Here is a 288358-nt window from a genome sequence, read left to right on the forward strand (position 1 = left end):
TAATGCAACTGGAGGACGTAACTAATAATCAACAGCCACACAACAAAATAAAAATACATAAACAACACATTGGTAAAAACTCAAAATATTCTTACAGCTACTAACGTATACTTCTGAAGAAATATTATTAAGACTTCTATCAAAACCAGTATAGCTGACTTTTGATGTTTGTAGAAAAAAAATTAAATTCAATCTAGTTTGTTCAAAATGAAAAATGCATTAATATTAATTTACAAGATAAAGCAAAGTACCAGAGAAGGATATCTGGTTATTTGATATAAAATGTCTATAAGTGAACATTTTAATAATATAGTTAACAAACACCTAGGGTCCGTCACGGCCAGGTGGGTTAAGGCGTTCGACTTGTGATCTGAGGGTCGCGTGTTCGAATCCCAGTCGCACCAAACATGCTCGCCCTTTCAGCCGTGGGGGCGTTATAATGTGACAATCAATCCCACTATTCGTTGATAAAAGAGTAGCCCAAGAGTTGATGGTGGGTGGTGATGTCTAGCTGCCTTCCCTCTAGTCTTACATTGCTAAATTAGGGACGGCTAATGCAGATAGCCCTTGAGTAGCTTTGCGCGATATTCGAAAACAAACATCTAGTACTTATGAACAAACCAGAGAAACTTTCTTCACATCTAAGATTCCCAGAGATACTTAGGAAATAGATCCTTGACTTCCTCGCTCGGTAATTTACAATTCCTACAATGCTAAAAAATCGGTTTGATTCCCCTTGGTGGATAAAGCTCATTATGTAGCTTTGTGTTAAGAAAAAAACATCACAAACATGACTTTTGACCGTATGAAATTACATGTCTTATAATAAATGCTTTTCTTTACGTTGACGAAAGCTTATGATTCGATGTTACAACCTTTCTAGTGAAGATCACGAAAACGTATTACAATTTATTATTACTTATCAACATTAATTTCACTTTTCTTTGCGGTTGGAGGTATTCTTATTAGTCGCTAAAAGTTTACGAAATCACGAATATTTTCAACTCATTAAAATTGACAAAAAACAACGTTAAATTTCACGTTTGTCTTAGTTGTATCCTAGTCAGCGTAGTTAGCTCACAACCCCCCGCTAGTACAACAGTAAGTCTACGGATTTACAACGCTAAAATCAGGCGTTCGATTCCACTCGGTGGGCTCAGCAGGTAGCCCGATGGGGCTTTGCTATAAGAGAAACACACATACATAACACTTAGCTACTGGTGTACTTTTATTTTCTCAGCAGACCATTTCACGACATTTAGCCAATATGTCAAACGTCCAAGCATTATTTGAAACATACCAGTAAAATATAAGTACTTAGGGTTAGGAAAGCGAACCAGAAACATAATGCATCCCAAAACTACTTCTAACTAGCTGGTAGCTAGCCTGATATACAGCAGTATTGATTAGTAACGGTGATCAATGTCAGATATTGATTAAACAAAAACCACGTGTCGAACTTTAGTAACAATGTTATCCAGTTTTCAAGGATCTAGTTCTCTGGGAACGTTACTGTCGTGTTCAGGAAAACACAATGTAGTACTAGTAACCTTACACTTAGATTCTCATGTGAATTCTACGATATTTTTCAGTTAGGCCTCGCGTCTACGGTTACTTAAATTTCATTATCATTTCTGACATCTGTCTGAACTTACAATCAAACTTGTGCAGTTCTGTGGTGAAAATAAAAATAGAATGAAATTGCTTTTTTGTTTATTTTTATGAAACCAGCAACTTTCATAAATTTTAATGTAAATTCGATTAAAAATGTTTTGCAACATGAAAACAAAACATGAAGATCATTCACTATAGCATCATTTAAGCACAATTTATCTTATTTTCTTTAAGTTAACGAAATTGAATTAATTAAGCCGGGATATTTAAATAAAAGTGTGTAATAAAATGTGTGACCAAAGCATCAGTTTTAGAGGTAACTAACTAACAGTATTTTAGGTCGTAAGTGGCGACTATGTTTGTTTGTTTGTTTTTGGCCCGGTATGGCCGAGCGCGTTAAGGCATGCGCTCGTAATCTGAGGGTCGCGGGTTCGCATCCGAGTCGCGCTAAACATGCTCGCCCTCCCAGCAGTGGGGGCATTATAATGTGACGGTCAATCCCACTTTTCGTTGGTAAAAGAGTATCCCAAGAGTTGGCGGTGGGTAGTGATGATTAGCTGCTTTCCCTCAAGTCTTACACTGCTAAATTAGGGACGGCTAGCACAGATAGCCCTCGAGTATCTTTGTGCGAAAATTCAAAACAAACAAACAAATTGTTTTACTCTTTTACCAACGAATAGTGGGATTGACCGTCACATTATAACGCCCCCACGGCTGAAAGGGCGAGCATGTTTGGCGCGATGGTGATGCGAACCCGCGACCCTCAGGTTACGAGTCGCATGCCTTAACACGCTTGGCCATGCCAGGCCACATAATAATATCAAATTTAAATGTGTGTGTTTTATTACAACAAAGCCACATCGGGCTGTCTCCTGAAGGGAATCGAATCGCTGATTTTATGGTTGTAAATCCGTAGACTTACCACTGTACCAGCGGGGAACAAAATTGTTGTTTTGAATTAAGGACAAAGTTACACAAGGGGCTATCTGTGCTCTGCCCACCACGGGTATCAAAACCCGGTTTTTAGCGTTGTACGTCCGCAGACATACCGCTGAGTCACTGGGGGACTAGTGGCGACTACAGAACTGAGCACAGAAACCGTATAAATAGTTTAAATTACGTCACACTCTGAGTACCATTTCATTAAGTCCGGCATGGCCAGGTGGTTAAGGCAATCCACTCGTAATCTGACGGTCGCGGGTTCGAACGCCCGTCACACTAAACATTCTCACCCTTTCAGCCGTGGGGCGTTATTGTGTAACGATCAATCCCACTATTCGTTGTTAAAAGAGTAGCCCAAGAGTTGGCGGTGGGTGGTGATGACTAGCTGCCTTCCATCTAGTCTTACACTGATAAATTAGGGACGGCTAGCGCAGATAGCCCTCTTGTAGCTTTGCGTGAAATACAAAACGAATTAAACCAATCGTTACCTGAAACGCCACCTGTGGCAGCATCTGGAATCTCATCCTACTGTGAGTTATCTTACATGAAGAATGGGAGTTTGTTCTACCAGATGGAGCAACTTTACTTCTTGTGATAACCACAAACAACAACAACAACTGTTAATTGCCTCAGCCTACCGGATAATTTATCAAACCCAAACCATCGATATCTAATGTGTAGTTTGATAGGAAACAAAGATTTATGATTTTTTTTTATTTGAACTTTAACACGAAATACATTTGGTTAACAGTAAGTAGGTTAGGTCATTCAAGCGAAAATACTGCGCTCCAACAATGTAAAATAAAGCAAAAATACTGCGCGCCAACAATATACATTAAAGCGAAAACACCTCACTCAAACAATATAAAATAAACCAAAAATACTGTACTCCAACAATATAAAATAAACAAAAAACACTGCAGTCCAACAATATAAAATAAAGTGAAAACACTGCACTCCAACAATATAAAATAAAGTGAAAACTCTACACTCCAACAATATAAAATAAAGTGAAAACACTACACTCCAACAATATAAAATAAAGTGAAACACTGCACTCCAACAATATAAAATAAAGTGAAAACTCTACACTCCAACAATATAAAATAAAGTGAAAACACTGCTCTCCAACAACATAAAATAAAGTGAAAACACTACACTTCAACAATATAAAATAAAGCGAAAACACTGCACTCCAACAATATAAAATAAAGTGAAAACTCTACGCTCCAACAATATAAAATAAAGTGAAAACTCTACGCTCCAACAATATAAAATAAAGTGAAAACACTGCTCTCCAACAACATAAAATAAAGTGAAAACACTACACTTCAACAATATAAAATAAAGCGAAAACACTGCACTCCAACAATATAAAATAAAGTGAAAACTCTACGCTCCAACAATATAAAATAAAGTGAAAACACTGCTCTCCAACAACATAAAATAAAGTGAAAACACTACACTTCAACAATATAAAATAAAGCGAAAACACTACACTACAACAATATAAAATAAATTTACCCTAATTGTTCTCATTGTATTAAACCAAACGAGAGTTTATATTTGTTGCGGGGAAATTTTTTCGACGCAAATTGTAAGCACAGCAAGAGAACTGTAATATACGGATAGAGGAAAACCAAACGGGCTAACTTTATTTCCTTTCAGAAGAATGTGTCCTCAGAGAATCAGGAAATATTTTGGTTTGGTTTGTAAGACTTTTGGCTTTGTAATGCACTAGGTGTACATGAAAAAATAATAACACAGAATAAGTTATATATATATGTATATATAGCACATCAGAGACGAGTTTGAAGTTGTTTTTTTTAAACACATTTTCTATAGCCTTCCTCATCATAATAGTACACGGAATTAAAGTATATATGTGTCTAGCAAATCCAGCCAGACTCATGTTAATAACAGCAATGCTTTACAAAGTCAAAGTATTGCTAGAATCAATAGAGTAATGCTGATTTCGGTAACATGCGACTGACGACACTGTAAACAAGAGAAGTTTTAGCAGAGCAGCAAATATACCGAACTGTGTAATATTATATATCTCTCATTCTTGGAACTGCAAAGCACACAAAAGCAACGATATTTTAAAAGCTGTATTGAAAAGTTACTTGGTGTTAAAGAATATTTATTTGTAGTGATGCACTGAGCTGTAAGAATGAAAATAACATGATTTATAATATTAATGTTATAAACCACAAATAGTCTTTTGTGTGGATGAATCCGGATTACCGATAACTCGTGATTTTAACCAACGTTAAGTGCCAGAAACAGGAAATAAATCGAGCAGTCTAACCCTTTTAACAAGGAGAACCAATAGAACATTTTAACACTTTTAACTACAACATTAGTAAAACAGTTTAATTTTTCTTTCCACAAGTCTTAAACAGGAATATATATTGTTGTTGATAGATATCAGGAAATATTCAGGTGAATTTAAACGGTGAAAGTGGTTAACTAAATTTATCCACAGCACTTTATCGATCACTTTATCCACTTTAACTTTATCAAACGTTTGATAATTTTGAAAAAAATAAAGAAATCTTCATTGTGATACATGCGCGTGAAGTATCGTTTTGTCGATTAATAAAAAGGCTTATTTTTCTTATCTATCAGCATCTCTGTTTTGTTTATATTGTTTTCAAGTTTCTCTCGTCGCCTACGATCCTAGCTCAATTAGTTTTGAGATATATTTTAGGATTCAGAGTCGTGTATTTACAAATACGATTATCAGGCCTGTTTGCTTTATAGTTTTGCGCAAAGCTACACGAAGGCCACGTGGTAACAGCGGCCCCTAATTTTGAACTGACAAACTGGGGTTGATATTGCGTTTTACTTTAAGCGAAGAGTGTGTGTTTTTCTTATAGCAAAGCCACATCGGGCTATCTGCTGAGCCAACCGAGGGGAATCGAACCCCCGATTTTAGCGTCGTAAATCCGTAGACTTACCTTAAGCGAAGAGAGTGAGCGCGGTTGCTCGACTCAAAATAGCTTTGGAATCAAACATGATAGAACTTTCTGTTATTTTTGAAGCTGTCTCGAGGAATGAGGACGTAGTTTAATCATCAGGTGAATATATATATTAATATATTATACAGACCCAAGTAATATTATTTATTAACTCTTGAATGGTTTCGTTTAATTAACTAATTACGGTTCGTTTAAAGCGTTAGATACAATTTAAATAAATCATTTCTACATATGCATATAATTTACTAGAAGTTACGTGTATTTTATTTCTTTGATAGGATGATTGTGGTTTTACTTAAGATTTGCCGTATTTTACGCCCTATAAGACGCACTTTTTTCTTTACAAATACCTTGAAAAATCCCCAAACGTCTTCTAAGACAAAAGTGGTGGGTTAAGACAAGAGGTTAGCTTAAGGTCTACTGAAAACGGGCTCTAATACAGATCGTAAGCTTATTAATTTTCAATTACAATTATTTTCAATAGCATAGAACATTCAGTTTAACTAATACTGTCTATGTATTATGAATAATATGACGTATTTGGCTCTATTTACTCAGTAAGTTGAAAAACGTCAAGGTGTTGATTGTTGAGTCAATTTTTTTTTTTTACAATTGTCTTTCCAAAATTAGGGTGCAACTTCCACAATGTAGCATCTTACAAGACGTAAAATACGGTAGTTTCGAAAGACGTTAAAATCTCAAAATATATTAGCTGAAGTTGAATTCCGATTGTGTGAATTTTGTGCTCTCACATGGGTGCTGTCCTGACGTATTAAGCTCGCGCTAACTCGTGCTATCTTCACGATGACATAAATAATTTTGTTGTTTTTGAATTTCGCGCAAAGCTACTCGAGAGCTATCTGCGCTAATTTAGCAGTGTAAGACTAGAGGGAAGACAGCTAGTCATCACCACCCACCGCCAACTCTTGGACTACTCTTTTACCAACGAATAGTGGGATTGACCGTAACTTTATAACGCCCCCACGGCTGGGAAGGCGAGCATGTTTGGTGCGACGGGGATTCGAACCCGCGACCCTCGGACATGAATAAAAACACAGTGAAATACATACAGAACAACCAAATGACATAAGTTTTGTGCAGTGACGTAACTCTATACGATGTTTCTCTTCCTACAGAAAAAGCACTTGTGTCCCCTACATTTATGTCCCTATAATTATAGATGCGACTCTGGCTGATTGATATTACTAATTTCAGAAATAATGCTATTGTCCTTTATTTCAAACACATTAACTTGGAGGTCTCAACCGTTGCCAGCAGTTCTCAAGTTTGTTGGGTCCTTCTGCATCTTCTTGTTCGTCCCCCCCCCTTCAGTTACGGAGGTTGAGGGAACATACGCCTCTAGTCTTGCAATAAAATAGTAATAAATGATTTGTGTGCATGACTTCTATGTTTTTTTTTTGCTTTTAATAAAGTACGAGCTTGTCTTTAACATTTCAAATAAGTTGAGGGGGTCAGGCGTGGCTTAGGTGCTAGCGTACGAGGCCGTGGATAAAATAGTTCATGGTTCGCTTCCCGTTACCGCCGAGAAACGCGCTCTGCACTTTAAGGCAGAAGGTAAGTTACAAGACTGAAGATCAGATCTACTTTCCAACCAGCAAAAGGTAGTCCAACAGTTAGCGGCGGGTGCTATTCATCAACCGTCTTTCACCCAGTGGTCTACTAGTTTAAAATTTTCAACTGGTTGTTTGTTTTGTTTTCGAATTTCGAGCAAAGCTACACAAGGGATACCTTCACTACCCGTCTTTAATTTAGCAGCGTAAGGCTATAGAGAGAGCAGCTAGTCATCACCACTCACCGCCAACTCCTGAGCTACTCTTTTACGAACAAATAGTGCGATTGACCGTCACATTACAACGCCCTCCATGCTGAAAGGGCGACTATGTTTGGTATGACGGAGATTCGAACCTGCGACCCTCGGATCACGAGTCAAGCGTCCTAATAATCTGGGTATGCCGGACCCGACGACTATGAGTAGATATCTCTTGTGTAGTTCTGCATAAAAATTCCGAAACGCTCAGTATCTAATGTTCTGTTTACTATGAGTCTTCAGTAGGACGAAACGTTACTGTATCGTTAATTAAAATAACGCTTGTTGTTTTTAATTCTTACTACTTGGAAATGTTCGCTCATTAGCCAAAGCTTTAATTAGTAAATCATACAGAGTCAGTTGAGTAAGAACTGTATGTTACCGATTTCTACCAGAGCTTCGCGAACTTATTTTATTTTCGTTACATTAAAAAGCTAGTCTGAACCGGTGAAACGTTCAGCCACTTTTGTTGAAACACCTGCATTATTGAGATTACGGTAAAAATAAAATATTTTACTAGGCTGGTTCTGTATTTTGCAAGTAACCAGGAAAGAAAGCTGTCGAATGATAGTATATCGTTTAAAATTAATATTTTCACATACTCTGAAGATTTTGATTACGTATATTCCAAACAGTATGTTATTACTGGTTCAATACATCTGAAAGTTGGATAGGAACACTTGTATCACATGAAACTCAATGGAAATTATATTTTATTTTACACAATATTATCACGTTTGTTAGAGTTTCGTGAAATACACAATATTATCACGTTTGTTAGAGTTTCGTGAAATACACAACATTATCACGTTTGTTAGAGTTTCGTAAAATACACGACATTATCATGTTTGTTAGAGTTTCATGAAATACACGACATTATCATGTTTAGTAGGTAGACGTGCAATACACGACATTATCATGTTTGTTAGAGTTTCATGAAATACACATTATCATGTTTAGTAGATAGACATACAATACACGACATTATCATGTTTGTTAGAGTTTCATGAAATACACATTATCATGCTTAGTAGATAGACATACAATACACGACATTATCATGTTTGTTAGAGTTTCATGAAATACACATTATCATGTTTAGTAGATAGACGTGCACTACACGACATTATCATGTTTGTTAGAGTTTCATGAAATACACATTATCATGTTTAGTAGGTAGACATACAATACACGACATTATCATGTTTGTTAGAGTTTCATGAAATACACATTATCATGTTTAGTAGATAGACGTGCAATACACGACATTATCATGTTTGTTAGAGTTTCATGAAATACACATTATCATGTTTAGTAGATAGACATACAATACACGACATTATCATGTTTGTTAGAGTTTCATGAAATATACATTATCATGTTTAGTAGATAGACATACAATACACGACATTATCATGTTTGTTAGAGTTTCATGAAATACACATTATCATGTTTAGTAGATAGACGTGCACTACACAACATTATTACGTTTGTTAGTTTCATGAAATACACATTATCATATGTTAATGTACAACATTAATATGTTTAATAAATGGATACACACACAATGCACAATATGATCATAAATTTAGTTCTGATTTACTGAGAAACTATCAAATGTTTTACTTTTAATAACTTGTTAGTTTAATTAGTTTGTTGTTAGCTTACAGCAATGCCAGGAGGAATATACATACACGAGCGGAAGTTTTAAAATAATGGATATATCGTGGTAAATTGACAGATGCTGTGAAAACCTGTTAACAGTTTATTTCTGAAGCATTCGGTAGATTATACGATTCACTTACTCACTGAAGTGTTCAGCCGCAGGTAAAAATAGTACCTTTTTTTGCTTACTTTTTATACGTTTAGTTTCTTGAAAGGGAACTACAAACACGATGATTTATTCTCATGTTGAAACTTGTAAATGATCACTTACTGTGTAGTTCAGTGCTAATGTTATGTAGTTCAGTGCTAATGTTGTATAATTCAGTGCTAACGTTTCATATTTCAGCATCGACACAAATTCGTGGTTTTATATAAATCATTTTCTTTTGGCGACAAACTTCTGCTGGCTATAGCTTTTGTAATGGCTTATTTTTTCGCTTGTTCGAAGCTGAGCACAAAGCAACACAATGGGCTATCCGTGCTCTGCCCACAACGGGCATCGAAACCAGAATTATAGTGTTGTAAGTTCACGGAATTCCGCCTGTGCCACTGGAGAAGACATGTTGTAAGAGATTAGAATCTGATTGTTTTTGTTTCGTTAAGCCTAAGCTCACACTATGAGCTGTTTATATTCTGCTCGCTGTAACTATCGCAACCACATTTTTGTTGTTATAACCTTTTAGGCTTACCACTGGAGGGGTGGGAGCACGGAGTGGGGTTTTATTGTTGTTTTGAATTAAGCACAAAGCTACACAATGAGCTATCTGTGCTCTGCCCATCACGGGTATGGAAACCCGGTTTTTAGCGTTGTTAGTCCGCAGACATACCGCTGAGCCACTGAGGGGGGGGGGTTGAGTGTCAGTGAATCACGAATTTGAGACACACGACCCCCCTTAAAAAACAACATAAAAACGTTTTATTTAATCATTTCGCAAATTTGAACGTCTACTGAGTGACCTCTACTGAGTAACCGTTGAAAATTCATATTAACCAAATAAAAAACAACAACGTTAAACTGAACAAATTGTCTTTGAATAAATTAAAAATGTTGAAATATTTTGACATCCTGAGTTAGGGTTAGTTACTCTATTATATCTGTTTATCGGATTTCATTATATCTCACAGCATGCAGTAATCTTGAGATTATGTGCTTATTTTGGTGCCAAAACTTTCTTTAAACATTTCAGTTCGTTTGTTCGACGAATTGCGTGTCTTGTCAGCAATATTGCAACGTCACAAACCATTATTCAACACATTTCATCATGACCAATTTTTCTTCGAATGTTCCAGATCTCTACTTTGATCTCTTTTTACTGTGTGTTTTTCTTATAGCAAAGCCACATCAGGCTATCTGCTGAGCCCACCGAGGGGAATTGAACCGCTGATTTTAGGATTGTAAATCCGTAGCGGGGAACCTCTGTTTTCACCGACAAACCAATACAAAAAGTTTATCATCATTCCAACGTGCTCTGAAGACAAGAATAATGAAAATAAATAATACCACGCTAAGTTGTTGGACCTAACTTATATAATATAGATGCAAATGTAAAGAATTCACTTGTGTTGATAATTTAACGGAAAGTTTGATATATTTAGATTTTTATTTGTATATTTTGATGTCTTATAATACTGATTTGAACTGATTTCTTTGTTAATCATGGAGCTATGATTTTATACCAAGTTTAATTCTTTAAACTGGAGTTCACCAAAGTCTTAGTGGTTTGGTTTGAATTTCGCGCAAAACTACACGAGGGCTATCTGCGCTAGTCGTCCCTAATTTTGCAGTGTAAGACTAGAGGGAAGGCAGCTAGTCATCACCACCCACTGCCAACTCTTGAGCTACTCTTTTACCAACGAATAGTGGAATTGACCGTTACCTTATAATGCCCCCACGGTTGAAAGTGCGAACATGTTAGGTGTGACAGGGATTCGAATCCGCGGATTGCGAGTCAAGTGCCTAAACCATCTGGTCATGCAAGGCCTAACTAAGAAGCATTGAAAATAAGCACTCAGAAACCAGGTAACGAAACTAATACAATCAACGTTTCGGTCTTAGTTGCTGATTCGACACTGGTTCAGATGTTTTTAACTTACTATTTTATCCATATCACGTATATTTATTTGTAGCTTTACCACCATCAGTGCAGTTTTAAAACTTGTATTCGCTGAGACTTTTTTTTTTTTTAAATAACGTTAACAGTTGTGTGTCAGTAAAATAAATATTGTAACAATCCGAATATTAAAAAAATAATTTAGAACAAAAGTGAACAGTTTACAAGTAACAAAGGAAAAAGAAACGATGACTGTGTAATTGATCCATAGTGCCCGAACATTAGATGAAATTTATTTCCTTGGTTTGACGGGGAAGGTGGGACGGCGGGCGTTATTCGTAATGCATAACTAAAGAATACCATGCGATTAACGAAGTTAACTCGGCATCAGTAATCTAAACTCGACACTGAGGGGAAAGATCTACTTGTGTTCCTCTACCAAAAATAAGTGGAAAATTGTTCACGCCAGGAACAATTGATCTCCTAATGTGCAATAGATGTGATAATAAGTCGCATTTAGTCTAGCATTTTAACTACATTATTCTGTACTTGTCAGTAGGAAAACTGTATGATATCTTCAAATCTATATTTGTTTTTTTTTTTAAACGTCGCTGCCAACGAGGCTTTAAAAAGAAATATTAAAACTAACTTTGTTGTTTGTTTGTATTTAAGCACAACGTTATCTGTGCTCTGCCCACCACTGGTATCGAAACCAGGTTTCTAGCATTGTAAGTCTGCAGACATTCCGCTCTGCCACTAGGGGGATACAAAATTAGAATATACAAAGTTTTACTTGATATGTTATTTGTATCAATAATTGACAATACCTACTCTCATTGTGTTGTAACATCAGATCATTGTCTTCGATCTACATTGATAAAAATATACTTTAATGGTCAGATCAAGAGTGGGTTGTGACTTAAGGAGTCCATTGTTAACAGTGATATAAAAGAAAAAAACTGATAGTGTAAAATCTGTTATTGAAAGGTAATACATAAAGATCAAGCGAAATAAGATAATAGTTTAGGCCCAGCACGGCCAGGTGGTTAAGGCGCTCGACTCGTAACCTAAGGGTCACGTGTTTGAATCTCTGTCACACCAAACTTGCTCGCCCTATCAGCTGTGGTGGCATTATAATGTTACGGTCAATCTCACTATTCGTTGGTAAAAGAGTAGCCCAAGAGTTGGCGGGGGATGGAGACGACTAGCTATTTTCCCTCTAGTCTTACATTGATAAATTAGGGACGGCTAGCGCAGATAGCCCTCGTGTAGCTTTGCGCGGAATTAAAAAAAATAAACACATAATGTTTTTATGTTTAACTAATTTTTTTTAAAATTACGATTATTATAAAGAATGTGTAACGTATCCAACAAATCAAGTGCGTCCTGTTTCAACTCTGTAATATAGATAAAAAATATGAAAAAAACAGCCTAAACTGATGTGGTTTGATATTTTCTAGGCTTAGATAACTTTTAAGATTTACCAAATTAAGTATTTCTGATCGTAATAATAATACGATGTGCTCAACCTGTCAAGATGTAACAAAGATTCCATGATTTCTAACAATAATTTCTGTTTAGATAACTATGTGATTTCCAAACTTTTATTTTTGATGTTTTCTAGCAAGGTTCGAACCCTTGATCTCTAGAGATATTATCTTCTGGCATGTATTAAAATCAAAACGCTACAACCCTTCTACGTTGTTTGGCTAAACATACTTTTAAATTATTACAGGGATAAGAGACTTTGGCACATGGATGAATGACCTGTTTGTTTTCAGTTTATTCGAATTTTACGAAAAAAGACGTTCAACACGTGTCTCAGCTGCTCTGAATACACATAATACACTGTTTCAACCGGTAGGAAGCTTTCTTGTTTCGCGTGTTCTAGATTCTCGGGCTGTTGTTGCTATAGCAACTGTAAAGTTGTATCCACTGGTGACGTCAGAACCGTGTCACGATATTTTAGAGAGACATCTAGATTACTTCACTCTACATTTACGAATACGTTTTGATGAACGACGATACATTCAGAGTGAGTTAAATAAAGGGAGCAAACACAAACAAGTGGATGAGAAAGTCTTCCCTGATTAAATTCGTCAAGTGTTTAATTTTCATTGTGTTTCTGATTAAAATCACCAGGTGTTTTATTGTAGCAAAAATAAACAGATTCTCTTGGTTAAAGTAAAAATCTAATTTTCATATTTCCTTAGATATTTTTCTGATCAGAATGGCTCGGCATAGCCAGGTGGTTAAGGCATTCGACTCGTAATATGAGAGTCACGGGTTCAACACCTAACATGTTCGCACTTTCAACCGTGGGGGCATTATAAGGTAACGGTCAATTCCACTATTCGTTGGTAAAAGAGTAGCTCAAGAGTTGGCGATGGGTGTTGATGACTAGCTGTCTTCCCTCTAGTCTTACACTGCAAAATTAGGGACGACTAGCGCAGATAGCCTGGTGTAGCTTTCCGCGAAATTCAAACTAAACAAACTGATCAGAATATGTTGACTGTTAATTGTATTGGTAAGATGTTTGCTGTCCACCATTGATGATTTATTTAATGATGGATTTCAGATGAGAATGTTTGTTTGTTTTTGAATTTCGCGCAAAGCTACACGAGGGTTATCTGCGCTAGCCGTCCCTAATTTTGCAGTATAAGACTAGAGGGAAGAGCATGTTTGTTCTGACGGGTATTCGAGCCCGCGACCCTCAACTTACGAATCAAGGGCCTTAATCACATGATAGTGCCGGATCAACATTGGATGTAGCATTCAAATAAAAGTTCTTGTTGGAGAAAAGATAAAATTCTTTAGCACGTGAATTGTATGGTTGAGATCAAATGTTGCTTTCCAGATAACAATAGAGTTTATACCTGTTTGGTGACAGAGTATGAGTGGATGCCGACTCTTTTAATGAGAAAGATCGAGTTTATTCATGAACCGGGCGTAGCCATGTTGACTAATGTACCAGGCTACTGACTGAAAGGTCCTAAGACTTAAACTACGCATTTGTTGAACACGCTTTGCAATTTCAGTTGTGAGTGAATTATAAGAATTAGAGTAAATTCCAGCTCCAATTTGTGATTCAAAGTCTGTCAGAGAGTTTGTAACGAATATTTCTAGGTTGCTTTCTTTCCTATAGTTACAAATTCAAGATCATGGACGGCTTACTGAACAGAGGGACGTTTTTACCTTGTTGTTTAGGGTTAAATACCCTTATACCACTGTGTCCAAATTGATTGTATTGACTATCATCTACTTCGTACTATGCTTATCTGTTATCATCTACCTTATGTTATCCGTACCGTGTTGTCGACCTCATGTTATTCATGTTGCTATAATACACCTAGTAATATAGTAATTTCTTTTGTGTGTTATATATCGTATTTTCCTGACGCTAAAAATTGTAAAATTCTGGCGTACTACCCTCAGTGTCGTTATCTACATAAAGTAAAATTTACCAATCAAATTTTCATTACTATTATTACAGACTGTTTCAAGTTCTCTTAAGATTTCTTCCTCTTTCCCAGCCTTCAACTCCGTTGTACATTAATAAGTTCACCCGCTTACAAGCTAAACTTCATGGCTTTATCTCTGCGGTGAGAAAAACGTTGATAGCCAATCGTAAAGCTGTGTGCTTTGTGCAGTAGAATATTTTTTTACGGATAGCTTTGTTGGTGCCAAGTTTTAAGTTCCATTCTTGATCGAAGCAGAGACGATACTTGATCACCTTGTTCACACAAGGGACTCTTTTTCACCATCCTCGTTTGTCGGTTTGTTTTTGAATTTCGCGCAAAGCTACACAAGGGATATCTGCCCTAGCCGTCTCTAATTCAGCAGTGTAAAACTAGAAAGAAGGCGACTAGTCATTAACACACACTGCCAACGCTTGGATTACTCTTTTACCAACGAATAGTGGGACTGATTGTCAAATTGTAACGCCCACACAGCTGAAAGGGCAAGCATGTTTGGTGTGGAAGGAGATTCGAACCCGAGATCTTCAGATTACTAGTCGAGCGCCCTAACTACCTGGTTATGCTAGGCCTAAACTATTATCTATTTCATCTGATCAATTTTTTCGATAATATTTTAACATAAGAGTGTCGGTTGTTGATTTTAAATAGAACAAAATTATTCGTTAATTTCGAACCAGTGAAAAATTTGAAGGCCGTAAATCGTCATTTTAAGTCGAATTTCATATACAGTGTCAATTTTAAATATGTCAAATTTTTGGTAACTTTCACTTACATAAGTGGTGGGAGAAAGAACAAATGAGAGCTCTCATAGTTTCACGTGAATCATGAACCACGATAATGGTTCATTATAGGGTTCATCCAGGAAGTTCACAAAAGTTCTAATACAACATATGAACAAAAACAATCTTAAAAAGAATTGTTTTTGAAACAACACTCAATCTCAATGACTAAAGCTGCTAAAATATTGATAATAACAAAAATAGTTGATTTTCCGACTGTCAGAAATATTCACAATTCTTCCATTTGTTCTTTATATTATTATTATTTCACAGAATAATCAACTATGAATATTTTTTCAATCCTACAAAAAAATCCTGCGCCAGTCATAGGACTATTTTTATGTTAATTCTCGAAAAGGAGGGAGGTATTTTATCACTATTTTCATCGTTACTGGTTGAGTTTCTCCTAGAAACCATTCAAGCACAGTAAAAAGGGCACGGTGTACTGCGCCAAAATCTACGCACAGTTGCTGAATAAACTCCCCCGAAGGTTGTTGGTCTATTTATAATTTGATTCTTGAAAGTCGAGATTTTTATCCTCTAATTGTTTTAGTTCTTCATTATTAATTTAGGTTCTTCAAAGCCATTGAAGCAGCGAATTGTTAGTGATTATAAAGTTACAAGTTGCTACAGAAAAGAAAGCTACGAATATTTTGCTGAAATCCAGACAGTAGTAATGAATGCAGTATTTAGTATATCATAGGGAAGTTTTAAAATTAATTCAAGCGATTTCACTTTCTGCCTTTAAAAAAAATATGGTGTTTCACTAAAACCCGTTAATTGGAAAATAATTTGTCCAGCTTATAGCACATTAAGTATAAATTATCACGTTGACAATTCACCATTTTTCATGTTTGCTGTTATACTTTGTTTCCTGTGATTTTTCTAACAAAATCGGTGAGTTTCTAACAGCAGACGATTACCACAGTACATTTTCCTACTCTTGTAAAGGTTGATTTATATTATTTTATTGTATTATTATTATTCATATTTTCGTTTTACGAGTCTACAATACAACCAGCTGGGTATTTTACACCAAAACTTTGATATACTATATGAAACTTTGCGAATGTTCATGACCAATTTGAAAGTTGATTTTTTTAATTCAAAATTTATTTACGTAGCTAAAATATGTGAAATATACGATATTGTTGTGAACGGCTTTCTATATATTCGACGCTTGTTACACACATATTTTCACGAAATCTCAGGTACAAGACCACCTGGATCAGTTAATGATGGTTGAGGAGGGAAAAGGTATGCAGTTGTAAACTGTTGAAAAACAGGTAATTCTAAAAAGGTACAGAAACAAATTGAAACAAAATTGAAAGATTATATTTTTTAAAATAGTGTGAAAGTAGTGTCTACGTTATTTTCTCAACCTAAAAATCCTATTTTCACTCCAGTAAAATAGGTATGTGCTGTAAACACAGAATCGAAATAGAGATATTGATTTGAGAAACAAAAGAGTGATGCTGATTAAACTAATGGTTATTATTTCTTTAAATTACAGTGACAACATGCAGAACGTAAATAATTCATTTGATGATAATAATTGATAAAATATTTAGTCATGAAACACTCATTTCATGTTAATATATCGTCTGTGTACCGGAAAAGCTGATGTGATATTAGGAGGAAACGTTGTTTGTGTGAACACGAGAAAATATTTCTAGAGAAACCCATGGTAATGGTTTAGTATCAATTTCCGTGTGAGCTGTCAGCTGGGACGTGTTTCACTCTACCTTCATTGAGATGTCAGAAAGATACTTAACATGTCATTAGGATGAGGGAGATGAACTTTCATTGTTTTCTACTCATTGACTTGAAACAAATGCAGATTTAAGTAATATGTTGTAGTTTTGGGGGAAGAGTGCACTGATTACCATGTCGTTAACGTACACAGTTTTATTACCTTTTAAAGTGTTGTAGTTGAATCATGGACATTATTAGTTCAACCCAGTCGTTACAGATAAAATAATAACATTGGTTTCAGTTTTTATATATTTTATCATGAATTGAAAGTGTAAACCTAAAAGTCTTTGTATTTTAGAATTATTGGAAAAATAAAGATAGCCAGAGAGTAGGATATATGGCCACGATGTCTTTGTTCAGCTGCTTGAGCCAAATAGCCAGAGAGTAGGATATATGGCCACGATGTCTTTGTTCAGCTGCTTGAGCCAAATAGCCAGAGAGTAGGATATATGACCACGATGTCTTTGTTCAGCTGCTTGAGCCAAATAGCCAGAGAGTGGGATATATGACCACGATGTCTTTGTTCAGCTGCTTGAGCCAAGTAGCCAGAGAGTAGGATATATGACCACGATGTCTTTGTTCAGCTGCTGGAGCCAAATAGCCAGAGAGTAGGATATATGGCCACGATGTCTTTGTTCAGCTGCTGTAGCCAAATAGCCAGAGAGTAGGATATATGGCCATGATGTCTTTGTTCAGCTGCTGTAGCCAAATAGCCAGACAGTAGGATATATGGCCACGATGTCTTTGTTCAGCTGCTGGAGCCAAATAGCCAGACAGTAGGATATATGACCACGATGTCTTTGATCAGCTGCTTGAGCCAAATAGCCAGAGAGTAGGATATATGGCCACGATGTCTTTGTTCAGCTGCTTGAACCAAATAGCCAGGGAGTAGGATATATGGCCACGATGTCTTTGATCAGCTGCTGGAGCCAAATAGCCAGAGAGTGGGATATATGACCACGATGTCTTTGTTCAGCTGCTTGAGCCAAGTAGCCAGAGAGTAGGATATATGACCACGATGTCTTTGTTCAGCTGCTGGAGCCAAATAGCCAGAGAGTAGGATATATGGCCACGATGTCTTTGTTCAGCTGCTTGAGCCAAATAGCCAGAGAGTAGGATATATGCCACGAAGCTGCTGGAGCCAAATAGAGACAGTAGGATATATGGCCACGATGTCTTTGTTCAGCTGCTGGAGCCAAATAGCCAGACAGTAGGATATATGACCACGATGTCTTTGATCAGCTGCTTGAGCCAAATAGCCAGAGAGTAGGATATATGACCACGATGTCTTTGATCAGCTGCTGGAGCCAAATAGCCAGACAGTAGGATATATGACCACGATGTCTTTGATCAGCTGCTTGAGCCAAATAGCCAGACAGTAGGATATATGGCCACGATGTCTTTGTTCAGCTGCTGGAGCCAAATAGCCAGACAGTAGGATATATGACCACGATGTCTTTGTTCAGCTGCTTGAGCCAAATAGCCAGAGAGTAGGATATATGACCACGATGTCTTTGATCAGCTGCTGGAGCCAAATAGCCAGACAGAGTATGGATCATATAGCCAGAGAGTAGGATATATGGCCACGATGTCTTTGTTCAGCTGCTGGAGCCAAATAGCCAGACAGTAGGATATATGGCCCACGATGTCTTTGTTCAGCTGCTTGAACCAAAGCTGCTAGCCAGACAGAGTATGGATATCAGCTGCTTGGCCACGATGTCTTTCTTCAGCTGCTTGAGCCAAATAGCCAGAATTGATTATTAGTTTTATGCCAAACCTTCATCTGAAAGTGTAGGTTGTCTTAAGTGATATAATTCGTGATGACGAGAAACCCATGTATCTCAAGACGGCTGGTATAGATAAGTTTTAGATTGCTAAGTTACATATTTCATGTTTTAATCGAGTTATAAATTAAAATGTGAACAACAATTGAAATGAACATGGTTATATACATGTTCTCATGAACTAACGCAATTCGTCAAGTGTTAGAAATTTCTGAAAAGTTAAAATTCAGTTGTTCTTAATTCAGAGTGAACTAGTTTTCACGAGAAGAAACTGATGTTAAATACATTCCCCAACCAAAAAAGGAAGGTTGATTAACAAAACATGAGAGAGTTTTAAAAGTCCTCTGAGCAGTGACTGAACATATAATGTCACAGATATCTATAGAAATATTATAGTGCTATCTATTGTGGGTCCACCTACAACTTCGTAGGGCGTGAACGGATATTCACAAAAATTGGTGTGGAGGTTCATTGGGTTCATGGATCTTAACAAAATTTAACATAAAGGGCGCATGCGCAGAAGACAACTTCTACTTTCATATTTCATTACTAACAGTTTTACAGTTAGTTGCACATAAGAAATAAAAAGTTTGATTCCGTTATATAGTAAGCTGTAATTTATACGTTTCAATTTTCACGGATGCTAATTTATGATTAACAAACGCCCTAGACTTTACTAATGATTTAGTATTAGCTATTTGCAGTCAGGATAAACATACCTACTGTTTACTATATTAAAGTATTTCAAATACTGTCTTTTCTTTTACAGAATTCAAGACCTAGTTGTTTTTAATTTCATTCTGATTTAAACTTTCTGGTTCTTTGACAAACACTGATTCTAATTAAACTTGTAACAAAGTTTCGTTTACACAAAATGTGCCTCTTATAAGTTACGTTTTATTGATTGCTTGTGTTTGATTTCTGGTTGGATGAAAGCTTTTCGCTTTTGTGTACTTTATAACTTAAAAAAAAGCAAATAAACATGTATGACCAACCATGCACATACTGAAGTTTGTTTGTTTTGAATTTCGCGCAAAGCTACACGAGGGCTATCTGCGCTAGCCGTCCCTAATTTAGCAGTGTAAGACTAGAGGGAAGGCAGCTAGTCATCACCACCCACCGACAACTCTTTTAACAACAAATATTGGGCAATCCGGTCAATACCGTCCATGGCTTAAAGAGCGAGTATGTTTGGTGTGACGGGGACTCAAACCCAACACATCCTTGGAAGAGAGAAAAAGTAAGGTTGACCAGTTTCCGAACTCTGTAAATAATAAAGGAGTCTGTGCGTGCATTTATATTTATAATGAACCGTAAATTAATGAGTTAAATAAAAAAACCGTTCGTACTTGTATTTTTAAATAGCCGGTTTCAAAATACTTTGATCGCAATTTTTAGAGTCTCTTAGAACACTACACTGATGCGATATTACAGCTTGATTTGCAATATATGGTAAATACAGGAATAACATCACCAAGGCATAACGAGGCGAGAGCCACTCGCTGTACAACAGAATACAGGCGTATAAATAGAACAGAACATAGGCGTATGATACAGTTTATTAATGTTGACTTTCTTGAGAACATATAGGAGTTGCCATTGTCAACACGGTATTTACAATCGCTATTTTAGGCTTAAATTGTTATACCAAAACTATAATTAGACAATTATACCGCTATGCCACTGGAGGGAAAGGAAGTGTTTCGTAATGTAGTTGAAGAACAGCTATAACTTATAGTTAAAACAGTTGTTCAGTAATATATAATAATGGCTGTGATCGAATAGCCCCAAGTTGTCTGTTTAAATAGACGTATTGTAATGTAAAGGGAAGGTGATAGATGAACATGTAAAAGTGTCTGTTAAAACAGGTGTTTTGTAATTGTTACATATTGTAATTCATCTCAGACGAGCTTCTGATTTATTATGCTACGTAGTACGATTTCAAGTAGCCGAAATTTTTAATTTATCAGCAAATTGAATTTCGATATGAATCACATTTACAATAACTGATAAGATTGATATACGCAACTTTTCAACATAAATATATTTTACTATACAAACAACCATACACTTTATGATAACGGTGATCAGAGATAGTTATTATAAATTACTGGTTTTATATACAAGAGTTTTACAAACTTATAAACTGTACTGAGTCTGCTATTTGGTCTAGAATTGAATATGTTATCGACAGCCCATGTTCACGAGGAGCAGATTAATTATTAGTTGATATTGTTACACCTCGCTTAAGCTGCGCTGTCGTTTCTTGGCTGGCTTCACATCCTTAGAAGCTGACTTTTTAACGAGGAAGAAATCTAATATTCTCATAGAAATACAAACGTCCGAAGTTAATTCACTGAATTTGCACAGTTCCTGATGTTCGAAATCTATAAATGTTTCGGATAAAATTCTGTAGCTTTCGATTAATAAGTGTTAATCACAATTATAGCTGACCAGGCATATATGTTTAGCGCGTGATTTTAGCTGACCAATCACGCGATATTTTGAATGTCAATGTTTACACGCGTCCGTTTTATATACCAATCACGCGAGATTCTTGAATGTTCAACAATGTTCGAAAACACGCTAATGTTTTCGTTGTTGATGTATAAGGGTAAATCTGTAACATCATACTTAGGAAAGGTGATAGACGAAGATATACAAGTTATCTGTTAAAACAGGTGTTTTGTCTGGTGATAGATTAATAGGTTTTGTTTTTGAACAATTGTTACGTATAATTATAAAAATCGAGTTCATATACTTGAATGTAACATAACACAGATAGTCCGTTATGTAACTTTGTGCTAATTAAAAATAACCAAATCTTTTATTCAAATATTTTCCTAGAATCATAATTCAACACAGAAAAAATGTGTTAGTATCAATGAAACACATTTCTTCGAAACAGAATGTGTTTGTTGAACATTTATTAGGTTTATATATTTTTGTTTAATAACCTTGATTTCGATAACAAGAGGTTTCGTAATATTCTATGAAGTAGCCAATAATAGATTAGCAAGATCCGTGATGATGAGAAACCCATTTGAAGTAAAAAGTATATCAGGACGGCTGGTATGAGAGAGTATTAACATTTTTACTAATAAAACAACGTTTCGACTTTCTGAGGTCATCTTCAGGTTAATACCCATACCAGCCGTCCTGGTAAAGGGCTATAAATTAGGTTTCGGTATCTACATTGCCCAGAACACAGGCAGTTCATTGTTTCGTTTAGGGCTGAATCAGTGTACAAGCCGGCCCAGCTTGGCCAGGTGGTTAGGGTATTCGACTCGTAATATGAATGTCACGGGTTCAAATACCCATCACACCAAATATTCTCGCCTTTTCAGCTGTGGAACGTTATAATGTGACGGTCAATCCCTCTATTCGTTGGTAAAATGGCAGCTCAAGAGTTGGCAATGGGTGGTGATAGCTATTTGCCATCCCTTCTCGTTTTACATTACTAAATTAGGGACAAATAACGCAGATACTCGATGTGTAGCTTTGCGCGACATTAAAAAAAAACAAACAAGAAACAAGCTAGCGAAATGGCGGTTGCTTTCTTTACAAAATCATATTTTTCTGTACAGATTTTAACCCTAATTGATTCCAAATAAGGTTTTTCAAGAACTAAATATATTTTGATCAGGGACGTAACTGATAAAAATTAAACACAATAAAATTGTGTAAAGTACCTAACAAATATATATTAGTTTAAAACAAATAGATAAAACACACGTACATAAAAGAACAAATGCTGGTTTCGTATCTATAAGAAAGTTATTCGTTTTCCAAAATAAGACACTTTTCTATACGACCTATTTATCAATGAAAACAATAACCGGCAGCGTTTGTTTTAACCTTAAAGTCTTATACATGTCTTAAAGCCCCTCTGTGAGTTAAACGATGAAACACTTAAATAATATCAATTGTTATTTATTTGGAATATATTCTAAAAGTGAGTTAGAATTTCTTTTCGTGGATTTCAAACATCCTCGAGCCATTAATACATGATAGATTGATTCATGTCTGAAAAGTTTTAAGATGATTGTCTATCGAGGGAAGATGTATTATACGAACAGACAGTGGATGCATGTTTACTTAATTTCGTATGGTAAAACATGTATTTAACTCTCAGCAATCGCTTGTTCAACAGCACAACCAACAGAAACAAAAAAAAGGTTCACTGTTTGTTCCCGCACTTAAAAAAAAATTGTTTTCACCGAGATCAAAATGTGAAATGTCCTGTTATCACCGACATCAAAATGTCAAATGTCCTGTTACATAATTAAACGACTATGCTATGTTTAGTGATATTACAGTGATTTCATTTAGACTTTGGACATAACTTTCATGTAGTGGTGTATTAATATATCAGTCTTGATACATTATATAACACTGCTAAAGGGGTAATAACATTACATACACATGCAGTACACAATACAGGTATTGGATGGCAGTAGTAACAATGAGATAGTTTCTTGTGTTTTTTTTTCTCGTACTGACATATACGTATATCAAAATGCCATTTGTCAATAATCAGTAGGGGACTATCTATATAGTGAACGTCGTTCTTAAGCAACAAACAGGGTTGTTACCAGTGGCAACAGGCATGCTTACGTTATGCCATTCCACTTGTTAACGTTACTCATTAGAGAGACGGAATCAGGTTATTGAGGTTGTATAACAATACCACACAGGGAGTTGACGAGAAAAACCTTCAACGTGGTTAATTAATGTTTGCTAACGGCTTGTTACCAGGGTAACAGTTCGAGTCTTTTAATTATAAAAAATATATATATATAAAAAACCAGAAACAGTTGAAGGACCAATGTTAATACTAATAAATGACTGATTTTATTTTTTATGCCTGAAATTATAACAAAAATGGATTTCACCATGGGATGATGACGAGTTCTTACTTCCTAACCATATTATTAAGAAGCTAGAAACCAGCCCGGCACGGCCAAGTAGTCCCCAGTAGCGCTATGTCTACTAATTTAGAATGCTAGAAAACAGGCTTAGATATCTGTGGGGCCCGGCATTGCCAAGCGTGTTAAGGCGTGCGACTCGTAATCTGAGGGTCGCGGGTTTGCATCCCCGTCGCGCCAAACATGCTCGCCCTTTCAGCCGTGGAGGCGTTATAATGTGACGGTCAATCCCACTATTCGTTGGTAAAAGAGTAGCCCAAAAGTTGGCGGTGGGTGGTGATGACTAGCTGCCTTCCCTCTAGTCTTACACTGCTAAATTAGGGACGGCTAGCACAGATAGCCCTCGAGTAGCTTTGTGCGAAATTCAAAAACAAACAAACAAACAAAGCTAGAAACCAGATAAACGCCATCAAGCGGTTTTAGGAGGTAGACCTTTTTTCATAACGACTAAAGAAAGATCAAATTTCTAAAAGCGCCCGGTTTATCGCATTTCTAGTTTTGTAAGTTTTCGAGATATTAAACCTGTCTCAACCTGTCTCCTAATGATATTAAACCTGTCTCAACCTGTCTCCTAATGATATTAAACCTGTCTCAACCTGTCTCCTAATGATATTAAACCTGTCTCAACCTGTCTCCTAATGATATTAAACCTGTCTCAACCTGTCTCCTAATGATATTAAACCTGTCTCAACCTGTCTCCTAATGATATTAAACCTGTCTCAACCTGTCTCCTAATGATATTAAACCTGTCTCAACCTGTCTCCTAATGATATTAAACCTGTCTCAACCTGTCTCCTAATGATATTAAACCTGTCTCAACCTGTCTCCTAATCTAAAAATATGATTAGAAAATACATTCACAAGCCAAATTGCTCGTAATAAACTAGCCTGATTTTCATATGACATTTTCCGTTGAACAATAAACATCTTTCTTGAATTTCAGGCAGCTGTAATTCTGATTTCTAGCACCAATATTAGAAAAACACACACTTTTAAATGAGTTTGACAGAAATACAACAAAATGCTAAAAGTAAGTAGCATAGCAGTGTTGTGTATGAGATAAGATAAAAAAAAGTGCTTTGTATGTTTTATTTGACGTAAGAAACAGACCAGATGTTCTTCAGTGATGTGATGTGTGTTTAAACAATGTTATGAAATCAGTAAAATTATAATAAAAAATGCTGTAGACAGGGGCGTAGACCCTGGGGGGATTGGGGGATACATCTCCCGTTCATTTTAGGTGGAGGGCATGGTGCATACAATCATCCCCCCCAACAGTTTGGTCTGTTGAATTGTTTTATTGCATCACAGACCTACAAATTGTGTGTTTGTTCTTGTGATTCTCGTGTTCTTACCAATCGAATTACATATTTAGGTCTAGATGTAGACTTTTTTCAGTAACCGAAATGTACATCTTTAATATAGGCGTGCTTCTAAGCTTTTCGATCCAAGTTATAGTTCGTAACTTCATAAGTATCAGTCAGTAGGCCTAAGTATACATGCAAGTATCTTGGCAACAAGATTACTCTGTGACTGTATGTTTACAGCTTTCAGGTTCACGTAATCAGAGATTACCAATTTGTAAATTGAACAGTTCACATAAGTGGTTGCAAAAATCATCCCCCCCATCGGGTTTAAAAAATCTACGCCCCTGGCTGTAGGTGTTTTATTTGACGTAGGAAACAGACCAGATGCTTTTCAGTGATGTGATGTATGTTTAAGTAATGTCATGAAATCAGCGAAATTACAATAAAAAGGTAGTAGGTGTTTTAATAAAAAAAATTTAATATGTTCTCGCACCCCTCACAGTAATTATTTATTTAAGAATAAAGGTGAAGATGGCCAAAACAAATTTTTATAATTAGTTTTTAATGATATATAAACAACAACGAAAAGAAAAAATATTACAACAAACTAAAAGTTGCATAAACCCTACATGGCCTATAAAAAATAAATATTCATCCATGCATGAAATGAAATTTCTTTAAATTTGAAATGTTCAAATGTTCATAAGCCAATTGAAATTTAATGACTCTTTTGTTCATGTTTATTTCTTACGAGTTTTTCAAAGTGTGGCACAATTTTTGAATATATAGAACAATACCTTTAATATAAACAACAACAACCGAAATGCTATCTCGCACCCCTGGTTGGGAACCACTGATCTGATGTTATGTTATGAAATAGTGAATTTATAATAAAAAAGGTGGTAGGTGTTTTATTAGACGTAAGAAACAGACCAGAGGTTCCTCAGTGATGTGACGTATGTTCATCTTCTTTCAGTACAAATTAGATGTTATAAACTCAAAAGTATCGGTACAAGAGACTTCTTCTAATTTCCCCAAATTCATTATGTTATTTTTAACAAAAACGTTAAACTACGTAGATTTTAAGAAAACTTTATTTGTCGTTCTTTATATTTTCGTTTTAAACCTTTATCGGTAGAGGTGCTATAATTTTGTTTGCTGTCTTAAAGATGTCATGGAGCCATTACGTGACGTAACGCCTCTAGTAGTATCGTTTTACTTAAGAATTCAATTTGATTTTTTTTATCTGCAGGTAAGAAACAAACAAATAGTGAAGAATTCGGAGGCCCCGACACGTCATTTTCTGGTTAGAGAGTAACCACACCGCTCTAGAGTTCTGGACTCGGCATGGCCAGGTGGTTAAGGCACTCGACTCGTAATTTGAGAGTCGCGGGTTCGAATCCCCGTCGCACCAAACATGCTCACCTTTTCAGCCGTGGGGGTGTTATAATGTGACGGTCAATCCCACTATTCGTTGGTAAAAGAGTAGCCCAAGAGTTGGAGGTGAGTGGTGATGACTAGCTGCCTTCTCTTTAGTCTTACACTGCTAAATTAGGGACGGCTAGCGCAGATAGCCCTCGAGTAGCTTTGCGCGAAATTAAAAACAAACAAACAAACAGAATTCGGAGAACGAAGAGAATTGAACTAAAAACATGAGAAGGAAAAATGAATATAAAAGTAGTTAAGATAACGGAGACACTTGAGACCTCTGTGAATCATAAAGGGACCATAGAATTCCTTAGCGAAACATGGGTACTTTATACTAGTATACAATAAAAAACGCACTGTTGTAACAATTGATTTAAGTGTATACTAAAATATTTATCTGAAAACTCAATAAAATGAAACAATATCATCGTTATTTCAGAGAAATAATGCCTTTTTGAATGCCTTTTGCTAGGCTTAGCTGCAGAGAAAGAACGTTTGGCTGTTAAGCCTAACGGAAAGCCTAGTTCCAAACGTTTGTTTGTAACAACTAATTTTGAAACAGAAGACTTAGAGCCCTTAGTTACGTTTTAGGAGTTCAGTTCATGACAGACGATCTTGTAATAAAGAACCACAGCTTATATTTAATTAAAAGTAACTAATATCGGATATTGGATATGTATTCATTTAATATATGGATCTGAGTTCAAGGTGGTAAAAAGTAGTTCTGAATGTTCATAAATGGATTACTGCTCTGAGAGCCGAGGATTAAGCGGAAGTGTCTTAATCAAAGATAAAATAGTCTATACAATCCACTTCAGGATTCAAGCAGTCAAAGTCGGATCCCGGGGGCGGGGGGACATGAAGTCCTTCTCGACTTTAAACTTTCATGGTCTTTAAATACTGTCAAGTACGTGAGTCAACTGCTCTGGAGTGCTGACTGGGCACAATAGAAGTTTGCCGTGCACGTGCGTTTAGAGAAATCTTGTCAAGTGGTAGAATTAGTCTATGCCTGAGAGACGCTCGTTGCTAGCTGACGGCTCGCGCGCAGTAGAGCTAACAAAGACGTTCTCAACATCTGCGCATAAGCAGTTACCTGTTCTTATACACGCCGCGGAATGAGGCGCCACCAGGGAGGCGCGCGAGACGTTGTGCTAACGAATATGCTTCAGGTTTCGGTAAACGGAGATTTAAGGGCAGGTGTCGTGGTGCCCGCATAGGACAAACGTGATTAAACGCTGGCTTCAGCATAACGCTTCTCTCTTCACTCGGTTCTGTCCTAGATCAAATTTCGACGTCCCTGCATCAGTGACGTTCGTACCTGGAACCATAAAATTTATAATGTTAAAATTAGTATAAAACGAGTTTTAGTGAGGGTTCTATCGCATCGGAAATCACCAAATAATACAAATAAACTAACAAATTCTAAACGAATAACTCAACAGGTTTGAATGTTTTGGTTGAATTCGTGCAGTTGGATTTACGATAACCTGGAAGACAAGTGTGACTGACCCACCGAATTCTTACCCTACTCATGTTAATTTAAAACCTTGACAACAATGGAAAAGTGAGCTACTAGCAAGGAAAGGAATAAAATCTGTAAAAAACAGTGAGTATGAATTTAGTTATAAGTATTTTAAGTAGGTTTTTTCCTTCTGCATTTATGATACACACATTTCTGAATTAATAAATATATTCAATGTTATAAAATATGTAAAAACTCAAATATTAACGAACTTAAACTAGATTTGCGATTCATAAAAAAACAAAACATGTTTTGATTTCACTGTATACTCCGTTGACCAGTAGTAAACTATAATATATTAGATCACCTTTTCCACTCTGAAATTTCAGTTTTGATTAGTAAAATGTATTGATAATTTAAAAATACACGTTTAAGAAGGTGATACTTGAAACTTTCCTGGATATTCTGCAATAAGTGTCGTAAAAATGGTTTTTATATTATTATCTATATAACCCGGTATTTTTGCGTCTCTTGATAATTACACAGTATGATGTTCCTTCTTGATAATTACACAGTATGATGTTCCTTCTTGATAATTACACAGTATGATGTTTCTTGATAATTACACAGTATGATGTTTCTTGATAATTACACAGTATGATGTTCCTTCTTGATAATTACACAGTATGATGTTCCTTCTTGATAATTACACAGTATGATGTTCCTTCTTGATAATTACACAGTATGATGTTTCTTGATAATTACACAGTATGATGTTTCTTGATAATTACACAGTATGATGTTCCTTCTTGATAATTACACAGTATGATGTTCCTTCTTGATAATTACACAGTATGATGTTTCTTGATAATTACACAGTATGATGTTCCTTCTTGATAATTACACAGTATGATGTTCCTTCTTGATAATTACACAGTATGATGTTCCTTCTTGATAATTACACAGTATGATGTTCCTTCTTGATAATTACACAGTATGATGTTCCTTCTTGATAATTACACAGTATGATGTTTCTTGATAATTACACAGTATGATGTTTCTTCTTGATAATTACACAGTATGATGTTTCTTGATAATTACACAGTATGATGTTCCTTCTTGATAATTACACAGTATGATGTTCCTTCTTGATAATTACACAGTATGATGTTTCTTGATAATTACACAGTATGATGTTTCTTCTTGATAATTACACAGTATGATGTTTCTTGATAATTACACAGTATGATGTTTCTTCTTGATAATTACACAGTATGATGTTTCTTGATAATTACACAGTATGATGTTTCTTGATAATTACACAGTATGATGTTCCTTCTTGATAATTACACAGTATGATGTTTCTTCTTGATAATTACACAGTATGATGTTTCTTCTTGATAATTACACAGTATGATGTTTCTTGATAATTACACAGTATGATGTTTCTTGATAATTACACAGTATGATGTTTCTTCTTGATAATTACACAGTATGATGTTTCTTGATAATTACACAGTATGATGTTTCTTCTTGATAATTACACAGTATGATGTTTCTTGATAATTACACAGTATGATGTTTCTTGATAATTACACAGTATGATGTTTCTTCTTGATAATTACACAGTATGATGTTTCTTGATAATTACACAGTATGATGTTCCTTCTTGATAATTACACAGTATGATGTTTATTGATAATTACACAGTATGATGTTTCTTGATAATTACACAGTATGATCTTTCTTCTTGATAATTACACAGTATGATGTTCCTTCTTGATAATTAACAGTATGATGTTTCTTGATAATTACACAGTACAATGTTCCTTCTTGATAATTAACAGTATGATGTTTATTGATAATTACACAGTATGATGTTTCTTGATAATTACACAGTATGATCTTTCTTCTTGATAATTACACAGTATGATGTTTCTTCTTGATAATTACACAGTATGATGTTCCTTCTTGATAATTAACAGTATGATGTTTCTTGGTAATTACACAGTATGATGTTCCTTCTTGATAATTAACAGTATGATGTTTCTTGATAATTACACAGTACGATGTTCCTTCTTGATAATTACACAGTATGATGTTTCTTGATAATTACACAGTATGACGTTTCTTGATAATTACACAGTATGATGTTTCTTGATAATTACACAGTACGATGTTCCTTCTTGATAATTACACAATATGATGTTTCTTGATAATTACACAGTATGATCTTTCTTCTTGATAATTACACAGTATGATGTTTCTTGATAATTACACAGTATGATGTTTCTTCTTGATAATTACACAGTATGATGTTTCTTCTTGATAATTACACAGTATGATATTTCTTGATAATTACACAGTATGATGTTTCTTGATAATTACACAGTATGATGTTTCTTGATAATTACACAGTATGATTTTTCTTGATAATTACACAGTATGATCTTCCTTCTTGATAATTAACAGTATGATGTTTCTTGATAATTACACAGTATGATGTTTCTTCTTGATAATTACACAGTATGATGTTTCTTCTTGATAATTACACAGTATGATGTTCCTTCTTGATAATTACACAGTATGATGTTTCTTGATAATTACACAGTATGATATTTCTTGATAATTACACAGTATGATGTTTCTTGATAATTACACAGTATGATGTTTCTTGATAATTAACAGTATGATGTTTCTTGATAATTACACAGTATGATGTTTCTTGATAATTACACAGTATGATATTTCTTGATAATTACACAGTATGATGTTTCTTGATAATTACACAGTATGATGTTTCTTGATAATTAACAGCATGATGTTTCTTGATAATTACACAGTATGATCTTCCTTCTTGATAATTAACAGTATGATGTTTCTTGATAATTACACAGTACGATGTTTTTTCTTGATAATTACACAGTATGATGTTTCTTCTTGATAATTACTGAGTATGATGTTCCTTCTTGATAATTACACAGTATGATGTTTCTTGATAATTACACAGTATGATATTTCTTGATAATTACACAGTATGATGTTTCTTGATAATTACACAGTATGATGTTTCTTGATAATTACACAGTATGATGTTTCTTCTTGATAATTACACAGTATGATGTTTCTTCTTGATAATTACACAGTATGATGTTTCTTGATAATTACACAGTATGATGTTTCTTGATAATTACACAGTATGATGTTTCTTGATAATTACACAGTATGATTTTTCTTGATAATTACACAGTATGATCTTCCTTCTTGATAATTAACAGTATGATGTTTCTTGATAATTACACAGTACGATGTTCCTTCTTGATAATTACACAGTATGATGTTTCTTCTTGATAATTACAGAGTATGATGTTCCTTCTTGATAATTACACAGTATGATGTTTCTTGATAATTACACAGTATGATATTTCTTGATAATTACACAGTATGATGTTTCTTGATAATTACACAGTATGATGTTTCTTGATAATTAACAGTATGATGTTTCTTGATAATTACACAGTATGATGTTTCTTGATAATTACACAGTATGATATTTCTTGATAATTACACAGTATGATGTTTCTTGATAATTACACAGTATGATGTTTCTTGATAATTAACAGTATGATGTTTCTTGATAATTACACAGTATGATGTTTCTTGATAATTACACAGTATGATGTTTCTTGATAATTAACAGTATGATGTTCCTTCTTGATAATTACACAGTATGATGTTCCTTCTTGATAATTAACAGTATGATGTTTCTTGATAATTAACAGTATGATGTTCCTTCTTGATAATTACACAGTATGATGTTCCTTCTTGATAATTACACAGTATGATGTTTCTCTTTTTGCTTTTCTCGTTACTTCAAGATGTGGTATTTTAGAATTATTGGAGACCTACACAACACGGTGTTTTAAGGTCTCTAGATACCTACAAAATACATATATATAAAGTGTCTTAACCTCTCTAGACACCTACACAACATGGTATTTTAGAGTCTCTCGACACCTAAACAACATATATATATAATATCTTAACATCTCGAGATATCTAAACAACATGGTATTCTAGTGTTTCTAGATACCTACACAACATTGTATTTTAGCGTCTATAAATACCAGCACAACACACACTGCTGGCGAAAATCTTAAGGCCAATGAACGTAAAAAAAAATTATGCATTTTGCGTTGTTAGACTCAACCACTTATTTGAGTAGATCTTCGAAAGATGAAAATAAGAAAGGGGAAAATAAAAATAAAAACTTTTTTAGCATTTAATATGGTTTAAATGCTAAAAGTTTAAGTTTAACTTAAATTTAAGTTTAAATCAGAAGTTTAAGACCATACTAAAAGGAAGTCCTAAACAGGGTAGGAAATGCCCAACAAGAGGTCTCAGTAGTGAGTTGCAGGGCCGTCATTGCGAATAACTGCAAACATTCGCTTTGGCATGGTCGATATAAGCACTTGCAGAATGTTGGCTGGAATGTCATTCCAAGTGGTGAAGATGGCTTCACGAAGATCATGCACTGTTTGGAATTGACATCCATTTCTATAGACTTCCCTTGCCATCCACCCCCAAACATTTTCAATGGGGCTCAGTTCGGGGGAACATGCTGGATGGTCCAAAAGAATCACGTTATTCACCATGAAAAAGTCCTTTGTCCTACGGGCATTGTGGATTGCAGCGTTGTCCTGCTGAAAGATCCAATCATTTCCACACAAGCGAGGACCTTCAATCAATAAGGACGCTCTCTCCAACATGCCAATGTAGCCAGCTGCTGTTTGACGCCCCTGTATTATCTGAAGCTCCATTGTTCCATGGAAGGAGAAAGCACCCCAGATCATGATGGAACCTCCTCCAGTGTGTCGTGTAGAAAATGTCTCCGGTGGGATATTCTTATCGTGCCAGTAACGTTGGAAGCAAACTGAACCATCCAGGTTAAATTTTTTCTCATCAGAGAACAAAACTTTCGTCCACTTTTCTACGTCCCATGTTTGGTGCTTCTCAGCAAAGTTTAACCGAGCTGTTTCGTGGTGTGGAAGGAGGCATGGCCTTTGAAGACATTTACGGTTTTTAAAGCCTTTCTCTCGTAGATGCTGTCTTACTGTCCTTGAGCTGCATTCTGCGTCCGTAAGAGTCTTAATCTGGTTCGACGATCGGCTAGTATCTTGTTGGACAACCCGTCGAATCCTCCTGCTCCGTGCCGGCGAAATTTTCTTGGGCCTACCACTTAAAATTCTTGTTCCGTATCCCTCAGGTTCTTTTAATAAATTTACAACACCAGTTTTACTACTCCTTATCTCACCAGCGATAGCACGTGAAAGAGACTTTGCTTTTACAGCTCAACAATTCTGCCATATTCAAACTCTGTCAACTTTTTAGCCTTTGCCATGTTTTTACCTAATGTAACATAGGAGAAGTCAGTGGGAGATGTTGACAACGCTAATGCTTGAACACAAATGACTAAATTTCATTAGGTGTTTACCGATTCGTTTAAGTATGGTTTTAAACTTTTGACCAGCTGTAATTTAGACTAATTTCCCTATGTTCACATTTTCACTATTAAATGATATATTTTTTTTATTTTCCCTTTCCTTATTTTAATCTTTCGAAGCTCTACTCAAACAAGTGGTTGAGTCTAACGCAAAATGCATATTTTTTCTTTATGTTCACTGGCCTTAAGATTGTGGCCAACAGTGTATATATGTAGTATCATAACCTCTCTAGATACCTACACAACATGGCATTTTAATACCTTTACAAAACTACACAACATAGTATTTTAGAGTCACTAGATATCTACACAATACATATATATATAAAGTATCTTAACCTCTCTAGACATTTATACAATATGGTATTTTAGCATCTCTAGATACCCACTAAATATAGTATTTTAATGTCTTTAGTTAACTACCCAACATTTTCTTTGCGTCTCTAAATACCTATACTATTTTGTATTTTAATTGCTTCAGATAACTACGCAACACGGCATTCTAGCATCTCCAGACCCCTACAGAATATAGTATTTTGAGGTGTTTAGGTAAATACACAACATAACATTTTAGTGTCTCTATATACCTATAAAACATGGTATTTTAGCGTTTCTAGATAGCTACACAACATGGTATATTAATATCTTTTAAATATATACACAACATGGTATTTTAGTCTTTAGATAACTACACAACATGGTATTTTGGCGTATCAATACACGTACACTTTATCGTATTTAAATGTCTTTAGATAACTGCTCAATATTATATTTTAATGTCTCTAGATACCTATACAACATAGTATTTAAGCGTCTATATATACCTAAACAACGTGGAATTTCAATGTCTTTTAGATACCGACACAACATGGTATTTTAATATCTTTAGATAACTACACAACATGTTATTTTAACGTCTCCAGATACCTACACAACATGGCATTTTAATATCTTTAGATAACTACACAACATTTCTTTTCCGTCTCTAAATAACTAGACAATATATTATTACAAGTATTTTCAGATAACTACACAGCATGGTATTTTAGCGTCTCTCTATACCTACACAACACGGTATTTTATCGTCTCTATATACTTACACAACACGGTATTTTATCGTCTCTATATACTTACACAACACGGTATTTTATTGTTTTTAGATAACAACACAACATTGTATTTTATCGTCTCTATATACTTACACAACACGGTATTTTAATGTTTTTAGATAACTACACAACATTGTATTTTATCGTCTCTATATACTTACACAACACGGTATTTTAATGTTTTTAGATAACTACACAACATAATATTTTATCGTCTCTATATACTTACACAACACGGTATTTTAATGTTTTTAGATAACTACACTACATGGTATTTTATCGTCTCTATATACTTACACAACACGGTATTTTATCGTCTCTATATACTTACACAACACGGTATTTTATCGTCTCTATATACTTACACAACACGGTATTTTATTGTTTTTAGATAACAACACAACATTGTATTTTATCGTCTCTATATACTTACACAACACGGTATTTTAATGTTTTTAGATAACTACACAACATAGTATTTTGTCGTCTCTATATACTTACACAACACGGTATTTTAATGTTTTTAGATAACTACACAACATAGTATTTTGTCGTCTCTATTTACTTACACAACACGGAATTTTAATGTTTTTAGATAACTACACAACATAGTATTTTGTCGTCTCTATATATTTACACAACACGGTATTTTATCGTCTCTATATACTTACACAACACGGTATTTTAATGTTTTTAGATAACTACACAACATAGTATTTTGTCGTCTCTATATACTTATACAACACGGTATTTTAATGTTTTTAGATAACTACACAACACGGTATTTTATCGTCTCTGTATACTTACACAACATAGTATTTTGTCGTCTCTATATACTTACACAACACGGTATTTTAATGTTTTTAGATAACTACACAACATAGTATTTTGTCGTCTCTATGTACTTACACAACACAGTATTATAATGTTTTTAGATAACTACACAACATAGTATTTTGTCGTCTCTATATACTTACACAACACGGTATTTTAATGTTTTTAGATAACTACACAACATAGTATTTTGTCGTCTCTATATACTTACACAACACGGTATTTTAATGTTTTTAGATAACTACACAACATAGTATTTTGTCGTCTCTATATACTTACACAACACGGTATTTTAATGTTTTTAGATAACTACACAACATAGTATTTTGTCGTCTCTATATACTTACACAACACGGTATTTTAATGTTTTTTAGATAACTACACAACATGGTATTTTATCGTCTCTATATACTTACACAACACGGTATTTTAATGTTTTTAGATAACTACACAACATAGTATTTTGTCGTCTCTATATACTTACACAACACGGTATTTTAATGTTTTTAGATAACTACACAACATAGTATTTTGTCGTCTCTATATATTTACACAACACGGTATTTTAATGTTTTTAGATAACTACACAACATGGTATTTTATCGTCTCTATATACTTACACAACACGGTATTTTAATGTTTTTAGATAACTACACAACATGGTATTTTATCGTCTCTATATACTTACACAACACGGTATTTTAATGTTTTTAGATAACTACACAACATAGTATTTTGTCGTCTCTATATACTTACACAACACGGTATTTTAATGTTTTTAGATAACTACACAACATAGTATTTTGTCGTCTCTATATATTTACACAACACGGTATTTTATCGTCTCTATATACTTACACAACACGGTATTTTAATGTTTTTAGATAACTACACAACATGGTATTTTATCGTCTCTATATACTTACACAACACGGTATTTTAATGTTTTTAGATAACTACACAACATAGTATTTTGTCGTCTCTATATACTTACACAACACGGTATTTTAATGTTTTTAGATAACTACACAACATAGTATTTTGTCGTCTCTATATACTTACACAACACGGTATTTTAATGTTTTTTAGATAACTACACAACGGTATTTTAATGTTTTTAGTATTTTATCGTCTCTATATACTTACACAACACGGTATTTTAATGTTTTTAGATAACTACACAACATAGTATTTTGTCGTCTCTATATACTTACACAACACGGTATTTTAATGTTTTTAGATAACTACACAACATAGTATTTTGTCGTCTCTATATACTTACACGGTATTTTAATGTTTTTTACACAACACGGTATTTTAATGTCTTTAGATAACTACACAACATAGTATTTTGTCGTCTCTATATACTTACACAACACGGTATTTTAATGTTTTTAGATAACTACACAACATAGTATTTTGTCGTCTCTATATACTTACACAACACGGTATTTTAATGTTTTTTAGATAACTACACAACATGGTATTTTATCGTCTCTATATACTTACACAACACGGTATTTTAATGTTTTTAGATAACTACACAACATAGTATTTTGTCGTCTCTATATACTTACACAACACGGTATTTTAATGTTTTTAGATAACTACACAACATAGTATTTTGTCGTATCTATATACTTACACAACACGGTATTTTAATGTTTTTAGATAACTACACAACATAGTATTTTGTCGTCTCTATATATTTACACAACACGGTATTTTATCGTCTCTATATACTTACACAACACGGTATTTTAATGTTTTTAGATAACTACACAACATGGTATTTTATCGTCTCTATATACTTACACAACACGGTATTTTAATGTTTTTAGATAACTACACAACATGGTATTTTATCGTCTCTATATACTTACACAACACGGTATTTTAATGTTTTTAGATAACTACACTACATGGTATTTCAGCGTTTATAGAGATACCTTCACAATATAGTATTTTAATGTTTTTAGATAACTACACAACATGGTATTTTATCGTCTCTATATACTTACACAACACGGTATTTTAATGTTTTTAGATAACTACACAACATGGTATTTTATCGTCTCTATATACTTACACAACACGGTATTTTAATGTTTTTAGATAACTACACAACATAGTATTTTGTCGTCTCTATATACTTACACAACACGGTATTTTAATGTTTTTAGATAACTACACAACATAGTATTTTGTCGTCTCTATATACTTACACAACACGGTATTTTAATGTTTTTTAGATAACTACACAACATGGTATTTTATCGTCTCTATATACTTACACAACACGGTATTTTAATGTTTTTAGATAACTACACAACATAGTATTTTGTCGTCTCTATATACTTACACAACACGGTATTTTAATGTTTTTAGATAACTACACAACATAGTATTTTGTCGTCTCTATATACTTACACAACACGGTATTTTAATGTTTTAGATAACTACACAACATAGTATTTTGTCGTCTCTATATACTTACACAACACGGTATTTTAATGTTTTTTAGATAACTACACAACATGGTATTTTATCGTCTCTATATACTTACACAACACGGTATTTTAATGTTTTTAGATAACTACACAACATAGTATTTTGTCGTCTCTATATACTTACACAACACGGTATTTTAATGTTTTTAGATAACTACACAACATAGTATTTTGTCGTATCTATATACTTACACAACACGGTATTTTAATGTTTTTAGATAACTACACAACATAGTATTTTGTCGTCTCTATATATTTACACAACACGGTATTTTATCGTCTCTATATACTTACACAACACGGTATTTTAATGTTTTTAGATAACTACACTACATGGTATTTTATCGTCTCTATATACTTACACAACACGGTATTTTAATGTTTTTAGATAACTACACCACATGGTATTTCAGCGTTTATAGAGATACCTTCACAATAAAGTATTTTAATGTTTAGATAACTACACAACATAGTATTTTGTCGTCTCTATATATTTACACAACACGGTATTTTATCGTCTCTATATACTTACACAACACGGTATTTTAATGTTTTTAGATAACTACACAACATGGTATTTTATCGTCTCTATATACTTACACAACACGGTATTTTAATGTTTTTAGATAACTACACAACATGGTATTTTATCGTCTCTATATACTTACACAACACGGTATTTTAATGTTTTTAGATAACTACACCACATGGTATTTCAGCGTTTATAGAGATATCTTCACAATATAGTATTTTAATGTTTAGATAACTACACAACATAGTATTATAGTGTTTCTACATAGCTACACAACACGGTATTTTAATATCTTCTACATAATAATACAAAATGGTATTTCAGCTTCTATAGATACCTACACAATATAGTATTTTCATGTGTTTAGATAACTACAAAACATAGGATTTTAGCGTCTCTATATACGTACACAACATGGTATTCTAGCGTCTTAATATAACTACACAATATATCATTTTAAAGTATTTAAATAACTACACAACATGCTATTTTAATGTCTGTAGATATCTACGCAATATGCTGTTTTAGTATTGTATTTTTGAATACTTACAAATTATTTATTTTAGCCTTTCCGGATATTTACACAATATGGTATCTTATCATTTCTAGTATTTAATACAATTTATTATATTAAATGATTCGCTATCTATATCTTATGAAACAGAGTGCTTGTATATTTGTTTCTCTATTGACATATAGTATTAATTTATTGATAAAAAGCACCTCAAAACAAGTTAATAACTATCTATTTATTGTGATAATGTTTTAACGAGTTTTCCAGCGTCAGCTGAAGTGCTAGAGATACTTTGATATATGTATATCTTGTTTGAACTTGGTTAACTCTAGTAGCATTAAAGTTCTGTTCAAATCATTCAATGTGTGTGATTTCTTGCTGAATATATCGTATCTTTCTGTTACATTGTTCGATCTTTATGAAGTTAGTGTAACAGGCTTAACTAATGGCATATACATATATAATAATTTATTTTATTTGAATTTATAAATGATCGTAAAATATGCTGAAATTAAAAACAAACAAACCTCAAAGTGACATATAACCAGGTTATTTACAAAATTCTCGTTTTAGAGTTCCCCAGAAGAAAATGTTTTGGTTTGTAGTAAATTACAAAATTCATATCGATATAGCACGATTATTTATATCAAAGCATAAAACGAAACACTTGGCTCTCTTGGCTATGTCCAACAGTAGTATCGAAATCCGGTTATTCAGTGTTATAAGCCTTAACGTTGAACTACTGAAGGGCAAAACTCAATAAATACTCGTGTTTTCTGATACAAGAAAGTGATAAACATGATTTTTTCTAGGTATAAGTTTAACACAAAACTTTGTTTCAGGTGTTAGTTTAACACAAAACTTTGTTTTAGGTGTTAGTTTAACACAGAACTTTGTTTTAGGTGTTATTTTAACGCATAATTTTGTTTTAGGTGTTAGTTTAACTTAGAACTTTGTTTTATGTGTTAGTTTATCATAGAACTTTGTTTTACGTGTTGGTTTAACTCAAAACTTTGTTTTATGTGTTAGTTTATCATAGAACTTTGTTTTACGTGCTGGTTTAACTCAGAACTTTGTTTTACGTGTTGGTTTAACTCAAAACTTTGTTTTATGTGTTAGTTTAACACAGAACTTTGTTTTAGGTATTAGTTTAACGCATAATTTTGTTTTAGGTGTTAGTTTGACTTAGAACTTTGTTTTAGGTGTTACTTTAACTCACGACATTGCTTTAGGTATTAGTTTAACACAGAACTTTGTTTTAGGTGTTACTTTAACTCACGACATTGCTTTAGGTATTAGTTTAACACAGAACTTTGTTTTAGGTGTTAGTTTAACACAGAACTTTGTTTTAGGTGTTACTTGAACTTAGAACTTTGTTTTATGTGTTAGTTTAACACAGAACTTTGTTTTAGGTGTTAGTTTAATACAGAACTTTGTTTTATGTCTAATTCTAACACAGAATTTTGTTTTAGTGTTAGTTTAACACAGAACTTTGATTTAGGTGTTAGGTTAACAAAGAAGTTTGTTTTAGGTGTTAGTTTAACTCAGAACTTTGTTTTAGGTGGGAGTCTAACCTATAACTTTGTTGTAAGTATTGTTTAACACAGAACTGTTTTATGTGTTAGTTTAACTCAGAACTTTTATTATGTGTTAGTTTAACACAGAACTTTGTTTTATGTCTAATTCTAACACAGAATTTTGTTTTAGTGTTAGTTTAACACAGAACTTTGATTTAGGTGTTAGGTTAACAAAGAAGTTTGTTTTAGGTGTTAGTTTAACTCAGAACTTTGTTTTACGTGGGAGTCTAACCTATAACTTTGTTGTAAGTATTGTTTAACACAGAACTGTTTTATGTGTTAGTTTAACTCAGAACTTTTATTATGTGTTAGTTTAACACAGAACTTTGTTTTATGTCTAATTCTAACACAGAATTTTGTTTTAGTGTTAGTTTAACACAGAACTTTGATTTAGGTGTTAGGTTAACAAAGAAGTTTGTTTTAGGTGTTAGTTTAACTCAGAACTTTGTTTTACGTGGGAGTCTAACCTATAACTTTGTTGTAAGTGTTGTTTAACACAGAACTGTTTTATGTGTTAGTTTAACATATAACTTTGTTGTAGGTGTTAGTTTAATTTAGAACTTTGTTTAAGGTGTTAATTTAAGTGGAAATAACTTTTCTTTCAGACACTCAATTTTGTCAGTGTATGATTTTGTTGGCATCAGTTGGGAGAGTGAGTGGGTTTTGTCTTTGTCCACGAGTATGAAAACGGTTTCATTATAACTGAAACTATGGTACATAAGCTGTTTCCAGTAACCACATGTAATTGACTAAACCAAGTAAGAATCGTTACGATATTGGACTGAAAGGTTCTCTATCGTTACAGAATAAGCCAAAAACTTCCTTTCTCTTCTGTTCCTGTACAGAAACTAAAAAGATAAGACTATAAGTGTGTTTTGAGTCTTAAATAGGGTAACCATAAAATACCCCTCCTCCAGAATGTTGTCAAGCGTAAAAGTGCACAATGTGTTGCCTGAATAGTACCCACAGAAAGGGTCGAACCACGAATTTTAGCAATGAGAGCTCTCTAAGCCAGGCACTACGCCTCAGGGGCAACTTATTCCGAGACTGACTCGTTTTCCAATAGGTAAGCCTGAAAATAATATTTCTATATTGTTTAACACACAGATATTTCTCCCGAGGTTCCGCAAAACATAAAGAAGACTAGATGTAATAAATAAATAAATACACTATCAGTTGTGTACATAAATGTCCTGGATCTTTAGTGATTTTGTACGTTTTTTGACACGTTAAAAATTTCATATTTTACTGAAAAGTACGTTTCGCAATTTTCTAAAATTCTGGTTTATAGCCATAATACATGCAATTTCCTTTACAAAATAATTCTATAAATATCACATACATGTTCACTCTATATTCATAAACAGATCAGATTATAACTTAAATAACATTGTTCATATTACTTAGTATCCGCTGGTCTCAAGATAAGCTTATAGTTGAAAAATTGATATTCGAACCCCCGCAACAGACACAAAACACGTATCTTATTACATGACTTTTTACTAAAATATGTCAAAAAAATGTTAAGTACTTAACATATTTTGTTTACCTTTATTCCGTTCGCATCCCCGTCGCACCAAACATGCTCGCCCTTTCAGCCGTGGGGGCGTTAATATGTTACGGTCAATTCCACTATTCGTTGGTAAAAGAGTAGTCCAAGAGTTTGCGGTGGTTGATGACTAGCTGCCTTCCCTCTAGTCTTACCCTGCTAAATTAGGGACGGCTAGCGCAGATAGCCCTCGTGTAGCTTTGCGCGAAATTCAAAACAAACAAACTTAGTATTTTGTGAAAGCAACTTTGATGCAATTATTGTTGTGAGTCTTTTTGGATAGGTCTCTGCCAATTAAGCACAATGGAATGGTGTGATTTTTGTTCATTCTACCTGTTAAAATTGCTTCAATTCTGACAGGTTCGTTGGGGATCGTTGATGGACTGCAATCTTTATGTCTCACCATAAACTTTCCGTTGGATTTAAGTCAGGACTTTGACTGAGCCACTCCAGAACATCCACGATTACACTGAGGAATTTCAGCGTTGAAAGAATTGTTATTAAATAAAAATGTAGTCTGTTTCATCACCATTAAAATTCTTCCTTCTGCTTGCTCTTTGCCTAACCATTATTAAGCCCACAGGTTTACGACACTAAAAGACTGGGTTTCGATACCCGCGACAGGCACAGCACAAATAGCTTTGCACTTAACAACAACCAAAAGTCATCATCAACCCCTGGTGACTCAGTGGTAAGTTCGAGAGCTTATAGCGCTAAAATTCATGTTTTATTACTTACAGTGAGTAGAACACAGATAGCCCACTGTTTTGATTTATGTTTTGCAAAATATATAACTAATCACAACAAAGCTCTTCTGTTCTTTCGGTTGGACTATCGGAAAACAAAATTGTTAATCTTAAAATATAAAATTATTAAGAATAAAACACAGGATATGGCACGTCTATATTGTCCTTGTGGCGATCCATAAAACTTCAATAAATTTAAATGAATTGCCGCGCAAAATTCAATTAGACAAATGCATTGGTTCATTTGTTTATATAAAACAATTCTGATTAAAGCCTAAAGGAATAAACAGTCCTTATTTTAGGCACAAGCTAATACGAGATCATCTGAAATATTCAGCATAAAAGTACATTTTTTATTACGTTATCATAATTTATCTAACAAAATAATTAACTTTTGTTTAACCAGTTAAAAGACTTTTTTTATTCCAGACTTAAAGGTTGGATTTCGAATATATGTATATATCAAATTTTATACTGTGAAAAACAAAAGCTATTGAGATTAACATTTAATAGCTTAATAACTTGGAAATGGACTAATGTGAAAATACTGAGAAATTCAAAACGCCCACACTCTCGGACGCATCCATCTTGTCTCTGCCAGGCAATCCCAACATGGCCAGATCTGACACCGTAAAAAATCGCGAAAATATAAAAAATCCAGAAACTATCTATATCTCTAATTGGTATCTGAAAGAAGGTACTTTACTACCAAATCACAAGTCAGTTGATATCAACACGAGTCACTTACGAAACTACAAAATTATTCTTTCCTTGCTGAAAACCTGAGCAAAAGACAAAAGTTTTAAAACTGTACGTAGGTATACACATGTATATATGTACATTTGGGAACAGTAAAATAGATTCAAAACTGTACGTAGGTATACACATGTATATATGTACATTTGGGAACAGTAAAATAGATTCAAAATTGTATATCGGTATACACATGTAAATATGTACATTTGAGAACAGTAAAATAGATTCAAAACTGTACGTAGGTATACACATGTATATATGTACATTTGGGAATAGTAAAATAGATTCAAAATTGTATATCGGTATACACATGTATATATGTACATTTGGGAACAGTAAAATAGATTTAAAACTGTACGTAGGTATACACATGTATATATGTACATTTGGGAACAGTAAAATAGATTCAAAATTGTATATCGGTATACACATGTAAATATGTACATTTGAGAACAGTAAAATAGATTCAAAACTGTACGTAGGTATACACATGTATATATGTACATTTGAGAACAGTAAAATAGAAAGTATCTTGCTACCAAATCCCACGTAAACTTGTCAAACATGCTCGCCCTTTCAGCCGTGGGGGCTTTAAAAGTGACGGTCAATCCCACTATTCGTTGGTAAAAGAGTAGCCCAAGAGTTGGCGGTGGGTGGTGGTGACTAGCTGCCTTCCCTCTAGTCTTACACTTATAAATTAGGGACGGCTAGCGCAGATACTCCTCAAGTAGCTTTGTGCGACATTCAAAACAACAACAAAAAAAACCTTTATCCCTCTGGTCTAACACCTTCATTAAATAATGAAACAACGATTAAGACTTCGTAACTAAATTAGTACAAGTAATATTGTATCGTCAAATCTATTTTGCTCTTCAAACTCTCCAAATATGAATGTCATCAATTAATTTCCAATTCAGAAAAAAAAAAGACTAGCCGAATATTACTTTTAAAAACATTCACGCTTATTTATTCACACCACAGTAAACGTTTACACTTAACTGCACTTGTGCCGTATTATCTTGCATTAATAAACCTTTTAGGCTTAAAAATACTAATAGTATCAATATTAATTTACGAGAAAAAAGGATAAAAAGATGGACATGTAAATAAATGTCGGGAGAAGTTCAGAGGACAGTATAACCTCTTTGACGAATCACAAACACACACAAATATATTAAAATATATATTATATAAACACATACCACCTAATAATATTCTAAATATTAATCAACCAGACGTGTAAAACAAAACAAAAAACAGTAATCCAGATTTACCGTAGTTTTAGACATTATGACGTATATGTACTAGCTAATATATTTCAAATTAAGGTGGCTTTTAACCCTAATTTACACCGCAAAACATCTATTAAGTATAAGTACATTAACAACGTTTCCGTTTCCTATCATAAACGTAAATGCTCCTCTCCAGATTTTTCCAGTTTTACTGGTTTACCTTAAAAACATCAACTAACTATAGCTTACTCGTAGGAGGTTCTGATTAGACAAAGAAGTAAGTTTAAAACTGTGTTGTAAAAGACAGGTAGTTGTAAAACTTAGTTTATTACGTTAAGCCTAAAACAATAGAGTAAAAATTGCGCCATTCTATGAACATTTAACAGTCATCAAAATATTTAAGACATTTACAAAATCTGCTGTCTAGCTTAAAACAACGTTAACGTTATAAAGGATAGAAACAAAGAAGAAAAGCTAACTGTTTATGTAGTCTAGCAATTTGAATAAGGAGTAATAATCGTGTTATTACTACCATTGTATGATCTACAACATAATCAGTATTAACAATTAGTGTATAACGTACAACTCCAAAAGTGAAGAAATTTGCTTTGTTCTTAAGCATAAAGCTACTCAGCGGGTTATAAGTGCTTTGCCCACCAAGACTTGGTATTTAGGGTTTTTAGCCTTAAATCACTGGGACGTTATGTGAAGAATCTAAGATGACATGAAATTTGATTGTTAAACAGTTATCATTATATAAGTACAGAGGGCCAAATTCAGTGGTTTGGTTTTGGTTTGTTTTGAATTTCGCGCAAAGCTACACAAGGGCTGTCTGCGCTAGCCATCCCTAATTTAGCAGTGTAAGACTAGAGGGAAGGCAGCTAGTCATCACCATACACCGCCAACTCCTGGGCTACTTTTTCACAAACAAATAGTGGGATTGACCTGAATTATAACGTCCCCACGGCTGAAAGGGCGAGCATGTTTGGTGTGAAGGGTATAGACCCACAACTCTCAGATTACGAGTCGAGCGCCTCAACCACCTGGCCATGCTGGGCCCCAAATGTAATGAAAACTGTTTTTATTTCTAAATGCCAAACACATTTGATTGAAGTAAATTAAAATTACTTGTGAAACAACATTTTAGACAACCACTTCTAGCATTTGACTTCATCAAAGACGTGTCTATATTCCATCTACAGTTACAGTATTTTTATATATATTTACGTAATATGTATTTTCAATAATTTTCGTCCAGAAGTGTGATTCAGCAGCATAAAATATCATATTTCCCTTTTTAACAGTTTACTTCTTTAAATATTTATTACTTCCAACGAATATATCTCTTTCTGGAAACGATTTTTAGCCCAATACGACAACGACAACAAAAAACTTTAAATTCTTAATATGGCCCCTTCACTTTCCACATAAACAGATGTAGTTGTCACCTCTACTTTGTTCGTGATTATGTTTAACCTGCACTAACAGCAAGTTGATAAGTGAGTGGGTGTTGTTGACGGCTGTAGAACCCTTCACAAGTCGGTATTTCAACAAGGGCAAATGCATTTAGTCGACTCTGGTTATTGGTTACCAAGGGCGACTGCTGGTGACGTTATCCAAAGTAACAGCTTCGAACTGAATTATAAGAACATGCGTATTTAAAGTAAATGAAATCAGTAGATGATTTCAATTCAACCAACGCAGTGTAATGAATAATTTGATTGAGTTTTCTGTAGAAACGTAATACGAAGAAACAAGTAGGGTGTTTCTGAGAGAGACTGAAACTGAAAGCATTAATAGCGAAACGTTATTGTGACAGGTAACAATTTCTAGGATGGTGTATTGAAAGTACAGTGTAAAGTACACTTTATTTAAAGGTCGAATAAACTTGAAAAAAAAGTACATATACACACTTCTGTCGATTGTAAAATTGAAATTTGTGAGAGCTTACACTGTAGATAACACAGCCACAAATAGACGTTTATGTAGGAGTTCCATTGCTTATAGTGGGGTAACACTACCACCACAGTGTGTTTTTGAGACACCTTGTATTGCTAGATAACCTCAAACGCTTTTTTTTAAAAAAAAGAGATAATATAAGGCACGGCTTACGTGAAATATTATAATAGTGACGTCTATTGTTTCTGTTTACCCATATATTAAAGAGAAAACAAATTATATTGACGCCAGTTAACAAGATTTGTTCACTGTTGTGAATCAAAATGCTGTCACGGTTTTACAAGACAATTTTAGCAGGTCTTTAAACCAAGAGTTTACCATGTTTTTAACTTAGAACTTCACAAGAGTTTAAAAATCAGACTCTGCGGTTTTAAACAAAAGTTTGAATTTCGCGCAAAGCTACACGAAGGCTATCTGTGCTAGCTGTTCTTAATTTAGCAGTGTAAGCCTAGAAGGAAGGCAGCTAGTCATCACCACCCACCTCCAACTCTTGGGCTACTCTTTTACCAACGCATAGTGGGAATGACTGTCACATTATAACGCCCCCACGGCTGACCATATTTGGTGTGACGGGGATTCGAAACCGTGACCTTCGAATGACGAGTCGAGTGCCTTATCCACCTAGCCATACCCGGCCTTTAAACAGAGCATCTAGTGCAACGTTTTTAAACAAAGATTCCTGTACAGTTTTAAACAAAGGATCTGATACAACGTTTTAATTTAAAATTACAGTACAGTTTTAAACAAAGGATCTCATACAACGTTTTAAAAAAAGATTCCACTAAGAAGGATCTGGTACAACGTTTTAAAACGAGATTACAGTGCACTGTTAAGCAAAGAATCTAGTACAACTTTAACCAAGGATTTAACGTTTTCGAGCCAATCTTTTGTCAAAGCTTTAAATCAGTTTTAGCAGCAATATAGACCAAAATTTGATCGCATACTTAAACAATGATTTCAAAACAGTTTGTCTCCCAGTGGGTCAGCCATAACTTTACGGATTGACAGAACTAAAATCCGAGGTTCGATCCTCCACAACGAACTGAGCACAGGTAGTATAGGTAAATCAAACACAAAGAAACAAAACAGTTTTAAAGCAATCTTTCAGCACAGTTTTAGAACAGGATTACAGCTCGCTTTTAAATCCCGGTATGAGAACCATTTTAATGCAAGTTTTCAGCAAAGTTTAAAAGTAAGTTTCACCACCGTTTAGTAACTTGGAAGCAAACTGAAAATTAAGTAAAAAGAACAACAACCTTAACGACTTTTTGTCTTTCGTAATCACTTCTTTTGAGTTTTATGTTATTTTGTCATTTGTATAAAGTATCTAGATGTCAAATAATTACTTTGGGAACATGTTTGTTTGTTTTTTAAATTTCGCACAAAACTACTCGAGGCCTATCTGCTCTAGCCGTCCCTAATTTTGCAGTTTAAGACTAGAGGGAAGACAGCTAGTCATTACCACCCACCGCCAACTTTTTTACCAACGAATAGTGGGATTGATCGTCACATTATAATGCCCCCACGGCTGGGAGGGCGAGCCTTAACACGCTTGGCCATGCCGGGCCGAACATAAAAGTAAAACTAAAAGTAAGTCGTGTTTTTTTTTTTTTTGCTTGAGTACCGATAATAATATTTCATATCGGGTTTTAAATAAAAAAAATTACACATTTACTTTTGGTCTAAATATACAGTACCCGGATGTATGATGAATCTACTCTCTACTGGCGTTTTTCGGTAATATGTTGAATACACTTTAAATTTTATGATAATTAGAATTAAAAACTTCTTTCGTGTCATGAAATTAAAAGCGATATAATTAATTTTTTTAAACTTTAAATCTAACAGTCCCTTTTTATTCTCTTTCTGTGATCCACAAACTTTGATTTGTGTGAACAAGAGGGAACTCAGTAGGGAGTTTGCGAATAATCGAAAAGTTATATCGTTAAGAATACAACGAGTTAACTTATACAATTAATTTCTCTTATCGCTATGTCGTCAAGTTTAAACGAGCGATCTTACGAGTCGTTTTTTTTTTTATGTAATAAGTTGAAGTTCGAACATTAGAAACACCGATAAAAAGTTGGATGATTTGAAATGTCCCACATTATTTTCAAATAATCGACTAGTTTGTTTAATGTTGTTCTCTGCTACTAGGGCCCACACGTTCCATCAAACCGGACACATCATATGCTTTTTTGTTGTTGTTTTTTTCTGTTACAATACTTGATGTAAAGTACTCGTAGGTGGTTTTTATTTTATGTGTAAGATACACAAACAATTCAAGCAGTAATTTGTTAAACAAATAAACACAATTAGCTGTCTGTGTATCCTACAAATATTAGAGAGTCAAAGGTATTTTAGCCTTAAATCGACTCTAGTTGTCATTAGTTCTCATACTTATCGCTAGGTCACCGGAGAGGAGGATTACTTTCAAAATTAATGATAGTTTTCTTAAATTTATTTTATAATACTGATATGCGATTATTAATTTCCTATAAAGCAAAACCATCGACGCATAAACCAGGTAGTGTATTACTAATTTGGAAAAAAAACAATATGGTTGGAAAATCCATTGCGGTCGGACCCCATCTCTAAGTCCAGGTTATCAGAACACTTAAATGTTTATCAGCTTATCTGTACACTTTAAAATGTTTTGTCGTAGATGCAAGACCATATTTCTGAGAGTGAATAAACGAAAAAGTTTAATAAATAAAATGTAATGACCTATAACACAAATTTACCACATGCAGTAAGCAATTTCAATTTGTTTATGGGCTTGGCATGGCCAGGTGGTTAAGGCGTTCGAGTCGCAGTGTGAGGGTCGTGGGTTCGAATCTCATCATACAAAATATGCTCGTCCTTTCAGCCGCGGGGGTGCTATATGGTCACGGTTCATCCCACTATTCGTTGGTAAAAGAGTAGCCCAAAAGTTGGCGGTGGGTGGTGATGACTAACTGCCTTCCTTCTAGTCTTACACTGCTAAATTAGGGATGGCTAACTCAGATAGTCCTCGTGTAGCTTTGCGCGAAATTCAAAAGAAATCAAACCAGTTTCCTTATACATATGCCCCCCGCTAGTACAGCGGTAAGTCTACGGATTTACAACGCTAAAATCAGGGTTTCGATTCCCCTCGGTGGGCTCAGCAGATAGCCCGTTGTGGTTTTGCTAAAAGAAAAACACACAAACACACACCCTTATATATATAGTCATAAACCTACAACTGTATTTCTGTTTTATTTGTATGTTATAATTGTGTAGTACCGGCCAAAGCACATTCTCTCCTCCACGCTTCTGTGGAATACCTTCGCTGTACGTTTGTCAATACAAGTTCAGGTATCTTGACGCCGTCTCTTATTCCGAATCAAATTATGCAATAGGCCTGCACCAGCCATGTTCAGCATTTATTATTAATTATTGTGTTTCTATTTTGACTTTGATTAGATATATACAATTTTTCATATTTTTGTACCCCAGATGAATAAGATGATTTTAATATTATTACTCAATGATGGACTTCACATAGGTTCTCCTCTAACCTATAGTATTCTCATGGTTCATCTAGCTATAATGCTTGTTTGTTTGAGTGTTGAATTTAGCGCAAAGCCACACGAGGGCTATCTATGTTAGCTGTCCAGAAGGAAGGCAACTGGTCGACACCATCCACCCGAAACTCGTGGACAAGTATTTTACCAAAGAATAGTCGAAATGACCTGAAATTATAACGTCCCCAAAGCTGAAGTGGCGGCCATGTTCGATGGCGTGGGTCGAACCTCCGACTCAAAAGGTTCAAGCAGGCCTCTATTGTAATAAATACCCAATTCATTTTTGCCTTCTTCACACAGTTTTCTTTCAGTTGACCAGTGTGACCAGTTTCAGTGACGACATAATTTCAAAATGTGACCAACTTCATTTTCTTGTAAAATACATTCCATGACCCAGAATATACGTCATCGTCAGACAACATTTATTTTCAATATTATTTATTGTACGTTAATGTTTATTAGTAATAAAGTCTATTACTTCCATAAACATTATATCTTTTCACCAAATGGATTCCAATCATATTTGATAGGCATTGGATTAAATAGTAAAATACTATATTTTTCTAATACTTTCATTTTCATGCATCCAAAATATTGACATACTAAAGACATTGTGTTGAGTCTTTTCAGTGAGGGGCCGGAGCTCACTAAAAGGTATATATTTGGGGGGGGGGGGTTTGGTCTAGGTCAGTTAGTCGGGTTTACTGTGACAAATCTACATGAGATTTGGTAGCAAGACAATTTTATAAAGGTTCTAGATACTGACAAAAATGGTGGACTGGCCTGTTTGTAGTAATTACTGGGGGTTAAGATGCTATGAAAAACATGGTTTTATTTATTTGTTTTTATTTACTTCGCTGTAGTTTGACAAGTTTACGTGAGATTTGATAGCAAAATACTTTATATTTAATACTGTTCCCAAATGTACATATATACATGTGTATACCTACGTACAGTTTTAAAACATTTGTCTTTTGCTCAGGTTTTCAGCAAGGATAGAATAATTTTGTAGTTTCGTAAGTGACTCGTGTTTATATCAACTGACTTGTGATTTGGTACAAAAGTACTTTCTTTCAGATACCAATTAGAGATATAGATAGTTTCCGGATTTTTTATATTTTCGCAATTTTTTACGGTGTCAGATCTGGCCATGTTGGGATTGCCTGCCAGAGACAAGATGCATGCGTCCGAGAGTGTGGGCGTTTTGAATTTCTCAGTATTTTCACATTAGTCCATTTCCAAGTTATTAAGCTATTAAATGTTAATCTCAATAGCTTTTGTTTTACACATTATAAAATTTGATATATACATATATTCGAAATCCAGTCTTTAAGTCTGGAATAAAAAAAAGTCTTTTAACTGGTTAAACAAAGGTTAATTATTTTGATAGATAAATTATGATAACATAATAAAAAATGTACTTTTATGCTGAATATTTCAGATGATCTCGTATTAGCTTGTGCCTAAAATAAGGACTGTTTATTCCTTTAGGCTTTAATCAGAATTGTTTTATATAAACAAATGAACCAATGCACTTGTCTAATTGAATTTTGCGCGGCAATTCATTTAAATTTATTGAAGTTTTATGGATCGCCACAAGGACAATATAGACGTGCCATATCCTGTGTTTTATTCTTAATAATTTTCTACTTTAAGATTAACAATTTTGTTTTCCGATAGTCCAACCGAAAGAACTGAAGAGCTTTGTTGTGTTTAGTTATATATTTTGTAAAACATAAATCAAAACAGTGGGCTATCTGTGTTCTACTCACTGTAAGTAATAAAACACGAATTTTAGCGCTATTAGCTCTCGAACTTACCACAGAGTCACCAGGGGTTGATGATGACTTTTTTGGTTGTTGTTAAGTGCAAAGCTATTTGTGCTGTGCCTGTCGCGGGTATCGAAACCCATTCTTTTAGTGTCGTAAACCTGTGGGCTTAATAATGGTTAGGCAAAGAGCAAGCAGAAGGAAGAATTTTAATGGTGATGAAACAGACTACATTTTCATTTAATAACAATTCTTTCAACGCTGAGATTCCTCAGTATAATCGTGGATGTTCTGGAGTGGCTCAGTCAAAGTCCTGACTTAAATCCAACGGATAGTTTATGGTGAGACATGAAGATTGCAGTCCATCAACGATCCCCAACGAACCTGTCAGAATTGAAGCAATTTTAACAGATAAAATGAACAAAAATCACACCATTCCATTGTGCTTAATTGGCAGAGACTTTTCCAAAACGACTCAGAACAGTAATTGCATCAAAGTTGCTTTCACAAAATACTAAGTTTGTTTGTTTTGAATTTCGCGCAAAGGAACACGAGGGCTATCTGCGCTAGCCGCCCCTAATTTAGCAGTGTAAGACTAGAGAGAAGGCAGCTAGTCATCACCACCCACCGCAAACTCATGGACTACTTTTTTACCAACGAATAGTGGGACTGACCGTCACATTATTACGCCCCCACTGCTGAAATGGCGAGCATGTTTAGTGTGACGGGAATTCGAACCTGCGATCCTTGGATTACGAGTCGAGTGCCTTAACCACCTGACCATGCTGGGCCTGAACAAGTACTAAATTATGAGGTTGAATACTAATGCAATGAGGAAATTTCGATTTATATACTTTCCTCTCAAGTTCTGCTGACATTCAACTTCCGCCACACCTCACACTGGTGAGTTTGAAAATTACAATTTTGAATAAAAACGAGTTTATTGGAAAAAAACAAATGTTTAAATCATATGCACTTCATCAAAATGTGACATTAAAGTAGGGGGTGAATACTTTTGTAGGGTACTGCATTAAAATTATAAAATGTAGAAAGAGCAGACACCTTTGATCTGAACGACGTGATAGTTAACCTAAATTACCTTAAACTAAATAATAAACGTAAATCCACCGTAGCTAAAGGTCTTATTTTTTCTTTTTCACCATGTAAACTGAACTTTGATTGTTTTGTTACCGTTTACAACTGCCGAATAGAAATCTGAAAGATTTTCCTATGTACAACAAAGGGGATCTTGGTCAATCCATTCATTTCATTACGAAAATGAAAGGAAAAAAAAAACAAAACATTTCAACTTTGCTGTTTCTACTTTTCATAATTTTAATTGTAAGAGACATTCTAACCCTCTAAGCTCTGAATAAATCTCATTGTATTAGTTGTTTTGACATAACGTTGGTCTGTTTTCTCCAGGTACGATCATACAAGGTTTATATATCATACAAAGACAAAAGACAGGGATTATTGTGACGGACATGGTTGACATGGTGTCAGAAGGGTATATAGGTATAGGTTAACGGTGAATAGATCTTGCTAAATACAACTGATGTTATTAGGGCCATTGTCACGGTTTATTGAGAGATCGTTTGTTCTGCTGTTTTCTGTAGTTTCTAAACTGTTTCTTTATTTTTTAGCTTTGGGTTAGTGTAAGAAAAGAATTTTAACCCAGAGCTTTCTCACTGAAGTACTTGTAGACCTAATTGTAATGACTAGCCACGGAAAGTTTATTTGATATGAGAAAGGTTTTTGATACAAGTTAAACGGACTGTCTTATCCTAAGCCTATTTCGTGTTTCCAAGGGGTGTAACAAGTGACAATTGTAAAGAAACTTTTAAGCAAGGACCTACAATTATAAACGTGTCTACACTATATGTGCCGTGATTGGTTTGAAGTACATTGGTGGAAACTATTATACATGAAGTGTTATTTCAGTCGCCGTTTCGGTTGTAGACCCCCAAATGAGTCAGAGACCAGTTTATGATCTTACGACTTTGAGATTCAGAGTTCAATTATCTGCGGTGTATAGAGTAAATAAACAGTTGTTGGAATATTCTAATATCGAAATGGATATTTGTATAATTAATTAGGAGTGAACAAGCGCGTAAAAATACAACACGGCTGGTTTCAGGTAAGGACTTCGCAATTCATATTGTTACTATTGTTTGTAATTAAGCACTAAGTATGGACTATATCTGTTTTGCCCATTACTAGTATCGAAACCTGGATTCTAGTGTTGTAAGTCTGCAGATATGCTGCTGTGCCAGGGGGAAGGCGTAATTAAAAGATCACCCTGATTCATGAGCAGTTTTATTACGTGAAAACTTTAGAAGAATTTGGTTATGTATTTTATTAACTGTCTTTGGAGCGACACCTGTCGGTTATATTCGTATTTAATTGAACAGAGATTTCTTGTTGTGTGAACACTTTTATTTTGTTAGGCTAAGATTAGTTATGAGCGAGATATTGTGGTTTGATATGGACATCTCTGTAGGCAAGCGTCAATAGTAATTTGTTTAGCTATTAGGTAGAATGACATTTCTATGCGTATTTTAAACAGAAATGATACCAACCAACTGTAATAATCTGAAGTGAGTGACTTGCTTATGATTGGTTGGTTGATTATCTTAGAGCAAATCCACTTTTGGCTATCTGCTGTGTCCACCGCGGAGAATCGAATCAACTTTTTGGTATGAGTGGTCTTCGTCGGACCTTCATCAAGATGGACGAAGTTCTTGGAAATCTTTCAAATTAATTACAGTTCTCCGTGTAGACTTTTTGTTTGTTTTTTATATGATTACGTATTACATAATGTTGACTCACAAAACTTGTTGATGACAGGCACTTCCCCCCCCCCCCTGATGCATTTTTATTCCTCTTTGAGTGTAATGATTTTCAATCAGTTATTGAGACATAACGATGTTGGAAATCGTATGAAGTGTACTGCTAGCGTCACCTGGAGGAATTACTGATAACCAGTAGTCATTCAGTTTTAAGTCCGAATGAAATAAGGTACAGACATTTATTAATAAAACATAAAAATGGGGGACCATTAAAAACAATTATAAATGTTATAGAAACTAGTATATACTCGTTGTCTACGCTTCTAGCTTCCCATTAACTCAACGGTACTTCTGAAGGCCCATACTGCCAAAATTAGGTTTCGATACCCGTGGTAGGTCACGTATAAATAGTCCGTTGTGTAACCTTGTCTCTCAGTACGGCTGGTATGGGTATTAAAACTTTTATTATAATAAAATAGAGAACAGTGTTTGATCTACTTGGGTCTTCTTCAGGTTAACAAAACAGTAGTTGCACGAAATTAAAAAAACAAAACAAACAACATCCGTTACTAGATGGTTGTACTGAAAGTTTATTAACAAGTGAACCACTCTTTTATTCAGCTTGTTTTTACTGCATCCAACAATAACTTTACCACTACTTAGGTAACAACAATTACATGACTCATTAGAGTCATGTGAGAGAAAATAAAACCGTATGCATCAATCACCCGAACGTTTAAAATCGGGTAATAAGCTTAATAAGTGCTGAACGTGCGCACGTGGAGAAGCAATCAATGTGTAGTTCCTCTCTGGATCAATAATTGCTTGGGAATTGGGAGTCTACCTTTATTCTATTCTCGTTAGTAAAAGGAAAATTACGTTATGGGAACAAAACAGAGTTGCTTTTTTAAATGTTAAACCATGCGGGTTGAACTCTGAAATAAGGAGTTGTAGTTCTTGAGAACCTTTCACTTGTACGCTTTTGATTTCTGTTTATTAAAGTATATCAGCTGCAGTGATTGAAATCTCGGTGCAGTTCTGCGTTGTTTTTTTTCGTCAAACTGTAATTTATGTAAACGTGTACTAACGATAAAATGTAAAAACAAAACTACACTAGATTATATGCTAACAACTTCGGGATTTGACGAGCCGTTTGAATGATTTATGATTGCATTCTTAAAAAAAAACTTGTAGCTTCCCGATCATTAGATCACTAAGCCTGAAAAAATTGCTTATTTTGCGAGACATATACCTAGAATCTTCGGGATTGAAATAAAAACTTCACAATTTGTTTCTTTATGTGCATGTTTACGCTTTCAAACTGTCTGAAACGATGTCTTAGGTCACGTGCTGCCACGGGAACGCCTCTTCCATCGACTATCGTGTTAATTCTGATGGTTAATACAATGGATTATTGCTGCCACTAGGTTCTCTACTGTAACTAGTTTTACTTAATCCTGGGCTATATTCTTCAGAAATTACATAGGCACTTCACTACATATTAATATCTACTTAAAAGTCCATCAAGCAGATCAAAAGCACAAAAGATATTTGGAGCTATATCGAGGGACTTGGCACACATTTGGATGGATGGAATTATTGCAGTTTCGTTGTCATCGGTTATCTTTCACATGAAAATAGCCGTTGATTTGATGGTGTGACTACATAGCCTACATAACTTCAACTTCTTGTTTATTAAGTTCGTATCTGTTTCAGGAAATATTCCTAGATTCATTGCAATAGCTTTTAAGGTCGGAGATTTTCCTTCATAGTTTCAGCGTTCAATATATTGATTCAGGACGGGTTTGGGTGAACTTTCGAGTCCCAGTTCTTCCCCAAATATTATTCTGCACGAGTCCTTCTGGTAAAAGCATTAAAAGTTTCCTTCTTGGAATTTTGCATTATTTGGTGGTTCAACGGCAAGTATGGGAGTGTAAAGGTTAATATTTTGTGCTCGATCCCCGTGGTGGACACAGTACAGATAGCCAATTGTGAAGCTCGGTAACAAATAGTCTCGGTCTACGACTGTTCCTCTTGAGTCGCCTATTTCACTTTAGAATGACTGGAAACTAGCTGTGAACCGGATTTACAGGTGCTAAACATGTTTCTCTATTAACATATGCAAATTCTTCTCATAGAGTACGATATGTCTTCTATAGGTGCTAAACGTGTCACTCTATTAATACATGTCACTCTATTAATACATGTAAACGTGTCACTCTATTAATAGATGTAAATTTTTCTCATAAAGTACGATATGTCTTCTATAGGTGCTAAACGTGTCACTCTATTAATACATGTAAATTCTTCTCATAAAGTACGATATGTCTTCTATAGGTGCTAAACGTGTCACTCTATTAATACATGTAAATTCTTCTCATAAAGTACGATATGTCTTCTATAGGTGTTAAACGTGTCACTCTATTAATACATGTAAAATTACGATATGTCTCTATATAAACGTGTCACTCTATATGTCTTCTCATAGGTGTTAAACGTGTCACTCTATTAATACATGTAAATTCTTCTCATAAAATACGATATGTCTTCTATAGGTGTTAAACGTGTCACTCTATTAATACATGTAAATTCTTCTCATAAAGTACGATATGTCTTCTATAGGTGCTAAACGTGTCACTCTATTAATACATGTAAATTCTTCTCATAAAATACGATATGTCTTCTATAGGTGCTAAACGTGTCACTCTATTAATACATGTAAATTCTTCTCATAAAATACGATATGTCTTCTATAGGTGTTAAACGTGTCACTCTATTAATACATGTAAATTCTTCTCATAAAGTACGATATGTCTTCTATAGGTGTTAAACGTGTCACTCTATTGTACGATATGTCTTCTATAGGTGTTAAACGTGTCACTCTATTAATACATGTAAATTCTTCTCATAAAGTACGATATGTCTTCTATAGGTGTTAAACGTGTCACTCTATTAATACATGTAAATTATTCTCATAAAGTACGATATGTCTTCTATAGGTGCTAAACGTGTCACTCTATTAATACATGTAAATTATTCTCATAAAATACGATATGTCTTTTACACAAGTTGAAAAATTATCGCATTTCTAGAAACCCGTGTCATATTTGTCTTTGATGTCTTAATATTATAACCTTAACTAAATTTACTCAAACGTTTTGTCCTTTTTCATGACCGCTTTTTATTACAGGCTTCCCAGCGGTACAACGGTATGTCTTCGGACATAAAAAGCTAGAAACTGGGGTTTTGATACCCGTGGTTGGCAGAGTCTCTCTGTGTTTTATTACTCTCAAACAAACTTTTCTTCGGTTTTGAGGTTAAAAAATATTATTTTTGTCTTTTCTCGAGTAATTTGCATAAAGGATGTAACGGAACAATTCGGAACATTTGTAAGTCGGGTTAGTCGATATGTTGAAAATCATATCCTATCTGTTCAGTCGAAATAACAGATCTTTGTTTTATTAATATATCTCAATACAATAGTCGGAAGTTTGCCGGTTAAATGAAATCGGAAGCACAAAATCGATGATTTTGTCTTCGTAGCTTGTGTAATATAAAAACTGATATATATTTCTAAACTTTATTATATTCTTTCTGAAGTATTTACAAGTAATCGTGTTACGATTACTTTGACGCAACATGTCCTCGTGGTATCCATTGCTTAATTTTTAAACTATAAAAGTCTTAAGTGCTTCTCTTCCTTGTCTCAACAGGTTTTTCGAAAAGTATAGAAGTAAGATTTATACTCATTTCGTTATTGTACTTTACAACTGCACCGGTGTAAAACGTGCAAGTTACACACAGCTGACGCTTAATTGACTAAAGTCGCCCCCTGGTGGGTGAGCTTGTCACTTAAACTTGAGGTTTCGATTCTTCACAGTAAGTGGAGTGCAGATTGCCCAATTTTATAACTTCACTCTAAAGCAACAACAAGTGGGTAAAACAAAAGTTGCAGTGGTATATTAAGAACATTAATATATCCATTGATTGTTATTTGTGGTCTCCTAATGAACGTATAAGTTTGGCCCGGTTTGGCTAGGTGGTTAAGGCACTCGACTCGTAATCTGAGGATCGCGGGTTCTAATCCTCGTCACACCAAACATGTTCAACCCCTTCAGCCGTGGGGGCGTTATAATGTGACGGTCAGTCCCACTATTCGTTGGTAAAAGAGTAGCTCAAGAATTGGCGGTGGGTAGTGATGACTTACATTGCTAAATTAGGGACGGCTAGCGCAGATAGCTATAGCCCTCGTGCAGCTTTGAGCAAAATTGAAAAACAAACAAACGTATTATGAAAGAAAAACAACTGATTACATTGAGTATATAAATTCTACAGAGTCTACCAAAAGTAATGGTCTTCTATTGTATTATAAATATAGTTATTGTTTTTCTGCCTGCACAAGGACGGTGGCACCAACTCCAGTTATGTGTGTTTGTGTTCCTCTGTGGTTCAACACTTTGACTATGTTGATTATTATCTTCTGTATTTTTATTATTATTGACTATTCTTTTACCAGTTAGCTGGAGATAAAAAAAAACTCATAGTAAGTTTGTTTATTTATTTATTTCCAGGTAGTTTTCATGTGTAAATATATATTTAAATATATTTCACATACTCAAATTTCTTTCTCCAAGAGAAGAACATTTCCTCTGCTTCTCTATGTTTGAATTATCAACGGTGAATTTTATCTGTTAACCGTTTGGGTTAGCAAAAAAATACCCGTCTTTGTTTCGTTAAATACACGAGTCAAAAAAACAATAGCTCACTTCATAAGCTTTGTTGATAGAGTTATGTCTCAACTATAGCATCAATCGATATGACTTCTAACTCAAATAATTCTGTCAACTCTTGGAGTGAGCGACTTCAGCTTTGATTGAAGGTAATCAATGACCTGTTTACCGTATAACATCAAATGAAAAACCGTCAATAACTTGAAAGTACAATATCACGTGTACATTCAATGTTTTTGTTGGTCAACACGTGTAATTTAAGAGCAAATGTGTTAGGCATGAACGTGCGACGCAATAGACTGTTTATTTTCACCAGTAAGCCTTATTGTATTGTGGAGTCACTTCCGACCTCTGGAGTGCATTTTTATTTTGCTTTTTTATCGCACTTAAACATTTAGTGTTGAAAGTGGAAAACTGTTTTCCTCTGTCATTTTATGTTCAGATTTGTGTGTGTGTGATGTTATAGGAAAGGGACTCGGCCTAAGGAATTATTTCCATCGTCTGGATCAATTATAATATGTGATTCCTCGTTCAAATACACCTTGATTACTTTGAGAGGTATAGAGTCTGTTTAACACCATACGCACTAAACACCAAAACATGTTACAAACAGAACAACATGCTTTCATTTTACATCTAATTAGCATAAGTTGTTAGACTGATTTCGAAATTATTGTACCCTCGATCTAAAAAAAAAGATTTATTTGTTTGTTTTTGAATTTCGCGCAAGGCTACACGAGCGTGTTAGAGATGCGCTAGCCCTCTCTAATTTAGCAGTGTAAGACTAGAGGGAAGGCAGATAGTCATCACCACCCACCGCCAACTCTTTGGCTACTCTTTTACCAACGAATAGTGGGATTGATGGTAACATTATAATGCCCCCACGGCTGAAAGGGCGAACATGTTCGGTGTGACGGTGATTCGAACCCGCGACCTTCAGATTACGAGTCAAATGCCTTAACCACCTGGACATACCTGGTCCCTAAGAGAAAGGAATATTTAATTTATTTTCTTCATACATAGCTTTGGAAGCAATGAAATGCCTTCCAATGTGAATTTTTTTAACTTCATAAATCAGATGAAAGGTGGATTGTAATGGATGGAACATTCACGGTATATTAGTCTTAAACCGGTTCGGCTCACACTAATTCCTCGTAAGGCCTTTACTAGGAAAGTATTTCCTGCTATACAAACGAGATTACATAAATAAAAAACGATGAAGACATATTTAAAACACAGTTCCAACTCTTTTGTTTTGTCATTTTTGGACAATAATATCCTACAAATAAAGTTTTGTTATTTCTAGTTACGAAGGAACATTGTTCATGGGTTGTTTCATTGTATGCCTTTTTTTTATACTAAGAATTTACATTCAGACTCGATTGTCCTTTCATATGTAGATCCAAGCTAGATTCTAAAATCGTACATCTGCTACTAAAAACAGTTGTTTCGTAAATTAATTAAATTATATGGTTCAGATATTGATAAGTTATGGTTCAGATATTGATAAGTTATGGTTCAGATATTGATAAGTTATGGTTCAGATGTTGATAAGTTATGGTTCAGATATTGATAAGTTATGGTTCAGATGTTGATAAGTTGTGGTTCAGATATTGATAAGTTATGGTTCAGATGTTGATAAGTTATGGTTCAGATATTGATAAGTTATGGTTCAGATGTTGATAAGTTATGGTTCAGATATTGATAAGTTAAGATCAGCAGGATAAATAAGAAATTTCGACATCAATAACAGCAAACATACAACTACTACAACACGAAAAATGAATATCCTCAAATAATCATTAGATACTCATAACCTAACGGAAGAAAGAGCGTTATTTTAATGGACAACATGGCAAAGTGTAAATGATCAATGAACACGTGTTTATCATTCATGATCTCAGGAGAACAGTTTTTTTTTTGTTTGTTTGTTTTTGAATTTCGCACAAAGCTACTCGAGGGCTATCTGTGCTAGCCGTCCCTAATTTAGCAGTGTAAGACTAGAGGGAAGGCAGCTAGTCATCACCACCCACCGCCAACTCTTGGGCTACTCTTTTACCAACGAATAGTGGGATTGACCGTCACATTATAACGCCCCCATGGCTGAAAGGGCGAGCATGTTTGGCGCGACAGGGATGCGAACCCGCGACCCTCAGATTACGAGTCGCACGCCTTAACACGCTTGGCCATGCCGGGCCAGGAGGAACAGGCGAATTCATGAAGTCTTTATATAAACTAATAAAAATCCTATAATCAGAGCGATTTCGAAAGGTGGGACCGTTTGTCCCTGAAGAAGAAAGGTTTTTTAAATATCTTGTTATATTTTGCATTTTATGGTAAAGCTACTAAAACCATCTTTCACCGACACTAATTATGAACAACTGACCAGAAGGAAGGTAGGAAATAAATAGCGCCCTACTACATACCATCTGAGCTAAGGAGTTGATTACCACTTATATGTTACGCCCTCAGCTTAACTTGCTCGATATTCTTTTGTGGATTGGGACCAAGCTCGGACGTATAGAGCTTTACCACAGGGCCGACCAACACTCTGGTTGATGAACTAAGTAATAAAATGGCGACCGTGAACTTTAGTAGCTATATGTATATATATAATTCTTGAGAATTCAGCTTGAGGTGCCCAGATGAGTTAGTTAACTAGAATAGGGACAACGCCGTGGTAATAGTAAAACAAAATAACAAAATTGTCTTTATATTGGAAATCTTGTATAGATACTGAATTAAACAGGTCGAAAGATAAACGTTAGCCCTCTACGAGTAAATAAGGAAATTCTGCAATCAGTTATGAAGAAATCGAGATATATATATTGGACAAACGTTTTTAGGGTTAAGTCCTCAGAAACCACAGCTCTCAGCTCATTAACAAAACACAGCAATAAATCTGAAGGCTTCTCACGTTAACATCGAGTTTCGATACCCGTGGTGATAACAGCACAAATAACCCTTTGTGTAGCTCTGAGCTTATTGACAAAACAACACAACACAGCAATAACTCTGAAGGCTTCTAACGTTAACATCGAGTTTCGATACCCATGGTGATCATAGCACAGATAACCCTTTGATTAGCATTGCTCCTAAGATTAAAACAAGCAGATGATACCATGCATCTGGTGATTAGAAGACAGTTTAGACTCATCTCTGAAATAGCCACAGATGTGAATCGAATATATTTTCTTGTAACTAAGCCTAAAACTATTTCTGGAAATATTGTTTTCCGTATTTTCTATTCACTTATTCGTTACACCTTTTCCATTTCCTGCGCATCAGTATTTCTTTAACCCTTTCATGACATAGTTTCTCTATATCGATGATATTATTTCTTTATGTTTTTTTATTGTCATAGCGAGGGTTAAGAAGTGTATTACACAGTGTACAGAATAAGTTTGGAAATACGCTATTTGTATTAAGCTATTGATCGTTTTGTTTTGCAATAACCGTCATGTTACATCTGTGGTACAGGAAATCCAATTCCCTCTAGTCTACTCCCATTCCAAGCACAGAGAAATACGATCATAATTAAGTCATCAAATTAGGTTGAGTTTCATGTTTTCACACTATTTTAGTTGTCACTAGCGTAATAAAACAACATGTATTTAAGTCGGCGTTTCCAATACAAGCATAAAAATAATGCTTTCAAACACACATTAGTTACCAACATTTGGAGGCGTTCCCTGCTCATTTATCTAGCTATTTGACTAGAAATAACAAACATCAAAAGTATTTTGACGGGAAATGTATAGCACTTTACCAATATGTGGGGAAACACAACTGAAGAGTTGATACATGTGAAGAAGAAACTCTTGGATATTTTGTCATATTAATACACATAAAGATTGTCGATATTTCGTTTTGTAGTCATATTAATACACATAAAGATTGTCGATATTTCGTTTTGTAGTCAAATTAATACACATTAAGGTTGTAGATATTTTGTCTTGTAGTCAAATTAATACACAAAAAGATTTCGTTATTTTGTCTTATAATCAAATTAATACACAAAAAGATTTCGTTATTTTGTCTTGTAGTCAAATTAATACACAAAAAGATTTCGTTATTTTGTCTTATAATCAAATTAATACACAAAAAGATTTCGTTATTTTGTCTTGTAGTCAAATTAATACACAAAAAGATTTCGTTATTTTGTCTTATAATCAAATTAATACACAAAAAGATTTTGTTATTTTGTCTTGTAGTCAAATTAATACACAAAAAGATTTCGTTATTTTGTCTTGTAGTCAAATTAATACACAAAAAGATTTCGTTATTTTGTCTTGTAGTCAAATTAATACACAAAAAGATTTCGTTATTTTGTCTTATAATCAAATTAATACACAAAAAGATTTCGTTATTTTGTCTTATAATCAAATTAATACACAAAAAGATTTCGTTATTTTGTCTTGTAGTCAAAATAATATACAAAAAGATAGCTGACATTTTGTCTTATTGTGAAATTAATACACATTAAAATTGTAGATATTTTGTCTCATAGCCAAATTACGGCACATTAAAACTGTTCTATTTATTTTGTAATCAAATTAATAGACAAAGACTGACGTATATATTTTGTCTTATAGCCAAATTACACTATGTAACGAAGTTTCACAAAATTTATGGCAAAACGTAATAACTCTTTCTATCTTATATATCCTGACAACTTATATTTCTTACTACGTATAGGGCCAGGTGGGTTAAGGCGTTCGACTCGTAATCTGGGGGTCGGGGATTCGAATCTCCGTTGCTCCAAACATGCTCGCCCTTTCAGCCGTGGAGGCATTATAATATAACGGTCAATCCCATTATTTGTTAGTAAAAAGTAGCCCAAGAGTTGGCGGTGGGTGGTGATGACTAGCTGCCTTCCACCTAGTCTTCCACCTAGTCTTCACAATGGAAACCAGAAAAATAAATATTTTATTGATTTGATAATATGCATCTTATTGTAGGATATTTCTAGATTAGATACAGTTTATTATATGATTTTCGGTGGTTTATTTTATACGTAGATTTGACCATTAGAACAAGCATCTAGGTTCTGCTGTTGTTATATATTAAAATAGTAATAAAGGTTAATCATTTTTAATAAGAACATTTACCTAATATTAATTTCTACATGTTTTTCTCTTTAAATACATTGAAATAAACTAATGTGCTGTGACATTTGTAAAATAAATAGAAACCTGACTGTTATATTTTTACAACATGACTGTTTTTACAACATGACTGTTTTTACAACATGACTGTTTTACAACATGACTGTTATATTTTTACAACATGACTGTTTTTACAACATGACTGTCATATTTTTACAACATGTCCTTCGATAGTAATTAGAGAATATTTCATTTGAAGTGGGAACAGTGGTAGATGATCAGGAGCCACGAATTATAATCTGGTTGGTGTATCTGGAGTTATACCAGTAAGATAAGTTCGACTGGTTGGTGTATCTGGAGTTATACCAGTAAGAGAGTGAAGATAAGGCCGACTAGTTGGTGTATCTGGAGTTATACCAGTAAGAGAGTGAAGATAAGGCCGACTAGTTGGTGTATCTGGAGTTATACCAGTATGATAGTGAAGATAAAATCGACTAGTTGGTGTATCTGGAGTTATACCAGTGAGAGAGTGAAGATAAGGTCGACTAGTTGGTGTATCTGGAGTTATACCAGTGAGAGAGTGAAGATAAGGTCGACTAGTTGGTGTATCTGGAGTTATACCAGTGAGAGAGTGAAGATAAGGTCGACTAGTTGGTGTATCTGGAGTTATACCAGTGAGAGAGTGAAGATAAGGTCGACTAGTTGGTGTATCTGGAGTTATACCAGTGAGAGAGTGAAGATAAGGTCGACTAGTTGGTGTATCTGGAGTTATACCAGTAAGATAGTGAAGATAAGGTCGACTAGTTGGTGTATCTGGAGTTATACCAGTGAGAGAGTGAAGATAAGGTCGACTAGTTGGTGTATCTGGAGTTATACCAGTGAGAGAGTGAAGATAAGGTCGACTAGTTGGTGTATCTGGAGTTATACCAGTAAGAGAGTGAAGATAAGGCCGACTAGTTGGTGTATCTGGAGTTATACCAGTAAGATAGTGAAGATAAAATCGACTAGTTGGTGTATCTGGAGTTATACCAGTGAGAGAGTGAAGATAAGGTCGACTAGTTGGTGTATCTGGAGTTATACCAGTGAGAGAGTGAAGATAAGGTCGACTAGTTGGTGTATCTGGAGTTATACCAGTGAGAGAGTGAAGATAAGGTCGACTAGTTGGTGTATCTGGAGTTATACCAGTAAGATAGTGAAGATAAGGTCGACTAGTTGGTGTATCTGGAGTTATACCAGTGAGAGAGTGAAGATAAGGTCGACTAGTTGGTGTATCTGGAGTTATACCAGTGAGAGAGTGAAGATAAGGTCGACTAGTTGGTGTATCTGGAGTTATACCAGTATGATAGTGAAGATAAAATCGACTAGTTGGTGTATCTGGAGTTATACCAGTGAGAGAGTGAAGATAAGGCCGACTAGTTGGTGTATCTGGAGTTATACCAGTAAGAGAGTGAAGATAAGGCCGACTAGTTGGTGTATCTGGAGTTATACCAGTGAGAGAGTGAAGATAAGGCCGACTAGTTGGTGTATCTGGAGTTATACCAGTAAGAGAGTGAAGATAAGGTCGACTAGTTGGTGTATCTGGAGTTATACCAGTGAGAGAGTGAAGATAAGGTCGACTAGTTGGTGTATCTGGAGTTATACCAGTGAGAGAGTGAAGATAAGGCCGACTAGTTGGTGTATCTGGAGTTATACCAGTAAGAGAGTGAAGATAAGGCCGACTAGTTGGTGTATCTGGAGTTATACCAGTAAGAGAGTGAAGATAAGGCCGACTAGTTGGTGTATCTGGAGTTATACCAGTATGATAGTGAAGATAAAATCGACTAGTTGGTGTATCTGGAGTTATACCAGTGAGAGAGTGAAGATAAGGTCGACTAGTTGGTGTATCTGGAGTTATACCAGTGAGAGAGTGAAGATAAGGCCGACTAGTTGGTGTATCTGGAGTTATACCAGTAAGAGAGTGAAGATAAGGCCGACTAGTTGGTGTATCTGGAGTTATACCAGTAAGAGAGTGAAGATAAGGCCGACTAGTTGGTGTATCTGGAGTTATACCAGTATGATAGTGAAGATAAAATCGACTAGTTGGTGTATCTGGAGTTATACCAGTGAGAGAGTGAAGATAAGGTCGACTAGTTGGTGTATCTGGAGTTATACCAGTGAGAGAGTGAAGATAAGGTCGACTAGTTGGTGTATCTGGAGTTATACCAGTGAGAGAGTGAAGATAAGGTCGACTAGTTGGTGTATCTGGAGTTATACCAGTGAGAGAGTGAAGATAAGGTCGACTAGTTGGTGTATCTGGAGTTATACCAGTGAGAGAGTGAAGATAAGGTCGACTAGTTGGTGTATCTGGAGTTATACCAGTAAGATAAGGTCGACTGGTTGGTGTATCTGGAGTTATACCAGTAAGATAAGGTCGACTAGTTGGTGTATCTGGAGTTATACCAGTAAGATAAGGTCGACTAGTTGGTGTATCTGGAGTTATACCAGTAAGATAAGGTCGACTAGTTGGTGTATCTGGAGTTATACCAGTAAGATAACGTCGACTAGTTGGTGTATCTGGAGTTATACCAGTAAGATAACGTCGACTAGTTGGTGTATCTGGAGTTATACCAGTAATATAACGTCGACTAGTTGGTGTATCTGGAGTTATACCAGTAAGATAGTGAAGATAAGGTCGACTAGTTGGTGTATCTGGAGTTATACCAGTAAGATAAGGTCAACTAGTTGGTGTATCTGGAGTTATACCAGTAAGATAGTGAAGATAAGGTCGACTAGTTGGTGTATCTGGAGTTATACCAGTAAGATAGTGAAGATAAGGTCGACTAGTTGGTGTATCTGGAGTTATACCAGTAAGATAGTGAAGATAAGGTCCACTAGTTGGTGTATCTGGAGTTATACCAGTGAGAGAGTGAAGATAAGGTCGACTAGTTGGTGAATCTGGAGTTATACCAGTAAGATAGTGAAGATAAGGTCGACTAGTTGGTGTATCTGGAGTTATACCAGTAAGATAGTGAAGATAAGGTCGACTAGTTGGTGTATCTGGAGTTATACCAGTAAGATAAGGTCGACTTGTTGGTGTATCTGGAGTTATACCAGTAAGATAAGGTCGACTAGTTGGTGTATCTGGAGTTATACCAGTAAGATAGTGAAGATAAGGTCGACTAGTTGGTGTATCTGGAGTTATACCAGTAAGATAGTGAAGATAAGGTCGACTAGTTGGTGTATCTGGAGTTATACCAGTAAGATAACGTCGACTAGTTGGTGTATCTGGAGTTATACCAGTAAGATAACGTCGACTAGTTGGTGTATCTGGAGTTATACCAGTAAGATAACGTCGACTAGTTGGTGTATCTGGAGTTATACCAGTAAGATAACGTCGACTAGTTGGTGTATCTGGAGTTATACCAGTAAGATAGTGAAGATAAGGTCGACTAGTTGGTGTATCTGGAGTTATACCAGTAAGATAACGTCGACTAGTTGGTGTATCTGGAGTTATACCAGTAAGATAGTGAAGGTAAGGTCGACTAGTTGGTGTATCTGGAGTTATACCAGTAAGATAAGGTCGACTAGTTGGTGTATCTGGAGTTATACCAGTAAGATAGTGAAGATAAGGTCGACTAGTTGGTGTATCTGGAGTTATACCAGTAAGATAGTGAAGATAAGGTCGACTAGTTGGTGTATCTGGAGTTATACCAGTAAGATAGTGAAGATAAGGTCGACTAGTTGGTGTATCTGGAGTTATACCAGTGAGAGAGTGAAGATAAGGTCGACTAGTTGGTGTATCTGGAGTTATACCAGTAAGATAGTGAAGATAAGGTCGACTAGTTGGTGTATCTGGAGTTATACCAGTAAGATAGTGAAGATAAGGTCGACTAGTTGGTGTATCTGGAGTTATACCAGTAAGAGAGTGAAGATAAGGTCGACTAGTTGGTGTATCTGGAGTTATACCAGTAAGATAGTGAAGATAAGGTCGACTAGTTGGTGTATCTGGAGTTATACCAGTAAGATAACGTCGACTAGTTGGTGTATCTGGAGTTATACCAGTAAGATAACGTCGACTAGTTGGTGTATCTGGAGTTATACCAGTAAGATAGTGAAGGTAAGGTCGACTAGTTGGTGTATCTGGAGTTATACCAGTAAGATAAGGTCGACTAGTTGGTGTATCTGGAGTTATACCAGTAAGATAGTGAAGATATGGTCGACTAGATGGTGTATCTGGAGTTATACCAGTAAGATAAGGTCGACTAGTTGGTGTATCTGGAGTTATACCAGTAAGATAACGTCGACTAGTTGGTGTATCTGGAGTTATACCAGTAAGATAACGTCGACTAGTTGGTGTATCTGGAGTTATACCAGTAAGATAAGGTCGACTAGTTGGTGTATCTGGAGTTATACCAGTAAGATAGTGAAGATAAGGTCGACTAGTTGGTGTATCTGAAGTTATACCAGTGAGAGAGTGAAGATAAGGTCGACTAGTTGGTGTATCTGGAGTTATACCAGTAAGATAGTGAAGATAAGGTCGACTAGTTGGTGTATCTGGAGTTATACCAGTAAGATAGTAAAGATAAGGTCGACTAGTTGGTGTATCTGGAGTTATACCAGTAAGAGAGTGAAGATAAGGCCGACTAGTTGGTGTATCTGGAGTTATACCAGTAAGGTAGTGAAAATAAGGTCGACTAGTTGGTGTATCTGGAGTTATACCAGTAAGATAGTGAAGATAAGGTCGACTAGTTGGTGTATCTGGAGTTATACCAGTGAGAGAGTGAAGATAAGGTCGACTAGTTGGTGTATCTGGAGTTATACCAGTAAGATAGTGAAGATAAGGCCGACTAGTTGGTGTATCTGGAGTTATACCAGTAAGATAGTGAAGATAAGGTCGACTAGTTGGTGTATCTGGAGTTATACCAGTAAGATAGTGAAGATAAGGTCGACTAGTTGGTGTATCTGGAGTTATACCAGTAAGATAGTGAAGATAAGGTCGACTAGTTGGTGTATCTGAAGTTATACCAGTAAGATAGTGAAGATAAGGTCGACTAGTTGGTGTATCTGGAGTTATACCAGTAAGATAGTGAAGATAAGGTCGACTAGTTGGTGTATCTGGAGTTATACCAGTAAGATAGTAAAGATAAGGTCGACTAGTTGGTGTATCTGGAGTTATACCAGTGAGAGAGTGAAAATAAGGTCGACTAGTTGGTGTATCTGGAGTTATACCAGTGAGAGAGTGAAGATAAGGTCGACTAGTTGGTGTATCTGGAGTTATACCAGTGAGAGAGTGAAAATAATGTCGACTAGTTGGTGTATCTAGAGTTATACCAGTAAGAGAGTGAAAATAAGGTCGACTAGTTGGTGTATCTGGAGTTATACCAGTGAGAGAGTGAAGATAAGGTCGACTAGTTGGTGTATCTGGAGTTATACCAGTGAGAGAGTGAAGATAAGGTCGACTAGTTGGTGTATCTGGAGTTATACCAGTGAGAGAGTGAAGATAAGGTCGACTAGTTGGTGTATCTGGAGTTATACCAGTGAGAGAGTGAAGATAAGGTCGACTATTTGGTGTATCTGGAGTTATACCAGTAAGATAGTGAAGATAAGGTCGACTAGTTGGTGTATCTGGAGTTGTACCAGTAAGATAGTGAAGATAAGGTCGACTAGTTGGTGTATCTGGAGTTATACCAGTAAGAGAGTGAAGATAAGGCCGACTAGTTGGTGTATCTGGAGTTGTACCAGTAAGATAGTGAAGATAAGGTCAACTAGTTGGAGCATCTGGAGTTATACCAGTGAGAGAGTGAAGATAAAGTCGACTAGTTGGTGTATCTGGAGTTATACCAGTAAGAGAGTGAAGATAAGGCCGACTAGTTGGTGTATCTGGAGTTATACCAGTGAGAGAGTGAAGATAAGGTCGACTAGTTGGTGTATCTGGAGTTATACCAGTGAGAGAGTGAAGATAAGGTCGACTAGTTGGTGTATCTGGAGTTATACCAGTGAGAGAGTGAAGATAAGGTCGACTAGTTGGTGTATCTGGAGTTATACCAGTGAGAGAGTGAAGATAAGGTCGACTAGTTGGTGTATCTGGAGTTATACCAGTGAGAGAGTGAAAATAAGGTCGACTAGTTGGTGTATCTGGAGTTATACCAGTAAGAGAGTGAAAATAAGGTCGACTAGTTGGTGTATCTGGAGTTATACCAGTGAGAGAGTGAAGATAAGGTCGACTAGTTGGTGTATCTGGAGTTATACCAGTGAGAGAGTGAAGATAAGGTCGACTAGTTGGTGTATCTGGAGTTATACCAGTGAGAGAGTGAAGATAAGGTCGACTAGTTGGTGTATCTGGAGTTATACCAGTGAGAGAGTGAAGATAAGGTCGACTATTTGGTGTATCTGGAGTTATACCAGTAAGATAGTGAAGATAAGGTCGACTAGTTGGTGTATCTGGAGTTATACCAGTAAGAGAGTGAAGATAAGGCCGACTAGTTGGTGTATCTGGAGTTATACCAGTAAGAGAGTGAAGATAAGGTCAACTAGTTGGAGTATCTGGAGTTATACCAGTAAGAGAGTGAAGATAAGGTCAACTAGTTGGAGTATCTGGAGTTATACCAGTGAGAGAGTGAAGATAAGGCCGACTAGTTGGTGTATCTGGAGTTGTACCAGTAAGATAGTGAAGATAAGGTCAACTAGTTGGAGTATCTGGAGTTATACCAGTGAGAGAGTGAAGATAAAGTCGACTAGTTGGTGTATCTGGAGTTATACCAGTAAGAGAGTGAAGATAAGGCCGACTAGTTGGTGTATCTGGAGTTATACCAGTGAGAGAGTGAAGATAAGGCCGACTAGTTGGTGTATCTGGAGTTATACCAGTAAGAGAGTGAAGATAAGGCCGACTAGTTGGTGTATCTGGAGTTATACCAGTATGATAGTGAAGATAAAATCGACTAGTTGGTGTATCTGGAGTTATACCAGTGAGAGAGTGAAGATAAGGTCGACTAGTTGGTGTATCTGGAGTTATACCAGTCAGAGAGTGAAGATAAGGTCGACTAGTTGGTGTATCTGGAGTTATACCAGTAAGAGAGTGAAGATAAGGCCGACTAGTTGGTGTATCTGGAGTTATACCAGTATGATAGTGAAGATAAGATCGACTAGTTGGTGTATCTGGAGTTATACCAGTAAGATAGTGAAGATAAGGTCGACTAGTTGGTGTATCTGGAGTTATACCAGTAAGAGAGTGAAGATAAGGTCGACTAGTTGGTGTATCTGGAGTTATACCAGTGAGAGAGTGAAGATAAGGTCGACTAGTTGGTGTATCTGGAGTTATACCAGTATGATAGTGAAGATAAGGCCGACTAGTTGGTGTATCTGGAGTTATACCAGTAAGATAGTGAAGATAAGGTCGACTAGTTGGTGTATCTGGAGTTATACCAGTAAGAGAGTGAAGATAAGGTCGACTAGTTGGTGTATCTGGAGTTATACCAGTAAGATAGTGAAGATAAGGTCGACTAGTTGGTGTATCTGGAGTTATACCAGTATGATAGTGAAGATAAGGCCGACTAGTTGGTGTATCTGGAGTTATACCAGTAAGATAGTGAAGATAAGGTCGACTAGTTGGTGTATCTGGAGTTATACCAGTAAGATAGTGAAGATAAGGTCGACTAGTTGGTGTATCTGGAGTTATACCAGTAAGATAGTGAAGATAAGGTCGACTAGTTGGTGTATCTGGAGTTATACCAGTAAGATAGTGAAGATAAGGTCGACTAGTTGGTGTATCTGGAGTTATACCAGTAAGATAGTGAAGATAAGGTCGACTAGTTGGTGTATCTGGAGTTATACCAGTAAGAGAGTGAAGATAAGGTCGACTAGTTGGTGTATCTGGAGTTATACCAGTGAGAGAGTGAAGATAAGATCGACTAGTTGGTGTATCTGGAGTTATACCAGTGAGAGAGTGAAGATTAGGTCGACTAGTTGGTGTATCTGGAGTTATACCAGTGAGAGAGTGAAGATAAGGTCGACTAGTTGGTGTATCTGGAGTTATACCAGTGAGAGAGTGAAGATAAGGTCGACTAGTTGGTGTATCTGGAGTTATACCAGTGAAAGAGTGAATATAAGGCCGACTAGTTGGTGTATCTGGAGTTATTCCAGTGAAAGAGTGAAGATAAGGCCGACTAGTTGGTGCATCTGGAGTTATACCAGTTAGAGAGTGAATATAAGGCTGACTAGTTGGTGTATCTGGAGTTATACCAGTTAGAGAGTGAATATAAGGCTGACTAGTTGGTGTATCTGGAGTCATACAAAAACTGTAATTTTTAGATATACGGTTCTTGCGTTTGTTGTTATTTCACAGGAAGTGTATGAAATGGACTATATTTGATTTGTTCACCGTTGGGATTGGAATTTTGGATTTTAGCGTGGTAATACGGTAATCTTATCGCCGGACCATCTGTGAGTCGTGATGTACGGGGAGACGGTATTGTTCACCAGTCGCCTGTCTACCGAGATATTATTTTTCATAATGGCCACGTTTTCTGCATGTATATTACACAGTCACGTTCAATTCTACTCACGGTTTAAAAGCACACTGATGTGTTAACCCTAGTTACTTTTGCCCCCGCTTTTATCTTCCCATTTAAATACCTTCCTAACTACGCTGATGTTAAAACAAAAGTAACATGATGAAATATGTTCTTGATCTTCCATTAATTTTGACTGCAAACTTTCTTTGGGTAGAGTTACTTTTATATAGAATCAACGCGAATACAACTATATAAGAAATCAATAAACCCGGAGACAAGAATGTTAGATATGGTATGCTTCATGATTTCAAAGCACAAAATGGAGTCTAAAGAATTTCTCATCATTCTAGTTGAATCTGGTTTCTTCAATAAAGAACCGAAAAAAATGTTAAACCTATTTCTAGATGTTTCCATGATTTACTCAATACTGTTCCTGTGCTTCATGATGACGAGAAACCAATTTGAAGTAAAAATGTATTCTCAAGACGGCTTGTTTGAGTATTAACACTTTAATTACAATAAAGTATAGAACAACCCACACCAGCCGTCGTGAGAATACATTTTATTATTATGTTTATTTTTTCAGTAATATCGTTACATCCGTAGCCAGAGGGATAGTCGGGAGGGCCATCATTAAACAAAAACAAAAAAAAAAACATGTTACTTTTATTTAAATTACTCAAATCCTTTGTGTAGAACAAGTGTATTAAAACTATCTAACCCACGTCCAAAATGTGTATTACTGGCTTTGGTCCTAATATTGCGAATCGTACCTTTCCACCTGAAAGAAACGAATTTATTTGGATATTTGTCTTTGAAAACAACTCATACGAAGCCATGGTAATTCGGTATAAATTGGAAACAGAACTGTTGTAGAAAGGTGACAGCTATAGGAGAAGTGACGAACACGTGAAATTAGAAAACAAATGAACGAATAACGAGAAAATATATTATAGTATGTGTACACGTTGTCGATTTCCGACTGCTAGGAGAAAATTCTATTAGGATGTTTGTGGGGACATATTTTGTCACGTAACTGTGATGACAGGAGATAAGTAATATTTACTTTCGATAATTTATCGTATAATTCACAGACACAAATATTCTAACCATTTATTTATTGACATCCCTTCTATCTAATTTTTTTTTCTTCTTTAATACAATAAATTCTAGAGATGACTTAATTAGATTGATACGTCAGCTCTGAGCAAGAAGTTGGAGTTTCATTTACAGTGTGAGCGCTGATAAACTGGCTTATCACTGTACCCGTCTTTGATACTGTTCAATAACATAACTGTCGAAGGTGGGAGTCTGGAAGACCCCTGGACATTGTTTGTGCTTGTGTGCGTGTATTTTTATAGCAAAGCCACATTGGGCTATCTGCTAAGCCTACCGAGGGGATTCGAACCCCTGATTTTAACGTTGTAAATCCTGAGACTGTACCAGTGGGGGCTTTTGTGCTGACAGTTCTCTCATAACAGCGAGTATTTTGTGTCTTTAATGTACGTTAGATTTTATCATTCGGAAAGCATGCAGGATAACAAACCAGTTAGTACCAATCACGTGGACATAATATGGAGCAAATATCTTCTACTTACATTAAATTAGAAAAGCTATTTGACATATATAACCACTGCATTCTAACTGCCCAATCATCTTTCAAAACTCTTACCCCAGTGCCCCAGCGACATGTCTATGGACTTACAACGCGAGGATCCGGGTTTCCATACCGGTGATGGCACAGTATGTTTGCACTTTATTACGAACAAACAACCTAACATGTTTGAAAGTGATAGGATATGGACTTTAATAGGGCTACGGCATAGCTCATAAACCTGAGAGTCGCAGATTCAAATCTTCGTCACACCAAACAGTCTCGCGCTTTCAGTCATGAAGGCGTTATAAATTCACGATCAATCTCACTATTTGTTACTAGAAAAGTACTCCAAGAGTTGGCCGTGGGTGATAATGGCTAGTTGCCTTCCTTGTAATCTTTCACTGCTAAATCAGGGATGGCTTGTGCAGATAGCCCTCTTGTAACTTTGCGCGAAATTCGAAACAAACAAAACAAACTCTTAATAATATAATATAAAAAAAGAGTTGCATCGATATATGAATTTGTATTTTTGATATAATATTAAAACTTTTGTTTTACTTCTATATTAAGACATATTTTTGATATAATATTAAAACTTTTGTTTTACTTCTATATTAAGACATATTTTTGATATAATATTAAAACTTTTGTTTTACTTCCATATTAAGACGTATTTTTGATATAATATTAAAATTTTTATTTTACTTCTATATCAAGACGTATTTTTGATATAATATTAAAACTTTTATTTTACTTCTATATTAAGACGTATTTTTGATATAATATTAAAACTTTTATTTTACTTCTATATTAAGACGTATTTTTGATATAATATTAAAACCTTTGTTTTACTTCTTTATTTAGACACTTCTTCCTATTTTTCTTTAGTCTACTGCAGTTTCTAGAGTGTACACTAGAGTACACAGAGTTTCTAGAGTGTACACTGTATACAGAATTACTTGAAACTTTACTAACTCACTATAATGGCTACAAGTTTGTTGTGTTTTTATTTTGATAATTTTAGTGTTATATACTCATAGTTTTCTGGTTACTGTGTTGACATTTGAGTCCAAGGGTCCATTATCTTGTCTTGCTGTCCCAAAAATACACTCCGCACCATAGATGTTTTATGTGATTTGATGATAAAGTACACAATTTTTATATAGGGAATAAAATATCATGATAAAGAAAACGTTATTATGAATCTATAATATGCTACGACAAGATTATGTACCTGATTATGACATAATATTGACGGAACGCTTAACATTTATAAATAAAGTTTTTCTTATTGCCCATTCAAACTGTCTCCAAACTTTTATAAGGATGACAGTCAAATCCCAACCAGTGACACAGCGGTAAGTCTTCAGACTTACAACACTAGAATCCGGGTTTCGATACTCGTGGTTGACAGAGCACAGATAGCCCATTGTGTAGCTTTCTGCTTAAGTTAAAACGAACAAACAAATCCCAGTATTTGATTAGAGTAATCTAAGAGTTGGCGGTGGTATTGTTTGTATGTGTTTTCTTATAGCGAAGCCACAGCGGGCTATCTGCTGAGTCCACCGAGGGGAATCGCACCCCTTATTTTAGCGCTGTAAGTCAGTAGACTTACCGCTGTACCAGCGGGGAACAGTTGGCGGTGGATTTATTTACTAGCTTTTTTAACTTATAATTTATCAGGTCAAAATTAGAGACAGCCATCCTTCTGAGAACTTTCGAAACATACACCAAACAGTTTATACGACCTGTTAGTTAACAACAACCATATAATTATAATTTTTGTTCATTTCATCAGCCAGTTATAACAAGAAAAAATTGAAATAAAAACTGACACTTTTCACATAACTGTCACAGTAATAGATTTTTTGGTGTAAAGTTAAGGTTAATCACTAAACTTTAGTGATTCTAACTCTAAACTTCATGCTGGCCAACCAAGGGATTTGTGTGTTTTTTATACCAAAGCTGAGCCCACCGAGGGGAATCGAACCCCTGCTTTTAGCGTTGTAAATCCGTGGACAGGTGGTTAAGGCATTCGACTCGTAATCCGAAGTCTTAGGTTCGAATCCCAGTCACACCAAACATGCTTGCTCTTTCAGCCGTGGGGGCGTTATAATGTGACGGCCAATCCCACTATAAAAAAGTAAAAGAGTATCCCAAGAGATGACAGTGGCTGGTGATAAATATCTGCCTTCCCTCTAGTCTTACACTGCTAAATTACGGACGGCTAGCGCAGATAGCCCTCGTGTAGCTTTGCGCGAAATTCAAACCAAACGAACATGTTGAGGAATGATACAAATTATGCAAATTTACTGTTAAGAACTTCACAATCTGAAGTGGTATTGAAGAGATAGAAATCAACAACACGTTATAAAGTGTTTAAAGTATCGTTAACAGTTTTACTTATAAAAATATATTATGTATTGTACATTCATTCACACGTCTGAATCAAAAAGTGAAAAACAAGAATCACTTGTGGTATAGATCACATTTTGCTCCGATATTCTGTGCTAGTAGAATAAGAAAAATATTGTAATGTTCTTTAAGTTTCTTTTGAATTTGGCGCAAAACTTCACGAGGGTTATTTACGTTAGCCGTACCTAATTTAGTAGTGTAATGCCAGGGAGAAGGTAGTTAGCCATCACCACCCACCACCAACTCTTGGGCTACTCTTTTTTTAACAAATAGTGGGATTGGCCGTAACATTATAACGCCACCACAGCTGAAATAGCAAGCATATTTGGTGTGACGGGAGATTCGAATCCGCTACACTCAGATTACGAGTCGCGCGCTCTATCCACCTGGACGTACTGGGCCTTTAAGCTTTAAACCTGAGGCCTTATAAAACATAAAGTTGGGTTTCGATACCCGCGGTGGGCGGACAAAAATACGTCATTGTGTAGCTAAACAACAAAAAGTCTTTAAAAACATCCTTCGTTTTTATTTTTAAGTTAGCTGACGAATTTTTATAAAAAATCTCACGTTTTCTTCAGTATGAAATGAAATGTATCGATTTTCAAATAGCCAAAGTTCTAGTGACCATTATTTATCGACAGGTAAACTAATTAGAAAAAAGTAATTCTTAAAATATTCCATGTCTTTCGCTCTCTTTGGACAATTTTTGTTTAACAAGTAAATTGCTACAAAATATTTCTCAAAACCCATATGATATTTTATTACGATGCTTCGTTAGTATAAAATCAAATAGCCCTATTCTTTTATTTCTAGTTTAGCCTTGTTTACTGAGTTTAAAAGAATGTATGTAGGCTTTGTTAAACACAATCACCTTTATAAGCACTTGTCCTGAAAACACACGTGATATTCAGAACGATATGTATATCCAACATGTTAAATACTAGATGGCACTACTATCGTATCTGACAGTTCAACAGGTCTGGTCTTTAACATGAGATGATGATACTTTATGTTGGTTTAAATGTCAACTGGTATCATCAAAGCCCTCCTGATGTCAAAAGTGACATTACAACGTGTGATCTAATGATCTAAGTGTATTAACATAAAATTAATACAAGTACAGCTTTGTGCAGACTTTACTGTATCTGGTGTCATCTTGACATAACAATAAAAATAACTTTTAAAAGTTTTAATCTTTCAAAAACTATGCATTTAAATATATTCATTCACTTGTATTCCTAATAACATTTATCACTTCCTTTTTATTCATCCAACATCTCAATTTTAAAGTAATAAGAACCGAACGTTTATCACGTAAACGTTTCTTTCACTGCCAATCTGTCGATTATTTGTCACTAACTCTCTATGCAAACTAGGTACAATTATTCGATACGTGGCAGTGAATGCAAGTGGCTGCGAAAATCGTAAAACGAAATGTGCGAGACGTGATGTCTATATTTAAGGCCTCCTTAGGCGGTGGTTCGCTTATAAGTGAATTTTATCATCGACTAGTATTGTACATCTCTGTAGACGAACATATATATATATATATACGTGCAACGAATTGGGTCTACATCTAGCCGCTTATTCAAGTTTAAATTTGTACAAGTGCCTCAGATTTTCTGTCTATCTATCTGATTTTTATTTCGAGTTTTTTAAACATCATGTGTTTTGAAAAAAAATCGAACTTAATCTGACTTGTATATTAACGTTATTTTAGTTCTATAAGTTGTAGTTTGCTTTACATACATTAGTGAATTCACAACAATCGACTGTAAGTTTTATATATTACCACACGGAAAAAACTAATACAGCAAAGCTTTGTTATAAATATGGTGAATAGAAACTTGTGATATAGACGACGGAAAGGATGTTATGCTGATTCATGCATGAACTCAACAAATGCAGTAAGGAAGTAATCATACAAACTCAGGAAATAAGGTAGTTGACGGAAGTGTATCAACTCGACAACTGCAGTTAGGAAGTAAAGATAAACACAGGAAATTGTATAGTTAACAAAAGTACATGAAATCAACAACTGCAGTTAGGAAGTAAAGACAAACACAGGAAATAAGATAGTTAACGGAAGTACATGAACTCAACAACTGCAATAAGGAAGTAAGCACATAAACTCAAGAAATAAGATAGTTAACGGAAGTGTATGAACTCAACAACTGCAGTAAGGTAGTAAAGACAAACACGTAAAATTAACATAGGAAATAAGATAGTTAACGGAAGTACATGAACTCAACAAACTCAGTGAGGAAGTAAAGGCATTAATACGAAGAATAATACATTTAAATAGATATTTAAAACGAAACTAGACTGTTTGGCATAGTTATTGTAGAAAGGAGTTATCATTTGCTCGTTAAGTTAACATCATTGTATCGTTTAATTAGAACAGTCACTCTATGACGTTTATATCACGTGAAACATTTTCTTGTTAACGTAACATATGTGTAAAATTTCATTAGAACACAAACGGTGTAATACTTGGTTTCAAGCTAATCTGACATAACACAACACCAGTTGCATAAACTGTATAATACCGGGTTACGAGCTAATCTGAAATAACACAACACCAACTCCAAAAACTGTATAATACTGGATTGCAAGCTAATCTTCTGACATAACACAACACCATCTCCACGAACTTTTGGGTCAAGTCTCACCAAACTTGCTCCACCTTTCATCCGTGGGAGCGTTATTATATGACGGTCTATTATATTATTCAATGTTAAAAGAGTACCCCAAGAGCTGGTGGTAGGTTGTGGTGACTAGCTGCCTTCTCACTAGTCTTACATTGATAAATTAGAGACGGCTAGCGTAGATATCCCTCGTGTAGTTTTGCTCGAAATTCAAACACAGTTCAATTGAATTAATAAAATGTGCAGCACTGGATGTAAACTCATCTAACATAGCATCAACCCCACAAGTTGTTTCACACTGGATTACAAACTAGTCTGACATAACATAACAATAAAGATAGGTTTCTGATATGAATAATCCACAAATTCTAGCTCCTTCAGGAAGACGATTGTGTTATCAAAGTGCCTCACGATGTTTCAGCTCCTGAATCGAGTTTAATTAGTTGGTAACCTGAACTACTTGTACTATTAATAGCATATATTTCTAATGAAGCAGGCTGGTTCAGCTCGTCCATTTCATCTAACATGCTGCTCAGTCATTGAAACATTTGCGAGATTTTTTCCAGTGTACAGAAACACTTTAACGATAGACTGCATTGTGATTAACAGGTGCTTTAAAGATGCGAGTACTACACATGTAGAGACACAGATCTAACCTATCAGGTTTCACGAGAACACAAATACCGTTTGTGTTTCACCAATCACAATCCTGGCTTTTGCTGACATACGTAAATTCTTTACAATTTACAAGTTTGTGTGCATACCGTTAATCAGAATCTAAAACTTGCTTGTGAATAAGTTGATGATAAGAAACAGGAAAATTTACTGTGGAAGAGGGAGGCAAGAAAGAACAGCTTCCCTGTCGACTTTATCGGTATGACAAGAAAAACAGATATACAGGGCTCATTAAATGCGCATCCCTTGTCTTTGCATATTTTAAACGTCTCTAAAAGAATTTTATTGGAACGAACACTCATTTTGCAAGTCTGATCACATTACGTCAAGTATTTGCAGGATTCGTAATTAAACGTGTTCAAGACTGAATCCCGTAACACTGAATTTTGAAAATGTTTCTTGATGGCAGGTCCCCAGACGCCCCTAAAACTAGCAATATTAAACTTGGCTTTACCACTGCAAAAACTGCTTTCGTTGGCAATGTTTTGTGAAACGATTCATTTTAATATTAGAACAAGGATAACCTCTATAGATAGAGCACGAGATTCGTTGCGTCATGTGCAATTGTACAGTCGAAATAAACGAACCCTCGGAAGGTGAATATACAGTTAGTGTTAACCTGATCTGTACGAACCTAGGGCTTTTCTGGACAACTTTACACTGAATGCGATCTCCTGCGTCTTAAGTTTGGATGTGGACGACAGGCGCGAGAAGTGCTAAAAGTAAGTTGGAATACTGCCACGTTTCGCCTCGTCAAAGAAGAAACGGCATTACAAAATTATATCTCACCAAGAAGATCACGTGCCAGCTGTATCTCACTTTGATGCTCTGATGTTACAGATTCTGTAAGGTGACGTAACTCCTTTGTTTCCGACAATGGCCAGATTTGGCAACTTAAGTTAGTCTGTTGCTAGGGTGAAAGCTAAGTGTGACCTACTGTTGAACAATCAATAAAGTTGTGGAGTGCGGTGAAACGCAGCTTATGGTTTGAGGCGGGGGTATAAAGGTCTGTAGGATAAAGGAGGGGGTAAGATATAAGATGGTTATCTAGGTACAGAATTCAAGTATGAATCTTTGTTTAGTCTCCCAATTTTTCATGAGAGAGCTCTGTTTACACGCGCCGTGTGTCCGCACGAAGTTACAATGATCAATGTACAACATACTTCATTCAATAAGTGTTCGAATATATTCGAAATCTGGAAATCGAGGTTATACAAGATAAAGTAGAAGCTATTATTAGCTTCTGCGGTACGTTGTTATTAGCTATTACTAGTTATTAGCTGGTTAATGTAATATTATATCCAGTTTGTTTTCACGAAATCCTTGACGAGATTTGGATTACTGGTTAGAGATTAATACATACATATATTATCAAAAAGGTAAGTTTGGTCTCGCTTCTATTCCAATCAGTTTGAATAAGTTAAATTATTTTTAAGGAGTACCATCGCTTCATTAACAATCCATATAAAAAAATCTCGATAAAATATCTTTTATTAAAGTAGTGAACCTAACTTTTAACAAAGTGCAATACGTATTTTTGTTTCGTTATTTGATGTATGGTTAACTCTCTGTATAACATCGTTTTTTCCTTCAAAAACGGTCCGGCATGGCCAAGCATGCTAAGGCGTGCGACTCGCACTCCGAGGGTCGCGGGTTCGTCCTTTCAGCCGTGGGGGCGTTATAATGATACTGTCAATCCCACTATTCGTTGGTAAAAAGAGTAGCCCAAGAGTTGGCGGTGGGTGGTGATGACTTCCCTCTAGTCTTACACTGCTAAATTAGGGACGGCTAGCACAGATAGCCCTCGAGTAGCTTTGTGCGAAATTCAAAAACAAACAAAATCCTTCAAAAACATTGTAAAAATCAAATACAACAAAGAAAGAACATTAAATAATAATTACAATGGAGATTCCAAATGTAAGCCAAGTTAAAAACTCGTTAACAGTTTAAAAATATGTCCAAGTTAACCGTAATGCCATTTGCTACAAAGATCTAATAATAATGATATAGTAGTGCCTAACATGCTCACAATTTCCAACTTCTTTTAACTGTTATTTCGGCCATTTTGTTCTATGAAACGGATGATTTATTTTCACCAATAACAAGCAATTATTATTGTTATATCCCAACCAAAATTGTTTCTTTTTGCAATTTTCTCAGAATGAATAGGATAAAAACTGCTCTTTAATTTTGATGTTATTGAAGGTGTGGCCATTATGTTCTAACTGTTACTAAAAAAAAATATTTTAAATTAAGATCTTTTTGGACTATTTTTAACAACATAACAACTTTCAACGTAGAATGGGTTACTAGCGGGTATCAAATAAAACCACACCCAACCATATTGTGCCAGTGAAAATACTTTTTAGTCTTGCAACTACGATAGAAAGATTCTTTTCGTATTGACGATTTCACTAATGGCCTTCGTACTATTCTATGATTTTTTAGCATATCTGGAACATACGTCACACTTCTCTGTCTAATAACAAACTGTATCCCTTTTGTGCATGTGCGAAGTAAACGTTGAAATAACAGAGATGTTTACTAGAGAACTGGTGACCTTGCTTGACTGAAGGTATTCAAAAACAACAAAAGAGCACATACAGCTATCTATCAGATCTTACACTATAATTACATTTTAATCCGTGACGAAATTGTATACATCTATTAAATGGAGCTTTTAGTTACCGATAGAAATAATAAAAATACAAATAACAATAAGAAATTAACATGTCTTACATGTAATTTTAAAGGAAAAATGTTCCTGTTAATTTCTTATTGTTATTTATATTTTTATTATCTTAAAGGAAAGGTGTACCTGTTAATTTCTTATTGTTATTTATATTTTTATTATTTTAAAGGAAAGGTGTACCTGTTAATTTCTTATTGTTATTTATATTTTATTATTTTAAAGGAAAGGTGTACCTGTTAATTTCTTATTGTTATTTATATTTTTATTATCTTAAAGGAAAGGTGTACCTGTTAATTTCTTATTGTTATTTATATTTTTATTATCTTAAAGGAAAGGTGTACCTGTTAATTTCTTATTGTTATTTATATTTTTATTATTTTAAAGGAAAGGTGTACCTGTTAATTTCTTATTGTTATTTATATTTTTATTATCTTAAAGGAAAGGTGTACCTGTTAATTTCTTATTGTTATTTATATTTTTATTATCTTAAAGGAAAGGTGTACCTGTTAATTTCTTATTGTTATTTATATTTTTATTATTTTAAAGGAAAGGTGTACCTGTTAATTTCTTATTGTTATTTATATTTTTATTATTTACACTGTTAAATCAGGGACGGCTAGTACAAAGAGTTCTCGTGTAGCTTTGCGCGAAATTTAAAACAAACAAAGTGTAATGTTGAGGGTTTCCAATGAGAAGGTTTTAGTTGAGAAATACATACACGAGGAAAGAGTAACGTTTAGTCATTGAAACACTTTACATAGAGATGTGACAATGTTGCTTTAAAACTGAACCGGCGGCTGTTCAGAAAGGTCGCCAAAGTATTAAACAGAATACAACAGGAAAAAACCATTTTATAAACTTGGATTGTTACAAGTTCATTCATGTTTCTTTTTCATCTAGGTAGTGGATTTTCGTAAAGTTGATTAAGTCTCAAACAGCGATGAATTTAAATCAACAGAAAAATAAACAAAATAATCGTCTTTCTGTAGTAAACGTTTAATATTCTCGAATTACAAAGAGTAGAAAAAAAGCTTACTTACGTAAACATGAGAAAGGAATTAGCATGATAGAAGGTAAGTGGGTGTGATTCTGTAGGTAACGAAGATAAGTGGGTGTGATTCTGTAGGTAACGAAGATAAGTGGTGTGATTCTGTAGGTAACGAAGATAAGTGAGTGTGATTCTGTAGGTAACGAAGGTGAGTGGGTGTGATTCTGTAGGTAACGAAGGTAAGTGAGTGTGATTCTGTAGGTAACGAAGGTGAGTGGGTGTGATTCTATAGATAACGAAGGTAAGTGGGTGTGATTCTGTAGGTAACGAAGATAAGTGGGTGAGATTCTGTAGGTAACGAAGATAAGTGGTGTGATTCTGTAGGTAACGAAGGTGAGTGAGTGTGATTCTGTAGGTAACGAAGGTGAGTGAGTGTGATTCTGTAGGTAACGAAGGTGAGTGAGTGTGATTCTGTAGGTAACGAAGGTGAGTGGGTGTGATTCTATAGATAACGAAGGTAAGTGGGTGTGATTCTATAGATAACGAAGGTAAGTGGGTGTGATTCTATAGATAACGAAGGTAAGTGGGTGTGATTCTATAGGTAACGAAGGTAAGTAGGTGTGATTCTATAGGTAATGAAGGTAAGTAGGTTTGATTCTGTAGGTAACGAAGGTAAGTGAGTGTGATTCTGTAGGTAATGAAGGTAAGTGGGTGTGATTCTGTTGGTAACGAAGATAAGTGGGTGTGATTCTGTTGGTAACGAAGATAAGTGGGTGTGATTCTGTTGGTAACGAAGGTAAGTGGGTGTGATTGCGTCGTCAAAAGGTGAATAGACGTAACTATGTTATAATAAATAGAGAAACATGATAATTATTTACCATATTAACAGAAATGCAAACTTGAAAGCTGAGAAAGTGCAGTTATAAGAATCTAACTTCCAATAACTTGTCACAACTGATGTGCCAACCACGTGTATTGAAACCCAACGTTTAGGGTTATAAGTTCCCGTCTGTATACACTGCTGAACCACGGAAAGAATCTGAAATACCACGAGGTATAATGATATAAGTAAACTGTGATAATTGTTTTAAATGAAAAATAATTTAGACGTTTTAACACTTTGTATTTGAAGCATTAATGTAAGTAAAACCTTATTTGTTTCATGTAATTTTTACAGAAATAGGTGCTACACGTTGTTAATAAACATTCCTTAACAATAATGTGTTAAGCCTTTTAAAACATCGTGATAACTACTGGTCAAGATAGTTTCTTACTAGAACCTTTGCCCCGTAAGCTCTCAGGGGAAGGTCTGAACACGTATACAACTAAAAACCGAGTTTTGATGCCCGTGGTGGACGCAGCACAGATAAACAGCATCGTGTAGCTTTATGCTTGAGAACAAACAAACTAGAACGTTACCTAGTTTTAACATATACTGTGATACAGAGTAATTTATCACATCGCAAGTTATAAATTTAGGCCTTTTATCATTTATGCATATATATAACGCTAAAATCAATGGTTCGATTCCTCAACGTGGGCACAATTCTGAAAACTTATTGTTAAATTTGAGCTAAAGAAACAAACGAACTCGATACAACAGTATGAGTCAGTCTATCAGCAGTTTTAAGTCTCTAACGGATTCAAGGAGATATTTCAGAAATAAACCTGAAACCTAATCAAAGAAACCTAGTTTTTACTATCATTAAATGTACAAAATTCAAGAGCAAAACCAAAGACGTCAACCGAATTTTTGTACTATCTTTAGTCATAAAAGGTCTTATAAATTATTTGATTTTTGACCTGCGATAGTTAGGCTTAACGGAATAAGGCTTAGCTAATCCAAACATTAAAATCAGCTTTTTCGACACTGGCTATTTTTCGCCATTGAAACTTCAAATCTTGACTTCTATGTATAACACTTTGATTATAACCAGAGGGCGCAGCCTTCGCTTAATTTAAATGTGGCGAAATTTCAACATTAAGGGTATGATTTTAAAATATATTTAAGTGAAAATTAGGCTTCACTCTTATATTTAATCACATACTTCAACTATAGATGGCACTCAGGTGGATGCATACCTCTATCACCGAGCATTGGTCATATTTGACTCTCAAAAATACGAAAATGTGTCCGTATGTCCATCGTTACAAACGGATTAGAACCATTTTGTCAGGACAATAACGATTACTATTCTACACATGTTCACCTAATTTCATCGACATCCGGGGTCATTTTTAACTGAGTTATGGAGCAAAAAAAGTGCGAAAAATCGGTTCCTATGTAAAGAGACAGGGATTTTAGCGAATCCCCCCAGTGGCACAGTGGTATGTCTATGGACTTACATATTAAAAACCGCGTTTCGATACCCGTGGTGGGCAGAGCACAGATAGCCCATTTGTGCTTAATTCTAAACAAAAATTTTAGTGAATTTCTGTGACTCTGAAGTTTGACCTTTAGCTTCCAAAAACTAATCACTGACACGTTGTGTCATAGTCTATGTATGTACCAACTTTTAGCCAAATCCATTTAGTTGTCTTTAAGAAACATTGGTGACGAACACATGCACAGGGGAGAAAATATAACTTCCCGTGGCAGAGGTTATTATTTTGATACTTCCGGATTTCTTTTTTTCTTTCTGAATTTGAACTTATGTACCTCTTAGTCAGCTACTAAAATCAGAGTAATAAAATTAAAGTAAAATATTCTCTGTAAAAATCTTTGGTTCATCGGAAAACCTGAAGGTGTAACACGTAAAACGAAAAAATGAATTTTGATACTTACTTTGGGCACATCGCACATTGTGTAACTTTGTGCTTGAAAACGAACAACGCGGAATTTCAATGAAACGAATTTTTTTTGTAATAAATATATATTTTTTACTTCAATAGATTTAATTACCGGCTGATTAGAAATATATTTAGTTTGTGTATTATAAGTGTGTGTGTGTGTGTGTTTTCTTATAGCAAAGTCACAGCGTACTATTTGCTGAGCCCACCGATGGGAATTGAACTGGTAATTTTAGCGTTGAAAATCCGGAGACATACCGCTGTACTAGCGGGGTATATGTTATAAACACAGTTATAAACAGCCAGCAAGTAAGTACTTAGCTTAACAAAAATACGTTATTATTATGTAAGCGTACTTACATGTGTACGTTTTGAATATTTCTGAAAATACAAAGCGGAAACAGAAGAAAATTGGCATACTACCGACAGTCACACAAGAAATACGATACCATTAAAGCTGAGTGACTATTGGCTATTTTGGTAGATCACGTGATACACGCGATTCGAGGATTGATAATGGATGATAACAATAAATGATGCTAGGTATTTAAAAATGTCTCCCCTTTATTTTTCGTGTTTTCAGACAGTCGAGCAGTGACCCCATTTGGCTACACAAGTGACTTTACTGAAGATGGTTCTATAATGAGATTTCCTTAATTCTAGACTAACGAAAACGAAACAGCAACAATGCTATTGTAAAAAAATACAATGCTGTATTTTACATCAATCAATGCAGTGAAAGGACCTCACAGTGTAAGGATAGCTTGTTCTAGAGTGGAGCTCACTAACATATATCTTCAGTCTGGCACATTCAGTGAATATTACAACATTTCCTTTCCTACACTGTTTTTCTTTCTAGATGTTTCCGACGCATTCATATCAGAGAAAGACCTAACCGCGTTTTAACACGCATAATATTGCATCATAGGTTTTGTAGTTTTCAGCATTTGCATTTCAAACGCTAATGATAAGACAGTATTGAAAAAAAAAAATTATTTTCGAGAAATGTATATTTCACTGTTCATCTTTAAAACAGTTCGCCCGGCGTTTCGGCATGTTACAGATTATTAACCATACGCACTCCACCTGGCGGGTGGAATTCTTAATTCACTTCTACTGTGCATCTCTCGAACAAATTGTTCTATATTTTCATAACTAAACATACTTAACTAGGTACCCTCGCTCTGGAAACTGAGGTCCCTTAATATTTTGTAATGTGTACTCTTGTAAGAAACTTCTGTGTATTTGAATAATCAAAAATATTTAATTATGTAACTATCCTTCATCTGGCAGGTACAATTGTTAATACATGAGTTTCGCTTTCTTAAGCCTTGTTTTTGTAAGTTCGTTCCTCTGATTTTCAGTGAAATGGCAAATTCAAGATACTTTTGATGGGTGTGAAAAGATCCTATTGAAGGGGTGAGAAAATAATAGCCTGGGTAAAAGAGTTATATATCTGTAGAATTGACTTACCCATCAATAACTTCATGTACAGATTAACTGCTCGTGCTTATTGAACTAATTTCGATAAACGTAAAACCGGTAAACAAATATTCCCTCTTTGATGTTGGGTTAAATAGTACAGTACAATTTTAACCGACAGTTTTCACGTGTCACAACTAAACAGACGGTTACAGTAACAAAAAATTTTAACAATGACACTGGTTTCACATTGGCTGCCTCGATGTATTTTCTTTACGTTAAATAACAATGACATTGGGTCCCACGCTGGCACAGCGGTAAGTCTACGGATTTACAACGCTAAAATCAGGAGTTTGATTCATCTCGGTGGATTCAGCTGATAGCCTCATGTGGCTTTGCTATAAGAAAACACAATGACACTGGTTTCACACAAGCTGCCTCGATGTACTTTCTTTACGTTTATAAGAATGACGCTGGGTACCTCGTTGGTAAAGCGGTGAGTTTACGGATTTACAATGCTACAATCAGTATCTGAAATACCACGAGGTATAATGATATGAGTAAACTGTGATAATTGTTTTAAATGAAAAATAATTTAGACGTTTTAACACTTTGTATTTGAAGGATTAATGTAAGTAAAACCTTATTTGTTTCATGTAATTTTTACAGAAATAGGTGCTACACGTTGTTAATAAACATTCCTTAACAATAATGTGTTAAGCCTTTTAAAACATCGTGATAACTACTGGTCAAGATAGTTTCTTACTAGAACCTTTGCCCCGTAAGCGCTCAGGGGAAGGTCTGAACACGTATACAACTAAAAACCGAGTTTTGATGCCCGTGGTGGACGCAGCACAGATAAACAGCATCGTGTAGCTTTATGCTTGAGAACAAACAAACTAGAACGTTACCTAGTTTTAACATATACTGTGATACAGAGTAATTTATCACATCGCAAGTTATAAATTTAGGCCTTTTATCATTTATGCATGTATATAACGCTAAAATCAATGGTTCGATTCCTCAACGTGGGCACAATTCTGAAAACTTATTGTTAAATTTGAGCTAAAGAAACAAACGAACTCGATACAACAGTATGAGTCAGTCTATCAGCAGTTTTAAGTCTCTAACGGATTCAAGGAGATATTTCAGAAATAAACCTGAAACCTAATCAAAGAAACCTAGTTTTTACTATCATTAAATGTACAAAATTCAAGAGCAAAACCAAAGACGTCAACCGAATTTTTGTACTATCTTTAGTCATAAAAGGTCTTATAAATTATTTGATTTTTGACCTGCGATAGTTAGGCTTAACGGAATAAGGCTTAGCTAATCCAAACATTAAAATCAGCTTTTTCGACACTGGCTATTTTTCGCCATTGAAACTTCAAATCTTGACTTCTATGTATAACACTTTGATTATAACCAGAGGGCGCAGCCTTCGCTTAATTTAAATGTGGCGAAATTTCAACATTAAGGGTATGATTTTAAAATATATTTAAGTGAAAATTAGGCTTCACTCTTATATTTAATCACATACTCAACTATAGATGGCACTCAGGTGGATGCATACCTCTATCACCGAGCATTGGTCATATTTGACTCTCAAAAATACGAAAATGTGTCCGTATGTCCATCGTTACAAACGGATTAGAACCATTTTGTCAGGACAATAACGATTACTATTCTACACATGTTCAACTAATTTCATCAAAATCCGGGGTCATTTTTTAACTGAGTTATGGAGCAAAAAAAGTGCGAAAAATCTGTTCCTATGTTAAGAGACAGGGATTTTAGCGAATCGGCACAGTGGTATGTCTATGGACTTACACATTAAAAACCGCGTTTCGATACCCGTGGTGGGCAGAGCACAGATAGCCCATTTGTGCATAATTCTAAACAAAAATTTTAGTGAATTTCTGTGACTCTGAAGTTTGACCTTTAGCTTCCAAAAACTAATCACTGACACGTTGTGTCATAGTCTATGTATGTACCAACTTTTAGCCAAATCCATTTAGTTGTCTTTAAGAAACATTGGTGACGAACACATGCACAGGGGAGAAAATATAACTTCCCGTGGCAGAGGTTATTATTTTGATACTTCCGGATTTCTTTTTTCTTTCTGAATTTGAACTTATGTACCTCTTAGTCAGCTACTAAAATCAGAGTAATAAAATTAAAGTAAAATATTCTCTGTAAAAATCTTTGGTTCATCGGAAAACCTGAAGGTGTAACACGAAAAAAATGAATTTTGATACTTATTTTGGGCAGATCGCACATTGTGTAACTTTGTGCTTGAAAACGAACAACGCGGAATTTCAATGAAACGAAATTTTTTGTAATAAATATATATTTTTTACTTCAATAGATTTAATTACCGGCTGATTAGAAACATATTTAGTTTGTGTATTATAAGTGTGTGTGTGTGTGTGTGTGTGTGTTTTCTTATAGCAAAGTCACAGCGTACTATTTACTGAGCCAACCGATGGGAATTGAACTGGTAATTTTAGCGTTGAAAATCCGGAGACATACCGCTGTACTAGCGGGGTATATGTTATAAACACAGTTATAAACAGCCAGCAAGTAAGTACTTAGCTTAACAAAAATACGTTATTATTATGTAAGCGTACTTACATGTGTAAGTTTTGAATATTTCTGAAAATACAAAGCGGAAACAGAAGAAAATTGGCATACTACCGACAGTCACAAGAAATACGATGCCATTAAAGCTGAGTGACTATTGGCTATTTTGGTAGATCACGTGATACACGCGATTCGAGGATTGATAATGGATGATAACAATAAATGATGCTAGGTATTTAAAAATGTCTCCCCTTTATTTTTCGTGTTTTCAGACAGTCGAGCAGTGACCCCATTTGGCTACACAAGTGACTTTACTGAAGATGGTTCTATAATGAGATTTCCTTAATTCTAGACTAACGAAAACGAAACAGCAACAATGCTATTATAAAAAATACAATGCTGTATTTTACATCAATCAATGCAGTGAAAGGACCTCACAGTGTAAGGATAGCTTGTTCTAGAGTGGAGCTCACTAACATATATCTTCAGTCTGGCACATTCAGTGAATATTACAGCATTTCCTTTCCTACACTGTTTTTCTTTCTAGATGTTTCCGACGCATTCATATCAGAGAAAGACCTAACCGCGTTTTAACACGCATAATATCGCATCATAGGTTTTGTAGTTTTCAGCATTTGCATTTCAAACGCTAATGATAAGACAGTATTGAAGAAAAACAAACAAATTATTTTCGAGAAATGTATATTTCACTGTTCATCTTTAAAACAGTTCGCCCGGCGTTTCGGCATGTTACAGATTATTAACCATACGCACTCCACCTGGCGGGTGGAATTCTTAATTCACTTCTACTGTGCATCTCTCGAACAAATTGTTCTATATTTTCATAACTAAACATACTTAACTAGGTACCCTCGCTCTGGAAACTGAGGTCCCTTAATATTTTGTAATGTGTACTCTTGTAAGAAACTTCTGTGTATTTGAATAATCAAAAATATTTAATTATGTAACTATCCTTCATCTGGCAGGTACAATTGTTAATACATGAGTTTCGCTTTCTTAAGCCTTGTTTTTGTAAGTTCGTTCCTCTGATTTTCAGTGAAATGGCAAACTCAAGATACTTTTGGTGGGTGTGAAAAGATCCTATTGAAGGGGTGAGAAAATAATAGCCTGGGTAAAAGAGTTATATATCTGTAGAATTGACTTACCCATCAATAACTTCATGTACAGATTAACTGCTCGTGCTTATTGAACTAATTTCGATAAACGTAAAACCGGTAAACAAATATTCCCTCTTTGATGTTGGGTTAAATAGTGCAGTACAATTTTAACCGACAGTTTTCACGTGTCACAACTAAACAGACGGTTACAGTAACAAAAAATTTTAACAATGACACTGGTTTCACAAAAACTGTCACGATGCATTTTCTTTACGTTTATAACAATGACATTGGGTCCCACGCTGGCACAGCGGTAAGTCTACGGATTTACAACGCTAAAATCAGGAGTTTGATTCATCTCGGTGGATTCAGCTGATAGCCTCATGTGGCTTTGCTATAAGAAAACACAATGACACTGGTTTCACACAAGCTGCCTCGATGTACTTTCTTTACGTTTATAAGAATGACGCTGGGTACCTCGTTGGTAAAGCGGTGAGTTTACGGATTTACAATGCTAAAATCAGGGGGTTCGATTCCCCTCGGAGGACTCAGGTGATAGAAAAAATACAAATTTAAGGAAGGTACTAAAATATACTCTTCAAAAAAAGAAACGCAAAAGGCAAAATATGAGACAAATTGTTAACAAGTTTATTCCGGGTAGTTATGTATGACATGTGTGAAACTTTGCACATTCACTGCTGAACATCCAAAGTCTGCAAGGGCGAAATCCACGCTCACTAGGTGAAGTTTAACGTCACTCAACGTCAATAACGAGTATGTCCCCCGTGAGCATCAATAACTGCTTGGCATCTCCTGCCCATGGAAGCGATGAGATGACGAATCACATCCTGTGAAATGGCTGTCCACTCAGCCTGTAAAGCTGCTGCAAGCTGAGGTAGAGTCTGCGGTTGAGGTTGTCGCCGTCGCAGACGTCGGTCCAACTCGTCCCAAAGATGTTCGATGGGGTTTAAATCTGGTGATATGGTGGGCAAGGGAAGAACGTTGATGTTGTGGTGTCTCAAGAAGACAGTGGTGAGTCGGGCTGTGTGAGGACGGGCGTTGTCATGTTGAAAAACGTTGTTGACGTTCAACATGATGGGTTGCACATGGGGCCTAAGAATCTCGTAGACGGTTGCGTACGATCTGATCAAAAATCCTACGCAGCCCTGGTATGGTTGAGGCAGTAGACGTCACAGTGGTGGTCCTATCCCGAAGGTGACGTAACCGGATGTTGCGATCTTGTGCGGGCGTGGTCACACGAGGTTTGCCAGATCGTGGACGGTCACGAGTTGATCCATGTTGTTGGTGACGATTCCATAGCCTTGTGATGGTGTTTGGGTGGACATTCACAGCTCTGGTAACATCTGATCGAGATTTGCCTGCTTCCAATCGACCAATGGCGTTGTTGCGTTGTGCTTCAGTCAGTCTTGGCGTAACTGTGTTGCATGTCGGTGGCTTGACACTGAGCTATGGAAACCGAGAATCCGTCACTTTTATAGGGATTTTGCACATATTGCACTTGCAAAACATGCATATCTCTCAAACAAATTTATTGGACACGAATGTGTTTTGGCGAAAAATTTGATGTTTTCCTCCGTTTTCAAAGTGCACAACTTTTATTGTCATTTTGGTCTGACAATCAGTGCCTTAACACGTGTAACATCACATACTCTGAGCTTGTAACGTTATTACACATATTTCTCTTTAAAATAACAAAAATATCCCTTTTGCGTTTATTGTTTTGAAGAGTATAGTTATTGATTCATGTACCAAAGAAATGAAAGGTATCCAATATTTCACTTATTCTGAATAACGTACGTCAGATTATTAGGTCATTAGCTTTCCAATACGTTCAACTGATTGTTTTATTACTATGATTAGAATAATAAGCTAATATTATTCTAATGATATGCAAGAAAGCATGCCACGTGTTCATCCTTTCATATTTCATTTCGTTACGTCTCCAGTGACGTCTATACAACGTAACTACAAGTGACTATTCTTATGTTTAAAAAATATGAACCATACGTTTCGTGTTAAACGTGTATAAATCTATTTGACTTTCGTTCTTATTTTCTGTAATATTCAGTAGCATTTGTGCGTCGTTGTGGTTCTAAAACGTGAAATTCTCGAATAAGTCATATCATCGATGTTAAAAACTGTAATTACTTTAAGCATTATAAACTGTGGCTTTGGGCAAATACATCACGTGACACATTCTTTATAATGTTCGTGACGTGTAAAATCATTCCACCCTAACCATTGAAATTAATCATTCCACCCAGAAAGTAGTAACAAGAAAAGAGAGTGAACAGGCTTCGGAATAGTCAAGTTTACTTACAAATTTTATACTGTTAATACAACAATATTACTTCGTTTGATCTGAACATTCGGTATGTTAAATTTTACTCTGTTAATACAATATTACTTCGTTTAATCTGAACAATTTGGGTGATAAATTTTATACTGTTAATACAACAATATTAATTCATTTGATCTGAACATTCGGTATGTTAAATTTTACTCTGTTAATACAATATTACTTCGTTTAATCTGAACATTTTGGGTGATAAATTTTATACTGTTTATTATACAACAATATTAATTCATTTGATCTGAACATTTGGTATGTTAAATTTTACTCTGTTAATACCATATTACTTCGTTTAATCTGAACATTTTGGGTGATAAATTTTATACTGTTAATACAACAATATTAATTCATTTGATCTGAACATTCGGTATGTTAAATTTTACTCTGTTAATACAATATTACTTCGTTTAATCTGAACATTTTGGGTGATAAATTTTATACTGTTAATACAACAATATTAATTCATTTGATCTGAACATTCGGTATGTTAAATTTTACTCTGTTAATACAATATTACTTCGTTTAATCTGAACATTTTGGGTGATAAATTTTATACTGTTAATACAACAATATTAATTCATTTGATCTGAACATTCGGTATGTTAAATTTTACTCTGTTAATACAATATTACTTCGTTTAATCTGAACATTTTGGGTGATAAATTTTATACTGTTAATACAACAATATTAATTCATTTGATCTGAACATTCGGTATGTTAAATTTTACTCTGTTAATACAATATTACTTCGTTTAATCTGAACATTTTGGGTGATAAATTTTATACTGTTAATACAACAATATTAATCCATTTGATCTGAACATTCGGTATGTTAAATTTTACTCTGTTAATACAATATTACTTCGTTTGATCTGAACATTCTAGATGTTAAATGCTACTCTGTTAATACTACAATATTAATTCATTTAAAGCTACACGAGGGCTATAAAACTAGAGGGAAGACATCTAGTCTTCACAACCCACCGCCCACTCTTGAGATACTCTTTTACCAACGCATAGTAGGATTGACCGTCACATTATAACGTCCTCTACGGCTAAAAGGGCGAGTATGTTTGGTGTGAAGGGGATTCTAACCCGCGACCCTCGAGTCAAGTGCCTTAACCACCTGGCCATGCGGGGACAAAACATTAAGTACCGTGAGCAATGTCAGGGTGGATGTGCCTAGTATGGTTTATCTGTTTGATGAGTTGTATTTCACGATGTGTCTTGTTTTCTCTTGGCTACTTGCAGTAATTATCTATGATTCTCATTAGACGATAGTATTTTAAATATAAGAACTGGCATGTTGGTGAGAAACGTGCCAGTTCTTACGAAAACAGCTGTTTATTGACTTATGCCTGATGTTCATCTTGTAATTAAAAATTATTTAGAGCTGACCAGCTAATATGGAAAGTTTTGTTCTCACGGTAAGTAACGTAAAACATATTCTGAAACTTCTAATTATTGTATTTGTTTGTGAATTTCGAGCAAAGCTACTTGAGGGTTATCTGCGCTAGCCGTACCTAATTTAGCAGTGTAAACTAGAGGGAAGGCACCTAGTCATCACCACCCACCATCAAATCTTGGGCTACTCGTTTACCATCGAATAATGAAATTGACCGTCCATTATAACGCTCCCACGGCTGAAAGGGCGAACATGTTTGGTGTGACGGGGACTCAAACCCGCGACCCTCAAATTACGAGTCGAAGGCCTTAGCCCAACTGGCCATGCCGGGCTTTGACTATCGATGTCTTGTTTCACGAGAAGAACGACGTTTCTGCAGGTGGCCTCAGAAAAAAAAAATTGAAACGACTTTCCTTCTGCAAAACAGGAGATAAACATATTATTAGAAAAGCCACCCGAACAATGTTTTTCTATCCGAAATATTAATGACGAAAGATAAATATTTTTTTACGTTTTATTATTTTATTTATTTATTATTTAAAAAAAAATATTTTTATGCTATGTATAATATATAAAGGAAATAACATTCATTTCCAAGATTTTTACAAGGTACGTTCATCCGGGTACTCTACAAATACATGCGCAGTAAAACTTAACATTAAATGTGAACACACAGGATCATATGACCACAATTCTAAGAAAGAGATATAATTTTGTTGATTGTATTCTGAGAGTCAGTAAGTCAGGTGGCCCGGCATGGCCAAGCGTGTTAAGGCGTTCGACTCCCGTTCGCACCAAACATGCTCGCCCTTTTAGCCGAGGGGGCGTTATAACGTGACGATCAATCCCACTATTCGTTGGTAAAAGAGTAGCCCAAGTGTTGGCGGTGGGTGGTGATGACTAGCTGCCTTCCCTCTAGTCTTACCCTGGTAAACTGGGGACGGCTAGCGCAGATATCCCTCGAGTAGCTTTGCGCGAAATTCAAAACAAACCAAACAGTGTGAGAAAGTGTAACCAAGATCTGAGGATCGGTTCCAGTCGGTTCACGAACTCATTTGTTAAAATGTAATAAAATTGAATATGAATTTTCTAGCTTTGTTTAAAACTTTCCTCAATAGGTGTGGTAAGACTGCGTAAAACAACCACGCCCAAAGACAGCATCACCCAAGAACAAAAGAAGAATGTTGGGTGTAGGAATCTGGCTTCAATCAGGCCTAAATAACTAAACTGTCGTTACGGATTGTTTTCAAAACACAAAGTGACTTTTTTGTTTTGTGTTTAATTCGATGCGCACGGATCACTCGTAACTTTGAAACATTCTAACTGGTCGATTTAACGTTTCAAAACTCTTGTTAGAAACCATTAAAATTAGTACTCGTTTTAGAAGTTCGATGCCGTGACAAAATTAACCGAATCTTTAACGATTAAAATAAACGTATCAACTAGTAAGAACAGTACAAGGTAGGGCGTTTAAACAGCTACGACGTTGAATGTTTAAATTACAGAAACAGAATAATTAAATATCTGAGATTTTTCATATTTAAATAACAAATTATGGCAATGAACAACAACAATATTTGAATAACAAAATAGGGCAACCAACCAAATGTTCTAATACTGTGTTATTTATTGTTGAATATCGCGCAAAACCACAAGAGGGCTATCTGCGCTAGCCGTCCTTAATTTAGCAGTGCAAGACCAGATGAAAAGCAGCTAGTTATCACCACCCACCGCCAACTCTTGGGCTACTCTTTTACCGACGAATAGTGGGATTGACCGTCACATTATAACGCCCCCACGGCTGAAGGGACGAGTATGTTTGGTGCGACTGGGGTTCGAACCCACGTCCCTCTAACGCTTTAACCCACCTGGTCATGCCGGGCCGTCTTAAGAGCGAATTCATAAAACTGGGTAATAAATCTCATTGTAATCGAAGATTGCAACTGATTTTAAAAACTATTTGTACGTATAAATGTTTTTGGATTCATGACTGATATGTTATGAACCGCACAAAAGACGTAAATAAAAACAGGGTCAATATTGCTGCTAATATAAATAATTAATATAATCAATAATATCAATAATTAATATAATCAATAATATCAGTAATTAATATAATCAATAATATCAATAATTAATATAATCAATAATATCATAATTAATATAATCAATAATATCAGTAATTAATATAATCAATAATATCATAATTAATATAATCAATAATATCAATAATTAATATAATCAATAATATCAGTAATTAATATGATCAATAATATCAGTAATTATTATAATCAATAATATCAGTAATTAATATAATCAATAACATCAGTAATTAATATAATCAATAATATCAATAATTAATATAATCAATAATATCAGTAATTAATATAATCAATAATATTAGTAATTATTATGATCAATAATATCAGTAATTAATATAATCAATAATATCAGTAATTATTATAACCAATAATATCAATAATTAATATAATCAATAATATCAGTAATTAATATAATCAATAACATCAGTAATGAATATAATCAATAATATCAATAATTAATATAATCAATAATATCAGTAATTAATATAATCGGTAATATCAATAATTAATATAATCAATGATTAATGTTAGAAACGTTTATTTATTTTATGTAGAACATTTCTGATTCCACCTAATAATCTTTCCTCAGTTCTTTACATTGAGTGTTGCAAGTGTCTAAAATAGAAGCATGCTTATTCAATATAATATAACACGTGAGGTATGTGTTTTTATTATAGCAGAGCCACATCGGGCTATCCACTGAGCTCACCGAAAGGATTCGAACCCCTCATTTTGACGTTGTAAATCCGTAGACTTAACGCTGTACTAGCGGGAGGTGATACGTGGGTCTCCTCATTAATGAACTGTTTAATTAAAAACAAGGTAATAACATTTAAACAACTACGATTTTTAATGTTGAGATTCAGATGTCAGTGTTTATTTTCAGTGACAATTAAAATATTCGTTAAATGACGAAATATGACATTTTATTTAAATTTATTATCGGTTTATCAACTCTTCCCTATAGTCAGTGAAACAACGATTAGATTCTTAACTCTTCCCTATAGTCAGTAAAACAACGATAAGATTCTTAACTCTTCCCAAAAGCCAGTAAAACAACTATTAAATTCTTAACTCTTCCCTGTAGTCAGTAAAACAACGATTAGATTCTTAACTCTTCCCTATATCTCTTCCCTGTAGCCAGTAAAACCTAGATATCTCTTCCCTGTAGCCAGTAAAACAACGATTAGATTCTTAAATTTTCCCTATAGTCAGTAAAACAACGATTAGATTCTTAACTCTTCCCTATAGTCAGTAAAACAACTATTAGATTCTTAACTCTTCCCTATAGTCAGTAAAACAACGATAAGATTCTTAACTCTTCCCAAAAGCCAGTAAAACAACTATTAAATTCTTAACTCTTCCCTGTAGTCAGTAAAACAACGATTAGATTCTTAACTCTTCCCTATGGTCAGTAAAACAACGATTAGATTCTTAACTCTTCCCTATAGTCAGTAAAACAACGATAAGATTCTAAACTCTTCCCAAAAGCCAGTAAAACAACTATTAGATTCTTAACTCTTCCCTGTAGTCAGTAAAACAACGATTAGATTCTTAACTCTTCCCTATATCTCTTCCCTGTAGCCAGTAAAACAACGATTAGATTCTTAAATTTTCCCTATAGTCAGTAAAACAACGATTAGATTCTTAACTCTTCCCTATAGTCAGTAAAACAACTATTAGATTCTTAACTCTTCCCTATAGTCAGTAAAACAACGATTAGATTCTTAAGTCTTCCCTATAGTCAGTAAAACAACGATTAGATTCTTAACTTTTCCCTATAGTCAGTAAAACAACGATTAGATTTTTAACTTTTCCCCACAGTCAGTAAAACAACGATTAGATTCTTAACTCTTCCCTACAGTCAGTAAAACAACGATTAGATTCTTAACTCTTCCCTATAGTCAGTAAAACAACGATTAGATTCTTAACTCTTTCCTATAGTCAGTAAATCAACGATTAGATTCTTAACTCTTCCCTATAGTCAGTAAAACAACGATTAGATTCTTAACTCTTCCCTATAGCCAGTAAAATAACTATTAGATTCTTAACTCTTCCCTGTAGTCAGTAAAACAACGATCAGATTCTTAACTCTTCCCTATAGTCAATAAAACAACGATTAGATTCTTAACTCTTCCCTATAGTCAGTAAAACAACGATTAGATTCTTAACTCTTCCCTATAGTCAGTAAAACAACTATTAGATTCTTAACTCTTCCCTGCAGTCAGTAAAACAACGATTAGATTCTTAACTCTTCCCTATAGTCAGTAAAACAACGATTAGATTCTTAACTCTTCCCTGTAGTCAGTAAAACAACGATTAGATTCTTAACTCTTCCCTATAGTCAGTAAAACAACGATTAGATTCTTAACTCTTCCCTATAGCCAGTAAAACAACTATTAGATTCTTAACTCTTCCCTGTAGTCAGTAAAACAACGATTAGATTCTTAACTCTTCCCTATAGTCAATAAAACAACGATTAGATTCTTAACTCTTCCCTGTAGTCAGGAAAACAGCGATTAGATTCTTAACTCTTTTCTATAGTCAGTAAAACAACTATTAGATTCTTAACTCTTCCCTGTAGTCAGTAAAACAACTATTAGATTATTAACTTTTCCCTATAGTCAATAAAACAACGATTAGATTCTTAACTCTTCCCTATAGTCAGTGAATCAACGATTAGATTCTTAACTCTTCCCTGTAGTCAGTAAAACAACGATTAGATTCTTAACTCTTCCCTATAGTCAATAAAACAACGATTAGATTCTTAACTCTTCCCTATAGTCAGTAAAACAACGATTAGATTCTTAACTCTTCCCTATAGTCAGTAAAACAACGATTAGATTCTTAACTCTTCCCTGTAGTCAGTAAAACAACAATTAGATTCATCAAGCTATGTTTTCTTCTGTTTATAGCTACACTCATGAATTGTGTAACAAGTTGATTTATTAGGCAGTTAATGTAGGTAGTTGGTAGTTAATTTCACATCTCAGTTTAACTTAAATTTCTTCAACTACTGACAGTTTCTCTTGTGTTAAACCTGACATAGTTGTGAACAATATTTTCATTGTTTAGATTTGCTTGTTTATTAGAGAACGTATGAGGTTAAGATGGGGTGACTGAGGTTAAGGTACAGACGTATATATTAGCTATAGATAGAACTAAGCATTTAATTCAGTGAAGTTTCCCTTGGAGTGACGAATGAATATTTGTTATCTTCGTTCCCAGTCTGCGAACTTACACCGTGAGAACCTGGATTTCGAATCTTGTAGCGGGCTGAGCACGGATAAGCCCATTGTGTAGCTTTGTGTTTAATTTTAATCAGTTAGTCAATCATAATTCATAGAAATTAATGAGTGATCGCGTATAATAAGCGTTTGTAATCTATTAAGGTAACCAGTCGGTTAGCAATAGAAATTTTGCTGAAAATGAAAATCTTGTTTATGAACTTACGTATCAGTAGATATAACCTGTGACAAAGTTACTTGTTTTCGTCACGTGAACTAGAATTCTCTTTAATTTCACCAAATAATCTAAAAGAACTCGTGCAACAACAGAACATGCTAAAACAATTATATTCCTAAGCGAGATAGATAAACATATCCATCAAAATATGAAACCTTAAAAAAAACAAGTATGTTAGAACATTTTAATCTAAATTCAACTGACAACGTATATTAGAATAGGGAAAATGTACTTTAGATTTGATATATCCCACTGGACGTGTGTTTCTAACGAAGCTTGAAAGATATATAAAGAAGTCAGTGCTGCTCGACAACGAATCGAATTTGCTTCTAGAAAACTTTCGTGAAGAAATGTAACTGTTTCACATCCATTTTTAACTTTGTAATTTACTTTCTCATTGGGAAGTGCGTTAAATTTAGAGCCGTCATTCAAAGGTTTGTTTTGTTTTTGAATTTTGCGCAAAGCTACTCGAGGGCTATCTGCGCTAGCCGTCACTAATTTAGCAGTGTAAGACTAAAGGGAAGGCAGCTAGTCATCACCACTAACCTCCAACTCTTGGGCTACTCTTTTACCAACGAATAGTGGGGTTGACCGTCACATTATAACGCCCCATGGCTGAAAGGGCGAGCATGTTTGGTGCGACTGGGATTCGAACCCGCGACTCTCGTCATATCAAAGGACCACGAACCTTTTACAATAATCTTGTCTATTCTAAACCAACTTGTTTTTAAATTTTTTTTGCTTAAGAATAAACAATTCTTCAAGTAAATTCAAGTATTTTAGACTTTAAAATTAACTTTAAGGTCTATCACACCTGTCCAGACCATAAAAATAAAAGTTGAAAGATAGCAACGCCAGAAATTTTATTAATGTTATTTCAAAATAGCCGCTATTGAAGGCTAGATCTGCCAGTTTTGTCACTTGTAAACCTTCCCCGTAAATGATTCAGGTTGTAATATATTTTTTAAACATGACAATTTTGGCTCTACAGACACCTTTAGTATTTAAATATGATTTATTATCCATGATGATATGCAAATATTATCCCTACCCGTAGTTTTTGTTTTTAAAGGTCTTCAAATTATTTGTTAAGCCATCTGTGATATACGAGAGGCCAGAGTCATCTACTGGGGTAAAATAAAATTCATCTGTAGCACAATTTAAATATTAAAGACTAAAAATTGAAAACAAATGAATAAAATTCCGCAACACACGTAGCGAATTAAATTAATTTGTAGACTTATAGTCAGTATTATCATCATCTTATTCCGAAAACTATTAAAATCATTCAACAAAATGAATTGCAATATTTTATAATCACCATTGTTCAATGCCTTTTAAAAAAACAATCTTCGAAGTTTTTATAATTCTCTTATACAAATTGCCAAATGAGAGTGGAAAACTTAGTAATTTATGATTTAATAAACCTGCTTTTTTTGCACAACTTATGAAAATACAGTGAAAGAAACGCTAGTGGTAAAAATATTATTGTTATTTTGGAATTCACGTAACTTGATTCCGTAATTTGAAATAGTTGATAAACTCGCATTATTTTATTTACATATTTTTGTCGTTCTTAAAACTGCCTTACACCGATGAAACCAGCCTTAACTCATCCTTTACCGACGATTTATGCTAATTAAAGTGAATAAAAGTATTTGGTACAGGGCCAAAGAGTTAGGTCTCCAGTAACTGAGAGGGCAACACTGTCTCCCTTTACCTTTAATGAAAGCGAAACGAGTAAGTGCCATGGAAGCCGCGTTGAGAAAATAATAAAATATAATGTAGTGACGTCTGAAGTTGGCTGAAGATTGGCATGATGGAAACTTAGAAGAAGAAGACCAGGGACAAGGATTTGTGGCTCTACCATCTATTGACCTCCTCATGTGGGCCAAGGATCTGTGGCTCTACCATCTATTGACCTCCTCATGTGGGCCAAGGATCTGTGACTCAACCATCTATTAACCTCCTCATGTGGGCCAAGGATCTGTAGCTCTACCATCTATTAACCTCCTCATGTGGGCCAAGGATCTGTGGCTCTACCATCTATTAACCTCCTCATGTGGGCCAAGGATCTGTGGCTCTACCATCTATTGACCTCCTACCAGGAACAAGTATCTGTGGCTCTGCCATCTATTGACCTCCTCATGTGGGCCAAGGATCTGTGGCTCTACCATCTATTGACCTCCTCATGTGGACCCAACCAACTGGAAGATGTATTCCCATCACTTTATTGGAACCGTAGAATATTACTGAACTGGCTATATAATTAAAAAAAACAACAACAACTTTTAAGTCATACTGCTTTGAAATATTAATATTTGCGACTTTCGAGTGTTGTTTCGTCAAAAATTTGTATTGTTTTGGGGTTTGTTTTTATAGTCAGTGACATTATATACATTATCAATCAGTCGTGAGCACAGAAACCAGGTGGAGCTGTACGTAGCACAAAGATCATGTTAACACTTGTGACTTGATTACTTCCGTGCAGCTTTTCGCTTTGCTTCACAGAGGAATAATATTTCGCGAAGCAATTTTATTCCTAATGTTATTCAGAATATGTTTGATTTATCTACCTGGGTCCGTATATGTCTGTTTGCGTTTAAGAAATAATTTTTGAAAGATATGCCACCAAAACTAATCTCGTTTTTGTTTTCTTTTCTTCAGATAAAGAAAGGCCAATTACTTACTACTGAGTGAACGACATGATAGGAGCAGCTGGTAGCCGACACTTAGGTGGCAAGCGGCGGGGCTCGTCCCCTTGTGTCTCTCCGCATCTTCAGCACATGGCCCGCTCGAAACTTGGCACTCATGACGAAGACGAAGAAGATGACGAGAATGGAAGAGTTTACTCTTCAACTCGACTCTCGATCCCTGAACTTCCACAGGGAGTACGCTTCAATAGAAGAAGAGCGGTGACCACCTCTGACCACAAAAGTTGTGCCCTGGTACAAACAAAGTTCAAGGGAATGACGCTAGAGGACGTTGCGTAAGTTAATATTTTCTTTACGTCAAAATATGGGAATTAAATTTTGTTTGTTTATTTTTTTTTTTAAATTTCGCTAAAGCTGCACGAGGGCTATCTGCGCCAGCCGTCCCTAATTTAGGAGTGTAATATTAGAGGAAAGGCAATTAGTCACTTCCCCTTACACGATAACTCTTGGGCTACTTTATCACCCACGAATAGTGGGATTGGCCGTAGAATTACAATGTCCCCACGTCATTTTGCACAAATATATCAATGAAAGGATGTGGCACATACAATAAAACTTTAAAAACGAATACAAGAACACTGAATATCGAAGCATATATAACACTATACATTTGTATTTTGTATCCTGAACGGGTGGCACATCCTAAATATGGTAGAGCAACACCTACGTAAGCGTATTGTCCTTCATAAAGGTGAAAACAACAAGTGTTGTTTAAAAACTAAAATTTCTGTAGAAAGTGTTAAACGTACACTGGATTTTAACAAGAACATGCTAATATAATATTCATATAACTGGTCCAAAATATCCCAGAAAGTGCTATGACCTTATTTAATAACGTACGTGACCTTGCAACATAAGTGTTTGTTTTTGAATTTCGCGCAAAGCTACACGAGGACTATCTGCGCTAGCCGTCCTTAATTTATTAGTGCAAGATTGGAGAGAAAGCAGCTAGTCACCACCACCCACCGCCCACTATTGGGCTGCTCTTTTACCAACTAATAGTGGTATTGACTGTTTACATTATAACGCCCCGAGGCGAACATGTTTAGCGCGACGGGGATTCGAATCCGCGACCCTCAGAGTATGAGTCGAGCGCCTAACATAACTGTTTAACGTAATAGCACAGGCCTGCGATGGTTTTTATTGTCTTGAAATGTTCACATGTTCTACAGTAATTCCTGTAAGATGAACATGCAAGTGATATCAGTTTTTCTCCATCATGTACAGATATAAGTGATTCATTTTCATTGAAATCGGGTCACGTTTTGATGTGTTTAAAACCACTTGCGTTAACAACCACTGGCTGGAGATTTCTCTAAACCAATCGCAATGTGAGTGTGTTATCGATCGTTTTAGATTCCATGAGAAACACACCGCTAGTATATAAACTGTTAACAGGCCACATGACGTGTCATATGTGGAAGATACTTGTTTGTGGGTGCACTTTGAAAATTATTTTAATATTATCTATTTGTCACTATGGTAACAAGAGGTCGTTTAATGACCCATATATATTATATTTGTTGTAAATTTGACCACGGTAAGAGTTTTTGTCCCTTCCAGATTTGTGAAAAATCCTTACGTGATAGAAAAGAATGAATATTATTTTTTAATTATTCTGAATTATGGAAAATCCGTTATTGAAACCAAAACAATTTTTCATGGAGTTTAAATTCAAAGTCCATTGATCAAGGCATTGCTGTGAACGTCACTGTTTAATACAAGTGTCAAAACACTATTATGTAATATAATTATAAACACACTATTGCAATATCATTGTTTATTGTAATTATTAAAACACTTTTAGAATATCACTGTTTATTGTAATTGTTAAAATGATATTGAAACAATAAAGTTTACACAGTTTACGTTGTTTTTGTTTTTTCTTATAGGATGTTTGATTTTTCTAAATATTTGTCAGAGAGCTTTTCTACAAAATTCCTTAGAGAGGCTGAAATATATCTGTTGGGCCTGGCATGGCCAAGCGTGTTAAGGCGTGCGACCCGTAATCTGAGGGTCGCGCGTTCGCATCGCCGTCGCGCCAAATATGCTCGCCCTTTCAGCCGTGGGGGCGTTATAATGTTACGATGAATCCCACTATTCGTTGGTAAAAGAGTAGCTCAAGAGTTGGCGGTGGGTGGTGATGACTAGCTGCCTTTCCTCTAGTCTTACACTACTAAATTAGGGACGGCTAGCACAGACAGCCCTCGAATAGCTTTGTGCGAAATTAAAAGAAACAAACAAACAAACATATATCTATTGACAGAAAAACGGATCTGGTCACAAAATAGTAACTTTATTGTTGTTCTGTGTTACCCCAGACGTAGGTGAGAGGAAGCAATTACTTTTAACTTTAGCTCTGTTATCTCAGAGTTAAATAGTTCGTTTAGACGAAGGTTCAATGAAATTGACACCAGGTGTACAAATAAATTCTGTATAAACCAATTGAACTGAAATTTAGGAAAACAATTTTATATCTGTTGAACTGGATACTAACAGCAGAAAACATATACGTAAGCTTTTGTAATATTCTACTTAAGGTTTCAATATTTAATACTGTTACATTCAATTGTTGTTTTTCACTGGTGTGAATATATCGCTTTTGGCTTATAATTGTAGTTCGTGTGATGAATTCTGAGTATGATACACGCAATATTTTTCTTACGCAAGTCGACATATTTTTTAAACGAGTATTTTTGTTGTATTATAAAATAAACGCGATATATTATAATCCATTGTTATTTACGTGTTTATTTTGGATAGAAGTTTATTCACTAAAGAATTAGGAACACTGACTCGTGTTGATGAGTTATTGTTTTTTGAAACAAACACAAAGCTACACAAGGAGCTCTCTCTGTGCTCTGTCCACCGCGGGTATCGAAACCCGGTTTTTAGCGTTGAAAGTCCGCATGCATACCACTAAGCCACTGGGACACCGTGATGACGAGAAACCCACTTGAAGCAAAAATGTATTCTCAATACACCTGGTATTGTTATTAAAACTTTAATTAAAATTTAGTACAGAATAACCTGAAGATGACCTGAGAAGGTCAAAACGCTGTTCTCTACTTTAATTATCGTCAAGAGATTTGTTTGTATTTTGAAAACTCTGTGTTATACTGCAAAATTTGTATTTGTTTTTTTTTTAATTTCTCGCAAGACTACACGAGGGCTATCTGCGCTAGCCGTCCCTAACTTAGTAGTGTAAGACTAGAGGGAAGGCAGCTAGTCATCAATATCCACCGCCAACTCTTGGGCTACTCTTTTACTAACGAATAGTGGGATTGATCGTAACATTATAACGCCTCCACGGCTGAAAGGGCGAGTATGTTTGGTGCAACGGGGATTCGAAACCCGCAACCCGCAAGATTACGAGTCGAGTGTCCTAACCATCTAGCCACACCGGGCTTGTACTGTGAATTGTCTGTGTTTGTACTGTGAATTGTCTGTGTTTGTATTGTGAATTGTCTGTGTTTGTATTTTGAAATATTTTAGTTTTACTGCCAAATGTTGTTTTTATTGCAACGCCATCCTTGATGTTTATATTGCGAAATCTCTGTACTTTATATTGTTAGAAATACGTGTTGTCGTATGAAAACTATTTTTATTAACCAACTAATCTCCGTGTTTGTATTGTGAAATTTGTGTTTTTATGTTGTAAAATATCTACGTTTGTCGAATCAGACACCTTTTATAGAATATTAATTTATTTTGGAACATTAGAGATGTTTCAAGTTCGTGTTCCATCGTGTGCAGGGCGCACAGTTGAAACGTAAGGTACTGAAAAATTAAAATGAAAAGATACTTTTATGTTGAATTTTGTTTACAAAGTTCCATTAAAATGTGCAACGATTTATTATTTTACTTTTTATTGTAGTCATTATGTGACTCTGACTAACAGGACCAAATACAGCTTCCCTTGTAGTCAGTCTATCATCATGAGACTCTGACTAACAGGACCAAATAAAGCTTCCCTTGTAGTCAGTCTATCATCATGAGACTCTGACTAGCAGGGCCAAATACAGCTTCCCTTATAGCCAGTCTATCATCATGAGACTCTGACTAACAGGACCAAATACAGCTTCCCTTGTAGTCAGTCTATCATCATGAGACTCTGACTAGCAGGGCCAAATACAGCTTCCCTTGTAGTCAGTCTATCATCATGAGACTCTGACTAGCAGGGCCAAATACAGCTTCCCTTATAGTCAGTCTATCATCATGAGACTCTGACTAACAGGACCAAATACAGCTTCCCTTATAGTCAGTCTATCATCATGAGACTCTGACTAACAGGACCAAATACAGCTTCCCTTGTAGTCAGTCGATACTCTGACTAGCAGGGCCAAATACAGCTTCCCTTGTAGTCAGTTTATCATCATGAGACTCTGACTAACAGGACCAAATACAGCTTCCCTTGTAGTCAGTCTATCATCATGAGACTCTGACTAGCAGGGCCAAATACAGCTTCCCTTGTAGTCAGTCGATACTCTGACTAGCAGGGCCAAATACAGCTTCCCTTTTAGTCAGTTTATCATCATGAGACTCTGACTAACAGGACCAAATACAGCTTCCCTTGTAGTCAGTCTATCATCATGAGACTCTGACTAGCAGGGCCAAATACAGCTTCCCTTGTAGTCAGTCTATCATCATGAGACTCTGACTAACAGGACTAAATACAGCTTCCCTTGTAGTCAGTCTATCATTATGAGACTCTGACTAGCAGGGCCAAATACAGCTTCTTTTGTAGTCAGTCTATCATCACGATACTCTGACTAGCAGGGCCAAATACAGCTTCTTTTGTAGTCAGTCTATCATCACGATACTCTGACTAGCAGGGCCAAATACAGCTTCCCTTGTAGTCAGTCTATCATCACGATACTCTGACTAGCAGGGCCAAATACAGCTTCCCTTGTAGTCAGTCTATCATCACGATACTCTGACTAGAAGGGCCAAATACAGCTTCCCTTGTAGTCAGTCTATCATCACGATACTCTGACTAGCAGGGCCAAATACAGCTTCCCTTGTAGTTAGTCTATCATCACGATACTCTGACTAGCAGGGCCAAATACAGCTTCCCTTGTAGTCAGTCTATCATCACGATACTCTGACTAGCAGGGCCAAATACAGCTTCCCTTGTAGTCAGTCTATCATCACGATACTCTGACTAGCAGGGCCAAATACAGCTTCCCTTGTAGTCAGTCTATCACCATGAGACTCTGACTAGCAGGGCCAAATACAGCTTCCCTTGTAGTCAGTCTATCACCATGAGACTCTGACTAGCAGGGCCAAATACAGCTTCCCTTATAGTCAGTTTATAGAAATGACGAGAAATCTACTTGAAATACAAATGTATCTCAGAACGGCTGTTATGGGTATTGACACTGTTATCGATAAGCAGAGAGGAACGTTTCGACCTTCCTGGGTCATCTTCGTGTTAAGAAAGAGAGTTTGCAACTGACCGTTGCCGGACACATGTCTTAGGAACGAGAGTATAAACGGGTACAGGATTGTAGGGGGCGTTGCAGTTAGATGTTAGGTTATTAGTTAGGATAGATATAAATATGTTCCTTTATAATGATTTAATTTTGGTTTTAGTTGTTGTATAAGTAGGCATGTTAAGAAACCAAATAAACACAGCCACAACACTATGTTCACGTGATAAACTTAACAATGATGAAATCAACAAGATAAAACAACACTTCATGAACATCAACAAATGTTATCCAAAACCGTTGAAAAAATATACACACACACGTAGCTCAACAATACGGTCAACAACAAACAAACAACAATAAATCCCAAGATACGACAAACTACAAAACCTCACACTGCTGTATACCACATGTTCCTGACATCAGCGAAAAAATAACCAACATTTGGATAAAAACTTATAACAAAACACAACATTCCAGTAAACATCAAATTTATTTAAAAACCAGATACAAAACTGAAGTTCATATTATGTAAAAACTACACTGACAAACACAACACCAACATACTTTTAAGATGCAATATAACAAATGCCACGAATTTTATGTTGGAGAAGCAAGCAGAAAAATGAAAACTAGATTTGAATAACAAATAACTGTTAGTGTTTTAACAGTTAAGATATACTTTAACAGTGGTGTTATCAGCATTTTTATTGTAGGCATTTCAACAGTTAAAATATGCTTCTTTTTACAAATATAGCTGTTGTACCAATAATTAAGTTTACTTTTATTGGTAATATTTTAACAGCTAGAATATTTCGATTTCTATGGTCGCCTCTTAATTAACAGTTGAGACATCGGTATTCACTGTTTCTTCTATATCACAAGTAAATAGTCATATTTATTAGAATTTAATCTCTAATATATATAAGAATCAAATAATGAGTCTATCTTATTTCTTATGTTGAAGAACGTTAGTCTAGTTCAGGATTCTCCAACTGTGGTACCCATATCACTGTAGTACCAATATCACTGTGGTACCCATATCACTGGATGTACTTGTAGCTACTATTTATTTACAATTGTATCTTCACTTCTAGACTCTAGACTCACTCCTACTAGTATCTTTACTTCTAGACTCACTCTACTACTAGACTACTCTACTCACTTTCTAGACTCACTCCTACTAGTATCTACTAGACTACTCCTACTTCACTTCTAGACTCACTCCTACTAGTATCTTTACTTCTAGACTCACTCCTACTAGTATCTTCACTTCTAGACTCACTCCTACTAGTATCTTCTAGACTCACTCCTCTAGTATCTTCTAGACTCACTCCTACTAGTATCTTCACTTCTAGACTCACTCCTACTAATATCTTTACTTCTAGACTCACTCCTACTAGTATCTTCACTTCTAGACTCACTCCTACTAGTATCTTCACTTCTAGACTCACTCCTACTAATATCTTCACTTCTAGACTCACTCCTACGCTTACCTGGAATCATCAATTTTTTTTTCATTTAAGTTGATAAAAATTACATTACATGTTTTTCAGTTGACCCAAGAAAACAATTTAACACTTCTTAGTAATGGTTTGTTTTGAATTAAGCCCAAAGCTACACAATGGGCTATCTGTGCTCTGCCTACCACGGGTATCGAAACCCGCTTCTTAGTGTCTAAGTCCGCAGACATATCACTGTGCCACTGGGGGATCTTAGTAATGGAGTTGTCCAATGTCACAGTGGTATGTCGGTGGGCTTATATCGCTAGAAACGGGGTTTTGATACCCGTGGTAGGCAGAGTACAGAGTCTTTTTTGTAGCTTTGCGTTTGACCACAAACAAACAATTAAGTTATTTTATATCTTAAGAGCAAACAATAAGATAACGGTGTTTAAAGGCTGACCAATTGACCGCCCAGTGAATGATTACTGTAGCTCTAAGATATCTCGAGTTGAATCCATTATCTATATAATAAGCCCATTAAACATCTCAGAAGAGAACTGATCTATATATTAAATATTTGTTAATTTCTTTCGGGATTCATGTTACTGTTACATAAATTCTACTTCGTCGCTGTAAGATTACGCTTTTACGTTGCCATAATTAAAGAGTAATAATTTTGAACACAGTTACACTCTGTATAAAGACACGAAACGTTTTTTTAATACAATTGTTTATCGGTAATGAAGCTTGGTAATTTTATTCAACAAAATCCATTTCCTTAATCCATAATGATACCAGATAATTTCCACTGAGAGATATAAGAAGTGCCCCTTAAGTTGTGGTGGTGTTATCTTTGGCTCCTTAATCATGGTAGTTTGAACTAGAAGGGGTATAACAAGCGCCTCTTTATTATTGGTAGTTTGACCACAGGAAGGAATGTAACAAATTCATCTTTAATAATGGTAGTTTGACCACAGGAAGGGATGTAACAAATTCATCTTTAATTATGGTAGTTTGAACTAGGAAGGGATGTAACAAATTCATCTTTATTAATGGTAGTTTGACCACAGGAAGGGATGTAACAAATTCATCTTTAATTATGGTAGTTTGAACACAGAAGGGATATAACAAGTGCCTCTTTATTAATGGTAGTTTGACCACAGGAAGGGATGTAACAAATTCATCTTTATTAATGGTAGTTTGACCACAGGAAGGGATGTAACAAATTCATCTTTAATCATGGTAGTTTGAACTAGAAGGGTATAACAAGTGTCTCTTTATTATTGGTAGTTTGACCACAGGAAGGGATGTAACAAATTCATCTTTAATTATGGTAGTTTGAACTAGAAGGGGTATAACAAGTGTCTCTTTATTATGGGTAGTTTGACCACAGGAAGGGATGTAACAAATTCATCTTTATTAATGGTAGTTTGACCACAGGAAGGGATGTAACAAATTCATCTTTATTAATGGTAGTTTGACCACAGGAAGGGATGTAACAAATTCATCTTTAATCATGGTAGTTTGAACTAGAAGGGATGGGTATAACAAGTGTCTCTTTATTAATGGTAGTTTGACCACAGGAAGGGATGTAACAAATTCATCTTTAATTATGGTAGTTTGAACTAGAAGGGGTATAACAAGTGTCTCTTTATTATTGGTAGTTTGACCACAGGAAGGGATGTAACAAATTCATCTTTAATCATGGTAGTTTGACCACAGGAAGGGATGTAACAAATTCATCTTTAATCATGGTAGTTTGAACTAGAAGGGCTATAACAAGTGTCTCTTTATTATTGGTAGTTTGACCACAGGAAGGGATGTAACAAATTCATCTTTAATTATGGTAGTTTGAACTAGAAGGGGTATAACAAGTGTCTCTTTATTATTGGTAGTTTGACCACAGGAAGGGATGTAACAAATTCATCTTTAATCATGGTAGTTTGACCACAGGAAGGGATGTAACAAATTCATCTTTAATCATGGTAGTTTGAACTAGAAGGGGTATAACAAGTGTCTCTTTATTATTGGTAGTTTGACCACAGGAAGGGATGTAACAAATTCATCTTTATTAATGGTAGTTTGACCACAGGAAGGGATGTAACAAATTCATCTTTAATCATGGTAGTTTGAACTAAAAGAAGTATAACAAGTGCCTCTTTATTAATGGTAGTTTGAAATGTGAAGAACATAACTAAAAAAAAGATATCCATTTTGCATCGTAACTTTCCCAACATTTTCGAAATTTTCTAGTTTCAAACTAATGAATACTTATATGTCCAAAGTCGTTGCCTGTAGCAACAAGCATTTGATTGGCTTGGCACTTTCTATAAGAAGAGCTGTACGTCTTTCACCTTGAAGTGACTTCTCAGATGGAACAATGTACGAAGCACTTATAGTGACAAATGTCTTTATTCCACAGAACAGAATATTGGAAGCAGAAGACAAATAACATGGTTTTGTCTTTCTTTTTTCTTTATAGATGTTTAATAGAAAGTTCCCCAGGCAAAACAGGTTTCAACAAATGGATTTTGAATGATGGCAGAGACTCTACTGTGCCAAGAAAAAAAAAAATCCAGTATTCTTTGACATTTCACTTTAGGCAACGGGTATTAGCAGTTTACGTATTTTCATAGTTGACGAAATTGTATTGCAAAGAAAAATACACGCATAAAGTATTTAAGTTTAAATGTGATGTTAGGCAATAACATATACAAGCAAGAAAAGTGCTTGGTCTCCATAGTCTTATGTGGTTCACTAAGCCTAAAACCTCAAGATGTTGCTAAACAATTGCTGATCATTCATGGGTGTCTTTGTGAATTATTAATCTTTATTTTCTTATGACTAATTAAACACTAAATACCCTTTTTAATCTGTTTCCTTTTCTTTAAGAAAATGATGAATACGCTTGTGTTAACCAATGTATACTTCTGAGTTTATAAACGATTATGATGCATTCCTAATTATTTTATATTTTTACGTATTTGGGTACATTCATGCTACAGCATTCGAAAGATTCTCAAATCTTAATGTTAAGATGAAAGTTAACACTTTAAACTAATTCATATTCCTGAAGAAACGAAACTAGGACAAGTGTGTTTTCACAGAAACTTTGTATTATTAAAGACAGAAAAGAAACAACGTAGCGAAGTTCTAGTTAGGCCTTCTTTTAGGCCTAAGTTTCCAAGTTAAAAGAAAAGAGTCTTTAAATAGTGAATTAACCGTAACTTAGATATTAATATTTGAACGTTTCGTTGTAGAAAGTTCAGTTTTTCAGACACTAAAGAAAGGAAACTGAACATTCAGACACGAACAATAATTCATTCATTTTCTTTTGTTTTGAATAGAGAATTTTGCTGAATATTATACGAGGGTGTATTAGTGCCAAAATGTTATACGAAGTTTTAGTTCGCCTGTAAACTAAAAGTAACATAAATTAAGTGTGTTTTCTTAAACTACCATGATGGATGATAAGAAATATGTCTTTTTGGCTCGGTTAATCGGCCACACTTCAACGTTATAAAGATATGGGAATAACTGTCGTTATTTGTATTCAGAGCTGTAAACCCGAGTCATATTGCAGGAAAGAACGTTGAGATCAGCATATTTTGCCTCGTAAAACTGACCCTAGTACATCCTTCTTGTTTCATATATATCAATTTGTTGCTGGCCTTTATGGCTGTTGGACGGCGCCAGAGGTCGCTTATCATTGGTTTATATTCCTGATGGCACGTGCGTCATTGTGTCCATTAGACAAGAACTTTCCAGGTTTGTGTCACTCACGCTCCTGGACCCAAGTTGCAAAATCGCGTCTAACTTCAGTGGTTAGAATTCAGTTCGGGAATTCTGACAGTAATCTGATGTATCGAGACGCTAAGTCCAGGTAAATGTAACCTTATTTAACATCAAAGGAATAGGTTACTAACACCTAGAAAATGAGCGGTTAGTTAGACTAATCTCTTCCTTCACTCAAAAAACAGAAAGTAAAAAGTAAAAGGAGGCGTTTAGAAAACGGCTAGACACGTTTGTCGATCGTAAATACAAACTGTTCTTTGCTGTTTCGGATAATTAGTTAAGGAAATCAAATTGCCACGATGTTCACTGTGAGAACGTACAGTGTACGAACGAGACAACGGAACAGGAAAGCTGTGGCATCTCTTCAGAGAAACCAGAGCCGCCGCCGGATACAGAGCACAGTGTCCGACGGAAGGCCTACTCGACAGATCCGTCGTCAAACATTCATTGCTTCTGCGGATTCTTCCATTTCTGGTCGGGTTCTTGCTCTCAAATCAGAATGTGTGCAGAAGAGTTATCCGCCTAACTCCAACACTGCTGATAGCGAAATAAAGACACTCGTCACACCTGTCCAACCAACAGTACCAGAGGTCAGTGCCAAAAACTCGTCAACGCTAACGCCACTCATTGTTTCAGATGTAGACCATGACGGATTCGACCGATTCCGAAAAACTAGTACTTTGGGCTACAGTAGGTAAGATTCACCTTCAAATTTTCAGATATGGCGGTTATTTAAAAGTAGGTGAATTGTTAGCATTGCTGTGTACGAAAACACAAAATGTGAACGTCGTCTGAACATTAGTTGATGTTTAATGTGCAACATCTGTTATATTCTCCATTTCACACTCATATATGTAGACGAACAGTCTCTAGCGCGTGGTTTGTTTTCCAGTACAGGATTAATCTTGTTCCTGGGACCCTTTGTTTCCTCCTGTTGAACAAAAAAAATTGAATCAAAAGTTAAGTTAATTTCGAATTAACTCATTACGTCTAGTTTTGTTTTTATAATCTCTGATCCTAATTCTTTGTTAACTCCTACTAATTAAGCCAATTTTGAATTAACTCATTACGTCTAGTTTTGTTTTTATAATCTCTGATCCTAATTCTTTGTTAACTTCTACTAATTAAGCCAATTTTGAATTAACTCATTACGTCTAGTTTTGTTTTTATAATCTCTGATCCTAATTCTTTGTTAACTTCTACTAATTAAGCCAATTTTGAATTAACTCATTACGTCTAGTTTTGTTTTTATAAGCTATGATCCTAATTCCTTGTTAACTCCTACTAATTGAGCTAATTTCGAATTAATTCATTACGTTTAGTTTTGTTTTTATAATCTCTGATCCTAATCCCTTGGTAACTCCTGTTAAATGAGTTCAGATCAAACGAAAACATCATTGTTACTATTAGTTTTACTACTGACAATTTATCACGTGCTTTTCTGGTAATTCTGTTCGATGTTTCGATTGGTTGTTGAAATCCATTTTGATGTTATGTAAGTTAGACATATACGTTGTTGTCACAGGTCACGAATGACGTTTTTCCTAACTCTCGCGAAGAACTCACTAGTGAATGTAGAAAGAACAGAAGAATACATATTAGTGGACGTTTCGAGTAGCTACTTAAATATGTTTATTTTTTTTTCGTTTGTAAACGTAAATGGTTTCCTTAGAGGTAACTCAAAATATGACCATGAGTAATATCTTTGTGACGTCCGTCAGGTGTATGTTGTACAAACAACGCTTGTTTGTTTGTTTAGAATTAAGCACAAAGCCACACAATGGGCTATCTGTGCTCTGCCCACCACGGGTATCGAAAGCCGGTTTCTAGCGATGTGAACTCGCAGACCTACTGCTGTGCCATTGGGGGGCGTCAACAATGCAATCCACTGTAGTTGGTGTCTGAATTGTGAAATACTGTCTTCAAACATTACCTGCCCGGTATGGCCACGTGGTTAGGGCGTTCGACTCGTAATCCCCGTTACACCAAACAATGTCGCCGTTTAAGCCTTTTCAGCCGTGGGGTGGGGTTATAAAGTGAAGTCCAATCTCACTACTCTTTGGTTAAAGAGTAGCCCAAAAGTTGGCGGTGGGTGGTGAAGACCAAGCTGCCTTCCCTCTAATCTTTCACTGCTGAATTAGAGATAGCGAGGGCAGATACCTCTCATATAGCTTTGCGCGAAATTAAGAAAAAACAAACCGACTCAACCATTACTGTAAATTAGTTTGGTACTTGAGTTTCCACACAGAGTTTGGTGGTAAGACAACTCCGCTAATTTTTGTTTTTTTTCATCTTTTAATTGAATTAGAAATGTGGTATATAGAACACATATTTTCAGACATTTTATCGCAAAACGGCTTAGCGAATCCCAGTGTTCAGAGTACTAGGTCTGTAAATCTGAAAGCTTATAGCAAGCATCTCGTAAAAATCTGCTACGTAATTTATGACGCCGACATACTACAATATTTTGGGTCTGATTCCTCTGTTCAGTCAGACAGAAGTATACCTAAAGATGACCATTGCAATTTCTGGCCAGCTATCTATCCGCTAGTCTAGCAGTTCAAAATTAAGAATTGCTAAGCACAGGGATTACTTGTGTGTCTCCCGTTGGAACATCGGTAAGCCTACGGATTTACAAAGCTAAAATCAGGAGTTCGATTCCCCTCGGTGGACTCAGCAGGTAACCTGCAGTGGCTTTGCTATAAGAACACACACACACAAATCGCAAACATAAATATTTATATTTATAAGCTTTCGCCTTTCAATATTTATCAGAGTAAAATCTGATCACTTCAGTTAAGGCCTTCACTAAATCTGATCACTCAAGTTAAGGCCTTTACTAAATCTGATCACTTCAGTTAAGGCCTTCACTAAATCTGATCATTCAAGTTAAGGCCTTTATTAAAACTGATCACTTCAGTTAAGGCCTTCAGTAAATCTGATCACTTCAGTTAAGGCCTTCACTAAATCTGATAACTCAAGTTAAGGTCTTTACTAAATTTGATCACTCAAGTTAAGGTCTTTACTAAATCTGATCATTTCAGTTAAGGCCTTCACTAAATCTGATCACTCAAGTTAAGGTCTTTACTAAATCTGATCACTTCAGTTAAGGCCTTCACTAAATCTGATCACTCAAGTTAAGCTCTTTACAAAATCTGATCACTCAAGTTAAGATCTTTACTAAATTTGATCACTCAAGTTAAGGTCTTTACTAAATCTGATCACTCAAGTTAAGGTCTTTACTAAATCTGATCACTCAAGTTAAGGTCTTTACTATATCTGATCACTTCAGTTAAGCTCTTTACTAAATCTGATCACTTCAGTTAAGGCCTTCACTAAATCTGATCATTTGAAGCCTTCGTGAAGATTAGAAGTGATTCAATAAACTCACTGTATTGCAGTGGTCTAATACTTCACAAAAAAAGAAACTGTCAGTTCTCTTGCTTTAGGCTGCCTGTCAGGTACTGACTGTCTGTCTCATCTCGTGACTGCTTGTCAGGTACTCCTAAACTTATAATATAGTTCATTATTTCCTGTCAGGTACTTACTGTCTTGCTTGTGGCTTACTGTCAGTTACTTGTTATTTGACTTGTTACTTCTTGTCAGTAAGTTATTATTTAGCTTGTTACTTCTTGTGAGGTGCTTACTGTCTGGATTGTTACTTCCTGTCAGTTACCTATTATTCTAACTTGTCACATCCTGTCAGTTATTTATTATTTAGATTGTTACTTCTTGTGATGTACTTGCTGTCTATATTATTACTTCCTGTCAGTTACTTATTATTCTAACTTGTTACAGTCTGTCCAGTTATGTATTATATAGCATCTCATTTTCCGAAAGTTACTTATTAACTAACTTGTTATTTCCTGGAAATTACTTATTATCTAACTTGTTACTTCCCGTAAGTTAATTATTATCTAACTTGTTACTTCCTGTAAGTTAATTATTATCTAACTTGTTACTTCCCGTAAGTTAATTATTATCTAACTTGTTACTTCCCGTAAGTTAATTATTATCTAACTTGTTACTTCCTGTAAGTTACTTATTATCTAACTTGTTACTTCCTGTAAGTTACTTATTAGCTAACTTGTTACTTTCTATAAGTTACTTATTAGCAAACCTTTTACTTCCTGTAAATTACTTATTATCTAACTTGTTACTTCCCGTAAGTTAATTATTATCTAACTTGTTACTTCCTGTAAGTTAATTATTATCTAACTTGTTACTTCCCGTAAGTTAATTATTATCTAACTTGTTACTTCCGTAAGTTAATTATTATCTAACTTGTTACTTCCTGTAAGTTAATTATTATCTAACTTGTTACTTCCTGTAAGTTAATTATTATCTAACTTGTTACTTCCTGTAAGTTAATTATTATCTAACTTGTTACTTCCCGTAAGTTAATTATTATCTAACTTGTTACTTCCTGTAAGTTAATTATTATCTAACTTGTTACTTCCTGTAAGTTACTTATTATCTAACTTGTTACTTCCCGTAAGTTAATTATTATCTAACTTGTTACTTCCTGTAAGTTACTTATTAGCTAACTTGTTACTTTCTATAAGTTACTTATTAGCAAACCTTTTACTTCCTGTAAGTTACTTATTATCTAACTTGTTACTTCCTGTAAGTTACTTATTATCTAACTTGTTACTTCCCGTAAGTTAATTATTATCTAACTTGTTACTTCCCGTAAGTTAATTATTATCTAACTTGTTACTTCCCGTAAGTTAATTATTATCTAACTTGTTACTTCCTGTAAGTTACTTATTACCTAACTTGTTACTTCCTGTAAGTTACTTATTATCTAACTTGTTACTTCCTGTAAGTTAATTATTATCTAACTTGTTACTTCCTGTAAGTTACTTATTATCTAACTTGTTACTTCCTGTAAGTTACTTATTATCTAACTTGTTACTTCCCGTAAGTTAATTATTATCTAACTTGTAACTTCCTGTAAGTTACTTATTAGCTAACTTATTACTTCCTGTCAGTTACTTATTACCTAACTTATTACTTCCTGTAATTTACTTCCCGTCCATGTTGTGACTTCCTTGTGACACTTGAAGCTAGTTCTTTCTCTCCTTTGGGGCATTAGTTCTAAATTTGGGACGACTATACCTGAAGCTTTAGGTCTCTGACCTGGTCTATTAGGTCATGCTCAAGCTGGTAATAAACTAATACTTAATATAATAGATATATACCTATCATAAAACTGTTTTTGAAAATTGTGTAAATAAAATGCAAACTTAGTTTATCAAAGATAATACATGTAAAGCTAACCGATGCTTTATTTACGATACTATATTTCTTTATAGATGGAAAGACACTTTACAAGTAATAATATTTTGATGAATGTAAATTATAAAAATTTAGTGATGTAAGGTTAAAATTTGGCTACTGAATGAATTATATTCCAGACTTTAGTCCATCAAGTTCAATATGATTACGTACACGTTTGTGAAAATGATTGACGTAGGCTGGTATACTGCCCTCTATTGGTATGATACTGAAGCACATATTCTGAAAAACCATATCTTACGTATGTTTGAAGTTTATCTTTGCCATCCTCAACGCCCTCCCCTCCCTCTTTGGATAAAGTCTTTTATCCAGTGTTTCTTATTTTCATCTTTACCTTCCACTGTTACATGTTTATAATTCACCAATTTTAGGCACCAGGTTATTATTTGAAAGTGATGTTCGTTTTAAATAATATATATGACGTAAGATGTTTTGTTTTTTTTTTTTTGAATTTCGTGCTAAGTTACTCGAGGGCTATCTGCGCTAGCCGCCCTTAATTTGGCAGTGTAAGACTAGAGGGAAGCCAGCTAGTCATCACTACCCACCGCCAACAGTTGGGGTACTCTTTTACCAACAAATAGTGGGATTCACCATCACATGAGAACACCCCCAAGAGTAGCCCAAGAGTTGGCGGTGGGTGGTGATGACTAGCTGCCCTTTCTCTAGTCTTACACTGCTAAATTGTGGACAGCTCGTGAGGATAGCTCTCGTGTAGCTTTGCCCGAAATTCAAAAACAAACAACCAAAGATTATAAAGATTCATTAGCTGAAACATTATTATTGTGTTTGTTTTTTCTCTCAGTACTTGAAACCAGTTTGTGCTGTACATTTTTAGATCTAACCTCAGGTCGTGCAAATCCTATTAACTGTCGATCATTTTAAACTAAAACTTGACTTCTGTAATCGTGTTGGATAAAGGATCTTCAAACTTGAAAAAATCATTACACTTCAAACGAAACTGATTTTGAAAGTTTTTAAATGAACACACGCAAGCGCGGATCACTTAAGAATGCTTTAGAGAGAAAAGTAAACACACCTACATTTAGCTGTATATGAATCAGAAATAGGTCATTTTATATTTATTTTGGATAGTTAGGCACAGAACTAACAATAGGCTATCTGTATCGTGTTCACCACAAATATTGCAACTGTAACTTATTGCGTTAGGAGCCTTTAAAATTGCCTCTGAAAAGCAAAAAATTAGCTCGGTGCTATGTGCACTGTTTTCAACAACGAACTGCCTTACTGACAGTAAAATAGCACTATAAAGCCTTTACGTTACTGAAGCTACAATATATATTTTAGCCCTCTTGTGGCTCAGTGTTAATTGTGCAGGCTAATGATGACAACTGTCTAATTTCGATACCTGTGGAGGACACAGCACACATATGTAGCTTTGTGATTAACAACAATTAAACTAAGAAACACATTTTAGTATGAAGTGTGTGTGTGTTTTATTATAGTGAAGCCACATTGGACTATCTGCTGAGTCCACCGAGGGGAATCGAGCCCCTGATTTTAGCGTTGTAAATCCGTAGATTTACCACTGGCGGGGGATAATATGAAGAGAATAATTCTCAATTGATACGAAGAATATTCTAAGAAATAAATGTTTATTTTGTGATTCTCAGGTAAGTATGCCTTATTGATACACTGCTGGCCAAAATCTTGAAGCCAATGAACATAAAGAAAAAATATGCATTTTGCATTGTCAGACTCAACTACTTATTTGAGTAGAGCTTCGAAAGATTAAAATAATAAAAGGGAAAATAAGAATGAAAACATTTTTTAGCATTTAATAGGGAAAATGTGAACACTATGAAATTAGCCTAAATACTAGCTGGTCAAAAGTTTAAGAGCATACTGAAACGAAACGTTAATCGTTAAACAAGTAACGAAATTTAGTCCTTTGTGTTCAAACATTAACGTTGTCAACATCTCCCACTGACATCTCCTGTGTTACATTGGGAAAAACATGAAAAAGGCTAAAAGGTTGACAGAGTTTGAATGTGGCAGAATTGTCGAGTTGTAAAAACAAGATCTCTCTCAACGTGTCATCGCTGGTGAGATTGGGTGTAGTAAAACTGCTGTTGTAAATTTATTAAAAGACCCTGAGGGATACGGAACGAGAATTACAAGTGGTCGGCCCAAGAAAATGTCGCCGGCGTTGAGCAGAAGGATTCGACGGGTTGTCCGACAAGACACCAGCCGATCGTCGAATCAGATTAAGGCCCTTGCAGACGCAGAAGGCAGCTCAAGAACAATAAGATGGCATTTACGAGAGAAAGGCTTTAAACACCGTAAACGTCTTTAAAGGCCACGCCTCCTTCCACACAACGAAACGGCTCGGTTAAACTTTGCTGAGAAGCACTATACATGGGACGTAGAAAAGTGGACGAAGGTTTTGTTTTCTGATGAGAAGCCATCGGGACCATCCACCATTATTGGCACGATAGGGATATCCCAACGGAGACATTTTCTACACGACACAATGGGAGGAGGTTCCATCATGATCTGGGGTGCTTTTTCCTTCTATGGAACAATGGAGCTTCAGGTTATACAGGGGTCTCAAACAGCAGCTGGCTACATTGGCATGTTGGAGAGAGCATCCTTGTTGACTGATGGTCCTCGCTTGTGTGGAAATGACTGGATCTTTCAGCAGGACAACGGTGCAATCTACAATGCCCGCAGGACAAAGGACTTTTTCATGGCGAATAACGTGATTCTTTTGGACCATCCAGTGTGTTCGACCGAATTGAACCCCATTGAAAATGTTTGGGGGTGGATGGCAAGGGAAGTCTATAAAAATGGACATCAATTCCAAACAGTGCATGATCTTCGTGAAGCCATCTTCACTACTTGGAATAGCATTCCAGCCAGCCTTCTGAAAATGCTTATATCGACTATGCCAAAGCCAATGTTTGAAGTTATTCGCAATGACGGCCGTGCAACTCACTACTGAGGCCTCTTGTTGGGCATTTCCTACCCTGTTTAGGACTTCTTTTTGGTATGGTCTTAAACTTTTGACCAGCTAGTATTTAGGCTAATTTCATAGTGTTCACATTTTCTCTATTAAATGCTAAAAAAGCATGCCCTCTACATTCCTACACTCTACATGTGGTCAGCTACCGATCAGTAACCCTTTCTTTCTTTGTGAACCGGACGATGACCGAAGAAAGTCGAAATGTTGTTCGATCCTCTATTAGTGCCTTCTCTACCCATACCAGCTGTTTTTAAATATATAAGGCTATATATTTGTGGAATTGTTTAATTCTAATACATAACCTGGTGGTGAAATGAGTAAAAATTTCCCAAGTTAATGCCTTCATACGTTATTATATAATTTGTTAGAAAGATTCATTTCCTTCTGCAACCAATAGCTGTCTAGACATTACATCTCCAACCAATAGTTACCCAGATATGATACCTGCAACCAATCACTATCCAGATATGATATCTACAACCAATAGCTCTCAAAATATGTTTTCTACAACGAATAATTATATAGGTATGATATTTACATCCAACAGTTATCTAGATACGACATCTACAATCAATATAAACCAAGTATGATACCTGCAACCAATACTATTCAGATATGACACCTGCAACCAATATCTATCCAGATATGATATTTACAATCAATACTTATCCCAATATGTTTTCTACAACCAATAGAAACCCAGATATCACATCAACAGCTAATAGCTATCCAGATATGATACCTGCAACCAATAGCTATCCAGATATGACATCTACAACAAAACACCACCTCCGTCCATGATGAACGAAAACATTTAAATGGTCTTGTAAGAAGAAAGTACATTTCACTAAGCTGTACTATACAGTTGAAAGTTTGCGACATTAATTATTAAATGAAAAGCGAAAGAAAGCAAAGTGAAACTACGTCAAAAATGTCATAAAAACTGCTGTTTCAAAGATTGAACTATATTGCATCAGCCATTAAAAAAAATCAAGCTCATATCTGAATTTAAAATTTGCTGGAAATAAATTACCATCAACAATGTTGATGTTTCATATCACTTGGAAACTATAGAATATATCTTGATGAAGGTACGTAGCACTTACAAACAATACAGTATATAATCATTTAATATAAGTTATATCAAACTGCTCTTCACGTTCTCCAGGAAAAAACGTTAATGGCTCCTCCTACAGGCATCAGATGGAGACGATATTTCTGACATATGGTAGGGAAAGGTTTGGCAGTGATTTTATGTTCCAGGATGACAATGATACTGCCCACAGTGTGCGTATTTTCAGGATTATCTCGACCAGGAGAACATTACAAGTTTATCGTAGCCATCAAAGTCTTCACGATTATAATCTCATTAAAAACTGTTGGGCAGAAATGAGCCTGGAAATAGCTAATTATGATCCCAAACCAGCTACTGTATGTAAGTTATAGCGTCCTCTAGTAACAAATTAGGATAAAATAATGGTGAACTACATCAATAGCCTCATCGACAGCATACCACGTCACTTTGAGAAGGTTGCTACAGTACGAAAAGGACCATCCAAGTACTGAATGTTTAATACGAACTAATATAAAGCTACAGACACTATTTATTATAATTTGATGTTATACTTTGTCATTATATATATAAGTTTTAGAATGGCTTTATTGTGATTGGTGAAATGCTGAATTACACATCTTTCTACAAATGTCTAATAAAATTGTTTAGTGTTCTAATAAACCGTGCATAATGTTCATAGAACCTGTCTCATTAAACAAATCACATATGTAGATGTTTAATATAACAGATATTTCTAAGTTTGGAAGCATTAGGTGCATTTGCGTTCAATCTCAATAACAATATTTGCTAGAAAATATACAAATATTTTGACCAAGACTGTATTCAGCTATATAATTCTGAAACATTCAGTCACGTTAACAAAACAATTCGTAATTTAGTTTTATATTTGTTCAGGAGGTTAAATGTAAGATGTACAACAGTAGCCATGTTGTGAGAATGATGGCTGCGTATCGCAAAATACGTTACTGTGTAACACACTCCGCGCTTTCACGTGCGAACGTGCCATAAAATCACCAGTAAATTACTTCCTCCTACCAGTGGCACAGCAGTATGTTTGCGGACTTACAACGCTAGAATTTGGGTTTCGATACGTATAGTTTGCAGAGCATAGATAGCCCATTGCGGAGCTTTGTTGTTAATTACAAACGACAACAACCAGTAAATTACAATATTTAGTTCAAAATCTCGCAGCGCCTCCTTTCGTTCTTAGTTTTTACTTCAACCCCACCTAGCGTTCTCTAGTGTCACCTTTGAACTCACATGCGCATTAGGCCGCTATTCAGTAGGAAATTCTTATTGTTGATGAGGCGGACATGACCTGAAAATCGAAGCGACGAAAGTCGTGTTAATACATTTACGATTTTAAGCGTTATAGACGTTTCACCGAGATTTATATTCACTTTCTCCAGGTTTTCTGTAACGAATATATTTACATTAGAATCTTTGCCTGTCATTTACAGCTATCCGTATCACATTTTAAGTAACTAAAGTGAGAACTGTGAATAGAGATATCCTGTACGAACATTTAACTTCCCGGTCATAATCTCTGTCACATATCTACACTTTTTATGGTGACAGGTGGTTTGATGCAGGTCGTAATTGTAGGGTGGCGCCATCTGTTTACTTGTTTCAAAAGTATATTCATAAATAAATAATATATATTTATGTGCGTGTTTGTGAAAAAAACCATCTCTCGTGACATCGTATTGAGATCATAAATCCAACCTTGCTTGTTTTCCATTACATTTTCTAGCTTTGACGTCTTTTTAGAATTAAAATTATAATTAATGTTAACATAAAAACAATTCAGTTTACTTGTTTTACACTGTTTCTAATATCTATGCAATTAATACCTAAGCACACAGAAATATATATATATATTTTATTTCTAAACCAAAATTAAAAGTTATGACCATAATTTACAATTAGAGCAGCTAGGTTATAATGCAATAGATGATATAAAGTATAACCAACTCCTTCTTATCCTGGAGTCTAAAAGTCTGTTATGCGCATATTAAGTAAAACATGGTATGAAACATAAATATTTTATATAAATCCCAACATGAAAGTCAGTCGTGACAATGAAAACATGGGAAAATTTCAACAAGGAAATAAAAGATTTAGATGTACTAGTATAAGGTTTTGTTGGATTTAAACGCAGAATTGTACAATGGGCTAACTGTGCTGTGCCCACCATAAAGATAGAGTAAAAAAAAACAACACTATAATACCTTCAGTTCTAATACTGAGTCTTCTGGAAATGAGGATCAGGAACGTAAGGAAATGAGGATTCCTAAAAAATTCACTGAAATTTATTGCAGTAAAAATAATAATGATAATTGCAGAGCAAAGGTTTCTGCCTTGCACAGCGCCCATGCAAGTTAAACTTGTGCAGTCTCTTTCTGATTGTAGAGGCATGCACTTTCACATCATCAGTTGCCAGAGCCTGCTGTAGTCCTGTGATGACATGTTAGGGTGTTTGGAGACCTGTTTTAGCATCTTGTGGTCTGCTCTAGGGGTGAACTTGCTTGGACGACCAGATCTGGGCATGTTGGCAGTTGTTTTGAAAGCCCTCCACTTGTTGACTATTTTCCGGACAGTGGAATGGCTGATTTCAAAATCTTTTGAGATCTTTTTAAATCCCTTACCAGACTCATAAGCTGCTACAGTTTTCTTTCTGAAGGCCTCAGACAGCTCTTTTGCTCTCACCATGGTGCTCACTCTCACTTCAACAGTCAGGAGCACACCAAACTAAATGTCTGAGGTTTAAATAGGGCAAGCCTCATTCAAAATGCTGAGTAACAATCTTCTAATCATGTGCACCTGGTGTGATACACCTGTGTGAGAGTTGAGCCATTTTAAGTGGGAATAAATGTGGGGTGTTCTAACTTTTTCCTCAGTTAGAATATGCATTTTTGTAGAATTACATTTACAGAAGATCTTGAAAAGTCTTTTCTTCAGTTTTAATTGTTTAGTTATATTCCTATAATCTCTCAGTATTGTTAAAATTGAGATTAAATATCTGTATATATCCAAAAATGTTACAAAAATACACAGGCTTTCATAGGGTGTCCTAACTTTTTCACATGACTGTATATAAAAGTAAAATATTACTTAACATTCTGATGAACACAAAACAAGAAACCAGTATCACTTTTTTACTGATTAATTCATCTCAGAAAAGCTGAAATAATAAAAACGTTTTAGGTTTAATTTATATGTGTCTACAGGTAATTATAAACAGTGCATACTGTGTTAGGACCACGTGTAATCTGGTTTTGTGACGTCTGTGGTGGGTAATGTCAACACAGGTGACGAACGTATCTCACATTTCATTCTAATAGAAACACCATCGATTACAACTTAAGCTGGCGTGACACAAATAACAAACGTCTGAAGCATCGCCAGAAATGTCGACACATGTTTTTAATTACAATTCCCAAACATGATGTTATATTTATTTGTAGTTGATTTATCAAAACCAGGTTCAAAGATTGATGAAAGAATTTTAGAAACAATTGAGAATAATTGTTTAATTCCACTAGATGTTACTTAAACAAACCAGAAGACAACTGTGTATAAGTGTGGGCGAAATTTTAACTCGCCGAACAAAGAATACAGGATCTTACACAGGAGATCGTGAATAATTCTCCTAAAAACAGGATCTTACACAGGAGATCGTGAATCATTCTCCTAAAAACAGGATCTTACACAGGAGATCGTGAATCATTCTCCTAAAAACAGGATCTTACACAGGAGATCGTCAATCATTCTCCTAAAAACAGGATCCTACACAGGAGATCGTCAATCATTCTCCTAAAAAACAGGATCTTACACAGGAGAACGTGAATCATTCTCCTAAAAACAGGATCTTACACAGGAGATCGTCAATCATTCTCCTAAAAAACAGGGTCTTACACAGGAGAACGTGAATCATTCTCCTAAAAACAGGATCTTACACAGGAGATCGTCAATCATTCTGCTAAAAAACAGGATCTTACACACGAGATCGTCAATCATTCTCCTAAAAAACAGGATCTTACACACGAGAACGTGAATCATTCTCCTAAAAACAGTATCTTACACAGGAGATCGTCAATCATTCTCCTAAAAAACAGGATCTTACACAGGAGAACGTGAATCATTCTCCTAAAAACAGGATCTTACACAAAAGATCATCAATCATTCTCCTAAAAAACAGGATCTTACACAGGAGATTGTCAATCATTCTCCTAAAAACAGGATCTTACACAGGAGATTGTCAATCATTCTCCTAAAAACAGGATCTTACACAGGAGATCGTCAATCATTCTCCTAAAAACAGGATCTTACACAGGAGATCATCAATCATTCTCCTAAAAACAGGATCTTACACAGGAGATTGTCAATCATTCTCCTAAAAAACAGGATCTTACACAGGAGATTGTCAATCATTCTCCTAAAAAAAGATCTTACACAGGAGAACGTCGATCAATCTCCTAAAAACAGGATCTTACACAGGAGTACGTCAATCATTCTCCTATAAACAGGATCTTACACAGGAGAACATCAATCATTCTCCTATAAACAGGATCTTACACAGGAGAACGTCGATCATTCTCCTATAAACAGGATTTTACACAGGAGATCATCAATCATTCTCCTAAAAAACAGGATCTTACACAGGAGATTGTCAATCATTCTCCTAAAAAAAAGGATCTTACACAGGAGATCGTCAATCATTCTCCTAAAAACAGGATCTTACACAGGAAATCGTCAATCATTCTCCTAAAAACAGGATCTTACACAGGAGAACATCAATCATTCTCCTATAAACAGGATCTTACACAGGAGAACGTCGATCATTCTCCTATAAACGATTTTACACAGGAGAACGTGAATCATTCTCCTACAAACAGGATCTTACACAGGAGATCATCAATCATTCTCCTAAAAAACAGGATCTTACACAGGAGATTGTCAATCATTCTCCTAAAAAAAAGGATCTTACACAGGAGATCGTCAATCATTCTCCTAAAAAACAGGATCTTACACAGGAGATCGTCAATCATTCTCCTAAAAAACAGGATCTTACACAGGAGATCGTCAATCATTCTCCTATAAACAGGATCTTACACAGGAGAACGTCGATCATTCTCCTATAAACAGGATTTTACACAGGAGAACGTCAATCATTCTCCTAAAAACAGGATCTTAGACAGGAGAACGTCAATTATTCTCCTAAAAAACAGGATCTTACACAGGAGAACGTCGATCATTCTCCTATAAACAGGATTTTACACAGGAGAATTACAATCATTCTCCTAAAAACGGGATCTTACAAGGAGAACGTCGATCATTCTCCTAAAAACAGGATCTTACACAATAGAACGTCAATCATTCTCCTAAAAACAGGATTTTACACAGGAGAACGTCAATCATTCTCCTAAAAAACAGGATCTTACACAGGAGATCGTCAATTATTCTCCTAAAATACAGGATCTTACACAGGAGATCATCAATCATTCTCCTAAAAAACAGGATCTTACACAGGAGAACGTGAATCACTCTCCTAAAACACAGGATCTTACACAGGAGAACGTCAATCATTCTCTTAAAAACAGGATTTTACACAGGAGAACGTCAATCATTTTCCTAAAAACAGGATCTTACACAGGAGAACGTCGATCAATCTCCTAAAAACAGGATCTTACACAGGAGTATGTCAATCATTCTCCTAAAAACAGGATCTTACACAGGAGAACATCAATCATTCTCCTATAAACAGGATCTTACACAGGAGAACGTCGATCATTCTCCTATAAAGAGGATTTTACACAGGATAACGTCAATCATTCTCCTAAAAAACAGGATCTTACACAGAAGAACGTCAATCATTCTCCTAAAAACAGGATCTTACACAGGAGAACGTCAATCATTCTCCTTAAAACAGGATCTTACACAGGAGAACGTCAATCATTCTCCTTAAAACAGGATCTTACACAGGAGAACGTGAATCATTCTCCTAAAAAAGAAAGAGGTAATTTTTTTGTTTTATTTGTTTTTTGAATTTCGCACAAAGCTACTCGAGGGTTATCTGTGCTAGCCGTTTCTAATTAAGCAGTGTAAAACTAGAGGGAAGGCAGCTAGTCATCACCGCCCACCTTGAACTCTTGGGCTACTCTTATATCCAGAAATAGTGGGATTGACAGTCACATTATAACGCCCCCACGGCTGAAAGAGCGAGTATGTTTGGTGCGACAGGGATTCAAAGCCGCGACCTTCGGATTACGAGTCGAACGCCTTAACCCACCTGGCCATGCCGGGCCGAAAGAGAGAGAAAACCTGTCATTTTTTAAAAGTAATAAACAAATCGATCGTTAACTATACAAACAGACACGTCAATTGTCTTGTAAGAATTTAAGAGTTTGCATTGTGAAAAACACTGAGGTACAGTCTAGACGTTTTCAAAAATAAAATGAATTAAATGGTTTGTTTCAACCTGAATAACTAAACTTCTAGTACAGAGACCTCTGGTGTCAGGGTATAATCGTCCCTAAGAGGTGTAACTGTTCCTGTTATTTACCTGAGGGGCTTTCGACAGCTAATATTACCCATCGTTGTCAGAAGTTTGTCCGCTTAACGAAGAAAGATTGCAAGTGTTATAACATTTACGTCTGTGGAACGTTTTAGGAATCGTTACGTCTCGAATCTTGGGCCGACTTCTGATTCGTAGCTAACATTAATCGTGTTTTATGTAGTAGTATTATAGAAAGTAGTACAAGAGAGTCATTAATGGATGTTTCCTTTAATTTGCCCGACTTGAAATGATGGGTTTCATGTTCGCTAATATAAATGTTTCTGTGTTTTTATTTATAAGGCATTACCTTATTTTTCACAAGTAATTACTATTCTGGTGAATAGTAAGAGAACCAATAGTCTTTTTTATTGGAAGTTAGATTCACAACTTGGAATTACATTATCAACGTTTTCATTTCCTGATTTTTGTGGACAAAATGTGTGTTACAGTAAAACCAGTCGTTAGAAGGAAAGTGTCTGATGTATAATAATATAAATCAGACACTTTACTTTATGTTTACATTGTGAACAATATTTTCAGTCGATGGATTCTCTTCTGTAAATTCTTTATCAAGATGTTATTTTGAAGAAAGCATAAAATACTTACAAAAATGTTTTGGTTTAGTTTCATAATTCAGACAGGAATATTTAGATTTATTGTTCTTACCTGTCACTAGATGTAGCTGTTTGATAAGCCCGTGCAACATCCGGTCAGCATAATTTTTTTTTTTTTTTACAGTACGTTCTTTAAAGTTCTTCATTTGGAAATCTAGTTTTATGACAAACATTTAGATAGAAAATTTTTATAACGAAAAAATTTCCGATTAATAGTTCTAACCTTTAACCACAGAATCTAATAACCAAGAATTTAATAACTAGCTTTGATTAAGCTGAGGAACAGATATTAGATATCGTGATGATCCTACGTAACCGTTGATTAAGTTTTAAAGCTGGGAAAGACTTTCTGAAAATATACGCTTCAGAATAAACGTGTGTCTGTCTTGGTCATTATGTGTATAAATGATCTTTAAAGTGTTATTAATTATACTAAACTGTTTTATCTTTAAAAATGAAAGAGCAAATCGAACGGCCCTGCACGGCCAGGTGGTTAAAGCCCTCGACTCGTATTCTGAGGGTCGCAGGTTCGAATCCCCATCACACCAAACATGCTCGTCCTTTCAGCCGCTGGAGTGTTATACTGTGATGGTCAATCTCATTATTCGTTGGTGAAAGAGTAGCCTAAGAGTTGGTGATGAGTGGTAATGACTAGCTGCCTTCTCTCTAGTCTTACACTGCTAAATTAGGGACAGCTGGCGCAGATAGCCTTCTTGTAGCTTTGCGCGACATTTAAAAACAAACAAACAAATTAAAACATTTTGAGATTAATGTTCGTAACTCTACAATAGGAAGATGACCAGTTCTGAATCGGATGTACAAATCAGTCTGTTCAGCATTATATCTTATAATTTGAACACATGGTTAGTATTTTTATTATTATTTACGTGTTGTCAGGCCTGTTAGATTTCTACAATATACCGTAAAAATGGTGTAACCTGAATACCAAAAATTTAAAAATAATCATATAAAAGAAGTTGTTTCAATAACATCACATCACTTTCTTGGTTGGCTATTACGAGTACAACCCCCCTCCCCCCTCCCGAGTGGCTCAGTGGTAAATCTGAAGACTTATAACACTAAAATTCGGGGTTTGATACCCGTTATGGGTACAGCACAGATAGCCCATCGTGTATCTTTGCGTTTAATAAGCAACAAAGCAATCTGAGAGGAATGTTTTCTCAACAAGATGGTTAATGGTGAACGGCAGAACAAACATTACAGGGGCACGTTCTTGTAACTCCACGACAAAATTGTTCACAAGTGTGTGGGGATATTTTCTCTCAGAACATAACAAACATTACAGGGGCACGTTCTTGTAACTCCACGACAAAATTGTTCACAAGTGTGTGGGGATATTTTCTCTCAGAACATAACAAGTTATAAATTACTTCTACCTTTAAGTATACGTTTTTTTTATTATCAATTGTCTTTTTTCTTAAGTACGGTAAAGTGATATTGTGGGTACAGCAAAGCAATTACTGATATAATGTACGTTCACGTGTTCTCACACAATTTCCGGTAAATTATTAGTATATTTTAATTTTTTCTATTTCAATCTCCTATTGTATTGTTTTTTACACTGAAACTAACCATTCTAATGCTACTCCAGTTTTTTTCACTATAAGATACAAGACAAGAATGATAAAATAGACAGCACGAGTCAGGAACTTTGATTTTACAACACGAATATGAGTGTGTCTGGTCTTGAGCCAGAGCACGAAATAAATTGAGATATTTTTTATTTTTTTTTTGCTGGGCAAATTTGTTTAATGAATATCCAGTAGATGGCCTAAAGTGCTCTTTACTATGTTGTAAATTTCTGACAATTATGTTGTAGCTTTCGTTCTATTTAATTTAGATGAATCCGTAATGAGTTTGTGCTCTTAGATTAATTATATTTAAAGATGGCTTATTCCTAATAAATGTAGAAATGTAATGAAGAAATTCTCTTCTGTTAGTAATATATGTATTCGATGTGTATGCATGTATACAATATTTATTACATATTGATTCTCACGTGACGTGCGCCATCACTGAATTCCAGGAGAAACTAACCAAGAGAACAGTGTGTCTGTGCCAAACGAACGCAAGTTTAAACTGGTACGTTCGTGTGCTTGTATTTGAAAGACTGGCTTTAATTAAGAAAAGTAATACAATGCCTCTAAATTCGACACGCTGTACGTGATTTTAGAGAAGAGAAATGTTCGTCTTCGAACTCTGAGAGACGTTTTCCATTGTGTCGAGAAGCATGGACGCTCGGTCAACAGCGTGAAAGTCGCCATTGATTTGAGCGCTACTAGAACTTGCGACGCGTGTGGAAAAGAAACCTTTGCTTCTAGGCCCAACGCTGAACGCCACGCAGCTCTGCCAAATACGCTTTTCCCCCCACTGTCCTTAATTCAACTGCGTGCATTGTTTCTAGTTAACACCGCTCGTGCTAAGAACAAGAGGACAGTGGAAGTGATGTGTGCTGAAGAATTTACTGTTGAGGTACAGAATAAACTTACGTTATTATTTAATCTTTTCTAGGTTATAAACTTGTATAGACGTTGCTATAAAAAAAAAGAAAATATTGATGTAATATATATAGTGATGACTTATTCAAATATATTTGTATGTTCCAAAACAACTGTAAAGTGTTTTTTTTTTGTTCCACAATTGACACGTCTCTGTTTAGCCTCAATCTTAGTGGTTGCGCGCAAACCTTACGAGTTGGTCGAACTCTACGTTGTTTGACTATGTATTTTGCTATAGTTTAAGCTTATAATATGGATTTATAACATGGCTTCCTCTACTTTTGTATTTATTTATACTGAGTTACATGTGGAAGTTTTTAAATTAAGTCTGCTTGTATGGTATCTGATTTTCCTTTTTCCGTTTTCAAATATATCAGGGTTAGCAAATTAGACAAGTAAGTTGACATTGTAAATAAACCCTGTAAAAATATTCTAGTTCTTTACAGTTCCTCGGTTTTCCGAAACGTGTGCTTTTTTTATTCCAATGTGAGGGATCTTAATATAATAGAAACTATCAAAAGTTATTTAAAACTATTTTTCAAGAACTCGTTCTTACTAAAAACATATCAGGTCTGCTATAATGCTCAGAAAACAGAGTCTGACATGTGAACGCTGTGAATGTGTAATAAATATTTGTAAGTGTTAATGCAATTTAGGAAGTTATTTCCGTAACTTCCTTAGGGTTAAGCTGAGATTGTAATGTCCTTCCTTAAAGGTTGGTATATGTTATATTGGGCTATTATTCTAATTATTTAATAAATTACACATTAATATGCAATAAGCCTTGAGTACATCAATTAATGGTCACCTCTTCCATTAGTTTGTAGCCCTTACGATTACCTACGTCTTACTACTAAATTATGTTCTCGAAAAGATATCAGCCTATGTAACATGAACACTCGGGATTAACTTCTGGCTTATATCATATACTGGACTAATAATAAATAATCCTGACAATATCTGTATATTAGCAGCCGAAACATAGGGCATAGTGTTCTGAGAAATAATTAACTAATATATGTTAATATTAATTAATCTGTAGTTTGATTTAGGTGATAATATAGACCACAAACCAACACAACCATCACCATGGACTTGATGTATTTATTTTTTTGCACTAATTGTTTTTCCCGCACCGTCTTAAAACGTGGTTCAAACTAAGCGTTTTCTTCACACCAACCATCATATGTTTCACCTAACTCTTGTTTATGTGATAAAATAACGTTAACAATATTGCATTCCTATTAATTTGTTCATTTCTGACACAAACGCAGTGACGTGTAAAATTAGCATTTCTGGTCTATCTTCCATCATCTGCGAGTTACTTTTCAAGAGGTCTTTTCTGCAATACCATAACTCATCAGCTGGACCACATGACGAGTACCACAGTAACATTTTCTGCAGTTATTCTAGTTACATTTTCCTTAATTACTATAAAAAAACACTGCCCAGTTCAATTGATATTGCCAGACATGGCCAGGTGGATTAAGGCATTCGTAGTCTGAGAGTCGCGAGTTCGAATCCTCGTCACACCAAATATACTCGCCCTTTCAGCCATGAGATAGTTATAATGTGACGGTCAATCTTACTATTTGTTGGTAAAAGAGTAGCCCAAGAGTTGGCGGTGGGTGGTGATGACTAGCTGCCTTCCCTCCAGTCTTAGACTACTAAATTAGGGACGGCTAGCGCAGATAGCCCTCGCGTAACTTTGCGCGAAATTCAAAAAACAAACAATTAATTGATATTAAACTAATGTGTATAGTGAATGACGAAGACTAATTATTGCTGGATATGTAACTCCACACTTTACAGACATTGAAGAAACTTTATGCTGTCTTATTTATCTTATATTATTTTATATTAAACCATAAACAAACTACAGAATCAAGGTCCGTAAAGTAAAGTACATAATATAATTTCTTACATTACACCACGTTTTAACATTAACCACAAGGCACTAATATTCCTGGTTACATCAGTTTGTCACATTACAAACAAAGTAATAACCCGTCCTGTTTCAACTGCACTAATTCATAAAATTACACACAGAATACTAACCTCTTGCTTACATTATATAACTCTGTAAAATTACACATAAAGTACAAATATCTACTGTTTACATTGCAACACCTTGTAGACAAAACTATAAAAGTCAAACAAAAACCTCCCCAAAACTATTGTACCATGCATCAATTTCTATTGTAAACTGTTACAAACTGTTTAATTCTGATCTCAATAACATCACATCTGTTTACATAATATTATGTCTACATGAGACCACATTTCTTGTGAAATCACGCCGTTTTTACAGTAACTAAATTCCACACATTGCTATATTATATTACAGTATATATCATGTAAAGCAATCCTCAAAAAAACTAGAGATTCCTGGATACAATAAATCATTTGAGGTCTAAACAGAACTAACACGACCAGTCCAGTTTATGTTACTTTGCATTAAATAACAATAATAAAACCAGTCCAGATTATATTACATCACTGTTTACATTAAACAACAATATTAATGAAACAAGTTTAGTTTATATTATGTCACTACTTACTTTTAACAACAACAACAATAATTAAACCAGTACAGTTTTATTACCTTACATTAAACAACAACAATAATTAAACCAGTACAGTTTTATTACCTTACATTAAACAACAACAATAATTAAACCAGTACAGTTTTATTACCTTACATTAAACAACAACAATAATTAAACCAGTAAAGTTTTATAACCTTACATTAAACAACAACAATAATTAAACCAGTACAGTTTTATTACCTTACATTAAACAACAACAATAATTAAACCAGTACAGTTTTATTACTTTACATTAAACAACAACAATAATTATACCAGTACAGTTTTATTACTTCACATTAAACAACAACAATAATTAAACCAGTATAGTTTTATTACCTTACATTAAACAACAACAATAATTAAACCAGTACAGTTTTATTACCTTACATTAAACAACAACAATAATTAAACCAGTACAGTTTTATTACCTCACATTAAACAACAACAATAATTAAACCAGTATAGTTTTATTACCTCACATTAAACAACAACAATAATTAAACCAGTATAGTTTTATTACCTCACATTAAACAACAACAATAATTATACCAGTACAGTTTTATTACCTTACATTAAACAACAACAATAATTAAACAAGTACAGTTTTATTACTTCACATTAAACAACAACAATAATTAAACCAGTATAGTTTTATTACCTTACATAAAACAACAACAATAATTAAACCAGTATAGTTTTATTACCTTACATTAAACAACAACAATAATTATACCAGTACAGTTTTATTACTTCACATTAAACAACAACAATAATTAAACCAGTACAGTTTTATTACCTTACATTAAACAACAACAATAATTAAACCAGTACAGTTTTATTACTTCACATTAAACAACAACAATAATTAAACCAGTACAGTTTTATTACTTCACATTAAACAACAACAATAATTAAACCAGTTCAATTTTATTACTTTACATTAAACAACAACAATAATTAAACCAGTATAGTTTTATTACCTTACATTAAACAACAACAATAATTAAACCAGTACAGTTTTATTACTTCACATTAAACAACAACAATAATTAAACCAGTACAGTTTTATTACTTCACATTAAACAACAACAATAATTAAACCAGTACAGTTTTATTACCTTACATTAAACAACAACAATAATTAAACCAGTACAGTTTTATTACTTCACATTAAAGAACAACAATAATTAAACCAGTACAGTTTTATTACTTCACATTAAACAACAACAATAATTAAACCAGTACAGTTTTATTACTTCACATTAAACAAGAACAATAATTAAACCAGCAAACTGGTAACTTGGATATATCCAGTTTTGTATACAATAGATTATTCTATGACTGGTAACTTTGATATATCCAGTTCTGTATACAATACATTATTCTATATCTTGTAACTCAGATATCTCCAGTTCTGTATACAATACATCATTCTATAACTGCTAACTGAGATATCTCCAGTTCTGTATACAATACATTATTCTATATTTTGTAACTCAGATATCTCCATTTCTGTATACAATACATCATTCTATAACTGGTAACTTGGATATCTACAGTTCTGTATATAATAGATTATTCTATAACTGGTAACTTGGTTATCTCAAGTTCTGTATACAATACATCATTCAATAACTGGTAACTTGGTTATTTCCAGTTTTGTATACAATACATATTCTATAACTGGTAACTTGGATATCTCCAGTTTTGTATACAATAGATTATTCTATAACTGGTAACTTGGTTATCTCCAGTTGTGTATACAATAGATTATTCTATAACTGGTAACATGGTTATTTCCAGTTTTGTATACAATGCATCATTCTATAACTGGTAACTTGGATATCTCCAGTTCTGTATACAATACATCATTCTATATCTTGTAACTCAGATATCTCCAGTTCTTTATACAATACATCATTCTATATCTTGTAACTCAGATATCTCCAGTTCTTTATACAATACGTCATTCTATAACTGCTAACTCAGATATCTCCAGTTCTGTATACAATACATCATTCTATAACTGCTAACTCAGATATATCCAGTTCTGTATACAATACATCATTCTATAACTGCTAACTCAGATATATCCATTTCTGTATACAATACATCATTCTATAACTGCTAACTCAGATATATCCAGTTCTGTATACAATACATCATTCTATAACTGCTAACTGAGATATATCCAGTTCTGTATACAATACATCATTCTATAACTGCTAACTCAGATATCTCCAGTTCTGTATACAATACATCATTCTATATCTTGTAACTTGTAAATCTCGAGTTTTGTATACAATGCATCATTCTATAACTGCTAACTCAGATATCTCCAGTTCTGTATACAATACATCATTCTACATTTTGTAAGAAAGATATCTCCAGTTCTGTATACAATACATCATTCTATAACTGGTAACTTGGGTATCTCCAGTTCTGTATACAACACATCATTCTATACCTGGTAACTTAGATATATCCAGTTCCGTATACAATGAATTATTCTATAACTGGTAACTAGGTTATCTCCAGTTCTGTATACAGTACATCATTCTGTAACTGGTAACTTGGATATATCCAGTTTTGTATACAATAGATTATTCTATGACTGGTAACTTTGATATATCCAGTTCTGTATACAATAACCTATTCGATGACTGGTAACTTGGTGATCTCCAGTTTTGAATACAATACATCATTCTATACATAGTAACTTGGTTATCTCCAGTTTTGTATACAATACATCATTTTATAACTGGTAACTTGATTATCTCCAGTTCTGTATACAATAAATCATTCTATAACTGGTAACTTGTTTATCTCCAATTCTGTATACAATACATCATTCTGTAACTGCTAACAGAGATATATCCAGTTTTGTGTACAATACATCATTCTATAACTGGTAACTTGGATATCTACAGTTCTGTGTACAATACATCATTCTATAACTGGTAATTTGGATATCTCCAGTTCTGTGTACAATACATCATTCTATAACTGGTAACTTGGATATCTCCAGTTCTGTATACAATACATCATTCTATAACTGCTAACTCAGATATCTCCATTTCTGTATACAATACATCATTCTATAACTGCTAACTCAGATATATCCAGTTCTGTATACAATACATCATTCTATAACTGCTAACTGAGATATATCCAGTTCTGTATACAATACATCATTCTATAACTGCTAACTCAGATATATCCAGTTCTGTATACAATACATCATTCTATAACTGCTAACTCAGATATCTCCAGTTCTGTATACAATACATCATTCTATAACTGCTAACTCAGATATCTCCAGTTCTGTATACAATACATCATTCTATAACTGCTAACTCAGATATATCCAGTTCTGTATACAATACATCATTCTATAACTGCTAACTCAGATATCTCCAGTTCTGTATACAATACATCATTCTATAAATGCTAACTCAGATATATCCAGTTCTGTATACAATACATCATTCTATATCTTGTAACTTGTAAATCTCGAGTTTTGTATACAATGCATCATTCTATAACTGCTAACTCAGATATCTCCAGTTCTGTATACAATACATCATTCTATATTTTGTAAGAAAGATATCTCCAGTTCTGTATACAATATAGCATTCTATATCTTGTAACTTGGATATCCCCAGTTCTGTATACACTACATCATTCTATAACTGCTAACTCAGATATCTCCATTTCTGTATACAATACATCATTGTTTAACTGCTAACTCAGATATCTCCAGTTCTGTACACAATACATCATTCCATAACTGCCAACTCAGATATATCCAGTTTTGTATATAATAGATTATTCTATGACTGGTAACTTTGATATATCCAGTTCTGTATACAAAAAATTATTCTATAACTGGTAACTTGGTGATCTCCAGTTCTGTATACAATACATCATTCTATAACTGGTAACTTGGGTATATCCAGTTCTGTATACAATACATCATTCTATAACTGGTAACTTCGATATATCCAGTTTTGTATACAATAGATTATTCTATGACTGGTAACTTTGATATATCCAGTTCTGTATACAAAAAATTATTCTATAACTGGTAACTTGGTGATCTCCAGTTTTGTATACAATACATCATTCTATAACTGGTAACTTGGGTATCTACAGTTCTGTATACAATACATCATTCTATACCTGGTAACTAGGTGATCTCCAGTTCTGAATACAATACATCATTCTATATCTGGTAACTTGGATATCTCTAGTTCTGTATACTATACATCATATTATAATTGGTAACTTGATTATCTCCAGTTCTGTATACAATACATCATCCTATAACTGCTAACTCAGATATATCTAGTTCTGTACACAATACATCATTCTATAACTGCTAACTCAGATATATCCAGTTCTGTACACAATACATCATTCTATAACTGCTAACTCAGATATATCCAGTTATGTATACAATACATCATTCTATAACTGCTAACTTGGATATCTCCAGTTCTGTGTACAACACATCATTCTATAACTGCTAACAGAGATATATCCAGTTTTGTGTACAATACATCATTCTATAACTGGTAACTTAGTTATCTCCAGTTTTGTATTCAATACATCATTCTATAACTGGTAACTTGGATATCTCCAGTTCTGTGTACAATACATCATTCTATAACTGGTAACTTGGATATATCCAGTTCTGTGTACAGTACATCATTCTATAACTGCTAACTCAGATATCTCTAGTTCTGTATACAGTACATCATTCTATAACTGGTAACTTGTTTATCTCCAATTCTGTATACAATACATCATTCTGTAACTGCTAACAGAGATATATCCAGTTTTGTGTACAATACATCATTCTATAACTGGTAACTTAGTTATCTCCAGTTTTGTATTCAATACATCATTCTATAACTGGTAACTTGGATATCTCCAGTTCTGTGTACAGTACATTATTCTATAACTGATAACTCAGATATCTCCAGTTCTGTACACAATAAATCATTCTATAACTGCTAACTCAGATATATCCAGTTCTGTATACAATACATCATTCTATAACTGCCAACTCAGATATCTCCAGTTCTGTATACAATACATCATCCTATAACTGCTAACTCAGATATATCCAGTTCTGTATACAATACATCATTCTATAACTGCTAACTCAGATATATCCAGTTCTGTATACAATATACCATTCTATATCTTGTAACTTGGATATCCCCAGTTCTGTATACAATACATCATTCTTTGACTGCTAACTCAAATATCTCCAGTTCTGTACACAATACATCATTCTATAACTGCTAACTCAGATATATCCAGTTCTCTATATACAATACAGCATTCAATAACTGGTAACTTGGATATCTTCAGTTCTGAATACAATACATCATTCTATAACTGATAACTTGGTTATATCCAGTTCTGTATACAATACATCATTCTATAACCGGTAACTTGGATATATCCAGTTTTGTATACAATAGATTATTCTATGACTGGTAACTTTGATATATCCAGTTCTGTATACAATAAATTATTCTATAACTGGTAACTTGGTGATCTCCAGTTCTGTATACAATACATCATTCTATAACTGGTAACTTGGGTATCTCCAGTTCTGTATACAATACATCATTCTATACCTGCTAACTTAGATATATCCAGTTCCGTATACAATGAATTATTCTATAACTGGTAACTAGGTTATCTCCAGTTCTGTATACAATACATCATTCTATAACTGGTAACTTGGTTATCTCCAGTTCTGTATACAATACATCATTCTATACCTGGTAACTTAGATATATCCAGTTCCGTATACAATGAATTATTCTATAACTGGTAACTAGGTTATCTCCAGTTCTGTATACAGTACATCATTCTGTAACTGGTAACTTGGATATATCCAGTTTTGTATACAATAGATTATTCTATGACTGGTAACTTTGATATATCCAGTTCTGTATACAATAACCTATTCGATGACTGGTAACTTGGTGATCTCCAGTTTTGAATACAATACATCATTCTATACATAGTAACTTGGTTATCTCCAATTCTGTATACAATACATCATTCTGTAACTGCTAACAGAGATATATCCAGTTTTGTGTACAATACATCATTCTATAACTGGTAACTTGGATATCTCCAGTTCTGTGTACAATACATCATTCTATAACTGGTAATTTGGATATCTCCAGTTCTGTGTACAATACATCATTCTATAACTGGTAACTTGGATATCTCCAGTTCTGTATACAATACATCATTCTATAACTGCTAACTCAGATATCTCCATTTCTGTATACAATACATCATTCTATAACTGCTAACTCAGATATATCCAGTTCTGTATACAATACATCATTCTATAACTGCTAACTGAGATATATCCAGTTCTGTATACAATACATCATTCTATAACTGCTAACTCAGATATATCCAGTTCTGTATACAATACATCATTCTATAACTGCTAACTCAGATATCTCCAGTTCTGTATACAATACATCATTCTATAACTGCTAACTCAGATATATCCAGTTCTGTATACAATACATCATTCTATAACTGCTAACTCAGATATATCCAGTTCTGTATACAATACATCATTCTATAACTGCTAACTCAGATATCTCCAGTTCTGTATACAATACATCATTCTATAAATGCTAACTCAGATATATCCAGTTCTGTATACAATACATCATTCTATATCTTGTAACTTGTAAATCTCGAGTTTTGTATACAATGCATCATTCTATAACTGCTAACTCAGATATCTCCAGTTCTGTATACAATACATCATTCTATATTTTGTAAGAAAGATATCTCCAGTTCTGTATACAATATAGCATTTTATATCTTGTAACTTGGATATCCCCAGTTCTGTATACACTACATCATTCTATAACTGCTAACTCAGATATCTCCATTTCTGTATACAATACATCATTGTTTAACTGCTAACTCAGATATCTCCAGTTCTGTACACAATACATCATTCGATAACTGCCAACTCAGATATATCCAGTTTTGTATATAATAGATTATTCTATGACTGGTAACTTTGATATATCCAGTTCTGTATACAAAAAATTATTCTATAACTGGTAACTTGGTGATCTCCAGTTCTGTATACAATACATCATTCTATAACTGGTAACTTGGGTATATCCAGCTTTGTATACAATACATCATTCTATAACTGGTAACTTCGATATATCCAGTTTTGTATACAATAGATTATTCTATGACTGGTAACTTTGATATATCCAGTTCTGTATACAAAAAATTATTCTATAACTGGTAACTTGGTGATCTCCAGTTCTGTATACAATACATCATTCTATAACTGGTAACTTGGGTATCTCCAGTTCTGTATACAATACATCATTCTATACCTGGTAACTAGGTGATCTCCAGTTCTGAATACAATACATCATTCTATATCTGGTAACTTGGATATCTCTAGTTCTGTATACTATACATCATATTATAATTGGTAACTTGATTATCTCCAGTTCTGTATACAATACATCATCCTATAACTGCTAACTCAGATATATCTAGTTCTGTACACAATACATCATTCTATAACTGCCAACTCAGATATATCCAGTTATGTATACAATACATCATTCTATAACTGCTAACTTGGATATCTCCAGTTCTGTGTACAATACATCATTCTATAACTGCTAACAGAGATATATCCAGTTTTGTGTACAATACAACATTCTATAACTGGTAACTTAGTTATCTCCAGTTTTGTATTCAATACATCATTCTATAACTGGTAACTTGGATATCTCCAGTTCTGTGTACAATACATCATTCTATAACTGGTAACTTGGATATATCCAGTTCTGTGTACAGTACATCATTCTATAACTGCTAACTCAGATATCTCTAGTTCTGTATACAGTACATCATTCTATAACTGGTAACTTGTTTATCTCCAATTCTGTATACAATACATCATTCTGTAACTGCTAACAGAGATATATCCAGTTTTGTGTACAATACATCATTCTATAACTGGTAACTTAGTTATCTCCAGTTTTGTATTCAATACATCATTCTATAACTGGTAACTTGGATATCTCCAGTTCTGTGTACAGTACATCATTCTATAACTGATAACTCAGATATCTCCAGTTCTGTACACAATAAATCATTCTATAACTGCTAACTCAGATATATCCAGTTCTGTATACAATACATCATTCTATAACTGATAACTTGGTTATATCCAGTTCTGTATACAATACATCATTCTATAACCGGTAACTTGGATATATCCAGTTCTGTGTACAGTACATCATTCTATAACTGCTAACTCAGATATCTCTAGTTCTGTATACAGTACATCATTCTATAACTGGTAACTTGTTTATCTCCAATTCTGTATACAATACATCATTCTGTAACTGCTAACAGAGATATATCCAGTTTTGTGTACAATACATCATTCTATAACTGGTAACTTAGTTATCTCCAGTTTTGTATTCAATACATCATTCTATAACTGGTAACTTGGATATCTCCAGTTCTGTGTACAGTACATCATTCTATAACTGATAACTCAGATATCTCCAGTTCTGTACACAATAAATCATTCTATAACTGCTAACTCAGATATATCCAGTTCTGTATACAATACATCATTCTATAACTGATAACTTGGTTATATCCAGTTCTGTATACAATACATCATTCTATAACCGGTAACTTGGATATATCCAGTTTTGTATACAATAGATTATTCTATGACTGGTAACTTTGATATATCCAGTTCTGTATACAATAAATTATTCTATAACTGGTAACTTGGTGATCTCCAGTTCTGTATACAATAAATCATTCTATAACTGGTAACTTGGGTATCTCCAGTTCTGTATACAATACATCATTCTATACCTGGTAACTTAGATATATCCAGTTCCGTATACAATGAATTATTCTATAACTGGTAACTAGGTTATCTCCAGTTCTGTATACAATACATCATTCTATAACTGGTAACTTGGGTATCTCCAGTTCTGTATACAATACATCATTCTATACCTGGTAACTTAGATATATCCAGTTCCGTATACAATGAATTATTCTATAACTGCTAACTAGGTTATCTCCAGTTCTGTATACAGTACATCATTCTGTAACTGGTAACTTGGATATATCCAGTTTTGTATACAATAGATTATTCTATGACTGGTAACTTTGATATATCCAGTTCTGTATACAATAACCTATTCGATGACTGGTAACTTGGTGATCTCCAGTTTTGAATACAATACATCATTCTATACATAGTAACTTGGTTATCTCCAGTTTTGTATACAATACATCATTTTATAACTGGTAACTTGATTATCTCCAGTTCTGTATACAATACATCATTCTATAACTGCTAACTCAGATATATCCAGTTCTGTATACAATACATTATTCTATAACTGGTAACTTGGTTAACTCCAGTTCTGTATACAATACATCATTCTATAACTGGTAACTTGGTTATTTTCAGTTTTGTATACAATACATCATTCTATAACTGGTAACTTGGTTATCTCCAGTTTTGTATACAGTACATCATTCTATAACTGGTAACTTGGTTATCTCCAGTTTTGTATACAGTACATCATTCTATAACTGGTAACTTGGTTATTTCCAGTTTTGTATACAGTACATCATTCTATAACTGGTAACTTGGTTATCTCCAATTCTGTATACAATACATCATTCTGTAACTGGTAACTTGGATATATCCAGTTCTGTGTACAATACATCATTCTATAACTGGTAACTTGGATATCTCCAGTTGTGTGTACAATACATCATTCTATAACTGGTAACTTGGATATCTCCAGTCCTGTGTACAATACATCATTCTATAACTGGTAACTTGGATATCTAAAGTTCTGTGTACAATACATCATTCTATAACTTCTAACTCAGATGTCTCTAGTTTTATATACAATATATCATTCTATATCTGTTAACTCAAATATATCCAGTTCTGTATATAATACATGATTCTATAACTGATAACTCAGATATATCCACTTCTACAAACAGTTCTTATTTCTCTACTTTATTACTCAGATTTCACCAAACAGTATTTTGTATACTTTAAGACCAATCCAGATAGGATAGGTATTTTTATTCTTGGATAAAATTACAATCAATTTGTATATTATGATCAATCTTATGGATCTAGATATCAACTTACCTTCTGTAACTTGTAACACAGGTCTCTTCAGCTCTGCCTGCAGTACATGACTGTGTTTGTCATGATGTGTAAACCTTGTAATGCTTAATACTGTTTTACAGTAAAACCTGTCTTAGGCGGAATCGCACGTGGCTGAGTAAAGTTTTCCGTCTTTTACAGTGAACATGCATTTCCTTAATTATATATAATTTTTGAGCGAAACGTTATTCCTGCTTGCCTCAAGGGAAGTAAGACGTGTGTGAATAAAGTTATTTTACTGTTTATGTTATATTTATTGGAATAATAATAAACAAATACATACAAAATATTCATAAGTACACAAAATCTTAATCAAATTTATTTAAAGAAAGTATCCAATTTCAATTGTTTTGTTTTTTAATGGACTTTCTGATGTAGTTAAAAGAGAACACCAATTCTAAGACCTTTTCATGAAATTCATTTTCTCTCCATTTTTGCATACAATTTGATAGAACTAATATAACTTAACACTGGTGATGACGTAGGAATTTCTATTTTCTCACTATCTTTTAAAATTAAGGAAGATAGGAATTTATTTTTTACGTTAGAATTATTTAAAAAGTAGAATTTTGCAGTGAGAAACAAATATATTTCTACAAATCATGAATCTAATTTATCTGTAAAAATAATGACGTCAGAAAAAAGAACAGAATATATTTAACCAATACTTACTGTAACAAAATGTTCGAGAATTTATTAATATTTAAACAAATTATTAATTAAACAATAATTTTTTCATATTTAAACAAATTATTAATTAAACAATAATTTATTCATATTTAAACAAATTATTTATTAAACAATAATTTATTAATATTTAAACAAATTATTAATTAAACAATAATTTATTAATATTTAAACAAATTATTAATTAAACAATAATTTATTAATATTTAAACAAATTATTTATTAAACAATAATTTATTAATATTTAAACAAATTATTTATTAAACAATAATTTATTAATATTTAAACAAATTATTAATTAAACAATAATTTATTCATATTTAAACAAATTATTTATTAAACAATAATTTATTAATATTTAAACAAACTATTAATTAAACAATAATTTATTAATATTTAAACAATAATTTATTAAACAATAATTTATTAATATTTAAACAAATTATTAATTAAACAATAATTTATTAAACAATAATTTATTAATATTTAAACAAACTATTAATTAAACAATAATTTATTAATATTTAAACAAATTATTAATTAAACAATAATTTATTAGTATTTAAACAAATTATTAATTAAACAATAATTTATTAATATTTAAAGAAATGATCAATTAAACAAGAAATTAATATATTTAATCAAAAACATTTTTTCCGCCTTACTCAGGTTCTAATTTTACTTCTTGATGAATGAGGAAGGTGATAGATAGTTTTCCATCCGCAGGTTCCGCAGTATAGAGGGCGTTTTATAAGATAAATCTTGACAAAATGCTGCATAATTTTGATTCGTCCGGCTTGTACAGGTTACCGCCCCATGCAGTTTCTGGATGGACAGGTTTTACTGTACATGAAGAAGACAATGTCTCAACGTGTAGTGTGTTCCACCATCAGTAATCTTTTTCTTATGTGAGAAACATTTGTTTCCCTGTTATTGTATTAGTGTGGTGTGCCTTTTTACTCAAGTATTCAATACACCGTTCTATATGTGATAATTCATTTTCATTCAGTCCTGTATACTACAACATTCTTTGTTAACTCAGGTCTTTCCCTTCTTGTGGAGTATATCTTTCTATCTCTCTATATTTGATAACACACGTCTTTCCCTTCTTGTCTAGTGCATCTTTCTGTTTTTCTATATCTGATAACACACGTCTTTCTCTACCTGTTTAGTACATCTTTCTATATCTGGTAACACACGTCTTTCTTTACCTGTCTAGTACATCTTTCTATATCTGGTAACACATGTCTTTCTCTACCTGTTTAGTACATCTTTCTATATCTGGTAACACACGTCATTCTCTACCTGTTTAGTACATCTTTCTATATCTGGTAACACATGCCTTTCTCTACCTGTCTAGTACATCTTTCTATATCTGGTAACACACGTCTTTCTCTACCTGTCTAGTACATCTTTCTATATCTGGTAACACATGTCTTTCTCTACCTGTTTAGTACATCTTTCTATATCTGGTAACACATGCCTTTCTCTACCTGTTTAGTACATCTTTCTATATCTGGTAACACATGCCTTTCTCTACCTGTTTAGTACATCTTTCTATATCTGGTAACACACGTCTTTCTCTACCTGTTTAGTACATCTTTCTATATCTGTTAGCTCAGGTGTTTCCGTTCCTGTGTACTATATCAATCTATATCTGTTAAATGAGATATTCCCTGTCCTGTATACTGTATATCATTCTATATCTAGTAACTTGGATACCTCAGATCCTGTCTAGCCTACATAGCTTGTACCTTTAATCTGTCTTCCGGTGTAATTTGTTGTTATTTATAATACTATAAAATCAGGGGCTCCGTGGCTCTTTGTGGACACAGCATATCGTCAGACGTTGTTATGTTGGTGGAAAACACGTAATGTCATTACTTCTCAGTATTGTCTGATTTATATTCTCCCATAACTGGCCTTATGGATAACTGTACTGTTATTTACACTATTCAAGTCTTCAGTTGATAACGTAGATCTGTCGTATCCCATCTTAACCTCGAATATCTCATTAGGAATTTATCTGTGTCTTCTTGTAGCTGGTAATATAAACCTCCTCAGACTCTACGTCATCTTTAAATTCTTCCTCATCTGTTCTCATGAATCTACTTAGAGCTATCTGTGTATAGTGTATCGATCTATCAGTGTCTATAACACGCGTATTTCTGCTGCCCTGTCTGAATTGAACTAGTTCAGACCTGTTTTCTCTTCTTAGTATCACAAACCAGTTGCATGTCACATCATAACTTTCCTGAGCTTTATATTTTAACTGTCAATACGTTCATCTGCTGCTTATTTAGAACATCTGGAAACATTTTAAAAATCATGTTTTTAAAGATAAGAAATTAAATGGCAAATAATTAAACCTGCGAAAAATTGTTTTTATTTCGTAATAAATTTCACTAGAAATGTAAAACTCCTTTAATTAATGAAGGTTGTGATTTCTTTTTGTGCTTGTTACTTTAAATTAATTATAAATTGTAATGTTTAGGGATAACAAGGAACCTGTTGGTCCGTCCTAACTGTTCCATTCTCTAAATAAAACTAAAGCTATTAAAAAATTAAAGCCAGTCTTTATTATTCATGTAACTGTTCAGCTTTCTTTCAAACTCACACAATTTCACTGTCCACCACCATCCGCCAGCAAACCACTCCATAAGCCAACCTTCATGTTTGAAAAATAAATTGGTCTGAGCTAAAGATGGTTTCTGTTTGTTTGTTTGTTTTTGAATTTCGCACAGAGCTACTCGAGGGCTATCTGCGCTAGCCGTCCCTAATTTAGCAGTGTAAGACTAGAGGGAAGGTAGCTAGTCATCACCACCCACCGCCATCTCTTGGGCTACTCTCTTACCAACGAATAGCAGGATTGACCGTCACTTCTAACGCCTCCACGGCTAAAAGGGCGAGCATGGTTGGCGCGACGGGGATGCGAACCCGCGACTCTCGGATTACGACTCACACGCCTTAACCACCTGGCCAGGCCGGGGCCAGACGGTTTCCACCTAACCTAAATCTGTACTTAAATTCACTGGTTTTATAACTCTCGCTGTTCAACATGAGAAATGTTGACGTATCAATGTTAACCATTACTTTTACAAGTTTAAACATTTCAATCAGATACCTTATAACGATCTTTAGTTTATTTAAGAGAAAACTATTTTAAAGGCTTTAATCTCTCCTTATAAGACAACTCCTCTATCCCAGGTACTATTTTAGTAACCCTCCTCTGAATCCTTTCCGACAATTTAATATATTTCCTAAGATCAGGAGTCCAAGACTTAACAGAATATTCTAAATGTGGCCTTACCAGTGACCTGTATAATGAAGTTATAACCTCTTTAGACTTGTATTCAGTATTTCTGTGGATACAGCCTAAAATTCTATTTGCCCGACCACTAGCAACAACACTCTGCATGGATGGCTTTACAGACAGCTCAACTGTTACACCAAAATCCTTTTCTTTCATGACACTGTTAGGGTTATATCCGTCCTAAATCAAAATAGACTACTAATATTGCTTATGTAATAGTTTACCACTGATAGTTTGCTATAGTTATAAATGTTGTGACAAACATCTGGCTGGTACATTTGTTTAAATTTTCCATGTTAATATTTCACTTCGAAACGAAAAGAAAAACATTTGTGCAGTGAGTATTCTGCCAAAAGAAGCACGCGATCTTACAAAATGTTTATATCCTTTAAAATAAAGACAGAAAAACAAACTAATTTAGATTCTTAGATATCACTTCTAGTCAAAAGTAATGATAATCAACACTTATATCCTTCTGATGCTACACGTCGAGAACAGTTGTTGAAATATATCTATCTATCTTACTACAGCTGTCTAGGGTACTTTTTGTAAACGCGGTATTTAATATAGCTGTCACTCTAGGTACGTCACGGCAGCCATCTTTAACACCTGTTTGTTTCGCTCACGATGATTTGACGACCATTTGAAAAGTACAGTGGTGTCACAGCTAGGACTCTGACTGAGGTTTACGTGCGTTACGGAGTCTTTTGAAGAAGGAAGTTGGTGTAATGAAATAACAAAGAAGGGGAATTTTTTGTAAGACTGTTTAGTAGTGAAGAGTAGTGAGACCTTTATATAACAGTATAAAGACCGCAGAAAGGCTATCAAGGATACCACTGTTCTTACCCGCAAGGTGACAGATGAAGGAGTTGCACATATCCTAGTTAGTCGTGTCCAAGGTATTTGAGGGATAACTCACGCTTTTAAAGAAACACGAATCGAGAACGTGCAAAGTACTTTCCAAACACAATAGAACAACAAACTGAAAACAACAACAACAATAAAGCGAATGAGAAAATTGGAAAATAGTTACAACGCTGAACAATATTTGGACAACTGGGTTACGACCTATTTGTTATTGACCACCTCGAGGTGATATGGACTTTCCAGCACCATACATGGAATTTAAAGAAAGTTTTGCCAGGGTTTTATGATCGGTACAGGGTTTCTCACATAACGAGAAGTTTTAAACTTCATAAAGATGAAACAAAGTAAATGCGAACTATGTTTATCGTCAGGAGAACATGCTGTCATCACTTACACATGATAAAATGTCTGCAATGAAGAAACAGACTCCGAAGTAGCTATGGCAACCGTAAAGTCACGTGGCTAATTCTTCAGGAAAGGCTTTCCCCCACCTCTGAAATTCCTGGAGTCACGTGCACATTTGACTTGTTTAAGCGTGATTTTGTTGCAATAGAAAACTGTATCAGACTCGGGTGTGAAAGTAGTCACAGCTGTGAGACTGTGTATGAATAACAATGAAAAAAGTAGTTCCTAAGGTAGTATAGAACCATAAACACCTTTCTATGTGGCCTGAGTAAGCTTATGTATCATAAATTACCGTTTGAACAATGTGTATAGATATAAAGCTTAAACGATTCAGATAAAAACATGTGTGCCAAGAACTGAATAAATCAGTGTCATAGTAGGAGTGTGATATAATACATAGACGAACAAAAGTTTGACAGTATAGTACTGAAAATTAAACGTGGAACTATGAAAATCACAAATTACTTGATATTTACTGTAGAAAACGCTATATTGTTCTGTCGGGTTCGGGTTTTTTCCTCTTATTTAATTTGTTCTTGTATCTTGTACTATCAAAATACCTGAACCAGAACACTCGAGGGATATCTGCGCTAGCCGTCCTTAATTTAGCAGCCAGAGGCTGCCAGCAGTGTAAGGCTAGAGGGAAGGCAGCTAGTCATCACCACCCACCGCCAACTCTTGGGCTACTCTTTTACCAACGAATAGTGGGATTGACAGTCACATTATAACGCCCCCATGGCTGAAAGGATGAGCATGTTTGGTGTGACGGGAATTCGAACCCGCGACCCTCGGATTACGAGTCGAACGCCTTACTTAACCCATCTGGCCATGCTGGGCCGACAAACAAGAAATACCACAAGCAAAACGTATTGTTTTCGGTTAACTGGACAATTTAATGGTTAAAAAAAATTGTTTAAATTATTTGATTAAGTTTTTTTCTTTTGTTCTTCTTTTGAGAACTTGATGATAGAATACAGAATTTACCCTCCAGGTGGAGCTACAGATTGAATATATTTAACATGCCGATAAAAGGAGATTGAATTACGAAACAAAAACTTTTAGTGCATTAAATGTTTTCGTAGCAGAAAATCAGATATAAAAATACGATTTGACAAAGATGATCAAAAACCGCCGACACTGTTTCTGTTGGTCTCATTGAGTTTTCCTATTTCTACTGCAAGCTGTCAGTTTTTTATGTTATATTGTGTACTTTCTCGTTAAGAGCACTTTATATGTCCTTTCTGCTTGTTTTTCTCAGTGTTTTCATTATTAGAGGTTTGCTTCTTGCCTACCTATCCCAGTGGTAAAGATATACTTTTATATCGGTTCTTCCTGTATATCCTTTATGTCGTCCAAACTACGTACTCTCTCGGTCCTCACTGTTACCAGTTAATTCTTAGTTCTTCTGTCTATCCTAGAGCCTTGCAGAACCTGGTAACGATAGTTTTATTGCGGGGTGTTTTATAGGCTCGCATAGTTATATTCGTATTAATATCTAGTTTAGATACGTATTCGCATTCCTGCATAGGTGATTGTTTTGTCATAATTCCAAAGTTATATCTCTTCATAAATAGTGTCTATTCACGTGCGAGTCGTAATCTGAGGGTCGCGGGTTTGCATCCACGTTGCTCGCCCTTTGAGCCGTGGGGGCGTTATAATGTGACGGTCAACCCCACTATTCGTTGGTGAAAGAGTAGCCCAAGAGTTGGCGGTGAGTGGTGATGACTAGCTGCCTTCCCTCTAGTCTTACACTGCTAAATTAAGGACTGCTAGCACAGATAGCCCTCGAGTAGCTTTGTGCGAAATTCAAAAACAAACAAACAAACATTTACTGTTTGTTTGTGTTTATCAATTATTACAAGTTGTTCAAAACTAAACTGCATAGGTTGTTGTTTTTAATTAAGCACAAAGCTACAAAATGGGCTATCTCTGCTCTACCCACCACGGGTATCGAAACCCGGCTTTTAGCGTTGTAAGTCAGCAGACATGCCGCTGAGCCACTGCAGAGGTTTACTTGTACGTAAACAAAGAAAGCTTTAATTTCAGCGGGAAATAGACAATCGCTATCTGAAAACAGTGTGTATAACATGTATCACTACATATTTTAAAATAACCTTTGTAATAGATTAGAAAATAGGGAGATAATTTTCAGAACCCACTTGCTTGCCCATAAAAAGGCACGAAACTATTCTTGTAACAAAATTCTCAATATTCAAGTTTACCAAAGTAACGCGGTCCTCTTCGAATCATTCTAATTCAATTGTTTTATTCATGTCCCACAAAGAGTTAGATTTTGAAATTTAAAAAAAAATTATTTTGAGTCCTGTTACAAAGTCTACGTTCACATTAACAACTTGAATCGTGTAGTGGACAAAGAGCATTTACCTTTGAAGCATAGTAGGTGTGGATAGTTTATAAAATCGATCAAGGAACAAAAATGTGTAAAAATAAGGAGTATTTATTCTTTCCTAGATCTCGTTTTTGTCGTGATTTTACGTTGAACGTAGACCCAACATATAATGTGTGTTATCTCTTTCTGTATTTTACAAGTTCTGGCTTAATTATATTAATTAGGTACTCTCAAACAGAGGAAATAGGCGTAATAAGACTCGCTGTCTTATTGACTGCACGTTTTTTTCACCTGCCCTTCACGTTCTATTTCGTATGTTGTAGTTAAGTAGGTATTAACAAAAGTCCCGGCATGAGTGCTTAAATGTACGAGGTTTTCCGTTTCTGGTATATTTCGATTAAGACGCCATCTGGCTATGACACACACACTGTTTTCATTTTAGGTATAAGATAAAATGTGTTATTTGCACTATATATACTTCTAGTGACTATATTTGCACTATAAGTATTTGTGACTTTGTTTTCGCCGTATGTTTGTAGTGAATATATTTGCACTACGTGTTTGCGACTTTATTTGTACAAGATGTTTCTAGTGTTTGTATTTGCACTGTGTGTGCTAATGACTTAAATTATTCTCACTTGTGACTTTATTTGCACTGTTTTTCTAATAACCCTATTTGCATTCTATGTGTCAATGCCTTTTTATGTACTTCAGGTACCGGTGCCGTTTATTAACCAATCAACTTGTTAGTTTTGTATTGCTAACATGTTAAAATATTTTCTTGTTTTTTACTGTTCTCGCTTTTTACTGTTATTTTCAAGCTAGTTTATCTAACCTGACTGTTTATTATGACAAGAAAGTTTTCTGGTTATCGTGTGATCTAACCTTACCAAATACTGGTACTAACATTCAAAGTTTTCTGGTTATCGTGTGATCTAACCTTACCAAATACTGGTACTAACATTCAAAGTTTTCTGGTTATCGTGTGACCTAACCTCACCAAATACTGGTACTAACATTCAAAGTTTTCTGGTTATCGTGTGACCTAACCTCACCAAATACTGGTACTAAGATTCATGGTTTTTACCTGTTGTCGTGCTACCTGACTTCCTGTTTATTGGCACAACGATTAAAGGTTTTCTGGTTATCGTGTCACCTGACTTCACCGTTTACTGGCAAAATATTCAAGGTTTTCTGGTTACTGCGAAGCTGTTTAATGACAGCACCTTTTTCTTGGGTGTCAGGTAGGAGTATACACCTATTTTTTGACAACCTCATTTATTTTAACGATCTCGAGAATGTTTGTTTTTTAATTTCGCGCAAAGCTACTCGAGGGCTATCTGCGCTAGCTCTCCTAATTTAGAAGTGTAAGACTAGAGGGAAGGCAGCTAGTCATCACCACCCACCGCCAACTCTTGACTACTCTTTACCAACAAATAGTGGGATTGACCGTCACATTATGACGCCCTCACGGCTGAAATGGTTAGCATATTTGGTGCGACGGGGATTCGAACCCTCGATCCTCAGATTACGAGTCGAACGCCTGAACCCACCTTGGCCACGCCGGACCGGGTCTCGAGGAAACTTTAGAGTACATTTTTGGACAAACACACCATTTTGCGTTTTTAAAGACTTAATTAATTATATATTATAGTAAATTACTTCAATTCATACCAAATCGCCTTATATTTGAATTCTTTTTATAAAATCAACTTCAACTTTTTCTATACTGTTTTAGTGACAATATGTCTCTTGGTCTTTAATCAAAATCGAAAGATTCGTTTCTTTATCAAATTAACTTTCTCGTGGTCTTACATTCTCATCTAGCATCCTTTTATATTGCCTTTATTTTGTATTCGTTTCACCTATTTCCTTTGGGGTAAGTTTTCAGCACATCTAATCTGACGAATAACGCGAGCAACAAGCGAAAACACCAATGACATACTTGCACGAAAGTTAAAATATACGTCATGAAATTCCATGTGGTAGTCAATGACCCGAGGAACAACGTGAAAATAATTATCTGAGACCCTTTGATGAGTATATTTTTCGATTTTATAGCCGCATATTCTTAACTTTAGTTGTTAAATATACCAACAGGTGTCTTTCTAATAGTGTTTGTTTTCCTTTTCTCTCATTTCTTTGCAAACTTAACTTTTTAATTTCATTCCCGGTCATTTCAAATCGCACACCAAACACAGTTCTTTCTACTGTCGTTTTTTAGTTTATAAACTTTCAAGACTAAAATTTCACCCCCCCCCCAGTGCCTCAGCGGTATGTCTGCGGACTTATAGCGCTAAAAAACTGGGTTTCGATACCCGTGGTGGGCAGAGCACACCCAGTGGCTCAGCGGTATGTCTGCGGACGTATAGCGCTAAAAAACCGGGTTTCGATACCCGTGGTGGGTAGAGCACAGATAGCCCATTGTGCAACTTTATGCTTACTTCAAAACAACAACAACTAAGATTTCAGGTTCGAATCTACGAGGTGGAAGAACTCATAGCTCACTGTGAATATGGACTGAAACAAATTATGTGTATGAAATGTTTAGGATTTTTTCATCACCCGAGATTTTTTTTGTGGTTGTTGTTTATTAGTTATTAATTAAGATATTGTAAATACTGTGACTAATTACAAAAACCCATTGTCCTCTGACATTATTTTGCCACTTAACAGACTCTGTGGTATGTTGTTTATACCCGTTTGAGCCTTACCCTGCAGAAGGATCTCTTCACTTTTGTTTCAACTTGTAAAACCATATCATGCTATGAACGCTCATAACTGTTTCATAGCCCTTTGTGTAGTTTTGTGCTTAACTACAAACAAACTGAACGTGTACTTTTATTGAATAAAGTTAAGAGTTTTGTTTTTTATTCAAACAAACCAGGATTTACCGATCTAACACAAAACCTGCAAGAAAGCGAAGCATAAATTTGGTGCGTGAGAATGATGGGATACGGAAAATTGAAACAAGGGGCGTGAAAACTACCGCAAATAGTTTGCAGCTAATATATTATTAATGCTATTAACACTAATCACGTTATGGTGTTATAATTTGTTACTTAAATAAGGAAGAACTGTGTGACATGAGAGATCATGCTTACAATTACGTGTTTATTGAATGGGAAAAACAAATGAAAGAAAATTACTACCTTACAACATTCTACTCAGCTTGATGTTGAACCGGATGAGTAACTATGTGGTAAACCTTTCTTCTTTCACACAAGTTAAAAACCAATAAGGACAACTGTATTTCGTCCGAGTCATTTTATTTCTAGCTTCTCTGTTAATAACGCGATCAAAATATTAGGCCTACTATTATTTCTTTTTGTGGTATTTGGTTCTGCGTAAAACCCTAAATAAAGCAATAATTTGCTGATAAACGATAAAACAAGAACTATTATAGGGTAAATTTTATAGAAAAACGTTAGTATTGAAAAGCACTATATTCATTTTCAGAGTCACAAATCCTCAGTAGTACTTTGTGTAGCTCTGTGCTTAATAATAAAGGACAACAAAAATCTTTAAAATAAACGCCACACTTCTCTAACGATTTTCTTTGTCTATTGGAAATTCAAATGGGTAATTCGCAAACAATCACTGTTGTTAGTGGTGCGAGGTTATTGAACATTTCAATCGATGTGAACCTTCACGTCTTGAAGTTATAACGTCTGGTTATTAGTGTTATGTATCTTAAATTAGGACAACCCTACAAGTCGAAAGTCATAACTGTAAGTACATCGCTATAATGAATGTGTAAAAAATACACCGCCATTTTTAATAAAATGACGATTCTTTGATAGATTGTTTAGGCAGATTATTCATGATGAAACTTTGTAGAACGGACGACAACTGCCTGTTGTGGAGACACAAGTGTAGAGGACGACGTTTCGAAAGTCTTCCACCTTTCGTTTTCAAGTCTCCACAACAGGCAGTTGTCGTCCGTTCTACAAAGTTTCAAAATGACGATTGTTTTACAATATAAATTTTCTTAAGCAACTGCACCGAACCTAAATAACCAAAATTGAAAACACAACCATTAATGTTGTTTGTTTTTAGCAGTGTAAGACTAGAGGGAAGGCAGCTATTTTTTTTACCAACGAATAGTGGGATTGAACGTCACATTATAACGGTTCCACGGCTGAAAGGGCGAGCATGTTTGGCGCGACCCTCAGATTACGATTCGCACGCCTTAACACGCTTGGCCATGCCGGGCCCACATGACCATCAAACTACTCTAAAGTAGGGTGTCAAAGGTCTGGTAAGTATGAGTTGTATTGTTTTAGTTCTAGAAGGTGTCAAAACGGTAAATGTTCCGTTAAACGATCGTATCAATGATTAATGTTGCAACGAAGATATAGAGGCTTCATAAGGTTATTGTTTGTTATTAAAGAACAAATCCACTTTCTAGCAGTTGAAGCCCGCATGACCAGGTGGTTAGGCGTTCTATTCGCATTCTGCGGGTCGCGAATTTGAATCCCCGTAACACCAAACATGCTCCCCCTATTGGATTGGAGGCATTATAATGTTACGGTGAATCCCAATATTCGTTGGTAAAAGAGTAGCCCAACCGTTGGCGGTGGGTGGTGATTACTATCTACTTTCTTTCTGGTCTTAGATTGCTAGATTATGGACGATAACACCCAGATGACTTTATTTGTTTAAAAATGCATTTTTTGTGTGTTAATTAAAATATAATTAACTCTGGCGGGTTAACGATTCGATAGAGGGCTCGTAATGGTAAAATTCGAGGTTCAATCCACTGTGACGAATACAACAGGTTTCTCTTATTGATTCGACGTTATGCTAATATAGGATAAGAGTTAGGTCTAAAGGGATGTCTTCGACGACTGTTACTAGTCAGAGGGCCTGAATATACGCATAAACTCATTATAACTCATATTGATTGCTTATTTACTACACTTAAAATGAAGCAACGAAAGATAATACGTTCGAAACATTGCTCAGCCTAGAGGGCGTGTCTTTGTACATTTACTGTCTTATATTGTAATCTTTTGTACGATCTGTTGTAATTTCCAGACAAAATTAAAACATATTGTTTACTTGCCTTATTGTTGTAACAATGAGTATTAACAATGAAACAAGAATTAGATATATATATTTATTACCTTGATTTTTAAATAAATACTTTACAGTCAACCATGAATGTGGTGTTATTACTTTAATTTGAAAATAAACCATTCATAATCAACCAGGAAGTAAACACTTGGTGCTATTTCCTTAGCTTTGTTTGTATGTTTGTTTTTGGATTTCGTGCAAAACTACGCGAGGGCTATCTGCGCTAGCCGTCTCTAATTTAGCAGCGCAACACTAGAGGGATGGCAGCTAGTCATCACCACCCACGCCAACTCTTGGGCTACTTTTTTATTAACGAATAGTGGGCTTGACCGTCACATTATGACGCTCCCACGGCTGAAAGGGCGAGCATATTTGATTAACACGCGACCCTCGGATAATTGTCGAGCGTTAGAGACGGCTAGCGCAGATAGCCCTCGTGTAGCTTTGTGCGAAATACAAAAACAAAAAAACAGATCCATTCTATGAGCCAATATGCCGCGGCTAAAAAACAAACACGAGAACGGTAACAACAGAAACGTTTGTTAGATAGCAACCCTTTGTAAGACAGTTGCATTCTTTTCGTAATTCTTAATTAAGCTACTGCCAATCTGTAAATAAGTGAATGTCTCAAAATCATGTTCATAATGATTTGGTGAATTATCGTTTTTTCTTTTAATGTTTTGGCAGATTAAGGGCGTTAAGGGCCGAAGCAGCGGGAGCTGGTGAGGTCAGCAGTTCCTTTGAAGAGTATGGACGATTGAGGGATCCAAGGTCACTTGTTCAAGCCATGGCCAAGCGCAAAAGCAATCAAGCTGAGCAGGAAGGGAGGATCCCTACTTCCCTGTTTATTCTCAGGGAAGACAATATTATCAGGAGATATACGAAATTCATCATTGAGTGGCCATATCCTTTCATGTTCAACTCTCTGCTCTACCCGATTTCCCACCCAAGTTAGGTTGAGCTCTTTAAATAATTTTACTATTCAACTTAGGGTCTGATAAGAAAATATGATAATAAGTGTGGAACATGACAGTTGAACACGAACGTGTAAATTCATCACACGTTTGTTAATCGGCAAGAAATGAAACTAATTTGTGAATCTGGACTTCTATATTTTAATACACAAATGTTAATGACATTGAAACAAAAACGGATTAACTGTATACGTGTTTAGAACTATTTTTCTAATCCTATGAAGTTCAATGCGTTGCCAAGTAACGTATTTGCTGTTTCTGCTGATTGATCATTGAAATATTAAATCACTAAATATTTATTGGTAATTTGTATTCGCTAGATGCATTCGCTGGGGTTACAAAACGCAGGTTATTAAAGCATTCTGGCGGACCTTTTTGAAGTTAAAATGCAAATTCTTAAATCATTTTAATAGAATGTTTTCTTGAGTTCTAGACACTATATTATTAAAACATCTTAATAGAATATTATTTGTTGCTGAGAAAGCTAGATTGTTAAAGTGTTTCCGTGTGTTACACATTCTATATTATTAAAGCATTCTGGTAAGATATTCGCAATGTAAGCGTTTGGTATGACATTCTGTGATTATAAGCTTTGACTGGATATGTACTGTTGAGAAAGTGGGTGAGTACTGTGTCATTATTTAGAGAAATACGCAAAACTTAATTATCTCTGTAGACTGTCATGGGTTATATCTGACTTATGCTTTTGTCTGATCATTGATCTATAGATGTAATAAATTTTACAATTATTGTGCAATAGCAAGTATGTTGTAGACAAGTGATTTTTAAGTCTAGAATTGTGAATAGGTGGGATATCTCCTAACCAAAAACCATATCTCATCTCTAGATAACCTTGTACTAACCATATCTAATCTCCAGATGACCTTGTATTAACCGTATCTAATCTCTAGATAACCTTGTACTAACCGTATCTAATCTCTAGATGACCTTGTACTAACCGTATCTAATCTCTAGATAACCTTGTACTAACCGTATCTAATCTCTAGCTGACCTTGTACTAACCGTATCTAATCTCTAGATGACCTTGTACTAACCGTATCTAATCTCTAGATGACCTTGTACTAACCGTATCTAATCTCTAGATGACCTTGTACTAACCGTATCTAATCTCTAGCTGACCTTGTACTAACCATATCTAATCTCCAGATGACCTTGTATTAACCGTATCTAATCCCTAGATAACTTTGTACTAACCGTATCTAATCTCTAGATGACCTTGTACTAACCGTATCTAATCTCTAGATAACCTTGTACTAACCGTATCTAATCTCTAGCTCACCTTGTACTAACCGTATCTAATCTCTAGATGACCTTGTACTAACCATATCTAATCTCCAGATGACCTTTATTAACCGTATCTAATCTCTAGATAACCTTGTACTAACTGTATCTAATCTCTAGATGACCTTGTACCAACCGTATCTAATCTCCAGATAACCTTGTACTAACCGTATCTAATCTCTAGCTGACCTTGTACTAACCGTATCTAATCTCTAGATGACCTTGTACTAACCATATCTAATCTCTACCTGACCTTGTACCAACTGTATCTAATCTCTAGATGACCTTGTACTCAACCATATCTAATCTCTAGATCACCTTGTACTAACCGTATCTAATCTCTAGATGACCTTGTACTAACCATATCTAATCTCTAGATGACCTTGTACTAACCGTATCTAATCTCTAGATGACCTTGTACTAACCATATCTAATCTCTAGATGACCTTGTACCAACCGTATCTAATCTCTAGATAACCTTGTACTCAACTATATCTAATCTCTAGCTGACCTTGTACTAACCGTATCTAATCTCTAGATGACCTTGTACTCAACCATATCTAATCTCTAGATGACCTTGTACCAACCGTATCTAATCTCTAGATAACCTTGTACTCAACCATATCTAATCTCTAGATGACCTTGTATTAACCGTATCTAATCTCTAGATAACCTTGTACTAACCGTATCTAATCTCTAGCTGACCTTGTACTAACAATATCTAATCTCCAGATGACCTTGTATTAAACGTATCTAATCTCTAGATAACCTTGTACTAACCGTATCTAATCTCCAGCTGACCTTGTACTAACCGTATCTAATCTCTAGATGACCTTGTACTAACCGTATCTAATCTCTAGATGACCTTGTACTAATCGTATCTAATCTCTAGATAACCTTGTACTAACCGTATCTAATCTCTAGCTGACCTTGTACTCAACCGTATCTAATCTCTAGATGACCTTGTACTAACTATATCAATCTCTAGATGACCTTGTACCAACTATATCTAATCTCTAGATAACCTTGTACTAACCGTATCTAATCTCTAGATGACCTTGTACTAACCATATCTAATCTCTAGATGACCTTGTACTAACCGTATCTAATCTCTAGATGACCTTGTACTAACCATATCTAATCTCTAGGTGACCTTGTACTAACCGTATCTAATCTCTAGATAACCTTGTACTAACTATATCTAATCTCTAGATGATCTTGTACTAACCATATCTAATCTCTAGATGACCTTGTACTAACCGTATCTAATCTTTAGATGACCTTGTACTAACTATACCTAATCTCGAGATGACCTTGAACTAACCATATCTAATCTCTAGATAACCTTGTACTAACCGTATCTAATCTCTAGATGACCTTGTACTAACTATATCTAATCTCTAGATAACTTTGTACTAACCATATCTAATCTCTAGATGACCTTGTACTAACCATATCTAATCTCTAGATGACCTTGTACTAACCATATCTAATCTCTAGATAACCTTGTACTAACCATATCTAATCTCTAGATAACCTTGTATTAACCGTATCTAATCTCTAGATAACTTTGTACTAACCATATCTAATCTCTAGATGACCTTGTACTAACCATATCTAATCTCTAGATGACCTTGTACTAACCGTATCTAATCTCTAGATGACCTTGTACTAACCATATCTAATCTCTAGATAACCTTGTACTAACCGTATCTAATCTCTAGCTGACCTTGTACTAACCATATCTAATCTCTAGATGACCTTGTATTAACCGTATCTAATCTCTAGATGACCTTGTATTAACCGTATCTAATCTCTAGATGACCTTGTACTAACTGTATCTAATCTCTAGATAACCTTGTACTAACCGTATCTAATCTCTAGCTGACCTTGTACTAACCGTATCTAATCTCTAGATGACCTTGTACTAACCGTATCTAATTCTAGATAACCTTGTACTCAACCATATCTCAATCTCTAGATAACCTTGTACTAACCGTATCTAATCTCTAGATGACCTTGTACTAACCGTATCTAATCTCTAGATGACCTTGCGCTAACAATAGCTAATCTCTTGATGACCTTGTACTAACCGTATCTAATCTCTAGATGACCTTGTACTAACTATATCTAATCTCTAGATGACCTTGTACTAACCGTATCTAATCTCTAGATGACCTTGTACTAACTATATGTAATCTCTAGATGACCTTGTACTAACCGTATCTAATCTCTAGATGACCTTGTATTAACCGTATCTAATCTCTAGATAACCTTGTACTAACCGTATCTAATCTCTAGCTGACCTTGTACTAACCATATCTAATCTCCAGATGACCTTGTATTAACCGTATCTAATCCCTAGATAACTTTGTACTAACCGTATCTAATCTCTAGATGACCTTGTACTAACCGTATCTAATCTCTAGATAACCTTGTACTAACCGTATCTAATCTCTAGCTCACCTTGTACTAACCGTATCTAATCTCTAGATGACCTTGTACTAACCATATCTAATCTCCAGATGACCTTTTATTAACCGTATCTGATCTCTAGATAACCTTGTACTAACCGTATCTAATCTCTAGATGACCTTGTACTAACCGTATCTAATCTCCAGATAACCTTGTACTAACCGTATCTAATCTCTAGCTGACCTTGTACTAACCGTATCTAATCTCTAGATGACCTTGTACTAACCATATCTAATCTCTCCCTGACCTTGTACTAACCGTATCTAATCTCTAGATGACCTTGTACTAACAGTATCTAATCTCTAGATGACCTTGTACTAACCATATCTAATCTCTAGATGACCTTGTACTAACCGTATCTAATCTCTAGATAACCTTGTACTAACTATATCTAATCTCTAGCTGACCTTGTACTAACCGTATCTAATCTCTAGATGACCTTGTACTAACCATATCTAATCTCTAGATGACCTTGTACTAACCGTATCTAATCTCTAGATAACCTTGTACTAACCATATCTAATCTCTAGATGACCTTGTATTAACCGTATCTAATCTCTAGATAACCTTGTACTAACCGTATCTAATCTCTAGCTGACCTTGTACTAACAATATCTAATCTCCAGATGACCTTGTATTAAACGTATGTAATCTCTAGATAACCTTGTACTAACCGTATCTAATCTCTAGCTGACCTTGTACTAACCGTATCTAATCTCTAGATGACCTTGTACTAACCGTATCTAATCTCTAGATGACCTTGTACTAATCGTATCTAATCTCTAGATAACCTTGTACTAACCGTATCTAATCTCTAGCTGACCTTGTACTAACCGTATCTAATCTCTAGATGACCTTGTACTAACCATATCTAATCTCTAGGTGACCTTGTACTAACCGTATCTAATCTCTAGATAACCTTGTACTAACTATATCTAATCTCTAGATGATCTTGTACTAACCATATCTAATCTCTAGATGACCTTGTACTAACCGTATCTAATCTCTAGATGACCTTGTACTAACTATACCTAATCTCGAGATGACCTTGAACTAACCATATCTAATCTCTAGATAACCTTGTACTAACCGTATCTAATCTCTAGATGACCTTGTACTAACTATATCTAATCTCTAGATAACTTTGTACTAACCATATCTAATCTCTAGATGACCTTGTACTAACCATATCTAATCTCTAGATGACCTTGTACTAACCGTATCTAATCTCTAGATAACTTTGTACTAACCATATCTAATCTCTAGATGACCTTGTACTAACCATATCTAATCTCTAGATGACCTTGTACTAACCGTATCTAATCTCTAGATGACCTTGTACTAACCATATCTAATCTCTAGATAACCTTGTACTAACCGTATCTAATCTCTAGCTGACCTTGTACTAACCATATCTAATCTATAGATGACCTTGTATTAACCGTATCTAATCTCTAGATAACCTTGTACTAACCGTATCTAATCTCTAGATGACCTTGTACTAACTGTACCTAATCTCTAGATAACCTTGTACTAACCGTATCTAATCTCTAGCTGACCTTGTACTAACCGTATCTAATCTCTAGATGACCTTGTACTAACCGTATCTAATCTCTAGATAACCTTGTACTAACCATATCTAATCTCTAGATAACCTTGTACTAACCGTATCTAATCTCTAGATGACCTTGTACTAACCGTATCTAATCTCTAGATGACCTTGCGCTAACTATATCTAATCTCTAGATGACCTTGTACTAACCGTATCTAATCTCTAGATGACCTTGCGCTAACCATATCTAATCTCTAGATGACCTTGTACTAACCATATCTAATCTCTAGATGACCTTGTACTAACCGTATCTAATCTCTAGATAACCTTGTACTAACCATATCAAATCTCTAGATGACCTTGTATTAACCGTATCTAATCTCTAGATAACCTTGTACTAACCGTATCTAATCTCTAGATAACCTTGTATTAACCATATCTAATCTCTAGATAACCTTGTACTAACCGTATCTAATCTCTAGATAACCTTGTACTAACCATATCTAATCTCTAGATGACCTTGTACTAACCATATCTAATCTCTAGATGACCTTGTACTAACCGTATCTAATCTCTAGATGACCTTGTACTAACCATATCTAATCTCTAGATAACCTTGTACTAACCGTATCTAATCTCTAGATGACCTTGTACTAACCATATCTAATCTCTAGATGACCTTGTACTAACCATATATAATCTCTAGATAACCTTGTACTAACCATATCTAATCTCTAGATGACCTTGCGCTAACTATATCTAATCTCTAGATGACCTTGTACTAACCGTATCTAATCTCTAGATGACCTTGTACTAACTATATCTAATCTCTAGATGACCTTGTACTAACCGTATCTAATCTCTAGATGACCTTGTACTAACTGTATGTAATCTCTAGATGACCTTGTACTAACCGTATCTAATCTCTAGATGGCCTTGTACTAACTATATCTAATCTCTAGATAACCTTGTACTAACCGTATCTAATCTCTAGATGACCTTGTACTAACCGTATCTAATCTCTAGATATCCTTGTACTAACCGTATCTAATCTCTAGATGACCTTGTACTAACCGTATCTAATCTCTAGATAACCTTGTACTAACTATATCTAATCTCTAGATGACCTTGTACTAACCATATCTAATCTCTAGATAACCTTGTACTAACCGTATCTAATCTCTAGATAACCTTGTACTAACTATATCTAATCTCTAGATGACCTTGTACTAACCGTATCTAATCTCTATATGACCTTGTACTAACCGTATCTAATCTCTATATGACCTTGTACTAACCGTATCTAATCTCTAGATGACCTTGTACTAACTATATCTAATCTCTAGATGACCTTGTACTAACTATATCTAATCTCTAGATGACCTTGTACTAACCGTATCTAATCTCTAGATGACCTTGTACTAACTATATGTAATCTCTAGATGACCTTGTACTAACCGTATCTAATCTCTAGATGACCTTGCACTAACTATATCTAATCTCTAGATGACCTTGTACTAACCATATCTAATCTCTAGATGACTTTGCGCTAACTATATCTAATCTCTAGATGACCTTGTACTAACCATATCTGATCTCTTGATAACCTTGTACTAACCGTATCTAATCTCTAGATAACCTTGTACTAACTATATCTAATCTCTAGATGACCTTGTACTAACCATATCTAATCTCTAGATGACCTTGTACTAACCATATCTAATCTCTAGATGACCTTGTACTAACCGTATCTAATCTCTAGATAACCTTGTACTAACCATATCAAATCTCTAGATGACCTTGTATTAACCGTATCTAATCTCTAGATAACCTTGTACTAACCGTATCTAATCTCTAGATAACCTTGTATTAACCATATCTAATCTCTAGATAACCTTGTACTAACCGTATCTAATCTCTAGATAACCTTGTACCAACCATATCTAATCTCTAGATGACCTTGTACTAACGATATCTAATCTCTAGATGACCTTGTACTAACCGTATCTAATCTCTAGATGACCTTGTACCTAACCATATCCAATCTCTAGATAACCTTGTACCAACCGTATCTAATCTCTAGATGACCTTGTACCAACCATATCTAATCTCTAGATGACCTTGTACTCAACCATATATAATCTCTAGATAACCTTGTACCAACCATATCTAATCTCTAGATGACCTTGCGCTAACTATATCTAATCTCTAGATGACCTTGTACCAACCGTATCTAATCTCTAGATGACCTTGTACTCAACTATATCTAATCTCTAGATGACCTTGTACTAACCGTATCTAATCTCTAGATGACCTTGTACTAACTGTATGTAATCTCTAGATGACCTTGTACTAACCGTATCTAATCTCTAGATGACCTTGTACTAACCGTATCTAATCTCTAGATAACCTTGTACTAACTATATCTAATCTCTAGATGACCTTGTACTAACCATATCTAATCTCTAGATAACCTTGTACTAACCGTATCTAATCTCTAGATAACCTTGTACTAACTATATCTAATCTCTAGATGACCTTGTACTAACCGTATCTAATCTCTATATGACCTTGTACTAACCGTATCTAATCTCTATATGACCTTGTACTAACCGTATCTAATCTCTAGATGACCTTGTACTAACCGTATCTAATCTCTAGATAACCTTGTACCAACCATATCTAATCTCTAGATGACCTTGTACTAACCATATCTAATCTCTAGATAACCTTGTACTAACCGTATCTAATCTCTAGATAACCTTGTACTAACTATATCTAATCTCTAGATGACCTTGTATTAACCGTATCTAATCTCTATATGACCTTGTACTAACCGTATCTAATCTCTAGATGACCTTGTACTAACCATATCTAATCTCTAGATGACTTTGCGCTAACTATATCTAATCTCTAGATGACCTTGTACTAACCATATCTGATCTCTTGATAACCTTGTACTAACCGTATCTAATCTCTAGATAACCTTGTACTAACTATATCTAATCTCTAGATGACCTTGCGCTAACCATATCTAATCTCTAGATGACCTTGTACTAACCATATCTAATCTCTAGATGACCTTGTACTAACCGTATCTAATCTCTAGATAACCTTGTACTAACCATATCAAATCTCTAGATGACCTTGTATTAACCGTATCTAATCTCTAGATAACCTTGTACTAACCGTATCTAATCTCTAGATAACCTTGTATTAACCATATCTAATCTCTAGATAACCTTGTACCAACCATATCTAATCTCTAGATGACCTTGTACTAACCATATCTAATCTCTAGATGACCTTGTACTAACCGTATCTAATCTCTAGATGACCTTGTACTAACCATATCTAATCTCTAGATAACCTTGTACTAACCGTATCTAATCTCTAGATGACCTTGTACTAACCATATCTAATCTCTAGATGACCTTGTACTAACCATATATAATCTCTAGATAACCTTGTACTAACCATATCTAATCTCTAGATGACCTTGCGCTAACTATATCTAATCTCTAGATGACCTTGTACTAACCGTATCTAATCTCTAGATGACCTTGTACTAACTATATCTAATCTCTAGATGACCTTGTACTCAACCGTATCTAATCTCTAGATGACCTTGTACCAACTGTATGTAATCTCTAGATGACCTTGTACTAACCGTATCTAATCTCTAGATGGCCTTGTACTAACTATATCTAATCTCTAGATAACCTTGTACTAACCGTATCTAATCTCTAGATGACCTTGTACTAACCGTATCTAATCTCTAGATATCCTTGTACTAACCGTATCTAATCTCTAGATGACCTTGTACTAACCGTATCTAATCTCTAGATAACCTTGTACTAACTATATCTAATCTCTAGATGACCTTGTACTAACCATATCTAATCTCTAGATAACCTTGTACTAACCGTATCTAATCTCTAGATAACCTTGTACTAACTATATCTAATCTCTAGATGACCTTGTACTAACCGTATCTAATCTCTATATGACCTTGTACTCAACCGTATCTAATCTCTATATGACCTTGTACCAACCGTATCTAATCTCTAGATGACCTTGTACTAACTATATCTAATCTCTAGATGACCTTGTACTAACTATATCTAATCTCTAGATGACCTTGTACTAACCGTATCTAATCTCTAGATGACCTTGTACTAACTATATGTAATCTCTAGATGACCTTGTACTAACCGTATCTAATGTCTAGATGACCTTGCACTAACTATATCTAATCTCTAGATGACCTTGTACTAACCATATCTAATCTCTAGATGACTTTGCGCTAACTATATCTAATCTCTAGATGACCTTGTACTAACCATATCTGATCTCTTGATAACCTTTTACTAACCGTATCTAATCTCTAGATAACCTTGTACTAACTATATCTAATCTCTAGATGACCTTGCGCTAACCATATCTAATCTCTAGATGACCTTGTACTAACCATATCTAATCTCTAGATGACCTTGTACTAACCGTATCTAATCTCTAGATAACCTTGTACTAACCATATCAAATCTCTAGATGACCTTGTATTAACCGTATCTAATCTCTAGATAACCTTGTACTAACCGTATCTAATCTCTAGATAACCTTGTATTAACCATATCTAATCTCTAGATAACCTTGTACTAACCGTATCTAATCTCTAGATAACCTTGTACTAACCATATCTAATCTCTAGATGACCTTGTACTAACCATATCTAATCTCTAGATGACCTTGTACTAACCGTATCTAATCTCTAGATGACCTTGTACTAACCATATCTAATCTCTAGATAACCTTGTACCAACCGTATCTAATCTCTAGATGACCTTGTACTCAACCATATCTAATCTCTAGATGACCTTGTACTAACCATATATAATCTCTAGATAACCTTGTACTAACCATATCTAATCTCTAGATGACCTTGCGCTAACTATATCTAATCTCTAGATGACCTTGTACTAACCGTATCTAATCTCTAGATGACCTTGTACTAACTATATCTAATCTCTAGATGACCTTGTACTAACCGTATCTAATCTCTAGATGACCTTGTACTAACTGTATGTAATCTCTAGATGACCTTGTACTAACCGTATCTAATCTCTAGATGACCTTGTACTAACCATATCTAATCTCTAGATAACCTTGTACTAACCGTATCTAATCTCTAGATAACCTTGTATTAACTATATCTAATCTCTAGATGACCTTGTACTAACCGTATCTAATCTCTATATGACCTTGTACTAACCGTATCTAATCTCTATATGACCTTGTACTAACCGTATCTAATCTCTAGATGACCTTGTACTAACCGTATCTAATCTCTAGATAACCTTGTACTAACTATATCTAATCTCTAGATGACCTTGTACTAACCATATCTAATCTCTAGATAACCTTGTACTAACCGTATCTAATCTCTAGATAACCTTGTACTAACTATATCTAATCTCTAGATGACCTTGTACTAACCGTATCTAATCTCTATATGACCTTGTACTAACCGTATCTAATCTCTATATGACCTTGTACTAACCGTATCTAATCTCTAGATGACCTTGTACTAACTATATCTAATCTCTAGATGACCTTGTACTAACCATATCTAATCTTCAAGTCAAACTATACTAACCATATCGCATTTCCAAGTCATCCTGCACTAACCATATCTCATTTCCTAGTTATCTTGCACTAACCATATCTTTATTTTCAAGCCACCTATGACTAACCATGTCGAATCTCCAAGTTACATTGCACTAACCATATCCTATCTCCAAGCCACCTTGAACGAATCATATCTCATCTCCAAATTTACACTATGTCTCACCTCCAAGTTATCGAACACCACAACAGAAATTTAGTGACACGATCCTTATACGTTGCGACATATAGTTTTAGTACTTGTATAGAAAAAACCGCACGTATAAAGGTTTCAAATAAACATGTTATAAAAAATTAGTACCGTGTTATGCACACTCTAAGGAAAATAAGGGATTGATTCCAGTAGACACTACGTTGTTTTTGGCAGGGTAAGAATTCACCCTTTTAAAAGTACAAACTGAAACCGAAATAAAGGATTCACACTTGTGCTATGTGTGTAAAGTTATGAATGTGTACACGAAGTGTAAGTGATACAAATAGATTGTTTAAAGTAAAAGAAATGCTTGAAAGAATCACACGCGCTCAGTTTTACGAGTAAAATAATATTACATAAAAACTAGAGTGGAGCTTTTGTGTAGTATCTTAGATTCTCGCATTTTTTATTCTTCGTAATTTTATGTTTCGTCAAAATCCGCGTCAAAGAATTTGACTTACGCGATCCCCGCCAATGTGATTACGTAACGGATTTAGACCATTGTACAAGGTTTTACCTGTATCGGCCATATTCAGTACCATTGTACAAGGTTTTACCTGTATCGACCATATTCAATACCATAGTACAAGGTTTTACCTGTATCGGCCATATTCAATACCATTGTACAAGGTTTTACCTGGATCGGCCATATTCAATACCATTGTACAAGGTTTTACCTGTATCGGCCATATTCAATACCATTGTGCAAGGTTTTACCTGTATCGGCCATATTCAATACCATTGTACAAGGTTTTACCTGTATCGGCCATATTCAATACCATTGTACAAGGTTTTACCTGTATCGGCCATATTCAATACCATTGGCCAAGGTTTTACCTGTATCGGCCATATTCAATACCATTGTACAAGGTTTTACCTGTATCGGCCATATTCAATACCATTGTACAAGGTTTTACCTGTATCGGCCATATTCAATACCATTGTACAAGGTTTTACCTGTATCGGCCATATTCAATACCATTGTACAAGGTTTTACCTGTATCGGCCATATTCAATACCATTGTGCAAGGTTTTACCTGTATCGGCCATATTCAATACCATTGTACAAGGTTTTACCTGTGTCGGCCATATTCAATACCATTGTACAAGGTTTTACCTGTATCGGCCATATTCAATACCATTGTACAAGGTTTTACCTGTATCGGCCATATTCAATACCATTGTGCAAGGTTTTACCTGTATCGGACATATTCAATACCATTGTACAAGGTTTTACCTGTATCGGCCATATTCAATACCATTGTACAAGGTTTTACCTGTATCGGCCATATTCAATACCATTGTACAAGGTTTTACCTGTATCGGCCATATTCAATACCATTGTACAAGGTTTTACCTGTATCGGCCATATTCAATACCACTGTACAAGGTTTTACCTGTATCGGCCATATTCAATACCATTGTACAAGGTTTTACCTGTATCGGCCATATTCAATACCATTGTACAAGGTTTTACCTGTATCGGCCATATTCAATACCATTGTACAAGGTTTTACCTGTATCCGCCATATTCAATACCATTGTGCAAGGTTTTACCTGCATCGGCCATATTCAATACCATTGTACAAGGTTTTACCTGTATCGGCCATATTCAATGCCATTGTACAAGGTTTTACCTGTATCGGCCATATTCAATACCATTGTACAAGGTTTTATGTGTATCGGCCATATTCAATACCATTGTACAAGGTTTTACCTGTATCGGCCATATTCAATACCATTGTACAAGGTTTTACCTGTATCGGCCATATTCAATACCATTGTACAAGGTTTTATGTGTATCGGCCATATTCAATACCATTGTACAAGGTTTTACGTGTATCGGCCATATTCAATACTATTGTGCAAGGTTTTACCTGTATCGGCCATATTCAATACCATTGTATAAGGTTTTACCTGTATCGACCATATTCAATACCATTGTGCAAGGTTTTACCTGTATCGACCATATTCAATACCATTGTACAAGGTTTTACCTGTATCGGCCATATTGAATACCATTGTACAAGGTTTTACCTGTATCGGCCATATTCAATACCATTGTATAAGGTTTTACCTGTATCGACCATATTCAATACCATTGTGCAAGGTTTTACCTGTATCGACCATATTCAATACCATTGTACAAGGTTTTACCTGTATCGGCCATATTCAATACCATTGTACAAGGTTTTACCTGTATCGGCCATATTCAATACCATTGTACAAGGTTTTACCTGTATCGGCCATATTCAATACCATTGTACAAGGTTTTACCTGTATCGGCCATATTCAATACCATTGTGCAAGGTTTTACCTGTATCGGACATATTCAATACCATTGTGCCAACTCGTTAACTAAATTGCTGGGAAAAGCGTTTCGATTATCATATTCGGAGTTCCATGGATATGACGTCACATACACTGAGCGCCCTTTCTTCAGGGTTCCTAACCATGCATTCACGGTTCAACTTGCCTAAATCGCCAGGGTAAGTTGGTTTTATACATAGAACGGTTCGTCATTTCCTGTGGTAGTCTTTGAAATGGTAGTAGAGAGATTAATGATGTTTGGACACTAGACATAAAAAAAAACAACAACAAAATAACGAAAATCAGTGAGACGTAGTAAAACTCATCACGAGATTGCCACGTGCTTACCTCAAGGGAATGTTGTGTGTGAGTGTATGTGTATATATATATGTGTGTGTGTGTGTGTATACTGTAATATCCATGCGGATCTTTTGCTAACATAAAAACGGAGTAAATATATATAGTTTTGAAAGCTGAAGTAATGCACAGTTGCACTCGCGGTGCATCATTCTCAGGATAGATTCCTGTCTCTGATCATTCTCTGAATGGCAGCATGAAGGTTTCTGTTTTTCGTATTTCAAGACCGCTGGTATTGGTAGTGGCGCTTCAATTAAAATAACATACAGACGTTTTGACCTTTTTAGGTCGTCTTCAGGATATTTTAATTAAAGTGCTAATACCAATACCAGCCGTCTCGAGAATACATTTTTACTTCAAGTGGATTTCTGGTATTCACGAATTTTCTGTTTTTTAATGATCTGTTAAGTACATGTTACTTTATATACATAATAAACGTTATAGAGCATGACTCAAGTCAATTTACTGTAAGGTCGATCAGTTCACGACCTATTAATCATTCATTGCTTTATATACATGTTAAATGCTGTGTAGCATGATTCAGATCACTTCCTTAGATCGATGAATTCACAACCAACTAGTTATTTATTGCTTTATACATGGCTTAGGTCAATGTGTTAATATTATCCGTCAGTTTGTGACCTATTCGCGTATTGCTTTATGAACTTGTCACCTTTTAGAGCAGGGTTCTTGTCAGTGAATTATGCTGTAAAACACGCCCACGTGGATTAGCATGGAAAGGTCGATCGAATACATTGTTTCTACACATCCTGACATTAACATGTAAAAACATTAAAGCAGCTTCAGAATTTCAAACAATGGTTTTCTCTAGCGGTAACCACCAGTTGTTTTCACTTTAGCATAAATATATTTAAGAGAAATTTGGTTAGACGTCAATAAAATAAATACAGAAAGACATGGGTTTAGTATTAAATCTCTAAAATGTATGGGTATGACGTATTTTACTTAACTGGTCAAGAGTGACGAGTTCTCTTTGTTTTCTTTTTCATGATGTCAAAAATTAGGAAAATATCGTTTTCTTAAGCTATTTTAAACCTATTTGAAACGACTTATTGCGGATAAATTTAATAGACTTTCACGTTTCAACACTGGGGTAGGTAAATAAATTGATAATATATCGTGTCTTCTTCATCTGAAATATATATGTTGAAAGTTCATAACCACAGTTTCTGTGTAATATATACACCTTATACTTACAGGGATTCTGTAGATTTATAATCACAGTACTTGTGTAATATTTACACCTTATACTTACAGGGATTCTGTAGATTTATAGCCACAGTACTTGTGTAATATTTACACCTTATACTTACAGGGATTCTGTAGATTTATAGCCACAGTACTTGTGTAATATTTACACCTTATACTTACAGGATTCTGTAGATTTATAATCACAGTACTTGTGTAATATTTACACCTTATACTTACAGGGATTCTGTAGATTTATAGCCACAGTACTTGTGTAATATTTACACCTTATACTTACAGGGATTCTGTAGATTTATAGCCACAGTACTTGTGTAATATTTACACCTTATACTTACAGGGATTCTGTAGATTTATAGCCACAGTACTTGTGTAATATTTACACCTTATACTTACAGGGATTCTGTAGATTTATAATCACAGTACTTATGTAATATTTACACCTTATACTTACAGGGATTCTGTAGATTTATAGCCACAGTACTTGTGTAATATTTACACCTTATACTTACAGGGATTCTGTAGATTTATAATCACAGTTTCTGTGTAATATTTACACCTTATACTTACAGGGATTCTGTAGACTTATAGCCACAGTACTTGCATAATATTTACACCTTCTACTTACAGGGATTCTGTAGACTTATAGCCACAGTACTTGCGTAATATTTACACCTTATACTTACAGGGATTCTGTAGATTTATAACCACAGTTTCTGTGTAATATTTACACCTTATACTTACAGGGATTCTGCAGACTTATAGCCACAGTACTTGTGTAATATTTACACCTTCTACTTACAGGGATTCTGTAGATTTATAGCCACAGTACTTGTGTAATATTTACACCTTCTACTTACAGGGATTCTGTAGATTTATAATCACAGTTTCTGTGTAATATTTACACCTTATACTTACAGGGATTCTGTAGATTTATAATCACAGTTTCTGTGTAATATTTACACCTTATACTTACAGGGATTCTGTAGACTTATAGCCACAGTACTTGTGTGATTGTTACGCCTCTATTCATAGAGATGCTGCAGTTTTATAGTCACATTTCTTATGAACGTTTTAAGATTTCATATGAATGGAATACAAGATGCATTATAAAGTTCTTTGGAAACTTGTAATCTTTATCAACCTAATTATGTTGTATTTTAACTGCTAACGTAAGTTGTTATAAAGTTTTATTTGGTTTTCCAGAAGAGTTAGAGCTAGAAATACTCTCCTAGTTAACGAACACGGTGTTAAATTTGTTTATCAATTACACGTTACTTTTAAAAATTAGATCAGTTAATCGCTACGCCCTCAATAAACAGATTGTTCAAAACTATTGGAATAATCTAATTTTAATTTCTGGAAATACTGTTTTGCCAGGAAGAAATGCCACTGTAATATCTGTCGTTAATGTTTGTTTAGTTTTGTGTTATTATAATAATAGGCTTTTATGCATAACAAATGTAACTAAAGAACAGATAATGTTTAAACGTTTCTGTATATCAAAGGTTTTTGTCCTTTAATTGTGCAAAAATAAGACTTTTTTCCTTTATGACGGTTTGTTAATCTGTTGTCGTTTTTTAATATCGCTGAAATTACTCGAAGGCTATTTACGCTAGCTGTCCTCGATTTTGAAGGGATAGACGAGAGAAAAGACACAATTACTGCTATCTCTACTCTTTTAGCAACAAATATTACGGTCGACCTTTACATTATTATGCTCCCAAAGCTGAAAGGGCGAGCACGTTTGGTGATGGGTCTCGAGAGGTTGCAACTATGGGTACTTCAGTTGCCATAGTAACAGCTATACGTGCCAGACTCCTCCTGATATATTTAATGTTTTTGTTGCTGAAATATACAGATTAAAACTTGTGTGTCCCCAGAACATCAAAAGTCATTAATATGTATGCGTTAGGCCTACGTTCTGTCAATTTTGTTCTGTTCTGTTCAAGTTATTTTAACCCTAGTTTTAATAACTACTCAATTATATTGTCTTGTTCTGCTCTTGTATATGATGCGCAATAAAGATAGCATGATGTATGTATTACTATAACATATACATAATTTAAAACAATACCCGATAAATGATATGTAGCAGACAGAATTAGTTGGAACTTTTGCTCTTTAAAATAATTAGTTTTAAAAGTATGGTTATACCTGCTCGTGAACGTTTCGCTCCCCGCTAGTACAGCGGTATGTCTCCGGATTTACAACGCTAAAATGGGGGGTTCGATTCCACTCGGTGGGTTGAGCAGATAACCCGATGTGGCTTTGCTACAAGAAAAACACGCGTTAACGTTTCTATAATCAAATATAAATTTGTAGTTCTTTGAATTTTCCTCAGCGGATCTTTTTGCTTCGTAGATTGTTTACACTTTAAATACGGTCAACCCCACTATTCGTTAATAAAAGAGTTGGCGGTTGGTGGTGATGACTAGCCAACTTCCCTCAAGTCTTTCAGTGCTAAATTAGAAACGGCTAGCGAAGATAACCCTCGTGTAGCTTTGTGCGAAACTGAAACCAAACCAATATTAGGGGGAATGTTAATAGTTGATTTTAGTTAGGGCATGAACCTGGTGTAGAAATGATGCCGCCTCGTGCTGATTGGTAGCCTGAGGGGAAGGGGAAAGAGTAGAGACATTGACGAAGTAACACGAGAGGGCGCTGCTATTTTAGTAGAAGTGTGACATCGTATATAGTTCACGAAATGACACAAGAGAATATTAGGATGATGAGAGGGAAGTGTTGATCATTGTTTCTCAACGTGTCATCAACTGGAACAACAATAATTCTTAGAACTAATATCCTATCTCATTTGAATAACGCTGTTTTATTGTTAATACAACTAAACAATTTTTCATCACACTTACAGTTTTTGCTTTATAAGTGAAATATTAAATATGGTATTTTAATTTCTAATTCTTATTAACTCGATAGTTTTTTTTTCGCTTATTATTTAATTGCATTACGTACGTTTTACAGAGATGGACAGTTTATCTGCATACAGATTTCAACTTGCATTTATAGTTTTCATTTATGTGTTTAATTGTATTACATACGTTTTAGAAATAAGATGATATTACTAATTCAATGATAATTTAATATAATAATGAACTCACCGTAGTGTGTCTCAACGGATGTCGACTTGTGATTACGCCATCAATGTGTAAATTTAACTATATGTTCTAAAAAGCTACAGCCAAACCTATTATTTGAATGAAACAGTTGGTACAGTCAATTATGTTTTAAGAATCGATTTTAGTACACATCTATGGTACTGATTATAGTTTCGTTTCTATATTTAATTTGTATTGCATTCTTTCTGCATTTCCTGACGTTTTATATATCGCTAATCAGTTTCTTTAATTAATATATTTCGTTCTTAAAAGGACGCTTATTTACACGTCTAGATAATATACAATAATTTCATGTTTACCTTTATAAATGACCCGGCATGGCCAGATGGGTTAACGCGTTCGACTCGTAATCTGAGGGTCGCGGGTTCGAATCCCCGTCACAGCAAACATGCTCGCCCTTTCAGCTGTAGGGACGTTATAATGTGACGGTCAATCCCACTATTCGTTGTTAAAAGAGTAGCCCAAGAATTGACGGTGGGTGGTGATGACTTCCCTCTAGTCTTATACTGCTAAATTAGGGACGGCTAGCGGAGATAGCTCTCATGTAGCTTTGCGCGAAATTCAAAACAAAACAAACCATTGACAGGAGAGGTCATCACGTGGACTCACAAATTGTCCCCTTTTAAAACTTTTAAAAACAAAAGGTCAATAGGACTGAAAGTAAAGGTCTGTAATTAGAAAAAGTTTGTAACACACAGACAAACACATATTGGGTAAAATATGTTAGTTATAGTTTCTAATTATGTGTGCGAAACTAAAGTTATGTCACTTTATAATGATTTAAACGTATATATTAAATATTTGTTGACAAGCTATGTTTGTTTGAAGTTAAACACAAAGAAACACATTGGGTTATCTGTGCTTTGCCTAGGACGGGTATCGAAACCCGGTTTTAGTATTATAAGGGGCATTTGTTGACAAATGAAAAGTATTTTACACTATAATATTTAATCTTGTTAGTACCACATAAACCCAAGTAAAGTTTTTTCAAATGAACATTAATAAATTAGGGCACTATTAACCTCTGTAAAACTTTGTTTTTTCACTCTAACAACAGAACTACTTAAATACTATTAACGTCTATGGGAATTGATGAAACTTTGTAGAATGGAGGGCAACTGCCTGTTGTGGAGACACGAGTGTCGAGGACTATGTTTCGAAAGTCTTCCACCTTTCGTCTTCAGGTCCTGAATACTGTGCTTAAACAATCTATTAAAGAATACTCCACGGGAGTTGTTTTGTTTCTCACGCCATCTGTAGAACTAATTAAGCACCATCTATATCCTTATAAGTTAAGGATTATGCTATAAAGTTTATTTTTTCATTCGAAAGGCACATGAGTTTATAAATGTAGTAAAATAGTCTTACATATTTCTTATAACCACATGTTGTAAAAATTGCTTTGATCTTACGTAAAGGAGTAATTCATCATAATATATATTCAGCTGGGAAAGTATATATAATTTTAACCTGCACTTCGGTAACGTGGACACATTTGCTAACTGTATTTCAGTAATTGTTGCTGGTAATTACTTGTTTTTCTCGATTGTTAAAAGAATATTTGGACACTATACTGATTTGGTTAAGTTTACTGGCCAATTCAACATTGCAAGTACTTCTGAGTTAATTACTTATATTTGTTTCACCATTAGGCATCAGGTGGTCTAAGACTAATTAATGTAGAGTTGCGTCACACTTGCTGGTAATAAACACAATTTAATGTTAGATATGTTTATGTCTTTACCATATGAAGTGAAACATTGCATATCCTGTATTTCTTTCTTCGTCTTTGTAAGAAATGCAGTTGTGCGTCACTTCTTTGTTTCTGGATCAAAGTTCAAACAGAATAAAAATACTTATTTGGCCTGTTGTTTTTTTTGTTCTTGTTGTCTTATTTCCATTAATTCAAATAAGACTTGGTACAGTGACACCTTGCGGCAGACAACAAAGATAGCAAGATCCAGGAGTTGTGTCTTGTTGTAAAAAAAAACAACTCACAATTTATATGATAGGAAGCTATGAATTTATAGACGTTGTATGAATACGTAAAGGTTACAGTGGGTCGTTATTTATAGTACTTGATTCACGCATTGCGCAAAATCATAAAATCCGTGTTGAAGAATCGGTCTTATTTTCCCGAATATTGGCAACAAAGAGTTTGTCATTGCAAATAACACTGTTTCTTGAAATTCGGGCAATGTCACACGAAGGCTATCTGCGTTAACCGTTCTCTAATTTACCAGTGTAAGACTAGAGGGAAAGCAACTAGTCATCACCACCCACCGCCAACTCTTGGGCTACTTTTTTTACCAACAGATAGTGGAATTTCCCGTAACTTTCTAACTCCCTCACGGCTGAAAGGGCGAACAAGTCTGGTGTGACTGGAATTCAAACCTGCGACCCTTAGATTACGATTAGAGTGCCCTAACCACCTGGCAATGCCGAGCCTTTTCGCAGGAATTCATTCTTCTGTGTATTATACGATTACACTGTTTTTAGTTAATATTATATAAAAGGCTTAAGTTGATACTATGTTACTTGTCTATCTGTATAAAATATGTATTATAGTTTATACGTCCACCCTAAAATATCATGATCGTTAGAAATATCTAGTATACTGAATATTTTATTGAAAAAGATAATTTTTATTAGTATGCTTTGCTTTCGAACGTTTATCCAATATCGAGTTTGTTGGTGTCTCTAGCTGTATTTTTCATTCAGTTTTTGTTGCGTTGTTCGCTGGTGTTTTGAGCTTCAAGTTGCGTTTGTTATCGTTCACTGAACGTTTCGTTTGTTGTTTCTATTTATCAGATTGTTCAGCCCTGTTACGGAGGTAACCTTTAATTCGTTTGATACCATGTGTATAGAATAATCAGAAGTAAACAAACTTCGGTCGAACGATCTTTTCTTTTGCTAAACGTAACTGTGTAATCAAATCTCCAGCTAGAAGAAGGTGGTTCCTGCTAGAGATTCAGTGGGAAGATGAAATAAGCCTAGTTTCAGAGAATATAAGAATCATACAAAACGACGAGAGCTGATCGATAAGCGTCTGCGCGCTGGCTATTTGCCAGAGAGGATTTGTTCTGCTGCTCGGTGTCTTGTCGTTTGTGGGTCAGCGATGTTTGCTCAAGCATGCTGAGTGAATCACCATTTAGATTTTGTTAAAAATTCCTGAACAAATAAAACAAGAACAAACACTGATTTATTAGATGGATTTTTCTTTTTTCCTTATTTTGTCTCTCGGTTAAACATAAAGTCCTGTTTCAAGAACGAATGGGTGATGATGTTTAATGTCTACCGTGTAGCATGTGCTATTTTTTAGTATAAAATCTAATGTGCAGGTCTCTCATGTTCGGGAGGAAGTAAAACTAATTGAGTGGACCTGTTGTCCGCCGTTAGTGAGAATAGTTTTGTTTGGTTTGGACGTTAAGTAAATTATCCGTGATTGTTTAATGTATAGATTGTTTATTTGTTTGTTTCTGAATTCGCGCAAAGCTACTTTACCGTAAGAAATATTGTGTTTTCTTGTAAGAAATTATGTATTTTACAATAAGTGGGGATGTATTTTACACTAAGTCTTACAGAAGTATTTATACATCGTTTTTGTGGAAGATACGTTTGGCCCGGCATGGCCAGGTGGTCAAGACACACGACTTGTAACCCGAGGGTCGCGGATTCAAATCTCCTTTCAGCCGTGGGGGCGTTATAATGTTACGGTCAATCTCGCTATTCTTTGGTGGTAAAATAGTAGCCCAAGAGTTGGCGGTGGGTGGTGATGACTAGTTGCCTTCCCTCTAGTCTTACACTGCTAAATTAGGAACGGTTGATGCAGATCGCCCACGTGTAATTTACGCGAAATTTAAAAGCAAACAAAGAGGGCGTTTGTTCTTCCAATATTTGTTTCACATAGAAAAATAAGAATACTTGTACATGTTTTTAAATTTTGTTGATGTCGGAATAAATATTGGGTCTAACCAACAATTAGAGATGATTTAAGAACTGTCACCATCAAATACTGCATCTAACTGACAATTAGAGATGATTCAAGAACTGTCACCATCAAATACTGGATCTAACTGACAATCAAAGACTATTTAAGAACTGGCACCATCGTATATTAGATCTAATTGACAATCAGAGATGATCTAAGAACTGCCACCTTCATATATTGGACCTGATTGACAACCATAGGTGATTCAAGAACTGTCACCATCATATGTTGGATCTAACTGACAATCAGAGATGATTCAAGAACTGTCATACACTGGAACTGATTCAGCTATAAGGATCATTCTAAGTGTTTGCTATCTTAAATGTTATTCAATCGTCATGTTTGTTCACGAATGATATTTTTAGCTGCTTCATATTTTCTGTTTCACGTTTTGTATCCAATTAACTTTTATCGAAACCTGTTATAGCACAGTGTTAATACTGGCGTAAAGTTATTAAGTGTAATAATGTTTGCACATAATTAAAGGTGTAATGTAAACACGATATTTCGCTAACTACTCCCGTAATTTGTAATTAATATTAATGGAGGAACAGAGTGAACAAATTCCAATGATATGCTTTTCTAATAATATGTTTTAGAAGGTTACAGTTGCACAATGTTTTAACCTTGAGCCAAAAAAAATATTAGTTATCCTTTGTCATTCATGGCTGTAGAAAGTCCGTAGAAGTCCGTTATATTATTAGTACTCCATATTAAAGGAGTTCGAATTAAATTCTTGAAAGCTTTCTCGTGGAATTTAAAAAGAAAGCGTTTCACGTGCACTGGGATGTGAGATTCTTGTAGCACGTGAGATGGTTACTTGACAAACGCTTCTAAGGTTGTAGAAATAAAATTATGGTCGCTTGATCGATAACTGGTTTCAGCAGACTGGCAAACGCCCGCCCACTCTTTAGTAGTTTGTTCTTTTGGGTGACATTGTAATGGAAGTATGCACAGTAAAGACGTCACCACTATGAATCAATGTTTGGGGTATATACAGATCAAACATCGAAATAGATGTGTTATAAATACATTTATTGATATAATGCAGTGGTACGATGTTAACATATATCTACGGGTGATTGTTACTGTTTGTCAGGGCTCAGGTTTGTCAGCGTGTTGAGCGAGGGACGACGAATGTCTGCCTAGCAGTGGTGACGTAATAATTGTAACACGCTTCAAACTCATTTCCAGTTTTCCTACGAGATCCTAAAAAAACTGGTGAATTTTGTAAGTTTATCCTACCTCACCAAGGAGATGCATCGTGTGTCTTCTATTACATAAAATAATCTACAAACGAGAAGCTGACATTTGTATTTAGACTGTGGAAAGTTTTGATACTTTATAAATATATCATAAAATAGTGTTTCAAGTATGTAAAACTATTTAGGGTGTTTAATTTCGACACCAATAGGCCGTATATTTTGGTGTGTTTTCGAACTTTCTCGTAAAAAGGCTGAGTTGTACTTTTAACAAAAATGATGCCAACATACTTTCAAAAACGCTAGTTTTATCCATATTGTAACAATGCTAATGTTAAACATATTGTAACAATGCTAATGTCAAACATATTTATAACAATGCTAATGTCAAACATATTTATAATAATGCTAATGCCAAACATATTGTAACAATGCTAATGTCAAACATATTTATAACAATGCTAATGTCAAACATATTGTAACAATGCTAATGTCAAACATATTTATAACAATGCTAATGTCAAACATATTGTCACAATGCTAATGTCAAACATATAACAATGCTAATGTCAAACATATTGTAACAATACTAATGTCAAACATATTTATAACAATGCTAATGTGAAACATATTGTAACAATGCTAATGTCAGTCACTCTTGTAATAATGCTAATAATAATAATACTTGTAAAAAACTAAAATCAACCATAATTGTTGCGTCAACCATACTTGTTAAAATGTTAAGGTCAGTCGTATTTGTAACAGCGCTAAAATCAACCAGACATGTAAACATTAGAGTTCTTTTCTTTATCTGTCATGCTTTGTGTCTATAACCCATATTTATAAAAGTTAAAAAAAATGTTTGTTTGACCGCGAACACGTGGTCTTTAAACCAATCTAGATACGATTTAGATATTTACCCAAGGAGCATGGTACAGGGTAGCTACACGTGGCCCCACATCCCCTGAGTCAGGCCCACAGCAAAAATATAATTGTTTGGCCAATAACTACATTCTTGGACCAAATGTTATTCCCAAAATACTTGGACCGACATTGACAGGTGGTTAAGGCCCTCGACTTGTTATCGGAAGGTCGTGGGTTCGAATCCACATCAAGCATGCGCGTCATTTTAGCCGTGGGGGCTTTATAATGTGACGTGCAATCCCACTATTCCTTGTTAAAATAGTAGCCCAAGCGTTGGCGGTGATGACTAGCTGCCTTCCCTCTGATCTTACACTGCTAAATTCGGAACGGCTAGCGCAGATAGCCCTCATGTAGCTTTGCGCGAAATTCAAAAGTTAAACCTAAAATATTTAATTTTGAACTTTATCATTTATTTTGTTGTTTGAGTTTTGCCACTAAAAATGTCAAATTTTCAGATATATAATAAGGGTAAAATAAGTGTGAAATAAGGGAGGTGTGGAATAAAGTAAGGGTAAAATAAGTGTGAAATAAGGGAAGTGTGTGATAAAGTGAGGGTAAAATAAGTGTGAAATAAGGGAGGTGTGGAATAAAGTAAGGGTAAAATAAGTGTGAAATAAGGGAAGTGTGTGATAAAGTGAGGGTAAAATAAGTGTGAAATAAGGAGGTGGGGAATAAAGTAAGGGTAAAATAAGTGTGAAATAAGGGAAGTGTGTAATAAAGTAAGGGTAAAATAAGTGTGAAATAAGGAGGTGGGGAATAAAGTAAGGGTAAAATAAGTGTGAAATAAAGGAGGTGTGGAATAAAGTAAGGGTAAAATAAATGTGAAATAAGGGAAGTATGTACAAAGTAACTATGAAATAAAGTAAATTATAAATGAAATAAATTGCGCATATAAATAGAAGTTATTTAATTAATTTGTTAGTTATAGCCTTACAACCAATCCTTATGCTGTCGTGGGGCAGATGCCCCAGCTTGTTACATTTCCTTATGCTGTTGTGGGGCAGATGCCCCAGTTTTTTACATTCCTCATGCTGTCGTGGGGCAGATGCCCCAGCTTGTTACATTTCCTCATGCTGTCGTGGGGCAGATGCCCCCAGCTTGTTACATTTCCTTATGCTGTCGTGGGGCATATGCCCCAGCTTGTTACATTTCCTCGTTATTGACTCATCTACGAAAACAATTTTTGGGATCTTGTCCACTTTATTTATTTCTAGAATATTAAGCTGTTTGTCTTGCTATATTGACAATGTATATGTTTGTTGGACATCAAACTTTTGGATAACTCTTTATATATGTAACACTTATTTAGGGGATACCGTATACGATTAGGCACTAAGCGATAATATTAGAGAGTGCTCTAGAACTTTATAGGTAGGAACACATAGATGTTTATTTAAATCATTATGAAACGCAGCCCTTATATCTAATTTTTATGACCAGTACAGAAGAAATTAGATAAGAAGGGATACCTAACATAGGCTCTCTATCTCCGGTATATTTGCCGCTTTTCAGCTATCCAGATCGTTCCAAAGCTGAACACCAGCGAATGACTAAAAGCGATAATTGTTATTTTCGTTCATTATTATCTGTCTTCAATAGGTTTATCGCTTCCCTAGTTCTAGTAGTAACTATAATTTTATCATTATTTCATAAAGGAAAACAGTTTTCACTATATTTGACGACTTATTTTGTTCGCATTTTATGTAATATTTATAAAGTTTTAGAATATTTTTATAATTTAGAAACCCACACGAGCCATGTCATAAAAATGTGAACAAATAAGCATTACGAAAAACGTTATTGTAAAATAATAAAACTGTGTATGACTTTTGAATTTGAAAGAATGAACCAAACAAGACAGAAATGAAAGTGAATATATCATTTCATTTGGCTAATAATCACAGACTAAGTTGTCTCGCTTTACACGAAGAATAAAATCCACAGACTATTGGCTTTCTCACAGACAAAACAGATAAAACCAGAGTTTCCTATCGCGTAATGTTACATTATTGTAAAACAGTCATATAATTGTGTTCTAAAGTTATAATAATGAAAGTTGAGATTCTTTTGAAACACCAAACTACGGCCCGGCATGGCCAAGCGTATTAAGGCGTGTGACTCGTAATCCGAGGGTCATGGGTTCGAATCCCGGTCGCACCAAACATGCTCGCCCTTTCAGCCGTGGGGACGTTGTAATGTGACGATCAATCCCACTATTCGTTGATAAAAGAGTAGCCCAAGAGTTGGCGGTGGGTGGTGATGACTAGCTGCCTTCCCTCTAGTCTTATACTGCTAAATTAGGGACGGCTAGCACAGGTAGCCCCCGAGTAGCTTTGTGCGAAATTCAAAAACAAACAAACACCAAACGTTCGATAGATAAAGTGGGGAATCGCTAATGTGGAGATTTTATTCTACATGTAAAGTCGAGACAGTTTCGGCTCCAGTGTGATTGTTAGCTGGATCAAGTGTTATGTTCACTATCCTGTTTGGTTCCTTTTTTCCAGTGCAGCAACCAGCTATAAATAACTACTTATTTATCAATAAATTTTGTTTCCTCTTATTTGTATTAGATTCGGTAACATCTTATAGTTCATCAGTTTTCTATGATCACAAAAAGTGTGTTTGTTTTGTTTTTAGTTTTGCGCAAAGCTACACAAGGGCTATCTACACTAGCCGTCCCTAATTTTGCTGTGTAATAAGACTAGAGGAAAGGCAGCTAGTCATCACCACCCACCGCCAACTCTTGAGCTACTCTTTTACCAACGAATAGTGGGATTGACCGTCAAATTATAACGTTTCCACGGCCGAAAGGGCGAGGATGTTTGGTGTGACGGGGACTCGAACCCGAGACCCTCGGATTACGAGTCGAGTGCCTTAACTACCTGGCCGTTCCGGGCCTACTTTACCTCGGAAATTTCTATTGATTTTTAGTGACCCAATACATATCTATATAAAATACAACTTAATTTTCAGAACAACGTATGTCACTCTTTGTTTTTCTTTTCCCTTATAAAAATTTCCTCATAACTTATTGGTAAAATATTTTTTATTGCAGTTTATAACTGAGCTGAAAAGTTTTTCATATTAATTAATTACTCTGAATGTTGTCCCGTAACTTATTTGAGTGATTGTGTGTTGTTCTTATGGAAAAGCCACATCAGGCTATGTACTGTGTCCAACGAGGGGAATTGAACCCCTAATTTTAGTGTTGTAAATCCGAAGACTTACCGCTGTCCGGGCTGGGTACAACATACTTGACACAATATAACCGTGAGGTAAAGAAAATTTCTGTCGTCATAATGTTTGTAATAATAATTATGATTTTGTTGCGTTATCTTTCTTTAAAAAAATTCTTGCTTCATTACTATTACGTGTTTAATACCATTTTTTCAGCGCAGTCTGTCTTTGTTAAGCTTAGGATCTTTTGTTAGGTAGACAGGAACGTGTAGTGTCAGACAGTGTCGTGTACTTATTTAACTACCTACAAGTAACAGTGTTTTGGATATAGTCTAGGATTAGTAGAACAGATTAGTGCGTTAATGAAGGTCAAAGATATTGACTTTTATTTACGACGTACATGTGATAATATCCGTTTTGGATTTAGAAAATTTTATATCGATTCGTCCAGCGTTTAATTAATAATTTATTATTTACTGAACATGAAGAAAACCAATGAAAACTGGTTAAAAAATGACTGCACACACACACAGTTGATTGCATAATTTAGGTTAACTCTTGCCGGTTTCAGACTTATGCGTTGGTTGATATAATGGTTCAATACGACATTGTAGCGTCAGACTTATTCGTTGGTTGATATAGTGATTCAATACGACATTGTAGCGTCAGACTTATTCGTTGGTTGATATAATGGTTCAATACGACATTGTAGCGTCAGACTTATGCATTGGTTGATATAGTGATTCAATACGACATTGTAGCGTCAGACTTATTCGTTGGTTGATATAATGGTTCAATACGACATTGTAGCGTCAGACTTATTCGTTGGTTGATATAGAGATTCAATACGACATTGTAGCGTCAGACTTATTCGTTGGTTGATATAATGGTTCAATACGACATTGTAGCGTCAGACTTATTCGTTGGTTGATATAGAGATTCAATACGACATTGTAGCGTCAGACTTATGCGTTGGTTGATATAGTGATTCAATACGACATTGTAGCAGTTTATTTTCCTATCACGTAGTCTTTGTTTCACTTGCATTATAGCTACAAATATCTGGAGTGTGTGTAATTACCCCACAGAGGTAGGAGACGAGAAACCCACAAAAAGTAAAAATGTATTATAAAGACGGCTTGAAGATGACCTGAGAAGGTCAGAACGTTGTTCTGTACTTTATTTTAATTAATGTTTTAATACCCGTACCAGCCGTCTGGAGAATACAGAGTAATCTTACCTTTTCTCCTGTTTTTCCCTAAAACAATTCCAGTTCAGAAAAATATGTCGTCATCAAGCCTACCACATTGACTGTTTATAGAACCTTCTGGAAGTTATCCATTTTTTATCTATTTTTTAAATGTTCTAAACAAACAAACTCCTTGTTTTTTATTTAATTTATCTCAGTGCTCTTTCATAATTGTTTTATTTTATAATTGAAATTATATTATCATAAAGCGTTGACAGTTGGTTACAGAAATACTGTTTGTCGGTCGCACACACATACTAGTATATTTTCATTTATTCATGACGGAATTGAGAAAAAAACAAGGTGGCTGTTTGTTTTACAAATCAATAACGTATTCACGGCCATATTTCTCTGGTTATGCCTTTACTAGGAAAACCATGGTCATGAATAAGTTACGTATTTATGAAACGTACAGTTGTCTCGTTTATTCTCGATTCTGTAATTTTGGAGTTTCGTCAAGTACCGACAGTTTCAAGTGTCAGTTATGTATGTCTTGGTTAATTAATTTCCTATAGCAGTTCATCTGCAGCTGCCTTTTATCGATGTGAAAATAATGAAAAACGTGTGTAAGATAGAAAGAAAAGCGCTGACCCTCTGAAAAATGCAATACGATACTGGTTATACTATGCCACTTATATCATAATGCAAGTGCTTCACAAAGTGCCATAAACTTACATTTTCTTTGTTAGATGACATATCAAAGCGGATATAATTATGTTACATCTTTCAGAAAATGTATCATCAAACTTTTACGACCAGAACGTGTTTTATTTCTTGCATTTGAAGTTTATATGTCACGAATTTTGTAGTTTACAGAGTGTATAATTCTTCTCGTGATTCATGGCATGCGCACGTTATATTGACAACAAGATAGTACTATTTGCAGCGTTAACCGTCATCACTTATGTGACGTCATTTTAGTGTCTACTTACTGACTGACAGACCAAATTCTGGTGTAAGTGGTTGAAACAGGTGACCCTTTTCGAGGAATTTGTCGAATTGGATTAATATTTGTGAGAGGAATTGCTACATCATCAAGAGAAATCTCTATTTACTTAACTCTGTAAGTTTAGTTTATTGGTTGCCACCATTTGTGTGGTTTGGAACCTAAATTTACAACAATCTGTATTTGTCGTTCACAATTATGGTAGCGTTATCTGTCACCGTTCCTACTGATCAGTCAGAAATACCCTTCCATTCAACATTCAGTCTGAGGGATGATTACCAACTCTCATGTTATCTGTCACCGTTCCTACTGATCAGTCAGAAATACCCTTCCATTCAACATTCAGTCTGAGGGATGATTACCAACTCTCATGTTATCTGTCACCGTTCCTACTGATCAGTCAGAAATACCCTTCCATTCAACATTCAGTCTGAGGGATGATTACCAACTCTCATGTTTCACCGATAAATTAAATCGCTGGGAGATTTCATGGTGTTGATCCAATTGAAACCCGGCTCAACTGTGAATACTTTACGGTATCTGTCTTATTCAAACCCGAGTTTGAAATATGTTAACAAACCCTTTACAAAAGTTTTATATTGGTTTAGGTACTAAAACAACAGAGCAACGAATAATACACATTTCTGTTAAATGTAGTTTAACGACGAATTCCACTTTTATTATCTTCACCTTTCACAGCTCATAGCGTTCACGAAGTCAACAGTAGTTAGTAAGAATTTCAGATCTATATCTTCTGTGCAAACAATAAGTTTTGTTAACACTGCACAGTGTTAAACTATAGTAACTATTAATAGTTTTGTTAACACTGCACAGTGTTAAACTATAGTAACTATTAATAGTTTTGTTAACACTGCACATTGTTAAACTATAGTAACTATTAATAGTTTTGTTAACACTGCACATTGTTAAACTATAGTAACTATTAATAGTTTTGTTAACACTGAACATTGTTAGACTATAGTAACTATTAATAGTTTTGTTAACACTGCACATTGTTAAACTATAGTAACTATTAATAGTTTTGTTAACATTGTTAAACTATAGCTATTAATAGTTTTGTTAACACTGCACAGTGTTAAACTATTAATAGTTTTGTTAACACTGCACATTGTTAAACTATAGTAACTATTAATAGTTTTGTTAACACTGCACATTGTTAAACTATAGTAACTATTAATAGTTTTGTTAACTGAACATTGTTAGACTATAGTAACTATTAATTGCACATAGTTAAACTATAGTAACTATTAATAGTTTTGTTAACACTGAACATTGTTAAACTATAGTAACTATTAATAGTTTTGTTAACACTGCACATTGTTAAACTATAGTAACTATTAATAGTTTTGTTAACACTGCACATTGTTAAACTATAGTAACTATTAATAGTTTTGTTAACACTGCACATTGTTAAACTATAGTAACTATTAATAGTTTTGTTAACACTGCACATTGTTAAACTATAGTAACTATTAATAGTTTTGTTAACACTGCACATTGTTAAACTATAGTAACTATTAATAGTTTTGTTAACACTGCACATTGTTAAACTATAGTAACTATTAATAGTTTTGTTAACAGTGAACATTGTTAAACTATAGTAACTATTAATAGTTTTGTTAACGCTGCACATTGTTAAACTATAGTAACTATTAATAGTTTTGTTAACACTGCACATTGTTAAACTATAGTAACTATTAATAGTTTTGTTAACACTGAACATTGTTAGACTATAGTAACTATTAATAGTTTTGTTAACACTGCACATAGTTAAACTATAGTAACTATTAATAGTTTTGTTAACACTGCACATTGTTAAACTATAGTAACTATTAATAGTTTTGTTAACACTGCACATAGTTAAACTATAATAACTATTAATAGTTTTGTTAACACTGCACATTGTTAAACTATAGTAACTATTAATAGTTTTGTTAACACTGCACATTGTTAAACTATAGTAACTATTAATAGTTTTGTTAACAGTGAACATTGTTAGACTATAGTAACTATTAATAGTTTTGTTAACACTGCACATTGTTAAACTATAGTAACTATTAATAGTTTTGTTAACACTGCACATTGTTAAACTATAGTAACTATTAATAATTTTGTTAACAGTGAACATTGTTAAACTGTAATAACCACAAATATATACAAATTAGAAAAATAAACACTTTTCATCCATCTTTAATTAATTAGTATGGGGTCCAATATTTTGGAGTTTCGGGTGAATGACTGCACTGATGCTTTCACAACAAAAACTGGAAGGCCGAAGTGTCATCCAGTTCTGTACGCGAGGCAGACGCAGGCCACAAGTCCTTCAAGTCTAGAACTGTTTCTGTGTCCAGAACTTTTAAAAGAAGGCTTCAAGTTCTCTTAGTCATATTCTTTGACAAGAACTCTAGTTTTTGTAGGCATATCGTTGTACCAAAGGTGGGCAGAATGGTACTTGAATGGCTTCTGGTGATTCGTTCTCGTGTTTTTATGTCACGTGAAACGAGCGTGTATGTTAATACTTTATAAAGTAAGGCGGACATCAAGCCTAAACTGGAGTATCCAACTCTTTAGCCATTCGTCAAAAATTACCGGTAATCCAATGTTGTTAAGGCTTCACTGCACTTTCCAAACACTATTTAACTATTATTTTATAGTTGTCGTGAAATGACTCGTTGGCTTTCCAGTGAACGTTTATGGTAAGTGTAGATCGATCATTTTGGTGCAATAGTCCTTCATTTTTTATTTTTTTCTTCCATTTTCCTCGTAATCCGCCAATTTGTACATGTCTAAATAATAATCCAGAATTAATGGTTGTTATTTTAGTCTATTTCAGAATTGTTCGCGAAAATTCACACAACTGCTAACAACTCCACGCGTACCAAATTTTGGACTGATAAATTGAACAAAAAGCACACACCACCAACTCTTGGCCTACTCTAATTAATAATTTAAATTTCGCCACAGTTTTTATGATGTATTGATATCCTTAAATTCCGGAATGCGATACTATGTCGGTTGTACTCGAACCATGGTCTATCATATTCAAAATTCAGCACGTTAACCGCCAGACTGCACGTAGATAACGTTATAATTAGTTCTTCCCTCCAATTCGCGTGTGACGCTAAATTTTCTCACTCGCCTCTTAAATTAAAACAGTGGAACATTTTACGTAAATACACTGCAATGATGTAAGTACAGTTGCCTGTATTGATTGAGGATCGAAACAAAGATGGTGTCGACTGCCTGAAATCCATTAATTTAAAGTAAAAAAATACTTCTAGAGTTTAATCGAAAATTATAGTATTAAGCAGTAAAAAAAAAAAATTCACATAATGTTGTTGTAAAAATTTGCATGTTATTATCCAAACAAATGATTACGTTACCGTTTTCATCTGAGCAATGAACATGACACTTGATTTAAACAAGGTGAAATTGTCTTGGCTAGATACATCAGTTTTAAAGTAATTTAAGAACTGCCATGTCGTGTAAGCTTAATGTTTGGAAAATGTCTCGCGAAATTATCTATGTCTGGAAAGTAATATAATAAATCATTTCGTGTGTCAAGAGTATTCTACAAATTTACCGCTTACAAAACCACCTTCACTTGGAAAGTGTTTTACGAAACTACACTTGGAAAGCATTCTCGAAAACTAATTGTCTCTAGAGAATGTCTCACGACACTAAGCCTATTTGCAAAGTTTAATGGAAAACGTCCCCATCATTACACTAACACAATGTTTAATAGAAAACGTCCCTAATCATGATACTCTAACACAAAGTTTAATGGAAAACGTCCCTAATCATGATACTCTAACACAAAGTTTAATAGAAAACGTCCCTAATCATGATACTCTAACACAAAGTTTAATAGAAAACGTCCCTAATCATGATACTTTAACACAAAGTTTACAAAATTCAATAACTACTCCTTCCAGAACAGCGAATATAATACTTTGAGGTAATAAAGAAACACCCTTTAATTACAGACAATACTAATTACAGACAATACTTTACGAATGAATTAGCTGAAGACCACATGTTTAGTCAACTGGGTGAATTTTGGTATAAGCGGCATTTCAGAACAAAGTTTGTTTTGGTTTATTTTGAATTTTGCGCAAAGCTACACGGGGGCTATCTGCGCTATCTGTCCCTAATTTAGCAGTGTAAGACTAGAGGAAAGGCAGCTAGTCTTCACCACCCACCGCCAACTTTTGGGCTACTCTTTTACCAACGAATAGTGGGATTGGCCGTTATATCATCATAACACCCATAGCGCTAAAGGGGCGAACATGTTTGGCGTGACGGCGATTCGAACCCGCGACTCTCAGATTATGAGTCGAATGCCTTAACCACCTGGCCATGCCGGGTCTCTTCAGAATAAGGAAGGGGGCATTTCCTATGGCTTATTATCGTGTTCCATAAGAATGTTTCTGTTTATTCTTTACATCATACGTCTCAAATCAAAGGCGTAAATAAATATTCACAATTCCATTGATAAAAATTCTTGTTAATGGTAAATAATAACACGTGGTTAGCAAAAAGATAGATGGAGTGAGGAATTATAGAATTCTGTTCAAATTATGCATGTTGTTATATCCGATAAATCGTTGATTTTGTCTGACATTAAGCCCTTTCAGGAAATACACTTTTTTTGTTGGGATATTCAACCTGTAAGTTTTCTATGCAACATAGGACTAAACTTTCTAGTCAGATCGCGACCTTTAAAGTGCAGATTTTACTGTCTCTAATTAAGAGCTACTAATCAGAAGAAAGACAACCAATCAGCACCATCCGCCGTCTACATAACTATGACAATATTATAGGTGAAAGTACTGAGCGTAATCAGCGATATATTGTAGCTCGAGCCTTGGATCTTCCGATTTCAAACCCAACATGCTAATCACTAGGCCAAACTCTGTTTTGTCAGTTTTTCTACAAATATGAATGAGAAACAAATTATAAAGAGATCTGTCCATTCCTTTGATTTCTATACTCATTTTAAAATATTATTACAAATGTGTGGAGCAGAGTGGTGTGGATGACAACTACATATAGAAACGTTCTTAAATAAGCTTATGACGTGACGCCACCTGTAGCTGAAACTTCCATTTAATTAGACTTTCTCGTCACTTCATCTTCACTTGTGTTTAATAAAGAACTAACTGAGTTGATAGAAAAATAAAAAGTCTATTAATAGCAGTTTCATGCAGAAACAAATAATGTTTTTCTATCAGAATGAACAACATTCGTATATATTATAAAACAACAATTAAAGTTATTGCAATTGTATTTTGACGATAGCACACGTTACTTAGTATGTCTGTAATGGTTTGGCAGCTTCAGATGTTATTACATTTCGATTTATCAATACAACTTAAATTACTTTCTCGAATGATACCTTAAAAATATATGCTGAACTGTTCAGTAATGTAATATGATACTGTAAGACCGTGTTCTGTACCCTGAAATGTTTACGAATAAAATATGATACTTTAGGCCTGTCTATTGTACTATGTACTGTTAATTAATATGTAAACAGAAGGTTTACCAAACATGTAAACAGTTACTAAAGAGCTGCAAATTACGATTCCAGCTTTCCTGTCGAATGATTTAGCTCGAGACGTTCCATCTCTGATGTTTGCTGAGTATACAGAGGGCACTGATAGACAGACGTTTAGGAGTTTGAAAGAAATTTTCAACATGAAATAATTCACATGCGTGGGGCCCGCCATGACCTGGTGGCTAAAACTCTCGACTCGTAATCCGAATATCGCGGGTTCGAATCCCCGTCACAATAAACATGCTCGCCCTTTTAACCGTGAGGGCGTTATAATGTGATGGAAATCCCACTGTTCATTGGTAAAAGAGTAGCCCAAGAGTTGTCGGGGGGAGTGATGACCAGCTGCCTTTCCTCTAGTCTTAACACTGCTAAATTAGGGACGGCTAGCGCAGATAGCCCTCGTGTAGCTTTGTGCGAAATGTTAGTTACGGTTCGTAGAGAGGATAAAGTTTCGATATAGCTCGGATAGCGAACAAACTCTCTGGAGCAGTTTTTGTAAGGCTTAGCTAATAAATAAGCACTGAATGTCAACATACTGGAGCTTGACCTTAATTTAGAACAAGTTGTATTCAGTTGGTCACAAACTTCTAATAAGCGGAGACAAAGTGCTTTTCGGATGCTCTGAATTAGGGAGCACTTGTAACATTATAGGAATTTACATGAGTACATAATGCTATAAGAAAACACATGTTCCGGTGTTTACACAGTAAGTATATATACTACAGACACCAGCTGAGTTTAAAGAAATTCATAATAATTCTTATTCGAACCTGCTTGGTTTTAGTAAGGTCGTTGGGTAAATTTGAATGAAATACTAGGATCTGTTTGTTGTTTAGCGTAAAATTACACAGTAGGTTTTCTGTGTTTCAGTTACGATGGGTATCGAAATCCATTAAACCGTTATAATATTTCAGACTTACATCTGAGAGGGGATAATACTGGGAACATGTCATATAGATTTGGTTTGGTTTGTTTTGAATTTCGCGCAAAGCTACTCGAGGGATATCTGTGCTAGCGGTCCCTAATTTAGCAGTGTAAAACTAGAGGGAAGGCATCTAGTCATCACCACCCACCGCCAATTCTTGGGCTACTCTTTTACCAACGAGTAGTGGGATTGACCGTCACATTATAACGCCCTCACGGCTGATAGGGCGAGCATGTTTGGTGCGACCGGGATTCAAACCCGCGACCCTTATAAACATATCGTGTAAGCGGCAGTTTAAAATCGCCATGTTTTGCTGGCATAATGGTACTTAGGCAGTAATTCAAGATTACTGGGTTAACCTGCCATAATAAGGTTGAAGGTATAGATGGATTATGAAGATATTAAAGCTATGTAAGACACGGTTTACTCTTAGTAAGTTTAGCTGCTTTGGTACTCTTGAAGAGAGCATATATCAAGGGATACTGATATAAAAAACTTTTTATTTTGAAAATTAGTCTTAAGGTAGAACTTAGAAATTAACTTGTTGTAGTTTTAAACAGATTAGAATAACTTAGTTCTTATTATCTACTATAGCCAAAGTTATATGTGTATGTGTGTGTGTTTTGAGTTATTTCTGGTATAGAATCACGAAATTCATGAGAAACCTTGGATATTCAGCGATATCTGTCCCAACTGTAATGAACCTTATTTTGTAATGCGTTTCATTTTCAAACTTTATTGAATTTATTATATATTACAAGATCTGTAGTTTTACCTTATGTATATTACACAATCTATATATATCCCAACTGTGCTTTTTTTTATGTATATTACACATTCTACAGCCCAGTTGTTCTGAATGTAATGTATATTTCAAAATCTATAGTTCAACTGTAATGAATCTTATGAACATAGCAAACATTATATTATAACTGTGCTGAATGAACGGTTTTAACCTTATAAGAATTCTTGTAGTTGTATCTATAGAACAATCGTAAAGTGTAAACGCAACTACTCCAATACTTACCCAGTGTATTTTCAGTTAAAAAACTCTATAAAGTAAAAATTCAACATCATTTTTATTTTCCGGTAAGTGTGAGATCTACTCTATGGCTGGCTATCTGCGCTAGCCGTCCTTAATCTCAGGGGTATTTGATATAGCTATTTACTTTACTACCAAATATCATACAGGTTACTGGTCTAATTATAAAATTTGAATTTCCTGTAGAAGAATCATCAGTGCACCATACACGCATTTGACCTACTTACAAATTGTTTCACTTTCGATCCAAAATGGCGTCACGAAAAAATTTTACAAAATGAAGAAGCATTAGAGTTGTATTGTAGCAGCTGAAATACTTGGCAGTCAACAGGTTAAGAATACTGGACAAACTAGGTTCCTAAAGTTAGTTTTATAAGGTCAGTTTTAATTAGCAGATTTATTATTATAGTTTATCGCAAACTGTGCTCACCACAGTTATTTAAAGACCACATGGTCTATTTAAAGTAGGAAGTGTCACAATGAAATATCAAATCTCACAGACCACGATAATTATATTCTTTTTTACAAAGACGGTTCTTTAAAAAATTAAATCTAACTCTGTCACCAGTGCCGACATGTTCATGTCTTATATTCCACGTACACTAAATGTGTAGTTTAATTTGTCGTGAGAAAAAAAAAAAAAGCAATATACATTAGTAACCATCATGATAGCGTATGTAAACTCGCTACTCGCGTTAAGAGAAACGCATTAGTTCAACGTGACAGATCAATAAACCCGACGTGGGCGTGACGATAATTAGCGTATGTGAAATGTTAAAGCTAGTGAAGTGACCTTCGCTGACGTCATGGGAATCTTTGATATGTACGGAACTGATACATATAACAACGATCACAATTGAAAGTGACAATGTTTTCTTTTATGGTCCGTGACGTAAGCTGTACACGTATATGCTGATGGAAAATTGAGATGGTAATTTGTACTTGATACGAAAAGAACCCGGTGTTCTATTGTTGCTTGACTGTTAAAAAATGTATTAAATGTTTTCAAAGAGCTGTTAATAATTCATGAACGAAGTAGCACGGATGGTTCGGCTTCTTTTATCTGTTATTTTCGAGCGCCTGTCAACAGGTAATGTTAATAACGCTTGGCGCTAAGCTTTATTCCAACCATACTAATTACAAATGTTCAACGTGGTGAAAATTTAATTTCAATTTATCACGTAGGCAGTCAGCATAGAGACATTCATGGGCGTAATACCATAAGGTAGCGAGACCACGATCAAATTATTATTAATATTCTATGCATAGGAATTACGTTGCAACAGGCACTCCGTCTATGTATGTCAAGGTAAAATGTACCTTTTTATGTATTATTTATTATTAAGGGAGATAAAATAATTCAAAAGATAACTCGCTTTTCATATACAGTGTTGGCCGTAATCTTGTATGTTCACTAGAACAACGTTTCTCTCGCTGGGGTCCGAGAAACATGCCTGAAATTTGACTAGAATATGTTTAAAAAATGCAATTTATAAAATAAAAATATTTTACGTTTGGGGGTCCGTAAAAAAAAGTTAAAAGGGTTCTTGAGAACAGCCGCATAGAACCTACGTTATAAACAGCACCGTTAACTTACTAATGGTAATGTTATCAAAGTAGTTAAAGCGAAACGTAAATCATAAATTAAACTCTTTATGCTGTAAATTTGGAATCTTGATGCAGATGTTTTACTTATTCCAATAAATCAATATGTGGTCGATAATTCGATAACTCATGCTTGCATTTTACTTCTAGAAATCATGTTTGGATCACAGACCATGAAGTCATATCCTTGCACAGAATTTAAACTGTTATATTATGTAAACACAGTACATTATGAATATATCGGTTGAAGTGCTGTACTGCCTAATCATAGATCTTTTTGAATATACCGTTTATTGTTTTGTTTGGTTTTTGAATTTCGAGCAAAGCTACACAAGGGCTATCTGCGCTAGCTGTCCGTAATTTAGCAGTGTAAAACTAAAGGGAAGGCATCTAGTCATCACCACCCATCGCCAAGACTTGGGATACTCTACTACCAACTAACAATGTGATTGTTCGTCACATTATAACGCCCCCACTGCCGAAAGGAGCAAGCATGTTTGGTGTGACGTGGATTCGAACCCGCGAACCACCTGGCCATGCCGGGCCAAATATACCGTTTAAAGTAATATATTAAATAAATAAACACGGTACTTTCTAAGTATACCTTTTAAAGTACTATATACTTGTTATATTACTAGATGAAGTGTCCATAGCCTGGACGGAAGCTATACAGATGAATAATTATCGAAAGGCTATCAAAGGACATGAAAACTTGGTTCTCTTATAAACAATCGTAAAACAAGAAAAATAAAAACAACAGCAAAACACGAAACCTCGAATTTGTATGTATCTCTCCATGGACCCAATAAACCTTTCATGCCAAATTTGTATGTATCTCTCCATGGACCCAATAAACCTTTCATGCCAAATTTGTATGTATCTTTCCATGGACCCAATAAACCTTTCATGCCAAATTTGGTGATGATCTAAGGGCCCAAAAATGCACATGAACATATAACAGATAATAGTATTATATTTATATAGAAATAAATATAGTTCTCTCTTAGTATACCGTTTAAAGTATGATATTTTGTGCATTTTTCATTTTATCTTTATTTTAAATACAAAGACAATTTGTTATTTTATTAAGGACACTTCGTATCGTTTTGTATTTACAGGAACAACTATAGATTTAGTGTTGTTACAATGCTATAAAAACTACTCGTAAGGTTTGTATAGACCAAAACGTTTTAAAACTAAGGGCAAAAATAATATTTAAAACTATATAAAACATATGATGCTCACAACCAATAAAACTATATGATGCTCACAACGAATAATACTATATGATGCTCACAACCAATAAAACTATATGATGCTCACAACCAATAAAACTATATGATGCTTACAACCAATAAAACTATATGATGCTCACAACCAATAAAACTATATGATGCTCACAACCAATAAAACTATATGATGCTCACAACCAATAAAACTATATGATGCTTACAACCAATAAAACTATATGATGCTCACAACCAATAAAACTATAGAAAACTATATGATGCTCACAACCAATAAAACTATAGAAAACTATATGATGCTCACAACCAATAAAACTATATGATGCTCGCAACCAATAAAACTATATGATGCTCACAACCAATAAAACTATATGATGCTTACAACCAATAAAACTATATAATCCTCACAACCAATAAAACTACATAAAACTATATGATTGTCACAACCAATAAAACTATATGATGCTCACAACCAATAAAACTATATGATGCTTACAACCAATAAAACTATATGATGCTCACAACCAATAAAGCTAAATATTACACGTGGTGTGTCTTAACAAGCTTTACGATTTAAACTATTCCCTATAACAAACACACAAGTTTGCTGCAGGAAGTAATAAGTTAAATGGTTAAACTTTCTGTAAAAACAGAAACGTAAACTTGATATTGAGTTTTTAGAACCACCACACTTTGTTTTAATATTTTAACGTTCTTGTTATATGTGAAATTAATAGTTACAATTTCCGAAGTAAATATTTTTCTTTGCGACGACTGTACGAAGGGAGGGGTGAAACTTGACCCATCGCACGGGTTTAGCTGACCGTTCACGATTTCTATAAATTCTCGTGGTACGAGCACTGTAACTCTTTTGCTGAGATTGGCAGGTGGAGAGAAAAGGATGACAGTTTTCACCGTTTGAGGGCGGTAATAGACATACGCATTGTCACGACCATTTCACAGCGTGAAATGTGGGTCAATTTTGCACGTGCCTATGGAGACTATTTTTCTGGTAGTTGTGTAACTTAAGTCGAAAGTCAACGCGTTTTTAAGCTTAACATTGAGTACAGTTGACAGAAATCGTTTGTCTCGTGTATGTGACAAACTTCGATGAGGACTTTTTAATCAGATAAGAAAGGATTATGAAAAGATAATATGATAACTATAAGGGTAATGAACATTAAATGCTAGTCTAGTGATAACACTTCTAAAGAACCTCGGGCCACTTTATTTATGCATATAAGTTGAGCTTCGAATCCACAAGTTTCCACTCCATTTTTCTTGTCACTGGGGCACAGCCTAGTAGTGCCTGAAATGTGACACGGAGGGTTCATATCTTGAATTTTGTTACTGCAGGAACACGCTAGTGACGTCTTCATGTCTCGTGTTTCGTTTCTGTAGGAACGTGCTAGTCACGTCTTCGTGTCTCGTGTTTCGTTACTGTAGGAACGTGCTAGTCACGTCTTCGTGTCTCGTGTTTCGTTACTGCAGGAACGTGCTAGTCACGTCTTCGTGTCTCGTGTTTCGTTACTGTAGGAACGTGCTAGTCACGTCTTCGTGTCTCGTGTTTCGTTACTGCAGGAACGTGTTAGTCACGTCTTCGTGTCTCGTGTTTCGTTACTGTAGGAACGTGCTAGTCACGTCTTCGTGTCTCGTGTTTCGTTACTGCAGGAACGTGCTAGTCACGTCTTCGTGTCTCGTGTTTCGTTTCTGTAGGAACGTGCTAGTCACGTCTTCGTGTCTCGTGTTTCGTTACTGCAGGAACGTGTTAGTCACGTCTTCGTGTCTCGTGTTTCGTTACTGCAGGAACGTGCTAGTCACGTCTTCGTGTCTCGTGTTTCGTTACTGCAGGAACGTGCTAGTCACGTCTTCGTGTCTCGTGTTTCGTTTCTGTAGGAACGTGATAGTCACGTCTTCGTGTCTCGTGTTTCGTTACCGTAGGAACGTGCTAGTCACGTCTTCGTGTCTCGTGTTTCGTTACTGTAGGAACGTGCTAGTCGCGTCTTCGTGTCTCGTGTTTCTTTACTGCAGGAACGTGCTAGTCGCGTCTTCGTGTCTCGTGTTTCTTTAGTGCAGGAACGTGCTAGTCACGTCTTCCTGTTTCGTGTTTCGTTACTGCAGGAACGTGCTAATCACGTCTTCATGTCTCGTGTTTCGTTACTGCAGGAACGTGTTAGTCACGTCTTCGTGTCTCGTGTTTCGTTACTGCAGGAACGTGCTAGTCACGTCTTCATGTCTCGTGTTTCGTTACTGCAGGAACGTGCTAGTCATCTTGAGTAGAGCAATTTAAACGAGATTAAGTGCTGTGGAATATTTTGTTCCAGAAGTAACTGTTTTAACATGGCTCTCTGCATTTGAACTTAAGTAGAAGTTACAAATGTTGTAACACTGGCACGAAAGAAGAGATCGTATATCGTTTCAAATAACCGCTAACTACTTTCGCATCGTACAATTAAGCATAACTTATTTATGTGTCCTACATCGTATATTTCGCTCGAGAAAATTATGTATTGGCATATATTTGTAGGAAGACATTCGCATATGGTCTGGAGTTCGAATGTCCATCCTGATATTTCTTTCCAGTACTGAGTCGAATCAGAGCGAAAATACACATTTATTCAACTGTATATAGCGAAATGTCTAGTGCCAGACATGGGAAATGATTTCGTTGTAAGAAAAGTAGTTATTTTTATACGTTTGTGTAACAAATGTTAAATGAAAAATTCGAAACCTTTAATCAAATTATTTTGTTTGTTTTCTTAGAGCAAAGCCACAACGGGCTGTCTGCTGAGTCCACCAATGGGTATCGAACCTCTGATTTTAGCGTTGTAAGTCCGTAGACTTACCACTGTAGCAGCGTGGGATTTGAACAGTTAAAGAACGAAAATATTTTACCCAGAGTTGAGACTGGAAATACTTTTAGTTAAATTGTCATTAGTTTGATTTGTTCTGAAGTTAGCGCAAAACTACACGAGGGCTTATCTGTGCTAGCCGTCTCTAATTCAGCAGCGTAAGACTAGAGGGAAGGCAGCTAGTCATCACCACTCACCGCCAACTCTTGTGAAATTGACCGTAACATTATAACGCCCACACGGCGGAAAGGGCAAGCATGTTTGGCGCGATGGGGATGCGAACCTGCGACCCTCAGATTACGAGTCACACGCCTTAACACGCTTGGCCATGCCGGGCCATTCTTTAAATTCAAAAATAGCGTTTATTTTTAATTTATTTATGAAATAAAGATATTCTTAGCATGCTGTATCACACTTGCAGTTGTAAAAACTGATATAATAGCCGTAACAGGTATAAATGGAGACACCTTAAAAGTTATCTTTTATTGACTGCTGAATTACTTCTCGTTTTATAAATAAAACGTTCCTACCCTTTTGAGTGCGTGTGTGATTTCACCGAGGGAATCGAACCCCTGATTTTAGCCCTACCATTTTGATACGAAAGCTTTAGATAAAATGTTTTTTTTTTTATTACACAATAACGTACGACCGAAAATATTAATAAAAACAAGGATACATAATTCATGGATTACTTTTAATCGTTTTACGTTATTTACGAAAGGGCGCAGCTAGCCTAGCTGCTTTGTGCCATAAAACACTAAATCAATGAATCAATCATTTTACGAGAGTGTACAATCCAAATTAGCTCTATTAATTAGTTGTTTACTTCTTGTTTTAATCAAAAGTTCAAGATTGTTTGTTTGTTTTTTGAATTTCGCACAAAGCTACTCGAGGGTTATCTGCGCTAGCCGTCCCTAATTTAGCAGTGTAAGACTAGAGGGAAGGCAACTAGTCATCACCACCCACCGCCAACTCTTGGGCTACTCTTTTACCAACGAATAGTGGGATTGACCGTCACATTATAACGCCCCCACGGCTGAAAGGGCGAGTATGTTTGGCGCGAGGGGGATGCGAACCCGCGACCATCAGATTACGAGTCGCCCGCTTTAACACGACTGTGTGTTAAGTATCATTGAAATTGTCGCACATTTAATAAAAGGTTGTATCAGACAAACAGCTCAGTTACAGTACCATTTCATTGATTACAGTTACTATTTTAAATCGCATAAGGTCTGTTTGGTTTGAATTTCGAGAGCTGTCTTCGCTAGTGGGTCCTAATTCAGCAGTGATACCATACAAGGAAACAGCTGCGTACTTAACACCATCCATTACCAATTCTTGAGCTACTCCTATACCAGAGACTATGGGAGACTGATCGATATATATAACGTCCTCACGACTGAAAGGGCGAACATACTTAGTGAGAGGGATTCGAACCCGCGACCTTCATCTTATGAGCCTGTTTGTTTGTATGTATTTGATTTTCGCGCATAGCTACTCCAGGGCTATCTACGCTAGCCGTCTCTAATTTGGCAGTGTAAGATTAGAGAGAAGGCAGCTAGTCATCACCACCCACCGCCAACTCTTGGGCTACTCTTTTACCAACGAATAGTGGGATTGACCATCACATTATAATGACCCCACAGATGAAAAGGCGAGCACGTTTGGTGTGACGGGGATTTATTCCCCTGCTCTCACATTACGAGTCGAATGCCCTAACCACCTGGCCATTTGAGGTAACATATCTATGATATTAGTTATATTAATTTTGCGTACCTTTATCGTACTAATAAAAGTACCTTTGAGTCCAACTTTGGGTACAAAAACGATCGAAATTATGTAACTAAGTAGCAGGTTAACATCTAATATTTGATATATGATAACGAAATATGGAGTATATGAAGAAATAAAGAAACAATTTGTTGACACTGTTTATGTAGTCGACTTTCGGTGTTAAAAAACAAACAAATTTGTTGACACTTTGTTTATATAGTCGACTTTCGGTGTTAAAAAAACAAACAAATTTGTTGACACTGTGTTTATATAGTCGACTTTCGGTGTTAAAAAACAACAAATTTGTTGACACTGTGTTTATATAGTCGACTTTCTGTGTTAAAAAACAAACAAATTTGTTGACACTTTGTTTATATAGTCGACTTTCGGTGTTAAAAAACAAACAAATTTGTTGACACCGTGTTTATATAGTCGACTTTCGGTGTTAAAAAACAAACAAATTTGTTGACACTGTGTTTATATAGTCGACTTTCGGTGTTAAAAACAAACAAATTTGTTGACACTGTGTTTATATAGTCGACTTTCGGTGTTAAAAAACAAACAAATTTGTTGACACTGTGTTTATATAGTCGACTTTCGGTGTTAAAAACAAACAAATTTGTTGACACTGTGTTTATATAGTCGACTTTCGGTGTTAAAAAACAAACAAATTTGTTGACACCGTGTTTATATAGTCGACTTTCTGTGTTAAAAAACAAACAAATTTGTTGACACTGTGTTTATATAGTCGACTTTCGGTGTTAAAAAACAAACAAATTTGTTGACACCGTGTTTATATAGTCGACTTTCGGTGTTAAAAAACAAACAACTTTGTTGACACCGTGTTTATATAGTTGACTTTCGGTGTTAAAAACAAACAACTTTGTTGACACTGTGTTTATATAGTCGACTTTCGGTGTTAAAACAAACAAATTTGTTGACACTTTGTTTATATAGTCGACTTTCGGTGTTAAAAAACAACAAATTTGTTGACACTGTGTTTATGTAGTCGACTTTCGGTGTTAAAAAACAAACAAATTTGTTGACACTGTGTTTATATAGTCGGATTTCGGTGTTAAAAAACAAACAAATTTGTTGGCACCGTGTTTATATAGTCGACTTTCGGTGTTAAAAAACAAACAAATTTGTTGACACTGTGTTTATATAGTCGACTTTCGGTGTTAAAAACAAACAAATTTGTTGACACTGTGTTTATATAGTCGACTTTCGGTGTTAAAAAACAAACAAATTTGTTGACACTGTGTTTATATAGTCGACTTTCGGTGTTAAAAAACAAACAAATTTGTTGACACTTTGTTTATATAGTCGACTTTCGGTGTTAAAAAACAACAAATTTGTTGACACTGTGTTTATATAGTCGACTTTCGGTGTTAAAAAACAAACAAATTTGTTGACACTTTGTTTATATAGTCGACTTTCGGTGTTAGAAAGAAACAAACAAATTTGTTGACACTTTGTTTATATAGTCGACTTTCGGTGTTAAAAAACAACAAATTTGTTGACACTGTGTTTATATAGTCGACTTTCGGTGTTAAAAAACAAACAAATTTGTTGACACTTTGTTTATATAGTCGACTTTCGGTGTTAAAAAACAAACAAATTTGTTGACACTGTGTTTATATAGTCGACTTTCGGTGTTAAAAACAAACAAATTTGTTGACACTTTGTTTATATAGTCGACTTTCGGTGTTAAAAAACAACAAATTTGTTGACACTGTGTTTATATAGTCGACTTTCGGTGTTAAAAAACAAACAAATTTGTTGACACTTTGTTTATATAGTCGACTTTCGGTGTTAGAAAGAAACAAACAAATTTGTTGACACTGTTTATATAGTTGGCTTTCGGTGTTAAAAAACAAACAAATTTGTTGACACTTTTTTTATATAGTCGGCTTTCGGTTAAAAAGAAACAAACAAATTTGTTGACACTTTGTTTATATAGTCGACTTTCGGTTAAAAAGAAACAAACAAATTTGTTGACACTTTGTTTATATAGTCGACTTTCGGTGTTGGAAAGAAACAAACAAATTTGTTGACACTGTGTTTATATAATCGGCTTTCGGTTAAAAAGAAACAAACAAATTTGTTGACACTGTGTTTATATAGTCGACTTTCGGTTAAAAAGAAACAAACAAATTTGTTGACACTTTGTTTATATAGTCGACTTTCGGTGTTAAAAAACAAACAAATTTGTTGACACTTTGTTTATATAGTGGACTTTCGGTGTTAAAAAACAAACAAATTTGTTGACACTTTGTTTATATAGTCGACTTTCGGTGTTAAAAAACAACAAATTTGTTGACACTGTGTTTATATAGTCGACTTTCGGTGTTAAAAAACAAACAAATTTGTTGACACTTTGTTTATATAGTCGACTTTCGGTGTTAGAAAGAAACAAACAAATTTGTTGACACTTTGTTTATATAGTTGGCTTTCGGTGTTAAAAAACAAACAAATTTGTTGACACTTTTTTTATATAGTCGGCTTTCGGTTAAAAAGAAACAAACAAATTTGTTGACACTTTGTTTATATAGTCGACTTTCGGTTAAAAAGAAACAAACAAATTTGTTGACACTTTGTTTATATAGTCGACTTTCGGTGTTGGAAAGAAACAAACAAATTTGTTGACACTGTGTTTATATAATCGGCTTTCGGTTAAAAAGAAACAAACAAATTTGTTGACACTGTGTTTATATAGTCGACTTTCGGTTAAAAAGAAACAAACAATTTTGTTGTTTATGAAAAGTGAGATTTTCATTATCCACATTCCAGAGCCAAATTCTATATACAGACAGGCTGTCATTATAGTCTACGATGTTTCTGTATTTTTACAATTCTGGATTGCTTCTCACCTTTGAAAACTCGAGCGTCGGAAATTTTGTTATGATCGAAACTGATAAGTTCATAACTGTCTACTGGATGTAATCAACTGAACAGATGCCCACAGACCTTGGCTCCACGACGTAAGAAACAACAACAAAAATGTGCCATCTCTGTCGCTTCAGACATTGTTGATAGTGAGTTATACCATTCCTCGGGGAGTGAGTGGGTGGTTCCTTCTTGTTATCTGAGTTGTTGTGCACACCAAAAGTCAACGCAGTGCTATTAAAGTTATCTATGAGTGTAGAAACCATTCAAACACAGTAATCGTATATAATTGAAACGTAACTTCAAATATTTTTTGCGAAATAATTTTTAAATATATGTATGGACGAATAAAAATAACCGAGTGAAAAGCTTATGTCTTCGTACCACGGAAATACGCAATTGCAGGTTTTGCGGAACATATCTTGAAAACAAAAATATTGTCCAAACTTTATTTTCCTGGAATGTGCCTTATCACACTTCGAATTTATAGTGATAAAAGCAAACACTTTCGAATATTTTTAGTTCAGTCATGTGACTCTTATTTTCCAGGAAAATTGCATATCAGTTTCAAATGTATTTGAACATCGGGTCTTTTATCACATTTAACCTCGGCGTTCCAAACCTCTGATCACCGATAAACGAAAAAAAAAAAAATACTTTTTGAAATAATTGAACGTCGGACATGAAACCGATTATGTGAAGTACATTTATCACGCACATCAGGTATATGTTTTGATACCTAGAAGTGATTGGTTTTCAGTATTTCAATAGATTTTGGTCTATTCTCGCTATAGAAATAAGGAGGTAATATGTTAGACAAACAAAATAATAGAACGGGTGATTTTTAAATTACACATATTCGTTCTAAGTTATTCTGAAAGTTTCCATGCTATTTTCTGTCTGTATGTATGCATGTATATATATATATATGAGCATGTTTTGTTTTACAGGGATTCGAACCCCGACCCTCAGGTTACGAGTCAAGCGCCCTAACAACCTGGCCTTGCTTTGTGTAGCTTTGTGCGAAATTCAAAACAAACAAACTGACCGAATTAAAAGGATTTGACCCCCACTCATTTTTGGCTCACTCGTGGTTGCAGAGTGTGCATCTTGTCGTTGCGGCAATGGTTTTTAGAACCACAGTCAATCATGCTAACAAGCCCCACCCGTCCCGTTTAAAATGTAACACACACGTCTGTAAGTATTGGATCTTCTGTACCTATCGATCTAGTAAAGTATCATAATTAAATAATTCTTGTTCTTGCCCAGTGAGACTCTATAAACAATTGTTTTTAGGAAGAAGGCTTTGGCTCTCGTGTTCCATTATATTTAATCCGTCGAGATGAAGTAATGAGCTCAAGGATTGTGTTTGATAACCAATAGTTAATGGAAAAGTTACTGACATATACATAGATACACCTAACGTGAAACTGTTGATCTGTGTAGATAAAAGATACTAATTTAATTTCTTTGTTTTATAAAAGGAAAATATTTTTATAAAACTAAGAAAGCGACACCTCTGAACAGATTGAATTCTATATGTGACCAATACTGGCGTGTCATATGTTTATTGGCTTTAACTATTAGATAAACAGACTTGTTCTTACAAACGTCGAAGCTATATTAATCGACTGCGATGTATAATCACGTTTTATTTTTTATTTCGTTTCGTGATAAAATAATTTTATTTTTTGTTTTATAAAAATGGTTTCACGTTAAAATTCTGAAAACTTAGGAACTTTTGTAAGCAGCAAACTATTTTGTTATCACACTGCAGTTAAATTACAGTTAGCTAGTCTGTGTTGCTGTAATAACAATAACAACTAAGTCAAGTTGTCCATGTCGCTGTAATACACTAATGGAGTACTGTATTCGTATTACACTAATTGTACCACAGTTAAGTAGTCCATGTCGCTGTAATACACTAATGGATTGTACTGTATGTCGCTGTAATACACTAATCGTATTACACTAATTGTACCACAGTTAAGTAGTCCATGTCGCTGTAATACACTAATGGAGTACTGTATTCGTATTACACTAATTGTACCACAGTTAAGTAGTCCATGTCGCTGTAATACACTAATGGAGTACTGTATTCGTATTACACTAATTGTACCACAGTTAAGTAGTCCATGTCGCTGTAATACACTAATGGAGTACTGTATTCGTATTTCACTAATTGTACCACAGTTAAGTAGTCCATGTCGCTGTAATACACTAATGGAGTACTGTATTCGTATTACACTAATTGTACCACAGTTAAGTAGTCCATGTCGCTGTAATACACTAATGGAGTACTGTATTCGTATTTCACTAATTGTACCACAGTTAAGTAGTCCATGTCGCTGTAATACACTAATGGAGTACTGTATTCGTATTTCACTAGTTGTACCACAGTTAAGTAGTCCATGTCGCTGTAATACACTAATGGAGTACTGTATTCGTATTACACTAGTTATATCACAGTTAAGTAGTCCATGTCGCTGTAATACACTAATGGAGTACTGTATTCGTATTTCACTAATTGTACCACAGTTAAGTAGTCCATGTCGCTGTAATACACTAATGGAGTACTGTATTCGTATTTCACTAGTTGTACCACAGTTAAGTAGTCCATGTCGCTGTAATACACTAATGGAGTACTGTATTCGTATTTCACTAATTGTACCACAGTTAAGTAGTCCATGTCGCTGTAATACACTAATGGAGTACTGTATTCGTATTTCACTAATTGTACCACAGTTAAGTAGTCCATGTCGCTGTAATACACTAATGGAGTACTGTATTCGTATTGCACTAGTTATATCACAGTTAAGTAGTCCATGTCGCTGTAATACACTAATGGAGTACTGTATTCGTATTGCACTAGTTATATCACAGTTAAGTAGTCCATGTCGCTGTAATACACTAATGGAGTACTGTATTCGTATTACACTAGTTATATCACAGTTAAGTAGTCCATGTCGCTGTAATACACAAATGGATACTGTCTTCGTATTTCACTAGTTATACCACAGGTTAAGTAGTCCATGTCGCTGTAATACACTAATGGAGTACTGTATTCGTATTACACTAGTTATATCATAGTTAAGTAGTCCATGTCGCTGTAATACACTAATGGAGTACTGTATTCGTATTACACTAATTGTACCACAGTTAAGTAGTCCATGTCGCTGTAATACACTAATGGAGTACTGTATTCGTATTACACTAGTTATATCACAGTTAAGTAGTCCATGTCGCTGTAATACACTAATGGAGTACTGTATTCGTATTACACTAATTGTACCAAAGTTAACCAAAATTATTCACTATTATGGATCTCTGGCTGTGAAAGGTATATAAAGAAGTCCGTTATTCGAAGGTTACGATAATGATTTTATAAGTCTTTTCACATGGCTCTATTATAAGTGTAAAAACTCGCGAGTCATGAGAGATTAGCTTTAATTTTTCTCATTGTGATGTTAATTATTCTAATATAAAATTAAATATTCATATACGATAAAAGACTTTTCTCTCTGAAAATTAGATACAGTAATTTATCTTCAGTCAATGTGTTAATATAGCATATTGCATATTTAATGAATTAAACTGAAGTGATTAACTTTTGTTTTCTAAACGGATGTGTTGTTTTTATCCAGCCCCCTCCCTCCCAGTAGCACCACTCTATATGTCGGATCACACCACATTGTTTCAATATCCGTATTGAGCAGAGCACACACAGTCCATTGTGTAGGTTTGTGTTCAATTCCAGACAAACAAACGGCCGTTTGTTTATAAGGCCGTTCTAATTAGAAAACAACTTTTCTAAAAATTGAAAATAATAATAGTATAATAAGCGATAAACGTCTTCCGTCATTTTGTTATTAGTATAAATTACAATATTGCTTTACACTTACGCTATGAAGTAAGATTTATTTGTAAACTTCTCTAAAAAAACATATTTTTAGAATCAAACATTGAAAGGAAGTATTTGAAATCTTCTCTTTATAACATATTTTTCGTCTCAAACATTTAAGAGATTTATTTGAAAAAAAAAAACGCTTATTAAAGTATTTTTGGAATCAAATATTCCAAGGGTGTATTTTAAAATCGTCAAACGGGCAACAAATGTGTGTACGTTCTTTCTGTACGCATCTGTCTGGTCCAGGCAAAGATGAAAAAAGTCGTATAGGTTATAGATGTCAGAATCATGTTCGGATGTTTTCAGTATCCAATGTTATACGTCTCGTTTATATACATCAACTTAATTGTTCTAACCGGATGTAATATCACACTTGCTTTTGTAATTGCTGAAGTGTGAGCTTCGAAGCAAATTAAACGCGTGCGTATCACACGCGTTAAATGCTCGTGCAGAATGACATCAGTTCGACGCGGTATTTCTCTGCCGGGCGTTGTATCAACATCTCGTCTTTTGGAGTCAGCGGGGATTAGTTACTGGGGTTCTAGCTCTCAGTAGTTACCATGTTCCACGTTATCAGTTCTGTATTTTTTCCCATATAGAGAGAATGCATGTTTGTTTGACAACCGTGTCTTTCATCGTTTCTAGAATAATTCATACCTACTAACAACTTAGATCAAAAATAAAACTCAACACAGTAATAAACGTATACCTAATTAAATATACTTTTTTACATTCTCACTTAAAAGAAATTAGATTGTGTAGATTTATCATATGAGTAACGTAGCTGCAAACGACGTTTTCGTCCATAATCCCATTAACATCTCCCGCAATTCGGCCAGCTTATAAGATTTCAGTCGATCCTAAATTCACACACTAAGCTAACAGTATTCTAATGTAAAAAAGTTCCATTGTAACACAGCGGTACCTCTGCAGACTTTCAACGCTAGAACCAAGATTTCGATACGCGTGGTGGGCAGAGCACAGATATCCCACTGTGTAGCTCTGTGCTTAAATTCAAACAAACAAACAAACAATGGTAAAAATTGTAATATCAAATAAAAAATAATTGAAACATATATTAAACAAAGATGTTGACAGATTTGACTGTTGTTTTGTTTTTTTGCAATATGTGATTGGTCAACATACGGACACACTGTATTCTCAGTGTAAAATATCGTATTATTCGTGGTTACGAGAAACCCACTTGAAGTAGAAATACATCTCAGGATTGTATTAACACTTTTACTAATAAAGCAGAGAACAACGTCTCGACTTTCCAACTGTAAATAATAATTTTTATTAGTTATTTTGAATTCTAGAATTGAAAGCTAACATATAAGTTCCTGCTCTATGAAGTTTTCTGCAGACGGTCTGATTCTGGTATCAAAATGTTTTCTAAGACTTAGAAAACCATACCCATACCCGCTGAGATGTAAAATATAATATATAGTTCACCTAAAGTAGTTTTATCGATAAAAACAACTGAAGTTTGTAGTATTAAAAACTATGGAATGCCGAACCAGTCAATAACTTGGTGTTTAAAAATCTTACAATTTTAAAACAGTTTACATAAACGATGCGACATGAAACGCTGGTACTTGAAACAGAATAAACACTTTGTTTTTTTTTAGAATAAACAAATCAATATTTTTCAAATGTTTAGCTATTTTGATGTGAAGACAATTTATTAGAAATAGTATTAGTTCAACTAAAGTTAAAAAACAAAGGTAAAGATAAATCTTTTCCACGTACCCATTGGATTATATATCATTTACAGCATTGTCAAACAACTTCAATGGTTGCATCTCTCTCGAAACAGCTAACTGTTGAAATCACCATGGACATTTGTGGACTTCTCCAGTGGTTTTTTTTTTTTTAACACACACTTCCCAAACTCTGAATGAGCTAGGACTTGCTTGTAACTCTCATCGTATAAGTTCAGCTTGTTTTCGAATTTCGCGCAAATCTACACGAGGGCTAACTGCACTAGCCGTCTTTAATTTAGCAGTGTAAGACTAGAGGGAAGGCAGCTAGGCATCAGCATCCATCGCTAACTCTTGGGCTACTCTTTTATCATCGAATAGTGGGATTGACCGTCACATTATAAGGTCCCCAAGGCTAAAAAAAACGAGCACGGTTGGTGCGATGAGGATTCGAACCCGCGACCCTCCAATTAGGAGTCGAACGCCTTAACCTACCTACCAATGTCAGGACATATGTTTAGCTCTAATTTTATTCAGTACATTTGTTCCTTCACGTGACACTTCGTATCACCTCGTGAACAAGACATCAAGGAATTTTTATATCCAATTATCTGTTGATCTTGCGTATTGATATTTTATATTGTTGTTAGTCGATATATGATCACAAAAGTGTACACTTCCTTTTTACTACTTCCGTCTGATTTTGTGTACCGCGTTTTTGTAATTTCAGATTGACCTTTGACACTGTTTTGTTAATATGTTACTAACAGAAAAGAATATTACAGTTTCACTTCTCTATTTTATGTATTCCTTTATGACATATCGGCATGACCTTTGACTCTTCTATGTTTTATCTAACTGTGAATGTTGACACGTCTTGTTGTCTTTCGTGATTTTAAAACCTACTCGTCTTATTTTTTGACATCTTTGCTTCATCATTGGGGCCTGGCGTCCCTAGGTGCGTTTCGAAGGTCCAAGGTTCGAATGCCGATACAACACGAACACTTTAGGGTTATAAAAGTGACAGTTACTCCCACTATTCGACTAAAAATTGTCTTTAGGCGACAGATGCCGCTGTTTGATAACTTCACGTCTGTTTACAATTTTTATACTAGATATGGTTGTGCTTGATTCGTTTCGTTTTTGTGTTGCATAAGGTGCCTCTACTGTTCCATATGCCATTCTAGACCTCTGATTTTCAATCTACCCACATCTTGGAACAATCTTCGGTATTAGAATCTCATTATTTTGGCAATAGCTCTATTTACCTTTTTAACACTTTCAATGATACACAGATAATACTAGCTGTCCATCAATTATTGAAACCAACTCAACCTTTGGTATTACAACAATTATTGAAACCAACTCAACATTTGGTATTACAACAATTAATGAAACCAACTCAACATTTGGTATTAAAACAATTATTAAAACCAACTCAACAATTGGTATTACAACGATTATTAAAACCAACTCAGTATTTGATATTACAACAATTATTGAAACCAACTCAACCTTTGGTATTACAACAATTATTGAAACCAACTCAACAATTGGTATTACAACAATTAATGAAACCAACTCAACAATTGGTATTACAACAATTATTAAAACCAACTCAACAATTGGTATTACAACCAACTTATTGATATTACCAACCAACAACATTTGGTACAACAACAATTATTGAAACGAACTCAACATTTGGTATTACAAGAATTATTAAAACAAACTCAACAATTGGTATTACAACAAGTAATGAAACCAACTCAACATTTGGTATTACAACAATTAATAAAACCAACTCAACTATTGGTATTAAAACAATTATTAAAACCAACTCAACATTTGGTATTACAACAATTATTAAAACCAACTCAACAATTGGTATTACAACAATTAATGAAACCAACTCAACATTTGGTATTAAAACAATTATTAAAACCAACTCAGTATTTGATATTACAACAATTATTGAAACCAACTCAACATTTGGTACAACAACAATTATTGAAACGAACTCAACATTTGGTATTACAACAATTATTAAAACCAACTCAACAATTGGTATAACAACAATTATTGAAACCAACTCAACATTTGGTACAACAACAATTATTGAAACGAACTCAACATTTGGTATTACAACAATTATTAAAACCAACTCAGTATTTGATATTACAACAATTATTGAAACCAACTCAACATTTGGTACAACAACAATTATTGAAACGAACTCAACATTTGGTATTACAACAATTATTAAAACCAACTCAACAATTGGTATTACAACAATTAATGAAACCAACTCAAGATTTGGTATTACAACAATTAATAAAACCAACTCAACAATTGGTATTAAAACAATTATTAAAACCAACTCAACAATTGGTATTACAACAATTATTAAAACCAACTCAACAATTGGTATTACAACAATTAATGAAACCAACTCAACATTTGGTATAACAACAATTATTGAAACCAACTCAACAATTGGTATTACAACAATTATTAAAACCAACTCAACAATTGGTATTACAACAATTATTGAAACCAACTCAACCTTTGGTATTACAACAGTTATTGAAACCAACTCAGTATTTGATATTACAACAATTATTGAAACCAACTCAACATTTGGTACAACAACAATTATTGAAACGAACTCAACATTTGGTATTACAACAATTATTAAAACCAACTCAACATTTGGTATAACAACAATTATTGAAACCAACTCAACAATTGGTATTACAACAATTATTAAAACCAACTCAACAATTGGTATTACAACAATTATTGAAACCAACTCAACCTTTGGTATTACAACAATTATTGAAACCAACTCAGTATTTGATATTACAACAATTATTGAAACCAACTCAACATTTGGTACAACAACAATTATTGAAACGAACTCAACATTTGGTATTACAACAATTATTAAAACCAACTCAACAATTGGTATTAAAACAATTATTAAAACCAACTCAACAATTGGCATTACAACAATTATTAAAACCAACTCAGTATTTGATATTACAACAATTATTAAAACCAACTCAACAATTGGTATTAAAACAATTATTAAAACCAACTCAACAATTGGCATTACAACAATTATTAAAACCAACTCAGTATTTGATATTACAACAATTATTGAAACCAACTCAACATTTGGTACAACAACAATTATTGAAACGAACTCAACATTTGGTATTACAACAATTATTAAAACCAACTCAACAATTGGTATTACAACAATTATTAAAACCAACTCAACATTTGATATTACATCAATTATTGAAAAAACTCAACATTTGGTATAACAACAATTATTGAAACCAACTCAACAATTGGTATAACAACAATTATTGAAACCAGCTCAACATTTGGTATTACAACAATTGTTGAAACCAACTCAACATTCGGTATTACAACAATTATTGAAACCAACTCAACATTTGTTATTACAACCAACTCAACAATTGATATTACAACAATTACTAAAACTAACCCAACATTTGATATTACAACAATTGTTCAAACAAACTCAACATTTGATACTACAACAATTATTAAAACCAACTCAAAATTTGGTATTATAACAATTATTGAAACCAAGTTAATTATTATTTATAGGTTTTCTATGTCTTTTTCGATCACTAAAGAAGCAACCTATGTTTAGTCACATGTAATTAGTGGTTAGTTTTTTTTGACGTTTATTGGCGCAAAACAATTAGGCTATCTGCGCCAAAAAATTGGTAAAAAATCTAGAAGGAAAATTATTATAAAATGTAAAAATAGATCAAGTTAAAATCAATGTCAAAAAATTCGAATAAAAAATGTAGATATAATTAAAAACAGTAAACAGTGTTTATTTAGTGGTTAAACCGCTTGACTTGCAATCAGTGGATGAAGGGATCGGATTCCTTCTCCAAACGTGCTCGTCCTTTAAGTCATAGGGACATTGTAATGTGCAAGTCAATACCACTTTTAGTGAGTAAAGTGTTGCCCATGAGTTATTGGTCGATAGTATTGACTAGCTGCTTTCCCTTTGATGTATCACTTTCTAAGTTACAAACGGCTAAAGTTGTTAACCCTCGGGCAATTTTGTCCAGAACTGAATACATAATTACTCAGTAAACTCATTTGTAGTGGTTTGTTTGTTTTTAACCACAAAAACTACCCAATGAGCAATTATTGTACTTGCCCAACACTGGTAATCGAAATACAGCTTTTAAAATTATAATTCTTCAGTTTTATCGCCGATGTTCTGGGGGTCATGTTGTTTGTGTTGGTGTGTGTTAATTATTTACATTAATAACTAATATTCATGCACATGTAATGTGGAAATGTGATGTTTGACCATGTCTCAGAAAGATTTCTCGAGGTGTTGAAGAATCGAAAAAGGTTTGCGTGAAGTTCAAACTGGCGTCGATATAACAGTAGATGCAACTAAAGTCAGTAATAACAACACGCATGCGTTTTATAAATTATGAAGCGATTTTTCTCAGGGAGGACTGTAACAGTAAATAGTTTTTTGTTTGTTTTTTAATTTCGCGCAAAGCCACACGAGGGCTATCTGTGCTAGCCGTCCCTAATTTAGCAGTGTAAGACTAGAGGGAAGGCAGCTAGTCATCACCACCCATCGCAAACTCTTGGGCTACTCTTTTACCAACGAATAGTGGGATTCGTCCGTCACATTATAACGCCCCCACGGTTGAAAGGGCGAGCATGTTTGGTGCGACCGGGATTTGAACCCGCGACCCTCGGATTATGAATCGAACGCCTTAACACGCTTGGCCATGCCGGGCCCAATAAATAGTGAAAAATTATTAGACTAGTGTTGTACCTCAGAACGGCTGCCGTGGATATTAACACTTTTATTGATAAGCAGAGAACAACGTTTCGACCTTCCTAGGTCATCTTCTGGTTAACAAAATAACCTAGAAAGGTCGAAACGTTGTTCTCTGCTTATCAATATAAGTGTTAATACCCGTACCAGCCATTCTGAGACATATTTTTATTTCAAGTGAGTTTATCGTCGTCAAGACCAGTGATTGTGTTCTTATCAGATACACGGGGCCGATACAGGTACGGAAAAATTCCGTTTTTTCACTCTGCATCACGTTTTCAGAAACGAAAATAAATCAGCTTTCTTCTTTTGCGCTCTAGCCCCAGAAGGTTTCCTCTTTCTTCTTGGTTTGATTGTTTTCTTTCCAATGCTAAGGTATAGGTAAATGAATTATACGTATTAGCCTAATTAGAATGATGGTATATAGATATATATCGCTTATGTTATGGGTCAAGCGTGGTCTAGCAATTATCGTAACGTTACTGTGAATAAAAAACGATCTACTACTAATAATTGTTTCTTTGTTTTTTAAATACCGCGAAAGGCTACATGAGGACTGTCTATGCTAGTCCTCACCACCCACCGCCAACTTTTGGGCCACTTTTTTACCAATGAATAATGGGATTGACTGTCTCAGTATAACACCCCACGGCTTAAAGGGCAAGCATATTTGGTGGGACGTAAACTTGAACCCGCAACTCTAAGATTACAAGTCGAGCGCCCTAACCATCTGGCCATGCTGGGCCAAAGTAAAGTAACCAGTGCAAACGGTAACATTAATTAATGAATGCAATTTATGTTATATAAAGTAAACTGCCCACTCAAAACTGTTACATAAATTTGTTTTTAGTCCGAACTTAGTTATAAAACTGAAGTACTCATCGCATCCAAACATAGTGAGAAAGCTGTAAAATGTCCATTTAGATAAACCACTCGACTGAGGTTTGTTTTAGTAAGTAAGAGTGACACAGTGTTTACTTGTAGGTAACTAGATGCTTCACGTGTTACTGTTGCTGGTACAGAAAAGTTAAATATAACAATATTAAATCACTCTCCCGGTTTTGGTAACAGCTAAACTGTCTTGTAGTTTTCGCTTCGTAATATCTTAAATTGTCCAATATGTCAATAGAATGTTTGCATTCTATATTATATTTGTATATTTTTTAACCGAACACTTAAATGGTCATTTTCATAAATCTGATGTGGTTTCATTGTGTTCAATTTTGGAGTTACCGTTTAATACATAAAGTTAAAACTTTGTAAGTATCATGTTTATTCTAAACTTTAATTAAGATAAGGAATAGAACAACATTTAGATCTTTCTACGTCTGTAACTAAAACGTTGCTGCACACGTCTTTGGGACGAGAGTGTAAACGGGTACGAGAGTATAGAGGGCGTTGCAGTTAAATGTTAGGTTATTAATTAATACAGGTATAAAAGTGTTCCTTTATATTTGTTTAATTTTGGTTTTAGTTAGTTGCTGTATAAGTAGGGCTTTTTTGATTTAACGTTTGTTTATATTTGTTTCCATACTTAATATCTGGGGGTTTTCTATGGTTATGTTGTGTTTATTTGACTTGCAGTGTTCAAAAATATGTGAAGGTTGTTTTTTTTTTGTTGTTCTTTGAATCTGGTTTCCATTTTTCTGCTTGTTTCTCCAATATAGAAATCGTGTCAGTTATCACATTGTATTTTATAAATAATGTTGGTGTTGTGTTTATCAGTGTAGTTTTTACATAGTGTGGACTTTAGTGGTTATATTTTCGCTGATATCAGGAATATATCGTATTCAACAATGTAGTTTTATAGTTAGTTGTTTTTATGAATTTATTATTGTTTGTTTGTTGTTGATTGTGTTGTTGTTGGTCTAGGTGTGTACGAATATTTTTTTCAACGGTGTTTTTGGAAGATGTTTGTTGATGTTGATAAAGTGTTGTTTTATTTTGTTGATTTCATCGTTAATTTTATCAGGTGAACATAGTTTTGTGGCTGTGTTTATTTGGTTTATTAATATGTTGAGTTTTGTTTTGTTTCATGTGTTGAGTCCCAGGGAACGTGTAATCCAGTATGGGTGATTTTTTTGTTAATTTCTGTTTTGAATTGTGTATCGGTTCTTGTGATCTTGATTTTGAGAAATGCTGTTTGGTTAGTTTTTATCCTGTTCACAGGTTAACTTAATGTTGGAGTGTACGGAGTAACGTGGTTGATAAAACTAAGTGTGTGTTCTGTATCATCAACATACCTGTACCAGTATAGTGGTGGTTGTAAGTGTGTGTTCTGTATCATCAACATACCTGTACCAGTATAGTGGTGGGTGTAAGGTTGAATTGATCGCTTGTGATTCAATCTGTGTCATAAAAATATTGGCTACAACTGATAACATGGGATTCCCCACACTTAGACTATTTATTTGTAGGTAGTTTTGGTATAATTATTCGGACTGTTACTTTCGTCTTTATTGTGTCTATTATTATTCTAACATCATCAGGTATTATATCAGTCATTTTTGTATTCATTACAACTAGAAAAACTTTTGTGGAATTACCAGGCTTCGAATCTCCGAATCACTTGTTTGTTTGTTTTTTCGGTTGTAACGTCAAACGAAAATGTCTGATGTGACACCTGACAACGGGCGGAAAATTTATCGGTCTGAACGTTGTGAAAGTAGTAATACACATAATAAAGATGCAAATGATGTTTCAAATAATTATACCGTCAGTAATTCATATTAATATATGGAAATAGTATATTTGTAATGCGCTTGTTGTTGTCGTTCCTAGACAGATATATAAAAATAGTCCAAGAATTGTAAATGGGTGTTGTTTATTAGCTGTCTTCCTTCTAGTCCATCTATTCAAATCTAGAGACGGTTGTGTTTTTTGAGGGCAGTAAGTGCACTATAAGAGTAACTGTCAACTCACCTTAGGCTATCAGATAAAACGAGTACAAAAATTGGCAGTGGGTGCTGTTGAGTGGGTGCCTCCCAACTGACCTGTCAGTTCAAAATTATGAACGACTATGCGAAGATAGCATTTGTGTACCTTTTAGGAGATATTCCGAAACAAGGATACAAACACATTATGGAAGGCTTGTTTGTCTGTTTGACGTTAAGCAAAAAAGAAAACAAACTACACACTAGACTATTTATGCGCTGCCCACCACAGGTATCGAAATCCGGCTTATAGCATTTAAGTCTGCAAATATACCGCTGTGCCGTTACAAGGCAGTATAGTAACAAGGGAAACCCATTCCAAGCTCGTAAAGTAATCCATTGTACTGGCAATTAAATACGACAGCTTTTATTTTTCTACATGAGCAAACAAATGTACAAAACGCTTCAAAACGTTAAACGAATAATCATTAGCGCCCACGCTATATGCCTATTTGAAGCCATATATATATATGTATATATATACACTTACTAGATATAGAATTTGTAACAACCATGTTAAAGAGATGAAACATTTGCAAGCAACCACTTGACCATAACTGAATAATTTATCGAACTGAAACTGCAGTAAATAATACGCTTTTTATATTTATAATTGTATCTGTTTTTACGTGCTGGGTGATCTAAGTATACACGAAATGAATAAATAGTGACAAACATGGTGAACACCTTTAGTTTCTAATATATATATCACCTCATGTAGATGTCGAGTTTGGGAAATTAATATATTTCTTTTATTATGTTACTTCTATTGAACCTTACTGATTTTTATTGGCGGGCTTCTCTCCTTTACTAAATAATTTCACGTTATTGTCTTGAATTTATTTTGTTTGTTTTTGAATTTCGCGCAAAGCTACTCGAGGGCTATCTGCGCTTGCTCTCCCTAATTTAGAAGTGTAAGACTAGAGGGAAGGCAGCTAGTCATCACCACCCACCGCCAACTCTTGGACTACTCTTTTACCAACGAATAGTGGGATTGACCATAACATTATAACGCCCCAACGGCTGAAAGGGCGAGCATGTTTGGTGCGACCGGGATTCGAAACCGCGACCCTCGGATTACGAGTCGAACGCCTTAACCCACCGTGAACATGTGTAGCAATAACCGTTATTAGGAAAGGGTCACCGATACCCTAGAACTGTACCTGTTTCGTGCGAACATCTTTAAACAAATAGGAAATTACAACACTGATTGAAGTTTTTTGAGGGTCGCGGGTTCGCATCCCCGCCGCGCCAAACATGCTCGCCCGTTCAGCCGTGGGGACGTTATAACGTGTTGGTCAATCCCACTATTCGTTGTTAAAGAGTAGTCCAAGAGTTGGCGGTGGGTGGTGATGACTAGTTGCCTTCCCTCTAGTCTTACACTGCTAAATTAGGGACGGCTACCGCAGGAAATTCTCGAGTAGCTTTGCGCGAAATTCAAAAAACAAACAAACTGATTGAAGTTGAAATAAACAGTTTTCCTTTACTCGCCGTCACTCCCTTCGAGTATGCAGTTCTTCTGACTATTATTGCGAACTGTATAGTTCTGGCATTGGAGGAACATTTACCAAATGGAGACAGGACGCCTCTAGCCCAAAAACTTGTGAGTAACACAGTTTACTATTTCTATTCAAAGTTGCTTTATAAATTCTCGGTCTATTACAAAACGTAGCAGATTTATTTTTTACTGACAACAATATAACGTGTGCTCTGTTTCAAATGTAACAAAAACGAGAAGTGAATGAAACAGGATTGTGTACTATTGATGTAAGAGCTGTTAAAATATATATCTCACTGTTGTAAAACGAGAAGTGAATGAAACAGAATTGTGTACTATTGATGTAAGAGCTGTTAAAATATATATCTCACTGTTGTAAAACGAGAAGTGAATGAAACAGAATTGTGTACTATTGATGTAAGAGCTGTTAAAATATATATCTCACTGTTGTAAAACGAGAAGTGAATGAAACAGGATTGTGTGCTATTGATGTAAGAGCTGTTAAAATATATATCTCACTGTTGTAAAACGAGAAGTGAATGAAACAGAATTGTGTACTATTGATGTAAGAGCTGTTAAAATATATATCTCACTGTTGTAAAACGAGAAGTGAATGAAACAGGATTGTGTGCTATTGATGTAAGAGCTGTTAAAATATATATCTCACTGTTGTAAAACGAGAAGTGAATGAAACAGAATTGTGTGCTATTGATGTAAGAGCTGTTAAAATATATATCTCACTGTTGTAAAACGAGAAGTGAATGAAACAGGATTGTGTACTATTGATGTAAGAGCTGTTAAAATATATATCTCACTGTTGTAAAACGAGAAGTGAATGAAACAGGATTGTGTGCTATTGATGTAAGAGCTGTTAAAATATATATCTCACTGTTGTAAAACGAGAAGTGAATGAAACAGAATTGTGTGCTATTGATGTAAGAGCTGTTAAAATATATATCTCACTGTTGTAAAACGAGAAGTGAATGAAACAGGATTGTGTACTATTGATGTAAGAGCTGTTAAAATATATATCTCACTGTTGTAAAACGAGAAGTGAATGAAACAGAATTGTGTACTATTGATGTAAGAGCTGTTAAAATAGATATCTCTGTTGTAAAACGAGAAGTGAATGAAACAGGAATGTGTACTATTGATGTAAGATCTGTTAAAATATATATCTCACTGTTGTAAAACGAGAAGTGGATGAAACAGGAATGTGTACTATTGATGTAAGAGCTGTTAAAATATGTATCTCACTGTTGTAAAACGAGAAGTGAATGAAACAGGAATGTGTACTATTGATGTAAGAGCTGTTAAAATATGTATCTCACTGTTGTAAAACGAGAAGTGAATGAAACAGGAATGTGTACTATTGATGTAAGAGCTGTTAAAATATATATCTCACTGTTGTAAAACGAGAAGTGAATGAAACAGGATTGTGTACTATTGATGTAAGAGCTGTTAAAATATATATCTCACTGTTGTAAAACGAGAAGTGAATGAAACAGAAATGTGTACTATTGATGTAAGAGCTGTTAAAATATATATCTCTGTTGTAAAACGAGAAGTGAATGAAACAGGAATGTGTACTATTGATGTAAGAGCTGTTAAAATATATATTTCACTGTTGTAAGTGTGACAGGTTTGATTCGTTTAAAATGATTCAACTCGTCTTTCGATTTTAGGTTTTCTGCGGTTTCTCTGTTTATAATCTTCACTGTAGTTAACTTACACGGTTTATAGAGTGACTAGTCTGTTTACAATCTGACGAGTTCTCTGATCTGATGTCACGTTTAAGTTTGTTTTTTATGAACCAACTTTAATTTCAGAATTTAAATAAAAACTTAACATGTAGGTGGAACGTTCACCAGTTGGAAATATTTGTAGCTTTTTTTACCGTTGTTTGTAAACATCGAGATAACGTTTGGAATTATTTATGTTATTAATTATTTTAAATATTCTTTATTCTTTACGGTGTTTACTATAAAATAAACGATATTAATATTTTGTAATATATATATATATATACATCTGTGTATTTCGTTAGTTGTTTAGTGCATGGTCTATCTGATATATTAAATAACATTTATTAAGCACGTTTTTGTTGTCTTTCATAATTTTAGTGCGAATTTGATGTATTTACACATTTTAATAAAAAATTTAAAAACCGACCTTCATACTCCAGATAAATATATATTTTTAATTTTGTCTAACATTTGGTAAAGGCGAAACGTTCGTTGAAATAAATAATGAATATTATATATATTAGTTTATTATAACCTAAAAACCAGCCCAAGGAAAAATAAATTAAAAATATTAATTAAAAACGCTGCTACAATGTAGGATATGAAATGTAGCATTGGTTTTGGAGGTGACTTAAGATATAGGACGAACATTGCGGTGGGTATACACTATCTATCAGTTTTAATATCCATTCGCCAATCTCACGTAAAGAAATAAAATAAAGAAATGGCAATAGATATAGAAATAGAATTTAGGACAGCGAAATGTGGGTGCTGAAGCCCACAATGTTCCACACCTATATCACCCTTCACTGCCTGGAGACAACTGTTGGAATGACTGCTCTCCAAAGTAAAGAAAAATTAATTGGAAAATAAAAATAAAAATAAGGTACTGCCTCTTGAAGTTAGCATTCCAGCCCACGTTATGGTAGAAAGACACTAATTAGTACAATGGTGGTTAGGTGCTATCACCTTCTCACAACTGTCTGCAGGGAGTGAAGGTTGATATAGACGTGGAACGTTGTGGGCTTGAGCACCCACATCTCACTCTCCTAATTTCTGTTCCTATATCTATTATTTTAATTTCTATTGCTATTCCTATATTTTAATTCTTTATGTGAAACTGACGAATGGAGGGTAAGACTGATAGACAGTGTATCCCCACCGCGGTGTTGATCTTACTTTTTCGCAGTCCCCTCCACAACGTAGGGTATACATTTTATAATCCAAATTACAGTTTTTACTCTGAGATCTTTTTAATTACTGCAGCGTTTTTAGTTTATTATTTTTTTATTTATTTTTGTTTCGGCTTATTTTTAGGTTATAATAAACTAATATAATTAGTCAGATGTTTGTTGTTTTTAACGCAGTTCTTCCTTTTGATTTTGTTCACTTATCTTTATCAGTATTAATTTTTTATAAAAGTGTAGAGGTCGTTTTTTTCCCTAAATCTTTTATTAAGAAGTGTGTGAGATAATGTGTCTTATATTAATTAACAAGTTGGTTTCGCTTAGCATTTAATACAATGTGATTGTCTTACGTACTGGAATTTGCTTTTTGTTGTTTATTTCCAGGAAAAAACGGAACCATATTTTCTAGGAATTTTCTGTGTAGAATCATTACTAAAAATTTTAGCTTTAGGCTTCATACTTCACAAGGGGGCCTATCTTCGCAACGTTTGGAACATAATGGACTTCATTGTTGTGGTAACAGGGTAAGTGGACAGTGTTTCTGAGTTTTACTTTAAGAAGTCGAAATATTACGTTCAAAATTCTGTCGTTAACAGATTGGAATGTATTATACTTAATGAACTTTCTACAAAATTAACTAACGTTTAGATAAAAGTATGGAGTGTAATATTATAATGTGTATTTTTACAAAGTTTTTACAACTCTCAAGTTGAAGGTTATATTCATTTATACTATTAAGTATTATCTTTCTTATCAACGTATTTGCTATAAAAATGAAACATCAATCTATATTCACGTTACTTCATAACCAATTAACTGAACACTTGGACCTGATCCATCATGACTGTGAACTTACTGGTGAATCCGTAGAGAATTCATCCACATCCATTCCTGAACGTTCTAACCAGGGTAAGAAGATCCTTATCCAGTTATCATAAGGATATTCACACAGGTTTATCTCGACAGTTCAGTTACGACGCTTTTCAAGGATTACACATCGTAGAAGCCTTAAATCATTCAATCAAAACTACTTTTTCTTCTGCTAACGAATTGGATAAAAATTGAACTCAAGTAATTTTGAACGTCTTATTATTTACTACACAATTCCCTTTACCTCAGAAGTTTCACATTTGACCAGAAAACTTTGGGTAATTAGGGTAAGATATGTCAAAGAAGTACAGTGTTAGCACTGTGATATTTCTTGTTTTGTGTGTGAAATAAATAGCGTATTAGAAAAACCTATATGCACGTTCCTACCCATGTGTATGAACGTAAACATCCACACGTGGTTATTGTATTCAACTTGATATTGTTGTGATTCTTAATAGAGAAAATATATATATAGCCCCCTAGTGGCACAGCGGTATGCCTGCGGACTTACAACCCTAAAAACAGGGTTTCGAAACCCGTGGTAGGCAGAGCACAGATAGCCCATTGTGTAGCTTTGTGCTTTATAACAAAGGAAAAATATAAACCGCTGCACAAATAAATTTAACAGTTTGAACCTAAAGTTATTAAATATCATGGTGTACAGTTGTATCACTTCTAACTTTTGTTTTGAACTTCTAAGGTTGGATTAACAGTTTGAACCTAAAGTTATTAAATATCATGGTGTACAGTTGTATCACTTCTAACTTTTGTTTTGAACTTCTAAGGTTGGATTAACAGTTTGAACCTAAAGTTATTAAATATCATGGTGTACAGTTGTATCACTTCTAACTTTTGTTTTGAACTTCTAAGGTTGGATTAACAGTTTGAACCTAAAGTTATTAAATATCATGGTGTACAGTTGTATCACTTCTAACTTTTGTTTTGAACTTCTAAGGTTGGATTAACAGTTTGAACCTAAAGTTATTAAATATCATGGTGTACAGTTGTATCACTTCTAACTTTTGTTTTGAACTTCTAAGGTTGGATTAACAGTTTGAACCTAAAGTTATTAAATATCATGGTGTACAGTTGTATCACTTCTAACTTTTGTTTTGAACTTCTAAGGTTGGATTAACAGTTTGAACCTAAAGTTATTAAATATCATGGTGTACAGTTGTATCACTTCTAACTTTTGTTTTGAACTTCTAAGGTTGGATTAACAGTTTGAACCTAAAGTTATTAAATATCATGGTGTACAGTTGTATCACTTCTAACTTTTGTTTTGAACTTCTAAGGTTGGATTAACAGTTTGAACCTAAAGTTATTAAATATCATGGTGTACAGTTGTATCACTTCTAACTTTTGTTTTGAACTTCTAAGGTTGGATTAACAGTTTGAACCTAAAGTTATTAAATATCATGGTGTACAGTTGTATCACTTCTAACTTTTGTTTTGAACTTCTAAGGTTGGATTAACAGTTTGAACCTAAAGTTATTAAATATCATGGTGTACAGTTGTATCACTTCTAACTTTTGTTTTGAACTTCTAAGGTTGGATTAACAGTTTGAACCTAAAGTTATTAAATATCATGGTGTACAGTTGTATCACTTCTAACTTTTGTTTTGAACTTCTAAGGTTGGATTAACAGTTTGAACCTAAAGTTATTAAATATCATGGTGTACAGTTGTATCACTTCTAACTTTTGTTTTGAACTTCTAAGGTTGGATTAACAGTTTGAACCTAAAGTTATTAAATATCATGGTGTACAGTTGTATCACTTCTAACTTTTGTTTTGAACTTCTAAGGTTGGATTAACAGTTTGAACCTAAAGTTATTAAATATCATGGTGTACAGTTGTATCACTTCTAACTTTTGTTTTGAACTTCTAAGGTTGGATTAACAGTTTGAACCTAAAGTTATTAAATATCATGGTGTACAGTTGTATCACTTCTAACTTTTGTTTTGAACTTCTAAGGTTGGATTAACAGTTTGAACCTAAAGTTATTAAATATCATGGTGTACAGTTGTATCACTTCTAACTTTTGTTTTGAACTTCTAAGGTTGGATTAACAGTTTGAACCTAAAGTTATTAAATATCATGGTGTACAGTTGTATCACTTCTAACTTTTGTTTTGAACTTCTAAGGTTGGATTAACAGTTTGAACCTAAAGTTATTAAATATCATGGTGTACAGTTGTATCACTTCTAACTTTTGTTTTGAACTTCTAAGGTTGGATTAACAGTTTGAACCTAAAGTTATTAAATATCATGGTGTACAGTTGTATCACTTCTAACTTTTGTTTTGAACTTCTAAGGTTGGATTAACAGTTTGAACCTAAAGTTATTAAATATCATGGTGTACAGTTGTATCACTTCTAACTTTTGTTTTGAACTTCTAAGGTTGGATTAACAGTTTGAACCTAAAGTTATTAAATATCATGGTGTACAGTTGTATCACTTCTAACTTTTGTTTTGAACTTCTAAGGTTGGATTAACAGTTTGAACCTAAAGTTATTAAATATCATGGTGTACAGTTGTATCACTTCTAACTTTTGTTTTGAACTTCTAAGGTTGGATTAACAGTTTGAACCTAAAGTTATTAAATATCATGGTGTACAGTTGTATCACTTCTAACTTTTGTTTTGAACTTCTAAGGTTGGATTAACAGTTTGAACCTAAAGTTATTAAATATCATGGTGTACAGTTGTATCACTTCTAACTTTTGTTTTGAACTTCTAAGGTTGGATTAACAGTTTGAACCTAAAGTTATTAAATATCATGGTGTACAGTTGTATCACTTCTAACTTTTGTTTTGAACTTCTAAGGTTGGATTAACAGTTTGAACCTAAAGTTATTAAATATCATGGTGTACAGTTGTATCACTTCTAACTTTTGTTTTGAACTTCTAAGGTTGGATTAACAGTTTGAACCTAAAGTTATTAAATATCATGGTGTACAGTTGTATCACTTCTAACTTTTGTTTTGAACTTCTAAGGTTGGATTAACAGTTTGAACCTAAAGTTATTAAATATCATGGTGTACAGTTGTATCACTTCTAACTTTTGTTTTGAACTTCTAAGGTTGGATTAACAGTTTGAACCTAAAGTTATTAAATATCATGGTGTACAGTTGTATCACTTCTAACTTTTGTTTTGAACTTCTAAGGTTGGATTAACAGTTTGAACCTAAAGTTATTAAATATCATGGTGTACAGTTGTATCACTTCTAACTTTTGTTTTGAACTTCTAAGGTTGGATTAACAGTTTGAACCTAAAGTTATTAAATATCATGGTGTACAGTTGTATCACTTCTAACTTTTGTTTTGAACTTCTAAGGTTGGATTAACAGTTTGAACCTAAAGTTATTAAATATCATGGTGTACAGTTGTATCACTTCTAACTTTTGTTTTGAACTTCTAAGGTTGGATTAACAGTTTGAACCTAAAGTTATTAAATATCATGGTGTACAGTTGTATCACTTCTAACTTTTGTTTTGAACTTCTAAGGTTGGATTAACAGTTTGAACCTAAAGTTATTAAATATCATGGTGTACAGTTGTATCACTTCTAACTTTTGTTTTGAACTTCTAAGGTTGGATTAACAGTTTGAACCTAAAGTTATTAAATATCATGGTGTACAGTTGTATCACTTCTAACTTTTGTTTTGAACTTCTAAGGTTGGATTAACAGTTTGAACCTAAAGTTATTAAATATCATGGTGTACAGTTGTATCACTTCTAACTTTTGTTTTGAACTTCTAAGGTTGGATTAACAGTTTGAACCTAAAGTTATTAAATATCATGGTGTACAGTTGTATCACTTCTAACTTTTGTTTTGAACTTCTAAGGTTGGATTAACAGTTTGAACCTAAAGTTATTAAATATCATGGTGTACAGTTGTATCACTTCTAACTTTTGTTTTGAACTTCTAAGGTTGGATTAACAGTTTGAACCTAAAGTTATTAAATATCATGGTGTACAGTTGTATCACTTCTAACTTTTGTTTTGAACTTCTAAGGTTGGATTAACAGTTTGAACCTAAAGTTATTAAATATCATGGTGTACAGTTGTATCACTTCTAACTTTTGTTTTGAACTTCTAAGGTTGGATTAACAGTTTGAACCTAAAGTTATTAAATATCATGGTGTACAGTTGTATCACTTCTAACTTTTGTTTTGAACTTCTAAGGTTGGATTAACAGTTTGAACCTAAAGTTATTAAATATCATGGTGTACAGTTGTATCACTTCTAACTTTTGTTTTGAACTTCTAAGGTTGGATTAACAGTTTGAACCTAAAGTTATTAAATATCATGGTGTACAGTTGTATCACTTCTAACTTTTGTTTTGAACTTCTAAGGTTGGATTAACAGTTTGAACCTAAAGTTATTAAATATCATGGTGTACAGTTGTATCACTTCTAACTTTTGTTTTGAACTTCTAAGGTTGGATTAACAGTTTGAACCTAAAGTTATTAAATATCATGGTGTACAGTTGTATCACTTCTAACTTTTGTTTTGAACTTCTAAGGTTGGATTAACAGTTTGAACCTAAAGTTATTAAATATCATGGTGTACAGTTGTATCACTTCTAACTTTTGTTTTGAACTTCTAAGGTTGGATTAACAGTTTGAACCTAAAGTTATTAAATATCATGGTGTACAGTTGTATCACTTCTAACTTTTGTTTTGAACTTCTAAGGTTGGATTAACAGTTTGAACCTAAAGTTATTAAATATCATGGTGTACAGTTGTATCACTTCTAACTTTTGTTTTGAACTTCTAAGGTTGGATTAACAGTTTGAACCTAAAGTTATTAAATATCATGGTGTACAGTTGTATCACTTCTAACTTTTGTTTTGAACTTCTAAGGTTGGATTAACAGTTTGAACCTAAAGTTATTAAATATCATGGTGTACAGTTGTATCACTTCTAACTTTTGTTTTGAACTTCTTGAACCTAAAGTTATTAAATATCATGGTGTACAGTTGTATCACTTCTAACTTTTGTTTTGAACTTCTAAGGTTGGATTAACAGTTTGAACCTAAAGTTATTAAATATCATGGTGTACAGTTGTATCACTTCTAACTTTTGTTTTGAACTTCTAAGGTTGGATTAACAGTTTGAACCTAAAGTTATTAAATATCATGGTGTACAGTTGTATCACTTCTAACTTTTGTTTTGAACTTCTAAGGTTGGATTAACAGTTTGAACCTAAAGTTATTAAATATCATGGTGTACAGTTGTATCACTTCTAACTTTTGTTTTGAACTTCTAAGGTTGGATTAACAGTTTGAACCTAAAGTTATTAAATATCATGGTGTACAGTTGTATCACTTCTAACTTTTGTTTTGAACTTCTAAGGTTGGATTAACAGTTTGAACCTAAAGTTATTAAATATCATGGTGTACAGTTGTATCACTTCTAACTTTTGTTTTGAACTTCTAAGGTTGGATTAACAGTTTGAACCTAAAGTTATTAAATATCATGGTGTACAGTTGTATCACTTCTAACTTTTGTTTTGAACTTCTAAGGTTGGATTAACAGTTTGAACCTAAAGTTATTAAATATCATGGTGTACAGTTGTATCACTTCTAACTTTTGTTTTGAACTTCTAAGGTTGGATTAACAGTTTGAACCTAAAGTTATTAAATATCATGGTGTACAGTTGTATCACTTCTAACTTTTGTTTTGAACTTCTAAGGTTGGATTAACAGTTTGAACCTAAAGTTATTAAATATCATGGTGTACAGTTGTATCACTTCTAACTTTTGTTTTGAACTTCTAAGGTTGGATTAACAGTTTGAACCTAAAGTTATTAAATATCATGGTGTACAGTTGTATCACTTCTAACTTTTGTTTTGAACTTCTAAGGTTGGATTAACAGTTTGAACCTAAAGTTATTAAATATCATGGTGTACAGTTGTATCACTTCTAACTTTTGTTTTGAACTTCTAAGGTTGGATTAACAGTTTGAACCTAAAGTTATTAAATATCATGGTGTACAGTTGTATCACTTCTAACTTTTGTTTTGAACTTCTAAGGTTGGATTAACAGTTTGAACCTAAAGTTATTAAATATCATGGTGTACAGTTGTATCACTTCTAACTTTTGTTTTGAACTTCTAAGGTTGGATTAACAGTTTGAACCTAAAGTTATTAAATATCATGGTGTACAGTTGTATCACTTCTAACTTTTGTTTTGAACTTCTAAGGTTGGATTAACAGTTTGAACCTAAAGTTATTAAATATCATGGTGTACAGTTGTATCACTTCTAACTTTTGTTTTGAACTTCTAAGGTTGGATTAACAGTTTGAACCTAAAGTTATTAAATATCATGGTGTACAGTTGTATCACTTCTAACTTTTGTTTTGAACTTCTAAGGTTGGATTAACAGTTTGAACCTAAAGTTATTAAATATCATGGTGTACAGTTGTATCACTTCTAACTTTTGTTTTGAACTTCTAAGGTTGGATTAACAGTTTGAACCTAAAGTTATTAAATATCATGGTGTACAGTTGTATCACTTCTAACTTTTGTTTTGAACTTCTAAGGTTGGATTAACAGTTTGAACCTAAAGTTATTAAATATCATGGTGTACAGTTGTATCACTTCTAACTTTTGTTTTGAACTTCTAAGGTTGGATTAACAGTTTGAACCTAAAGTTATTAAATATCATGGTGTACAGTTGTATCACTTCTAACTTTTGTTTTGAACTTCTAAGGTTGGATTAACAGTTTGAACCTAAAGTTATTAAATATCATGGTGTACAGTTGTATCACTTCTAACTTTTGTTTTGAACTTCTAAGGTTGGATTAACAGTTTGAACCTAAAGTTATTAAATATCATGGTGTACAGTTGTATCACTTCTAACTTTTGTTTTGAACTTCTAAGGTTGGATTAACAGTTTGAACCTAAAGTTATTAAATATCATGGTGTACAGTTGTATCACTTCTAACTTTTGTTTTGAACTTCTAAGGTTGGATTAACAGTTTGAACCTAAAGTTATTAAATATCATGGTGTACAGTTGTATCACTTCTAACTTTTGTTTTGAACTTCTAAGGTTGGATTAACAGTTTGAACCTAAAGTTATTAAATATCATGGTGTACAGTTGTATCACTTCTAACTTTTGTTTTGAACTTCTAAGGTTGGATTAACAGTTTGAACCTAAAGTTATTAAATATCATGGTGTACAGTTGTATCACTTCTAACTTTTGTTTTGAACTTCTAAGGTTGGATTAACAGTTTGAACCTAAAGTTATTAAATATCATGGTGTACAGTTGTATCACTTCTAACTTTTGTTTTGAACTTCTAAGGTTGGATTAACAGTTTGAACCTAAAGTTATTAAATATCATGGTGTACAGTTGTATCACTTCTAACTTTTGTTTTGAACTTCTAAGGTTGGATTAACAGTTTGAACCTAAAGTTATTAAATATCATGGTGTACAGTTGTATCACTTCTAACTTTTGTTTTGAACTTCTAAGGTTGGATTAACAGTTTGAACCTAAAGTTATTAAATATCATGGTGTACAGTTGTATCACTTCTAACTTTTGTTTTGAACTTCTAAGGTTGGATTAACAGTTTGAACCTAAAGTTATTAAATATCATGGTGTACAGTTGTATCACTTCTAACTTTTGTTTTGAACTTCTAAGGTTGGATTAACAGTTTGAACCTAAAGTTATTAAATATCATGGTGTACAGTTGTATCACTTCTAACTTTTGTTTTGAACTTCTAAGGTTGGATTAACAGTTTGAACCTAAAGTTATTAAATATCATGGTGTACAGTTGTATCACTTCTAACTTTTGTTTTGAACTTCTAAGGTTGGATTAACAGTTTGAACCTAAAGTTATTAAATATCATGGTGTACAGTTGTATCACTTCTAACTTTTGTTTTGAACTTCTAAGGTTGGATTAACAGTTTGAACCTAAAGTTATTAAATATCATGGTGTACAGTTGTATCACTTCTAACTTTTGTTTTGAACTTCTAAGGTTGGATTAACAGTTTGAACCTAAAGTTATTAAATATCATGGTGTACAGTTGTATCACTTCTAACTTTTGTTTTGAACTTCTAAGGTTGGATTAACAGTTTGAACCTAAAGTTATTAAATATCATGGTGTACAGTTGTATCACTTCTAACTTTTGTTTTGAACTTCTAAGGTTGGATTAACAGTTTGAACCTAAAGTTATTAAATATCATGGTGTACAGTTGTATCACTTCTAACTTTTGTTTTGAACTTCTAAGGTTGGATTAACAGTTTGAACCTAAAGTTATTAAATATCATGGTGTACAGTTGTATCACTTCTAACTTTTGTTTTGAACTTCTAAGGTTGGATTAACAGTTTGAACCTAAAGTTATTAAATATCATGGTGTACAGTTGTATCACTTCTAACTTTTGTTTTGAACTTCTAAGGTTGGATTAACAGTTTGAACCTAAAGTTATTAAATATCATGGTGTACAGTTGTATCACTTCTAACTTTTGTTTTGAACTTCTAAGGTTGGATTAACAGTTTGAACCTAAAGTTATTAAATATCATGGTGTACAGTTGTATCACTTCTAACTTTTGTTTTGAACTTCTAAGGTTGGATTAACAGTTTGAACCTAAAGTTATTAAATATCATGGTGTACAGTTGTATCACTTCTAACTTTTGTTTTGAACTTCTAAGGTTGGATTAACAGTTTGAACCTAAAGTTATTAAATATCATGGTGTACAGTTGTATCACTTCTAACTTTTGTTTTGAACTTCTAAGGTTGGATTAACAGTTTGAACCTAAAGTTATTAAATATCATGGTGTACAGTTGTATCACTTCTAACTTTTGTTTTGAACTTCTAAGGTTGGATTAACAGTTTGAACCTAAAGTTATTAAATATCATGGTGTACAGTTGTATCACTTCTAACTTTTGTTTTGAACTTCTAAGGTTGGATTAACAGTTTGAACCTAAAGTTATTAAATATCATGGTGTACAGTTGTATCACTTCTAACTTTTGTTTTGAACTTCTAAGGTTGGATTAACAGTTTGAACCTAAAGTTATTAAATATCATGGTGTACAGTTGTATCACTTCTAACTTTTGTTTTGAACTTCTAAGGTTGGATTAACAGTTTGAACCTAAAGTTATTAAATATCATGGTGTACAGTTGTATCACTTCTAACTTTTGTTTTGAACTTCTAAGGTTGGATTAACAGTTTGAACCTAAAGTTATTAAATATCATGGTGTACAGTTGTATCACTTCTAACTTTTGTTTTGAACTTCTAAGGTTGGATTAACAGTTTGAACCTAAAGTTATTAAATATCATGGTGTACAGTTGTATCACTTCTAACTTTTGTTTTGAACTTCTAAGGTTGGATTAACAGTTTGAACCTAAAGTTATTAAATATCATGGTGTACAGTTGTATCACTTCTAACTTTTGTTTTGAACTTCTAAGGTTGGATTAACAGTTTGAACCTAAAGTTATTAAATATCATGGTGTACAGTTGTATCACTTCTAACTTTTGTTTTGAACTTCTAAGGTTGGATTAACAGTTTGAACCTAAAGTTATTAAATATCATGGTGTACAGTTGTATCACTTCTAACTTTTGTTTTGAACTTCTAAGGTTGGATTAACAGTTTGAACCTAAAGTTATTAAATATCATGGTGTACAGTTGTATCACTTCTAACTTTTGTTTTGAACTTCTAAGGTTGGATTAACAGTTTGAACCTAAAGTTATTAAATATCATGGTGTACAGTTGTATCACTTCTAACTTTTGTTTTGAACTTCTAAGGTTGGATTAACAGTTTGAACCTAAAGTTATTAAATATCATGGTGTACAGTTGTATCACTTCTAACTTTTGTTTTGAACTTCTAAGGTTGGATTAACAGTTTGAACCTAAAGTTATTAAATATCATGGTGTACAGTTGTATCACTTCTAACTTTTGTTTTGAACTTCTAAGGTTGGATTAACAGTTTGAACCTAAAGTTATTAAATATCATGGTGTACAGTTGTATCACTTCTAACTTTTGTTTTGAACTTCTAAGGTTGGATTAACAGTTTGAACCTAAAGTTATTAAATATCATGGTGTACAGTTGTATCACTTCTAACTTTTGTTTTGAACTTCTAAGGTTGGATTAACAGTTTGAACCTAAAGTTATTAAATATCATGGTGTACAGTTGTATCACTTCTAACTTTTGTTTTGAACTTCTAAGGTTGGATTAACAGTTTGAACCTAAAGTTATTAAATATCATGGTGTACAGTTGTATCACTTCTAACTTTTGTTTTGAACTTCTAAGGTTGGATTAACAGTTTGAACCTAAAGTTATTAAATATCATGGTGTACAGTTGTATCACTTCTAACTTTTGTTTTGAACTTCTAAGGTTGGATTAACAGTTTGAACCTAAAGTTATTAAATATCATGGTGTACAGTTGTATCACTTCTAACTTTTGTTTTGAACTTCTAAGGTTGGATTAACAGTTTGAACCTAAAGTTATTAAATATCATGGTGTACAGTTGTATCACTTCTAACTTTTGTTTTGAACTTCTAAGGTTGGATTAACAGTTTGAACCTAAAGTTATTAAATATCATGGTGTACAGTTGTATCACTTCTAACTTTTGTTTTGAACTTCTAAGGTTGGATTAACAGTTTGAACCTAAAGTTATTAAATATCATGGTGTACAGTTGTATCACTTCTAACTTTTGTTTTGAACTTCTAAGGTTGGATTAACAGTTTGAACCTAAAGTTATTAAATATCATGGTGTACAGTTGTATCACTTCTAACTTTTGTTTTGAACTTCTAAGGTTGGATTAACAGTTTGAACCTAAAGTTATTAAATATCATGGTGTACAGTTGTATCACTTCTAACTTTTGTTTTGAACTTCTAAGGTTGGATTAACAGTTTGAACCTAAAGTTATTAAATATCATGGTGTACAGTTGTATCACTTCTAACTTTTGTTTTGAACTTCTAAGGTTGGATTAACAGTTTGAACCTAAAGTTATTAAATATCATGGTGTACAGTTGTATCACTTCTAACTTTTGTTTTGAACTTCTAAGGTTGGATTAACAGTTTGAACCTAAAGTTATTAAATATCATGGTGTACAGTTGTATCACTTCTAACTTTTGTTTTGAACTTCTAAGGTTGGATTAACAGTTTGAACCTAAAGTTATTAAATATCATGGTGTACAGTTGTATCACTTCTAACTTTTGTTTTGAACTTCTAAGGTTGGATTAACAGTTTGAACCTAAAGTTATTAAATATCATGGTGTACAGTTGTATCACTTCTAACTTTTGTTTTGAACTTCTAAGGTTGGATTAACAGTTTGAACCTAAAGTTATTAAATATCATGGTGTACAGTTGTATCACTTCTAACTTTTGTTTTGAACTTCTAAGGTTGGATTAACAGTTTGAACCTAAAGTTATTAAATATCATGGTGTACAGTTGTATCACTTCTAACTTTTGTTTTGAACTTCTAAGGTTGGATTAACAGTTTGAACCTAAAGTTATTAAATATCATGGTGTACAGTTGTATCACTTCTAACTTTTGTTTTGAACTTCTAAGGTTGGATTAACAGTTTGAACCTAAAGTTATTAAATATCATGGTGTACAGTTGTATCACTTCTAACTTTTGTTTTGAACTTCTAAGGTTGGATTAACAGTTTGAACCTAAAGTTATTAAATATCATGGTGTACAGTTGTATCACTTCTAACTTTTGTTTTGAACTTCTAAGGTTGGATTAACAGTTTGAACCTAAAGTTATTAAATATCATGGTGTACAGTTGTATCACTTCTAACTTTTGTTTTGAACTTCTAAGGTTGGATTAACAGTTTGAACCTAAAGTTATTAAATATCATGGTGTACAGTTGTATCACTTCTAACTTTTGTTTTGAACTTCTAAGGTTGGATTAACAGTTTGAACCTAAAGTTATTAAATATCATGGTGTACAGTTGTATCACTTCTAACTTTTGTTTTGAACTTCTAAGGTTGGATTAACAGTTTGAACCTAAAGTTATTAAATATCATGGTGTACAGTTGTATCACTTCTAACTTTTGTTTTGAACTTCTAAGGTTGGATTAACAGTTTGAACCTAAAGTTATTAAATATCATGGTGTACAGTTGTATCACTTCTAACTTTTGTTTTGAACTTCTAAGGTTGGATTAACAGTTTGAACCTAAAGTTATTAAATATCATGGTGTACAGTTGTATCACTTCTAACTTTTGTTTTGAACTTCTAAGGTTGGATTAACAGTTTGAACCTAAAGTTATTAAATATCATGGTGTACAGTTGTATCACTTCTAACTTTTGTTTTGAACTTCTAAGGTTGGATTAACAGTTTGAACCTAAAGTTATTAAATATCATGGTGTACAGTTGTATCACTTCTAACTTTTGTTTTGAACTTCTAAGGTTGGATTAACAGTTTGAACCTAAAGTTATTAAATATCATGGTGTACAGTTGTATCACTTCTAACTTTTGTTTTGAACTTCTAAGGTTGGATTAACAGTTTGAACCTAAAGTTATTAAATATCATGGTGTACAGTTGTATCACTTCTAACTTTTGTTTTGAACTTCTAAGGTTGGATTAACAGTTTGAACCTAAAGTTATTAAATATCATGGTGTACAGTTGTATCACTTCTAACTTTTGTTTTGAACTTCTAAGGTTGGATTAACAGTTTGAACCTAAAGTTATTAAATATCATGGTGTACAGTTGTATCACTTCTAACTTTTGTTTTGAACTTCTAAGGTTGGATTAACAGTTTGAACCTAAAGTTATTAAATATCATGGTGTACAGTTGTATCACTTCTAACTTTTGTTTTGAACTTCTAAGGTTGGATTAACAGTTTGAACCTAAAGTTATTAAATATCATGGTGTACAGTTGTATCACTTCTAACTTTTGTTTTGAACTTCTAAGGTTGGATTAACAGTTTGAACCTAAAGTTATTAAATATCATGGTGTACAGTTGTATCACTTCTAACTTTTGTTTTGAACTTCTAAGGTTGGATTAACAGTTTGAACCTAAAGTTATTAAATATCATGGTGTACAGTTGTATCACTTCTAACTTTTGTTTTGAACTTCTAAGGTTGGATTAACAGTTTGAACCTAAAGTTATTAAATATCATGGTGTACAGTTGTATCACTTCTAACTTTTGTTTTGAACTTCTAAGGTTGGATTAACAGTTTGAACCTAAAGTTATTAAATATCATGGTGTACAGTTGTATCACTTCTAACTTTTGTTTTGAACTTCTAAGGTTGGATTAACAGTTTGAACCTAAAGTTATTAAATATCATGGTGTACAGTTGTATCACTTCTAACTTTTGTTTTGAACTTCTAAGGTTGGATTAACAGTTTGAACCTAAAGTTATTAAATATCATGGTGTACAGTTGTATCACTTCTAACTTTTGTTTTGAACTTCTAAGGTTGGATTAACAGTTTGAACCTAAAGTTATTAAATATCATGGTGTACAGTTGTATCACTTCTAACTTTTGTTTTGAACTTCTAAGGTTGGATTAACAGTTTGAACCTAAAGTTATTAAATATCATGGTGTACAGTTGTATCACTTCTAACTTTTGTTTTGAACTTCTAAGGTTGGATTAACAGTTTGAACCTAAAGTTATTAAATATCATGGTGTACAGTTGTATCACTTCTAACTTTTGTTTTGAACTTCTAAGGTTGGATTAACAGTTTGAACCTAAAGTTATTAAATATCATGGTGTACAGTTGTATCACTTCTAACTTTTGTTTTGAACTTCTAAGGTTGGATTAACAGTTTGAACCTAAAGTTATTAAATATCATGGTGTACAGTTGTATCACTTCTAACTTTTGTTTTGAACTTCTAAGGTTGGATTAACAGTTTGAACCTAAAGTTATTAAATATCATGGTGTACAGTTGTATCACTTCTAACTTTTGTTTTGAACTTCTAAGGTTGGATTAACAGTTTGAACCTAAAGTTATTAAATATCATGGTGTACAGTTGTATCACTTCTAACTTTTGTTTTGAACTTCTAAGGTTGGATTAACAGTTTGAACCTAAAGTTATTAAATATCATGGTGTACAGTTGTATCACTTCTAACTTTTGTTTTGAACTTCTAAGGTTGGATTAACAGTTTGAACCTAAAGTTATTAAATATCATGGTGTACAGTTGTATCACTTCTAACTTTTGTTTTGAACTTCTAAGGTTGGATTAACAGTTTGAACCTAAAGTTATTAAATATCATGGTGTACAGTTGTATCACTTCTAACTTTTGTTTTGAACTTCTAAGGTTGGATTAACAGTTTGAACCTAAAGTTATTAAATATCATGGTGTACAGTTGTATCACTTCTAACTTTTGTTTTGAACTTCTAAGGTTGGATTAACAGTTTGAACCTAAAGTTATTAAATATCATGGTGTACAGTTGTATCACTTCTAACTTTTGTTTTGAACTTCTAAGGTTGGATTAACAGTTTGAACCTAAAGTTATTAAATATCATGGTGTACAGTTGTATCACTTCTAACTTTTGTTTTGAACTTCTAAGGTTGGATTAACAGTTTGAACCTAAAGTTATTAAATATCATGGTGTACAGTTGTATCACTTCTAACTTTTGTTTTGAACTTCTAAGGTTGGATTAACAGTTTGAACCTAAAGTTATTAAATATCATGGTGTACAGTTGTATCACTTCTAACTTTTGTTTTGAACTTCTAAGGTTGGATTAACAGTTTGAACCTAAAGTTATTAAATATCATGGTGTACAGTTGTATCACTTCTAACTTTTGTTTTGAACTTCTAAGGTTGGATTAACAGTTTGAACCTAAAGTTATTAAATATCATGGTGTACAGTTGTATCACTTCTAACTTTTGTTTTGAACTTCTAAGGTTGGATTAACAGTTTGAACCTAAAGTTATTAAATATCATGGTGTACAGTTGTATCACTTCTAACTTTTGTTTTGAACTTCTAAGGTTGGATTAACAGTTTGAACCTAAAGTTATTAAATATCATGGTGTACAGTTGTATCACTTCTAACTTTTGTTTTGAACTTCTAAGGTTGGATTAACAGTTTGAACCTAAAGTTATTAAATATCATGGTGTACAGTTGTATCACTTCTAACTTTTGTTTTGAACTTCTAAGGTTGGATTAACAGTTTGAACCTAAAGTTATTAAATATCATGGTGTACAGTTGTATCACTTCTAACTTTTGTTTTGAACTTCTAAGGTTGGATTAACAGTTTGAACCTAAAGTTATTAAATATCATGGTGTACAGTTGTATCACTTCTAACTTTTGTTTTGAACTTCTAAGGTTGGATTAACAGTTTGAACCTAAAGTTATTAAATATCATGGTGTACAGTTGTATCACTTCTAACTTTTGTTTTGAACTTCTAAGGTTGGATTAACAGTTTGAACCTAAAGTTATTAAATATCATGGTGTACAGTTGTATCACTTCTAACTTTTGTTTTGAACTTCTAAGGTTGGATTAACAGTTTGAACCTAAAGTTATTAAATATCATGGTGTACAGTTGTATCACTTCTAACTTTTGTTTTGAACTTCTAAGGTTGGATTAACAGTTTGAACCTAAAGTTATTAAATATCATGGTGTACAGTTGTATCACTTCTAACTTTTGTTTTGAACTTCTAAGGTTGGATTAACAGTTTGAACCTAAAGTTATTAAATATCATGGTGTACAGTTGTATCACTTCTAACTTTTGTTTTGAACTTCTAAGGTTGGATTAACAGTTTGAACCTAAAGTTATTAAATATCATGGTGTACAGTTGTATCACTTCTAACTTTTGTTTTGAACTTCTAAGGTTGGATTAACAGTTTGAACCTAAAGTTATTAAATATCATGGTGTACAGTTGTATCACTTCTAACTTTTGTTTTGAACTTCTAAGGTTGGATTAACAGTTTGAACCTAAAGTTATTAAATATCATGGTGTACAGTTGTATCACTTCTAACTTTTGTTTTGAACTTCTAAGGTTGGATTAACAGTTTGAACCTAAAGTTATTAAATATCATGGTGTACAGTTGTATCACTTCTAACAGTTTTGTTTTGAACTTCTAAGGTTGGATTAACAGTTTGAACCTAAAGTTATTAAATATCATGGTGTACAGTTGTATCACTTCTAACTTTTGTTTTGAACTTCTAAGGTTGGATTAACAGTTTGAACCTAAAGTTATTAAATATCATGGTGTACAGTTGTATCACTTCTAACTTTTGTTTTGAACTTCTAAGGTTGGATTAACAGTTTGAACCTAAAGTTATTAAATATCATGGTGTACAGTTGTATCACTTCTAACTTTTGTTTTGAACTTCTAAGGTTGGATTAACAGTTTGAACCTAAAGTTATTAAATATCATGGTGTACAGTTGTATCACTTCTAACTTTTGTTTTGAACTTCTAAGGTTGGATTAACAGTTTGAACCTAAAGTTATTAAATATCATGGTGTACAGTTGTATCACTTCTAACTTTTGTTTTGAACTTCTAAGGTTGGATTAACAGTTTGAACCTAAAGTTATTAAATATCATGGTGTACAGTTGTATCACTTCTAACTTTTGTTTTGAACTTCTAAGGTTGGATTAACAGTTTGAACCTAAAGTTATTAAATATCATGGTGTACAGTTGTATCACTTCTAACTTTTGTTTTGAACTTCTAAGGTTGGATTAACAGTTTGAACCTAAAGTTATTAAATATCATGGTGTACAGTTGTATCACTTCTAACTTTTGTTTTGAACTTCTAAGGTTGGATTAACAGTTTGAACCTAAAGTTATTAAATATCATGGTGTACAGTTGTATCACTTCTAACTTTTGTTTTGAACTTCTAAGGTTGGATTAACAGTTTGAACCTAAAGTTATTAAATATCATGGTGTACAGTTGTATCACTTCTAACTTTTGTTTTGAACTTCTAAGGTTGGATTAACAGTTTGAACCTAAAGTTATTAAATATCATGGTGTACAGTTGTATCACTTCTAACTTTTGTTTTGAACTTCTAAGGTTGGATTAACAGTTTGAACCTAAAGTTATTAAATATCATGGTGTACAGTTGTATCACTTCTAACTTTTGTTTTGAACTTCTAAGGTTGGATTAACAGTTTGAACCTAAAGTTATTAAATATCATGGTGTACAGTTGTATCACTTCTAACTTTTGTTTTGAACTTCTAAGGTTGGATTAACAGTTTGAACCTAAAGTTATTAAATATCATGGTGTACAGTTGTATCACTTCTAACTTTTGTTTTGAACTTCTAAGGTTGGATTAACAGTTTGAACCTAAAGTTATTAAATATCATGGTGTACAGTTGTATCACTTCTAACTTTTGTTTTGAACTTCTAAGGTTGGATTAACAGTTTGAACCTAAAGTTATTAAATATCATGGTGTACAGTTGTATCACTTCTAACTTTTGTTTTGAACTTCTAAGGTTGGATTAACAGTTTGAACCTAAAGTTATTAAATATCATGGTGTACAGTTGTATCACTTCTAACTTTTGTTTTGAACTTCTAAGGTTGGATTAACAGTTTGAACCTAAAGTTATTAAATATCATGGTGTACAGTTGTATCACTTCTAACTTTTGTTTTGAACTTCTAAGGTTGGATTAACAGTTTGAACCTAAAGTTATTAAATATCATGGTGTACAGTTGTATCACTTCTAACTTTTGTTTTGAACTTCTAAGGTTGGATTAACAGTTTGAACCTAAAGTTATTAAATATCATGGTGTACAGTTGTATCACTTCTAACTTTTGTTTTGAACTTCTAAGGTTGGATTAACAGTTTGAACCTAAAGTTATTAAATATCATGGTGTACAGTTGTATCACTTCTAACTTTTGTTTTGAACTTCTAAGGTTGGATTAACAGTTTGAACCTAAAGTTATTAAATATCATGGTGTACAGTTGTATCACTTCTAACTTTTGTTTTGAACTTCTAAGGTTGGATTAACAGTTTGAACCTAAAGTTATTAAATATCATGGTGTACAGTTGTATCACTTCTAACTTTTGTTTTGAACTTCTAAGGTTGGATTAACAGTTTGAACCTAAAGTTATTAAATATCATGGTGTACAGTTGTATCACTTCTAACTTTTGTTTTGAACTTCTAAGGTTGGATTAACAGTTTGAACCTAAAGTTATTAAATATCATGGTGTACAGTTGTATCACTTCTAACTTTTGTTTTGAACTTCTAAGGTTGGATTAACAGTTTGAACCTAAAGTTATTAAATATCATGGTGTACAGTTGTATCACTTCTAACTTTTGTTTTGAACTTCTAAGGTTGGATTAACAGTTTGAACCTAAAGTTATTAAATATCATGGTGTACAGTTGTATCACTTCTAACTTTTGTTTTGAACTTCTAAGGTTGGATTAACAGTTTGAACCTAAAGTTATTAAATATCATGGTGTACAGTTGTATCACTTCTAACTTTTGTTTTGAACTTCTAAGGTTGGATTAACAGTTTGAACCTAAAGTTATTAAATATCATGGTGTACAGTTGTATCACTTCTAACTTTTGTTTTGAACTTCTAAGGTTGGATTAACAGTTTGAACCTAAAGTTATTAAATATCATGGTGTACAGTTGTATCACTTCTAACTTTTGTTTTGAACTTCTAAGGTTGGATTAACAGTTTGAACCTAAAGTTATTAAATATCATGGTGTACAGTTGTATCACTTCTAACTTTTGTTTTGAACTTCTAAGGTTGGATTAACAGTTTGAACCTAAAGTTATTAAATATCATGGTGTACAGTTGTATCACTTCTAACTTTTGTTTTGAACTTCTAAGGTTGGATTAACAGTTTGAACCTAAAGTTATTAAATATCATGGTGTACAGTTGTATCACTTCTAACTTTTGTTTTGAACTTCTAAGGTTGGATTAACAGTTTGAACCTAAAGTTATTAAATATCATGGTGTACAGTTGTATCACTTCTAACTTTTGTTTTGAACTTCTAAGGTTGGATTAACAGTTTGAACCTAAAGTTATTAAATATCATGGTGTACAGTTGTATCACTTCTAACTTTTGTTTTGAACTTCTAAGGTTGGATTAACAGTTTGAACCTAAAGTTATTAAATATCATGGTGTACAGTTGTATCACTTCTAACTTTTGTTTTGAACTTCTAAGGTTGGATTAACAGTTTGAACCTAAAGTTATTAAATATCATGGTGTACAGTTGTATCACTTCTAACTTTTGTTTTGAACTTCTAAGGTTGGATTAACAGTTTGAACCTAAAGTTATTAAATATCATGGTGTACAGTTGTATCACTTCTAACTTTTGTTTTGAACTTCTAAGGTTGGATTAACAGTTTGAACCTAAAGTTATTAAATATCATGGTGTACAGTTGTATCACTTCTAACTTTTGTTTTGAACTTCTAAGGTTGGATTAACAGTTTGAACCTAAAGTTATTAAATATCATGGTGTACAGTTGTATCACTTCTAACTTTTGTTTTGAACTTCTAAGGTTGGATTAACAGTTTGAACCTAAAGTTATTAAATATCATGGTGTACAGTTGTATCACTTCTAACTTTTGTTTTGAACTTCTAAGGTTGGATTAACAGTTTGAACCTAAAGTTATTAAATATCATGGTGTACAGTTGTATCACTTCTAACTTTTGTTTTGAACTTCTAAGGTTGGATTAACAGTTTGAACCTAAAGTTATTAAATATCATGGTGTACAGTTGTATCACTTCTAACTTTTGTTTTGAACTTCTAAGGTTGGATTAACAGTTTGAACCTAAAGTTATTAAATATCATGGTGTACAGTTGTATCACTTCTAACATGGTGTTTGTTTTGAACTTCTAAGGTTGGATTAACAGTTTGAACCTAAAGTTATTAAATATCATGGTGTACAGTTGTATCACTTCTAACTTTTGTTTTGAACTTCTAAGGTTGGATTAACAGTTTGAACCTAAAGTTATTAAATATCATGGTGTACAGTTGTATCACTTCTAACTTTTGTTTTGAACTTCTAAGGTTGGATTAACAGTTTGAACCTAAAGTTATTAAATATCATGGTGTACAGTTGTATCACTTCTAACTTTTGTTTTGAACTTCTAAGGTTGGATTAACAGTTTGAACCTAAAGTTATTAAATATCATGGTGTACAGTTGTATCACTTCTAACTTTTGTTTTGAACTTCTAAGGTTGGATTAACAGTTTGAACCTAAAGTTATTAAATATCATGGTGTACAGTTGTATCACTTCTAACTTTTGTTTTGAACTTCTAAGGTTGGATTAACAGTTTGAACCTAAAGTTATTAAATATCATGGTGTACAGTTGTATCACTTCTAACTTTTGTTTTGAACTTCTAAGGTTGGATTAACAGTTTGAACCTAAAGTTATTAAATATCATGGTGTACAGTTGTATCACTTCTAACTTTTGTTTTGAACTTCTAAGGTTGGATTAACAGTTTGAACCTAAAGTTATTAAATATCATGGTGTACAGTTGTATCACTTCTAACTTTTGTTTTGAACTTCTAAGGTTGGATTAACAGTTTGAACCTAAAGTTATTAAATATCATGGTGTACAGTTGTATCACTTCTAACTTTTGTTTTGAACTTCTAAGGTTGGATTAACAGTTTGAACCTAAAGTTATTAAATATCATGGTGTACAGTTGTATCACTTCTAACTTTTGTTTTGAACTTCTAAGGTTGGATTAACAGTTTGAACCTAAAGTTATTAAATATCATGGTGTACAGTTGTATCACTTCTAACTTTTGTTTTGAACTTCTAAGGTTGGATTAACAGTTTGAACCTAAAGTTATTAAATATCATGGTGTACAGTTGTATCACTTCTAACTTTTGTTTTGAACTTCTAAGGTTGGATTAACAGTTTGAACCTAAAGTTATTAAATATCATGGTGTACAGTTGTATCACTTCTAACTTTTGTTTTGAACTTCTAAGGTTGGATTAACAGTTTGAACCTAAAGTTATTAAATATCATGGTGTACAGTTGTATCACTTCTAACTTTTGTTTTGAACTTCTAAGGTTGGATTAACAGTTTGAACCTAAAGTTATTAAATATCATGGTGTACAGTTGTATCACTTCTAACTTTTGTTTTGAACTTCTAAGGTTGGATTAACAGTTTGAACCTAAAGTTATTAAATATCATGGTGTACAGTTGTATCACTTCTAACTTTTGTTTTGAACTTCTAAGGTTGGATTAACAGTTTGAACCTAAAGTTATTAAATATCATGGTGTACAGTTGTATCACTTCTAACTTTTGTTTTGAACTTCTAAGGTTGGATTAACAGTTTGAACCTAAAGTTATTAAATATCATGGTGTACAGTTGTATCACTTCTAACTTTTGTTTTGAACTTCTAAGGTTGGATTAACAGTTTGAACCTAAAGTTATTAAATATCATGGTGTACAGTTGTATCACTTCTAACTTTTGTTTTGAACTTCTAAGGTTGGATTAACAGTTTGAACCTAAAGTTATTAAATATCATGGTGTACAGTTGTATCACTTCTAACTTTTGTTATTAAATATTTGAACTTCTAAGGTTGGATTAACAGTTTGAACCTAAAGTTATTAAATATCATGGTGTACAGTTGTATCACTTCTAACTTTTGTTTTGAACTTCTAAGGTTGGATTAACAGTTTGAACCTAAAGTTATTAAATATCATGGTGTACAGTTGTATCACTTCTAACTTTTGTTTTGAACTTCTAAGGTTGGATTAACAGTTTGAACCTAAAGTTATTAAATATCATGGTGTACAGTTGTATCACTTCTAACTTTTGTTTTGAACTTCTAAGGTTGGATTAACAGTTTGAACCTAAAGTTATTAAATATCATGGTGTACAGTTGTATCACTTCTAACTTTTGTTTTGAACTTCTAAGGTTGGATTAACAGTTTGAACCTAAAGTTATTAAATATCATGGTGTACAGTTGTATCACTTCTAACTTTTGTTTTGAACTTCTAAGGTTGGATTAACAGTTTGAACCTAAAGTTATTAAATATCATGGTGTACAGTTGTATCACTTCTAACTTTTGTTTTGAACTTCTAAGGTTGGATTAACAGTTTGAACCTAAAGTTATTAAATATCATGGTGTACAGTTGTATCACTTCTAACTTTTGTTTTGAACTTCTAAGGTTGGATTAACAGTTTGAACCTAAAGTTATTAAATATCATGGTGTACAGTTGTATCACTTCTAACTTTTGTTTTGAACTTCTAAGGTTGGATTAACAGTTTGAACCTAAAGTTATTAAATATCATGGTGTACAGTTGTATCACTTCTAACTTTTGTTTTGAACTTCTAAGGTTGGATTAACAGTTTGAACCTAAAGTTATTAAATATCATGGTGTACAGTTGTATCACTTCTAACTTTTGTTTTGAACTTCTAAGGTTGGATTAACAGTTTGAACCTAAAGTTATTAAATATCATGGTGTACAGTTGTATCACTTCTAACTTTTGTTTTGAACTTCTAAGGTTGGATTAACAGTTTGAACCTAAAGTTATTAAATATCATGGTGTACAGTTGTATCACTTCTAACTTTTGTTTTGAACTTCTAAGGTTGGATTAACAGTTTGAACCTAAAGTTATTAAATATCATGGTGTACAGTTGTATCACTTCTAACTTTTGTTTTGAACTTCTAAGGTTGGATTAACAGTTTGAACCTAAAGTTATTAAATATCATGGTGTACAGTTGTATCACTTCTAACTTTTGTTTTGAACTTCTAAGGTTGGATTAACAGTTTGAACCTAAAGTTATTAAATATCATGGTGTACAGTTGTATCACTTCTAACTTTTGTTTTGAACTTCTAAGGTTGGATTAACAGTTTGAACCTAAAGTTATTAAATATCATGGTGTACAGTTGTATCACTTCTAACTTTTGTTTTGAACTTCTAAGGTTGGATTAACAGTTTGAACCTAAAGTTATTAAATATCATGGTGTACAGTTGTATCACTTCTAACTTTTGTTTTGAACTTCTAAGGTTGGATTAACAGTTTGAACCTAAAGTTATTAAATATCATGGTGTACAGTTGTATCACTTCTAACTTTTGTTTTGAACTTCTAAGGTTGGATTAACAGTTTGAACCTAAAGTTATTAAATATCATGGTGTACAGTTGTATCACTTCTAACTTTTGTTTTGAACTTCTAAGGTTGGATTAACAGTTTGAACCTAAAGTTATTAAATATCATGGTGTACAGTTGTATCACTTCTAACTTTTGTTTTGAACTTCTAAGGTTGGATTAACAGTTTGAACCTAAAGTTATTAAATATCATGGTGTACAGTTGTATCACTTCTAACTTTTGTTTTGAACTTCTAAGGTTGGATTAACAGTTTGAACCTAAAGTTATTAAATATCATGGTGTACAGTTGTATCACTTCTAACTTTTGTTTTGAACTTCTAAGGTTGGATTAACAGTTTGAACCTAAAGTTATTAAATATCATGGTGTACAGTTGTATCACTTCTAACTTTTGTTTTGAACTTCTAAGGTTGGATTAACAGTTTGAACCTAAAGTTATTAAATATCATGGTGTACAGTTGTATCACTTCTAACTTTTGTTTTGAACTTCTAAGGTTGGATTAACAGTTTGAACCTAAAGTTATTAAATATCATGGTGTACAGTTGTATCACTTCTAACTTTTGTTTTGAACTTCTAAGGTTGGATTAACAGTTTGAACCTAAAGTTATTAAATATCATGGTGTACAGTTGTATCACTTCTAACTTTTGTTTTGAACTTCTAAGGTTGGATTAACAGTTTGAACCTAAAGTTATTAAATATCATGGTGTACAGTTGTATCACTTCTAACTTTTGTTTTGAACTTCTAAGGTTGGATTAACAGTTTGAACCTAAAGTTATTAAATATCATGGTGTACAGTTGTATCACTTCTAACTTTTGTTTTGAACTTCTAAGGTTGGATTAACAGTTTGAACCTAAAGTTATTAAATATCATGGTGTACAGTTGTATCACTTCTAACTTTTGTTTTGAACTTCTAAGGTTGGATTAACAGTTTGAACCTAAAGTTATTAAATATCATGGTGTACAGTTGTATCACTTCTAACTTTTGTTTTGAACTTCTAAGGTTGGATTAACAGTTTGAACCTAAAGTTATTAAATATCATGGTGTACAGTTGTATCACTTCTAACTTTTGTTTTGAACTTCTAAGGTTGGATTAACAGTTTGAACCTAAAGTTATTAAATATCATGGTGTACAGTTGTATCACTTCTAACTTTTGTTTTGAACTTCTAAGGTTGGATTAACAGTTTGAACCTAAAGTTATTAAATATCATGGTGTACAGTTGTATCACTTCTAACTTTTGTTTTGAACTTCTAAGGTTGGATTAACAGTTTGAACCTAAAGTTATTAAATATCATGGTGTACAGTTGTATCACTTCTAACTTTTGTTTTGAACTTCTAAGGTTGGATTAACAGTTTGAACCTAAAGTTATTAAATATCATGGTGTACAGTTGTATCACTTCTAACTTTTGTTTTGAACTTCTAAGGTTGGATTAACAGTTTGAACCTAAAGTTATTAAATATCATGGTGTACAGTTGTATCACTTCTAACTTTTGTTTTGAACTTCTAAGGTTGGATTAACAGTTTGAACCTAAAGTTATTAAATATCATGGTGTACAGTTGTATCACTTCTAACTTTTGTTTTGAACTTCTAAGGTTGGATTAACAGTTTGAACCTAAAGTTATTAAATATCATGGTGTACAGTTGTATCACTTCTAACTTTTGTTTTGAACTTCTAAGGTTGGATTAACAGTTTGAACCTAAAGTTATTAAATATCATGGTGTACAGTTGTATCACTTCTAACTTTTGTTTTGAACTTCTAAGGTTGGATTAACAGTTTGAACCTAAAGTTATTAAATATCATGGTGTACAGTTGTATCACTTCTAACTTTTGTTTTGAACTTCTAAGGTTGGATTAACAGTTTGAACCTAAAGTTATTAAATATCATGGTGTACAGTTGTATCACTTCTAACTTTTGTTTTTCTAAGGTTGGATTAACAGTTTGAACCTAAAGTTATTAAATATCATGGTGTACAGTTGTATCACTTCTAACTTTTGTTTTGAACTTCTAAGGTTGGATTAACAGTTTGAACCTAAAGTTATTAAATATCATGGTGTACAGTTGTATCACTTCTAACTTTTGTTTTGAACTTCTAAGGTTGGATTAACAGTTTGAACCTAAAGTTATTAAATATCATGGTGTACAGTTGTATCACTTCTAACTTTTGTTTTGAACTTCTAAGGTTGGATTAACAGTTTGAACCTAAAGTTATTAAATATCATGGTGTACAGTTGTATAACTTCTAACTTTTGTTTTGAACTTCTAAGGTTGGATTAACAGTTTGAACCTAAAGTTATTAAATATCATGGTGTACAGTTGTATCACTTCTAACTTTTGTTTTGAACTTCTAAGGTTGGATTAACAGTTTGAACCTAAAGTTATTAAATATCATGGTGTACAGTTGTATCACTTCTAACTTTTGTTTTGAACTTCTAAGGTTGGATTAACAGTTTGAACCTAAAGTTATTAAATATCATGGTGTACAGTTGTATCACTTCTAACTTTTGTTTTGAACTTCTAAGGTTGGATTAACAGTTTGAACCTAAAGTTATTAAATATCATGGTGTACAGTTGTATAACTTCTAACTTTTGTTTTGAACTTCTAAGGTTGGATTAACAGTTTGAACCTAAAGTTTTTAAATATCATGGTGTACAGTTGTATCACTTCTAACTTTTGTTTTGAACTTCTAAGGTTGGATTAACAGTTTGAACCTAACATTATTAAATATCATGGTGTACAGTTGTATCACTTCTAACTTTTGTTTTGAACTTCTAAGGTTGGATTAACAGTTTGAACCTAAAGTTATTAAATATCATGGTGTACAGTTGTATCACTTCTAACTTTTGTTTTGAACTTCTAAGGTTGGATTAACAGTTTGAACCTAAAGTTATTAAATATCATGGTGTACAGTTGTATCACTTCTAACTTTTGTTTTGAACTTCTAAGGTTGGATTAACAGTTTGAACCTAAAGTTATTAAATATCATGGTGTACAGTTGTATCACTTGTAACTTTTGTTTTGAACTTCTAAGGTTGGATTAACAGTTTGAACCTAAAGTTATTAAATATCATGGTGTACAGTTGTATCACTTCTAACTTTTGTTTTGAACTTCTAAGGTTGGATTAACAGTTTGAACCTAAAGTTATTAAATATCATGGTGTACAGTTGTATCACTTCTAACTTTTGTTTTGAACTTGTAAGGTTGGATTACTGTGAACATATTTTTTATCTTTTCTGATTCGAAGATGTCCTTATATTACCATAAAATAAAGTTATCTCAAACTGTCGAATGTAACCTAACATATATTAGAATATTAACTCTTACTTTGTAAGACATTTCAGAATATTAACTCTTACTCTGTAAGACATTTCAGAATATTAACTCTTACACTGTAAGACATTTCAGAATATTAACTTTTACTTTGTAAGACATTTCAGAATATTAACTCTTACTCTGTAAGACATTTCAGAATATTAACTCTTACTCTGTAAGACATTTCAGAATATTAACTCTTACTTTGTAAGACATTTCAGAATATTAACTCTTACTTTGTAAGACATTTCAGAATATTATCTCTTACTCTGTAAAACATTTCAGAATATTAACTCTTACTCTGTAAGACATTTCAGAATATTAACTCTTACTCTGTAAGACATTTCAGAATATTAACTTTTACTTTGTAAGACATTTCAGAATATTAACTCTTACTCTGTAAGAGATTTCAGAATATTAACTCTTACTCTGTAAGACATTTCAGAATATTAACTCTTACTTTGTAAGACATTTCAGAATATTAACTCTTACTTTGTAAGACATTTCAGAATATTAACTCTTACTCTGTAAGACATTTCAGAATATTAACTCTTACTCTGTAAGACATTTCAGAATATTAACTTTTACTTTGTAAGACATTTCAGAATATTAACTCTTACTCTGTAAGACATTTCAGAATATTAACTCTTACTCTGTAAGACATTTCAGAATATTAACTCTTACTCTGTAAGACATTTCAGAATATTAACTCTTACTCTGTAAGACATTTCAGAATATTAACTCTTACTTTGTAAGACATTTCAGAATATTAACTCTTACTTTGTAAGACATTTCAGAATATTAACTCTTACTGTGTAAGACATTACAGAATATTAACTCTTACTCTGTATGACATTACAGAATATTAACTCTTACTCTGTAAGACATTTCAGAATATTAACTCTTACTTTGTAAGACATTTCAAATTATTTTGTTGTCGTTAGTCGTTAACGGTTACAAAAACACCGCATTCTTAACGTACAGCTGTTTTGAACTGACGTTGAACTTTAATAAAGGGCAATCACATCAACCAATCATACATATTCATGACGTCATTAGTATGTTACAATTACCATGGATACTATGGAATAACGTGTTTATACTTCATCGCCCATACATTTTGTTTTTAACTTTTGGTTTAATAAATCACTTATCTGCCAAGAATAGCTGGCTAGCCAGTATTAAGGTTAACCAATATAATACCAATTCACCCATTCGTTAGATCTTCGTGTTACCTAGGTTACTCGTTATTGTTGGTATACCTAATAATGTTGGGTCAGCCAGATGAAACCGTGTGACCAAAGATACCATAATTTCTGTGTCCGATAATAAATTAACTTTGTTTTTCTAACTTCTTTAATTATCCACAACGTCAAACGTTTCATTCTTCAAGATTCTAAAGACTCCATCTTGTGACAGTTTCTATATTACGTAATGACGAGAAACCCGTATAAAGTAAAAATGTATTCTCAAAATGCAAAGTCCTTTTGTTAAGACTCATACCAGCCGTCTGTACAATATAATTTCTATATTATTAGTTATGAGGGAATATTATGGTTTCTTAAGAAATAAAAACATTAATATTAAAGAAACAATACACAGTTAAGTTTCTAACTAAAGCCTGTTTAATGTTTATAACCTTTAGATGTTTAAACTACTTAAAGCGTATAACCAGTATATTACTCCTTTATTATTGTGTATTGTATTTATATATGTGTGTGTGTTATGTATATGATATGTTTTTCCATAACTTTCCAGCTTTCCTTCTTATTGTTACTCTGATTAATAACATTACTTACTTTGTGTACATTATTTTATGTGTTATTTTCCTTCATGGGTCTCTCATGTACCATTGTAACTAGGAATTGCGTGATTCCAGCAGAAAAGATTAAGTCCATAGAACTAAACTAAGCCGCTTCTGTTGTGTTTTATATAACTCACAAGTTTTAATGAATAAATAACGCAATGAAACTGACGAACAAATGCATCAGTTTCAAAAGTAATAAAACACGTGATGATGACGAGTTATTCTGAGCTCATAAACCAACCAGTAACTGTGAACTTTGTGGTTTTAGAATAATTAAATGGAGATTTTACAAAGCGTGGTAAATTATCTAATAAGCTTATCCAGTTGCCTAGTTACTCAGCAATACGATAGGTACGTCATTTTAGGAGTGTTTTCAGAAAATCCCACGAACTTCACCTATAATGCCTGTCTTCCAGGATCATGAACCTAACAGCAGAGAAGAGCGAAAACCTAGATTTGCGTATGCTGCGATCCTTCCGAGTTTTGCGTCCACTCAAACTAGTATCTCGAACGCCAAGTAAGTTATAAATGTGCCGGATCAACCCCCCCCTGCATCTAGCCTTTGTTGTCCTACGATGTTAGCCATACCATAACCTTCGACCTGCGACATCTTAGTAGCAGGGACCGAAGCCTCCCCGGTGACCTAGTAGGACCTCTCTCTTTGTAGAGCTCTATAATGCCATCACGTGACATAACCTGATTCATTATTGGCCAGAATGACCCGAATCTTAGTTTCTGTTGTAGTTTTGGCCAACTAGATAATGTTCACGTGACATCCTGTAGAATTAGTTACCTCTTTCCACCTAAAGAGTAGGAACTTAAAATACGTAACTATTCACCTAAACTTAAAGGTAGCTTAGTTTTAGTTTATCTTCTCCAATGATTTAGTTTTACACTAACCACCTTAGAGAAATAGCTAAAACTATTCAGCTAAACTTGTGAAGAGGAGCGAAAACTAGCTTAGGTTTAGTTTATCTTTTCCAATGATTTAGTTTTAAGTCACTCACGTTATTAGAACACTAGCCAAATTTTCCCACCTGAAGTTTCAACTAGGTTCTTTGATCCTAATTTATCTACCTAAGTTTTCGTTTCAAACTAACAACAGTGTTAGGAAACTTGTTTTAGTTTCTTTACACTTATAGTTGTAAGAAATAAGTATATTACTTATATTACTACCCCATTGTCTTCGTAAGTGGATTATTTGAAACAGAAACGCTTCCAATGATATAACGGTAAGTATGAACACTTACAATGCTAAAATCAGGTTTCGATACCCGTGTGGACACAGCACAGATAGTGAATTTTGTGTTTGAAAATAAGCAAGTGGAAAGCAGAAACTTATCGAGTTGTAAAACTAAGTATATTATGAGTAGAATTTAAAATACTTAATGTGGTCCTAGTTTGTCTTTTCAAGTATCTTATTTTAAACCACGAATATTGTTAGGAAATTAGTCTAGTTTTCAACATAAGAAACTTATGTTTATTTTGTAAGTACTGTATTTTAATAACTATCGAATATTATTCTTAAACATTGATGGTTATTACTCAATCTTTGATGGTTATTACTCAGTCTCTGATGGTTATTACTCAATCTTTGATGGTTATTACTCAGTCTCTGATGGTTATTACACAAGTGTTAATGGTTACTACTCAAACTACGTAAAGTTACTTTTAATAACACTTATTTATTTTGTAACTTAATTATTGGTAAAATTGTAACATCTATGATACCATATGGCATTAGGTGTTCGTATTTTCATCTTTATAAACTAAATTACGGGTTGTGTAGTCCTGTGGCTCACAGCATTCTGAATGTTCATAATACACATATGGCATTAGGTGTTCGTATTTTTTTCTTTATGAACTAAATTACGCGTTGTGTAGTCCTGTGGCTCACAGCATTCTGAATGTTCATATTACACATACACATGATTTCAAACACTTTCTACTATTTTGACACATGAATTTTCAGAACCTTTGGAATTAACGTACTTTACTGTCTTATGCATAAGTTGAAATGGTTATGGTTAAAAGTTTAATACTGATCTCTGTAACTTATGTTTGTACAATTTCATGTTCTTACATCTATCCTTATAAAAATGTATACATTATGTCCTTACATCCTCATATTTATAAATCCTGTTTTTATAACCTCATCTATATTTACGTATTATGTCCCTACATCCTCATCTATATTTACGTGTTATGTCCCTACATCCTCATCTATATTTACGTATTGTATCATTACATCCTCATCTATATTTACGTATTGTATCATTACATCCTCATCTATATTTACGAGTTATGTCCTAACATCCTCATCTATATTTACGTATTGTATCATTACATCCTCATCTATATTTACGTATTATATCATTACATCCTCATCTATATTTACGTATTATGTCCCTACATCCTCATCTATATTTACGTATTATATCATTACATCCTCATCTATATTTACGTATTGTATCATTACATCCTCATCTATATTTACGTATTATATCATTACATCCTCATATATATTCACATATTATGTCCTTAAATCCTTATCTGTATTTACGTATTATGTCCTTACATTTTCATGTATAATTACATGTTATGTCCTTACATTCTCATATATAATTACATGTTATGTCCTTACATTTTCATGTATAATTACATATTATGTCCTGACATTTTCATGTATAATTACATGTTATGTCCTTACATCTTCATGTATAATTACATATTATGTCCTTACATCTTCATCTATAATTACATGTTATGTCCTGACATTTTCATCTATAATTACATATTATGTCCTTACATTTTCATGTATAATTACATGTTATGTCCTTACATCTTCATGTATAATTACATGTTATGTCCTTACATCTTCATGTATAATTACATGTTATGTCCTGACATCCTTATATATATTTACTTATTATATCCTGACATCCTCTTATATATTTATGTATTATGTCCTGACATCCTCATATATATTCACATATTATATCCTGACATCCTCATATATATTCACATATTATGTCCTGACATCCTCATATTGGGGCCATTCCTTGCCAACTCACCCAGAAAAAAGAACTTTTCCTGTTTCACGTCATAAATTTCTTTGAAAACCTTCAAGCAAAAAGTTCGTGTTGATTTCCATAAAAAATTCTAAATCCTCTAAATGTTTGGATAATTCAAAATGAAGCACTTGCTTAAAAGTTTCAAGGAAATTTGTGACATGAATTGGGAATCCCTGGGCGAGTTGTCATGGAATGATCCAATCATATCTTAACATTGTCACGTGCACACACATATATTACTTTCTTACATTTTCATATATGCATATTCATACATAATATAAGTTTACCAACTGTGTACTTTGAATTATTTCACCATGTGTGGTATAACAACAACATTCGTAACGTTTCGGGCTGGGACTCCTTTCATTTGGTGATTTCAAAATGTATTAAAACATCTGTTTCAGAGCAACCATATTTCGTGGTATACGTAATCAAATCATGTTTACATTTAAACGCTATAGAAACATGGCTGTTTACATGATATAGTTTTCTTCTCTATAGTTAATGCAAAACATTTCTTTTGTTTGTTTGTATTTTTGTACCAAGTTGGTTTTTATTTACCAATATTTATCTTATCCAAGACTCTGCCCGGATTAGCTAGTACTAACTTATATTTATTACATAAAGGTGAACTCTTTCGCCTCACGTTAGATTTAGAGCACAAGACCAGTGAATTCACGTGGAATTTATAATGTTTGGACCTATGACAAAACAATAATGTTTGGAAGTGTGCGACTGTTTTTCCCAGTTAAATATCTATTGTATGACCCATGCATGAACGTATCCTATGTGTATCAATGAAACTGAGTTTGGATCTTCAAAACAATCACAAGGGGTCTCTCTAAACGTACATTTTGCTAGTGAGAATTGATTGTGTAAACGAATAACCTTTCCAAAAAGAAGACACTGACTTTTAGAAAATATAATACTATAATTTCTTCCTAGTCTCACGTTGGTATAGCTGTAAGTTTACGGACTTACAACCTTAAAATCAGAGGTTCGATTCTTCTCGGTGGACTCAGCTGATGGCCCGCTGTGTATCTGGTATAAGAAAACACACACTCATATATTCTCTTCCCATTTTGGAAGTAATAATTTGCGCTGGTTCATACTTTACCATATTTTATTTGAGAAAGTAATGATGGGAAATACTTAAAGAAATCTCCATTATTACAATTAATCTGAAATCTGCAGTGTAAAAAAGTAATATAGTTTAAAGGGGAATAAAAAACATCAAATATAGAATGTTTTCAATAATAACTAAGGTTCAGAATCAACACTTAAAGTTAACAAAATACAACTCTTAGACCATAGAATGTTTTCAATAATAACTGAGGTTCAGAATCAACATTTAAAGTTAACAAAATACAATTCTTAGACCATAGAATGTTTTCAATAATAAGTGAGGTTCAGAATCAACACTTAAAGTTAACAAAATACAACTCTTAGACCATAGAATGTTTTCAATAATAACTGAGGTTCAGAATCAACACTTAAAGTTAACAAAATACAACTCTTAGACCATAGAATGTTTTCAATAATAAGTGAGGTTCAGAATCAACACTTAAAGTTAACAAAATACAACTCTTAGACCATAGAATGTTTTCAATAATAACTGAGGTTCAGAATCAACACTTAAAGTTAACAAAATACAACTCTTAGACCATAGAATGTTTTCAATAATAACTGAGGTTCAGAATCAACACTTAAAGTTAACAAAATACAACTCTTAGACCATAGAATGTTTTCAATAATAACTGAGGTTCAGAATCAACACTTAAAGTTAACAAAATACAACTCTTAGACCATAGAATGTTTTCAATAATAACTGAGGTTCAGAATCAACACTTAAAGTTAACAAAATACAACTCTTAGACCATAGAATGTTTTCAATAATAACTGAGGTTCAGAATCAATACCAAAAGTTAACAAAATACAACTCTTAGACCATAGAATGTTTTCAATAATAACTTGGGCCAGTATGGCCAAGCGTGTTAAGGCGTGCGACTGGTAATCTGAGGGTCGCGGGTTCGCATCCACGTCGCGCCAAACATGCTTGCCCTTTCAGCCGTGGGAGCGTTATAATGTGGCGGTCAGTCCCACTATTCGTTGGTAAAAGAATAGCCCAACGGTGGGTGGTGATGACTAGCTGCCTTCCCTCTAGTCTTACACTGCTAAATTAGGGACGGCTAGCGCAGATAGTCCTCGAGTAGCTTTGCGCGAAATTAACAAAACCAAACCAATAATAACTAACTCTAATAAACATAAACAAATCTGTAAATTCCATGTTTATGACATAACTCACAAGGTTTCTAAATGTTTAACTTTCTATTGTTTTATTATAAGACTTTAGTGGTATGAGTAATTTCCATGTTGCGACAGGTTTAATTATATTAGATGGAAAGGTTATGAGATACTTCTTTTACATAAATGTAGAAAACAGGCTAAGATTTCGATTTAAGTCAAGAATAGATATTAACAAGCTCAATATGTATATATTCTACTAGTGTAGCTAGGAATTAATGAAGAGTAATATTATTTTAAGATACAGAAAACTGACTTTTTACAAAATTCTCATCTCTTCTATTCTTTACGAGTCGATTCAGCAGTCATTAGTAATTTTGCTGTTGAAGCTTGCAAGATTAGTAAATTCCTTCTGTTAACACCTATTGCCCTCTGCTTCTGCAATGTGGAAATCTTCTCCCAGATTTGTAGTGAACAGTTTACTCTCAGTGGTTCCTCCTTTATTTGGTTCTGTTAGAACGAACTTCCTGATCTTTCTGAATGTAATATTTCCCTGCCTTTCCTTCAGGTAGATTTAGAAGTAGTTGATGTAGTTAGACTAGATTTCCTTCCCTTTTTCAGATTCATTACGTCCTACGCCCCTGATAACTTAGACGTAGATTTGAGAACTTTGCGGGCCATTAGAGTCTTACGTCCGTTGAAGCTGGTCTCAGGAATACCAAGTAAGTTTTTTATTTTTAAAAAGACCAAAGACAAAGTTAAAGCTGTGGCGAATTAATATGAAAAAATATACATGGACACAATATTTTAAATTTACGTCAGTAACGTCGACATATAGGACGTAGTTGCTTACATTATGTAATTTAGCTCATCTGTTCTTCTCTCTCATTTAAAACTAGCACACTTTTTCTCCTCGTGTTACCTTAATCTACATTCATCCAAGTTCTTAAAACAAAAGTTGCGTTTGTGGTCTCAACAGCATTGTGATTGGAATAACTGTCAGTATCGATAACAGAAACAAATATAATGGTTCGTATGATATATGAGAACTTTCTTCACGCTTTATACCTGGATTTTGGTTCAGTAATTACTAAACGTTAATTATTAAATGTATTTTTAAACTACCAACAACAGGGGGGTACTTGAATTGGTTTGTTTTGAATTTCGCGCAAAGCTACACGAGAGCTATCTGCACAAGTCGCCCTTACTTTAACAATGCGAGACTAGAGGGAAGGCAGCTAGTCATCATCACCAACCGCCAACTCTTGGGCTACTCTTTTACCAACGAATAGTGGGATTGACCATCACATTATAACTCCCCCACGGCTTAAAGGGCGAGCATGTTTGGCGCGACGGGGATTCGAACCCGCGACCCTCTGGTTACTTCGAGTCGAGTGCCTTAACCATCTGGCCATGCCGGGCCTGAACTTGACTTGTGACCATCTTTAATTGTGACACTAAGACTCGCGCATTACGAGAAGTGCAAAGCTATTCTAGAAAAATCGCTATTAGATTATGGAAATATTATATTGGGTTAGTGAATCCCTTTTAGAACCAACTTAAGACTCGTGTGAAAGTAATTTATTTATATTATTGTTCTATTACTGGTGGATAACAAAGATTTATAATTTGTACCTTACACGAAATGGTTATTATTCTTATTATGTTTATAAAATTAATTCGATTCAGCTAAGTGACGTTATTGATTCAAACAATTATCTAATCTGAAGACAGAGTAACGAAGAGCTGTGTTCGACGTAACAACTCCATAAATCACTGAAAAATAACTGTAAAAAAAGAAAATAAGTTAGCTCACATCTCAACCTCCATGTTTTATACTATTCTCAAGTTTGAGAGCTAGTTCAAAATTAAATAATCCTAAAAAAATAGTTTCATATATGCAAAGCACGCGACATGTGAGGCCCGGCATGGCCAGGTGGGTTAAGGCGTTCGACTCGTAATCTGAGGGTCGTGGGTTCGAATCCCGGTCTCACCAAACATGCTCGGTGGTGATGACTAGTTGCCTTCCCTCTAGTCTTACACTGCTAAATTAGGAACGGCTAGCTCAAATAGCCCTCGTGTGGCTAAGCGCGATATTCAAAAAACAAGACAAATAAACCAACGCGACATGTGAGAACCTAAAACGACACAAAGTTTGTACTCTAAGTTTAAATTAATTCGGAATATATTTCTATATTTGTCAAAAGCATGAAATTTCTCCTCACTTACGAGCCAGTATGGCTAAATGGTTAGGGGTACTCTACCCGTAATCTGTGGGTCACAGATTCGAATCCCCATCACGCCAAACATGCTCGCCTCTTTCTTCTGTGGAGGCTTTATAATTTGACGGTCAATCCTATTGTTCGTTGGTAAAAGAGTTGGCGGTGGGTGGTGATGACTAGCTGTTTCCCCTCTAATCCTTTTCTTCTAAATTAAGGACTGCTAGTGCAGATGGCCATCGTGTAGGTTTGCGCAAAATTCAAAACAAACAAACAAATTCTATAATTACCGATAGGGAAGGGGTAGATTGACCCCCCTTCATTTTATCTCCAGTACAAATCGAGCCAATCAAACGTGTAAACGTTTTGTTTCTACTTTACTAACCGCAAAGATCAAGTTTTGTTTTTAATTTGATTAAAGTATTTCAAGTGTTTTAGTAAATAGAGATAGGTTTTGCAGCAGTTTCGAATTGACCTGAAAATGCCAAAAACATGTTTTGCGGCATAATTAAACATTGCGGACAAAACAAAAATGGACCACCCTATAAAACATTATCAATATTAACTATTACATATATTACGGTGTTACCTGCTAATTGTATAAAATGACCAAGGTCAACAGAATCGTTCAATAACAGTTTATTAGCACATCAATTCTGATAAAACCAGAGCCTATTACGATGTTTATTATTAGGTGTATAAAATAATACCATAGAATAAAAAAAAATGCACATTATATTTGCTAAAAGTAAAACGCATTATGATGCTATTGGTAATGTCCAAAATGCTCTAAATTTCAACGCCATCAGTGCAGAATCGTGTTGCTTTATAATATATTAGATAACAAAAAAAACAAACAACCTTGGCTTTTGTCACCATTAGGCCTAAAGAACAAAAGTTAAAATCAAATTACATCTAGCTAGGAAGCAAAGCAGAAATGAAGTGAATTGCACCTAAAGACGACGGACTATGGCTGTTGATGTAATTTACTATTTCCGGTCACTTGGAGAGTAAAAATTTAGAATAATTTATAAGAAACGTATATGTGGCACATATGGTATTAAAATGTTTTTTTTTAAGATATTTTAAAGGTGTGCATCCTTCATATTTTTAGCTCATACGTCGCCACTAAATGTGTTACAATTTCTTGAAAATGTCGATGTTTGTTATCATCGATATATTATTTTACTTTAGTGATGTTGTTGCAACTGGAGACCAATAGTATTATACCGTTATTCACAAATGTGTGTGTAATATAAAGCTTATAAGACTATAAAGTCCTCCTCTGGCTCAGCTATACGTCTGATGGTTTAAGAATCTGTGGTGGGTAGAGTAGTGTGAACTGAACGAAAAAAGTTTATAAACACATCTATCGGTATTATTAAACCAGAACACAAGTAAAGTAATAACAAATTAAACACAAAATGAAATGAAGCCACTCTTGAGTTTTGAAACACATTTATTGAAACATTATAACCACATGACTTTACTAACAATGTGGTTGAGACGCATCACTTTACTAGCAAGGTGGTTTAAACACATTACTAACAATGTAGTTTAGACACATTACTAACAATGTGGTTTAGACACATTACTAACAATGTGCTTTAGACACATTACTAACAATGTGGTTTAGACACATTACTAACAATTTAGTTCAGACACATTACTAACAATGTAGTTTGGACACATCCCTTTACTAACAATGTAGTTTGGACACATCACATTACTAACAATGTAGTTTAGACACATTACTAACAATGTGGTTTAGACACATTACTAACAATGTGGTTTAGACACATTACTAACAATGTGGTTTAGACACATTACTAACAATTTAGTTCAGACACATTACTAACAATGTAGTTTGGACACATCCCTTTACTAACAATGTAGTTTGGACACATCACTTTACTGACAATGTAGTTCGGACACATCCTTTTACTAACAATGTAGTTTGGACACATCGCTTTACTGACAATGTAGTTTGGACACATCACTTTACTAACAATGTGGTTTGGACACATCACTTTACTAACAATGTAGTTTGGACACATCACTTTACTAACAATGTAGTTTAGACACGACACATTACTAACAATGTAGTTTGGACACATTACTAACAACGTGGTTTAGACACGACACATTACTAACAATGTAGTTCAGACACATTACTAACAATGTAGTTCAGACACATTACTAACAATGTAGTTTAGACACATTACTAACAATGTATTTCAGACACATTACTAACAATGTGGTTTAGACACATTACTAACAATTTAGTTCAGACACATTACTAACAATGTAGTTTGGACACATCACTAACAATGTGGTTTGGACACATCACTTTACTGACAATGTAGTTCGGACACATCACTTTACTAACAATGTGATTTGGACACATCAATTTACTAACAATGTGGTTTGGACACATCAATTTACTAACAATGTGGTTTGGACGCACCACTTTACTAACAATGTGGTTTAGACGCATCACTTTACTATAAATGTGGTTTAGACGCATCACTTTACTATAAATGTGGTTTAGACGCATCACATTACTATAAATGTGGTGTAGACGCATTACTAAAAATGTGGTTTGGACACATTACTAACAATGTGGTTTAGACACATTACTAACAATGTAGTTTAGAGACATTACTAACAATGTAGTTCAGACACATTACTAACAATGTAGTTTAGACACATTACTAACAATGTGGTTTAGACACAATACTAGCAATGTAGTTTAGAAAAATTACTAACAATGTGGTTTAGACACATTACTAACAATGTAGTTCAGACACATTACTAACAATGTGGTTTGGACACATTACTAACAATGTGGTTTAGACACAACTCAACAATGTAGTATAGACACATTACTAACAATGTGGTTCAGACACATTACTAACAATGTAGTTTAGACACATTACTAACAATGTGGTTTAGACACATTACTAACAATGTAGTTCAGACACATTACTAGCAATGTAGTTTAGACACATTACTAACAATGTGGTTTAGACACATTACTAGCAATGTAGTTTAGACACATTACTAACAATGTGGTTTAGACACATTACTAACAATGTGGTTTAGACACATTACTAACAATGTAGTTCAGACACATTACTAACAATGTGGTTTGGACACATTACTAACAATGTGGTTTAGACACAACTCAACAATGTAGTATAGACACATTACTAACAATGTGGTTCAGACACATTACTAACAATGTGGTTTAGACACATTACTAACAATGTAGTTTAGACACATTACTAACAATGTGGTTTAGACACATTACTAACAATGTAGTTCAGACACATTACTAACAATGTAGTTCAGACACATTACTAACAATGTGGTTTAGACACATTACTAACAATGTAGTTTAGACACATTACTAACAATGTAGTTTAGACACATTACTAACAATGTAGTTCAGACACATTACTAACAATGTGGTTTAGACACATTACTAACAATGTAGTTTAGACACATTACTAACAATGTGGTTTAGACACATTTTTAACAATGTAGTTTAGACACATTACTAACAATGTAGTTTAGACACATTACTAACAAGGTGGTTTAGACACATTACTAACAATTTAGTTCAGACACATTACTAACAATGTAGTTTGGACACATCACTAACAATGTGGTTTGGACACATTACTTTACTGACAATGTAGTTTGGACACATCACTTTACTGACAATGTAGTTCGGACACATCACTTTACTAACAATGTGATTTGGACACATCAATTTACTAACAATGTGGTTTGGACACATCAATTTACTAACAATGTGGTTTGGACGCATCACATTACTATAAATGTGGTGTAGACGCATTACTAAAAATGTGGTTTGGACACATTACTAACAATGTGGTTTAGAGACATTACTAACAATGTGGTTTAGACACATTACTAACAATGTAGTTCAGACACATTACTAACAATGTAGTTTAGACACATTACTAACAATGTGGTTTAGACACATTACCAGCAATGTAGTTTAGACACATTACTAACAATGTGGTTTAGACACATTACTAACAATGTAGTTCAGACACATTACTAACAATGTGGTTTGGACACATTACTAACAATGTGGTTCAGACACATTACTAACAATGTAGTTTAGACACATTACTAACAATGTGGTTTAGACACATTACTAACAATGTAGTTTAGACACATTACTAACAATGTGGTTTAGACACATTACTAACAATGTGGTTTAGACACATTACTAACAATGTAGTTTAGACACATTACTAACAATGTGGTTTAGACACATTACTAACAATGTAGTTCAGACACATTACTAACAATGTAGTTTAAACACATTACTAACAATGTAGTTCAGACACATTACTAACAATGTGGTTTAGACACATTACTAACAATGTAGTTCAGACACATTACTAACAATGTAGTTTAGACACATTGCTAACAATGTAGTTCAGACACATTACTAACAATGTGGTTTAGACACATTACTAACAATGTGGTTTAGACACATTACTAACAATGTAGTTTAGACACATTACTAACAATGTGGTTTAGACACATTACTAACAATGTAGTTTAGACACATTACTAACAATTTAGTTTAGACACATTACTAACAATGTGGTTTAGACACATTACTAACAATTTAGTTCAGACACATTACTAACAATGTAGTTTGGACACATCCCTTTACTAACAATGTAGTTTGGACACATCACTTTACTGAGAATGTAGTTCGGACACATCCTTTTACTAACAATGTAGTTTGGACACATCACATTACTGACAATGTAGTTTGGACACATCACTTTACTAACAATGTGGTTTGGACACATCACTTTACTAACAATGTGGTTTGGACACATCACTTTACTGACAATGTAGTTTGGACACATCACTTTACTAACAATGTAGTTTAGACACGACACATTACTAACAATGTAGTTTGGACACATTACTAACAACGTGGTTTAGACACGACACATTACTAACAATGTAGTTTAGACACGACACATTACTAACAATGTAGTTTAGACACATTACTAACAATGTAGTTTGGACACATTACTAACAATGTGGTTTGGACACATCACTTTACTAACCATGTGGTTTGGACACATCACTTTAATAGCAATGTGGTTTGGACGCATCACTTTACTAACAATGTGGTTTAGACGCATCACTTTACTATAAATGTGGTTTAGACGCATTACTAAAAATGTGGTTTAGACGCATTACTAACAATGTGGTTCGGACACATTACTAACAACATGTTGTAGACACATTACTAACAATGTGGTTTAGACGCATCACTTTACTATAAATGTGGTTTAGACGCATTACTAACAATGTGGTTTGGACACATTACTAACAATGTGGTTTGGACACATTACTAACAATGTGGTTTGGACACATTACTAACAACGTGGTTTGGACACATTACTAACAATGTAGTTTGGACACATTACTAACAATGTGGTTTGGACACATTACTAACAACGTGTTGTAGACACATTACTAACAACGTGGTTTGGACACATTACTAACAACGTGGTTTGGACACATTACTAACAACGTGGTTTGGACACATTACTAACAACGTGTTGTAGACACATTACTAACAATGTGGTTTGGACACATTACTAACAACGTGTTGTAGACACATTACTAAGAACGTGGTTTGACACATTACTAACAATGTAGTTTGGACATATTACTAACAATGTAGTTGAGACACATTACTAACAATGTGGTTTAGACACATTACTAACAATGTAATTTAGACACATTACTAACAATGTGGTTTAGACACATTACTAACAATGTGGTTTAGACACATTACTAACAATTAAGTTCAGACACATTACTAACAATGTGGTTTGGACACATCACTTTACTAACAATGTAGTTTGGAAACATCACTTTACTAACAATGTGGTTTGGACACATTACTAACAATGTAGTTTGGACACATTACTAACAACGTGGTTTGGACACATTACTAACAACGTGTTGTAGACAGATTACTAACAATGTGGTTTGCACACATTACTAACAACGTGTTGTAGACACATTACTAACAACGTGGTTTGGACACATTACTAACAACGTGGTTTTTGACACATTACTAACAACGTGGTTTGGACACATTACTAACAACGTGTTGTAGACACATTACTAACAACGTGTTGTAGACACATTACTAACAATGTGGTTTGGACACATTACTAACAATGTAGTTCAGACACATTACTAACAATGTGGTTTAGACGCATTACTAACAATGTGGTTTAGACACATTACTAACAATGTAGTTTAGACACATTACTAACAATGTGTTTTAGACACATTACTAACAATGTAGTTTAGACACATTACTAACAATGTGGTTTAGACACATTACTAACAATGTGGTTTAGACACATTACTAACAATTTAGTTCAGACACATTACTAACAATGTAGTTTGGACACATCCCTTTACTAACAATGTAGTTTGGACACATCACTTTACTGACAATGTAGTTCGGACACATCCTTTTACTAACAATGTAGTTTGGACACATCACTTTACTGACAATGTAGTTTGGACACATCACTTTACTAACAATGTGGTTTGGACACATCACTTTACTAACAATGTGGTTTGGACACATCACTTTACTAACAATGTGGTTTGGACACATCACTTTACTAACAATGTGGTTTGGACACATCACTTTACTAACAATGTGGTTTGGACACATCACTTTACTAACAATGTAGTTTAGACACGACACATTACTAACAATGTAGTTTGGACACATTACTAACAACGTGGTTTAGACACGACACATTACTAACAATGTAGTTTAGACACGACACATTACTAACAATGTAGTTTAGACACGACACATTACTAACAATGAAGTTTAGACACATTACTAACAATGTAGTTTAAACACATCACTAACAATGTAGTTTGGACACATTACTAACAATGTGGTTTGGACACATCACTTTACTAACCATGTGGTTTGGACACATCACTTTAATAACAATGTGGTTTGGACACATCACTTTACTAACAATGTGATTTGGACACATCAATTTACTAACAATGTGGTTTGGACACATCAATTTACTAACAATATGGTTTGGACGCATCACTTTACTAACAATGTGGTTTAGACGCATCACTTTACTATAAATGTGGTTTGGACGCATCACTTTACTATAAATGTGGTTTAGACGCATCACTTTACTATAAATGTGGTTTAGACGCATTACTAAAAATGTGGTTTAGACGCATTACTAACAATGTGGTTTGGACACATTACTAACAATGTGTTTTGGACACATTACTAACAACGTGGTTTGGACACATTACTAACAACGTGTTGTAGACACATTACTAACAATGTGGTTTAGACGCATCACTTTACTATAAATGTGGTTTAGACGCATTACTAAAAATGTGGTTTAGACGCATTACTAACAATGTGGTTTGAACGCATTACTAACAATGTGGTTTGGACACATTACTAACAATGTAGTTTGGACACATTACTAACAACGTGGTTTGGACACATTACTAACAATGTAGTTTGGACACATTACTAACAACGTAGTTTAGACACATTACTAACAACGTGTTGTAGACACATTACTAACAACGTGGTTTGGACACATTACTAACAACGTGGTTTGACACATTACTAACAATGTAGTTTGGACACATTACTAACAACATAGTTTAGACACATTACTAACAACGTGTTGTAGACACATTACTAACAATGTGGTTTGGACACATTACTAACAATGTAGTTCAGACACATTACTAACAATGTGGTTTAGACACATTACTAACAATTTAGTTCAGACACATTACTAACAATGTAGTTTGGACACATCCCTTTACTAACAATGTAGTTTGGACACATCACTTTACTGACAATGTAGTTCGGACACATCACTTTACTAACAATGTAGTTTGGAAACATCACTTTACTAACAATGTGGTTTGGACACATTACTAACAATGTAGTTTGGACACATTACTAACAACGTGGTTTGGACACATTACTAACAACGTGTTGTAGACAGATTACTAACAATGTGGTTTGCACACATTACTAACAACGTGTTGTAGACACATTACTAACAACGTGGTTTGGACACATTACTAACAACGTGGTTTTTGACACATTACTAACAACGTGGTTTGGACACATTACTAACAACGTGTTGTAGACACATTACTAACAACGTGTTGTAGACACATTACTAACAATGTGGTTTGGACACATTACTAACAATGTAGTTCAGACACATTACTAACAATGTGGTTTAGACGCATTACTAACAATGTGGTTTAGACACATTACTAACAATGTAGTTTAGACACATTACTAACAATGTGTTTTAGACACATTACTAACAATGTAGTTTAGACACATTACTAACAATGTGGTTTAGACACATTACTAACAATGTGGTTTAGACACATTACTAACAATTTAGTTCAGACACATTACTAACAATGTAGTTTGGACACATCCCTTACTAACAATGTAGTTTGGACACATCACTTTACTGACAATGTAGTTCGGACACATCCTTTTACTAACAATGTAGTTTGGACACATCACTTTACTGACAATGTAGTTTGGACACATCACTTTACTAACAATGTGGTTTGGACACATCACTTTACTAACAATGTGGTTTGGACACATCACTTTACTAACAATGTGGTTTGGACACATCACTTTACTAACAATGTGGTTTGGACACATCACTTTACTAACAATGTAGTTTAGACACGACACATTACTAACAATGTAGTTTGGACACATTACTAACAACGTGGTTTAGACACGACACATTACTAACAATGTAGTTTAAACACGACACATTACTAACAATGTAGTTTAGACACGACACATTACTAACAATGAAGTTTAGACACATTACTAACAATGTAGTTTGGACACATTACTAACAATGTGGTTTGGACACATCACTTTACTAACCATGTGGTTTGGACACATCACTTTAATAACAATGTGGTTTGGACACATCACTTTACTAACAATGTGATTTGGACACATCAATTTACTAACAATGTGGTTTGGACACATCAATTTACTAACAATATGGTTTGGACGCATCACTTTACTAACAATGTGGTTTAGACGCATCACTTTACTATAAATGTGGTTTGGACGCATCACTTTACTATAAATGTGGTTTAGACGCATCACTTTACTATAAATGTGGTTTAGACGCATTACTAAAAATGTGGTTTAGACGCATTACTAACAATGTGGTTTGGACACATTACTAACAATGTGTTTTGGACACATTACTAACAACGTGGTTTGGACACATTACTAACAACGTGTTGTAGACACATTACTAACAATGTGGTTTAGACGCATCACTTTACTATAAATGTGGTTTAGACGCATTACTAAAAATGTGGTTTAGACGCATTACTAACAATGTGGTTTGAACGCATTACTAACAATGTGGTTTGGACACATTACTAACAATGTAGTTTGGACACATTACTAACAACGTGGTTTGGACACATTACTAACAATGTAGTTTGGACACATTACTAACAACGTAGTTTAGACACATTACTAACAACGTGTTGTAGACACATTACTAACAACGTGGTTTGGACACATTACTAACAACGTGGTTTGACACATTACTAACAATGTAGTTTGGACACATTACTAACAACATAGTTTAGACACATTACTAACAACGTGTTGTAGACACATTACTAACAATGTGGTTTGGACACATTACTAACAATGTAGTTCAGACACATTACTAACAATGTGGTTTAGACACATTACTAACAATTTAGTTCAGACACATTACTAACAATGTAGTTTGGACACATCCCTTTACTAACAATGTAGTTTGGACACATCACTTTACTGACAATGTAGTTCGGACACATCCTTTTACTAACAATGTAGTTTGGACACATCACTTTACTGACAATGTAGTTTGGACACATCACTTTACTAACAATGTGGTTTGGACACATCACTTTACTAACAATGTGGTTTGGACACCACTTTACTAACAATGTGGTTTGGACACATCACTTTACTAACAATGTAGTTTGGACACATCACTTTACTAACAATGTGGTTTGGACACATTACTAACAATGTAATTTGGACACATTACTAACAACGTATTGTAGACACATTACTAACAATGTGGTTTGGACACATTACTAACAACGTATTGTAGACACATTACTAACAATGTGGTTTGGACACATTACTAACAACGTGTTGTAGACACATTACTAACAATGTAGTTTGGACATATTACTAACAACGTGTTGTAGACACATTACTAACAATGTGTTGTAGACACATTACTAACAACGTGTTGTAGACACATTACTAACAACGTGTTGTAGACACATTACTAACAACGTGTTGTAGACACATTACTAACAACGTGTTGTAGACACATTACTAACAATGTGGTTTGGACACATTACTAACAATGTAGTTTGGACATATTACAAACAACGTGTTGTAGACACATTATTAACAACGTGCTGTAGACACATTACTAACAATGTAGTTTGGACATATTACTAACAACGTGTTGTAGACACATTACTAACAATGTAGTTTAGACACATTACTAACAAAGTGGTTTAGACACATTACTAACAACGTGGTTTGGACACCTTACTAACAACGTGGTTTGGACACATTACTAACAACGTGTTGTAGACACATTACTAACAACGTGTTGTAGACACATTATTATTTCATTGATAGTTTTCACAACAAAGTTTTATGTTCCATTTCATTTCAAGTATTCTCTTTCTGCATTTCTGAACAAAACAAACAGTCACAAGAGAAGATATTAGTTTAAACGTCTGGTTTATCTGTACACGCGTACTGTTAAAACAGACAAAAGAATCACTTGCGTTGTTTAATGATGATAAAATGATTATTTTGATATGAGTAATTCCCTTACGCACGTGAATATAATCCTTACTTAAGAAGAACACGAAATACATACAATGACAGGAATTAGGGTAAAATACTTTCACAGTGATTCCACTGTGGCTCCTAATAAGCCCTAATTCCACAAAATCTGACGAAATGTTTTGTTTTATTTTGAGATATGTCACGTGTAACGACGTGTCAAGACATGTTATCACCCTTCCTGTATATGTAGATTTTCATGACTGGTGTTAAGAAATACCCGTATAGTATTTTCAGTTAGGCTAAACTTTTTAATTCAACGTGCAAGTTTCACTTTATTGTCTTCAAGTGTTACGTCTTTATGTGATATTTGTATAAATGTGTAAAGTTACACTACATTTTTAAAACATTCTAAAAATATTTTGATTGGTACTCGAGTCTTACGTGTTTCCACTTTTCTACAGGTCTTCAGGTTGTACTAAAGTCTATTCTCAAGGCAATGGCTCCTCTCCTCCAGATTGGCCTTCTGGTATTGTTTGCCATCGTTATTTTTGCCATCATTGGCCTTGAATTTTACAGTGGTGCTCTCCATAAAACCTGTTACAGCATAGAAGATAGAAGTAAGTATCCGAGTAATACAGTTTACCAACTAAAACGTGACTCACGTGGCCCGGGATGGCCAAGCGATTAAAGCGATCGACTCGTAATCTGAGGGTCGCGGGTTCGAATCCCAGCCTCACCAAACATGCTCACCCTTTCAACCGTGAGGGGGCGTTGTAATGTTACGACCAGTCCCACTATTCGTTGATAAAAGAGTAGCCCAAAATATGGTGCCTTCCAACTAGCTCTACACTGATAAATTAGGAATGGTTAGCACAGCATAACCCTCGTGTAGCTTTGCGCGAAATTCAAAAGCAAACACAAATGATGCCGTGGTAAGAATGAGTGTTATCTGCGAACAGATATTTAGCCACTTTAAATATACAAACACGTTTTATTTTCAAGTAATGTTGTTCTTTTTTACTTCATTTCTAAAACATTCTTAGATTAAATGTGAATGTCTTTTGTTCATTATATATTCTGATGTTGATATTGAGTATGTAGGTATGTTATGTTGGTATTAGGTATGTTCTTTGCCACATATTCTGTTTAAGTATGGAAGAATTTGATTAGAATAAACGTAGCTATATTCTTTATCAAATTTTCTGTTAAACGATTTTTACCTACGTGAACATTTCAACGTAAAGATTTAAAATAGTTAAGTTATCTAATCATGAGTAGCGAAAATAACTTATTTATTAGAACACAAGAAACTAAAATAATTTACTTGTTACAACATCAGAAACGAAAATAATTCCTTTATCTCAAAATGAGGAATTTATAGACTTTGTTTGAACGTGACGGGACCGGCATGACCAAGTTTGTTAAGGCGTTCGACTCGTATTCTGAGGGTCGCGGGTTCGAATCTTCGTCACACCAAACTTGCTTGCCCTTTGAGCCGTGGGGGCGTTATAAGTGTGACTGTCAATCCCACTATTCGTTGGTAAAAGAGTAGCCCAAGAGTTGGTGGTGGGTGGTGATGACTAGCTGCCTTTCTTCTAGTTTTACATTGCTAAATTAGGGACGGCTAGCGCAGATAGCCCTCGAGTAGTTTTGCGCGAAGTTCAAAACAAGCTTGAACGTAGACTTTAAATCACGTGGTCATAAATTACGTCCAGGCGAGTCTTTCGTATTGATTTTTACGCTAATTATTCGTTATTATTTTATAAATTGCTCACGAGCTAACATGGGATCTCTCTTTCAACCAGAAGTGTTTTGATAACTTATCTATGGATTTAAATATCAGAACTAAGAATGGTAAATTCGTGTTGTTGGTAAAGAGGTGCGGTCACTCTAAAGAAACTACACTACCATCATATAGAATGCACTTTTGGAGACAACATATTCGGGACTTTCCAACGGTGTACGCTAACGTGCCCAAGGAACAATTATCGCAATGTATTTTCTCTTGCCACCCAGCTCGCGCTTTCTTCTCTGGCTGGGTGAGAGATCCTGTGTTAAGAAACACGATGTTTGAATAAATTACACAGTAGTTTAATTTTAATGAGATTCGTAGTTTCCGAACAAGACTTCTTAGTAAGTTAAGTTTCTTATATCTTCATCGACTTTCTTACGAGGTCCTGACTTCACGTATTTTTTGTATTTGAAGCGGAAATTGTTACAGAGGGCGAACAGGAAGTCCCCTGCTACCAGACCACTGATCCAGCTAACGCTCCTATTGGCGCTCACACTTGTGACATAGAAGTTGCGTCATGTCTGGAGGGGTGGATTGGTCCGAACTACGGAATCACCAGCTTTGACAATATCTTCTTTGCCATGTTAACTGTTTTCCAGTGTATTACACAAGAAGGTTGGACGTCCATTTTATACTGGGTAAGTCATGTTCACTCGTGTAGAGCACAAACAAATCTTGTGATTCCTTAACTAAGACGCTAACAGCAGCAGGAAAGGAAAATAGACTGTTTCGTAGTGTCATCTAACAGCAGAACAACGTATTTTTGTTATATATTTACGCGTGTGAATTTTGTAACACGTTAAACGTTGCAAAGCTCTCTCTTTGTAATTGGTAACGTAAATATAATTTTATGAAATATCAAAGTTGAAATTACAGTAAATCTATTTAGATGCAGTGAGATCCATTTTAAGGGTTTTTTTTTTTTTTTTTTGTTTGGTTTCAGTTTTGCTATTGAAGCCCCTCGTGATATCCATTCACGAAACTCGATCTGAGTTTCTATTGGTTGTTTAATTGAGCTATCTCTCTGCCTCATTGGTTATTTTCTTTTTACAGACCAATGATGCGTTAGGAAGCACATTCAACTGGATCTATTTCGTGCCTCTTATTATACTCGGGTCTTTTTTCATGCTCAATCTAGTTCTCGGAGTTTTAAGCGGGTAAGTAAAACATTCTGATGAACTTCGAAAGATTTGTTTAATTTCGCGGATTACCTTTTTACTTTTTTACGTTTTACTTTTACCTGTTCCCCCGATTAGTCTATGAATTTACAACGCTACAAGCAGGGGGTCGATTCCCCTCGGTAGACTCAGCAGATAGTCCGATGTGACTTTGCTATAAGAAAAAAAAACACACACACACACTTTACTCTCACCCCCTATCGGTGGCTGTAACAGTAGGGAATTGTAAAAAATAATATTAACAGTTTTAACGATATGGCTAAATTAATTAGGTAATGGTAATTATTTATCCTCTGCTTATTTCACTACATCTATTAATGAATTTTTACAGATACTTATAATTAGTTTAGGAAAATGTTCAACATCTTCTGATAGGAAATTCACAAGCACACACACACACACACACACAAATTCTTGACGACGTACCCCCCCCTCCCGATATAAAAATGTATTCTCAAGACGGCTGGTATGGGTAATAGAACCTTGGACCTTAAAGTAAATACAGATCAACATTTCGATTTTCTTAGGTCGTTTTCAGGTTAGCGGAGAAAGAGTTTGTAACTGACTGTCCCTGGCCCGTCTTGAGAATACACTAACATTTCGATTATTTTTTATTGTTTTAACAATAACTTCGCTGTAATTGTTTAGAGAACCAGATAGTTGGTTAACATGCCATGAAATATTTCAACGAATACAAGACTTTACCTCTAAGACATTTCATTTCCGCATCCAGTGTTTTTCCCTCCGTAGCTTAGCAGTAAGTCTGAAGACCTATAATGCTAAAATTTGAGTTTCGATACCCGCAGAGAAGAGAACACGGATACCCTATTGTGTAGCTTAGTACTTAAACAAACTGAATTTTTCCGCCCTCCGGCGGCAGGTCTAAGGGCTTATAATGCTAAAAACCAGCAGTAACCGTTGTGGGCACAGCACAGATAGCCCATCGTATAGCTTTGTGCTAACCAACAAAGGAAAGGTTCCTTCACTGTCATGCCTCACAGTGGCTCAAGTCTGAGGGCATGCAACACCAAAAAAAATCTGGTTTGGATATCCGGGCTGTGCATAACACAGATAACCTACAGTTTTCGGGTAAAATATTGTAAAATCATATACGTGAATATATATATATATATGGTTTTCAAAAATTACAAATATTGTTCATTCGAATAATCAAAGCTTTTTACTCTTGACTCAGAGAGTTTTCCAACGAACGTAGGCGATGTGAAAACAAAGAAAACTTTCGAAAAGCTCGCAGAAGGCAAGTCTTTATCACCGATGTGAATGGCTACTTTACCTGGATTTGTCAAGCAGGTGGGTTTCGCTCGTGACCCATACTTTATGAATCCAGCCACGCTACCAGAGCTATCCAGTAAAACTGCGATATATCAAGCATTGCAGAAAGCCTTAACACGTACTAAACAGGTGTTGGTTTTAGTTACAAAGTTTCATGTTCACTAAATGCTTTGCTTTTCCTACGTGTGACACGTTGAGTTCCTTTACCCTATTAAACGTGGCAGATGTCGGTCATTGTAGGCTGCATTCCAAGAACCTATTAGTTTACCTATGATAGCTGTGAAAACACCTTCCACAAATAAACTATTCAACCTAATTTTCCGCTTTTCCGGAAACCTTTGGGTTACTATTATTTGCACTTTTGTCGCAGTGTTTCGAATGTTAGGTTTAACACGGCTTAGTGACTAGATCGTCTGTCTGCGTGTTACGAGTTCAAATTCCCTCCATGAACATGCTCTTTCTTTAGGTTGTGGGGCATTATAATATTTCGGTCAATCCAACTTTTAGTTGGTAAAGAATTAAATAAGAGATGGCCATGGGTGGCGTTTACTGTCTGTGTTCATTCTGTTCCATCACTTCTCTAGTAGAGACAGCTAACACAGATGGATCTCGAGTAGCTATCTCCAGTTACGCAGCGGTATGTCTGCTGACTTACAACGCTAGAACCGAAGTTGCGGTAGACATTATGGGGAGATCAGAGATGGCTCATTTTGTAGCTTTTTTGCATAGTTATACAAATAAACTAAATAAAAATTCCTCTTTTAAAACAACCTCACCGCGAGAAAAAAATGCACCCATTCGTTTGAGATAAAAGCATTATTCGGAGATGTGGTAAAAGGCTTAGCATGGAGTTATTCAATACGGTTTATACGTCTCTTGTAACTTCGGGTGTTTACAAGTTATCCGGCACAATGGTGAAAGGTAGGAACACATTATTTAAGTATGTTACATGGCTTTCGGTAATCTATTCCTACTCGCAGTTACGAAATGCGTTGGAAACAGCATTGATTTTAGATTACGGAAACGTTTGTCCATGAACGAAATCTTCGTCGTAAAAAGAGAATGTTTCAGCGCGTGAAGTTATGCCATGTGAACAGTTGCCACCTGGTGACTTACTAAAGAAACTAAAATTTTACTGAATACAAAGAAATGTCACAGTTTCCAAACAAATTGTTACCAACTAAGATTGTTTTTTATACAATTATTTAATACTTTAATTTTTTTTTCAAACGAACTTATGGTACAAGGATTTTTTTTCCAACAGTTTCACCGGAGTGAACAATGATTTTAGTGTGTTGAAAATCATTGTTCACTTAGAACTATTTTGAAACTTTTATTTAAGACACCACAGGATGCAGACCACTAATTACGAGGTATACAAACGAGACATTGCTTAACAATTTCTTGCGTTAATATTACAACAGTTAAGAAAAAAACAACAACTCTGATTTTCGAATATTAGTTACCCGAGGAAATTAAGTCCAATTTACGTGTTGAATGTACTTGTTGATTGGTCGCGAAGGTCTCGTGACGTATTAATCTCTCAGCAAGTTTAATTCTTTTACTCGCGAAGTCTGGTAATAATTTTTTTTGTTATTTTTGCCCGTAGTTCTGAAAAAGTGATAGAAATCACTTTTGTTATCAAAATGAAACCGTTGTCTCTCTGTGTCTAAAAAGAGAAACCCACCAACACAATACGACTGTCAACATCCCAGCTTTTCAAGGCAGTTATAATAGTGATTATACTTGTTCCTGTAGTTTCCTGCTGTTGTCACTGCTTTTACCGCTTTCAGAGAATTTGCAAAAGAAAGAGAGAGGGTTGAAAACAGACAAGCTTTTCTAAAACTTAGACAGCAACAACAATTAGAACGGGAACTGAACGGATACGTAGAGTGGATTTGTAAAGCAGGTAAGGCACATCTTTAATATTAAATGTACGGTGGCCAATGTGTGATATTCGTGTGAACAAATTAAAATTAATGTTAGGGGACACAAAAATAACAAGAAAAATATGATGTTCCCCTCTGATATCGTGATCTTGTAAAAATATTTCTGAACTAGTGATTTACACTTATCACATTCAACCTATTTATAGACCGCCCTCTGCTTTTCAATTACTGCCTTAACGTTTTTGGTTAAAAGATGTTAGATGTTCGATTCGTTCTTTCAGAAAATGGTTTTATTTTTCATTATAATTTAAAGTCTGCGTTTAGTCACATAACAGTTGAAGTTTATAGATTGTTTTTGAGCGACCCTTTGTATTTTATTTATTAATTTATTTAAAAAAACTAAATAGTAAAGACGCGAAGAGAATTTAAATAAAAATACATATTTTCGGGCAAGTTGCGTTTGTTCCAAATAAAGCCCCTTTTTCTGTAAAATATTTGGTCCCAATATAATGCAAACGCTTTTATAGTAATATTTGGCAATTGTATAAATCATTATCTCTAAATGTGCTCAGCATTTGGACAATGTAAATTTTTAAGTAACGTACAGAAGCATTTCGTAAGTGGTAGTTAACGGAAAACAGAAAGATAAATGTTCATTCGACTTCAGAGCTGGTGTAAAAAGCCCTTTAAATAAACTTGTATTACCCCCTTTTTACATGTTTTAGTATTTAGCAAATCATAGTTTTTAAAGCTTTTCACGATGAAACGTTTAATAGATGTAACAACACTATTGTTAACTGTGAAGCTGACAAACAACAATAACATGAAGAGATTATTAGAGACGTGGGAGTTCCTTAGCACGCAGAAAAGGCAATTTTCAAACATCGTACAGAAAGACTGATAGAGATTTGGGGTTGAATCTGGTTCACATGGGGTAGAAACCCATGAATAGGCAAATCGCTTTTATAAACTCTCAACCAAAGCATGTTAACACTTGATACCATATTTCACTTGGCCAGGTGGTTAAGGCACTTGAGTCGTAATCCGAGGGTCTCGGGTTCAAACCCCTTTCGTACCAAACGCGCTCGTCCCTTCAGCCGTGGGGGCGTTATAATGTGACGGTAAATCCCACTATTCGTTGGTAGAAGAGTAGCCCAAGAGTTGACAGTGGGTGATGATGACTAGCTGCCTTCCCTCTAGTCTTACACTGCTAAATTAGGGACGGCTAGCGTAGATAGTCCTCGCGTAGCGGTCCGGCATGACCAGCTGGTTAAGGCATTCGACTCGTAATCTGAGGGTCACGGGTTCGAACCCCTTTCGTACCAAACGCGCTCGTCCCTTCAGCCGTGGGGACGTTATAATGTGACGGTAAATCCCACTATTCGTTGGTAGAAGAGTAGCCCAAGAGTTGACAGTGGGTGATGATGACTAGGTGCCTTACCTCTGGTTTTACACTGCTAGATTAGGGACGGCTAGCGCGGATAGCCCTCGTGTAACTTTGCTCGAAATTCTAGACAAACCATATCACACTCAATATTTTTCTGCTGTAAAGTTGTACAAGGCACTACGTGAAATTCATGTCGAAACTGAAATATTTTTTTTCATAACTCGCAGAAATCAAAGTGTGGAATGAGATGCATTTTATTATAACTGAAATAAGCATTCTCTTGATTCATAACACGAGGAAAAATAGGGGTCGAAACCCCCACCCATGTCATTGTTTTTGTCATTGACGAACAAAGTAATTTATTACTAAAACTTCCTATATGCTACATCAAATCTCTCGCTCTGGCAAATCAATAGAAATGTCTGGTTTAATAAAACATAGCCTGCAGCTTATTACAAGTTATCTTAACAAGGTAGCGTATTATAGGATCTTATCAAAAGCAAATTAGCTCTAGTGGTTAGGACTAAAAATGTAGGTTGTTGATTAATGAAGCGAAATGTATACAACCAACTGAACTTTAGTCAACATTAAATATAAATAGACCAGGAAACTTAAAATAAAATATTGCCCTGTATTACACCATCAGTTGAGAAAACTTGCAGTTAAAGATGGCTTCGGTCATAATATAACATAATTCCTTTCTTATGTTCCGACATCAATTCACAACGAACGTGTTTTATGGTAAAATAAAACGTGTAGTCACAGTTTCCAATATCATAAAAACGTCTTCTATTGCATTTCCAAATAAAGACAAACTGTTAGAGTAGAATTCAAAACATACTACGTAAAATTAAACCTCAATTTTTTTGTGGAATTTTGACAGAATACTAATGTGAGAACTAACACGTGCCATTCTCGATCATTCTGTGTCACACAAAGGTTCATTTACGAAGTGCCACAGATTTGAACAGTTCTCCAGCTTTCATTATTCTGTATTTTGTACATAAGGTAGAATAATTTCCGATTTATAGGGATGGCCGAAGTTCGTTTTTTAATGTTCTGCGATCATTATGTTCACGTGTTTTTTCCCGTTTAACCAAGATGAACCACACAATTTACATAGAATTGGATAAGTAATATAAAGACATTTCCAACAGTTGAGTACATACAATGTAGGGATGACAAAGGCAGAGTAACAAGGTTGGAATAAATGAGTAGAAACATAAGATCACAACGTATGTTGTCTAATTTCTCCAAGAATAACTTTTATCTACAACTAAATATTATATTCTTACCAAATACAGGATTTTATAGAACGTTTAAAACGAACATTTTTACAGTTTGTGTGTGATGATCCTTGCTTTGTTACTCTACGTTTTGCACCAATTAAGGTATGAGGTCATGAGAAAACAAACACATTTAAAACACGGTTATTTCTTATTGAAAAAAAAAATATGTTACGAGCCGTTTAATCTGTAACGTTGTATAAAACGGCCCCCATCTATATCATAAAAAATGCAGTTAAAACACGTGATGCGTTTAAAAAGCCTTTAGATGATTTAAAATCGTTGTATAAAAGCAGGGTTGTTTAAGCAGGGTGTCGGGGTGCACAATTTAGAAAGTAAATATAAAACGTAGATAAAAATTGTAACACAGTTGCACGTTCCAAAAATTTTTTAAAAAGTTTGTTAACTTGAACCGTATTTATATTACGGCATTTTCAGCCGTCTGTAGTTTCTTGTACTTTGAAATCAACAATATGAAATTCCCTGAAATGACTGTTTGTAACTATAAAAAAATCCCCTTAAATTAAACTTGTTTAAGAGTAAATGAAGTCATGTTTTGGTCATCAACATTCGAGCCCATCGTTCAGTGTTCAGCCCCGCACGGCCAGTTGGTTAACGCACTCGACTTTTAATCCGAGGATCGCGGATTCGGATTCCCGTCACACCAAATATGGTCGCTCTATCAGCCGTGGGGGCGTTATAAAGTTACGGTCAATCCCACTATTTTTTGGTAAACGATTAGCCCAAGAGTTGGTGGTGGATGGTGATGACTAGCTACCTTCCTTCTAGTCTTACACTGCAGTATTAGGGATGACTAGCGCAGATAGTCCTCGTGTAGCTTTGCGCGAAATTCAAACCGAACCAAACCAATCAATAACAATGTAGTGAAACGTAATTATAAACAGTACGAAATGTTCCATTCTTTCCTCGTAGGAAATTAAAAGTCTCTTGTAATTGGTTTTTATTTGTCAGTATATACTTTAAAAGGGTTTAGATAAATTCACGCTCGTTAATTTAGCTAAAGCCATACATTTAGACTTCATAGATTTGAAAGGAAATCTTTGGTAGGTTTAGTTTCTTTTCATTAGAAGTGTAACAGTAATTCAAATTTTGTTAATGTTTCATTGACTAGCTTTCCTCGTGATATCAGTTATTAACTCAGTGTAAAGTGTGCAGGCTAGAACCTAGTTCGAAATGAAACGTACGATATTATATGTAGAACTGCTTGTTTGTTTGTTTTTGAATTTCGCGCAAAATTACACGAGGGCTATCTACGCTAGCCATCTCTAATTTTGCAGTGTAAGACTAGAGGGAAGGCAGCTAGTCATCACCATCTACCGCTAACATTTGGGCTACTCTTTTACTAATGAATAGTGGAATTGACTGTTACATTATAATGCCCCCACGGCTGAAAGGGCGAGCATGTTTGGTGCGACGGGGATTCAAACCCACGACCTTCAGATTACGAGTCGAGTGCCTTAACCACCTGGCCGTGCTGGACCATGTAAAACTGGCTGCGGTAAGTAAGATGGCGGTCTTTGAATGTTTGTTGGTTTACCTGCTTCTCGAATTTAAACCCATATTTACAACTTATAATATTATTCTTTGTATCCCAAGTAATATTTATAATTCGTAGAAGTAATAAATATAGATCCACGTGAAAGTTGACAGAACGTCCTTCTTGTTTAATTCAAGAATGTGCCTCTCACCTGACTATAACTAAATACTGTAGGTCGGAGCTATGGAACTGTTAAAATCAGAGAGTTCCTACTTTAAAGTTAACTGTTATTATATTGTTAAATTAATCAGTGCAATATGTACCTCACTAAGCATGACTTTCTTGTTTGTTTCTTACAATGTCGCTTTAGATAATATTAAACCACTTTCATGTGAATATCTGTAATGTTGTTAATATTTTTATCATGTTTAAATTAACCCAATTAGAATGACACTTGTGAAATCTTATAGTCTTTTAAAGTCTGTAATCTTCACAACTCCAACATCAGCTGATAGAACCCATGTTATTCAAGTTATATAACATTGCAAATGATTCAAATTTAACTAGGTGTGTGGACATTTTTCTGATATAAGTTTGTTCTGTGTTTCAAATGTGCTACGTTCTATACTGCAGTCATCTTTTGAAATTATATTAATACATAGCTTTACAGCGTCACAGATTTTGACGATTAAACCAATAGAGTCAATTTCTTTGTATTTAATTACTGATTTTAATAATTGGGTTTCGATTTAAATTTGCTGTTCGAATCGAACTTATTTTTTTAGCTAACCGTCTGCAGGTTTTTACTAACCTATGATACATAAAAGTGTGTTTTTTTTTCTAATTTCTCTCACTGGTTCTAAACCCAGTTGTTTTAACGTGGTTGATATTCTAAGACGTGTAGTAATAATGTAATTTATTGTAAAATCGTGTAGTTTTCAGAAAATTTAATATCCAGATGAGTTTCTGTACGCATGATTTTTATTTATTTATTATTCATAAAAATTTGTTCTTCAGAACTGTACAGGCAGGACATAGCTAATTGATCAAGGAAAAAAATACCTAATTGATAACTATCGAACACTTATTCTGAAATAGATGCTCAGATAGCCCTCGAGTAGCTTTGTGCGAAATTCAAAACTTGGTTTAAACCAAACTAAAAGAGATTTTCCCTTTACAAAAACTAACAGTGCTTTTAAAAATTAAAACTGAGAAAAAGAAAGTATTCAAAGAAATTATATTATTATAATAAAATTTTCATTGTGGCTCAGAGGAAGTAATATTGGCCGAAGAAAGAACAACAGAAGAAGAAAAAATGCACATTATAGAAGGTAACTCTTCAAATTCGTTACTTAGATTAACTCTAATTGTAGTGAAATATATTGCATGTTTGTAGAAAAAATCCAGTTAATTTTAAACCATTGATTTGAACGAAGAGTCTCAGTCGTAATACTTTGATTCGTCTGGATTGAATAGAAACCACAAACTGAACAGTGAAGTGTTTCCTGCTTCAAACATTACATACAAAGATAAACTCCCTAGCAGACTATGAAGTTTAACCCTAATTTTTTAAACAATGTTTCTACACATACAAATTCTTAGTGTGATTTGTGATGCAATTTTCGTTTTGTTTCTTAACTATAAAAAACAAATACAAACTCAGGGTGGAAAAAAATACATTCTCAAAGTAGAACAAAAGGAAATCATATTACAGTACATAGTTTTTAAATAAATCCACTGTACAGATATTATATTCTCATCCATAATAATTAATAAAATAACGTATTATATTTATCACATTTTTGGTCAGCAATCAAAACAACATATATTCTCTTCTTGTCAATGATCAAGATTACAACACGTTATCCTTCTTGTCAATGATCAAAATTATAACACGTTATCCTTCTTGTCAATGATCAAGATTATAACACGTTATCGTTCTTGTCAATGATCAAGATTATAACACGTTATCGTTCTTGTCAATGATCGAGATTATAACACGTTATCCTTCTTGTCAATGATCAAGATTATAACACGTTATCCTTCTTGTCAATGATCAAGATTATAACACGTTATCCTTCTTGTCAATGATCAAGATTATAACACGTTATCCTTCTTGTCAATGATCAAGATTATAACACGTTATCCTTCTTGTCAATGATCAAGATTATAACACGTTATCCTTCTTGTCAATGATCAAGATTACAACATGTTCTCTTCTTGTCAATGATCACCACCCTAACATGTTCTCTTCTTGTCAATGATCAAGATTATAACACTTTATCCTTCTTGTCAATGATCGAGATTACAACACGTTATCCTTCTTGTCAATGATCACCACTATAACATGTTCTCTCCTTGTACATGATCATTAGTATAACAACGTGTTCTTCTTTCTTGTCCATGATCACCAGTATAACTACGTGCTCTTCTTTCTTGTCCATGATCATCAGTATAACTACGTGCTCTTCTTTCTTGTCCATGATCATCAGTATAACTACGTGCTCTTCTTTCTTGTCCATGATCACCAGTATGACTACGTGTTCTTCTTTCTTGTCCATGATCACCAGTAAAACTACGTGCTCTTCTTTCTTGTCCATGATCATCAGTATGACTACGTGCTCTTCTTTCTTGTCCATGATCACCAGTAAAACTACGTGCTCTTCTTTCTTGTCCATGATCATCAGTATGACTACGTGCTCTTCTTTCTTGTCCATGATCATCAGTATAACTACGTGCTCTTCTTTCTTGTCCATGATCATCAGTATAACTACGTCTTCTTCTTTCTTGTCCATGATCACCAGTATGACTACGTGCTCTTCTTTCTTGTCCATGATCACCAGTATAACTACGTGCTCTTCTTTCTTGTCCATGATCATCAGTATAACTACGTGTTCTTCTTTCTTGTCCATGATCATCAGTATGACTACGTGCTCTTCTTTCTTGTCCATGATCATCAGTATAACTACGTGCTCTTCTTTCTTGTCCATGATCACCAGTATGACTACGTGTTCTTCTTTCTTGTCCATGATCACCAGTAAAACTACGTGCTCTTCTTTCTTGTCCATGATCATCAGTATAACTACGTGTTCTTCTTTCTTGTCCATGATCATCAGTATAACTACGTGCTCTTCTTTCTTGTCCATGATCACCAGTATGACTACGTGCTCTTCTTTCTTGTCCATGATCATCAGTATAACTACGTGCTCTTCTTTCTTGTCCATGATCACCAGTATGACTACGTGCTTTTCTTTCTTGTCCATGATAACCAGTATAACTACGTGTTCTTCTTTCTTGTCCATGATCATCAGTATGACTACGTGCTCTTCTTTCTTGTCCATGATCATCAGTATAACTACGTGTTCTTCTTTCTTGTCCATGATCACCAGTATGACTACGTGCTCTTCTTTCTTGTCCATGATCATCAGTATAACTACGTGCTCTTCTTTCTTGTCCATGATCACCAGTATGACTACGTGCTTTTCTTTCTTGTCCATGATAACCAGTATAACTACGTGTTCTTCTTTCTTGTCCATGATCATCAGTATGACTACGTGTTCTTCTTTCTTGTCCATGATCATTAGTATAACTACGTGTTCTTCTTTTATGTACATGATCACCAGTATAACTACGTGCTCTTCTTTCTTGTCCATGATCATCAGTATAACTACGTGCTCTTCTTTCTTGTCCATCATCATCAGTATAACTACGTGTTCTTCTTTCTTGTCCATGATCACCAGTATAACTACGTGTTCTTCTTTCTTGTCCGTGATCATCAGTATGACTACGTATTCTTCTTTCTTGTCCATGATCACCAGTATAACTACGTGCTCTTCTTTCTTGTCCATGATCATCACTATAACTACGTGTTCTTCTTTCTTGTCCATGATCACCAGTATGACTACGTATTCTTCTTTCTTGTCCATGATCACCAGAAAAACTACGTCTTCTTCTTTCTTGTCCATGATCATCAGTATAACTACGTCTTCTTCTTTCTTGTCCATGATCATCACTATAACTACGTGCTCTTCTTTCTTGTCCATGATCACCAGTATAACTACGTGTTCTTCTTTCTTGTCCATGATCACCAGTATGACTACGTGTTCTTCTTTCTTGTCCATGATCACCAGTATAACTACGTGCTCTTCTTTCTTGTCCATGATCACCAGTATGACTACGTGCTCTTCTTTCTTGTCCATGATCACCAGAAAAACTACGTCTTCTTCTTTCTTGTCCATGATCATCAGTATAACTACGTCTTCTTCTTTCTTGTCCATGATCACCAGTATGACTACGTGTTCTTCCTTCTTGTCCATGATCACCATTATGACTACGTGTTCTTCTTTCTTGTCCATGATCATCAGTATAACTACGTGTTCTTCTTTCTTGTCCATGATCACCAGTATGACTACGTGTTCTTCTTTCTTGTCCATGATCACCAGTATGACTA

General features: G+C 34.3%; 3 protein-coding genes across 3 annotated transcripts in view; all 3 read left to right on the forward strand.

The window, feature by feature from the left end:
- Window positions 1-27663: 27663 nt before the first annotated feature.
- On the forward strand, window positions 27664-160488 carry LOC143245621 (voltage-dependent calcium channel type A subunit alpha-1-like). The gene is made up of 3 exons (XM_076491975.1): window positions 27664-28150; window positions 104202-104523; window positions 160221-160488. Exons 2-3 carry the CDS (start codon window positions 104240-104242, stop codon window positions 160486-160488), a joined length of 552 nt encoding a protein of 183 aa, XP_076348090.1. The 5' UTR covers window positions 27664-28150; window positions 104202-104239.
- Window positions 160489-223054: 62566 nt separating this feature from the next.
- On the forward strand, window positions 223055-277470 carry LOC143245622 (voltage-dependent calcium channel type A subunit alpha-1-like). Its single transcript, XM_076491976.1, has 7 exons — window positions 223055-223155; window positions 226367-226506; window positions 260989-261089; window positions 274047-274202; window positions 275792-276015; window positions 276431-276534; window positions 277362-277470. The coding sequence occupies exons 2-7, from the start codon at window positions 226481-226483 to the stop codon at window positions 277468-277470; spliced, it is 720 nt and encodes a 239-aa protein (XP_076348091.1). The 5' UTR covers window positions 223055-223155; window positions 226367-226480.
- Window positions 277471-277836: 366 nt separating this feature from the next.
- LOC143245623 (voltage-dependent calcium channel type A subunit alpha-1-like) overlaps window positions 277837-288358 on the forward strand; it is a 21039-nt gene continuing 10517 nt past the window's right edge. Inside the window, exons 1-3 of the mRNA XM_076491977.1 lie at window positions 277837-277866; window positions 279607-279757; window positions 285180-285239. Of these exons, the coding sequence (XP_076348092.1) occupies window positions 277837-277866; window positions 279607-279757; window positions 285180-285239 (241 nt within the window). The remainder of the gene's footprint in view (window positions 277867-279606; window positions 279758-285179; window positions 285240-288358) is intronic.

The sequence above is a fragment of the Tachypleus tridentatus genome, chromosome 2, assembly GCF_004210375.1.
Source record: "Tachypleus tridentatus isolate NWPU-2018 chromosome 2, ASM421037v1, whole genome shotgun sequence".
Taxonomy (NCBI): Eukaryota; Metazoa; Arthropoda; class Merostomata; order Xiphosura; family Limulidae; genus Tachypleus; species Tachypleus tridentatus.

Excerpts from the sequence above, each read along its gene's own strand:
- LOC143245621 (XM_076491975.1), top strand. The coding sequence starts at position 104,240 with ATGATAGGAGCAGCTGGTAGCCGACACTTAGGTGGCAAGCGGCGGGGC. Across the intron at positions 104,524-160,220 it reads ATGACGCTAGAGGACGTTGC|ATTAAGGGCGTTAAGGGCCG; the intron begins GTAAGTTAATAT and ends ATGTTTTGGCAG.
- LOC143245622 (XM_076491976.1), top strand. The coding sequence starts at position 226,481 with ATGGACTTCATTGTTGTGGTAACAGG. Across the intron at positions 261,090-274,046 it reads GCTGGTCTCAGGAATACCAA|GTCTTCAGGTTGTACTAAAG; the intron begins GTAAGTTTTTTA and ends ACTTTTCTACAG. Across the intron at positions 276,535-277,361 it reads GTTCTCGGAGTTTTAAGCGG|AGAAGAGAACACGGATACCC; the intron begins GTAAGTAAAACA and ends CGATACCCGCAG.